Source organism: Rhineura floridana, chromosome 2 (genome assembly GCF_030035675.1).
Source record: "Rhineura floridana isolate rRhiFlo1 chromosome 2, rRhiFlo1.hap2, whole genome shotgun sequence".
Taxonomy (NCBI): domain Eukaryota; kingdom Metazoa; phylum Chordata; class Lepidosauria; order Squamata; family Rhineuridae; genus Rhineura; species Rhineura floridana.
The window spans coordinates 167,860,790-168,130,393 of record NC_084481.1 but is presented as its reverse complement, the minus strand read 5'-3'; the positions used below and the strand labels follow the sequence as shown (position 1 = coordinate 168,130,393).

The following is a 269,604-nucleotide window of genomic DNA, read 5'->3' as shown; positions in this document are numbered from 1 at the left end:
TCTTGTGACTTTTGCTTTGTTTTATATATGATATAGCCACTGAGATGGCAATTTGTAGTAAAAAAAAATTGCAGGGAAACAAGGATTCCCCCTCTGGCCTGGTGCTGTTTTTCATAGAAAATCACAACCAAATGCTTTTACCTGTACTAAGAAATAGTACAGAAAAGTAAGAAAAATATGCTCAAATATTTTCCTTAAAGGGGCTAAAAGCAGTTTGGGGTAGGGTAGAGGATACAGGAGGAGGAAGAGTTAAGATGTACTCTTCCTCCATGCCAGACGTCCACTTCAAAATATAGACTGAGTGGTTGCATTGTATTAAAGGCTTTCAGAAGTACCTGTAATATGTGATTCCAACCTCAGTGGGTTTATGTGCTTTAAATTTTACTTGCTTCATAGGTTTGTGAAGTAAAACATCTTTTCTGAAAATGTGATGGAGTTAACAGTTCAGTCTCTTTGGTAGTCTTCTACACATTGTCTGTTTAGCTTCAGTTTTTATAAATTCTCATCTCTTCCATGCTTTATGGTGTTCATTCAGTGCCTTAGGATTTGAAAGGAACCTAGCATCTTAATTTTAACCTACTTGGTTAAAAGCTAATCCAGTGCTTCCCCCGTGGTTCCTGGAGGGCATTCAGATTCTCAGGATGGTGCCTCCCCCTGGCGTGACAGGCAGGGTCCTATCTTCTAATTACCTCACCCAGGGGGAGGAGCCATTCCATCCCTCAGACCAGCCCTGCCTTTTGCGGTGGACAGTCAGGGTCTGGCTGAGCTCCTTAAGAGCCAGCCTTTATTCTTTTGTTAGATTCCTCAACCCTCTTTCCTCTTCTTTGTGCTGGCTAATCCTCTTATCTTTTCTCTTAGACTTTTTTCCCCTTCCCTCACCAAACTCTTTAGATAAGGACAGGGAGTGTGAGAACAATTAGAGGGTCTAGGAGCCTGCCATGAGGGAGTTAGCCAGCGGTGCGGCTCGTGCCTTCCCACCTAAAAGAAGAGGCATGGAGGCGGCAGCGGCAGCTTGTCTATGGCGATTCACGACCTCTCCTTAAATCTAAGGGAGATGTGACTGCACGTAGGAGGGCAGCGGTGAGAGGATCCGTGTTCTGGCTTTGCCACGAAGAGTAGCACGAAAGGAAGGAAAGCAGAAAGGCAGGGAAAGTTGCGCTATGCCCCTACACCAGTTCAGGTCTCTCCTACCCCCACCATAGTTCACCCTTGATGGCTAGCAGCCCCCTGGAAGGGCGTGAACATGCGGAAACTAGTGAGATGGAGGAAGAGCAGTCACCATCTCTCTCCCACCACTTGGAGCAGGCCTTGAGAGCGTGGGAGCACTGGAGGGAGGGGGTAAGTAGCGCTTCGCCCCCTCCCTCTTCTCCATTCCAGAGCAGGAAGATTTCCCAAAGTTTCTCAGATGGGGCAGAGGGGTGGTGGCAGAGGTTAGGCAAACTGGGACTGCTCGGTCAGGAACCAACCCCAGGCCCTGCACTTCCCAGTTGCCCACTCCTCAAAAGAGAAGGCATCACCCCCACAAGGAGCACAAAAAGAGGTGGACAAAGTCGCCCTCCCCCACACTTTCCTCCTCCTCTCTCTCCATATCCATTTCATCTGCCTCTTCTTCCTCACCAGTTTATAGGAGGAACCAGAAGGGCAGGCATGGGCATAAGAGGGTCCATCCTTCCCATAGTCAGAAGGGGAGACATGGGGCCAAAAGGAGATTTAGTAATGAGGCTGCCAATGCCTTGGGGCTTCTATCAGGTTTGGGGCACCCTCATCAGACAGGGAGGAAGGGGAACTATCTGAGGAGGAATTGGAAGCCCCTTCCAAGGAGAGACTCTTCCCAGCAGAGGTTTTTCCTGAAATTCTTGCCAAAACGAGGCGGATCCTGGAATTACCTGAAGAGCAACCTGAGGAAGCTGATCCAGCTGCTTCTACTTCCTCCAAGGGGTCTAAATCCGCCTTTCCAGATGGCCACCCCAGAATAGCTACTCTTCCTTTCCTGGTCTCTTTCCAGGAGCTGTGGTCAGTAGAGTGGGCAACTCCAGATAAACATAAACCACTGCACAAGCTGGTTAGCAAGCATTACTCCTTTGCCCCTGTGGTGATGGAACAGCTTAGAACGCCAGCAGTGGACCAGACAGTGGTTGCTCTCTCTTCCTTTGCAGTTCTTCCAACAGGGGGAAGGGGGTGGCCTGCTTGTGATAAGATGGTCAAGGTGGCACTGCGCAGAGACTTTGAGGCGGAAGGAGCTGCTTTCAGAGCCTCAGTGTCTGCGTCAGTATTTGCCAGAGCAAACTTGGTGTGGGCGGATGAGCTGGCCAGCATAGACGACATTCCCAAGAGCATCAAAGATAGTCTGAAGAAGATTTCTCTGGCAGCAGCTTTTCAAGTGGATGCCACATGGGACGCTATGATGTTTAATGCCAGGGTAATGGTCTCCAGCACAGTGGTGAGACATAACCTGTGGCTCCGTCATTGGGATGTGAACCCAGGATCCCGGGGTGTCTGGCCAACTCTCTGTTTGGGGAGGCCAAGCTTTTTGGGGAACCACTGGAAAAGGTCCTTGTTGAAACTAGGGACAAGCAGAAGGTGCTGCCAGGGGCAAAGAAGGATGAATGTAAGTCTAAACAGATTCAGTCCTTTCAGAGCTCAAAGCCTTTCCATCACCAAAGCACATCATCAGGATACAAGGCCCAGTGGGGAGACAAGATAAGATACACAAGTTCCAACCAGTCAAGATCCCATCCACCTCCTCATCCCTCCCCATCTAAGTTCCAGAAGGGAGTGAAGAAGGGACAGTCATTCTGATGCCAAGTCGTTGGTGCCCCAGGGAGCCATAGGGGGATGCCTGCTCAACTTCAAGACAGTCTGGACCTCGACGACGTCCGATTGCTGGATACTGGCAACAGTTTCCTCAGGATACTCCTTGGAATTTTCAAGGTGACCCAGAGAGAAATTCATCAGGACCCCAAAGTCGACCAAGTCAGACAAACACAGGGCCTTCCTCATGGCCATTCAACATCTACTGGACATCAGCGCAGTGGAACCAGTACCAGCTCGGGAAAGGAACAGGGGAGTCTAGTCAATTTTCTTTCTCGTGGCCTACAAGAAATTCAAAATGGAAACTTTGAAACCCATCTCAGAGGCCATCAACCAAGGTGATTGGATGGCCTCCATAGACCTGTCGGAGGCATACCTCCATGTTCCAATACGACAGAAGCACAGAAAATTTCATTTATGTTATGCCAACCAGCATTACAATACAGGGCTCTTCCATTTGGGCTGACTTCCGCCCCCAGGGTTTTCACCAAGGTCCTAGTGGCACTGTGTGTTCACCCTTATCTTGATGATATTCTTGTCCAGACCCCATTGAGGGACCAGTGCAGGAAGGATGTTCAGACCACTCTGTCCTGCCTTACCAGCCACGGCTTTGTGGTGAACTTCAAAAAGAGCGCCCTGGAGCCCACACAGAACATTATCCATCTGGGGGTGCAAATAGACTCATCCAATACTGCATGAGGCTCACTCAGGAGTGGGTGGCCAAGATCCAGGAGCTCACATTAAAGGTGACCTTGTCCAGGGCAGTAGAGCTGATGGAACTGGCAAAACTCCAGGGGATGCTGGTATCCTGCCAGGACCTAGTGAGCTGGGCCCGTTTTCATTCTTGACCCCTGCTGCAAGCACTCATACCCTTCCAAGACCAAATTGCTCACTCCCGCAGGATGCAGGTTCCAATCAGCTTGTCTCTACACCAAGAACTGAGGTGGTGGCAGTCTCCTCAGAGGCTACTCGGGAGGGAGCCTAGAGATGCCTGCAAGGAAGGTACTCAGGACAGATACCAGCTTTTATGGCTGGGGGGCTCACCTGGAGTCACACGTGGCACAGGGTGTGTGGAAGGCCAGGGAACTGGACCAGAGCATCAACTAGCTGGAGCTTTGAGCAGTAAGACTGGCGCTACTGAAGTTTGCTCCACATGTCATAGGGACCCATGTCCTGGTGCGGACCGACAAAGTGGCAATGAAGGCATACATCAACCATCAAGGAGGAACGAAGTTGAGGGCCCTGGCAAAGGAAGCTCGCCTTCTGTTCCAATGGGTAGAGTCTCACCTCGGGTCACTGAAGGTGGAACGCGTAGCTGGAATACAAAATGTGACAGCAGACTGGCTGAGCAGGGCATGGCTCCTGGAGGCAGAGTGGCAACTTCATCCCCAAGTATTCCACCAGATCATCAGACATGTCGGGGTCCCACGAGTGGATCTTTTTGCAACATACCAGAACTCCCAACTCGTAAAGTTCTTCTCGCATTTTCAGCATCTGGAGGCACAGGGATGGGATATTCTGACAACGGTTTGGCCGAGGGAATTACTTTACGCCTTTCCTCGCTTTCCATTCCTGTTACAGACTATAAGACGCATTCAGCAGTTGCAGGCCAAGGTGATCTTAGTAGCACTGTATTGGCCAAGGAGACCCTGGTTTCCGGAGCTTCTGCACCTGTCTGTTCAGGAACCATGGCGTCTTCCTATCAGGCCAGACCTGCTGAGACAGGGACCAGTTCTTCATCCGCGTCCAGAGCTCTTTCGCTTGACTGCGTGGAGGCTGAGCAGAGTTGGCTAGAGGAGTTGGGGCTTTCAGGGGCAGTTCTAGATACTCTTCTGGCCCCTAGGAAGGCTTCCACGTATAAAACTTATGGCTCCACATGGAAAAAGTTGGTGGAGTGGTTTAGAGCCAATGCGAGGGACCCAGGCTCTAGGAAAGTGGTAGACGTATTGGGTTTCTTACAGGCGGGGTTGGACAAAGGGCTCAGCTCCAATACTTTAAAACAGCAAGTGGCTGCCATTAGCAGTATCTTGGGTTGCAAGGGGAATCCTCCCTTATCCACACATCCCTTGTGTCGACGTTTCCTTATAGATGTGGGGCAGAGGAATCCTCCAGTGATTCATAGGTTTTCTACATGGAATCTGAACTGGGTACTCTCTGCCTTGATGGGGCACCCTTTTGAGCCACTGGCTACATGCAAGAAGTTCCTAACGCTCAAGACAGTTTTTCTACTGGCTGTCACATCGGCATGCAGGGTCTCAGAACTGGGAGCCCTGTCATCCGATCCACAGCTATGTATTTTTCATCAGGACAAGGTTGTCCTGAGGCCAGATCCATCCTTTATTCCTAAGGTTAACTCTGCTTTTCATAGGGCGCAGGAGGTAGTTCTCCCATCATTCTGTCCTAATCCCACTTCTTCCAAGAAAAGGGCCTGCCATTCTCTGGATGTGCGCAGAGCCCTCCATTTTTACTTAGATACGACTTCTGGGTTCAGGAAAACAGGCTCTGTTCATTTCCTTTGGTGGGGTTACCAGGGGAAGGAAGGTTTCATCTTCAGCTGGCTCAAGGAGGCAGTTGTTTAGGCCTACCGGACTCTGGGGAAATTGCCACCTGGGGGGGGACTCACAGCCCATTAATTGAGGGAGGCTTCCACTTCCGCTGCCTTTAAGGGGAGTTTCCCAATTAAGAACATAAGAAGAGCCTGCTGGATCAGGCCAGTGGCCCATCTAGTCCAGCATCCTGTTCTCACAGTGGCCAACCAGGTGCCTGGGGGAAGCCCGCAAGCAGGACCCGAGTGCAAGAACACTCTCCCCTCCTGAGGCTTCCAGCAACTGGTTTTCAGAAGCATGCTGCCTCTGACTAGGGTGGCAGAGCACAGCCATCATGGCTAGTAGCCATTGATAGCCCTGTCCTCCATGAATTTGTCTAATCCTCTTTCAAAGCCGTCCAATTGACATATGTAGAGCAGCCACATGGGCTTCACTGCATACGTTCTCCTATAAAATCGATTCCTGAGCTTCAGTGGACACAGCCTTCGGGAGGAGGGTGTTGCAAAGGGTAGTTCGTGCATGGCTTGTTGGCACCCGGAATTCCGCCCAGGAGGTCATTGGGCTCTGGTACATCCCGAGAATCTGAATGCCCTCCAGGAACCACTGGGGAATAAATGGAAATTCTTACCGTGAATTTCTCTTCCCAGGGGTTCCTGTAGGGCATTCCCCCACCTCCATTCCAGTGCCATTGGTCTACTCATGCTAGTTCATAGTTGCTTCTGCCAGCGCCCCACATGTGGGGGAGGTAGTTAGGATCTCCCTGGGGATTTCATGGCATTATCTAATGCAGTCTTTCCCAACCTTTGGGTCCCCACATGTTGCTGGACTACAACTCCCATCAGCCCCAGCCAGCATGGCCAATGCTCAGGAATGATGGGAACTGTAGTCCAGCAACATCTGGGGACCCAAAGGTTGGGAAAGGCTGATCTAATGCATCTTTTTACTAACGCTCTGTCATTTTTCTCTGCCTAGTTCTATTGCATTTTTTCTTTTAATGAGTTTGGACACACACAGTTTTTCCACTGAGGGTTAAGGGACTGTCTTTGCTCTTCCACTCAGTCTGGAGGACGGAATGGCTCCTCCCCCTGGGTGAGGTAATTAGAAGATAGGACCCTGCCTGTTGCACTGGGGGGAGGCACCATCCCGAGAATCTGAATGTCCTCCAAGAACCCCTGGGAAGAGAAATTCACGGTCAGAATTTCCATTTATTCTGTGTTAGAGATCAGATTCTGATGTAATAGTGTCAGGTGGAAGTGCTTGAATATATTAGATAAATGATGCCATGTATTTCTGCCCAAGTTAGTTCAATCTGCTTATTTCTTTTTTGTGTGCAATAACGCCACCAGTATACTATAAACTCCAGAAAAAATTAGCATGGGAGCACATTTTTTTTCCTACATCTTCCCTCACCCTGTGCTATTGTCTGATTCTATCAAACTATATAAAAAAAACCATGTTGGCCAAGACTCTGACGGAGAAATATACCAACAAAAACATCTTACTTTTTGACAAAGCACTTTGCTGTTTTGGAGGGAGCTGTGTGCATTTTAATTTCAAAATAGGCAATGAAGAATTAGAGAGATAAAATCTATTAAGTAATCAACAAGGATCTTCAACATACCTAGTCCTTCTAATTACCTTTTTCCATAGTCCGCTTTCATCCTGTATACACGTGTTCAGTCCCAAAGTAAATCCAAGTACATCTTAGTTCTATGACTTTTGTTTCAAAAATAGTCTTGAAAATTAGGTATAGTTTTTTCATAAAAAATAATGCAAGACTTTGAATTTTATAGACAGCGTTTTGTAATCAAGAGAACAATTTAACCCCTTGCAATGGACACATTTTCTTTTGACCAAGATTTCTGGATATTTGATTTTTAATATATCTGTAAATAAGCTGAAATGTTTTTAAAAATATAATGAAATGCCAGATTTTGTTTTTACTATATATTCCCTTTTTTCTGTATTCCCCCTCCCCCTAAAAACCAGGTATTTTTGTAGACATCTAACCACAAAGTGTATCTCAATAACTATGAGAGGGAGAATCTATAAAATTAAAATAAATGGTCTTCAACTAGAAGTTGGCCATGAAGCATTATTTCTAGGACTGAAGCCATATGAAAAAGGTTTTAATGGGTACAAGTTGCATTCCACCATCCTTGTATATGCTTAAGCAATGGTTATGAATGAAGTATATGCCTTGCTCTGTTGAATAGGAGGGAAATGGACTAAAAATAGAACAAGCATCAATGAGTTCTGTGGACAGGATTCTTGAGTAAAATTAGGCACTGTGAAAGTGTATGTTATAAAGCACTTAAACTTTTTGTAGCTATGCAAGCTTAAAGTCTTACAGACATTATACAGAAGGACAAAAGGGATAGGAAGGAAACTGGAAAACTAGCAAATTTAGGCAATAATTCTTCATAGTTTCATAAATGTTTCATGACCAAGGGAGATAGTTCTGGAAGAAGTGGAGCCAAATAGCAGTTTGTCCCGAAGTCAGAGGAGTTGCTGTAATGTCTCTCTACTGTAACCTAGTGGAGTGGCGACAAATAGGTAACAGTTCTAGGAGAAAGAGATGATTATGATACATACCACCTTCTTTGGCAAAACTATGGCCTTTCTTTCCTTTGCCAGACAGTTCATGGATGGGACTTTCTGAAAAAGTGGGCTTCAAAGGCTATGAAATGCTCTGCATATTCCAACTTTCAAGTAGCAAGAACAAGGTAGAGTTGTATCACATATCAGGATTATGTACCCTTAGGATTCAGAGTCTGGCGTTACTTGATTGTTTTATTCCTTAGACGGTACAGAGACCAGGCCGGGGTGGGGGGAGGAATGTCAACTCCCCACTGGAATGGAAATGATAGAGCGACTTTAACAGGTGGTTGTCAACTCCCACCTTTGTTGGAACTCTTCTGCCATGATTTAATGTGTACAGTGGATAAGAGCTCAGAATATTAGATGCACCTTGGTGGAAATGCATTCCCTATTTTGTACTTTAGGGACTGCAATGGACCTTTGGACAACTTGGGGTGGCTATGCTGCTGGAAAGGAGTGTCCGTTGGAGCTAAAGGCAAATTTTGCAATGTCACCCTTGTCCTTGTCCAGTGATCACCAGCTTGACTTAAGGGGCAACCACTTTGCCATCATTTATTATTTATGATATAATTTATACTGCTAGTGAGAATGTGGCTGCTAGGCTGATTAAATGGAACAGTGTAATGGGACTATTTGTCACCAGTCCTGAAAGCACTCCACTGGCTGCTAATGAGCCCAATTCAAGGTGTTAATACTAGCATATAAATCCCTAAATGACTTAGGACCCAAGTACCTAATAGAATGCCTTCCCCAGTATCATCTATCTTGAGCCTTACAATTGGCAGGCTGGTGGTGATTGGTGGTGAGCTGTCCAGTTAGCACTGAGCAGTGAAAGCACCTTTTCAGTAGCAGTTCCCCATTTGTGAAATGCCCTCCTTCATTTTTGACTTTAAAGAGGAATTTTAAAACATGCCTGTTTACACCCAGACATTTATGGCTAGAAGATACTGTTGTTGGCAACCCTGAAATCCCTGGTTGACAGAATGTTTTTAACTGTCTTTAGAATGCTTTTTAAAATGGATTGTTATTATTCTTGATGTGTTTGTGGCCCTGGGTTTCTTTGGGAGGAAGAGTGGGATATAAATTGAATAAATAAATAATAATAAAAGCACCTATAAATATATTCAGTAGCAGAATTAAATAGAGAAAATACCTTCGGCTAACAATACAATGAACACATGGTTTTTATCCCAATCTTCCTCAAAGGAGTTCAGGGACAGTATACATGATCCCCCTTCCTGCTTTATTCTCACGGTAGCCTTATTATACAGCCGCAAGAGTGGCTGTATACTATAGCCAGCGGAGATTTTTCACATTCCGCAATGTTAAATTGAAAATACTCCCCATGCCATTCTGATGCATCCCATACGCTTATTTCAAAACAAAACCTTACAAAACATATAGTTCTGAACTCAGAAACTCTTGCTTAACAACCCTCTCAGTTTTCATGGCGATACACAAAACAGTCAGAGAGAATAGAGAGTTCAAAGTCTAAAAAGAGGGAAAAACCCCAGAGCCCTTTTGGACTTTTTTCTCTGAGTTCCCATAATCTGTTGAAATTCATTAAAAATCAGCCATGTTCACAGAGTACCTGTAATCCTAATGCTGACCTTGCCCCATACTCTGACCTTCATCTTCTGCAGTTGAAAACTTTAAAAAATGCCTGGCTGATTTTTAATTAATTTAAGAAATTTTGGCTGGCACCCTATGATAACGTGCGGGAAGCTCAGTAAGAACCGTCAGAGTTCTAAAAGCCAGACTCACAGCTGCTGGGCTTGCCTAATTGGGGCCACACACACGCCAGACACCAGTCATGGCTTCCCTCAGAGAATCCTGGGAAGTGTTTGTGAAGGGTGCTGAGAGGAGACTCCTGTTCCACTGAGAGAGCTGGTTTAACAGTCAGCCACTCTGATTGAAGGTCTGTGAGGGGAGCAGGGCGTCTCCTAGCAACTCTCAGCACCCTTCACTAACTACACTTCCCAGGATTCTTTGAGAGAAGCCATGACTGTCTAAAGTGAAATAAAGGCCTGGTGTGGATGTGGCCAGGGACAGCTTTGGTTTAAATTTAGGTGGGAGGCTACAAGATTTTTTATAGACAGATTTAACATGTATCATTTTATATGTTTATCTAAGTAATATGTCCCTGCTATTTTATTTACAGCCCCTGACGAAGGCCTTAATACACACAGGCTGAAATGCGTTGGGCTTAGATTATAAATAACAAAATTTTCTAGCATTTGGGGGCTCCCCCCTTTTTCTCTTCTCGGGAGGCTACATGTGCCTGCTGTAGAATAAAAAGGTGGAGGAAATGCTGAAAAGCAATTATACTGTTCACAATGTTTTCCTTTTGGAAAGGAAAGGGGCTTCCCTTCTGCCCAGTGCCCACCCACCCAATCTCCTCCCCTCCATGCCCCTCCCCCAGGTCAGTGTTGCACTACGACCTGGTAGTCCAGGGTTCGAATCCCCACACAGCCATGAAGCTCCCTGGGTGACCTTGGGCCAGTCACTGCCTCTCAGCTGCAGAGGAAGGGGATGGTAAAACCACCTCTGAATACCGTTTACCATGAAAACCCTATTCATAAGGTCAACGTAAGTCGGGATCGACTTGAAGGCAGTCTATTTCCATTTTCAAACATGATTGCACAGAAATAAATCCCATTGAACTCAAAAAGTATGCAAATGATCAAACCCACCCTCCCTTCTCCCTCCCCCTTCCTTTGTCCCTCGTTCCCCATCCCCTTCCAATACCCTACTTCCCATTTTCCCTCCTCCCCCTCCCCTTCCTCCTCCCCATGGTCAGTTTTACCTATCTTAAGCATGATTGCATGGAAGTGAATACCATTGAACTCTATAAGCATGCAAATGATCAAATCTGCCCTCCCCTCCCCCTTCCTTTGCCCCCTCCAATACGTTCCTTCCTCCTCCCCCATGGTAAGTTTTTCCTATCCTTACCATGATTGCATAGAAGTAAATCCCATTGAACTCAATAAGCATGCAAATGATCAGACATGCTTTTTCCCTCCTTCCCCTCTCCTTTCCCTTCCTTCTCCCCTTCCCTCTTCCTTCTTCCTCCTCCTCTGCCCACTCCAGCCCTCCCTCCCCCCCGGTCAGTTTTACCTATCCTAAGCATGATTGCATGGGAGTAAATCGCACTGAATTCAATAAACATGCAAATGATCAAACCTGTCCTTCTCCTCCCCTCCCCATCCTGCCTGCTCCCATCCTAGTCCTCCCCTCTGCCTCTCCTCCCCTCTCCATCCCCTGTGGTCAGTTTCACCTATCCTAAGCATGATTGCAGGGGAGTAAATCCCACTGAATTCAATAAACATGCAAATGATCAAACCTGTCCTCCTCCCCTCCCCATCCTGCCTGCTCCCATCCTAGTCCTCCCCTCTGCCTCTCCTCCCCTCTCCATCCCCTGTGGTCAGTTTCACCTATCCTAAGCATGATTGCAGGGGAGTAAATCCCACTGAACTCAATAAGCATGCAAATGATCAATCCATTCTCAGCAAACTTGGACAGGATCACATTTCTTGTTATGTGCCTCCAAGTTGACTACGACTTACGGCGACACTATGAATCAGCGACCTCCAAGAGCATCTGTCATGAACCACCCTGTTCAGATCTTGTAAGTTCAGGTCTGTGGCTTCCTTTATGGAATCAATCTATCTCTTGTTTGGCCTTCCTCCTTTTCCACTCCCTTCTGTTTTTCCCAGCATTATTATCTTTTCTAATGAATCATGTCTTCTCATTATGTGTCCAAAGTATGATAACCTCAGTTTCATCATTTTAGCTTCTAGTGATAGTTCTGGTTTAATTTGTTCTAACACCCAATTATTTCTCCAACGTTCACATCCATACATAGAGATTGGAAATACCATGGTCTGAATGATCCCGACTTTAGTGTTCAGTGATACATCTTTGCATTTGAGGACCTTTTCTAGTTCTCTCACAGTTGCCCTACCCAGTCCTAGCCTTCTTCTGATTTCTTGACTGTTGTCTCCATTTTGGTTAATGATTGTGCCAAGTTATTGATAATCCTTGACAAGTTCAATGTCCTCATTGTCAACTGTAAAGTTGCATAAATCTTCTGTTGTCATTAGTCTTTTTAACGTTCAGCTGTAGTCCTGCTTTTGCGTTTTCTTCTTTAGCTTTCATCAGCATTCGTTTCAAATTATTACTGGTTTCTGCTAGTAGTATGGTATCGTCTGCATATCTTAAATTATTGATATTTCTCCCTCCAATTTTCACACCTTCATCTTGGTCCAATCCTGCCTTCTGTATGATATGTTCTGCGTATAGATTAAATAAATAGGATGATAAAATACACCCCTGTCTTACACCCTTTCTGATGGGGAATCAATTGGTTTCTTCATGTTCTGTCCTTACAGTAGCCTCTTGCACATCAGGACAATCAGATGCTGTGGCACCCCCATTTCTTTTAAAGCATTCCATAGTTTTTCATGATCTACATAGTCAAAGGCTTTGCTGTAATCTATAAAGCACAGGGTGATTTTCTTCTGAACTTCCTTACTCCATTCCATTATCCAACGTATGTTTGCGATATGATCTCTGGTGCCTCTTCCCTTTCTAAATTCAGCTTGGATGTCTGGCATTTCTCGCTCCATATTGTTGGATGTTGGATCTGGCGCAAGCAGATGCCCAGGATGCAGAACAGTATAGTGACAGGCTAGATGCCAGTTGAAGGAATGAGCCGGACAAGCAATAAGTTTTAAGAGTTACTTTACTGACAATATATCACAGCTCTCTCTGTACAAACTCCTCGACCCCCACACTCACAAGTGTCTGCTGGCCCTCTATATAGATAAGGCCAGCTGCCCGAGCCTAGGTTGCATAGCAACGTGTCCTTGAAGATGGCTCGAGCTCTGCCAACTTTCGCTTCTAAGTCACGTAGCTCACTTGTGGAAATTTAACCTCTGCTTTCTCGGTTTAATAGCCAACACATATATGGTAAGCGCCTTTGTTGTAGAATCGTGAGCATTACTTGCATTGGATATTAAGGCAATAGTTTGATAATTACTGCATTCCCTGGGATCCCCTCTCTTTGGAATTTGGATGTATATCGCTTCCAGTCTGTGGGCCATTGTTTAGTTTTCCATATTTCTTGACTGGTTTTTGTAAAAATGTGGGCAGATTCAGTCTCAGTAGCTTGTAGCAACTCTATTAGTATGCCATCTATTCCAGGTGATTTGTTTCTTCCAAGTATTTTAAGAGCAGCTTTCACCTCGCATTCTAAAATTTCTGATTCTTCATCATACTGTTACTCCATGAATGAATCTGTCATCCTGGCATCTCTTTTATAGAGTTCTTCAATGTATTGCTTCCATCTTCCTTTCATTTCATCTTGGTCAGTCAGTGTGTTCTCCTGTTGATTATTCAACATCCCTACTCTTCGTTTAAATTTCCCTTTCATTTCTCTAATCTTTTGGAACAGGGCTTTTATTCTTCCCTTTTTGTTGTCCTCTTTTATTTCTATACAGTAACTATTGTAATAATTCTCTTTCTCCCTACATACTAGTCACTGTATTGTTGCATTTAGAGTTCTGACTGTGTTTCTATCTCCTTTTGTTTTTGCTTTCCTTCTCTCTTTAACCATTTGAAGAGTTTCTTCGTACCTATAGCTCACAGATATTTCTATCAAACTTTAAAAAGCAGGGAAATTGGGCAGCTATAGTGAATGCACCAGAGGAGCAGGACACCTGACCTCCTCTCTGAGATATTTCACAGTCCAATCCACTTGCTGTGTAGCTTGGAAGAATTTGACAACATGTGCCTCTGAACATATGGTGAGTGGTGGCAACACCTGCAATCAGCCCAAATAATAGAAACAAGACATGTGCTGTGCTGATCTTGTTTTAGCTGGGAGGAAGCAACATTATTAAGACAGTTGATATAGTTCAGATGGTCACTTTTGAATATGTCTGATTTACTTTGCAATTTTAGTGAAGTTTCCTATAGGAAATCATTTTCTTTTGTTTCTGTTTCTGTGAGTATGTGAAGTACAGCAACACTTTGCAAAATTTACACTAAAAAAACCTCCAAACATAATTGTGGAATAATGGCACTGACTTCTGCAGAATAGTCTCCAGTGGACCTCAGGAGTGTCTCAATTTGCACAAGATAAAACAGTGGGAGGTGAAATATATTCTAGCAAAATTCTAGGTGTGCTCTATGTTTTTAATTGACCATGCCCATCTTGCCTTAAATGAAGTGGTTTAAACATAGCAGGCTGAAAACACGCATCTTCTTTTTTCCAACAGCTAAGAGTTATTGCTGAAGTAGCAACATATTGTAATCAGTCTGATTTTACATCAAACTGCAGTTTCAGATTCAACTGTTAATGCGCCCAAAATAGAAATAGAACATAACCTCCAATTTGAAATACAAGAGGCTGTCTTCATCTTCATATGACATTGACCAATAAAAAGGCTTTGAAATTAATAAAAATAAATTTGACACATTTCTAGGATGAATAATGAGGGAAATAAAATTTTCTACCTAGTTTAGATTCTCTGTAGAAACATTAGTAACACAGGAGTAAGAACACCAACAAACATACAAAATTCTCTTTGGAGATGGCAGGTGTTGCCACCACTCACCATATGCTCAGAGGCACATGTTACCAAATTCTTGCAAGCTACACAGGAAGTGGATTGGACTGTGAAAGACCAACCAAATTGTGTTTGCATTTTGACAACTTTGTAGGGCAGTACAATATCTCAGAGAGGAGGTCAGGTCTCCTGCTCCCCTGGTGCATTCACTATAGCTGCCCAATTTCCCTGCTTTTTAAAGTTTGATAGAAATATCTGTGAACTATAGGTACTTTCTTAAACCGCAAGGTTTTTTGCCTATTAGTGAATAGAATAGATAGGGCTGAGAGAATGACTGGCCTAAGGGGAACCAGTGAGCTTCATGACATAAACAGAGAAATGAACTCGGGCCACTCTGACCAAGCCAGCACTATTAACTGCTGATCTCTTTAGGGTTATCAGTTATAGCAAGTGTGAGCAAACTTTTTTTCTGTTAAGGGTTGCTTTCCCTTGGCGGTAATCTTTTAGGGACTGCATGGCAGGAGTGGGCAAGACCCCTTTTTCTCACTCTTTCTGCTACCTTTCCCCTTCCTTTCCACCCACATGAAGTTAGGCCAATGGACACAAGTTGCCCCTCTCCTCAACTATAGTAATAGCACCCTATGAATTACTGTTGATATTTAATTGCAGGCTTTACATATCAATTGTCACATAGTCTGGCAAGGGCACCATCCCATGTGCAGCTTACAAAAGTTTATTGAACAAATACTTGTGCTTCCCTACCTGCTTTAAATCTTTATTTTACCCCAGTCCATTAATCTACTATATACGTGGAATGGTTGGTTCATGCATGCAGACCTATAAGAAAGTCAGTTACATGCAAGGAGAAAAGAGCAGAACCACTGATTTACATTTTGCATTCACAACACAATGCAGACACCTTTGTGTGGAAAACCAGAATGTCTCATGTTGATGAAATCAAATCCATGAATTCCCTTCAAATGCATAAGGCTTTGTACATATTTATTTTAAAATGTATATGCTACTTTTCACCACATCTGGGTCTCAAAGCGGCTTACAAAACAAACATGCAATATGCAAAATTTAAAATATGAATTTAAACAGCAGAGAATATTAGAAAAACCTTCATGGTACAAAGGCCTCCTGGAATAAAAGAGGCAACTGAAAGTTAGGCATGGTGCCTGTCTGATTTCTAATGGGAGCGAGTTCTATAGAACTGGGCCTGCTATACTGCAGGTACAATTCCTTGTTGACATGAGTCATCCTCTGATCCATGGGGGATCACTAATGGTGTTCCCCCAAATGATCTCAGTGATCAACCTGTGACACACAGGGGAAATGAACTGCCTTCAAGTCAATTCCGACTTATGGTGACCCCATGAATAGGGTTTTCATGGTAAGCGGTATTCAGAGGTGGTTTACCATTGCCTTCCTCTGAGGCTGAGAGGCAGTGACTGGCCCAAGGTCACCCAGTGAGCTTCATGGCTGTGTGGGGATTCGAACCCTGGTCTCCCAGGTCGTAGTCCAACACTCTAACCACTAACCAGGGAAAGGCGCTCCTTAAAGTATCCTGGGTCTAAGTTGTTCAGGGCTTTGGATACTAGTAGAAGACCTTTGAACCTGGTCTGATAGCAGATAGGAAGCCAGTGCAGGTCTTTTAATACCATTGTCACAGGTTAGCAATCGGCAGTTCCCATCACCAATCTAGCTGTAGCATGCTGCACTAACTGAAGCTTCTGGACCAGACCGATTCAAAAACGGGTGGTAGACCCAAAACATTTTGATACCTGAAGTAGAGAATCTAAATGCCACTTTCCTTGTGTTCTAGCACACAGGATGCAACTAGGCTGGACAATTGGAGCCATAGTCCAAGGCTCCACAACCCAGGGGCCCCTCAGTGATGGAGGCCCAGTGTCAGTGCCTAGGTTGGCATGGGCATGCTGGAGCCCACTGGGCCTGACACTAGTTACTACAGCATCCTTTCTTGGAGTTGGAGCTGCCAGCCAAGCATGTATATGGTTGCAGATGCTGATTTTATTTTTATTTTACAGATTTCCCCCCATAATTAAATGGTGCTTATTCCCAAGCCAATGTGTTTAGCATTACAGCAGCTAAACCTTATAGTCACTGCTGTAGTTATGATGGTGCCATGTGAAATTGCATGTGCTTGGAGTGTCTCTTCTATCAGGGTTGGTAAACATTTTCTTGCTCTCACATATCAGGACTGTAGAAGCTAATGTAAAGCCTGGAATGGTGGGCAAGGGTGGGAAGAAATGTTTCGTAGTGTGCTTCCCAATAGAGTTAATACACACAGCCATCTAAAAGGGCAGGGGCTATAAGACAATTAAGTCCAAGGTCTAAAATAACCTAGCTGCACGACTGCTAACAAAGACTACAATCACTTGAGGAATTTCTTTCTAGTAGCCTTGCTGAAATAAATGAACTAGAGCTGTGCAAGAGCATACTATGTAGAATGTCCTCAGCAATTTATGTCCATGAATTACATTTGCTTACCAACCACTCTGTGCTATCCTCAGTGATACCTTAAATTCACCACCCTCAACAACTGCCCCATCAATCCTTCTCATAGATTTGCTTGAGTCCTATATCTGTCCTTATTGATGTAAGAAAGAAACCTGTTACTAGATTGCACTGCTTCAGACTGCAGCTGAGGTCCCACATTTTAATGCTCCTCCAAACCAATATAAGAAATCTTTGCATGCAGAAAATTAGTAGGTTAGAGAGAAGAATTCTAGCTTACTTTTGACATGCTTATTTTCTATGAGAAGCAATAAGGGAAGTGGATGCGGAGTATTCAAGCATGTGAGCCCCCACCTGTAGTCTGAAAGAATGCAGTCCAAACACAGTCTTACCTTCTCTATCTGCTGACTAGTCTTGAGATGAGAATGGTTCCCCACTTCCGATCTGTTTCTTGCAGCTTATGTGCACAGAATACCTTGCATGGAGCACTCCAGCACACAAGTATCCCTGGACTGAGGCCTCTGTATTTGTGTTCGCTCTGCTGGAGGCAGTGTTGCAAGGTCTTAAAATTGTCCATGTTGTTCTCAAAGGCTGCCACAAGGTGATGCCAGTTACTTAAGATGAGTGTGCAGTTCAAAATCCATAAATATGTTCTATCAATGTTCTACATGTGGTGCAACCCCACACAGCTTTTGGCATTAATTAAAATTGTGATGCAGTTCAACCAATCTAATCCCTTTGCATGCAGATACCATTGTGCCCCTCTTTAGAGTTTGCAGCTCTATGACTAGTTTGGGTCACAGAGCTGAGCTCCTTTGGGAGGAAGGGCAGGATATACATGCAAGAATAACTAGTAATACCTTGCAAGGGACCAGCCAGGCATCTGCCTCCTACTCATTTTATAGGAGCTCTCAGTTTTGCACAGAAGTATGCCAGGTCTCATTCATGTCAATGTGGCTTAAATCGGAGCCCTTTACTTTAGCTATAATGCAGCTTAGCCTGCGAGCCTGCAATCCTAAAACCAGTAGTGGCTAATGCCCATTGGAGCTAGTAGGGCAGAAGACAGGCAAACCAACAGTTGGTGGATCCAGTCAATGACAGGGCTAGTCAACCAATTCAGGATGTCCCTGTCCTTTCCCCTAATGAGTACCAGAAAGGCAGCATTGAGATTGAAGAGGAAGAGGGTGCCACTTCCTGGACTGGATGGAAATAAGACGGCAGGAAGGTGGGGGCTGGTTGAGGTTTATGGGGCAGTGCTCCATTCACCCTAATGGACCAGCCTCCACTGCCTAAAACCACAAACTCTAGACTGGTCCTGCTTCAGGGACTGAACTGAGAGGCTCTGCAATAAGAGTGTTTTCGTTTGTCCTGAGCATAGTTTTATTCCATCCAGCTAAAGCAATTAAAGATGAATCAAAGCTTTGGAAAGTCAAAAAACTGTTATCTTGCTTTTGTCACTAACACCCTCTAATTAATCCATAACTCGGTCTGATTAGATGTGATGCAGTTTTCTCTTGAGTAGCTGTGCTGTCTTTCACAAGCAGATGGCATAGAGGGCCAAGTTGCAGGGCAGGTTGGGCAAACTGTGACTTTCCAGATGTTGCTGGACTTTACCTTCCATAATCTCTGACCATTGGCCATGCTGTCTGGTGCCGCTGAGAGCTGAAATCCAAAAACATCTCAACAGCCATATGTTAGCCAACCCTAGAGGCACAGGACTTTTGCCCCTGTCATGGATCCAATTGGGATATGCCCCCCCCATGAAATAGGAGGAAAGTTCCAGATAGGGGGTTCCAACTGGGACTATAGTAGTGATTATCCCTGTCTTATGGCAGGGTCATCTTATTGTTCTCCCCTCCCCTTTTTGCTGACTATTTGTGAAAGAAAAAGCAGCTATGTACAGTCAAACTCTTTCACAAACATAATGTCCAGTTTAGCCATGAGAGTCTTGCTTTCTGCTTACAGTTGGCTGCAAGGATTGAGATTAATCCAGTACAGAGAAAATCAAGAACATAGTGAAATTATGTATTGGGGATGTACCAATCTTAAACAAGGACCACCCTTATTTTTATTTAAAACATTTATATACCACTTAATCATTTCCATTTCTAAGCGGTGTACATAAAAAGGGCCACATATAAAACAATACAATCAACCTAAATCCAAACACTACTTTAAAATGCCTGCTGGAAAAAGAAAGTCTTAATTATGCCTGTTTAATCTCAGTTGGGAGAATTCTACAGGCCTGGTCTTCCAGTCATTACAAGCCATGCATCTAAGCCAGGGGGGACCATCTAGGATATAAAGGATCAGGTGGTCCTTAAAATATTCTGGACCCAAATTGTTAAGGGCCTTGAAAATTAAGACAAGAACCTAGCCCATTATGGGCAGCCAGTGCAAGCTTTTAAACACTGGAGTTATGTGGTAGTCTGTCCCCAACAACAGTCTAGTTGCGGTATTTTGTACCAGCTGGAGCTTCTACACTTGGCTGCTACCAGGGAAGGCTGTTTCCACCTGCCTTGCCCCACCCTCCAGCCTTCAAACGCAGCTTCTTTTGGAGGACTTCCTGGCCTTGGGTTGGGCTTGGGGGTTAGTTTTAAATAATTTTGCTTTGATTTTAAATCAATTGTTGGGGGGTGGGTCTCTGGTGTGGTTGTGGGATTTTAGGGTGCTCTGGGTGGTTTTAAGGGTGGGTGGCCTGCCTGAGTTGCGGACTCCAGCATCAGGGGCATGTGTAAATCGGGGGGGAGTGATGGGGGGAGGGGGGAGGCCAAGATATAACGAGGGTGGGAGGCAGATGCTGGTGGAATGCTAGAGGCAGGCCACGTCAGGTAAGAGGAACTAAGGAGAGATAGGTAATATCTGTCCCTTGCTCCGGGCCTGCCCAAGACCGAAAGATAGCTTGGGGATGCGGGACTCCATGTTCTAACCTTCGGTTGCTGCTCTGCAATGCCAGGTCCGTTGCCCAAAAAACATCTCTCATCCATGACATGATATTGGATGAGGGCGCGGACCTGGCATGCATTACGGAAACCTGGCTGGATGAGGCCGCAGCTCCCATCCTTGAGACCATGTGTCCAGCTGGGTTCCTATATGCGCAGCAGCCGAGGGTTGGAAGGTGGGGAGGGGGAGTGGCGGTCATCTATCGGGGGTCCCTGGTTCTCACCAGACCTCTCCATGAGACCAAGGTTGTTGATTGCATGTACTGGAGGTTGGGCCCAAAGGGCAGCTTAGGGATTCTGCTCGTGTACCGCCCACCTCGCTGCACGACGGACTCCCTGGCTGAGGTGCTGGAGGTGGTCTCGGATGTGCGGGTGCAATCCCCAAACTTGCTGGTGCTGGAGGATTTCAACGTACATGCTGAGGCCATCCTCACAGGGGCAACTCGGGATTTCATGGAAACCATGGCTTCCTGGGAGCTGCACTTTATTCCCACGGGGCCCACCCATATAGCTGGTATTTGTATTTGTCTCGGGAGAGGAGGGGAATGATCTGAAAATGGGGGCCACATTTCTTACCCCCTTGTCATGGTCAGATCACTACTTGGTAAGAGTAGATCTTTCGATGCCACACACCCTCTGTGGGGGTGAAGGACCCATTAGGATGGTCCGCCCCAGGCGCTTGATGGATCCTGATGGATTCCTGAATGCGCTTGGGGACTTTACTGAGCCTGCAGACAGGCACTCGGACCCTGGTGGAAGAGTGGAATAAGGTGACCGGGTGGCTCCAAAACGCCCCCTCCCCCTGAATAGAGCTCAGACAGCACCGTGGTATACTCCACAGTTGCGAACTCTTAGGTGGGAGGTCAGACGGCTAGAGCGCCAGTGGCGGAAATCTTGCTCTGATGACGATCGGACACGGGTTACAGCAGCTGCAGCAGCTTACCATGTGGCGATAAGGGCAGCAAAAAAGGATTTTTATGCTGCCTCTATTGCGTCCGCAGAGTGCTGTCCCAGGAGGCTGTTCCAAGTGGTCCGAAACCTGGTCGGTCCAGTTGCTTCGGAACCTATGGAACATTCTAAGATCTCCTGTGATGAGTTTGCAAAGCACTTTGCAGATAAAATTGATCGTCTAAAGAGTGCGATTCCGCACGCTATGGATACAGTGAGCGAGCCAGAGTCGGCCAGTGGTTCTCCAGTGGTGTGGGATCGGTTCCAGCTTCTTCCTTCTGATGAAGTGGACAAGGTGCTTTCAACCTTAAGGCCAACCACCTGCTTACTTGACCCTTGCAGGTCGTGGCTCATTATGAGCTGCAAGGACAGTCTGGGCAAGGGGATCAAAATTGGTGGTAAATGAGTCCTTGGAAGAGGGCGTAATGCCATCAGCCCTCAAGGAGGCAGTAATAAAACCAATTTTAAAGAAGCCCTCCTTGGATCCCCAAGATTTGAACAACTTTTGCCCAATCTCAAACTTAACATTCTTGGGCAAGGAGGTTGAGCGGGTGGTGGCAAAGCAGTTGCAAGTGCAATTGGAGGAAGCGGATTATCTGGATCCATTTCAGTCGGGTTCAGGCCTGGACATGGGACTGAAACAGCCTTGGTCGCCTTGGTGGATGATATGAGGAGAGCGTTGGACAGGGGTGAGTGCACCTTCCTCGTCCTCCTGGACCTCTCAGCGGCTTTTGATACCGTTGACCACGGTATCCTTCTGGATCGCCTGGAGGGGTTAGGCATAGGGGGCACTGTATTGCAGTGGTTCCATTCCTTCCTCTCTGATAGGCACCAAAGAGTAGCATTGGGGGATGAGGTTTCGGACCCTTGGTCTCTCACTTGTGGGGTGCCACATGGCTCCATCCTCTCCCCGATGCTATTTAACATCTATATAAAGCTGCTGGGGACTATCATCAAGAGATTTGCCCTGCAGTGTCACCAATATGCGGATGACAGGCAGCTCTATCTCTCATTTAAATCTTCACCAAGGTTGGCTGTAGAAACCCTATCCAAGTGCCTGGAATGGGAGTGGCTGGATGGGAAGAAATAAGCTGAACCCTGACAAAACCAAGGTACTGTTTGTGGGAGACAAGGGAAGGTTAGGGGATTTGGACCTGGTGCTCAATGGGGTACAATTGCCCCTGAAAGACCAGGTCCGTAGCCTCGGGGGCATTCTTGACTCCCAACTGTCGATGGAAGCTCAGGTTTCAGCTGTGAGCCGGGCAGCGCTGTATCGACTCCATCTGATACGGAGGCTACGCCCCTACCTTCCCAATCATCTGCTCCCATCGGTGGTACATGCCCTGGTCTCCTCTCGCCTGGACTACTGTAGTGTGGGGCTACCCTTGAAAATGGTCCGGAAGCTGCAACTGGTACAGAACGCGGTGGCACGCCTGATTAAAGGCAGCCATCAGTGAGATCATGCCACTCCAGTGCTAAAAGAGTTGCACTGGTTACCAGTTGCTTACCGGGCCCAATTCAAGGTGTTGGTTTTGGCCTTTAAATCCCTATATGGTTTCGGCCCAGTCTATCTAAAGGAGCGCCTCCAGCATCATCAGCTATGCTGCCCAACAAGATCAGCCTCAAAAGACCTTCTCTCCATCCCAGCCAAACTGGTGAGGACTAGAAAGAGGGCTTTTTCAGTTGTGACCCCCACCCTGTGGAACTCCCTCCCAAATGATCTCTGCCATGCCCCTTCCATGATGAGTTTCCGCCAGCCCTTGAAGACCTGGTTCTTCAGGCAGGCTTTTGGGGTTGGCTAGATTTTATCTTCATTGTTTTTAGATTTTTAATGTCTAGGTATTGTATGCCTATTTTGTATGTCGCCCAGAGTGGCTGGACAGCCAGCCAGATGGGCGACTAATAAATTCAATAAACAAATAAATAAATAAATGGGTGTCCCACATAGAGAGTATTGCAATAATCAAGTCTTGAGGCTACCAATGCATTAATCGCCACAACCAGGCTGTTCTTGTCCAAGAATGACCATACTTGGCTCATCACCATTCCCAGGAACTTGACAGAGTTTCTACAGAGGTAGAGCCATGGACCTCACCTAATGAAAGGACTTTCCCTCAGGGCTCTAACGACCACAGTGATCACTACAGGTACCAGCCTGTCTGGCTGGTGGGCAACCTGTCTCACTAGCTTCACACGGAGGAAGTGGCATAGTCCAGAGTGGCACCAGTTCATTAGTTGGCTGGAACTCAGGGCCATCCAGCTGGTGCTCCAGTTCTTCCCCCTTCTGTAACAGATGTATGTACTGGTGCATATGGACAATGTCATGGCCAAAGCACACATGAATCTCGAGGAGGGCATGAAATCTGGGCCCCTGCATGACAAGACCAAACTACTAATGGGTGGAGTGACACTTGGCACTATGTCAGCCGTACATGTGAAGGGTCCCTGAACACGCAAGCCAACTGGCTGAGCAGGGAGCAGGTACACCAGAGGGAATGGTCCCTCATTTAGGAAGTATTCCTCTTGATCTCTGAGGTGTGGTTCTTATGCATGGACCTGTTCACCTTGTTAGCAAATGCACAACTGGAGAAGTTCATATCCTAATATTGGGATCCCCAAGGCTCAGGAGCTGGATGCACTCTCAGCCCCCTGGCCCCAGGGCTTCCACCCCACTTCTTCTGTCGAGACTTCTCCATTGCGTCTGGGCCTTTCAGGCCTAGGTGGTGATAGTGGCCTCTCACTGATCCTGGTGATTGTGGTTCTCTGACCTGGTGGACCTCAGCTCTAGCCCTTCCTGGTGGCTCCCCTCCAGACCAGTCCTCCTCTCACAAGGGCCCATTCTCTACACGGATTAACTTGGCTCCATCTCCATGCCTGGAGATTGAGCTACAGTCGCTGAGGGAGGAGGCCTGTCCAGTAAAGTCATCATCAACACCCTGACCTCCTGGAGGGCCTCCACACAGAGGACCTACAACCTTATCTGGAAGGCCTTCAACGGGTGGTGGAGATACTAACAGCTGTCGGACAGGGAGTGTCATGTTAGCATCATTCTCAACTTCCTTAAGGATGGATTTGGTCCTCTTGCCAATTAACCGATGGGTCCGAGAATGCAAGAGGCAATCAACGGCTCTGGGTAGCTCTATTGGTGGTAGTGGGGCATTCCATTTAAGCACTTCCTCAGGGGGATTGCCCTAATGTCTCCCCCAGTGCAGGTTCCCTTCTTGGGGTCTTACCCTGGTCCTTAGGCCCTCTTGGCCTCTCCCTTTGAGCCAGCCCTATCCATTCCTATCAAAAGAGTTCCCTCTCAAGATGGCCTCCTTAGTGGCAGTCATATCAGCCAGGAGCTTGGGGAACTGGGGGCTCTGTTGATCAGGAGGAGCTCTGCACTTTCCATCCCAATAAGATGGTTCTCTGCCCTGATCCCAGTTTCCTACTCAAAGTTAGTCCTCCTTTCCATAGGGGTTAGGACATCACCTTGCTCAGTTTCTGTCCCAACCCAGTATACCACAAGGAAAAGACATGGCACAAGCCAGATGTCAAGCACATACTCAGAATCTATTTAGACTGAGGCAAGTCCTTTAGGAAGACTGTGTTGCTGTTCTTGTCCTTCAGACAAAGAGCACAAGGTTGGGCTCCTGTTGGGAGGAAGGGAGGGATACAAATCAAATAAAAAATATCCAGATCCACCATTAGCTGATGAGTCGTAGAATGTGTGCTCAGGACCTATCAAGCCAAGGCCAGAATTCTGCCCCAGGGCATCACCACCAATTCCATTGGGGGGGGGGCAGCCATCATAGTGGCACTTCACAAAAATGCTCCGCTGGAAGAAATCTGCAAAGCTGCCATCTGGACTCACACATCCACCTTCACCAGGCGTTATAAGGTAGATGAATTGGTCTCTGCTAATGTTAACTTCAGCAGGAGAGTTCTCCTGAGGGTAGTGGTCTAGGTCTGCATCCCACCTGTGGATGTCGAGGGTCGCTGCTTTGGTACATCCCAGTTCTGTATACTCCAGTCCTCTACTAACCAAGAATGGGAAGTTGGATGCACCTTCACTTCTGGTCAGTGGAGAGTGGAGCACACAGTTCTAGCCTGCAGAGGGACCTAGGCTGGTGGGTGGGTGGGGTCTCCTTGCTGGGACCCTTAGGTGTTTGTGTGGTATCCTGAATAGCATAGAGAGAGCTCCCATAACAACCTTCTTACCTGTCCTCTAACGTTCCACTGTTCTTTTTCTATCCACTGTTCAGGTTATGGGTTTGTATAGATTAAGTGGCCAGCTACTCAATGATTCAGCTTTGTCATGAACTGAACATTTGGAGATTACCTCCCCCTCTGGCTGGGCACCAATAAACATTGATTTCAAAGTGATTTTACTCTGCCTCCAAGAGGAAATAACCGATTCCTGTATCCTTCATACTCCACTGACTAGAAGGACAATTCACAGTAAGGCCACTTTTCTATCTCCCAGACACTGGAACCACCCATCCACAGTCCCTCCATCTTACCAGGGTTCAAGCTCAGTTTATTAGCTCTCATCCATTCCACAACTACATCCAGACAATGTTCCAGACCATACTTAGCCTCTCCTGTCTTAGATGTTTTGGAGAAATAACATACTGATGACACTTTGTCCCAAAACCCTTAAAGACCACTCCCAATGGCACACCATAGCACAAAGACCTTGGGGCTGAGACCCAGCCCCCAATGCTATTATCTGGACACAGCCCTACAGGTAGGAATGGAACCACCATAACAATGCCACCGATACCCATCCCACAGAGCTGGTCCAGAAGGATACTGTGGTGAATGGTATCAAAAGCAGAAAGACCAACAAGCCTGAGTAGAGATGAATTCCCCTAGTCCTGCTTTTGATATAGGTTATCCATCAGGGCAACTACGGCTGATTCAGTCTCAAAACCATGCCTGAATCCTGATGGAAGCAAATCCAGATACTCAATATCCTCCAGGAATTCCTGCAATTGCTCCACCACTATGCACTCCACCACCTTGTCCAAAAAGGAGGTATTTGCTGCTGGGTGGTGGTGATTTTTAACCACAGGTCTAGGGTGAGCTTCTTGAGAACTGGACACACTTCCGCTCGGTTAAGGGCAGCATGAACTACTCCGTCATTTAAAGATGCATTCAGCACACCTTGGATCCACCCAGTCAGCCCCCTTGACTTGCTTTCCCCAGCCAGGATTGACAGGGGTCAAGAGAACAAGAAACCTGTCCCATAATTTTAAGAATCCTGTCCACATCAGGGCACATAAATGGAAATCAATTCCATAAAATATGGGAAAGTGCTGCATTGGACACCTTAACTGGACTTACCATGCCAGATTCAAAATACTTGTGTTAATTCACAAAGCCCTAAACAACTTGAGCCCAAAATACCTTACGGACCATCTGACTCCCTATATTTCATCTCTATAATTGAGACCTTCTGAAGGGGCACCTTCGGTGGTTCTCTACATCCCTAAGGTTTGGTTGACCTCCACCAGGAATTGAACTCTTAGTGTGGCAGGCTCTGTGGAATCCCCTACCAAAAGAGCAGCCTTTCCCAACCAGTGTACCTCCAGATGTTGTTGGACCACAATTCCCATCTTTCCTGACCATTGGCAATGCTGGCTGAGGCTGATGGGAGTTGTGGTCCAACATCTGGAGGCACACTGGTTGGGAAAGGCTGCAATAGAGGTTCAGCAGGAATCATCCCTTCTTTCTTTCAGGAATCTTTGAAAAACCAAACTTTTTAGACAGGCCTTTTAACATGATTCCACCACCCCCTGCAACACATACAGTATTATTGATGCTTTTATTAATGTTTTAAATAATATTTTTATTGTTCTTAAGTTCTCTAATTCTTTGTTGGACCTCAGCCTTTGCACTGGCATCGATTTTCTTCTTAGCAGCACAGTTAATGTTGTTCCGCCATATCTGGAAGGCTTTTCTTGCCAATAATACTTTCAATCTCAGTATCATTCTCATCAAAACCAATCCAGATGTTTCTTAGTTTGGTATCCAATAGTTTGTTCACATGCTGCAGTAATGGAAGTCTTCAGTTTAATCCAGTGTTCCTCGACGTTTTCAGGGAGTTCCATAGGTAGATATTTCTTAAGCATTGTTTGAAACCAGGCTCACTTAATAGGATCTTAAAGGGCATGGATGTTCATTTTACACCTTGGTTTTCTTCCTTGGAGCCTATGTTGAGGAACAATATTAATGGCCATAGTGGCTCAAATTAATGGGTGATCTGTCCAGCAGTCATCAGCACTCATCATGGCCCTAGTGAGGAGTATATCATGACAATCTCTAGCACGGACAATTACGTAATCCAGGAGATTCCAGTATTTTGACCAAAGGTGCTTCCATGTTTTAAATTTATGTTTCTGACGAAAGAGTGTGTTTGTAATAACAAGATTATGCTCTGCACATTTAGTCAGAAGTAGAATTCCATTCAGGTTGCTATTGCCAACACCTTCTTTCCCAATGGTTTCTGGCCATAAATCAAAATCATGCCCAACTCTTGCATTGAAATCGCCCAAGAGGATAATTTTATCCTCCTTAGGTCTCTCTGATAAGATGGTGTCCAGCTGAATATAAAAATTTTCCTTGATGTCTTCACCAGCATCTAATGTTGGCACATAAGCACTTAACAATAGTTGCCTGCTGGTTTTTGGTGAGTTTTAGGAACTTCTGACAAGAGCTTCACAATATTATTTTTAATAGTAAAGCCTACTCCATGTATTTGTCATTCTTGTTCAGGCAGTCTTTTCCAGAAGAAGGTATAACCTCCTTTTTCTTCCTTCAATTGTCCTTCTCCTGCTCTTCAAGTTTCTTAGAGTACTGCTATGTCAATATTAAAACGTCTCAACTCCCTCATGATGATGGCAGTATGCATTCAGGATGTTCACTGTCTGCGTTGTCCAGCAATGTCAGTATATTCCATGTTCCAAAATTCAATTGTCTTTTGCGACTGCTAAGTGGTGACCCCACTGTAATCCAGTCAGGGAGAGATGAGGCAGCCTATGTTTAGGGCACCTTTTCTAGCCCCCTCCCCATACGGGGTGAGCAGAGTGGATCCTGAAGTGGACTGCTCAGTTGTGGATATAGCTACCGAACTACTCAACTGCTTCGGTCCTTGAGCCAGAATAACTGAGTCTGTATCCACTGCCCATGTGCCGGTCCATAACTAGGGGCTTCCAGACTTCACAGCCCTGTCCCCATCACCATTTGCCGATCACCACAGGACTTTTGTTTTGTTTTATTTTGGTTGGAAGACGCCTGTGCATGAATTTGTTTTATGTAGGGAGATCGGCACACAATCTTGACAAAAAAAGGCTTTGATCCAATGGCATGGATACCATGATGACTGGAAGTCTTTTATCTGCTGCAGCCTTCATCCGCCTTCACAGCTGTTGTGTAACATACACATTGTTATCCTCCGCCTGTTCTGCCATTGAGGACATTCTTGGATCATTCTTTGTCTTGTTCCTTTTCCTTCCCTTATGGAGGCTAGCAACTTTATTTATTTGTTTATTTATTTGTTTGTTTATTTTATTTTATTTTATTTTATTTTATTTGTACCCCTCTCTTCAGCCAAAAAAGGCTCCCTGAGTGTTGTGACCCAGGTCAGGGGGGAGGGCTGGCAGGAGGAGGACTTTGGCTTTGAGGACTTGAGCGAGGGACTGAGGGAGGAGGTCTAGCAGCGTCCCCAGCTTCCCCCCTCCCCTGTGGGAATGCAGAGAGAGCTGTCATAGGACCCTGTTGAGGGCAGGCCCCCTGCTCCAGTGGCAGAGGAGACACCTGGCCAGTTGGCAGATTCCCAGCCGGATGTCCAGCAGTTTCCCACACCCAGACAGCCAGCTCCCCTCAGGCAGAGGGGGAAGTCGAGGTCCAGCCCCTCTCCCCCCACTCTTGCAGGATTCAGAGGTGCGAAGAGCAACAGCCAGCACTTAGAAGGAGCAAACGTTTGCGTGTAAAAGGGAAACCTATTTAAGTGGGTGGAGACAAGGAAGGGATGCTGAGTCAACGTGTGCAACTGGAGAGTAGGTTGCTCAGTGTCAGGCAGTGAAATAGTTCCTAGAAAGCATAGTTAGATGAATGAGTCAAAGGCATTTATGGTTGATGTCACTTTAATAAAATGATAAAGCTTTACTGAAACTTGTGAACCTGCATTCCTAGAAGTTCATAGTTTATTTAAATTGCAGGGCCAAAGGCCAACACAAAATTAATTAATATATCATATACAACAAACTTACCATGTTAAAATTTATAATTGAGTTTAAAATAAATTCTATAAAGGAAAATTTAAAACATCATAAGGCAACGAGAATCTATGCTGGTTATACAGCATCTAAATTTTAAAACTAGGACAGACTTGAACAGCAGCTGCTATTAAGATTCAGAATAAAATTAGCTCGTAGTTTCGAAGCTGCTAACACAAACAGGGATACCTTATTTGTCACGTCCAAATTTGAATCGGACATTAAGGAAATTACTTTCCCCGCTTCTGTAAGAGATTCAGATTCATCTAAAAGCTTCTTGAGAAACTTAGTTCTGGGGTCCTGGTAAATTGTGCAATGAAGCAATATATGAGGAATGTCCTCCTCCTTATTATATCCACAGGGACATCGTCTTTGATCTTTTGGAATTCCGAGGATTCGTCCCTCTCTGTCTGCATTAGGGAGGGAGAAGAAGCGTAGTGCAGTGAACGCGTGCCTGAGGCTTTTGGGAAAAGGATACGTGAGGTATGGGGAGAGATAATGACCGGTCTTAAACTTCCCATACCATGGGGCCACTCTAGAGTTAGTTAGTGTTAAGTTATCCAAATACTCAGAGTGGCGGAAAACAATCTCACGTAATTTTTGATTATGTGGTAATGAAATAAAAACCTGAGGAGTTATATGATAACTAGATAATAGTTCTTCTAATTTAGGACCCCAAAGATTAAAGGAGAAGGGGTGGTTTAGGCACAAATTCAATAGTTCCTTGCCCGGCGACCTTCCAGCTAATTTCGAGAACTTCAAAAGGGCAAGATGAATATGCGCTCCCAGGGGAAGAAGGCAAGTCTCAGCAAGTAAGATGGCTGCTGATGTTCCTGGAGGAAGGGATAATAGACGCCTAAGGAAATTAGTTTGAATAGTCTCTAAGGACAAAACAGTTTCCTTGTCCCAACCCCAAATTGATGCGCCGTATAAGACCTGAGGAATTACTTTAGATTGGAAGATTTTTAGAGCCGGAGGAATTAAGTTACCTCCTACAGAGCGATAGAATTTTAGAATTGCTCCTGCAGTTTTTATGGCTGTTAATTTTATGTGTTGCTGGTGTCTTTTCCAAGAAAGAGTGTCCGCAAAGTATATTCCCAGATATTTATATAACCGACATTGCTCCAACTGATGGTCTGCCATTGACCAACGGTGTCCTACAAATCTCTTACCAAAAACTAAAACTTTTGTTTTTTGGTAATTGATTTCTAGCCTTTCCTTTGTACGGAGTGCCTGTAAGTTTCTCATTAATTTTCTTAAGCCAATTGGGACTAAAGACAGGAGGACCATGTCGTCCGCATAAAACAACACGGACACCTTCCTGTGGCCGATAGATGGTGGGAAGTATTGTGGACCGGAGAGGTCAGATATGTTATTAATAAATAGATTGAAGAGAAGGGGGGCTAAGAGGCAGCCTTGTTTAACGCCCCTCCCTATTACTATCGGGCTCGTCATGTCACCACTTTGGCTTACTCTAACCACAGCATTAGTATTGGTGTATAGGGCCCTGATGAGATAGAGAAGACGGCGATCTATGTTTAGGTTATAAAGTTTTAACCAAAGAGCATTCCTATTGACAGCGTCGAAGGCTGCTGCCAAATCAACGAATGCAGCATATAGATGTCGTGTGGGTCCGATTATACTCTTTTTTGCCAGGAAGTACAGGGTTAGACAATGGTCAATCGGAGAAGATCCTTTTCTAAAGCCCACCTGTTCGGGATGTATGAGCTGGTTAGTCTCCACCCATTCTTCCAACTTTTGGAGTAAGAATTTACTATAAAGCTTGGAAGCCACATTTAGTAGGCTGATCGGGCGATAGTTGGAGGGTTTAGAGGGATCATTGTTTTTATAAATTGGTACGATAATATTGCGCCTCCACCCATCAGGAATAATGCCAGAGTCATTAATCCTAGAGAAAAGGCTTGCCAAGAATGGGGTCCACCAGTCCGGGAATTGCTTGAATAATTCGGGGGGGAGAAAATCTTCTCCTGGGGATTTACCATTCTTCAAAGAATCAATGAGGATACTGATTTCTTCTGGCATGACTGGGGGCCACGGAGGCTCTTTCAAAATATCGACATCCAATGAATGGTCATAGGAGGCTATCGCTGGGCAATAAAGCCTTTGGAAATGGGCATGCCAGGCTGGTGTCGGAATTCGATGTACATCTTGGGGGTTTAACGCACCCATCCCAGATTTAACTAAATTCCAGAACAGACGCTCATGTCTGTCAGAGGCCGCACGGGCTAACTGCTGCCAGTGGCTGCATTGGGTTGCCATATTCCAGTTCCACAAATCCGGGCAGGTTAATTTGCATATTATGTAAAGTATTTGCATATTATGCAAAGTATTTGCATATTATTTGCATATTATGCAAATATTTGCATATTAATACTTGGATTGTCCAGTTGTTTTGTTTTTGTGCCTAGGAATTACCACCAAAAACTGGGGAAAGATGTGAGAAATCTTTTTTTTAAAAGCAACATTTTCAGCCTTAAATGCCTAGACTCTAGTTTCCAACACTATGGAGTATTTATTGATTGATTAAGAGAATTTATATCCTGCCCTTTTGCTGTTAAAAACAGAGCTCAGCACAGCTTACAAATATAATAAAAACAAGAAAAATACACAATCAATATAAAAACATAATAAAAACACAAAATAGCAACAAACATAAAGTAAGTCAGGGCAACAGTACGGTTAACCATATACGATATATTTCAAAGATGTGGTAGGTGGAGAAAAACAAGAAGCCAAAATGTTAGGAAAAGGAGTCTTTCACACCACATGCTCAGTTGTAAATACTGTTGCAGCAAGCTTTACAAGTTCCTCCAGTATTCCACTGGTGCAGGCACTCAGACATTCAAAGTATCTGTATGTTTCTTAGGTTTTATAAAAGCAGAGCTTTGCTTAACTCAAAATTTCTTCTCCCTTTGATCAACCACATCTACACAGGTTCCACTTCCATACTCAAAATGAAACTGGGCCTGGAAGTGTGCAGCAACCCCACACATACCTTGCTAATTAGATTACCAATGCCAGGATGTCTGTCTTATGGACTACTCTCCTGCTCCCCCCCCGGGCATCATGAAAGACCCAGTCCTGGGCTCAGAAAGAAAATAAATATCTGGTCCTCTTCAAAGTATTGATAAACCTCTTGTTTTAATTGAAATAATAATTATAAATTCTTGTTCTTATCACTAATGGGAGTTAATTATCTTGCATATGCTGCTGTTGCTTCTATGGCTGTAACGGAGTGAGGTTAAAGATAAGCGAAATGCAAATAGGAAAAAAACAACACAAAAGGCAGTAACACTTTCCTAAGTGTAATACCATACCAACCACAACAAGATTCCTATGAGTAAGGCAGAAAACTAAGCATCTCACAACCAAAAATATGATAAATGAAGAAATATTTATATAAAAGCATGACTATCAAATATATTTATTATTTACACAAACTGTAAAGATATTTATAGTGCAATCCTAGGTTTATTTATTCAGAAGCAAGTCCCAGCGTATTCAGTGGGGCTTACTCAAACAGGGACAGAAATGCAACTTCAAGTGATAAGCAACTTCATTCACACAACCCAAAATTCCGAATCATGCCACTTTACGCTGTTTTGCAACTGTTTATACTTGTTTTTATGGTTATTGGATTTTAAATGGCTTTATTTCTTGTTGTGAGCTGCCTTGGTTTCCAACCCTACCTCACAGGGGTGTCGGAAAGATTCCATACACGCACACGCACACGCAGACACTGCAGATGTACAAATACATACAGCCCATATAATAGTTTATTGTCAAACCAGTTGGTCATTGCAGAAAAATCAGTATTAGTTTTAAAAAAATCAGTATTACTTTCCTACAGAATAAAAACTGTAATACCTAAGTAAGCCCTGCCTACTTGCTTTAAAATAGGACTGGAGGGCACAAACACAATTCTTTTTTACATTCACTCCAAAGTCCCATTGATTTTCAGCACATTCATAACCATGTCTACTCAAAAGTAAGTCCTATTGAATTCAATGGGATTTACTCTGGGCATATGGGATTAGCATTGCTTTTACAAAAAGCAAGCATTGGGAAAGTTTTCAAAACACTGCCCAAGATCTGACTCCTGCACACAAGAGGAAAAAAAACTGAAATGTATATACTTACCCAATTTATGAGATTTTCAGATAAACAGGGGGTGAAACCACCATTTTATTTTCTAGACACTGCCTAAGGTCAGTGAAACTGAAACACAATCCCTGATTGGCTGCAATCCTGAACAGGCGGGGTTAAAGCTACGAAGTGCTATACAGTACTGTTTAAAGAAAGATTTAACAGTCGGGGGGGCGGCTGACGTTATTATGTATATATCGAGAACCGGACCACCTAGAAACTTTTTTTTTTAAAATTAAAGCTGAGAATCCGGGCCACCTAAAGGGCTAGCCGGGCGCTGGGTGGCATGCATAGAATCCGGGTAAAACCCGGCTAACCCAGCAATATGGCAACCCTATGCATTCCTCGCCTCCAAACTGGACACTGAATGGGTTACATACAATCAACTTTACCCTCAAAGTGCCTTGCGAACAATTCACAGTGGGCCCCTGAAGGGTCTAAAAGTCTATTTCCTGGAGTTGATGTCAACAAACTCCTGACAATACCAAAAAGCCTCACTGGACTGCTTGCGATTGAGGCAGAGAAGTGGGCCTTTGCCTCCCTCACTGCCACACAGTAGGTAAGTTTTAGTTGTGGCCGATCAGCCTCACAGCACATCTTTCACCACTTGCGTTCTAACTGTCATCCAGCCCGATTCATTACCCTTAGTTCACTGGTATACCAAGTGCAAACCGGGCTCCCCAGTGCCAGAGGGTGCAAAACAGCATCTCCTAGGATCACTCCCTCCTATGCAATGCTGTTTTGCAAAGGGCTTTCCTGTAGGAAAATCCTTTGCAAAACAGCATTGCAAAGGATAAACTGGCCCCATTTTCAGTTGGAGGAAGGGAGGACAAGCAACATTTCCTTTCCCCATCCCCTCCTGGACATATGTTTAATGGGGGAGGGGTTACCCTAATTAAACGTGAGCACTGCCGCCTAAATGTTTTTGGTTGTGGCTCCGAGCTGGAGTGGGTGGACCCCAGGTTCACCCAGGGTAGATCGGCCTGATGTCCCCCCACCGAATTGAAGCCATGGGGTGAGTGTGCGTGTGTGCACAGCCCTACTACTTAGCTTACTGTTATGTGCCTTCAGACCATATACATTATGTATTAGAGCTGGAGATTAATTTTTAAAGCCCCTTAGGAGGAGGAGATTGATCAATCAATTAATCGATTGATACACTTTCAGGGTATATACCTTCACAAGACAGCTTACATATGCAACCATTCAAGCATATGATGGCTCCCAGCCTGTGAGATGCTAGTCTGACAGCCACTGCCAGTCAGAATAGTAGACCATACTTGGTTGATGGAGCATTAATCTAACTTCATGAAACAGGGCTGAGGAACTTTTGGCCCTCCAGATGTTGCTGGACTATAACTCCCATCAGCCCCACTGAGCATGGTCAATGAGTCCCAAAAGTCCCCCTCCCCCCCCCCCCCGGCTATAAAAGGCAGCTTTGTTTCCATTCACTCATCAACTGTGGAACTCCCCCCAAGGAAGGTAAAATTGGCCTCATCTTTTCTTACTTCCAGGTGGGCCATGAAAATGTTTGTATTCCTCATGGCTTTTTAATGTTTTTTAAAATATAAAGATTTTGTTCTGCTAATCGTGTTCTTAGACTGATTTCTTGTTTACATTTGGTTTTAATGTTTTGCTTTTATATACTGCCTTGGGAACCCTTGTGAGGGCTAAAAGGAGATTTATAAACATTTTTATAAATAAATAATAAATAAAATGTTGAGGATTGGGCTTTCATCACATGTGTGGTGGAAGGTATATAAAACCACCTCACCATGAATTAGAGACCATCATGTACTCGTTTTTAAGCACTTTTTGCATGGCTTTCTCTTGAGGTGATGTGAACAATATCTGAGAATCGGTTATTCCATTAAGTGATGTGAGCCGGCAATGTAAACTATTGGCCAATCAGGCTAGGAAATGCATTGGAATGCTTCATCTGGATTTCTGTTTTGCTTGAGGTAGGATGAAGAGGGCAGAAAGAGAGATCCTGCATTATAAACACAGCTTGTAAGACAGCACATCCTCAGTCAACCCACTTTTGTAAGGTTAGCAAGGATGCAGCAACTCACAATATGTGCTTGCTTGTATTGAAATACTTTGGGTACAGCTTCGCCGCAAACGAAATGAATGAACTTCAACCTACTTCCCAGAATGCAGAAATTTGGCAGATCCAGTTCATTGTGCTATGGTGCACTGCTGAAGGAGTGAGAGAAGCTGAAATGCTCAGTTCTGCACAACACTTACATAACTACCCAGCAGATACAGGAGCCCTGTCATTTATTGGATCAGGTAATCCTAAAAAGGATTCTGTGAGAGTTGCCTTCCCCAAGAGCTTGAATCCCTGCTGTTTACAAATATAACCATACAGTCGCCTTCCCCAAGGTCAGATGTTTTGAACTACTACTCCCATCATCCTTGACCACTGGCCATGCTGGGGCTGATGGGAGCTGTAGTCCAAAACATCTGGAGGGCACCAGCTTGGAGACATCTGCCTTACAGCACGGAAAACAAACTGGCTTATTTTAAATGGATATTCAGTGACAGTCTTGGCTGGCTTATATGCCAGTCTCTCTGATGCTACCTTGGAGCTGCTGCTGCTGCTTTCTGCCATATTTTTGTGCTGTCATCGCTTTATTTATGTAATAACAAAAATAAATATTGCTTAGGGGCATTGTGTCCTTATGTTTATATCTGCTGTTCACCTTCTCCCCACATGCTTTTTTAAAAAAGTAGTTCTTCATGTCCATTTATATTGTAGGGTCGCATTCTACTGTAATTTTTAAATCTGTCAAATGAACCATTATTTCTGGTCTCCTGGCTTAAAGAAATGTTACTTTGGCCTGTTCTGCCTTGTTGAATGTTATTATTATCTGTTTAGGATATTATAGCAAGTTCAATCTTCTGGCAGCTGGAAAATTCCTCCTGATGAGCTAAGGATCGTTCTACAGATTCTAGCATTTCCTATTTTGGAGCGTTTCACAACACCATAAGCTGGGCTGGCAGAGTCTATCTCTTTGTCTTTGCTGGTGTAGTAATTGTTAGGTTGGTCCCAAAGAGGAAGTAAGTAATTATATTTGTTGTCATACCAATGTATAACTGTTCATAGTGCAAAGATGGAGGGTAGGTTAATGTGTCTTAATATACACATTTCTACTCGCCATATGCTCAGAGGGAAGAGGAAGGGAAGAGGGGAGGAGGGGGATGAGATGAGGAGGGCAGGTTTGATCATTTGCAAGCTTTTTGAGTTCAGTGGGATCAGAGCTTGGAAAAGTTACTTTTTTGAACTACAGCTCCCATCAGCCCCAGCCAGCTTGGCCACTGGATTGGGCTGATGGGAGTTGTAGTTTAAAAAAGTAACTTTTCCAAGCTCTGAGTGGGATTTATTCCTGTACAATCATACAATTTCCTGTACAGGAAATGTGAAACTGACCTGGGGGGGGGGCAGGAGGGAGGAGGTGGAAGGGAGAGGGATGGGGAGGGGAGGAGACTGGGTGGGTGGGTACTGGGCAGAGGGAAAGTCCCTTTCCTTTCTAAAAGGAAAATATTGTGAACACTATCATTGTTTTTCAGTGTTTCCTCCACCTTTTCATTCTACAGCAGGTACATGTAGCCTCCCACACAAATTTAAACCAAATATCTCCCTGGCCACATCCACACCAGACCTTTATTTCACTTTAAATAGTCATGGCTTCCCCCAAAGAATCCTGGGAAGTGTAGTTTGTGAAGAGTGCTGAGAATTGTTAGGAGAGGCTCTATTCCCCTCACAGAGCTACAATCCCCAGAAAAAGGGCTGACTGTTAAACCCCTCTGGCCACTGGAGCTCTGTCAGGGGAATAAGAGTCTCCTAAAAACTCTCAGCACTATTCACAAACTACACTTCCCAGGATTCTTTGGGGGAAGCCATGACTGTCTAAAGTGAAATAAAGATCTGGTGTAGGTGTGGCCCCCTGATTAGCCAGGCCAAACAGCTGTGAGTCTGGCCTTTAGAACACTGACAGTTCTTACTGAACATGCCCAATGCTATAATAAACTTTAATGTTAAATTTCTTAAATTAATTAAAAATCAGCAAGGCATTTTTTTAACTTTTAAACTGCAGAAGATGAAGGTCAGAGTATGGGGCAAGGTCAGTAATAGGACTGCAGGCACTCTGTGAACATGGCTGATTTTTAATTAATTTCAGCAAATTATGAGACCACTGACAGAAAAAAGTCCAACAGAGGCCTGGATTTCCCCCCCTCTTCTTTTACACTTTGAACCCTCGATTCTCTCGGAGTGTTTTGTGTATTGCCATGAAAACTTATAGGGTTGTTATGCGAGTGTTTCTGAGTTCAGGACTATACATTTTGTAAGGGTTTTTTTAATGAGCTTATGGGAAGCATCAGAATGGCATGGGGGTGTATTTTCAATTTAACATTGAGGAATGTGAAAAATCCATGCTGGCTATAGTATACAGCCATTCTCGTGGCTGTATAATGAAATAAATCAGAATGAATACTCAGGGCTCCTCTGGGAGGAAGGGTGGGATATAAATTTAATAAATAAATAAATTAAAAGGTCATCTAGAAACAAACCTGAAATAAAATATCCACTATGCTAAAACTACTTTAGCCTTTCTTCATAAGATTCTTTTTATCCTTTTGATGCTTCAAGCTCAGTTTTTTCTATAATCTCTTAAACTCTACGTAACTCTACACAGTTTTCTAAATGTGGGCACGCCAATGTTTTATGGAGTGACATTGATAGTGGATATTGATTTTCAGACCCCTTCCTGATAACTCCTGACAAAGAATTTGCCTCTTATTCAGAGCTTGGAAAAGTTACTTTTTTGAACTACAACTCCCATCAGCCCCAGCCAGCATGGCCACTGGATTGGCCTGATGGGAGCTGTAGTTCAAAAAAGTAACTTTTCCAAGCTCTGCTCTTATTAAACTAAATGTGAACGGACATTTTCAGTTAGCTTCCTACTATGTTCCTCTTTCCTAAGAAGAAAATAGCTTCTTTAGATTCCATCAGTATATATATGTCAAAACTAGATTTTTGTCTGAGAGTATCCTTTTGTTTTTGCATTTATGCAAAGACTATAATCCTCTGCAAATTTACTTGGGAGTAAGTCTCACTGAACAAAGTGGAACATGTCCAAGTAAACATGAATAGGATTCGGCTACATCTCATTCTATTACATCGTACTGCTATGTGTTCATTAAAAAAATTGTGAGGCATTATTTATCTACCACTTCTCTGAAAAATCATACAGACTGGTACACAATCAACCAGTCAATACAATGTGCAGTACTGTAGAGTACCCAGTGTTGATGGACCCTAGTGGTAAGCAGACTGCAAAAAGCAGCCCTGGGGAACTTGTAGCATTCTAAAATCCAAAATGGTAGCCTCAGACTGAGAAAACCAACTACATAAAATGCTCAAAATCAGGTGCAGGATCACCCATCAAAGAAAAGGAATAGTCTGTTGACGTGTGTGCGTTGTTGCGTGAAACAGCATACATTACGTTGGAGTTAAGTTGAGCAAGAAACTTCTTCAGAGCATTAGAGCATGTTAAGAGTCTTTATTAAGACATTACGGCCAAAGGCTTAAGAGTAAATACATGTAGAGTTTCTTCACCCCCCTTCTGGTACATCTCTCCAAAGATAAACACAGAAGACAACCTCTCAGTTCAGAGGCAATACACAGAAGACCAGCCTCACAGTTCAGAGGCAATATTCAGAAGAACACAACTTACAGACTCTGTTAGAACTTTCCCAGTCTATCAGATGGTTACCATAGCAACGGCCTTGGCAGTCCGTTCCCAGACTGGGCTAAGACATAAATCCCCCTAGTTACAGTTTTGCAGACTTGATGGAAAACAGACTCAGTGACAGTGCGGTTCAATGGTCAACAATCCCCCCATTTTCCCATCATGTCTGTAATTCATTACAACAATAACAACAATACATTTCTCCAATACATCTTGCAATACATTTCACTACAGTTCAGAATTACATCTCAATACATTACAGTACATTTCAGAACATCTCTGTACATTTAGCTAGAACTTTATTCAATCAAACTTTGGCTCATTCCAAGCCTTGTCACCAGTTTGCCAAATTTCTCCTCACACAAAGGCTTGGTCATTATGTCAGCCACCATGTTTTGTTTCTTGCTGCTCCAGTCAATGCATGACCCGTGCCACATCACAACTATGCCAGAGGTTGACTTACGACTGCTCAGTTCCCCTGCATGATCTGCATCCACAAAACATTCAAGACCTCCTGTCTTTGCTCCTGACAAAACCAGACTCTTTGTCTTCATGCCTTTCAGATTTACATCAAGATCTGGTTTAAATGTTTGCGCTTGTGTTTCTGGACACCAAACTCTGAAATATGCATTCTCTTGTGCTCTAGGTACACGTTTGCCATGTCTCTTACCCTGTGGCTTGTAAACTCGGCTGTGATGCACTCTTTCAGGCATCAGCCTGACTGTATTACATGAATACTGTGGCTGTGTGCTTTTAACCACTGTCTTCTTACAGCTCTGACCGTCATTCTCTTTCCACCCCATTAAACTCAAGGCATCAGCACACTTCACACCCACGGTCATTCTAAACATCCCTTGTGTCATAAAACCCTGACAGACAACTTTGCCTCTTCTTTGCAGAAAACATTTCCCTCTATCAAATGTTACACAATACCCAGAATTCATCAGTTTTTGAACTGATAAAATATTATGAGCCAATTCTGGAACAAACAAACATTCTGACATTATCCCAAGTTTATCAAATCTCACCAGTCCTCGGGCTTCCACCCGTTTCTGTGATCCATCTGCAAGTTGCACAAAATCCTGCTCATCTGTAGACGTGTAAAACAAACTCCTGTCTTTAATTAATATATGGCTTGCCCCGCTGTCAAGAATCCAGTTAACAGGTGCTAAATCTTGAGACTTCTGTTTACAAACAAAGTTCACACTTCCCTGCTTCAAGCCTCCGTCCCTGGAGTTTCGCTTGACTGCACAGTCCCGCTGGAGATGCCATCGATCTCCGCAAATAAAACAAGCCTTCAGCCTCTGCTGTTCCTGCTTGTTTTCCTGTCTGCTGCTGCTTTCTTCTTTCAGCTTGGCTCTTTGCTTTTCCTCAGCACTTTTTGCCTCTTGTCTCCGCTGCCATTCCTGGGTCAGCTTTTCCTCAATAATGGCAACGTTCAGACCTCCGTCAGGCATGGCTTCGAAAGCCATGACCATATTATTCCAAGTCCCATCAAGCGAAGCCAGGATCAGATAGGTCTTCTGAAGTTCAGAGTGTTCGACACCTCGGTCCGTCAGCTCAGCAAACAGACGTCTGAATTCCGTGAGATGCTCACTCATTTCGCACTCACCCGTGAAGCGCATTTGATAAAGCTTCCATGCCAAACACAATCTAGATCCCGCAGTCTGTTGCACATGAAGAGCCTCCAACACGTCCCACATCTGTTTGGCGTTTGTAACATCTCTCACATGTAGCAGTTGAGAGTCAGATAGAGCCAGAAGTATAAAAGCTTGTGCCTTCTGATCTCTACGCGTCCAGGCCGCAGTCAGTACCGCCGGAGTGGGTCCATCTATTGTGTCCTATAAATCCTCTTTTATCAGCAAAGCCCGCATCCTCGGCTTCCAGCTGCCATAATTCTTTTCATTAAGCCGTTCCATCGGCAAGCCTCCCCCAGACAGGTTTACAGCCATGTTGCTCACCTCCATCTGGTTCAATCAATCAAGCTGCCCTCGCTGGAACTCCGTCTGCCGTTCAGACCAGCAACTTACTCTCGTGTAATGCGCTGTGGATCTGGGCCCATAACCCCTGTTGACGTGTGTGCGTTGTTGCGTGAAACAGCATACATTATGTTGGAGTTAAGTTGAGCAAGAAACTTCTTCAGAGCATTAGAGCATGTTAAGAGTCTTTATTAAGACATTACGGCCAAAGGCTTAAGAGTAAATACATGTAGAGTTTCTTCACCCCCCTTCTGGTACATCTCTCCAAAGATAAACACAGAAGACAACCTCTCAGTTCAGAGGCAATACACAGAAGACCAGCCTCACAGTTCAGAGGCAATATTCAGAAGAACACAACTTACAGACTCTGTTAGAACTTTCCCAGTCTATCAGATGGTTACCATAGCAACGGCCTTGGCAGTCCGTTCCCAGACTGGGCTAAGACATAAATCCCCCTAGTTACAGTTTTGCAGACTTGATGGAAAACAGACTCAGTGACAGTGTGGTTCAGTGGTCAACATAGTCTTCCTCTGCACATATGGATACTTTTAAACTGCTATCATATTGGTGCCTGACACCACAGAGTCTAAAGCATATAATGCAAAACAACTAATCTCTGCTGGCAATTCTAGCTCCAGGATTCCCCCCTCCCCAAGGCATGTCTCCCTCCTGGGCACCCCTAACCTGGAAGAGGTGAGAAATGCAAACTGAGAATTCTGTATTGGATTTCTTGGATACTCTGTGCAAAGTGGAAATTGTAGCACCATTAGGACTGTAGGCCCTTGCAAATGCCCACCCTTGCCACCCTCTGTAACTGACCCTGTCTGCTGGCCTGGCTGTCAGTAGCGAGGGACTTAACTACACATGTGGTTGGAGTGTCCAGTGATCCCATAATTTTGGCAATTACTAGGGCATCAATTTACCTTGGCTCCAAAGCCAATTACTTCTTAACCTATTGCATTAGTCTGACAATATTCCTTGCATCTATACCCACTTAGTTCAATTATTTCTTAGAGCAGCCAGAATCAGAAGCAAATACCTCCAATAGCTCCACACTGGCATTGTACAATATTGGGCACCACTGCTATGGAATCATTTTATCAACCCAATCTGAGCAACAGCATCTATTGAAAAGTAGAAAATGTTCTTGAACTTTCCAGGGCTCAAAACTGTACAAAGAGTTGTGCAGTTGGGTCATTTTAGAGTCAGGTCTTATGCCCTCCCCTGAGATGGTATTGGACTCCTGTAAACATCATCTGTTTATTGCACATTCATCCTGCTTTGCATGCACAAACTTACACTGAGGTTAGACTATGTCCAGTCTTTATTGAGCATTCGTTCTGATTTGTTTGCAGGGAGGTTATATGATAATGAGCATTCAGCCTGATTTGCTTGTGTGGTGGTTATATGTCTTCCCGTTAGTCATTTGTCATGCTACACTTTTCAGTGCATTTCACCACTACTTTCCAAACTGGAAATAGTCCGTTCATTTGTTAAAGATTATTAGTTATGCCAGGGCAACAGAACACCTCTAATCGAGCACATAGAAATTTCCAATATGCACTTGAATCCCTCTTGCAAAATACTGAAAGCCTAGAGGTGACCAATGTGTATTACATCAAAATGTAATCACATGAGTGGAAGCCTGCCCCAAAGTCCTTCCCTGACAGCACTACTACATAGAAAAAAGCTACCAGCAACTTCTAGACCTCCACAGTATGCTAATCTCTTTATTTACTAGGTGATTAATTTAAATAATCTTATTAAAGTTCGGATACAAAACTTGCTGAACATAAATACTTACCTATTTTATTGTTGGATATTGCCTTGGAATAGGAGTGATGTTATGAATTATTCTTAGCGGTCATTTTGTGTGGATGCAAAAGTAATCTACTATATATTTTGGAAAGTTGTTTGTCTGTTGCTATACATTTGGACACATAAGACATTGTAACAAAATTTTGCATGACAGTTCCTGTTATGTTGTAGCCTGGAAGCTACCGTCCATGGCTAGCAGAGCTGACAACCCCCATGGCTTCATCTCTTCCATTTCTTTCTTCATGCTAAGCCATAATAAGCCAAAAGTGTGTGCAGATGGTGTTCTACCGGATATCCTTGTGCCTTAGGCATAATGTTACTCATAGATTGAAGTGTGAATTTCTGCAGGGCGTCCATTTAATCAAGTATAGCCAGTACAACAACCTTTCATTTTATTCTTCAAGGGGTGGATGCTGGTTTAGCAAATTTTTTAAATGTAATTACAGCAGTGAGTCACAACATGGTGTCATGCATTTTACTGATTGGAAATGTGTGCATCTGCAAAATATTACTATTTTCCATAAGGTACCCCTGATTTTATAACAGGTCTAGTAAAATATACTAGGCAATGTTTTGGTATCTTTAAGGCACAATTACATATAGGAACTTAGGAATTTGTATCTTGGGCCAAGGAGTTCAACCAGACTGTCTGTAATGCCATAGATACTATGAGGTGTCTTCCAAGTGCCTGGCTTTGGTTATCTACATGTGTGGCCAATCATAATTTACCTATTCCACAATTATCATGTGCCTACCAGTCATAGCACTTTGGTCCCTAGATGCTGGACTACAACTCCCATAATCCCTGACCATTGCCTAAGCTGGGGATGATAGGAGTTTTAGTTCAACAGCACTGGGGACTGTGACGCCCTTCCCTGGCTCTCCCTGTCAGGTTCCTACCTGCTCGTGGTTACTGCCTGTCACTAGGCACCACCAGGGACTCCACCAGTCCGGACCGCTCTCTCTTATGGTTTCTCTCCCCGCTCTAGCACAGATCTCAACAGATCCCCCTGCTAGGCAACCACCAGTAACGTCCCAATACTAGTATTCCCAGAGACTCTGAATACTGGTATTGTTATTCTCTTCACCGCTGCCACCATTTGTTACAGTTCCCCTTCAGCCTTGGTCATTACCTTACCCTCCCTTCTGGTCTGTGAAACCCCAGCCAAGGATCAGGCCTTTGGTAAACCAAATTAAGTATTTATTACAGATAACAAAGCTAACAAGATTAACAAGATTTCTTCTTAAGGCACATAAGCATATGGTTTTACTCAATACTAATCCGAACTCCACCTCCCTCCTGGTAAACAACTCTCTAAACCCCACCAAGCAACCCACTCAGTTCTCTTCTCCCCCCCAGATTCCACTCTCACTCTTCCTTTTATACATTCAGCCATTTTAAACACTCAGCCAATCATCTCGCATTCTACTACCCATTCACTCCCCCTCCTCTTTCACTCCACTTACCATGTATCTTCTAAACAACCAACACTTACCATATATACATTAATATAGGAACATCACATTCCCCCCCCCTTAAAACAATGGCAGAGTATTATTCCTGTTCCAGGATTTATACGTCGCGTTAACAAATAAAAGTCTCTATGGGGAAAATGTCTTTCTTTGTTCCTCCGTCTGGTCACGTCACTGCAGTCCCAGCCATTTGCCTGGAAAGTCCATCGGCCAGTACATTGTCCTTGCCTTTTATGAACTGGAAGTCCACTTGATAGTCCTGTAGGGCCCAGGACCACCTCTGCAGCATAGTGTTATGGTTTTTCATAGTCTGCAACCATAACAAGGCCCGATGATCCATAGTCACTGTGAATCTTCGTCCCCACACGTATGGGCGCAACTTGTTCAGGCCCACACAACCGCTAGGCACTCCTTCTGGACCGACGAATAGTTTTTCTCCCTCGGCGTCAGCTTGCGACTCAGGTACGCCACTGGATGTCTGGTGCCTTCTCTCTCCTGTAGCAAGACGACTCCCAGCGCCAGGTCCGACGCATCTGTAGCCACGATGAATGGTTTCTCATAGTCTGGTGCTATTAATATGGGTCCTTGGCACAAGGCTTGCTTCAGTAGATCAAAAGCCTTCTGACATTCATCCGTCCATACCACACGCTCAGAACACTTCTTCTTTGTTAATTCATGCAAGGGGGTTGCTATTTCCCCAAAATTTCTCACAAACTTCCTATAAAATCCAGCCACACCCAGAAATGCCCTTACTTGTTTTTTGGTTAAGGGGATCGGCCACACTTGTATTGCCTCCACCTTGCTCCATAAGGGGGTGATTTTCCCACTCCCCACCTTATGTCCTAAATAGATTACTTCCTTTAGTCCAAACTGGCATTTCTTAGCTTTTATTGTGAGGCCTGCTTTTCTTAAGGCCTCCAATATTGTTGTCAGGTGTTGGACATGCTCAGGCACCGACTTGCTAAAAATGGCCACGTCATCGATATAGGCCACTGCAAAATCTGACATGCCTCGCAACACAGTATTGATTAGCCTCTGAAATGAACTTGGTGAGTTCCTTAGTCCCATGGGTAAGGTCACAAACTCATATAACCCATCTGGTATACTGAAGGCAGTTTTGGCTCTGGATTGCTCGTCTAGTTCCATTTGCCAAAATCCTTTACAGAGATCTAGTGTAGAGATAATGGTTGCTGCCCCCAATAACTCTAACATTGCGTCTACCCTAGGCATAGGATACGCATCTGGGACAGTAATTTTATTGATTAGCCGATAATCAATGCAAAACCTTGTCGTTCCATCTTTTTTCGGAACCAGGACAATACTTGAGGCCCAGGGACTCATGGATTCCCTGATCACTCCTAATTCCAGCATATCTTCCACCTCCTTTTTGATCTCATTCAAAACTTTCCCATTCACACGGTACGGAACAGATCTGATTGGGGCATGATCTCCAGTATCAATGGAATGTATAACTATACTGGTTCGGCCAGGTTTGTTGCTAAAGAGATTCCTATAGGTTTTCAAAACTCTCAGAATCTCCTCTTTTACTTCCTCCTTCACCTCCTCTGACCATTCCACTTGATCTACCCCTCGTTTGTCTTTGCTTTCCTGTACCAAATCTGGAAGTTCAGGCCCACTTCCCTCAGGGAATAAGGTAACTTGCAACACCTTTGCATCCCTGGTATGGTAAGGCTTCAACATATTTACATGAACCACTTTGCTTTTGTTTAATTGGTCTGTGGTAATTACATACGTCACTGTGTCAAGCCTTTCTCTGATGGTATATGGTCCTTCCCAGTTAGCCTGTAATTTGTCATGTTTCCTGGGTATGAACGCCATAACCATATCTCCCACATCATACACACGTTCCCTGGCTGTTCTGTCATACCAGTAATGTTGCTTCTCCTGTGCTTGACTCAAATTCTTTTCCACCACCTCCATCATTGATGTTAATTTATTGCGGAATTCCAATACAAAATCTACTACAGATGTTTTGTACTCTCCCAGGGTTCCTTCCCATGAATTTTTTAATAGTTCCAAAGGTCCCCTCACTTTTCTAGTGAACATGAGTTCAAAGGGTGAGAAGCCTGTTGACTCCTGAGGGACTTCTCTGTATGCAAATAAGAAGCATCCCAACCGTTCATCCCAGTCTTGTGGGTGATCTTGAACATAGCTTCTGATCATGCCCTTCAAAACGCCATTGAATCTCTCTGTTAACCCATTAGTGGCGGGATGGTAAGTAGTGGTCTTTAGATGTTTTAGACCACAACATTTCCACATACATTGCATCACTTCTCCCATGAATACACTGCCTTGATCCGTCAGCACTTCATGAGGGAAACCCAGCCTCATAAAGATTTTTAATAAAGCCTCTGCCACTACAGGGGCTTCCACGGATCTTAGTGCTTCTGCGTCTGGGTACCTGGTGGCAAAATCCACCACCACCAATAGATATTTCTTGCCATGCCTTGTGGGTTTGGAAAAAGGGCCCACCAAATCTATTCCCACTCTATAAAAGGGTTGTCCAATTATAGGAAGGGGCTTTAAGGGTGCCTTAGTCTTTACTCCACTTTTTCCCACCTTTTGGCATATTCCACAAGATAGACAATGTTGTTTTACATCTTTGGAGATGTTTGGCCAATAATAGTGTGCAGCCAATCTCCTCTTGGTCTTTTTTATTCCCAGATGTCCTGCACATGGGACATCGTGGGCTACCTCTAGCAATCTGGTTCTGTATTTGCTAGGTACTATCAATTGCTTCACTGGTTCACATTCATCCTTTCTCTCAGCAGGCATCCACAGTCTATATAAAATCCCATTCTCACACACAACTTGATTCCTCAGTTTGTCAGTGAAAGGAATCTGTTGGGTCAGAGCTTGTTCCTTTATCTGCTTCAAACTTATATCTTTTTGCAGCTCTTCCCTGAATTGATCTGCCTCATCATTATCAGAGACCACTTGATACAGTTTGTCTCCTTCAGCAGGCCTGCTAGTGGTTGCTATGGTGACCTGAGGCTGGTTAACAGATTCCACCCTGTTTGTTTCAGCCCCCCTTAATATGGCTTCTTTTTCTCTGCCAATTTGCTGTCTGGTCACTACATAGATCTTTCCTTGGGCGCCCATTACATCCCTTCCCAGTATTACTGGTTCTTGTTGCTGGGCATTAATGCCTACTTTATATCAGCCCTCTCGGCCTCTCCAAGTCATATCCACCAGGGCCACAGGCAAACTTTCTGGTTGACCCCTCACTCCTTGGATAGTCACAGTTTCCTGAGGTAATATTACCTCAGATTTTATTAAATCTGGCCTCAGTAATGTCTGAGCGGCACCAGTAATGCCCAATAATTTGCCCCTTGTACACTAACTTCCTCTCTCAGACTTGAATCAAGGTCTGTTACTTCTGTCCAGTTTATCTGGCAGAACTGAACCTTTTTCGCTGTTTCTAAAGCCTTGGGGTCTGTTTTCACTGTCCTTGTCTGAGCAGGATTACTAATGGGGTTGGCAACCTCACATTGAAAACGTAGGTGCCCCGGTCTACCACATTTGTAGCATAATTTCTCCTCACTTTTAGGGTACACAGATCCACTCTGGGGTGTCCTGTGCCCTTCAGATTTTACTGGAGGACTCACTCTCTGTGGTACCACATCCCTTCTGCCAGCGTTATATGGTCTGGGTTTAAAATCTCTTGATGTTTTCCCCACCCAGCCAGTTCTGTTGGAGGTGAAGTGATCCGCCATCTCTGCGGCCTCCTGCACCGATGTAGGGGAACGGTCTTTGACCAGGAGCCTTATTTCTGGTGGTAACTGATGGTATAATTGATCCAATATCATGAGGTTTTTCACCTCCTCCACAGACTGAGCTTTTGCACTTGTCAGCCATTTCCCAATATGTCCATCAGTTTTGCCCCCAGCTCCACGAAAGACCTCCCTGTCTGTATCTGGCAGTTTCTGAAAAGCTTTCTAAAATAATCAGGCCCCAGTCTGAATCTTTTAAACACTGCTTCTTTGAATTCAACATAGGTGACGGGCCTATCTGAGGGGAAATATTGGTATACCTCAGCCAATTCCCCTTTAATCAGGTTTGATAAATACTGCATGTATTTATCTTCAGGTAGCCCCCACAACTGAGCTGCTTTTTCAAAGGTGCTGAGGTAAATTTGAGGATCTTGACCAGGCTCATAGACAGCAAAGTCCTTTGGAGTAATTTTTTATTTTTGCTCCATCTCTGTCCTTTCTTGTTTCATCAGAATGAAACTTCTCTCTTTCAAATTTTAACTTTTCTACTTGTAATTTGGCATCCACTGCTCGTTGCTTCTCCCTCTCCTCAAACCCCATTCTCAACTTCTCAGTTTCCAACTCCCTCTGTTTGTCTTTTTCCTCAGCCTCAAAGACCCGCTGTTTGTCTTTTTCCTCAGCCTCCATCCTCATTCTCTCAGTTTCCACCCTCAATCTCTCAGCTTCCAACTCCCTCTGCTTGTCTTTTTCCTCAGCCTCCCATCTTAACTTCTCTCTCAAGTACTCTATATAAGCAGGATTGCTTAAATATCCTTCGGGGGTCTCTTCCCTGACAGGTTGTTTTTGCTGGGCAGTAGCAAATCCTATAAATGCTACCCTCAATTCATCTACCCCTTTACCCTCGTGAGGTAAATTGAATGTTATGCACTTCTCCACCAGCTCCTCTCTTTTCATTTTTATGTATTCAGCCATGGTGTTTGAGTTCACTCACTCTTTGCCACACACTCTTTGCCAGTCACTCTCACAAGTAATCTTGTTTTGTTATTTCTGTTTGCCACACAACTATTAGGGATTGTCTAGTATTCGTATCTCACTGCTACAGCCAACATCTGTGACGTAGTCTCCTTTGTCACCACGTGTCTTTGGGACTCTCTTTGGTTTGTATCTGGATTCTCTGTTGTTCGTATCCCACCGCTACTGCCACCACATGTGATACGTCCTTCCCTGGCTCTCCCTGTCAGGTTCCTACCTGCTCGTGGTTACTGCCTGTCACTAGGCACCACCAGGGACTCCACCAGTCCGGACCGCTCTCTCTTATGGTTTCTCTCCCCGCTCTAGCACAGATCTCAACAGATCCCCCTGCTAGGCAACCACCAGTAACGTCCCAATACTAGTATTCCCAGAGACTCTGAATACTGGTATTGTTATTCTCTTCACCGCTGCCACCATTTGTTACAGTTCCCCTTCAGCCTTGGTCATTACCTTACCCTCCCTTCTGGTCTGTGAAACCCCAGCCAAGGATCAGGCCTTTGGTAAACCAAATTAAGTATTTATTACAGATAACAAAGCTAACAAGATTACTTCTTAAGGCACATAAGCATATGGTTTTACTCAATACTAATCCGAACTCCACCTCCCTCCTGGCAAACAACTCTCTAAACCCCACCAAGCAACCCACTCAGTTCTCTTCTCCCCCCCAGATTCCACTCTCACTCTTCCTTTTATACATTCAGCCATTTTAAACACTCAGCCAATCATCTCGCATTCTACTACCCATTCACTCCCCCTCTTTCACTCCACTTACCATGTATCTTCTAAACAACCAACACTTACCATATATACATTAATATAGGAACATCACAGGGACCCAGAGCCAAAGAATCCCATCATACCTCACAGAGAAGTTACTTTCTTGTAATGGTGTGTTATCCTGCCAACATCATTTTAATGTAAGAATAATGTGGGATGCAACATAAGATGAAAGGCAAGGGGACAGCCTTGCTGCTGTTCACCAGTGTCCTTTAAAGAAAAAAAATCACAAGATGTACACTCATAGCAAGTCAGCATATAAAAGATTTTTCTGCATATATTACATGCAGTATTTAATGCATACACTACTTGGAAATAAATACACAATCAGTTTGAAGGGCATTTTGAAAACAATCACAGAAGCATGTCCAATATACATCTGCATGGTAAGGCAGTTGTTAGGTGTTCAAGGGTCTGTTCACAAGCAATATACAAGCAAGTCATCTTGTATAAAATATTAAATTGCATTAGGAAATGCTGGGGTGCTTAGTTAAAAAAAATTAGTTGTGTTACAAAGCCTGGGTGAGGAGCTATGCAATCTTAAACAAAAACAAATTCACAAAATGGCATGGAATACAGTTTTGTAGGTGGAATCGGCGCTATCTGCCATCAACATGGTCACAAATCACACCCACAAAGTGCCAGTCACATAGCTGCAACCCACACATGCAATTACAAAAGCTATGGGTACTGCTATCAGGGACAGAGAGATTGCATTTTCCAGTGTATTTATTTATTTTATGTAGAAAAAATGTATACCTCTTAATAAATAATATGATCGGTGTACCAAAAACTATAAAACATCAATGATAAGATTTTAAAAGCAAATGCGAAATTAGTGTTATAGGATTGGGAGGTTGGTTTGGATGATGTCTGTGGGTACCCTCCAAGCCTGTAATTCTGCATTTGGAAGGAACCTGCTGAACTGGTGAAGCCAATTTCTTTGTTAAATTAATGGATCTGTCAAGTACCCAATAGAACAGGTGTGTTGCCATAGGAACAAAGGATGAAGCTGTGGCAAGATGAGGGTAGCCCTCCTCTCTCATCCTAGAGCCAAGCAGTAGCTTGTGTGTTTTTAGTCTAATGTGGAGCTGTGAGCTGGAAAGACACAGAGAGGCTTTCTTTCTTTACTGAATTCAAGGCCATGGCTTGGGGCATCTCCCTGGAAGCTTAATGGGAAAGCAAGATCTCTGTGTGTGGGGTTAATGCTGTAAGTCCCTTTCATCTTATCCTCTGGGTTGCATACAGTATATATGTAAATAAAACCATATATCATAAAGACTCTACAGTCTCCAGTCAGCTTCACTCCAAGGAAATTCAGCCCTGGGAATTTGGAACTCATGGAACTCTCTTACCACTCAGTGTTTGGGGTGCACACAACATTATATATCTAGATAGGCTTGTTTACAGAAAGGTTTTAGCAGGCCTCTATAGCAGTATAGCAAGGGTGTTTGCCTAATGTCTATAGGCAGTGTGTTCTAAAGCATAGGTGCTGCCATTCTGAAAGATCAACTCCTTAAAAGATGCAAAATGAACATTATACTTCACTTGTAAAAGTGCAAGCTCTGCAGATCTAGTAGGCACATATGGGGCAAGGTGACCTTCCAGATAAACTGGTCCCAAACTGTTAAGGGCTTTATATACTAACATCAACACCTTGAACTTGGCCCAGTAACAAATTAGCAACTAGTGCAGATCTTTGATCAGAAGTGTAATATGCTGGTAGGATCTCACTCTTACTGCAGTATTATGCTGCAGTATTCTTTACTAGCTTCAGTTTCCAGACCAATCACAAGGGAAGCCCCACATCGAGTGCACTGTAGTCATCCAATCTTGAAACGACCAAAGCCTGGATTACTGTGGTTGGGAATGTGCTCAAATTTTGCAAAATACAAATTTGACACCAGATTTCCTCTTTATTCACTTTTTTTCCCCCTCATGGTTTTCTGTGGCTGAAGAGGATTTTTAAAATTTGCCTCAAAATATTAATATTAATATTGACATTTTCTTCAAAATATCAATATTGATATTTCCCTCAAAATATCAATATATTTTGAGGAAAATATTAATAGTTTTTAAAAATCTATAAAAATTATATTTCAGAAAATACCAATATTAATACTGTTATTTTTGCGGGGGGAAACCAAATAGGTTTTATCGCAAACAGCAAACATTGATCCCTTACAAAGCTGTGCTGGAAGGAAGTTCGACAGAACAAAAATCGAACCGTCACCGAAATGCAGAACCTATCCCTAACTGTGGAAAAGCTATCCTGGTCTAGTAATAGCCATAGTTGTAATACCAACCAAAGCTAGTAAAAGGCTCTCCTAGCCAACTGTGCCTGCAGAGCGAAAGCTGGATCTAGGAGCACTCCCAAACGGCATGCCTGCTCCTTCAGAGAGAGTGCAACCCTAAGAAGCAAGGTCACACTTCCATTGTCCTATTTCTGATAATGCTTAACCACCAGGATGGCCAAGACCAATTCAGTCCCATGTCCAGGCCTAAACTCAGAATAGAATGGGTCTTCTAGTAATCCATATAATCCAAGGATACCTGCAGTTATCCTGTCACAATACTCTCCACTAACTTCCCTAAAAAGAGGGTATTTGCGATTGGTTCGTTGTTAGTCCAAACCAATGAATCCAGGAATAGCTTCTTCTGTTTATGAGTGGCCATATCACTGCCTCTTTCCAGGTGACAGAGACCACCCTTCACACAATGAAGCATTAAACATGCTGTAGATTTCTTTTGCTACATTTAATAAGCCAAGAGAGACAAGACTCCCAGAGACACTTGGTCGGACATAGAACTACAAGCACCTGGTCCACATCATCAGGATGCATAGACTGAAAGTGATCCCATAACACATTACAGGGTGTGGTATCAGGCACTTCAGTTGGAATTGCAACAACCATGGAGTCATGGTTTATCTGATGTGAAATGACTTTATCTTTGATATGTACAGCCAGTCCTTGAAGGCTCCGGGGGTCCTTCTTCCACAGTGGGAGTCAATAGCCTCTGGACTACCAGAGCTCCAACAGCTGGCTGCTTCATAATGCAATGAAGACTGCAACGCGTGTCTTCTTTGCTATCTGAACTGCAACATGGTAAGCGGAATTATGTACTAACCAGAGAGACCTGCACCACTTGTGCTCTAGCTTTCATTCAACAGGTACACTGTAGCATTTTGACTGCCCTCCCCCAATGCAATACACTTGCAGTACAAGGGCAAAACAAATGTGTGCTATGGGTTAAAATTGAGAAATAAGTGTTCACTGATGTCTAAAAAAATGGTCTGGGCTTCAGTATACAGGTACATGAGGGCAGCCATCTTTTTCTCTGTACAATTCTTGAGGAGGTGGTGGCACATTATAACATACTGCTACTTCCTAGGGCTTTTTACTGAAATCTTTTAAGTGAGTGTGGCAAACACTGTGCTTTCTAGCTTCTCTTCATGTTGACTCAGAGGATAGTCTCACCATGTTAAATGGAATATTCTTCCAAGAAAGTGGACGTACGAATTGAGTCACTTCTATCAGGCCCTGGTTGTTAAAAAAAAGCATTAAAATGAAGACGCCAACACCCACCCCCATCACAAACAAGCAAAAAGGCTCCGTTGATGCAAAGGTGTGAAGCTGTGTGTTCTCATCCTTTGTTTAGCTTTTAGCCACAGGCTTCACTTGGGAACAATATCGTTCCTCCTCAGGGGATCCAGGTGCATGTTCCCTTTTCCAAGGACCCAACCCAGCCAGTTAGAAATGTGGGGATGAGTCACTGCCCTTCTCTCTTCCCACCCACCCTTTGGGAGTAGCAATTAAAGATAAAAGAGTCAACCTGATCCTGGACAAAATCCAGAAACCAAACTAACAGGCTAAGTCTATATTCTGCTGCACAGCAACAGGCTAAGGGTCTGTTTAAAGTGGCCAAACCATGTGAAACTCATAGGAAAGTCAAGGAAGTTAACAGAAATTGAAGTTAAAGGAGGACACAACATGTACGGCCACATTCTGTTCTAGGACACGAGAGAAACTTGTTCTGTCCTGCTCTGGTCCTGTGAAACAATGGGACCAAGGAAAAGGGTTGCCAGTATGTTACAAGCCCCACCTCCTGTGCAACGGCAGCTTGACCTACTGAGAGTAGCAACAGATAATGGTGATCTTCTTGCTACAAAAAGCCTCACTAACTTGTTTCTGCCAAGCAAGCTACTTCTAAAAGAGACAGAAACAGGCCAGGCCATTATTCTGGTCTGTTGGCAGCCATACCAAGGCAACAGGAGAAGAGATGTTGGCAGCAGCAACTGAGTCTGTAGGAACCCCAAGCACAGAGGTCTCTGGGACGGTGTGGTAAGCTAAGGGGGTGGGGAGAGAAAGGAGCAGCGCCTGGATGTGCATGTGGGTAGGAAATGAGCTGTCTGCAAGGGCTTCAAAGGGAAACTAGAAGTTGAAAGCAGTCATGTGGGCTATGTTTAAAATTGCTGAGGAAGGAGGGAAAAGAGGGTGGGCTGTGTGTTTTGCTGTCCCGTGATGACTCAGGAATTCAGCTCTTGCACTTAATTCCTGGCCTGTTTGGTTGCAGCTTCAAATGGCACTAGTACAAAATTGGCACATTAAGTGCTAAGACTGCTAGAGCATGTCGAAGTGATGCCTACATATTTGAGCACTCAAGTGTACAATCATGTATACAACATTAAACGGATAGCCAGTGGCAAATGGGTCACTACCCCACAAACCTCCGTCTGACCTCAGCCAGCTCCCTTCTGCCTGCCCTCCATGGGGTGGCTTTGGCTGTCAGCTTCCTCCTCTTTAGTCTCAGTGTTGTCCTTGTAGAACTTAACAGACACTAGGCTTGGTTGGCTCTGCCTATTCATCCACCTACTGTTGGCCTCCATACCTTCCAGACTACCAGTCCCAAAGGGCAGGGCCGGCTCCAAAGGCGGCCAGGTGGGGCCCTGGCCGAGGGCCCTGCAGCCCACAGGGGCCCCTGAAGAGCCCCTTGTTATGGTGGGGGAGTAGCGCTCCCCTTCTGCAGCAGACTCCCTGCTGCAGAATGCAGGGAGGGAGCTGCCCGCCTGCTTGCCAGCCAGCCTGTGCCTGCCTCCCCGCCGGCCCGCTCGCTCCCTCACTCACTCGCCCTCCCCCACCTGCTTGCCAGGCCCGGCCTCCAAGAGGTCTTCGGTATCTTTAAAAGTTGTGCAGGGGGAAGGGAATACTCCACCTTGTGGTTTTTCCCATTACAGTGTTGTAAGGACACCTGAACTTGGCTGACTTTCCCTTCTCCTAAAGATACAGGATCAGTCTCGGGCCCTGAACCTGGCAACCCTAGCTTAGGTAGGTTAGGCTGGGAGACAGTCACTGGCCCAAGGTAACCCAGTGAGCTTCATGGCCAAGTAGGGATGTGAACCCTGGTCTCCCAGGTCCCAGTCTGACACTCTAACCACTACACTATATTGGCTCTCACTATTACTTAATTAATATTACTATCACAATCACTTAATTGGCTATCACATTTACAGAGCAATCTAAATAATGTCTACTCAGAAGTAAGTCCAACTGAATTCAATGGGTCTTAATCCCAGGTAAATAGGTTTAGGATTGCAGCCTTAGTCTTTAAAGTGCCATAAGACTCGTTTATTTATTAATTACCCTGCCTTTCTTTTCATGATAGAAACCCAAGGCAGCTCACATATGGTTCCCAGGAAGTCTCCCATCCAGGCACTGACCAGACCTGACCCTGCTAAGCTTCAGATGGGAGCTGGCCTTATGTGCCTTCAGACCATAGCCTGGGACTTTTGCTGTTTTTGCTGCCATAGACTAACATGGCTATCCCTCTGGAAACAAAAAAAATACAGAATCTCTTGATAGTTTCATGATGGAACTTGGACCTGGGATGTTACAGTAATGTAGAATCTTACAGAGCAAGTAAGGGCAGCCAGAGGTTTGCAAAAAAGAAAGCAGGTTTTTGGAAAAGTTCCAGGCTGGGGTAGAACAGAAAAGGAGAAGCAACAACAGTTCCAACAGACAGACAGGCTTTGATATTGGCACACCTGCCAAGCATGAATGCAAGGGAGAATATGGGCAGTGCACTCATTTCAACTGTTTTGTGCAAGTAGGGGAGACTCCTATAAAGTTTCATTGATATATTATCTAATATTTGGATGTTCGCCTGCAAGGATCATGGCTGTCTAGTTCCTGCGCTACTCACTCCATACTAATGAATTGCTGGACATTATTTGTCCCATCAATTGGCAGTTAGGTCCCTGGCATAAAAGTAGTAACCCCAACAGTTCAGCTTTCAGACTATACATTTGAAGTGAAACTATGTGAGGTGGCAATGGGCATAACTACAGATCACTTTATCATCTAGAAACACTTTCTCTACATAAACCAGCTGCCAGCCAGAGGAGATGTACTGGGCAAACAAGATCAAGGATCTGACAAATATAAGGTATGGAAGGCTGTAGCTCAGTGGTGGAGCATCTGCTTTGCATGAAGAAGATCCCAGGTTCAGCCCCCTGCATCTCCAGGTAGGGCTCAGAGAGACACTTGCCTGAAATCCTGGAGAGCCGCTGCCCATCAGTGTAGACAATACTGAGCTAGCTGGACCAAAGGTATCACTTGGTATAAGGTAGCTCCCTATGTTGGAAGTTTCATAGGTCTCGCTGGACTCTTCCGTCGGACCAACAAGCCAAGGGATGGAGATAGAGATGGCGGGTGCCCATTGGGACTACTAGGGCAGAAGGCAGAGACACCAACAGTAGGTACAGCCAGTGCCAATAAAATGCAGAGCCAATTAATTTTAATTTTGCACCATCTCCCTGCTGAGACTAAGGAAGAGGAAATTGACGGCCAAGGCTGCCCCCTGAACTGAATGCAAGTAAGAAGGCAGACAGGTGGGGGTCTAATTGAATACATGAATGAGGTTGGGAGGGCAGTGCCCCATTTGCCACAATGGGCTTGCTTCCATCAGTCAGAGGAGTGCAGCAGTGAAGCCTTTGCTCAGTCGCAGATGCCCCCTTTCCCATCAGCCCCAGTCAGCATAGCCAATGATCAGGGATGATGGAAGCTGTAGTCCAACAACATCTGGAGGGCACCACATTGGCTTCCATTGCCTCAAGGAGCATTGCTTATGTTCTTGTGCAGGAGGATGACCAGGTTAGAGAGCCGAGGAAGCAGGGGTTTAGAAGCATATGTAAAATCTGATTGCTGAGCAAGCTGAGATCTCCAGCTGAACGCTCTTTGATATGTAGCTGAGACCTCAGGCCCAATGGGCCTTATTCCTATCTAAGTGTACATAGAATTAGTATCTTCCTGAGCAAGACAGATGTTAATTCCATTTGTTAAAATGTGCACTAAAGTTTGAAATTCTGATACAGCAAAAGAAGGGGCACACACACAAAATATTATGTATTATATCTGCTAAAAATTGCTGGCATAATTTTGTCACATTTTGGAACAAAACTGTAGCCCAGATTCCAGAACACAATTACTTGTAACTAAGCCCTGTGGTGCTTATTCCCAGGCACTGCTTTTTTGGAGGGGAGGGAATGAAGTGCTGGTACTCATATCTTGATAAAAGTGCTGTGAGTGCTAGGACAAAATGGTTGCCATGGGCAGCCAAGAAAGACTTGATGGTACTCCGTACAGGTGAGTACCATCACAACCCCCCACTGCTCCCAGGTAAATGTGCATAGGATTGCAGACTGAAGAAAAATTACTCAGTGCTAGAACACAAACAATGTGGGCACTTGCAGCATGATCCTCTGCAGCGTTAGAGACACCAAAGGGCCAACTGGTTTCATGTTCATTGGCTTTTCAGAGAAAGTAATCCCTACTGAACTATACAGCATATTCTTGGGTAAATATTAATAGGGTTTGGCTGCATATAAGCTTAAAGGATGCCGACTAAGATCAGAAACAATCAGATATCATCCTTATTAAGATTCTCCTGCAAACAATGAAATGGGTAGTTCACACACAGTCACAATCACTACTAATTTTGCAATCATTGGGCTCTGTTCAACTAAGTCTTGCTCAGAGCAGACCCAATGAAATTAATGAACCTAAGTTAGTCATGTCTATTATCTTCAGTGGTCTACTCTGAGTAGGACTAGCACTGAATACCACCTGTTTTGCACAAAAACACACAAAATTAGGAACATGCAAGAGCTGCATCAAATAATTCAGAAATCCAGCCACAGTCTCTCTCAGTGGAACCACATATGTATTGAAGGGATGCTACAAAAATGGAGTAATTAGGTAACAGTGGAATACCACTGGAAGATCCACAAGAACACAAGAAGAGCCCTGCTGGAGCTGGCCAATAGCTCCTCTAATCTAGCATCCTGTTCTCACTATAGCCAACCAGATGCCTGTGTGAAACTGTCAATCCGGCAGGAGCGAGATAAATTTGAACGAGCTTTTTTTAAAAGGCACCTGAGTTTGGAGCAGCCTGGGTAATTTCAATGCCGTTTTCAAGCCAGGAGAGAGGATACCTATCCCAGATCCCTGTCTTCTCTGAGGTGACGGAAGCACTTCTCCTTCTGAATTTCAAACAGCTGTTAAAGTTACGGGGGGGGTCCTGCTCGGGAGAGAGAAAAAGTTGGCAATCCGATTTAATCGTGTGGTGTTAGTAAGCACCTCAGGTTTGGCCGCGGCTCAAGCTTTATGGCAAGTTAAAACGTGCCCATTTGCGAGGAAAGTTGACAGGAGCGGAGGCTGGATCGAGATTTGCGAACGGGTTCATTTTGCCTCCAAAGAGGTGACCTGACAATAACCGGGGGTGCGGGAGAGGGGAAAGCAAGCTCTCTCGGTATAATACGCCTCCCTCGATTGGGAAGGAAAGGTTGCCTCCTCTTTCCTCCAGGAAGCGCTCAGGTCAGATCGTTAATATTTCTCACTCACATACACGGTTTGGTTTTAGGTTCTTTCGTCGTCGCAGCGTTTTCCTTCGTCGTCTTTTCCGTTTCGCGGTTTGGTCCGCCTAGGCCACCATAGTCTTAGCGGAATCTGGCTGGCTGGGATCTGACAGCGTGAGCCCTGCGCCAGAATGAAGATACAATCGTAGCGAACAGAGGTTGGAGCGTGGAAGCGGCAGCAATAATAGTGGCCGCCAGTCTGGAACTTGGCGAGAAGAAACAGCCGAGCGTGGAAGAGGAGGAAGAGGAGGGCAGCCGTGTCCCTGTAGCCAACCCTCTGGGGAGGGGATCGGGCTGAAGGAGGGTCTGGCAGCCTTCCCTGCACGGGCGCTCCAGCTACTTCCAGCCCCTTTGCTGTCAGCTGGCAGACGGGTGAAACCGACCAGGGTTGAGCCGTACAGCCTGTTTCTATTCTCTCCTTTCGTCCGACTTCCCTTGGCTAGCAGTTAAAAAACAAAACAAAAACCTGCAGGAGGAACTCCCGACCTTCCCAGTAGTTTGAATCCGCTCGCTGGCTCTGTCTCCTCCTCTCCCCGTCTGCGAGCGGTCTTGATGCCTGCAAAAGCGACGACGCACCGGGAAGGAAGGAATGAAAGAAAGAGATGGGGTTGAGGGAAGAAAAGGATGTGTGTGTTTGTTTTTTGAAATCCACAGTCACTTTCTAAAAGGAAAAATCGGCTGTATGGACGGACACTGGGGAGTGACATTCGTTTTAATCGCCTTTTGCGTTTCCTCCACAAAGCGCCGCTGCCTTTTCATCAAGGTAACAAAGGTTGATCAGTATAGTGGCTTCCTTTTTAAAATGTTCATGTCGTTGGCTTATTGTTAAAAAAAAAAAAATTGTCCTGACGGATTGAATTTGCTCCCTGGCTTTTACGTCCTCACGATAACGTTGGCACAAAACTCTCTGAAAGGATTTTGTGCGATGATCCCGCTGACTCAGGTATTTCTCGTCTTCTCTAATTTTGGGGCAGAAAGAAAGAAAAATACCGCAAACTTCTGTTGGAAAATCTGGGTAGATTTACCTCCCCGAGGCTCTCATCAGCCAAAGGTGCGGAAGGTTTTTGGGCCTGAAGGTTCCGACAGTCTTGGCTGGTCGTGATTCTCTTCTTAAGTAGGGTTTGTGGGGGTGTTCGAAATAATCGATTATTTTAAAATCGGAAAACATTAAGTATATTAAAATCTAAGCAAAAAATATATATGCTGATCTAATACCTACCAGCAGTAAGTTGCTGGTTTACTCATTGCATATGCATCTGTTTTCTATGACTGCTTTTTAAACGTTATTTTTAAATTATAAATACTGCAACAGTGTCGGTGGGGGAGAAGGAACTTCTCTTGGAGATTTGGTCCTGATCGTGCTATGATATTGCCTTGCATTAAGCTCTTTAAGGACAGCTGTCCTCGTGGAGGGCCAAGGTTAAGATTGCCTGGGAGGGGGGAAGAAATGGCCCCATTCTCTTAACTTTAAATCCTGGCATCTGTGGTGAACTGATTCTTACAATTGCCTCCTTTCCCCTTTAAAATGGTCTTGTTTTTTATAATGTGCTTACTTGCATGGGGGGGGGGAAGGACAGAAGGATTTCCCACAAATCCTCATGAAATTCAGTGACCTTTGATGGGTGGTGCCTATCATTCATTCTCTATTAAGTAAGACTAAGATTCAGTTGAAGATGTATTACTGGCTTATATTGGTCTCTCCTCCTCCTTTCTTTAGGTCTCTGTTGATCGAATCTTTTGAACTGACAAAGGAAGTATCTGGAATAGTAATAATACAAAAGCTTTAAACAACTGTGCCCTGAAGCAGGAGCCTTGTGATGAAGGGAAAAAGGGGAGTGCCCAAAATCTGGAGTCTCTTGAAAGAAACGTGAAACATAGGAAGGCTAACCACTGACTGGGTGGTTGTGGTAGATAGTGCTTGAGAGGGGGCAGTGCTACCTCCCCACTAAGGCTATGATGTCTGTTGAAGGCTCAACAATAACAAGCAGGATAAAGAACTTGCTTCGATCTCCTTCTATCAAGCTGCGAAGGAGCAAGCCGGGGAGCAAGCGGGAAGACATCAGTAATAAGGTGAGCATTCAAATTAGGCAGGGTCTGTTTTGTGGCCTACTTAAGGCTTCACTTCTGGCTAAATGCTTGGTCATGTTAGGGGATGTCAGGTATGGGAGTCCTTAAACATCCTGAAATGTTGGCGGCAACAATGCTGATGGCTATTTTTCTATTTTCCTGAGCTACATGTAGCATAACTGGCAAGACGATGATGGTCTTTGGGTGTGCCTAAAGTTTGCTTTTCCAAGCTGTATCTGTGAGAAGCTACTTCAGGATGTGTTGCTCATGGAGAGGTGTTTTAAGGCAATGACTCTACTCCAGACAATGAGAAGGGAAGACAGGACACAACATCTCTGGCTGTTCTCGCATGAGGAAGTGAGGAATAAATGACTGCATGATTTCAAATCAAATCTTTATTGTCACGGTCAATGACCAGCATAGATTGCTTTGATTTACATCTCTCAAACTTTTTGGAGCATGTCTCAAAAGCAACAAGTGTATAATATCCTAATATTTTTTTCAAGAGGAGGGATGCAACCTTTACCACTGAAGCTTATGGTGTTATTTGACACATGACTGATTAAGCTGAATGAACAAGATTAAAAGTGTCAAGGAACTAAGCCTGCATTAAGGTAGTGGATCCTTGAAATATATCTGTCATACTGGTATGTGCTGTCTTTCTCTCTCTTGTTCCTACTTCTTGTCTAGCAATGGTTTCATGGCCAAGGATTTTCTTCTTAATGGCACCTTCCTCAGTCTGCTGTCCAGAGACTAATGCAGTACAGAAAGAGCCATGGACTCTGTTCTCTTTTAGAGGATAAACTTGTTTTAATTTGTATGGACAATAAAAGGGAACAACCAGCTTGGCCACACTGTGAGTAATGATTAAAACAGGGGGCTGGGATTCCAAATTCCTGAATGCTTTGCCATTGCCTAATTGCATGCTATTAAGGAAAAATGCACACACAAAACAAGTGCCTCAGTTTCCCATTTGTAAAAAATGTAATTGCACAGTCCTAATTATAATTAGTGATCAATGCTTGCTTAAAGCACTTGGTACTACTTGGACAGATTTTGGCATGTAATGCAAGATACTTTCTATATTTTACAGTTTTGCAGCTGATCCTATGCACCTTTTTTCAGAAGTATAAGTCCCAGTGGGTAGAATGGGATAAATAAGTGTGCATGGGATTTTAGCTCTATTGTAAGAAGTTTTACCACTGCAAATGACAGAGTATTAAATGAAAGCTGAAGTAAGCACACTTTTATTTCAGAGATATCACAAGCTCCTTTAAGATTGTTGCTGACATACTATTTTTCCTCTTCTGATGTCTATACTTTAACAGCTATCTAATAATAAAGCTTGCTTTTATTTTTCTGTGCTCCAGGAATGGGGAACCTGTGGCCCTCCAGATGTTGCTGAACTACAACTCCCATCACCCCCAGCAAGCATGGGCAATGACCTGGGATGATAACTGTCATTCAGCAACATCTGAAGGGCCAGAGCTTCAACACATCTGCTCTACTCCATATAAGTAAATGGATTTATTTTTCAGTGTTTTAGGGAAGGGCCTCTTTTCATGCATTAGCCATTGTGGCCTCACATGCTGTTGTAAGTAGCTGGCTGAGTGTTGATGATACTGACCTGGTGTAGAAAACAGTTCTTCAGACTCTTCTCCCTACTCAAAAGGTTAAGCTTCATAGTACAATCCTATGCAAGACTTCTCAAAAGCTAAGTTTATAGGACTGAAACCTAAAGTTGTTCCCAGACAACCTGTTCGTTGCACATTCATTCTGATTTGTTTGCAGGGAGGTTATACAAGCAAGCAATTGATATCTTACATTTGCCAGTGCATTTCTTTGTCATTTTCATTACTGCAAAGAGTCACATTTTAAAATTTATTTTGGAAGTAGGTTTGCCCAAATCTACTTAATTGCATCACCACAATTTGCTGGAATGTGATTAAATTCCACCTGCAAAATAGCAAGTCTGGAAGTGTCCTTAGTTTTCAAAATCCAGTTTTGCAAAAATTAAAAGTACCCAAACTCTGCTTATTGTGTCCATGTGCTTTCAAAGCCTTTCTTAATAAACTATTTGAAGCTTACTGTTTTGTCTCATCCTCAAAGGCAAGCCATCTGTTTGTTTTCTTCCTTTTACATTTTACCCTGAGTGTGTTGAGCTAACAAGAGGAGCGGAGTAACCTCTTGGTTCATTCTTTCATACTCAGTGATTATCTGGTAACCAGAATTAGGATACTTCTGAAGTTTATTTTATTTTTATTTTTCAAAAGTTATATATTGCTTGATTATATAAACCTCTAAGCTTTTTCCAAAAGACATTAAAATTGTCAGTAAAACGGTTAAAAACAAGTAACTACATTTTGAGATAAAACAATAATAAACTAAAAATTAAAATGCATCAACATCTATGTGTCTGGATAGGCTCGCTTAAACAAAATTTTAAAACAGGTGCCAAAAGAAATACAGTGAAGCTGCCTGCCTGATGTCAATAGGCAGAGAGTTCCAAAGAGTAGGTTCTGCCACATTAAAAGAATAATTTCTTACAAAGTGCACAAGTGGGCCCATTTGGGGTACAGCAGTCCCAAGTTAAGGGCGTTATAGACCAGAAGTAGCGCGTTCAAGTTGGCCCGGTAACAAATTGGCAACCAGTGCAGATCCCTGAGTAGAAGTGTTAAATGCTGACAGGGTCTCACTCCTGTCAGAAATCTGGCTGCAGCATTCTGCACTAACTGCAGTTTCTGGGTCAGGTGCAAAGGAAGTCCCACTCAGAGTGCACTGCAGTCGCTTGAAGTCACCAATGCCTGAACTACTGTGGCCAAGCTCACCTGGTCCAGGAATGGTCATAGTTATCTTACCAGGTACAGTTGATGAAAGGCACTTCTAGACACTGAGACTACTTGGGCTTTCAGTGACAGAGCCTGGTCCAGAAACACCCCCAGACCACATACCTGCTCCTTCAGGGGGAGTGCAAACCTGTGAAGGGCAGGCAACTGGCCGGTTTCTCAAACACGGGAACCACTCACCCATAGCACTGTGGTCTTGCCAGGATTCAATCTCAGCTTACTTTTCCTTCCTCCATTCCATCACTGTATCCAGGAATCAGTCCAGGGCCTGCACAGCCTCTCCTGATTTGGATGTTATGGAGAAGTAGAGCTGAGTGACATAAGCATACTGATGACATCTCACTCCAAAGGTCCTAATGACCTCTTGTAACAGCTTCATATAGATATTAAATAGCATTGGGGAAAATATAGTACCCTGCGGCACCCCACAGCACAGCTGCCAGGGAACTGAAATACAACCGTGGAACTGAAACCACTGTAACATGGTGCCCCTAATTCCCATTCCATGGAGCTGGTCCAGGAGGATATCATGATGAACGGTATCAAAAGCCTCAAGAGACAGCAAGAAGCAGGGGCAAGGTCGCACTCCCCTGTCCCCCTCTCTCCAAAGGACCATGGCCAGGCCTGAATCTAGATCGGAACCAATCTAAATAATCAGTGTCATCCAAGAATGTTTGTAGCTGCCCCACACACACACACACTCTCCTCTACCTTCCCCCAAAAGGATGTATTTGTAACTGGTCAATAGTGATTCTAATCCAAGAAGTCCAGGGCTGGTTTCTTTAGGAGTGGTCTCACCACCACCTCTTTCAAGGCCGCAGGCACCACCCCCTCACACAATGAAACATTAACCACATTCTGTACCCAATTAGTCACATCCCCTCTGGTAGATTTAATAAACCAGGAGGGGCAGGGGTTAAGAGGGCACATAGCCATCAGCACTTTGTCCACACCAGCTAACTGCATAAGCTGAAACTGATCCCACAACACATCAACGACTTCCATACTGGGTACTTCATCTGAAATTGCAACAACAGGAGAGTCAAGGTCACTCTGAAGTCGAGAGATTTTGTCCTCAAGGTGTGTAGCCAGTTGGTCTCAGCAGGTCCTCAAATGCTCTGGAGGCCCCTCCCCACAGTGGGAGTCAGGAACCTCTAGACCGTTCAGAAAAACTGTTGGCCAGCTAATGGAGGATGCAGTTCAAACTGCGAAATGAGTCCTCTCTGTAGCCTGCACAGCCACATGGTAGGCACAATTGGGTGCACTAACCAGTGTTTGGTCAGTTTTGGAGCAAGACTTGTGCTGTAGTCTTCATCCAGTTTACTTCATAGCCTTAAGCTCCCCAGAACACCAAGGAGCCACTCCAGCTCCACAGTGCCAGAGAGGATGCTTGGGAGCTATGTGTCACCCGCCCATTTCATTTTACCATTCCATAGCGAGACCAGGGCTTCAACAGGATTGTCAGCTGGTTTCTAATTGTGAAGGAAATAAATAAATGTATGCAGATTGCACATGCAAAGTCTTTTTATTTGCTTGATCTATTGAATGTATGATTAGAAGTAACAGCTCATTTGCAATGCTATAAGTTTTGGTGGTTGAGGCATAATGGGAACTTGAGGATGGCTAGGAATATGCTGGAAAAGGTAATTGTGTATAGTAGCACATAGCACATGAGGGCTGTGAATTTGCCATAATCTCCCCCAACCATAATCCCTTCTGAACAACCTTTATATCACCTCCCCTGACCAGAGTCCCTTCATATCACCTGTGATTATGGTAAAAGAGGTGTAACGGTACAGCATAGGGATGAAGTTGTTATGTAGGTAGGACAAAATAAGGAAAACTGAAAAGTATTACCTCCTCTTGGTGTAGATATGGCTACCTCTAGTCTTTGTAAACATGATGGTTAAAAATGTGCTCCTTTTAAAAAAGAAGCTAGAATTCTCATGTTTTATGGAGTGAACACAGCCCATTTTATCAAGTCATAATATAATGCAAGGAGCATGGGAAATGTCTTATATTGCCTCATCAAATGGTGATGAGAAATGTATTTAGAAATTTATATCCTTCCCTTCACTGTTGCCACTCCCATGGCTTCTCACAACAGTACATTTGACGTGACCCTTGCTTCCCAGATGTCTAATCAAGTGCAAAAGTGTGGCAACATTCTGCTCACTAGGTGTCTGGACAATGTAGATGACTCTAAGCAAGCTGTGATACACATACTATTGTAGGTTACCACTTGGTAGCTAATTGTCTGCATTCACCCATTATTTTATTGGATTCTGCGATGGTGACTGGGTTCTGTAGTCAATCTGTAATCCACACTTTGTGAAACTGATTTGCTTGAGGAAGGTGATGGGACAAGACCATCTTGTACAAGTGTAACCTTGGGATCCCTTCTTCCTCTCTGAAGATTAGTGTCATACTTTAGTGGGAGTAAAGAGAATAGAGTTATAGAATAGTAGAGTTGGAAGGGGCCTATAAAGCCATCGAGTCCAACTCCCTGCTCAACGTAGGAATCCAAGTTAAAGCATAACTGACAGGTGGTTGTCCAGCTACCTCTTGAAGGCCCCCACTGTTGGAGAGCCCACAACCTCTTTAGGTAATTGGTTCCATTGTTGTACCACTCTAACTGTTAGGAAGTTTTTCCTGATGTTCATTTGAAATCTAGCTTCCTGTAACTTGAGCCCATTATAAATCATTACTATTGGTTCCACCTGGAAAACTCTGCTATGTGAAAAGGCCTAATTTTCACTGAGGTGCAAAACCTGTGCCTTGCCTACACTTCAGACTACAAGTAAGGTCTGATATATTGACTACTTGTCCACATAAAAATACAAACACAAATGACTGCACATGTAGAAAAATAGGTGTCGGGGAGAAAGCTAGGCTATAATTTTTCTCCCCAATATGCTAATTTCTTATTGTGTGGGGATTTTTCTGTTTTTGTTTTTATAGCCTGCAAATATAGAGTGAAGTATAGTCCAGAAGCAAGTTTACTACTTTGAAGAGCAGAACTGTTTCAAAGTATTGGTACTTAAGAACATAAGAACATAAGAAGAGTCTGCTGGATCAGGCCAGTGGCCCATCTAGTCCAGCATCTTGTTCTCACAGTGGCCAACCAGGTGCCTGGGGGAAGCCCGCAAGCAGGACCCGAGTGCAAGAACACTCTCCCCTCCTGAGGCTTCCGGCAACTGGTTTTCAGAAGCATGCTGCCTCTGACTAGGGTGGCAGAGCACAGCCATCACGGCTAGTAGCCATTGATAGCCCTGTCCTCCATGAATTTGTCTAATCTTTTAAAGCCACCCAAGCTGGTGGCCATTACTGCATCTTGTGGGAGCAAATTCTATAGTTTAACTATGCGCTGAGTAAAGAAGTACTTCCTTTTGTCTGTCCTGAATCTTCCAACATTCAGCTTCTTTGAATGAAACAGAATCCTCAATGTGCATGATAATTTAAGTGACTTCCTTAATATACTGCCTCGTCTTACATATTGGCCAAAGCTGTGAATACCATCAGCCTGGCAAACATGAAAAGGAGAGCTTCCAAGTCACAATCCAGATAGCTTAAATGGAACAGATTCAGCACTTTGAAGTTGCCACTGCCTTCTGACTTGGGTCTTGTGGTATGTCCTTTTCCTCAGCCTCATAAGGACAAAATGGAACTCTCACTTGCTTCAGCCAGTGATCCAGAGGAACATTCCAAGACAGGTGTGGCAACCATGATGTTCTTGTCTGCTCTAGCCAGTATGGCCCAATATTCAGGGATGATGGGATCTGTTGTCCAGCAACATCTGCAGGGCCACAGGTTCCCCAGCTCTGTTCTAGGAGATAACCAAAGGTCTATCTGAGTCAGCACTGTATTTTGACAGTGGCCAAAGAGATAAAGGTAACAGCTTTCTCCCTCTTTTCCCCAGCAACTGGTATTCAGAAGCACGTTGCTGATCCTGTAGATAGTATACAGTCATTACTGTATACAGCCTTATCCTCCATAAATCTATCTAATCTGCTAACAAAGGTCCAGATTGCATCCCAGGCTGGCAACCCTATTGAAAAGGGTACTCTCTTTAATTGCAATATCTTTTCAGATTGTCCTGCTTCAGTAAAAGGAGGACAACTTTGAGCAGCTTGTGGACTGGGTGGCTGCCTTTCTCTGAATTAGGGTACTGGCTATGTCTAGTTTTAAAGAGCAAGAATGCAGCATGTTTCTTTCGGGCCTGAAGGATGCCCTGCAGGCCTGATTAATCTCAGTTTTTGGACCTGGTAACTGAGTTTGTGTGTGTTTTCTCTCTTGGTGTCCAAGAGCTGTGGCTTGTTTAGAGAACGATGCTGAGGAGCTCCCTAATTAATGACTGTGGTGGCAACCTTCCCAGTCAGCGTGGTACCTTCTTTGTCTTCAAGAGTTTTTTGGAAGATGATTAGAGAAACCTGTTTGTGGGTCTGAGGGAGGCAGGAAAGGAAGATGAAGAGCTGTAGTGTTGCCAGCTGGCTCCCTTCCACAGTATCTTTAGAAGGAGAAAGACCTGCGCATCTGAAACCTGCTTAAGCAGGACTCTCGAATGATTTCAGTGAAAATAATAACTTTGCAGGAGGGGTATATAAATAATATATGTAACTCCTACTGGGACAAATGTAAGAAACAGGTGTCGGTTGCAATGACCTCTTCAGGCATATTTAAAAAAACCCGCAAAAGTATTTTTGGCCACAGCCAAGTTTCCGGCCTCAATATTTATTAAATGACCACAGAATCGCTGGTTTGACTAGGTGGAGACAATTTTTTTCAAGTCATTACTTGTGGCAGGGTATGATTTCAAAAGCGTGTGTGAGTTCAGGGAGTAGAGCAGATTCAGAGCAAGTTTCCAAGGCCTGCTCTTGGCTATATCAAAATGACAGAGCAAAAAACCAGTGTGTATTAAGAACATTTGTTACAGCTACTTTTCTTTGTGCCCCATGATAACTATAGCAGTGTAATCAATGCAGGTCAAACAGTTTTCCCTGCCTCTTTTTCTTTCTTTCTTGAAGCTAAATGAAGGGATTTATGCCGTTGTCTAGTACATAGGTCCATTCTGTAGCTAATGAATTTGGTGATACTTGCTAACAGAAGGCATATGATTTCTTCCAACAGTGAAATATTGGAAGAGAAAATGGAGTGTAGCACCTTTCCATCCCATGTAATCCGGTGATTTAAGAATTAAGATTATAGGTGGCAGGGTGACTTTTGTTAAAGCCCTAATCCTCAGAATGGACCTCCAGTGAGTTTTGACTTAATGGCAGAGGAATGTGATTGAAATGAAATCTCTTGGAGAGAGCCAGATTTTATAATGTCATCTAAATATTTAAGCTTTTGGTCAGCCTTCCTAAGCCCCTCCATGGAAATAATTAAGAAAATAGAATGTTCTTAAAACGTCCAGTTCTGATTCTTCTGATTCTCTTAATACTGCACTTGTTATGGCCTGGCCTGTGCATGTAACAGAATGAGATGGGAGTGATGTAAGGTGGTAGAATGGACTGTCATACTTGAGATAGCAGGTGGGTTTAAAGGACTTGCAGAAAGAAAAAAAATAGCAAAACAGAGAGGTGTTAGCCCACACTGCTTTTTTTCCTGGGTGTGCCAGCTTTATTTCATGGCAGTATTTATTTTCTTGTAAAATGTGGAGGAGCATTCAAAAATAGTTTTCCACCTGCAGTGGTACAGTCCATCCATTCTACCTCCTCATTCTGCTGCATGTGAATCGTATCCAGAGTTAAAAGCCTTGTTGATTCATGCTGCAATCCTATGTGCATTTACCTGTCTACTTCTTCTGAGCAGACACATAGGATTGTGCTTACAGTTACCCCCTGAAGGGGTGTGACTGTCAACAAAAGAAAGGTTGCCCATCCCAATGGCTTATTCAGTTGAGACCGAGTTGAAAGGAAAGAACTAAACCATTGCTAATCAGGGCTGTTGATTTTTGGCTGTGTAACCAACAGATACAATTTGTGTATGTCGATGGGGACCTAAAGTTCAGAATTCTCTAAGTGCATAATTATTTGCGGAGTATGTGAAGATGTGGGTCTGAGACAGGGAAGAGGGAAGGGTGGTTATAAATAATAATGAGTGTGGTAGCATGTGGTGGTCTGTATAGTTCAGTAGGAAACAAACACTCATTTTCCTTATCTATAGAAGCTACAGTTTAGAATGTGAACTCTTAGTGGAGGAATCTGTCTCCCAATTGAATAACTGCTTTCACCAGGCTGTTTTAAGAAGTTATAAAAGGGTTAGAGATGGGGGAGAATTTCAGTTCAGTTTGCATTTAAAGGCGAATTGCCAAAGTCATGCTTTCTGAAGCAATACATGAACTGAAATACAGCCGCCCTTTGACATTTACACTTCTATAAATTTTGCAATGTAATTCTCCAGCCAAGTAATGTGTACAAAAATGCTAGGATAAAGGATGTATAACAATGCATATATTAGTGAAAAGTGCTTGCAAAAATGGGTATATTGGGCCAGTTTGCATACAAAACTGTGTGGATTGAGAAATTTACTGAAGTTTTTTCATGAGAACTTTAAAAAAACTGATGTGGAGAACTGAATTTAAGATTGGAAAACTGAGAAATCAAAATTGAGATAGTCACCCATCCTTAAACAGGATGGGCTGTAAACGAAAACCTGTCAGCTCTACACTGCGTCAGCAGTGCCGGTGGGGGGCTGGAAATTCCTGGGTGGTTGGCAGGGAAGCAAAGTCCTTAGCCGGCAGTCTGGTCATAAATCTGCCAGGTCTAGGAGGAGGGGAGCTGATAAGGGCCAGGCTTGTCCGAAGCGTACTTGCCGAGTCAGGAGTCCAGAAGTGAGGTCAGTAGAGGTCCGGGATCAAGTGCCAAGGGGTCAGTCCGAAAGAGGGTGCCAGGAAACTAGGAACACACAAGCCACGCCTGACGTTGCAGTCAGCAACAAGCTGCAGCCAAGGTGTGCCTTATAAAGAGCAAGGTTGACAGCAGGTGTGAGTCCTCAGCGTTTGGGCCTTAAGGAGACAGGCCTGCCTCTCTTCTGCCTGACCTTCTGCTGTCTACGTTCTGCAGGTGAGGGGGGAGTATCCTGTTCACTGTCTGTGTCTGGCTGCAGGGCCTCTGCTGTCCCTGGGGTGCTCTGCAGCTGAGGGGCAGAAGGAGCTGGATTCTCAGGAGGCTCCTCCGTATCTCCTGCTACTCCTGGGTCTGCTGCTGTTACTCCTGAGTCGTCCTCATCTGAGGAGTCCTCTGACGGGGCCATGACAAAACCATATAAATAGGAACGTATCTTGAAAAGCGTTGCCACTTGTCATTCTAGCCAGCATCCTTTCAGAGATTAATGGGTTAATCTTCTAGCGAACAGAAGAACAGGATCAAATGAATCAGCTACTCTACACTAAGGGGCAGAAAGGACAACCTGTTAGTGGAAAGGAGGAAGAGACTGTAATGGATTGAAGACGATGCTTGTATGGAGAGCTTGGAGGAAGTAAATGCACAAAAGATCTATTAAATCTGCCCATTAGGGTGCTTTCTAAAACTAAATGGCTGTAACAACTGTGTGCCTACACCCCTCCTATCCAAAGCTCTTGAATTTTGTTTGTGCTTTTTGATATGAAAAGGACTTCCTCATTGTCTTTTGTTTTCCTTGAGTCATCAGGAAATATTCATATCACAGGAATACCGCTATCTTTTGTTCCTAAATATGTACGTCTGGGCCATCCCAAAGGCTGGAGCCCTTCCTATGACCAACAGTTCATTTAAAGTGTGTTGGGAGGGTCTTATGTTCTGAAGACTTCTCTCTGAGCTTTTCATCTACGGTGAGGTGGGAGTGTCTTCAAGTAAGTATCCATCCCAGGTGAAAACTGAGGTTGTATAGTTCTGTGAGGGCTGTACCACACTAATAGTAAAACACTTTATACTGCCTCAGAGAAGTAAAAAGAAGAAGAAGCAATCATTATGTCAAGATTGTAATAAGTGTGGCAATGATTATAATTCCTCTTCACATATTGGGTTATAGTGTGGAATTTTATGTGACTGATGCTTTCCACAAAGTCCATAGAAGGGGGTGGGGTGGGAAATGTTCACTAACAGCTTGGATGCAGACAGCATGATGCACCCAAACTGGGTCATCTACTGCCTGAGTTTTAGTGTTTGCTATTGACTAGGAGTGTCTATTGCTTGGATTGCATGTTTGGATATTAGCTCATATCACTTCAGTCTTGTATTATAGTATTTCTTTCCTACAAGTGCAGGGTATTCTTAGAAGTGCATAGCAGTAGAAGTCTTAAACATGCTCACGGTACTTGCTGGTAGGCTGTGCTATTCATGCTTTGTTTATGCTGTCACTGCCCTTCCAATGGTTTTTAAGGTGCTAGGTAAAGGGTGCTTGTAACAGTTAAAACTGGCACCCAGTCTTCACTAAGGCTTAAAAATGATGTATTTGCAGTATTATGTCTTGTTTTGCTTCCATTTCTCATAGACGTAGTGTCACAGGCTGACCTGGCATAATTTTCCTGTTCTAGCTACTGTCATAATAGAATTTTGACTGCCTGGTAGAACTGACATAACGAAGGCGTTTCTCTAAGGGTCTGCGTGTGCTGTTTTATCTTTCATGCATGTATCCTACTTAACCTCCAAAGAGATCAGTTTGATGCTACGGTTGTCCTGTTTTACCCTCATAACAATCCTTAGATTAGATAATTTGAGAGAGTGTGTCTTGCCCAAGGCTTAAGCATTGAGTTTCATGATTTAGCTAAAATTTGAATTTCCTCCATTTAATCTCAACACTAACCTAGGGTATGGTCTTGAAGGCACATGAGGCTCCCACCTTGCTTCAGTTAAGCAGGTCTGGATCTGGTCAATGCCTGGATAGGAAACCACACAGGAAGCGCTATTGCACTCTCTTGGGTTCCATGATGGAGGAAAGAGGGGATATACAATTTAGAAAGCAAACAAATGATCCATGGAGCACACTGCAATTAATGTGATGAGCCAGACAGGAGCTGGAGCTGAAAAGAGAAAGCATCTTTCCTTGCCAAGGGTGGGATTAAAATGTAAGCTTATTCGTTTACAAGACAATAGCTACTAAGCCACAACCACCTCCACTATCACGGATCAAACCAGTGGCCAGTTTGGGAGACAAGATTATTAGTGTTTCGTATTTGCCTTTGCTGGTAGAGATAAATTTTTCTTAGGGAAAGCAAAACATGAAATTAGCATTCAGGTGTGCTATGGATTCCCTGCATTGAATGGTCAGTGCTTCAGTATGGACACTTAACTCTGAAAAACCTGACATCTTATGAAGTTGAATGGTGTAGTGTGGGATTTTCTGCCTCATAAGCTTCCTATACTTAATGTGTCTTTTTCTAAAAGCTTCCTGTTAGCGTATAAGTAGTTTAATGCCCATTAATGTTGCAGGTTCCACTTGAGCACTTATAACACTAGACAGGTGTCCTTAACAGGTGTCCAGCTTGATGAGCCCCATGTTTCCATAGTCATAATAACAGAGTTGTTCTACTGCTGCAGTACAAACATAAAAGGATGACAAGGAATTATTAGGTCACATCCACACCATGGCGGTATTCAACTAAATAATTACAAGAGCAGAATAACTTCCACATTGGGATTTCCCCCTCTACTCCCCCTGCATGTGCCCTGCGCCATCCCCAAATCTGCTCGGGGGGGTTGGGCGAAACCCAGAACAGATTTGGGGGGGAGAGGGGGAGAACATTCTGTTGAGCAAGGAGAAATCCTTGCATTGATGGAATGTTCATCTTAGCGCTACATTGAAAATAACCCCATACATTTAAAGCACACGGCTTTCCCTAAAGAATCCTGGGAATTAATAGTCTACTACTCAGAGCTACAATTCTCAGCACCCTTAACCATCAACAGTTCCTAAGGTTATTTGGGGGAAGCCATGTGCTTTAACTGTGCTTTAAATGTATGGTGTGGATGTTTTGTCATGTAGGAAGTGAGGTAATCTTAACAGTTCTTTGTTGCATGGGTGTGTGTCTGGCACTTGGAGTTTTGCTTGGGATACTAGGGAAATTGAGTTTTTTACAACTATCATGGAGTCAGAGGGTGCTTCCAGGCAACCTGTTTATTGAGCATTCATCCTGATTTATTTGCGATGAGATTGGGTGACGTTGCATCAAAACAAGTGTTACTGCACACTTTCCAGTATATTTTCTCTTCACTTTCCTTAGTGCAAGTAGTCTGGTCTTTTTTTTCTTTTGTGGAAGCAGGCTTGTTATCCAAGACCTCCCAATCAACTAAAATTGTGCAACCTGAATTTGCCAGTATGTGATTTAAATCCCACCTGAAAATAGTGAGAAGTCTGGAAGCACTCGGAGGACAGAGTTGCAGCACTCTGATCTGGAATCTACATAACTTCAAAATTTGTATAGGTGTAATCTGTACTACCAAACTATGGTCACATCTGCACCATTCATTTAAAGCACATGGCTTCCCCCAAAGAATCCTAGGAACTGTAGTTTACCTGTCACAGAGCTACAATTCCCAGCACCATTAACAAATTACAGTTCCTAGGAGTCTTCACCGTCCCATGTGCTTTAAATGTATGGTGTGGATAAGGCTGGCACTAGGCATGACTGGACCCTTGAGCACCAGCCTGCTCCAGGCCCGCAATTTCATAGTGCCCAACACCACTTCCTGATGCAGGCAGTGCAGGTCTTAAATAGGCCTGCCCACCCTATATCCTGCTTCAGCACGCTGTGCATGCATGTCTGCCATCACCCAAAATGGCGGTGGGGGCATCAACCCTTTGCGGATGCCCCACTGCCATCGTGGGTGATGGTAGTCATGAGTGGTGACATGACAATGCAGGAAGTTAGTGGGCCTACCTCACAGGGTGGTGCAAGACTAAAAAGGGGTGGAAAGGCTCATGCACACCACCATGAACTCCTTCTTAGAAAGGTGTGATATAAATTGATTAAATAACTACAAAGACACCTTAAATATCCATTAGTCGGGTTAACATAAGAACATAAGAACATAAGAAGAGCCTGCTGGATCAGGCCAGTGGCCCATCTAGTCCAGCATCCTGTTCTCACAGTGGCCAACCAGGTGCCTGGGGGAAGCCCGCAAGCAGGACCCGAGTGCAAGAACACTCTCCCCTCCTGAGGCTTCCGGCAACTGGTTTTCAGAAGCATGCTGCCTCTGACTAGGGTGGCAGAGCACAGCCATCATGGCTAGTAGCCATTGATAGCCCTGTCCTCCATGAATTTGTCTAATCTTCTTTTAAAGCCATCCAAGCTGGTGGCCATTACTGCATCTTGTGGGAGCAAATTCCATAGTTTAACTATGCGCTGAGTTAAGAAGTACTTCCTTTTGTCTGTTCTGAATCTTCCAACATTCAGCTTCTTTGAATGTCCACGAGTTCTAGTATTATGCGAGAGGGAGAAGAACTTTTCTCTATCCACTTTCTCAATGCCATGCATAATTTTATACACTTCTATCATGTCTCCTCTGACCCGCCTTTTCTCTAAACTAAAAAGCCCCAAATGCTGCAACCTTTCCTCGTAAGGGAGTCGCTCCATCCCCTTGATCATTCTGGTTGCCCTCTTCTGAACCTTTTCCAACTCTAGAATATCCTTTTTGAGATGAGGCGACCAGAACTGTACACAGTATTCCAAATGCGGCTGCACCATAGATTTATACAACGGCATTATGATATCGGCTGTTTTATTTTCAATACCTTTCCTAATTATTGCTAGCATGGAATTTGCCTTTTTCACTGCTGCCGCGCACTGGGTCAACATTTTCATCGTGCTGTCCACTACAACCCCGAGGTCTCTCTCCTGGTCGGTCACCACCAGTTCAGACCCCATGAGCGTATATGTGAAATTAAGATGTTTTGCTCCAATATGCATAATTTTACACTTGTTTATATTGAATTGCATTTGCCATTTTTCCGCCCATTCACTCAGTTTGGAGAGGTCTTTTTGGAGCTCTTCGCAATCCCTTTTTGTTTTAACAACCCTGAACAATTTAGTGTCGTCAGCAAACTTGGCCACTTCACTGCTCACTCCTAATTCTAGGTCATTAATGAACAAGTTGAAAAGTACAGGTCCCAATACCGATCCTTGAGGGACTCCACTTTCTACAGCCCTCCATTGGGAGAACTGTCCGTTTATTCCTACTCTCTGCTTTCTGCTTCTTAACCAATTCCTTATCCACAAGAGGACCTCTCCTCTTATTCCATGACTGCTAAGCTTCCTCAGAAGCCTTTGGTGAGGTACCTTGTCAAACGCTTTTTGAAAGTCTAAGTACACTATGTCCACTGGATCACCTCTATCTATATGCTTGTTGACACTCTCAAAGAATTCTAATAGGTTACTGAGACAGGACTTTCCCTTGCAGAAGCCATGCTGGCTCTGCTTCAGCAAGGCTTGTTCTTCTATGTGCTTAGTTAATCTAGCTTTAATAATACTTTCTACCAGTTTTCCAGGGACAGAAGTTAAGCTAACTGGCCTGTAATTTCCGGGATCCCCTCTGGATCCCTTTTTGAAGATTGGCGTTACATTTGCCACTTTCCAGTCCTCAGGCACGGAGCAGGACCCGAGGGACAAGTTACATATTTTAGTTAGCAGATCAGCAATTTCACATTTGAGTTCTTTGAGAACTCTCGGGTGGATGCCATCCGGGCCTGGTGATTTGTCAGTTTTTATATTGTCCATTAAGCTTAGAACTTCCTCTCTCGTTACCACTATTTGTCTTAGTTCCTCAGAATCCCTTCCTGCAAATGTTAGTTCAGGTTCAGGGATCTGCCCTATATCTTCCACTGTGAAGACAGATGCAAAGAATTCATTTAGCTTCTCTGCAATCTCCTTATCGTTCTTTAGTACACCTTTGACTCCCTTATCATCCAAGGGTCCAATTGTCTCCCTAGATGGTCTCCTGCTTTGAATGTATTTATAGAATTTTTTGTTGTTGGTTTTTATGTTCTTAGCAATGTGCTCCTCAAATTCTTTTTTAGCATCCCTTATTGTCTTCTTGCATTTCTTTTGCCAGAGTTTGTGTTCTTTTTTATTTTCTTCATTCGGACAAGACTTCCATTTTCTGAAGGAAGACTTTTTGCCTCTAAGAGCTTCCTTGACTTTGCTCGTTAACCATGCTGGCATCTTCTTGGCCCTGGCGGTACCTTTTCTGATCTGCGGTATGCACTCCAGTTGAGCTTCTAATATAGTGTTTTTAAACAACTTCCAAGCATTTTCGAGTGATGTGACCCTCTGGACTTTGTTTTTCAGCTTTCTTTTTACCAATCCCCTCATTTTTGTGAAGTTTCCTCTTTTGAAGTCAAATGTGACTGTGTTGGATTTTCTTGGCAATTGGCCAGTTACATGTATGTTTATAATGTATGTTCATAAGATCTCGACAGGTACTGTCTGTCTGCAATAGTAGTACAATCAAAACAATGTCTTGATGTAGGGGGATGGGATATACCTCAGTGGCCTGGAAAAATGCAGGTGGTTTCATATTCAACCCCAAGCATCTCCAGGTAAGAATGGGAAAGGCTCCTGCCTAAAATTCTGAGCTAGATGGACCAACATTCTTACTTGGTATAGGGGAGCTTCCTCTGCTCCTGAAAATGGACATGGGCTGCCTTCAAGTTGATTCCGACTTATGGCAACCCTGTGAATAGGCTTTTCATGGTAAGTGGCATTCAGAGGTGGTTTACCATTGCCTTCCTCTGAGGCTGAGAGGCAGTGACTGGCCCAAGGCTCCTACTCAGATGTAATAAGCTCTCCTCGACTAGAGCCATCTATTACAGGCCTTCATATTACAAAATAATCCATGACAATTTAAAAGATTTATCCTGCTTTATTAATTATTATAAGCAACTCCAAATTGCCACAAGACAAGGCGTTTCCTAAAACCCTGAGGTACTTCTCAGCCTGGATCCCGGCTTCCATCTTTTTCCAGCACTGGGAGAGGGGATAATCTCTTGCCGATAATCCCTTTGCTGTTCTGCTTGTCTCTGCTGGCAGTGAACTGTTGAGATGCACTTTGTACGCAGTCCTAGGGAGGGTGAAGAAAAGGGCTGAAGGCAGCTGGCAGGGGTGAAGCAGGAGGGAGGCTCTCCACTTTGGAAAAGGGCCTTATAAATGTTGGAAGTGGGGCAAGAGCAACTTCTGTTTTGTTCTTTTGTTCATGTTCCAGAAGGGAGATAGAGTTAGGGTCCTCCAGATGGCTAGGCTTGACTACCTTTACCTGTGATGCTCTGACTGACTTCCATCGTTAGACTGATATGCTTAGGGAAGCTTATCTGCCCCTCCTCTTTCCGCCCTTTCCTCTCTTCTCTTCTTCGACTGTTCGAGAGAGAAGAGACACCTTTATTTATTTATTTATTTTATTTTATTTTATTTTTATACCGCCCATAGCGAGGCTCTCTGGGCGGTGTACATCAAATATAATGTATACAATCAATTTTAAAACCACCTAATCATCAAGACAGCAATTTAGACATACTACAAGGACAAAATAACATAATAACCCATATTGAATACAAATCAGAAATAGATTAAAAATAAAATAAAACAAAACATATAACTATCATTTACAACATTAATACAAATACTAAAATACTTTGTCTCTGCTCTCTCCCTCCTGAGCCACGAGGGCAACTCCCAAACCTGGGTGTTGTGCCTCCAACTTAGTTAGTTAGAACTAGGTATGTCTTTCCTATCTACTATGTATTTTGATAAATAAAATAGCTTTTCTTATTTTACTAAGTCTTAAGTCTGTGATCCTAATGCAGGTAAAAGCCTGCCACTTAGGTAAACGCACACACTGGCACACAGCATCTCAGATCTTTGACAATCTCTGCTAACATTTATACAAATGTACATAACAGTAACTTGGTTCTGAAACAGCTGGTATAGCACAGTGGGGAGGAGAGCCTGGCTGGGAGTCCAGAGTCTGTGAGTTCAAATCCCCGCTTGTGTCTCCTGGGCCAGCTAAAGATCACCCCCACAGTGAGTGGCTCAGGGGTTACGTGCCCTGCCACCTGTGCAGCCGTGGGCAAGCTGCATAGTCCCAAGGAGCCCAGTTGTCCCCAGCTGGCAGTTGCGGACAATGAAGCGGCTGGCTTGTGCAGCTGTGGCAAGCTGAGTAGGCCCTAGCCAGCTGGGGAGGACTAGCCTCAGAGGGAGGCAATGGTAAATCCCCTCTGAATACCGCTTACCATGAAAACTCTATTCATAGGATAGCCATAAGTCAGGATCGACTTGTAGGCAGTCCATTTCTATTTTCCAACTTGGTTCTGTTCCAGTTCTCTGGCCTTTCCTGGTTTAAAAACAGTAAGAATTCAGTCAAACCTAATCTGAGAGTTCAGGAAGTGAGGATTTCGGCTCTAGGCATGTTCTCACTCTTCTGGATTGCTGCTTGCAAATGAGGGATTTGGGCATAGAGTGATGTTCTTGAATTAACCATCTATCTTGAGTAGGCAGCGTTGCAGTGCATTAGGGTTTTTTATTAACCTATTCCTAGAGACCTTTTTTATTTCTGATGCTTCAAAAGTAACCTCAAAAGGTTGTAAGTCAACTAAGTTCTACTCAGAGAAGACCCACTGAAATTAATGAACCAAATTAGCTATGTCCATTAATGCCAATGGGTCTACTCTGGGTAGGACTAACATTGAATGCGACCCAAAGCTATGGGTTGCAGTTTGGCTGCCGTGACTGTTTTTTGTTTGTTTGTTTTGGTTTTTCAAACCAAATGTGTGGTGGTCACCCTATCTGTTAGTGTCCCCTTAACTGTGGTTTCTTAAACTGATGCGTATTCTGTGAAGCAAAAACTTATGCAAGAAGATGGTCCTGTATTCCTTCTGCAAAAGTCCTGTTGGTGGTTAGCTCTGTGTGCATTCTGTAAAGCGCTTAAAAGTTCTTTAAAAAAATAAAATAAAAGGGAACTACATAAAAAAATCCAGTATAGACAAACCTAGCTAAACTTAATCTGAAACATCTAGTTTTTCCAAAGATATTGTTCTACAACTATTCTATTGTATAGATTGTGATTGTAACCTACCTGTAATGAAAAATGGGCTAATGAAAACAGGGTTGAAATCCACCTTGGGGTCACCCAGAAGTGGACCTACAACGTAATTCTTCTTATTTATTATCACCTGCATAATATTGCATAATATCCCCAAATTTCAGCTATGTACCATTTACAGTTTTTGTTCTGAAAACAAAAAAACCCTGGGGCAAAAATATCCCGCAATACTTTTTACGTATTAGGATAAAAAATGTCCCATGTGGTTTTCAAGCAAACTCTGACCCATGAAGCAGTTAAGTGTCCTCCTTCTGACACATGGTTTTATTTTGGAACTTTTCCCATCCTGAGACACATTTGAATTGCTTTGGGGTACAAAAATGCCTCATAAAATCATTTGCATACTTTATGAAGTAAAGGGAGGCAGGAAGCAACTACCGATGATCACTGGCCCTCTTCTCACTCTGGTCTGCAAGGTCTTCCTTTGGTGGCTGTGAGACTGGTGTGTGCCTGCCTTCCTGTGTCAGCAAATGAACACACAACATCTTAAATGATGACACAAACTCAGGAGGGAGGGCTTCAGCCACATTTCTTCAGGGTTGTCAAGAGTGCGCAGCCACACACATACATCCAGGTATTGCCTGCATGATGTGCACCCATAGCCATCAAATAACCATGTTTTTAAATTGTTTTTTTAAGTGTTTTAAACTTGTATATTTGTATATTTGTTTTTAATGTTTTTAATTGTTGTAAACCGCCCAGAGAGCTTTGGCTATGGGGTGGTATACAAATGTAATAAGAGTAATAATTATTATTATTGGAAGTCACTTGGGGCAGAAAACTACCCTGTAAAACTGACTGTGTCCAATTTTTAGTGTCCAATTTTTTAGTGGATGGCATCCACCCGAGAGTTCTCAAAGAACTCAAATGTGAAATTGCTGATCTGCTAACTAAAATATGTAACTTGTCCCTCGGGTCCTGCTCCGTGCCTGAGGACTGGAAAGTGGCAAATGTAACGCCAATCTTCAAAAAGGGATCCAGAGGGGATCCCGGAAATTACAGGCCAGTTAGCTTAACTTCTGTCCCTGGAAAACTGGTAGAAAGTATTATTAAAGCTAGATTAACTAAGCACAGAAGAACAAGCCTTGCTGAAGCAGAGCCAGCATGGCTTCTGCAAGGGAAAGTCCTGTCTCAGTAACCTATTAGAATTCTTTGAGAGTGTCAACAAGCATATAGATAGAGGTGATCCAGTGGACATAGTGTACTTAGACTTTCAAAAAGCGTTTGACAAGGTACCTCACCAAAGGCTTCTGAGGAAGCTTAGCAGTCATGGAATAAGAGGAGAGGTCCTCTTGTGGATAAGGAATTGGTTAAGAAGCAGAAAGCAGAGAGTAGGAATAAACGGACAGTTCTCCCAATGGAGGGCTGTAGAAAGTGGAGTCCCTCAAGGATCGGTATTGGGACCTGTACTTTTCAACTTGTTCATTAATGACCTAGAATTAGGAGTGAGCAGTGAAGTGGCCAAGTTTGCTGACGACACTAAATTGTTCAGGGTTGTTAAAACAAAAAGGGATTGCGAAGAGCTCCAAAAAGACCTCTCCAAACTGAGTGAATGGGCGGAAAAATGGCAAATGCAATTCAATATAAACAAGTGTAAAATTATGCATATTGGAGCAAAACATCTTAATTTCACATATACGCTCATGGGGTCTGAACTGGTGGTGACCGACCAGGAGAGAGACCTCGGGGTTGTAGTGGACAGCACGATGAAAATGTTGACCCAGTGTGCGGCAGCTGTGACAAAGGCAAATTCCATGCTAGCAATAATTAGGAAAGGTATTGAAAATAAAACAGCCGATATCATAATGCCGTTGTATAAATCTATGGTGCAGCCGCATTTGGAATACTGTGTACAGTTCTGGTCGCCTCATCTCAAAAAGGATATTCTAGAGTTGGAAAAGGTTCAGAAGAGGGCAACCAGAATGATCAAGGGGATGGAGCGACTCCCTTACGCGGAAAGGTTGCAGCATTTGGGGCTTTTTAGTTTAGAGAAAAGGCGGGTCAGAGGAGACATGATAAAAGTGTATAAAATTATGCATGGCATTGAGAAAGTGGATAGAGAAAAGTTCTTCTCCCTCTCTCATAATACTAGAACTCGTGGACATTCAAAGAAGCTGAATGTTGGAAGATTCAGAACAGACAAAAGGAAGTACTTCTTTACTCAGCGCATAGTTAAACTATGGAATTTGCTCCCACAAGATGCAGTAATGGCCACCAGCTTGGACAGCTTTAAAAGAAGATTAGACAAATTCATGGAGGACAGGGCTATCAATGGCTACTAGCCGTGATGGCTGTGCTGTGCCACCCTAGTCAGAGGCAGCATGCTTCTGAAAACCAGTTGCCGGAAGCCTCAGGAGGGGAGAGTGTTCTTGCACTCGGGTCCTGCTTGCAGGCTTCCCCCAGGCACCTGGTTGGCCACTGTGAGAACAGGATGCTGGACTAGATGGGCCACTGGCCTGATCCAGCAGGCTCTTCTTATGTTCTTATGTTCTTAAATAAAAAAGGTATTGTAGTCTTGCGCTCATCACACTTTAAATTATGCTAAAATACTTATAGAAAGCTTCTAACTTTAATTCCAACCACTATATCAGAAGTGTGTTTCTGAACAAAATGGTTTGAAGATCTGTGAATACCTACTATGGGTTGATCAGTCAATTTCTTAGTCCATTGTTAAATAGTCTGAGTCAAACTAAAAAGCAACATTATTTATTTACTATATTTATATCCTGCCCTTCCTCCCAGTAGGAGCCCATGAGACATGAGAGTTCTGTAGTTGAAACTCCTGGAGTCTTCTTGTAGCAGTGGGGGGGGGTTTGAGCGTGTTTGCATTGAGCTTTACCAGTGGGAGAAAATACCAGCTTGGGAGCAGGGCTGATTTTCTACAGAGACATTGCATGGAGGGAAAAGTCCTAATCAAGATCCCCCGCATCTACTTTTTGTACAGGGGAAAAAAAGATTATAGGGTTCTGTGATTGCAATTCCCATGCCATGTCTGGTTTGACTGTCAGAATAAATGTGAAAAGGCCGTAGTAGAACACTGAATATCTCTTGCTCCTTATGGTGGTCAATGATGATGGCCACATTCACACCATACATTTAAATTGCATGGCTTCTCACAAAGGATTCTGGGAACAGTAGTTTGTTAAGGGTGCTGGAAATGAGAACTCTGTGAAGGGTGAACTGCAGTTCCCAGGATTGTTTGGGGGAAGCAATGTGCTTTAAATGTATAGTGTGGATGTGACCGATTTCACTATGCATGTGGCACTGAAGATACCCAGTACTTCAGTTTATACTATTTATATTTTTATTGTAATGCTTGTGGTACTCCTGACTGCCTTGGGGTGTTCAGACTGGCATTAGGATTCTAAGAGACAGTGGAACCTACTCAGAAGTAAGCCCCATTAAGTCAATGGGAATTACAGCCAGGTAAAAGTATACAGCATGGTAACCTGAATCATCTAACTTTGTTGTTCAATTTACTTGATAAATGTTGTATTTCTGTACTTATGAGGCTTTTTAATCATACTTTCTTTTGAGAAACTTTGGTGAAAGATGGCTTATACAATCTTCTTGTGCAATGTACTGTAGCTTCTAAAGTAAGGTTGCCAGATGCAATACTATACAGTACTGATTTTGTGCCTTAAATAGCTGTGAAGCTGGGAACATTTTGTTAGGTGCAGCACCACATATTGGCACAAATGTTATGAGAGAAGGCTGTCTTCAACAAAATTATCTCACTTCCCTGAGAAATATAATGACAGCAGTCCTCCCATGTGGAATCTGATAACTACTAAATATTATTGCATATGTAGACCTTTAGAACAGTTGGGATGTTTAAACTGTCTCTATTACCCTCTCTATTAATTTAATTAATTTCACCTGCACTGAAAATGCTAGTGGGAAATATATCCTCTAAATATTATTTTTTGAATGTAAATAATCTGTGCAGGAAACAATTGTCAGTCTTTTAAGAATGGCTGCCTTGCCGAAATTATAATTCACTTTTTTCTCTTCTATACTAAATCACCATTGAAATCTGTTGCTGAAGAGACCAGTTTTGGATTTGAAGCAGGACCTTTGGTTCTGTGCTTGCAGGGGGGATCCAAAGCAAGAGGCATGTGTAGACCTGTGTGGTATGCCTCATAATCTGTTTGAGATTTGCCCAAATTGGCTGTTGCTTTCCTAGTTAGTTACCTTGTTAATTCAAGATTTTATTTTTACAAAAAGTTCCTTCCTAAAATGTATATATTCAGCATCTCCCCACCCCACTTGTACTGTTTTTGTAGATCTGTGGACACTTTGGGCACTTCCTGACTGTTGCCATTTTCGGGTGGGATTCAGTCACTTAACGGCAAATTCGGGTTGCACAGTTATAGTTGATTGGGGGGGGTCTTCTGCAACAAACCCACTTCCCAAAAAGATTGGACTTTGTACAATAAGGAACATGATGGGCAAGTGCAATGGAAAATCATCTGGCCTTCCGGCAAAAACAAATCAGGATGAATGGTCAATAAACAGGTCATTTGGAAGTGCCCTTGGTGTGTCTTTCAAAAGTAAAGTGAGAAGCAATACTAAAAACATTCTTTCTTTATTTTACATTACTTTAAACTTGGAATTCAAGGGGAACTTTCTGGAGCTGCCATTGCTGTGTTCCGTTCCCAAATATTCTGCTGATGAACCACTAGGGTTTTGATAGCACACAGCAAAAGAAGTCACAATATATTCTTGTACTGTTTGCATGCTCACACTATTTTAACCTTTTTGTGTGCGTTAAAACTATTTTCAAAAACACTTGTGAATACATATTGGCATATGTGTGTAAGAATGAAAATCTAAAGCTCTGAATCCTATCATACTGAGCAAACAGGCATACACTGCAAGATCCAAGGCCTTGGATTAAAGTGAATAAATTTAAAAGTAAATGAAGCTTCATAATTTTTTCTTAAAGCTTGATTCAGAGAGGTAGGCTTTTGTTTGTGTTTTGCAAAAATTCATTGCATGAAGTGCATAGATAAGTTTTAACATGGAAAAGTGAGGCATGGTGGGTGTAGGATCAGGGGTATACCTCAGAGGTAGAGCACATAGAGAGGTTGACCCTGACAGAGCTTTGAAAAAGTCCTGGGAAAGACCCCTGTCTGAAACCCTTGACAGCTGCTGCCAGTCAATGTGGACTAGGATGACTAACTGTGTTGGACTATAGCTCTGATCTTCTCTGACTACCAGCCATGCTGGCTGGGGCTGATGGAAATAGTTCAACAACATCTGGAAGGCCACAGATTAGACGCCGTTGGGGTAGACTGTACTGAACCTGAGTGTGTTGGACCAATGGCTAACTCAGTTTAAGGCAGTTTTATATGTTATTCCCCCTACCCCAACCAATCTTAGTGGGAAGGCTGATAACTAATTTGTATATTAATGAGAAGTGTGGAAAGACACATAAGTGGCGTTTACTGCTCCTATACTTGTGTCTGGCCTAACTTTCGAAAGTGATATTTGGGATTGGCCACCCACAAGAGATGTGTGAGCTCCAGAGGCTGGCTTCAAAATTTATACTGGGAGAATAATCCATTCCAGTTTAGTGACTGTCTTCTGTGAAAAGATACCATGTGGAAAATCCACATGAATCACTCCAGCATAGCATGTATTCTTCCACATGTTCCCTCTGGAAGAAAAACACCTTGGAGCTAGTCCAGACTTCTGGCTTTGCTTGCTTTACTGGTTACTGTTTCCAGGAGGCTTAAAAGAACCAGGGAAACTCCCGAGTGTGTGCCATCACCTGTTGGCGCCTTAAGGTTTGTTGGCAACAATTGGGTGTGGTTCTCTTTTGAGTAGGCTTTATTTTGGCACCCAGGGCCTTGGTTTACTGAGAGGAGCAACCTGATGCTCCTAGCAAGCCTTGCGGAGAAGGAAAGGTAAACATGGTTGTAAATTTCCAGGCATCATGGGACAAAGCTGCAAGGAATTGGGGAGGGCCAAGGGTCTGCAGCATGTTATTTTTGCAGTGTCTAGCTCTGGGGGAGGGGGTATATTTTCTGTCTGGGCAGTTTTGTGCTGGGAGAAGAGCAGAGTTCGTTGTTTGGTGATAATCAGTGTAAGCCTCAGAAGCAGGTAGAGCAGGAGGGAGGGCTTATGAATGAAATCCATTTATAAAATGTCAAGCTGGGTGGTTTTCTTTTGCCTGGAAAGTACCTGTTCTCTGGAAAAGAGGATACGTAAGGAGGCCTTGAAGAATGAGTGCTTGGCCTATTGGACAGTGGAAAATGCATACGTGATACAATGCAGCTTCCTTTCTCTGTGTGAGCGTTGGGATGGGCATGTGGTATATATATCCAGGTCTGTTTTGTGTATGTTCCATGTCATTGCTGCCCTCTCTTCTTTAACTTAAGATAGCTTTAGCAGCATACCCCCAAAGGAAAGAGCTGAAAAGTACAAGCAGCAGCTATAGATCACAGATAATCTATAAATGGAGCTCTTGCTCTTTGGGTTGAAGGTGACCAAGTGAAATTGAGCCCAATTTTTATGTTATGGCTGCTGGACTGCAACTACCATCATTCCTGACCGTTAGGCATGGTAGCTGGGGCTGATGGGAGTTGCAGTCCAACAACATCTGGCGGGCACCATGTTGGCTACCTCTGTGTTATGGGAATACTGTGGTTACCGCTTGACTGCTCCAATACTGTTTGCATAGCTGGATCATCTGGGTGCCAGTGACACTAGCATTGCTGCCTTGGTTGAAGGGAACACTGATGTGGCTGTGATCCCAGGATCACAGGCAGCCCACATGGTCCAGCTAGTCAAACATTTCTGGAGTGGTAAGGGATCCATTGGCTTTATTTCATAATTGCTAATGACTGACATCTGGTTTGGGCAGGCTATGTGTCTCTAGAGTACTAAAACTTAGTACGACTGTTGATAAATAACCCAAAGTGTGAAATACTAGACGTTTATGACCTCTATTTCTGATCCTAGTTTTTTTGTGATTGTGCAAATGTAGACTAAATAAGAAGGATTTATCAGCAGACTTGGGGTAGCCTCAAGGTTTGTGGGGATTAAAAAAACCTTAGGAAAAAACTTAGCAATAGGAAGCCCCTCCTCCCTCCGAGACCAACATGGGCTCAGTGGCCTTGGAATGTTGACCCATTTGGAGGGGGAGAGTCTGACAACCAGATGGGAGGGAGACCGGAATGGAATGGAGTGGCTGGCAAAGGAGGAGGGAGGAGGAGACTCAGGCTGCTTCCACAGTACTGGTATTTTTGGGTGGGATTCAACCACACATTGGCAAATTCAGGTTGTGCAATGATAGTTGATTGAGTGGTCTTGCATAATAAATCTATTTCCCCCAAAGATCGGACTTTTCATGATAAGGAAAGTGAAATGTACTGGAAGGTGTGGGGTGACATTTGTTTTGATGCAATGTTGTCTAACCTCCCTGCCAAACAAATCAGGATGAATGCTCAATAAACAAGTTGTCTGGAAGTGCCCATGTTGATAACAAAGGTTAGAAAGGGCCACTTCATTGTATGGCTAGGTGATTTCCTGCTTTACACTCAAAAGCTATTTTGAATTGTCCCCTGGGGATGAAAGCAGCAGCTACCCATAAGAATCAGTGGTGAAATCCCGAGTTTCTAAAGCAGCCAGGATTGGGCACCAGTGTGTCTGCCTCACCCCACTGGACCACAAAATGGCATGTTTCTTCTTCCAAGAACAAACGGTGACTTCTGCTGGTGGATTTACCGTAGTTATTATAACTTGGTTTTATTGCATTCCATGTTAACTGTTTTGAGAGCCTTATGAGTTAAGAATTACAATCTATATTAGACAAAGACTGATGAGGCCCATTTCTTCCTGTATAACATTTCATATCTTACTGAAAGGAGGGTCCGCTTGGCTTTAAGCTCCAACCTCAAAACGATGAGACCAGCTCAAGCTCAGTGTGTGTGTGTTTTCTTTATGGAAGGGCTTTGACCTTTTGATGTTCCCCTCTAACAACAAGAACATGTCTGCATGGGGCACTTCAGGAAATGGCTGCAGTCATTGCTTTAGGCAATTAATTCCTTGCTGGTCTCCTGCCCATCTGCCTGGCAGATGAAATCAACAGCGGAGCAAGAGTCCTATGTGTGCTGCACAATTCAAGGTTCCACATTGGGGCAAGTCTGTCCCATATTAGTCTTATTTTTGCCCCCCTCACCTAGTCTTTTGGTTTTCGTTCACCCTTGCAGCCATGCTCTGAAGATTAGCCCTGTCTCTGTGTTGGAGGAAGCAGCTGGGAGTACTTCCCATACAGTAGCTGAATTCTTCCTTCTGTGGTGTCCAGATTGGCCATCTGCAGAACAGGACCAGCAGTCTTTGGGCTGCTGATTTTTAAAAGCTAGGTTGCAAAGTGATTTCTTTTTAGGAAGGGACTGTGGGTTTTATTTGGAGAGGTGCCAAATATGTATACTTCCAAGCAAATAGAATATAAGGTTATCAATGGCTACATGATGGTTATATGCTACCTCTAATATCAGAGGTGCCATCCCTCTGAAAACTAGTCAGCAGAGGATAATAGCATAAGAGGTTATCATACTCTTGTCCTACTTGTGGGCTTCCTGTGGGCATGTGGTTGGCCTCTGTGGGAAACAGTATGCTGGACAAGATAGGTCTTTGGCAGGGGTACACATATTTTAACTGGGATTAAAGAGGTCTATTGGCTTTCCTTGAAAAAGAATCTGGTAAATGTCACCCTAATGCACAATTTCTCTTTGGTGTAGAAATATGTATGTGTGGATCCAGATCACATCCTATCTTCATGGAGATTAGCGTGAGAACTGTCATTGAATCCAGCTGAACCGCCACTTTAGGAGCTAACTGGTTTCAGCTTGCATATGTTTTTTACATTTTCTGAAGTTAATTTAAAACTTACGACGGCCACATTCTCTGTCTGTCTGTCTTGAATTCCGCCTTCCAGTGTTGTGTGTGTGTTCGGTCTGCGGGTGATCAAAGCTTCCTCAGTGATATTTTACAAACGGCAAAAAGCTGACTGCTAGAAAATGAATGTGCGTAAAGCTGTTTTGAGGTCAGAGTAGAGATTTGTCAGGGACGTGCAGCTGCCAAGCAACTTGTTGAGCTTCTTGGTGTGTTGTTCCTGTAAGGGGAGGCACTGAAGCAGCTTTCTAGCTGAGCGGCAGAAGTAACGGCATTTACATGAAGCTATTTCCAACCACTGTGGTCTGAATGTATGTGCTCCAGTGTTGGATTACATCTGTCTGGAAATAAACTCTGGGGCCTCTTTGTTTCTTTAACTGTTAACAATGGCTGTGTTTCAACAGAGTTGGTAGTGGTACCAATAATGTGGACCCCTTTGCTCTCTTGTAAGGATAAGGGGGGCAGGGCTGTTAACTTCCAGAGTTTGTTTATTTATTTATTATTTGATTTATATCCCACCCTTCCTCCCAGTAGGAGTTGTCTTTCATGAAGTAACCTCTCCTTTTTTGGATTTTTTTTTCAACAGGATATAAAACCGTGAGGAGATACCCTTTGAAAAAAATCTGGAAATTGCTTGGTTCTCTGGATTTGGCTCACTATTTGAACATTCTAGGTGGTGTAGCTTCTTCACTGAGTTGTGAGGGTTTCCTCTACTGCAGGGGCTCCCAAACTGTGGTCCATGAGCTTCATTCAGGTGGTCCTGAGCATGGCCACTTTAAATATTCATACTGATTTTTAATGGTATTTTATTGCTTCTTTTATTTTTATATTGTATTACAGTGTGAATTCGATAGAATGCAATTTGTCTCATGATATAACATTTTGTAAGTCGTCACACATGGGGGTGGGGCTCAGCAGCAGGATGGCAGGCAACCGAGGCGAGGGAGTGAGGGAAGCAAGGATGACAGGCAGGTGATTGAGAGAGTAGGTATGTAAGCATTGGGGGGACAAGTAGGTGGCGAGCAGGCAGGTGAGCATTGAGGGCAAGCGAGAGGACGGAGAGTGAGCAGGCAGCAAGTGAGCGGGTGTTGGGGAAGGCAGCATGTTGTCTATGTTTGGGAGTCCCTGTGTTTGAGTGTGTGTGCATACATACTTGGGAGTCCCTGGGGTGGGGAGTTGGGAGTCCGTGTGTGTGTTTGTGGGGTTGGCATGCAAAGCATGCACGGGCAAACCCCCATGTAATACAATAGAACACAATATAAGAAATAGAAGAAGCAATTAAAATACAATTAATAATCATACAACATCTAACACGGCACATTACAATTTCTACAGCAAACAGAAAAATCATTAAGTGATCTACCAAGACCATCAGCAATTTTCAAGTGGACCATGAGAAAAAAGGTTTGGGAACCGCTGCTGAATGGCTGATTATGCTCGTGGCAGAAGAAACGTGATGGTCAGAGTGCTAATGGGGTGTGTGGATCATGTGCACTGTTGAAACCCCTTTCGTTAAGAACAGGGTCATGCAAACATTTGCTACCTAAGCACCTTCTTAAACGCTTGCCTTGTGGTAGCTTTAATCATGCAGAGCACTGGAAGCGTTGCTGTTATTATTAAATTAATAATTAATAATATTTATTAGTAGCTTTGTGTGCAAAGCAATCCAAAGCAACTTACGACAATAAGATTAAAACCAATTATAACAAACAAACCCATTAAAACAACAAACACAACACAACCTAAAAACAGTACAAATAAACACAGGTCTTGCAAGACCTGCCGCATTAAAAGAGGCCACCGATGCCAAAGGCCTGAGTAAAAAGGAAGGTTTTTGCCTGGCGGCTAAAAATATATGATGGCGCCAAGTGTATCTCCCTGGGGAGAGCATTGCACAAGCAGGAAGCCATCGCTGAAAAGGCCCCCTCTGCACCTCCCTCAAAGGAGGCACATGGAGAACAGCCTCAGATGAAGACGCAGGGTCCCGGTTGGTATGTAGCTTCTGGCCCTGCAGTAAGTTGAGCGTAGCCTTCTTCCTGCAGCTCTTCAGAAATCAGTGTGTGTGGCTGCTTTCAGACATGGAGTTTATTACGTTAGTTTGACAGATTAAAATAGTAGTGCTTGTGTCCCAATTTCTAAAATCCCTTTCGCACAACAGAATGGGTTAGGGACAAAAACAAGACATCCTTCATCGTAGCCGTGTGAAAGACAGTTGTGTGAAATGTCTTTCACACTGCTACAATGAAGGATGTCTTGTTTTTGTCCCTAACCCATTCTACACATGTACACTGTAGTTCCCCACTGTGTAGGAATCTTAAGATCTCATCCCGTCGCCATGCAACCCCTCTCCCTTTAGCATCTGTCATATATATATATTTAGTCGTGTAGACACAGGGGAATCCTGCTGCTACCCGTGCCTACACTAGAATACCGGTACAATTTTTGTCAGGCAAAAAACCTCAAGAAATAAAAAACCACATACCTAAAGGGTGGGAATGCACTGCATGCTGGGATGCCTGTCACAATGGCTGCAGCTAGAGAAAAACTCCTGCTAATTTTCCAGGTTCCCAAGCTTGCCAACGGATTATTTCTGGTATTATTTATCAGGAAAATAAGCTGTAAACTTGCACTATATTCCACTAGAATTCCAGAACTAGCTTGTACTTCGTGTGAAAGATGAAATATAGTGTGCAAATTATCAGGTAAGAAATCGTCAGAGTAACGGAATAAAGTGCAATGTGAAAGCAGCCTGTGTGTGCGTGTGCATGTACCATTTACTTCACCACATAGCCAGAGGACATACATGTAATGACTGCCCCTCCGTGTCTTGAGAGCTGTTACTAGGTGCGTGTTCTCTTTCTTTTTAAGCTGATACTACCTCCGCAACCTGTGGGCCACCAAATCAAATATAGACTTGTGTCAAATATTGTGACCCACCAGATACTGGGCCATCTGCTTGTTTCTGCAATCGAAAGCAGGTAAAAGAAATGAGAGGTTATTGAACCCCCTGGAGGTACACATTGCTGTTGGGCTGCATTTGGCCTTGGATTGCTTTTATGTTTTATCTCATTGTTTTTATTAGTGTTCATTGAATTTATTTAATTGAAATTTAGTTTATTTATTTATTTTAGGTATCCTGGTCCCAAGCTGTATAGGGCTTTGTAGACCAAAACTAAAACCTTGAACTAATTAATTGAAATTAGTGTTAATTGAATTTTATTTGGTGCTTTTATTGTACTTTGTGAGCTGCCATGGTCTTTCTGCAGGAAAAGTGAGATACAATTTTTTTAAAACACACATTGTTAGATCACCAGTTGCATAGAACTGATGTGTTAATATATCTATGTGTCCATGCTAGGTCAAATTTTTCCCCTTTAAAAAGGTTTCTAAAAGGGGAAGGGCTGTGCTTGCTAGTCAAAGGCATACCTTGCATGTGAATGTTTCCAGATTCAGGTCCAAACATCTCCAAGTGGGCTAGAAAAGACTTCTGACTGAAACCCTGGAGAACCTCTGCAGTTGGAAGATACTAAGCTAGATGGACCAAGAGTCTGACTCTGTATAAGGCAGCTTCAGATGTCCCTAAAAGTAGCAGAAACAGTTGACCTTCGCTGCCTTTATCCACTTCACACACCCACACCCTGCCAAGCATAAGCTTATACTTGTCAAGAATAGCTAACTTTGAGTTAAAGTTGGTGAAGCTAAAATGGTTCAGCCAGAGGGGGTTCTGGGAGCTTGTTGATCCCTGGGATACTCTGCTGGAGAAGTCCAAGTGCCAGACAGGCAATTTGCTAATGTCAAGAAGATGCAATAAACCTTATCTGTTATCTCTTATCTGCTTCCTGAGATCTAAGTCAGGGAGAGTGGGTATTGCAGATCAGGACCGCTGGGTGGGACAGTCTAGCCCCCCTTATCTTCAAAGAAGGTGATCACAGAAGGGGTGCCTAGGATGGCTAATTGGCCCCCCTCCCTGTTGCCAGCTAAACTCCATAAAGATGAAGGGTGATCCTTCAGTTAGTTGTTCCCATTCCCGTTTCCTAATTCCAACTACTTTGACCTGCCTGACTTGCAATTACGCTTTGCTAAAGTGAGTATGGATACGTTGTAGGTTTGTTATTTTCCATTGTCTGTTTGAATCTCTCGCTATTGTAATGCCAATGTACCTCTTGTTAGCCCAGTTGAGGGCAATTAGCTTTTAAGGAAACAGATGCTGCTCTCTTTTTGTAAGTACCTTTCTTTTCTTTTAAATAAACTACCCTTTTATTAATGGTGTGTATTGCTTGGGACTAATGACTCTAAATTCAGTCCTTGATCAATGGACGCTACTGACTACTGTTGATTAGTGTGGGTTAATGCCCTAGAGCAGAGATGGCCTCTCCGTGGCTCTCCAGATGCTGCTGGACTACAGCTCCCATCATCCTTGACCATGAGCTGTGTTGGCTGAGACTGATGGGAGCTGTAGTTCAGCAGCATCTGGAGAGCCACAGAGTGGCCACCCCTGCCCTAGAGCATAAGGGTGTAACAATAGGTCTGCTCAAGGATCTCGTTAGCACTCTGAGGTCTCCTTACTCAGAGTAGGGAGCTAGGAAAGAGGTGGTGGCAGTTTCTACCATGAAAGTAATCCTGGAAGAGGAAGAGTTTGCCTGGGAAGCAGTGACCCAAAGGAATTGGGACTGTTCTCAGAAGCAAAGAACCCTCTTGGGGTGCTGAGGTCAAGAGACCCCAGGGGGGACAATCTTTGACAATACTGAGCAGACCAGTTTCTCTTAATCCCTATTCTTGCCAATTACAGCTATAAACTCTTTCATCTTAGTTGGCCCTACCATGCCTTCACTTGAACTGACTGTGCAAATTCAGTGTGTGTGGATTGTTATATTTGTTTACTTATATATGCAAACTGTTTACTACTTTGTTTATGTGCTGGTGCCTACTGTCGTATTCTAGATTGAATTAATGACCTTGAGAGCTAAATTAAGTAGGAGCTTTTTCGGGCTGACCTATAAAGCCTCTGGTTGTGTGGCTGTTCTGTAACAGACTCTATTATACTCTGTTGGGAACTTGAGAAGAGGATTTTGACCCCCATTCAATGGTTCTACACACATTTCTTATAATTTTAATCCCACGCTATGTGAAAAAAGGACAAACATGATGCCTAATGTTTTCCACAGACTGTGCTAAATCGATATGAGACAGTGTGCCCCAGTGCAGGTCTTGGATTTTGGAGACCTGTCTTCAGTTTTTAATCTATGCCACGGAACAGTCTATGTCCTTGAGCTAGTCACTATTTTTTTTCAGACACTATTCTTTATGTCTGGCTTGTCATGACATCTGAATGAAGCTTGTGGTTTGTGCATCTAAAACCCCCCCAACCCCAAACAAACTCCATGATCCCCAGTTCAGATGTCACAACAAGCAAGGCTTGTTTCCCAGCAGTGCAGGAACAGGGGAGGAATGCTGTGGCAACTCTTGAGCAATAAACATGCACATTCACATAAACCATAGGTTGTTTTAAACTGTGGTTTAATGTGATATGCGAAGCACACCATGCAAAATCATTCCACTAGTCTTGCAGTCGTTCACAGGGCTAACCAGTTATTCAAGAAAAATGAATGGAAGTGATTGTGTCCACTTTATATGCAAAACATGTGTGGTCTTGATATCGCAAAGCAAGCAGCTATTTAAATAATTGGGAATGATTATTCAGGTTGTTTCTACAGTGTGTCTGTTGATTCATAGTTGCTTCTCAGTATTAAACATGCAGAGGGCTTACTTCCACCTGATTAGAAGAGAGCAAACTGCATTCTCCCATGATCACACAAATTACTCCTTGCAATATCTGAACTATGTAGGGCCATTTCACACATAATTACAGAGAGGCAAGCCTGGGTTTCCTACTGCTTCGGTGAATTGCAACTAGTTACAGCTTTCTGAGCATACCTATTTGGTACACACTTTTTTTAGTGTACATCTTGAAACATAGTGTGTGAGGTGGCCGTAAACTACCAAACTGAATCTGATATTTGTATAAACTCTCTGTGCAGAAGCCACCTGTTGCTGAATATTTCCCATGCTTTAGAATGATTTTGGTGTGCATTTAGTGTTGAATTTTGTGCAAACTCTCCAAGGTAAGGAGTGCTTTTTGTACAAGGGACAGACATTACTGAAATACTGACCAAAGGAAAGTTATTTGTGTGGTGCATGAGAGCAAGACAATCTATCCATTGTTCAATATTACTTGCCTGTGAAGCCTTGTGTTTAGCAGTGGCATGACAAATAATCATGCATAATATTAAAATGAGCACAGCCCAGAAATCAAAATGATAGACATTAAGGTGATGATATGGCACACATCTATGGGATATTTTATTGGTTGGACAGAACATCCAAACCCTGCCACTAGTTCAAAAGTCAATTTTTGAGATGTTTATTATGCTTGTTGGCATCAACTCCAGCACAACTTGGTCTAACTGAAGTGAGAGAAATGCCATTATACCATCTATTAAGGCCAGTGGGCCCTTCTGTACTGACTTGAACTTCAAGTTTCACAGTGATGTTTTAGAACAATTTTTGATCAGAGATAGGGTAATTTATCAGAGCACATTTTATTAAAAAAAAACTGGCTGTCCTAAGTGAACTTTTTAATTTCAGCAAGTAGATGTTTCCAGATTGAGCTAGTAACTGCAGGGTGGTGGAGGTGATTTGAATTTAAGCCAAGACTTGGGAGTACAAGTTCTCATCAGGTAATGGAAGGGCCATAGCTCAGTGGTAGAGCAGGGTCAGTACTCGACATCTCCAGGGAGGACTGAGAGAGTCCTCTGTTCAAAACCCTGGAGAGTGGCTGCCAGTTTGGAGAGAAAATGCTGAGTTAGATGGATGAGGGGTCTGATTTGTTCCTAATGTGGCTTCCATGCTGAGGGAAAAACCAGAGGTATGGAGGTACATAATTTCTGTAATGCGTGAAACGGAATTGCAGGAATGGCGTCAGGAAAGCTAAAGCTGAGAATGAGCTGAGGTTAGTGAGAAAAAACTTTCTTCAAGTACATCCATAGTAAAAGACAGAGAAAAGCAATGGTGGTACAGCTACTCAGTGAGGATGGCAAAATGAATAACAGATTACAAAGAAGAAGAGAGACTGAAAAAAATGGTCATAGAGAAGACTGAGGGAAGACAGTTTCCTCATCCATCCTTCCGGTACTTAGAAGAGGAGTAGAAAGGGAAAGAGAAATACTCTGGGTGAATGACTGGCTACGAAGGTGGTGCCAGCATGAGAGATTTGGATTCTGGGATCACGGGCTATGCTTCCTGGAAGATGGACTGCTGGCAAGTGATGGGCTGCACCTCACAAGGACTGGGAAGAATGTGTTTGGCCACAGCATGGAGAAATTCATCAGGAGAACTTTAAACTGAATCCTAAGGAGGAGGGAGATGTACACTTGGTGGTAGTGACTAACAAAGGTTTGTGCACAGTAAGAGGCACTGAGGGAACGGCTCTAATGTGGCCCAGTAATAGCCTTCATAAAAATGAAGGAAGACCATAAATCAAATTGTCTTTGATGTCTGTATACTAATGCCCAGAGTATGGGAAACAAACAGGAAGAACATGAACTCTTGTTACAGGAGAGCGAATATGACTTGATAGGTATAACTGAAACTTGGTGGGGTGACTCCCATGACTGGAACACAGCGATTGAAGGATATAATCTGTTCAAAAAGAACAGAAGTAATAGAAAGGGAGACGGAGTCACACTCTATGTTAAAAATATATATCCCTGCACAGAAACATAGGAGGATGAGCTTGGTAGCTCTGCTGAGAGTATCTGGATTAAAACAAATGGAGCAAGGAATAAAAGGAAATGGTGGTTAGAGTGTACCACCAACATCCCAATCAAGGAGAAGACGAAGATGAAACTTTTGCAAAGCAAAATGCCAATGTTTTGAGGAGGCATGATGCAGTAGTAATGGGGGACTTCAATTATCCCAATATCTGTTGAGAGACAAATTCTGCCAAACACGGCCCCTCCAAGAAATTCCTGACTTGTGTTGAAGATAACTTTCTCCTACAGAAAGTGGAGGAAGCAACTAGAGGATCATCTATCCTCTAGTTTGATTCTAACCAACAGAGATTACTTGGTGGATGAAGTAGCAGTTTTGGGAACTCTGGGAGAAAGTGATCACGCTATACTAGAGTTCTTTATTTTAACGGAAGCAAAAGCCGAGGTTAGCCATATGCATACCCTGGACTTCAGGAAAGCCGATTTTAATAAACTCAGAACAATAATAAGTAAGGTTCTGTGGTAAGTGACCCTAACAAGAAAAGGAGTCCAAGATGGGTGAGAGTTTCTAAAAGAGGAAATTCTAAAGGCATAATGGCAAACAATTCCATCAAGGAAAAAAGGGGGAAGACAGCAGAAGAAGCCAATGTAGCTTCACAGAAAGCTTAGAAGTGACCTGGAAACAAAAGAGGACATACAGAAAGTGGAAGGAAGGCCAGACCACAAAGGCAGAGTACAAACAGGTAGCACAGAATTGCAGGGATGGCTTCAGGAAGGCTGCTGAGAATGAGCTGAGGTTAGCAAGAGATGCCAAAAGCAACAAAAAAGCTTTCTTCAGGTACATCCATAGTGAAAGACAGAGAAAAGAAATGGTGGTGTTGAGCCTCCGCTGCCCCACGAGGGCCAGGGAGGGGGGAGAAATGAGTTCCAGGTTTCCTTGGAAGACCAAAGAATTGTTGAGACTGAGCAAGACCTTGGGAGGGGGAGTGAGTTTGACTCCGGGCCAATTCCCACGGATGGCGCAGTCTCGGAAGCATAGAGCGTGCCGCCCCTTGACAGGTTGGAGGAGCCGTTGGAAGATGTCACAGAGGGGACGTTGACTCCCCCTTTACCAAGCGGTTCTCGAGATGACCCGAGCGCATCACCGCCCCCTGACCTCGAGCTGGTTGCTAAGGAGACGGTTCTTTCGGACGAGCCGTTGGAAGCACACACCCCGTCACTCCGCTCTCGACGCCGTGAGAAGCGGACAGGACAGAGGCAGGACTTGCGAAGGAGTCAGAGATCACGATCTAAAACTTTTCCTACTTAAGACTGCAACTCTCTGGGTTACATTGCTGAGTCAACTTTCTACACGCGTTGCAGAGCATGTCTAGAGTGCAGTTAGGGACTTCTAGTGAGCTAGCTTAGAGATTTCTATGAAGTGCACTGCTTTTGATGTATCCATTACTTAAATAAAACAAGATTTGATTGCACCTGCGTCTCAGCCTTGTGAATCCCACTCTGAACAGGACAGGTGGTACTGCTACTCAATGAGGATGGCAAAATGATAACAGATGACAAAGAAAAGGCAGAAGTGCTAAATTCCTACTTTGACTCAGTCTTCTCCCACAAGAGAGTCTATGACCCTACTGGGAAACATGAAGTTAAAGGGGCAGGATTGCAGCTTGAGATTGATAGACGAATGGTCAAGGAATACCTAACCTTTTTGAACAAGTTCAATCTGCATGGCCTGATGAACTGCATCCTAGAGTATTGAAGGAAGAACTGTTTGAACCACTGTCTATTATCTTTGCAAAATCGTGGAGGATGAGTGAAGTGATGGATGACTGGAGGAGGGCTAATCTTCGAAAAGGGCAAAAAGGAGGAACCTGGGAATTACAGACCAGTCAGTCTGACATCGATCCCTGGGAAAATTATGGAGCAGATTATAAAGCAGGCAGTCTGTAAGCACCTTGAAAACTATGCAGTGATTACTAGAAGCCAAGATGGATTTATCAAGAGCAAATCCTGCCAGACTAATTTTATCTCATTTTTATTGGGCAACCTTCCTGGCAGACTGTGGGAATGCTGTGAACATAATATATCTCGACTTCAGCAATCTTTTGACAAAGTGCCCCATGATATTCTGATTAGCAAGCTAGCTAAATGTGGGATGGATGGAACAACTTTCAGATCCACAGTTGGCTCCAGAATCGTACTCAAAGAGTGCTTATATACATACATACGTACATACATACATTGATAGTGAACCAAACTCATTTCTACCCTAAATGGGTCTTCTTCATTGGTCAATTTAAATACAATATATAATTCATGCACAGTTGCGCATGCAAATAAACGACATGCACAGTTTCCTGTTGTAACAAGGTATAATATAATGACCAATAGAGAGAAAAAGTTAATAAATAATGGAGGCTCTCCAATTTTTTTGTCTGGAAAAGATAAACATAAAAGGACAACAGTTGCATCAGAAACTTACACAGAAAACTGTACTGGATATATACATTAAATACAGTGTCACCACATGGACTTAATGAAGAGCTCAGCTGGGTAGCGATGCGATAAATTATTCAACAACTTCATAGATATCTAAGAATATATTGACATGGGATATATTTTTTTCTTGGCCTATGTAATTAATTAAATGATTTGCATTTAAGTTATATCTTGTTTAATGTATACATGTAGTATCTGCAGGATTAGGACTGACTAATTATTTTGTCAGGGATATAGTCCTTTAAGCATGACAGGGCAAAATTTAGTTTAACACCTGGGTTGGGCTGGTCTGTATTAAGTAAATCTTGAGCCACCCTACATACTGTTTGCTGGCTGATCTGTGAGAGAATTTGGAAATGGCCCTATAAGTAGGAATGGTGAGTGTCCACTTCTAAGATACCTGGAGTTATCACCTCATATTAAATTTGGACAATTTTGAACCAGCTAATACTTATTTTTCAGTTTGGTCAAAATACATGATTAATCCAGATCCATCAAAGGATATAAATATATTCTCATTAATAGATAGGTGAGTAGATAAAACAAGTTTGAACATATTTAGTCCCCCCCCGCCCCTGTTCTGGTGGGTTGATTGATTTGTTTATTATCTTTTTCTCTATATAGGTCATTATATTATGCCTTGTTACAACAGCAAACTATGCATGTAGTGACAGCATTGAATTATATATTGTATGTAAATTGACCACTGAAGAAGACCCTGCTGGGAGGAAGGGCAGGATATAAATCTAATAACAATAATAGTAATAATAATAATAATAAATTATTTAGGGTAGAAACACATTTGGTCCACTATCAATGTATTTGTATGCTACATTTGGTTTGTGACATATTAGATTTTAGACATTTGATTTTATTTGTTGGCATTTTTCCTATTTTTTTATATATGTATACTAATTTATATATTTTATTAACTTTGGTATCTATATTTTTTACATCTGGATAACCTAACCCAATTCTGTATTGCTATCCATTTGGGTAGGTTGGGTTCATATTTCCTTGTTTTTTCATCACAAGTGCAAAGTTCTACACCTAGGAAAAAGAAACCAAATGCACAGTTATAAGATGGGGGATACTTGGCTCAGCAATACCACATGCAAGAATGACCTTGGGATTATTGTTGATCACAAGCTGAACATGAGCCAACAGGGTGATGTGGCTGCAAAAAAGGCAAATGCTATTTTAGGCTGCATTAACAGAAGTATAGCTTCCAAATCGTGTGAAATATTGGTTCCCCTCTATTCAGCACTGGTTAGGCATCTTTAGTACTGTGTCCAGTTCTGGACAGGAAACTTTAAGAAGGATACAGACAAACTGGAATGGGTGCAGAGGAGGGCAACAAGGATGATCAGTGGACTGCAAACAAAGTCCGATGAGGAGAGACTAAAAGAAGTGGGCATGTTTAGCTTTGAGAAGAGAAGACTGAGAGGAGATATGATAACACTCTTCAAGTACTTGAAAGGTTGTCACACAAAGGAGGACGAGGATGTCATCTCGATCATCCCAGAGCACAGACATGGAATAATGGGCTCAAGTTAGAGGAAGCCAGATTTCAACTGAACATCAGGAAAAACTTCCTAACTGTTAGAGCGGTACAACAATGGAACCAATTACATATGGAGGTGGTGGGCTGTCCAACACTGGAGGCGTTCAAGAGGCAGCTGGACAGCTGCCTGTTGCTTTAAGTTGGATTCTTGCATCGAGCAGGGGGTGGGACTCCATGTCCCCTTTCAACTCTACCATTTCATGATTCTATGAATGCCAAGGAAATGAAAACACCAGGGAGGCACCAGAAGTCAAACAAAACCCTGGAGAGAAAAAACCTTAAGGTGCTAAGTCAAATAAGAAGGGGCAAACAATGTGGATATCAACTGTTTTGATATGTCTGCCAGATATTTTGTGTGCCCAAAGTGTTTTGTGTCAGCGCTGTGCTTGGATATTCCAAAAGATGATGTTGTCAAGATCTTCAAGATTGCTCTTGAGAAAGGATCCCGCTCGACCCAAAATATGTTGGGCTTGAATAACTATCTAAACAGTTGATATCCACACTGTTTGCTACTTTTTCTTTGACCTTGGCACCTTGATGTTTTTCCTTTCACAGGTTTTGCAGTGCCAAGGGACCCATTTACTTGCAAAACATGTGCTCTTCCACTGTGGTATAGCTCCTTCTTGAGTGATTGCATGGAGCTGGATGAAGGTAAATGCAATGACTCTCAAAAAGATTTAGCTGCTAACTGATGTTAACAGCCCTTTATCTGTTCCTCAAATGACACTCAGCAATAGCAAAGAGCCACTAGTAGCTGGGTCTCATTTTCATTTGTTGTAGTTTTAAGGGATTCAGTTTGTTTGAGTAGTATGGAGTGCCTCTTTTTCTTTTTCTCTCTCCCCACTCCACCAGCTGTACATGTAGCATGGTCAGCACTTATGCTGAACAACAGATGTGGGGAGGGGTGTAAATCTTAGATGCTGGAACTGCACTTGGTGATAATGTCCCCTCCTTTATAAGAAGCTTTATTCAAAGGGAGAGGAAAGAAGGGAGGAAATTGCTTGCAGCTGAGAGGGAGACCGATGCAGGGCTTGTGCAAGGGCGATTAAAAGAAGTGCACTGCCAGAGACATAGAACTATCAGTGTTAAAATGCACATGATCTATTGCACCTTTTGAGGACCACATTTTCTGATTCTGCCCATTCATCCACCTTCCTCGTATTTTTTTTTAATCATAACATTACAAACCCTTCAGAAGCTGATGTATTTCCCCCTGCGTCTGTCTTCAGTCAACATACTGTATCAAGGGCCATCTTTAAAGGCCAGTTTCGACAAGATAAATTTCCATGGCTATTTAGTTCTGTCTTGGAAAAAAGGGTGCATGGACCATTGTGTAAAAATAGTCTTGGTGGTGTTCTGAAATGGTGTGTGAACATTGTGCACTGGCAGCAAAATAACTGCGCGTGTGAGCAGCACACAAGAGTCTACCTATGTACATTGCATACTCGGGGTGTGTGTGTGTTTGCAACAGCACAGCGTTTATTTTAGTGTCTTTCTTCCAGCCTTCTGAGGTGCCCTTCAGATTTTCTCCTAGGTGCACAGAAGCATAGGGCTCCTTGGGCATGGTCTCTGAATCTTTTTCTAACTGTTTCTGAGTGGGTAATAAATTTGGGGAAATTGAATTGGGGGGGCAATCTGGGTTACTGGGTGGGATATTGTGGAACTCCCTCTCCACAGCGCTGTATCCGCCACTTGGCTATACAGTTTTTGCGGAATGCTGAAGATTCATCACTTTACCCTGGCCTTTTTGTATATTTTAGGGGACACCCTATTCTTGTATTATAATTTGTTTAAACTGCTTTTATATTGTGACCAGCACTGGGATCTTAGAGCAAAGGGCAAGTTGATGATAATGATGATAATAATAATAATAATGAATTATTATTTAGGGAAAATAGGTTAAGATGCATTTAGCTAGAGATGATTCGGAGGACAGTGAATGAACGTAATTGAATTGATATAGAGCGTGATCTGTTGGGAAAATAACTGGGGGTTGCATCCAATGTTTTTCCTACTCAGAGTAGACCCACTAAAGTTGATGGACAAATCTAACTTATGAACATTATTTATTATTACATTTATATCCCACCTTTTCTCCAAGGAGATCAAGGTGGAGTCCAAACGTGGTTCTCCCCCTCCAGATTTTATCCTCACAATAACCGTGTGAGGTAGGTTAGGCTGAAAAACACAGTGACTGGCCCAAGGTCACCCAGTGAGCTTCATGGCTGAATGGGTCTACTCTTAGTTAGATACAACCCTGGGAGAATATGAAGAACAACAGATTTAGGGTGATGTGCAAATTAAGTGAAAAATTTCTCTGAGTGATTTGGATGGGAAATTAGTTGGTTTGCCTTCTGTGTGATATTTAAATTCTGAATCTGCATCTATACATATAAATTAGCATATGCCAATTTGTGCCTGTGGGCCCATGTTTTGCAAGCAATGTCCCCAAATAAGGAGCTTTCATGTGGTTGGGAAAATATCTGAAGATCCTCTAAAACTGTGGTGAAACATTATCTGCTGGTATTTTATTTTCCCTGGTGAGAAATTTCTTCATATAGGTCTATAAATCTTTCCAAGTGCTGCTCCTACCCAATTTTTAATTGCTTTCAACATTTGTTGACTGGAGTGCCACAGAAGTGCCTTTTGGTATGGTAGTCAAACAGGTGTGGATATTATACAAGACCATCAGCAGCATTGGGCTATCCTATCTTGGTTAAATAAACTAAAGTATGAATGACCCTTTGTAACATCTTCACCCCTCTTTTCACACGAGACATTATTAAATTGGGAAGTTTCTAACCATAGTTTCCTGTTTTGTCCAAATTGGGAAACAATGGGTTGTACTTAGCTTAGCTCTAAAGTGAACATTCTGTTAGCGAAAGGATTTTTCCTTGAGCAATGGAACATTTTCCTCCTTTACTTCCCCTATCTGTTCTAGATTTTTCTCCAACTTTCTGGAGCAGGTTTGCATGCATGGAGAGAGGAGGGAATCCTGTTGCACTAGCATTAATCCTTGTGCGAATGCATGAATGTAGTTGAATACTTCCCACTGGCATTGACTTTGGAGGAAGCTAGCATATCAAACCCTGGTTTAAAGTTTATTTTATATCCTGATTGTTCCAGAATGATTAACTGTAGTTTCTCAGTTCAGACAACATGGGAAACTATGGTTAATTAGAGGTTCTGCTGGTTTAACTGGGGCTGTGTGCATGGGCAAAAGCTTGTTCACATCTTATCTTGGCTTAATAAGGTACGATAGCCCTACCTTCACATTTTTCTGTCTGTCCATTCATGTTCTCTTTCTTTGTGACCAACATTTGGAACAATCTGTAGAGATGCTTGGAAAGAAGCGGATGCTGCCCTGCAGCTCAAATCTAGGAGGTGTGTATAATGTGAGTAGGAACTCAAGTGAATTAAATATAGTTGTATGGGGGAATCAGTTGGGAGAGGCACCAGTAGGAAAACGAAAGCAGAGCTCTTGGTTATGCTGCAACAGACTGTTAAGTAAAGTTTGTTCCTTCTAATGAGTATTTGTGATTCATTTCAACTCTTGCAAATATTACATGATGTCAGAAGACTACCTAAAAACATAAGGCAGTGAAAAATGGACCAGTTGAAGCCTCCAGGAAAGTTGGTGTTTGAAGGAATTGCAGCAGAGAACTGGAGAAGATGGAAGCAAGGGTTTGAATTGTAGTACATTGCAGGTGGAGCAGATAAGAAAGATGAGAGACTCCAGTCAGCATTATTTCTGCATGTGGCAGGTGAAGAAGCAAGAGAGGCATTTAATACTTTCCTGTTTGATGATGATGCAGATAAATATAAAATTCAAGTTTTGATGAATAAATTTGAAGCTTATTGTGTGCCCAGAAGAAATGTTACTTATGAAAGGCACAGGTTCTTCACTAGAATACAGAGTGAAGGAGAAAGGATAGACCAATATGTGACTGAGTTGAAGCTTTTGGCTCAGACCTGTGAATTTGGGGAGCTGTGTGATTCTCTTATTAAGGATCGCATAGTGTGTGGCATTCAGACAGACAGATTGAGAGCCAAGTTACTGAGAGAGTGTGATTTAACCCTTTAGTGTGCAGTGAATATATGCAGGGCAGAAGTGGCTGCAAAACAGATGAAAGATATTGGGGCAACAGAAAAACAAATGGATGCCTTACAGGGCAAAAGTACCTTTGAAAAGCCAAAAGTAAGCCAGCCTCAGAGCAAATGGAGCCCTGGCACTACTACCAGCCCCCAAGAAAAGGAAATGCCACAGAGGCCCGTAGTAGCAGCAAAGGCCTGCTACAAGTGTGGTATCAGTCATCATGACATAAATGCTTGTCCTGCATATGGGAAGGAATGCAGAAGATGTGGCAAACTTAATCATTTTGCTAAAATGTGTAAAACTAGAGATAGAAAACTTCAATGCAGACAAATGTTCTCAGTAGCAGATACAACTAAAAATGCTCATGATTTCTTCATTGGCACATTGAATTCTACAGCTCTGGAAGATGAATGGTGTGTGGATCTTCTCATAAATGATCACAAGTATGTGACTTTTAAGATTGACACAGGAACACAGGCTAATGCAGTGTCTTTAAAAACATACAAAGCCTTGCAAGCTGAACCCCTTCAGCATTCAAATACCAGATTAATAACCTATTCTGGAGAAAGACTACATGTGTCTGGTAAATGTAACCTGGATTGCAAATATAAAGATCAAAGAGCTGAGTTGGAATTTCACATAGTAGACTTTGATGCACAAGCTGTACTCGGTCTCCGGGCTGTGACTAATTTAAATTTGGTGCAAAGAGTTAAGTTAATGAAAAGAGCTCTAGTAGATCAATGGGATGTTGCAGTTGAATACAAAGATGTATTTGAAGGCTTAGGTTGCTTACCAGAGAAATACGCCATCAAAATCAACCCACAGGTTCCACCTGTAATTCATGCACCTCGGAAGGTTTCAGTGGCACTAAGGGATAAAGTCCAAACAAAATTGACTCGTATGGAGCAATTAAAAGTCATAGTTAAGGTAGAAGAACCTACAGAGTGGGTGAATTCAATTGTGGTTGTAGACAAGCCTGGCCGGGACCAGATAAGAATATGTTTAGATCCAAGAGATATGAACAGAGCAATTTTAGGAGAACATTTTCAATTGCCTACTGTAGAAGAAATTACCAGTAAGCTAGCAGAAGCAGAATTGTTTACGGTTCTTGATGCCAGTAGTGGATTCTGGCAAATTCAGCTAGATGACAACAGTTCCAGGCTATGCACATTTAATACACCTTTTGGCAGATACTGATTTACAAGAATGCCATTTGGTATCTCTTCAGCTCCTGAGGTCTGTCAGAGGATGATCCAACAGACATTTGAGGGTGTTGATGGGGTCACATGCTACATAGATGATATCGTGGTTTGGGGGAAGACCAAACAGGAACATAATGAGAGACTGAAGAGAGTTCTGGACAGGTGCTGAGAGAGGAATCTGAAACTGAACAAAGTGAAATGCAAATTTGCCATGACTGAAATAAAATATCTAGGACACATCTTAACCAAAGAAGGACTATCTACTTTTGGTTGATTATTATTCAAAATATGTGGAAATATGTTTGCCTGAAGACACTACAAGTAGATCAGTAATTTTACACTGCAAATCTATATTTGCAAGACATGGTATACCTGAAGAGGATGTCAGTGATAATGGGCCTCAATTTTCCTCTAGAGACTTTAAAATGTTTGCCAAAGATTGGGACTTTGTTCACACAACACCCAGTCCACTATTTCCTCAATCAAATGGAATGGCAGAAAGGGCGATCCAAACAGTAAAGAGGATTCTTAAGAAATCTAGTCTGAATAACACAGATCCTTATCTTAGTTTATTGGATTACAGAAATACGCCTACAGTAGATACAGCCTCACCTGCACAACTTTTAATGGGGAGATGTTTAAGAACCAGGTTGCCTACCTGAGCACCGTTGTTACTACCTCAGCAGGTAAAAGGTGACATACAGACACATCTGAAGAGAAGACAAGAAAAACAGAAGCTTTACTTTGACAAAGGTTCAAAGCCTTTACCACCTTTGCAGGTTGGTGATTCTGTTAATGTTCAGCAAGATGGAGTGTGGAAACCAGCGAGAGTGACTGGACAAAACATGACTCCAAGATCATATTTGGTTCAGACTGATGATTTAGCTGTCTACAGACGGAACAGAAGAGATCTTCAAAGCACTCCAAGTTGTGAACCAAAAATGGATGAGACTACTGAGACTGCAACTGCACCTCCATCAGAGGTAGACCTATCAGAGTCTCAAGACAACAAAAGTAGAACAGCTGTAGCACAAAGTGCCAGTGATATACCAGAAAAGATTTTGGACTCTGAGTTACCTGTTACTACATCAAGAGGCAGAGTGATCAGAAAACCAATTCGATATAGACAGTAGTTTCTATCTTTTTCTTTTTTTAAAAAAAGGGAGATGTAATGTGAGTAGGAACTCAAGTGAATTAAATATAGTTGTATGGGGGAATCAGTTGGGAGAGGCATCCGTAGGAAAATGAAAGCAGAGCTCTTGGTTATGCTGCAACAGACTGTTAAGTAAAGTTTGTTCCTTCTAATGAGTATTTGTGGTTCATTTCAACTCTTGCAAATATTACAGTGTGTTTGAAAATAAGTTGTTTAACTAAATTGCTCTTGTACACTTCCTGTGATATTTTTTTTTAGGTGTGTGAAACACAGGGGCAGAAATTGCTCTGCATGTGCCAAAATGGAAAAAGATCGTGGTGAGTGGGGGACAAATGACTGAGGGGAGGGACAGAAAAACACAGCCTAGATATGTTCCATCAGGTTCTGCCCACTGGTGTGGATGGCATGCATCAAAGTAGTAATGAAAATTATGCCTGAAAAAATAGGAATGTGTGGAAGCTAACATGTCAAACACATAACATAGAAAAACCTAATCTGAATGGTTAATTTGCAGTAAAATGTCCTCGTCTGGAAGCACCTTCACAGTAACTAAGGAACCTAACTTTTATTTTGTGTCTACAAAAAATAGTTCCAAGAACAGATTTTTAAATGTCCACACCATTTTGAAGAGAGCAGTTCTTTTCTTTTTAAATATAAAATGTGGAGTGTACATTGTAGTTTGATGACGTTTTATTGGCATATGTTTGAGATTTGCTGTGTTCAAAATGCAAACAAAAATACCCATTGGGGTGTGCAGATCATCTTGTGTGCTATGTTGTGTTTGCATGCATTTAAACATAAGCATGCCCACAATCCATTGTTTCTGAAACAGGGGAATGGAAAATTTAGACCACTTCTACCTGAATTGAAATTTTTGTCCATAGTATACTAAAAAGACCACCATTTTCTTTGACAATCTTTTAACTTTGGATGCCTCTAGCCTCTGGCTACTGTCTCAAAGTAACAGCTTTAAAAAATTTTGTACAACTTTTTGGGAAACTGCAACATCAGGGGTGGTAGAAAAAAGGATAATAGTTGGTTCATCAGACAAAACAGTCCATCTACTCTCAGACTCTGTATTTTGACAGTGGTTCTCTCAAGGTCTCAGGTACGGGTCTCTGCTACCTGTGATCCTTTAACTTGGAATGCCAGGTGTTTAGTTTGGGACCTTTATGTGTGCAAAGCCTGTGCTCTGCTATTGGTGGACACACACCCCACCAAAGATAATCTTAAATCTAGTCTCAATTCCAATGAGATAGAGAGTTTTGTTGATACAGTTTAGGGGAAATAGTATTGAAAGTCCCTTTAGGACTGAATAGGATAATGGTGCTATTACTTTTTTTAGTCTTTTCAGTAGAGTTTGTGCAGTTACTACAGAATTATGCTGTTGATTACATTTGTTTTTGTGAAATGAGAGTGTTTGATACGACAGCTGTTTCTCTCCTAACTGTACAGCACTTTAACTCATAGTGCTGTGATGTACGTTTTAGTTGTTGTGGCTTGAGTTTTCAGTTTGTTTTCTTTTATTATGTATTTTTTTAAGGTTGTACCCTGCTCCAATATATAGGAAAGGTGTATTAATCTATCACAGTTCAGGTGGATCTTGTCCAATTTTCAATTTAGATGTTCCTTGGCTTTGTTCATTTGTCATTATGAGCAGCTATATTCTGGTAGGAATAGAAATGTCAGCAGAGGGAAAGGCAGCTTTCATAGTCAAGGGGTGACTAACTGTCGTAAATCCTAGCCTTTTCATTGCTCTTGCGAAAAGATTCCAACAATCTTTAGAAAGTATTGAATATTATTTTTAGGAACTGTATGTTAGACTTTCTTCTACCTCCTCCAGATGCTTCCTTTTTCTTGATTTTTATTCCAAAGCTTTGATTTGTGGTTGCTGCGTGTAAATAATTTTTCCTTTTTTGTGAATAGATTCCTATATTTCTTATATTGATGAATGAATAGGTGTTGGTTGATCAGCAAGGAGGCCAGATACATTTGACATAGAAGCATTCAGTTAGAGCAGGAATGGGCAACCTGTAGTCCTCCAGATATTGCTGGATTCTGTCTCTGATAGCCAATGGTGATGATGGGAGTTGTAGTCCAGCAATATCTGGAGCACTACAACTTTCACACCCCTGTAGTAGGTGAATTGCTGGGAAAAGTAATGCTTTTTGTGCCTCTTGTATCCATTGTAATGCTCTGTGGCTGTGCTAGGAACTGTATGATTTTCAATTCTGCTTTTATTGCTTCTTTTATTTATTATATTTTATTGTAATACAATTTACCACACAATTCAAATTGGTCCCAGGCTATGGTCTGAAGGCACATGAGGCCAGCGAGCTGCTGAAGCTAAGCAAGGTTAGGTCTGGTCAGTGCCTAGATGGGAGACCTCTTGGGAACCATATGTAAGCTGCCTTGGATTTCGATCATGAAAAGAAAGGCGGGGTATAAATGTAATTAGTAACAACAACAACAACAACAACAAAATGGTCATACAATAAAATATGATGTAAGTAATAAATTAAGCAATCCAAATACAATTAAAAATCAATATGAATATGTGGACATGCCACGGGCCATCTGTATGAAGCTTGCAGACCACAGTTTGGGAACCTCTGGCCTACATGTCACATTTGCTTTGCCTTTCCTCACTCTCAAGGCCATTTTGATATGTGAAAGAGGTGACTACATTTCACATGAATGTGTTTTTGTTTTAAAATACAGCTGCAGAGTGAGTGAGGGCTGCTCAGGATTGGGACCACAGTGCGTAGGGCAGGTTTAACTCTTTCCTCCCAGGCTGCTGTCCCAAATAAAAAGTCACCTGCCTAAAGATGATGTTCCACTCTAGGTGAGAAGTTGCAATTGACACCAAGAGTGGGTGGGGAATGGTTGGGTCAGAAACCATAAACAACAATGCATAAACTAAGCTGGGGGAGAGGAGGGGGTCATAACCAAGGGGGCCCCCAGTAGGGGGAAGAGGGAGCTGAAGAAGTCTGCAGCCTTTCTCCTGATGTCACTTTACCCCTAGCTGGTCTCTGATAGCAGAAGTGAACCTGTCTGGAGAAGTGCCTCCTAGGGCAAGGGGTGGTGGTGAGAATGCTACAGGGAGATAAGTTATGGGCGTGGGCAGGCTTCACTTGTCCTCACCCATATGTCTTTTTGTTCTTAAACATATCTGTTGCTCTTTCCCACATGGCTTCGTGTTACCTCTTGCTACTGTTTCTCTGTGGGCCGTTTTTACTCCAGGTGTACAGTTTCAGCACACAGAACTTGGGTAACTACAGAAGGCCTTCCAGATGCTGCATGACTACAACTCCTACCATTCCTGACACATGGCTGTTCCTGTTGGGCTGTTGGGAACTGGAGCCCAACAACATTTGGAAGGCCATGGACTCCCCATCCTGAGAGAATGGATGAGAAATATGCCCTAGCTACAATGGGTTGGAAAGCCTGAGTATAGCAGTGCCCAGGGAGACTGGAGTGGCGAGAACCATCGAGGTTGATTGTTGTGAGGGCACACGGGAAGAAGAGGAGTCAAGGAGCACATTATCTCTCAAATATGTCCTCATGTTTTGTCTCTGCTCTGTTCTCCATTCTTTAGGCAAAATTGTATAGCATTTTAGCTGTATCAAATTGAGTGATAAATTGGCAGGCACACCCACGCGCACATTACAGCATCAGCTGGCAGAGCAATTAGAATAGAGGCTGTCGGCATTTATATTAGAATCCCCCACTCCACTGCCACCCAGGGTTTTTGTGTGTGAGAGAGATTTATAATACATAATGGCTTTATGCAACAAAAATTATTGAAGTTCTCCAGCAACTTCACAGCACGCTGTACTGCAAAGGGTTGGCCACAGAGTTACGATCTAGGAGAGCTGCGCTTTAAAATCTGAAATGAAAAGAGACATTATAACTCTCTCTCTCTCTCTCTCTCTCTCTCTCTCTGGGTGTGTGGGTGTGTGTGTGTGTGTGTGTGTGAGGGAGAGACAGAGAAAGAAAAAGAGAACTCATTAGAATACAAACCATAATCATACTTCAAAATGCTTTGAACCTGAGGATAAGGAAATGTCTGAGGTATTGATTTAGTCCATGGTTGATTTGGTCCCGTGTGGGAAAAGAATATCAAAATTCCAAAACCTGGACCGCTTCTTAAACCAGGCTGGCTAGTAAAATTCCATGTTCTTGAGGGCCACTTGAGACACATAATATTTGAGAATTCTATCTGGAGGTGTGTGTCAGTAGACCCCAGTGGAAGTCATTTGCTTATTTATGCTGTAATCCTCTATATGTTTGCTCCAAAGTCATTCCTACTGAGGGTGCCTCCACAAGGCAGTTTATTGTGGGCTTGGTTCTGCACAGGCATGTGGGTTTCGTGCAGTGTACGCACGATGTGGTCTTTATCAAAATGCAGTCCTATATTCCTCTCCAAATCTAATCCAGATTTACTATTTCAATTTTTTAAAATTTACTGTGTTTTCCACAAACTGTAAGTCTGGATTAAATGGGGGAAATGGTATGGAATGACATTCTGATGCCGTCATGCGGATGCTGCGCAAAACTTGCAGGCATGAGCAGCACTGAGACAACAATAAGGTTCTGTAGGGAACTGTCCCGAGTTCAGTGGGTCTCACTATCTAGTAAATGCAGTTAGGTTGTGGTCTTAGCGGGAAATTATTTCTTCCAGCTCAGTTAACTACTGTCCCATGGGTTGTATCTCATGCTGTATGTACAGAGTTCCCCCCCCTTCCCTTCATATTGTTGAAGGAGCATTCAGAGTAGACAGTGCTGGCCTAGATGGACCAATGGCCTACGAATGGTGCCCTCCAGACTAGACAATTCTGTGCTGGATGGATAGGCTGGTGTATGGCAATTTCTTGTGTGACGGAGGCAATTATTGTCTGTGGCGTGTCTGACTTTAGTAGTGCTTCAAAAATCTACAAAACCTGGTTGATCAGAAGTGATAGCAGCATAAAAAGAAATGTGTGCATGCCATTAGCAGTGATGGCTCTTAAGACCTTCAGCTCTCCAGCCTTGCTATATGCTTACTTTGTTCCTCTTTTAATTATAGTCTATTTCAGTCTTTTAGAACTGCCCTTGGAATGTGTCTGCCGATTTCCCAAGAGTGGGAATGTGACTATAGGTGGTAAAGAGGAAAAAAATTTCCCCAAAAAAGATCCACTCTTTAATAATGAGTCCAGTTAACAATGTTGCAAAAAGAAGCTGTTTTGAACTAGAAAATACCAAATGGAAGGGTGTGTGTGTTTGGGTATGCATGCAGGATGCAAGTTGGAGCTGCTACTTTTTTTCTGCTATAACTTATTATCCTTCTCTGATCTTCATGATGAAAATGAAAGCACCAAACCCTGTAAAACAAACACCCCATCCTAAACAAGCAGAGAAATTTGGTTAGCAGCCAGCCCTTTTAGCAGCCAGCTTCAGCTCAAAGTGAATATATTACAGCTGTGTTATAAGATCCCAAAATGAAAGCTTTACAGTGGAAAAATGCTGACAGACCCCCTAAGAAGAACAGCATGCTGTAATTAGGGTTCTTCTCCAAATGTGCCAAATGAAGCCCAGCAGAGCTGAATGTAATAGTTCGAGCTTTTTGTTGTACAGCTGTATCGGGGTGTGCACTTTGACAGCAAATTGCACCCTGTGGCGTTGTGTGTGCTGCTATCCGTCCACAGATCTAGCTGTTTCCAGTTGCTGTGGAGGAAGGGTGAACAAGTGTATTCCCTTTCTGTCCAGCTCATTGGTAACAGCTTGTAGTTGAAACCATAGACACCCTGACGGTGCATGTGTATAGGGTGTATTTTGGGGACAGCATGTACTTCGTCTTCAGCAAGGTTGGTTGTTATAAACACATGATGCCTGTGCTTGTTCTCTGCTCACCTTTCAGCCATCTTGCAGAGCTATTGCAGGCTGCGTAGCCATGGCCAATTAATTAACCAAATGGAAAGTTTGTGTAAGGCTGTTTGCAGATGAGAGTTCTTCAAAGACTGGAAGGCGATATGACGGAGTAGTCTGTGGGATATACATTAATTTTTTTCCTGTCCCGATGTGGTCCCTGGTCAAATAGTTTTTGCAGGATTTTGTGGAACTATGTATCATCCACCTGCAGCCTAAGAGGCAAAGTGATGGGGTCCGGAGGCAGTTGAGCGTGGCATTGTGTTGAGGGAGTTGCCAAAAATGCCTGATTGCTAGAAAGACCTGTTAGTTCTGGCCCCTAATGTCTCTCAGCCTTTATTAAAATGAGGTATTGAAAATGGAGTAATCGCATTCCCAGGATGACTGAGCACTTGATGAGCTCCACATGCGAAGAGTGATTTGCCTGTATGTTATTGATGTACGCATGCATAACTATATGGTGCATTTGAGAGGCGTATCTATTGAGTTCAGTGGACGCTCTCTTTTCTTCTTGAATGAAAGGATGAAATTATTAATTTATGTTCTTTGACCAGGAAGCTACAAATCGGGGTGTATGGTTTGGTTTTGTCAGGACTACTTGCTTATTGAAAAGCCTGTTGGATATTGCCTGTTTCTGGAGTAAGTGGTGGTCTCCTGGGAGCATCTAGCAGCAGCTTGTATGTTTTCGGTCTGATCCACTGAAGGGAGGGAGACACCATGGTCTGTGGTTTAACAAAAATGCACCCACAGTACTGAAAATGGCAGCTGATTCCTCCATGTGCAGGCAGCCTCGTTCATCTAACATTTTTTAAAAAACACACACCCATGTACTTGATTGCATAAAGTAATTTGATGGTATAGGTAGCTGCCTGTTAGAGATTAAGATCTCCAACATGAGTGATAGTCTTTCCCTAGAATGTGGGAGGCCAGCAGCGTTACTAGCCTTTAATTTCCCGGGAATGAGAAAGCCACTAATCTCAAGTGAGTTGGCTCTCTAACACTAATCAGAATGAGGGATTTGGAGATTATTAGCTTAAAGGCAGAAGTTCTCAAATAGCAGACTAAGTGAGGGGGTGCAGCCTCTTTCCTCTCATTCAGACAAGATCTGGGAGGGCTGAATGCTGTCAGGCAGAAGGATCCTCATTGTGGGTGTCACTGCACCCTCATTGGGTAAGTACCCCCAGTTACCCGAGAGACCATGTCTCCTGCATCATGTGATCCATGACTTGGTGTCTGCTGGAGAGAGTTTGCTGGTAGCACCACCAATCAGGAAAGCTCTAGGAATGATAACGCGACATCAAGCCTTGTAATCGATAGCAACCTAGTCACAGAACACATTCCCGTCAGAAATTCAATGGGTGTCAACTTAGTTTTAGGCATCAACACAACAGTGTGTGTGTTTATTTCTGTTAGGCTTTGATGATTAATACACCTGGTCCACGGAATTGTAATTAATTGATGGCTTCAGCTGATTTAAATATTGATTGCTGTATTATGTTTTCTCTGTTGTAGCCCACTTTGAGCCTATGGAGGAAGGGCGGGATATGAATTCTAAAAATAAATAAAATAATGGTGGCAGCGGGGGGGGGGGAAGTGTGGCCACATTGGGGATATGTGTATGGACTGGGAATGTGGGGGCCCATCAGCAGCACCATGCAAGGGCACCGTGAAGTCTGACCCTGGTCTTGTGCTTTCTTATGAAATGTCCCTGTTCATAGTTTTAGGAGGAGTCGGAGACATCTGTTCTTTTGTTTGGGACTAGTATCTCAGTCCATGGGTCCTCGTATAGAGCATCAAACTGTATATACATAACCAGCATGCAAGGAATTTAGAGCGCATTCTTGTGAAACATCATGGCTAGTCCTGCATTAGGAGCTCCAGAAGGTGGAGTACTTTTTAAAAAGGAGTACACTCCCGAGTTCAAAAGTCTTCAACATGTGATAGAAGCAGCTCCTGATTTATCCTGGGAAAAGCTTTGCACAAAAGATTGCACAATTTTAGCCTCCACCTGTTTAAAATATATTTTCTTGGTTGACTGCAGTAGGCATCACCTTCTTAAAAAGTTGGCAGGGTAGGTAATAGGCACTGGTTATATTTTGGACGGCGGAAAAAGTGTTAGTTTGAGTTCAGCTCTCTCTTAGCTTTTGTTCCCATGGCTATATGAATACAACCTCCAGAAATACATACTCTCAGAAGGAACAAAGCTTGTATTTTGGTTTTCTGAAAACCACATTTCCAAAGAGAAGCTCACTTTGCACCGGATGGAGATCTTTGTTTTTGGCTTCTCACTTGCTGCCTCAAGGCATCTAGCACAAAAGAATGTGGACCAAATGACACGGGTGGAGATGGGGAAAGGTTATGGAGCCCTTTTGCCTTTAGGCCACTAGTTTGCATCTAGAAAGCAAACTAGCCAAAGTATTAACATATGAAGGAAGGACTTTAGAAATTCTGTTGGAATGGGAAATCCTCTTGCAAAAACGAAATGCTATTGTAACCAGACATCTTCATGGGCAAATCAGGCCAATCTGCACCCATGGGGACCTTTTGGTGGGCCTTGAAGTTGGTTAGAAAGGTTGTGTGTGGGAGCTTTTTCCGTTTTTTGGAAGGCTGGAGTCTCAAGAGATGGCTTTTAATAACCTTTATGATTAATAACCATGCCACCGATCTGTACAGGCTTTTTGGAAACGTGACAAAAGATATAACAAACTATTGTAACTAAAAACAGAAGAGTAAACATTTAATCCAATAAAATCTTGGATTGGTTATATAATGCTTTTTGAAGAAACAATATATTTGCTAAAACAGGGTAAAGGAGGATTTGGCAACACTGCGGTGCAAATGTGCAAGAAGCTTTTCCCTAGCATTTGTGCATGAGCTTATGAACTATCACTAATACACTTTCTCCTGTTTGTGGTTCGTTGGATCCAGGCCTTTATGAATTGGTTCCTTGTGCATCTGGCTACCTTGCCACAATTTGACTGGCAGGATTCAGGACCCAGATTCACTTGATGCATGGAGCTGCATGGTGCAGGGGGGAGATTTTTGGGTTTGTGTGTAGGAGAGTTGAGTTCAGACCTTTCCTCTTTATCTATGAAACTAATTAGCTGAGCTTGGTTTAAATAATAATAATAATAATTTAATTTGTGGGTCGCCTATCTGGCCAATGGCCACTCTAGGCGACGTACAATTTAACAACAATACATTACATCATAATAAAATACATCATAAAATACAATATAACAATAAAACAATAAAACAGTTCCAGTACAGAGTAGTAGGCTATTGGTCGTAAAAATTTAACCCTCCCCGTAAGTCCCAAAGGCCTGTCTGAAGAGCCAGGTCTTCAAAGCTTGGCGGAATACATTCAGGGAAGGGGCATGTCGAAGGTCATGCGGGAGGGAGTTCCAGAGAGTGGGGGCCGCCACTGAAAATTTTATTTATTTATTTATTTATTTTATTAAATTTTTATACCGCCCCACTAGCATAGCTCTCTGGGTGGTGAACAACAAGCAATACAAATATATACAATAAAATCCAATAATACCATACAGCAAAAGTACAGAGAATGAAAGATCTAAAAACAATTACAACACACTTTAAAACTGAATTAAGTTAAATTAAAAGCCCTAGAAAAGAGGAAGGTTTTAACCTGGCGCCGAAAAGACAGCAGCGTCAGCGCCAAGCAAACCTCATCGGGGAGACTGTTCCACAGTTCAGGGGCCACCACTGAGAAGGCCCTAGTTCTTGTTACCACCCTCCGAGCTTCTCTGTGGGTCGGAGCTCGGAGGAGGGCCTTCGATGTCGAGCGCAGTGTACGGGCAGGTTCATATTGGGAGAGGCGTTCCAACCATTGTCTCATTGCAATCATGCTGTTGCAATGAAGTGATTTTTATTATCTGCTGGAAATATGCTTATAGATAATTACACTTTCTTGGCTTGGGATGAAGGAGTCGGAGGGTTCAAGGGAAGAAGGTTGTGCCCCATAAACTTAAAGGGGTGACATTTCCTGACAATTGATTGGCCTCTTTAAAGAACTTGAAAGCTTTGGAGAAGAAGTTTCCCTAGGTATCAAAACACTGTTTGCTGAACACTTTTATAGATCTCTATGTCATAGTTTGGACACATAATGAGAAGACATGATTCACTAGAAAATACAATAATGCTGGGAAAAACAGAAGGGAGTAGAAAAAGAGGAAGGGCAAACAAGAGATGGATTGATTCCATAAAGGAAGCCACAGACCTGAACTTACAAGATCTGAACAGGGTGGTTTACAACAGATGCTATTGGAGGTCACTGATTCATAGGGTCATCATAAGTCGTAATCGACTTGAAGGCACATAAAACGCGCACGCACACACACACGCATGCACAGAGCTACCCCAGACATTCAAAAAGGATTTGGCTGGGACAACCAGAGTTCATGGCTTGGCAAGTTCCTTTTCTCTAACCTTCCTCTCCCCCCGGCATTTTCCACACTCTTTTTTGTTTAATAGTTTTAGAAATGTTTTCAGTTATAAGAACATAAATATGGACCAGCTTTTTTTTTTTGTTCTACCAGACTAAATATGTTTGTCATCTGCATCTAGAGAACAGCTCTTGACACTTGATGGCATCTTCACTGATTTCTGTGCATCTTTCAGTCTCCACTAATATATCTCCACACATACACGTACAAAAAGTCTGTATTCACAGGGAGAGGTTAAATGCGAGCTGAATTCAATATGTATACATCTCATTTTCTTTCTTTCTTTTGACTAGGTGACATTAGAGAAAGTGTTGGGAATTACGGTCTCTGGAGGCAGAGGATTGGCCTGTGATCCGAAGAGTGGTCTTGTTGCCTATCCAGCTGGGTGAGTAATTGAGGGAGTTCTAAAATGAATGCACATTGTCAGCACAACTGTAAAGGTACAGTTTATGCCAAATCTGTCATGTAGCAGAGTGATGCATTGTAAGTCTCATAAAACTCTTTCCAGTTATGGTGAACATCAGTAATGTAATGGACTGCCTTCAAGTCGATCCTGACTTATGGCTACCCTATGAATAGGGTTTTCATGGTAAGCGGTATTCAGAGGGGGTTTACCATTGCCTCCCTCTGAGGCTAGTCCTCAGTTGGCTAGGGCCTGCTCAGCTTGCCACAGCTGCACAAACCAGCCCCTTCCTTGTCCGCAACTGCCAGCTGGGGGGCAACTGCACTCCTTGGGACTATGCAGCTTGCCCACGGCTGCACAGGTGGCAGGGCACGTAACCCTTGAGCCACTCACTGTGGGGGTGATCTTTAGCTGGTCCTTTACAGCCAGGAGACACAAGCGGGGATTTGAACTCACAGACTCCAGACTCCCAGCCAGGCTCTCCTCCCCACTGTGCTATACCAGCCTGAACATCAGTAGGGCTGGTTTAAATTGCTGGAAGGAAAACTCTTTACCTATCATAGCTAATTAAATTATTCTTGGGGGAACTTCCTCTAGCTCTTAGCTAAGTGTTGCTGTTTTTTAATTGGATTCTGTACCATATTGAATGTGGATGTAACTTGGTAAAAGCTAGATTGATTCTAGACTTCTCCTGAAGCAGAAGATGCTCTCTAAGAGTGTCAAGTAGCTTTGTGATGTGAAGGTTCATGGGCTCTGGATCTCTGTTAACATGCAGAGGGAGAGAACCTAGTTATTTTATATCATTATTTTGATTCTGAGACTTGCACTATTCTTCCCACCTTTCCTTTAAATGCGTCCAAGCTACTATCTCATCAAATAGGCTGAGTCAGTAAGGGAGTCTAGATAAGCAGTAGTAGGCAACTTGAGTTGGCTTGTTCTCAATAAGTATTGGAGGCAGTGGCAAACATTTCCAGTGATGACTGTGGAGTGCTGCTTGTGTTTATCCTCTCTGAGAGAAGCCTCTGCTGGGATTTGTGTGCTTTGGAGGGAATTACAATACCCTTGGATCCCTACGACATACATGATGGAGACAAGGAACTCATCCCACTTGCCTTTTCCCTTCCCAGCCCTTGGGAACAAGTACACTGGAGAATAACAGTGCAACCAAACAACTGTCTCTGGTGCTCTTGGACCTTGTCATCCTAGGCAAAGTAGAAGAGATGGCTGAGTGATGATTTGGGCAATCAGATAGGAACTGAGTGCAGGCTGGATACTCTCTGTTCCCCTGAGCCAAAGGATCTCTTCTACTGAGTGCATCAGGTCAATAGGGGGTATTGCCTTTGTAAGTGGAGAATGGGGAGAGTAAGAACAGTGAAGGTCATATGTCCAAGCTGGAAGCAAACCCCTAGGAAAATCTGAGGTTGTCCAAGAATGTCAGTTAAGACAAACACCTTGCCTATATTTTTTGTCATGTACTTAAGAGAATAAGAATGATGAGCTGGCAAAAGTGGTGCTCCCTGCCTAATAGTGATTCTGGAGCATGGTGAATATTCAGCTTGTTTTAGCATTTAATTTTGCTAATGTGAGGGGGTGTCTATAATTAGTTTGCAGTGGGAAGAAACAAAATTGAGGCCAATCTTAGAAAGCTGCTAGTTTGGCAACAATATGCCTATTAATGGGGGTGTAGTACAGCAGTCATTTTTGTCATAGCTAGGCTTGCCTCATGACCAGTTCTAAAGCTGGCCTGAGAGAAGCTTTTGTCATGGTGTGAGTGTGTTTTTAAGCTTACACCCAGTGCTTAGCAGTATTTAATTTGCATACTTTTAAAAGAGTTACTGTATAATTTGCCCACATGCTGGGAGCCCAGAAAAGAAGTTGGCTCCAGAGAAGAGGCTCTGGAATCTGAGATATGGATATAAGAAAAGGATTTGGTACTACTGATGTATATAGGAGTTGGGACTCCTTCGTGAAATCTGGTTGGCCAAACCTCTATTGCAAATGTTTAAAACCCACCCTAGATCTTTCTGGTCCAAGCCCAATGTTCTTTCCATGACATTTCTCTGGCTCTTTTAAAAGTTCTGTAAACCTTTAAACCAGAGTTGCCATCTAAATACTGAAGTTGTCAAACTTGAGGCAGAACTGGAGATGTCCTCTTAGGTGAAACCTCATATAGGGTGTCTGAGAGAAGCAAAAGGAATTTTTATAACATTTGGTAGGGTTATGTCTGAATTTACAAGACAAAAACAACTCTCTTTCAAAGCATGTCGGAAATGAAAGAGTCCAGCAAAAGCCAAACGAGACAAGGTCAAGTGATGCTACAGGGAGAGCCCACTGGAACCCTCCCTTTCTCCTCCCAAAGGTGAGAGTTTGGGAAACAAAACACTGTGATTTCTTTGAAGCAATGTCTGGTGTCCTTTGCTCTTGCCTTTGAGAAGCTGACGACTCTGGCATGTCTTGCTTCTGCTGAAAGTGAGGTTCATTTATTGAGATAGATATAGTAATAAAGTGGAATGGTCCCTGCCTTGAATATGCACTTGCTCAGAACTCCCTGAGCCTTTCTTAACTATATGCAAATACGTTTTTGACTATGCATTCTTAAAAACATAACAAGAGCCCTGCTGGTTCAGACCAAAGCTGCTTCTAGTCCAGCATTCTGTTCTCACAGCAGTGAACCAGATGCCTATGGGAAGCCTGCAAATAGAACCTGAGTGTAATAGCACACTTCCCACTTGTGATTCCAGTTCCAGCAACTGGTTTTATTTAACATAATTTGTATTTGCTGTTTTGAAAGTGTGATTATTCTTGGCCTTATTGTGTATCTACAGTAGGGCCCCACTCATATGGTGGGTTACGTTCCAGACCCCTGCCGAAAAGCGGAACTCCGTCACTAAAATGGCACCCAATGCTTAGCTACCGAGCACGTCATGCCGAAAAATGCCGTAAAAGCAGAACAAGCGCCATATGAGTGGGGCCTTACTCTAATTGAAAAACACTGTATTAGCAGAACGCCGAAAAGCAGGGTCCTACTGTATTCAGATTTTGTTCTTAACATATAAAAGTTTAAAATGCCATACATTGGAGGGATTTTTACTTTACTGCATTAAACTGTGGAACAATTTTTAAGTCATAGTTTATTTTCAATTCTCTCCCAGGGGCATGCATATAGGTGCCTCTCCAGCACAGTGATGTTTTGTGTTTTTACCAAAAATGGAGGGATTATTTGTATTTTCCATTTGATAAGGAGGTATGTGTGTGTTTGTCCGTCCTTCCTATGTATCTTTTGAAAAACCAAGCTAACAACGTTTTAATAAAGCTTAGAGAAGCAGCAAAATTCTGCTGTGACCATTGACATTTTCAGAAGTGTGAAACTGGTAAAAGGAATTTCCTGTGATGTTTCTCAGGCATTTCCTGTGAAGTTGCACATCTCTATTAAAAACCAGTCAAACCCGAAGACTAATTTGCTGATTACTTCCATTATGATGATGATCATATGCCAAGTCTGGCCTAATCAGTAATGTCAAGACATTATTTTCACACTATTTCCCAAAGTGAAATTATTTTGGGAAGTGGGTTAAATGAGCCTGTAGACCTGTGTAAAGGAATCAAGGTGGTACATTTTGATGGACAGGAGATGGCACATTGCACAGGATTCCTGTCTGTAGTCTTGCCACTTGTGTGTCTTGCCTGGATAGCTGCTTGCTTGCACACTGCTTTGTGATGCTGATAAAGTTTGCCACTGTCAAGACAACGCTTTGTGTTCAGTTTATCTTCTGTGGCTGTATAGAGAAACAGTTTGCTGACCTAATTGGGTTGCAAGGTCAGTTTGTTTTATTATCTTGTTCTCAAAGGATTTATACCTTCTTGGCAGTATACAAAAAAGCGGGAAAAAGTTGGCATTGCTATTTCACTGGCTTCTTTCGAGCATTCATTCTGAGGCTTTCCCCCCCCCTTTAAACTTTGGCGATGAGAAGCAGACTGTGCAGAATGCTCATTCTTCTTGAAGTGATGTGCATTTTGCAGGCCTGAGCAGAATATAATGTGCTTGGCATTGCATGGGTGCCTGCCATGCAAGTGAGGCATATGCCTCAGTTCTGATCTGTTCTTCTCCAGATATTCTGCTTTTTGATTCAACATTAATTTAAATCTGCCGTTACAGGGCAGTCCCTAAATCTGCTGTTACAGGGCAGTCCCTAGATTCAAATCCCTTGCTATTCTAGCCAAAAGACCAAGTTATGTAACAGAGCTTTATTTTCTACTGCACCAAAATTATTTCACTATTAATATCAATTAGAAAGTTTCAAACCTTATGAGAGGATCACACCAAAATAATGCAATTTTGCATTTAGATTTATTTCTGTTTACTCTTTCTCTAAAAGTCTGTCAACTACATTACATGTGAATCCAGTTTTGGCTTCTGCTGAACGGTCCCGTTCCAAAACAAAATCCAAAATCCTAATACAACTAAATTTGCAAGTTAGATCTGTTTTATATAATCATTAAATGTCAAGTGGGCAATATTGATGCTTCTAGCTCCACTAAAACATCTGCTTGGGAGAAACTGTACTTTTCCTCCAGTGTTTACCACCTCTGGACTTGGTCAGAATCTGGCCCTTCTGCCTGTAGCCTTGACTCATACTTGAATTTAAGGCATAGGGCGGCCATATGCCCTTCCCACAGAGGACAGTCCTCTGTTTGAAGGGTTGTTCACTTCAAGCCCAGTTTAAAGTTAAAGAATAGTTAAGATGGGAAATCAGGGTCCTTGGAGCCACCCATCAGCAGGTGATGCATTGTATTCCTGTTTTAAATTACAGTAATTATTTCTAAATTTGCAACTATACATATAAATTAGCATATGCAAACTTTATGCAAATCTGCCCTCTCTTATTCTTAGAGAGGGGTGTTTGTGTGTATGATGATTTTTTTTCTTTTGATGTGTGAATGGCCACACCACCTCCAGGCAAAGGACTAAAATCTGAGGGCGAGGAAATGGATTCAAGAGGATGAGATTTATTCTTTTCTGCTACTACTTCCATGTCCTAATTTCATCAGGCTCTGCTCTCTCACTTACCAGGTACTATCCTCCCCACACTCGCCAGTACTATCAGTCCCCATCCTAGCTCCAGAAGCTGACCCACCAGTCACCACACCTTGTTGTTCCTGGATTCTGCTCTGCAAGCATCTGGTTCGGGGCCACTGGGGGATTTTGCTGGCCTAGAAGTGCTCCTCCTTGTTTTTCTTCCAGAAAGCATGTGGTTTTTCCTCAGGATCAGTGCCCAAGCATAATTTTTCTGGCCCAACGCAAACTTGTAATTCAGGCGCTCTTCTCGTTTCCCCTCTCCTTTTACTTGTCTGTTTTGAAAAATTAGAGGATTGATTGGTGTTTTTAATGCTCTTTGTTTAAGCTCCTTGGATTCTTGCAGTGTGATTTGCATTAATAGCCAGACACAGCAGTATGGCATGCATGTTTATTAATTATAGACAAGTGACAAATGCCTTTTAAACAGTTCCCTGTCCCTGAAATATAGTGTCAGTTCTTTTGGAAGATGCCAAAGGCAGAACTCATTTACTCATGTATGTTTTGGAACCTGTAAATCCTTTCAGCACCTCTGGTACCTGCCGTCTCTGGGATCCTAATATCCCAGATTGTTATGAAGCTGGCCCTTCCATCCCTGATGCCAGTGTGATGCCGCACCCTGTTGGCTCCTCCTTTCTGTTGATAGGAAATGCCAGCAGGATGTAAGGAATGCTGAGACCAGTTGGTTTTAAGAGTAAACACTCATTAGAAAAACACATGTGCTTTTCAAAAACAATTAAATTTTGAATCTATCTAGTAACAGACCTTTCAAATTTGTTGGTATCCCTGTGAAATCTCTTAACCCTAAAATAGCCTGATGCAGTACCTTCTAGCTGTATCCTGCAAAAAATATTTTGAGCTTCACAATAATTGCTCCTAGTAACAAATGCAGGATTCTGCATTTAGGACACAAAAACAAAATGCACGGGTACAGGATGGGAAATACCCAGCTTAGCAGTAGTGCGTGTGAGAAGGACCTTGGAATTGTAGTGGATCGCAAGTTGAACATGACCCAGCAGTGTGATGCTGCGGCAAAAAAGGCAAACGCGGTTTTGGGCTGCATAAACAGAGCTATAGTTTCCAGGTCGAGGGAAGTAATAGTCCCACTATATTCTGCATTAGTCAGGCCTCATCTGGAATGCTGCGTTCAGTTCTGGGCGCCTCATTTTAAGAAAGATATAGACAAGTTAGAGCGGATTCAGAAGAGGGCGACGAGGATGATAGCCGGTATGGAGAACAAGTCTTATGAGGAAAGGTTGAAGGAACTTGTCATGTTCAGTCTGGTGAAGAGAAGGCTGAGGGGCGACATGATTACACTCTTTAAGTACCTGAAGGGCTGTCACATAGAGGAGGGTACAGATTTGTTCACTGCTGCCCCAGAGGGTAGGACAAGGTCTAATGGTTTTAAGTTGCAGGAGCGTAGATTCAGATTGGACATTAGAAGGAACTTCTTGACAGTAAGGGCAGTTCGGCAATGGAACCGACTACCTAGGGAGGTGGTGGGATCCCCTTCGCTGGATGTTTTCAAGCAGAGGCTGGACAGCTATCTGCGGGAGATGCTCTAGCTGTGGATTTCCTGCTGTGAGCAGGGGGTTGGACTCGATGGCCTACAAGGCCCCTTCCAACTCTATGATTCAAACCCAGAAGCTGCATTAATTTATCACACATTTATTGCTATATACATATTATGCGAATTCCAATTAATATTAAACTGTTTCTTAACTGGATTGATCTTCCTAATGTGCCACACGTAGTTTACATATTCCCTTTTTATTCCGTTTTTGAAGATGTGACCAACATAGTGGTTTTGCAACTCAACAATTTATTTGTAAATTAGACAACTGTGTTCTCTAAAAGTATGAATCAAAAAATAAATTCCATCTGCAGCAACATACGTAATCAGCCAATGTTTCATGAGCAAATGTCAAACTTATGGTAATGTTTATTGGAAACTGGAAAAAAGGTTTTCTGGCAAATGACCTGTGACCACCATAACATGACTAATGTAACATGTGACAATTCGGTGACAGACACCCACAAATAAATGCCTCCAAAAGCAAGACCCTGTGCATATGTAACTTTACTATGCAATCACCAGATTCAGGTCAGCATCAAGTCCATGTGGGAAGGTGTAAAGGCCATGGGAATTTACACTTGACTGTGGCAACACTCAAATTATTTGTTTTGTTTCAAGCCAACATTTATCATCATTTGCATGAAATACAAATGTCAGGGAAGTCCTTTTTTTTTTTTAACGAAAGGATTTCATATTCATATTATATTACATCACCTTGCCAACAAAGTTTCTTTTCAATTTCCTAGTCTGAAATTAAACAATAACAAAGTTGGCAAGTGATATCAGCACTTCAGTGCCTGTTTCTGCTTCCATGCTTTCTTCCAGGATTATCACATCTTCTTGGTTTTTTTTTTTAATGAAATATATTTATTGGTTTTTAATGAAACAAAAGAACATAACAATCACCAGAGACAAACAGATTCAGACAAGAGAGATTGGGAATGGTCACAGAAATATAGAACGACAAGAGTAGTAGACAATATTGGGATTGGCAGCTGATATTTACATGTACAATTATCCAAGTCACAGTGTGTATTAGGTGGGGTAAACTCATTAGCTTTGTGAGAAACGTATTCAGTAAGCTTACACAAAACTTCTGCAAATTTGTATTTTTTTGAGGATAATCACATCTCCTAATGGTCAATATAGAAATCAAATTGATTATATAATTGGCAGCAGAAGATGGGGAAGTTCCATACTTTCTGCAAAAACAAGACCAGGAGCAGACTGCAGTACAGATCATGAACTGGTAATATCAAAAATCACAATAAAGCTACAGAAGAACATCAAAGCAATCATAATGCCAAAATACAATTTAAATATCCCAGAAGAATACAAAGATCAAATAAGGAACAGATTTGAGGCTTTAAACTTAGTTGACAGAGAACCAGAACTATGGATTGAAGTCATGAGACATCATCAGGGAAGACTGCAAAAAGACAATGCCTCTAGTTAAAAAGACAGAAAGACCTCAATGGATAACTGATGAAACTCTTCAAATGGTTAAAGAGAGAAGGAAAGCAAAACCAAAAGAAGACAGAAACACTGTCAGAACTCTAAATGCAATAATACAGTGACTAGTATGTAGGGACAAAGAGAACTATTACAATAGTTATTGTATAGAAATAGAAGAGGACAACAAAAAAGGTAGAACAAGAGCCCTATTCCAAAAGATTAGAGAAATTAAAGGGAAACTTAAACCAAGAGTAGGGATGTTGAGTAATCAACAGGGGAACACACTGACTGACCGAGATAAAATAGAAGGAAGATGGAAGCAATACACAGAAGAACTCTATAAAAGAGATGCAAGGATGACAATTTGTTCGCGGAGGAACCGTATGATGAAGAATCAGAAATTTTAGAATGTGAGGTGAAACCTGCTCTTAAAATACTTGGAAGAAACAAATCACCAGGAACAGATGGCATACCAATAGAGTTGCTACAAGTTACTGAGACTGAATCTGTCCAAATGTTGACAAACATTTGTCAACAAATATGGAGAACTAAACAATAGATCGTAGACTGGAAGCGTTCAATATATATCCCAATTCCAAAGAAAGGGGATCCCAGGGAATTATTGAACTATTGCCTTAATATCCCATGCAAGTAAAGTAATGCTCAAGATTCTACAACAAAGGCTCTTACCGTAAATGGAATGAGTAATGTCTGATGTCCAAGCTGGATTTAGAAAGGGAAGAGGTACCAGAGATCATATTGCAAACATACGTTGGATAATGGAATGGAGCAAGGAATTTTAGAAGGAAATCACCCTGTGCTTTTTATAGATTACAGCAAAGCCTTTGATTGTGTAGATCATGAAAAACTATGGAATGCTTTAAAAGAAATGGGGGTGCCACAGCATCTGATTGTCCTGATGCGCAACCTATACTGTGGACAAGAGGCTACTGTAAGGACAGAATATGGAGAAACCGATTGGTTCCCCATCGGAAAGGGTGTGAGACAGGGGCCTATTTGTTTAATTTATATGCAGAACATATCATACAAAAAGTGGGATTGGACTAAGATGAAGGAGGTGTGAAAATTGGAGGAAAAATATCAATAATTTAAGATATGCAGACAATACCATACTCTTAGCAGAAACCAGTAATGATTTGAAATTAATGCTGTTGAAAGTTAAAGAGGAAAGTACAAAAGCAGGACTACAGCTGAACGTCAAGAAGACTAAAGTAATGACAACAGAAGATTTATGTAACTTTAAAGCTGACAACAAGAACATTGAACTTGTCAAGGATTATCAATACCTCGGCACAGTCATTAACCAAAATGGAGACAATAGACAAAAAATTAGAAGAAGGCTAGGACTGGGGAGGGCAGCTATGAGAGAACTAGAAAAGGTCCTCAAATGTAAAGCTGTATCACTGAACACCAAGGTCAGGATCATTCAGACCATGGTTATTCCCGATCTCTATGTATGGATGTGAAAGTTGGACAGTGAAAAAAGTAGATAAGAGAAAAATCAACTCATTTGAAATGTGGTGTTGGAGGAGAGCTTTTCGCATACCATGGACCGCGAAAAAGACAAACAACGAATTAGAACATATTAAACCAGAACTATCACTAGACTCTAAAATGATGAAAATGAGGTTATCATCCTTTGGACATATAATGAGAAGATCTGATTCACTAGAACAGACAATAATGCTGGGGAAAACAGAAGGGAGAAGAAAAAGAGGAAGACCAAACAAGAGATGGATTGATTCCATAAAGGAAACCACAAACCTGAACTTACAAGATGTAAACCACCCTGTTCAGAACAGTTGCTATTGGAGGTCGCCGATTCATAGGGTCGCCATAAGTCAAGATCAACTTGCAGGCACATAACAAGAGCAACATATCTCCTATTGGGGGCATCATCCCTTATGTTTTCATAAAGGCATACCCTAAATCAGCCTTTCCCAACCTTTGGGTCCCCAGATGTTGCTAGACTACAGCTCCCATCAGCCCCAGCCAGCGTAGCCAATGGACAGGAATTATGGGAACTGTGGTCCAGCAACCTCTTAGGACCAAAGGTTGGGAAAGGCTGCCCTAAATTTTCCCATGTTAACAAGACATTGTGCTGATTGTATGCCTTTCACTGGATTTACATTTTCAAACGTTTTCTCCAGGCCTTTTTTCTTTTCCTCCATGTCTTCTGTGAGAAGCAAACATGCTGTCTTTAGTGCTGAAGTTTTTCCAGGTTGAAGTGCCTGTCCTCTCACACATTTGCCCCATACAGTTCTTTTGACTACTGCCTCCACTCCATAATGCAGTAAGACTCATTGAAGTTCCAGGATCTGTAAATACTTGAGGATGACAAAGTCTCCATGGAACACCTGTTAAAGTGGGCAGCAGCACTAATGGTCTATATGCTTAAAGAAACGGGGTGGGGTCTAGTACAGAAATATCAGTTCTACACTTTTCTAAACTACTCCATGTTGAAGTTGCTGATAATTAACCTAAAAAGTTACATACTTACTAAATATATTAACATATAATTAAATTATCTTTCTTCTAAAGGCAATAACTTATGTCCTCCCTGCCCTTGTCTGACTTGTATTTTAAATTGTAAGCTTGTTGAGGGCAGGGACCTGTCTCTTTATGTTAACTCTCTAAGGTGCCCCACTTTAATAGTATGGTACAAATAACAGGCCTAATAATTATTAAATTGTAAGGAAAACTATTATGATAGACCTAAAAAGGGATTTAAATGTAAGCTGCACATTGTGGTGTTATGTTAGTCACAAGAACAATTACATATTTATTTATTTATTTATTTATTCTATTTATATACCGCCCCATAGCCGAAGCTCTCTGGGCTGTTTACAATAACTAAGACATATAAAGATATTTCAGTTAACATCTCATCACATTTTCTTAACGCTTACAAACTTCAAAGAAGAGAATAAAGTTAAAACTTACAGATTTGTTGAGGAAAAAAGTATGTGTTTCTGTGACCCACATAACATGCTCATCCAGCATAAGTTTTATTGTCTTAAGCTCATCTGATTTTGTTCCTAACATAAAATTTCTTCTCAGTTTACCAAATGAGAAAGCAGAACTATCAATACAATAAAGGGTCATTAACCTATTGTGTATTTTCTTGGAGAGGTCTGTAACTGAAGATTAAGAAAAAATAGAGAAATTCTGAGTTGTCCTGCATGCCATAATTCTGGTTATTTTATTCATGTGCAAAATGCCATTTTGAAAACCTGTTGACAGATAATGAGACTTTGGAAAATTGTCTTTAAAATGATATAGAACACGTTAACTATGTATGAAAATGAACAGTGGGCCTGTAGGTTGACATGTTCATGGAATTACCCTTATTAAATAGTGGAAGCAGGGTGAGGGGTACTCAGCATGGTACCCTGCAGATGTTGGAGTACAACTTCCATAATCTCTGACCATTGACTGTGCTGGCTGGGGCTGCTTGTAATAGAGTTGGAAGGGGCCTATAACGCCATCGAGTCCAACCCCCTACTCAATGCAGGAATCCAAATGAAAGCATAGAGTCCAAGAACATGTGGAGGGCAACATGTTGGTCTGAGTTGGAGGATGAGCAGTATATATTGGAGCTTTGGTCCAGGAAACCAGGCCTAGCTGCACCATAAAAACCCAACTATACCTACCTGCTTGGGAGCCTATTTCTCTTGTTGTGGATATGGGTGCCAGTGTCAATGCTTGAGTGGCTATCCTTGCTTGGCCCAAGGGGCCACATTTGCTGTTGGCCAGCCCTTTGAGGGTCACATGCCAGGAGTGGTTGTGGCCAAAGCAAACATGGCATGGCCACCCTGCCCACACATTCCCTTGTGCATGTGCACTTGCACAGGCACAGACACAGACACACAGGTAGATGTCCCATGTACCTACGGAAAAATTGCCCCTTCCTGGTTAGAGTTTAGTGGAGGGTAATTTTCCTCCCCATTGTTCTCTCCCTAGTAGAGCACCCTATCAGGAGAACGTGATGGGGAGAGAGATCATCATGATTAGGATGACCGTCACATGTCCTCCTACATGTCATCACAGAGTGGGGACATGCTTCTATTGAAACCTCTCTGTGCGGCTCCGTGAAGGGGATGCAGATTGCCCCTCCCTCGCTCATTAGACTGATTATCAGGTAAGCAAGGGCTATCAATGGCTACTAGCCGTGATGGCTGTGCTCTGCCACCCTAGTCAGAGGCAGCATGCTTCTGAAAACCAGTTGCCGGAAGCCTCAGGAGGGGAGAGTGTTCTTGCCCTCGGGTCCTGCTTGCGGGCTTCCCCCAGGCACCTGGTTGGCCACTGTGAGAACAGGATGCTGGACTAGATGGGCCACTGGCCTGATCCAGCAGGCTCTTCTTATGTTCTTATGTTCTTAAGGAGAGGATGAGGATCATCCCCCATCATGGTGTGGAGCTGGATGGAGCAACTATTTCCAGTGCCCTTACAGGTGAAACCAAGTGAAGTAATTTGCAGCTCACATTTGAAATCCTTGTTACTTGTTCTCTATACAAATTAGGCCATGCATGGGGTAAGTCTTGGAGTAACTTTGTGCAAATGGTATCTCATTTGTTGCACTGTTAGTGCTGAAGTTTAGCAAGGATGGAAGCCTATTAAGGGCTACTAACAAAAATGGCTATGTTCGACCTCCACTTTTGGAGGGCAGTATGCCTCTGAATGCTGGGAATCCCAAGTGGGGAGAGTGTTGTTGCGCTCAGGTCCTGCTTGCAAGCTTCCCAGAGACATTTGGCTAGCCACTGATGCTGGACTAGCCTTTGGCCTGATTCAGCCAGGGTTCTTCTTACGTTCGCAAGTCACTTTTATTTTAAAAAGAATAATTTTAGCTTCCTTGCAGTTCTCTGGTTGACCTCTTCTGTTCCCTCTGCCCAGCCCACCCCCTGCAATCTTCCTCATGCTTGCATTTATGATGTGTGTGTTCTGTTGACATCGCTGCTGAGATTCTGTATCCTAGAAACAAGAAGGAAAACAAAACTAAGAAGTCCTCTGAGATTACTGTTGAATAATACAAAAAAGGGGAAAAAATAGAAAGAGGGGCAATGTATCAATCCATTTGAATTCCAAGCCAGATGCTCTGATTGCACGTCAGCTTATTTTGTATGTATCTTCCATTTCATATCTTTATATCTGAGTGATAAAACTTTACAGGAGAGCATGACTCAAATCGGTGTTTGTCTTTGTCTTGTGGGGAAAAACACCTTGTGCTTCATTAACCCCCCTTTTCCTAAATTGATCATTAGCCAGTGACGTGTAGTGCTTAGAGTGTCAGACTAGGACCTGGGAGACAAGAGTTCAAATTCCCACTCAGCCATGATGCTCACTGAGTGTCTTTGGACCAGGCACCATCTCTCAGCCTGACCTGCCACACAGGGAGGTTGTAAGAATAAAATTGGGGAGGGGGGAGCCATGGAGACAGGGCAGGATATAAATGTAGATGTGACGATAAATGTTTTTCTTAGAATCATAGAATAGTAGAGTTGGAAGGGGTCTTCAAGGCCATCGAGTCCAACCCCCTGCGCATTGCAGGAATCCAAATCAAATCATTCCCGACAGATGGCTGTCCAGCTGCCTGTTGAATGCCTCCAGTGTCGGAGAGCCCACTACCTCTCTAGGTAATTGGTTCCATTGTCGTATGGCTCTAACAGTTAGGATGTTTTTCCTGACGTCCAGTCGAAATCTGGCTTCCTGCAACTTGCTCTGATAACTTGTAAATTACCCTGGTAGGCTTGAGTTGTATTCTAGCAACCAGTGCTAAGAGTACACAATGCTGCTTTGTATACATCCTACGTCAGAGGTTGCCATTATGTTGTTTGTGGCACATATACACCCACAGAGGCTTTCCTTGGCACCTGTAAGTTCCCCATGCCCCACCCCTCTCAAGGCTTGGAAGATGCATCCTCTTGTAGCAAATACAATAGATTGTTGTGTGTACTTGGTTGTGGTGTGTGTGTGTGTATTGTCCCTATGTATTTCTCCAGTTTCCAAAAGTGCCCACGGACCCCAAATCATTCTGACTGAAATGCTGCATGACAGATAAACTGAGTTCCATTTTCCCCATTACCTATTCCCACAGGTGTGGGTGACATACTAGCCCTGCTCTGATGTACTTTGCCCCCACAACATGGGAGCAAGGAGTGGGGCCACACTGAGAAACCATGACCTCAGTGTTGCACGCTCCTCCCTGCTGTGTGTGCAGCACAAACTTCTGTAGGAAGACGGTCTTGTGCATTTAGCTGTACATATGAAGGCTTCTCTAATATCCGTAAGAAACATGCTACGCAAATGCTGTCATCTTTGCTCAAAAGGCTGCCAATCTATATGGCATTGGGATCTGAGTTGAGTTTAGTGTGTTGTGGGGTGAGGTAGGATAGACAAAGATGGCACTGTTAGGAGTAGATGAGGTAGATTGAGGTGGTGCAGGGCAGAATTTTACTTAACGCATTTTGAGGAGGGGACTTCTTAAGAGAAGATGCAGGTGGCTTGATGGGTAGTGGGGATAGGCCTGGTGCAGGTGTGTTTGCTTGGTTATGTCTGAAAACAAATAAAACTACGTCATCAAGGATCTTGATATAGTGCAGGGCCCCCCAACCTTTGGGGGCCTGGGGGCACACTTAGAAACCTGTCATGGGTGCCACAAAATGCCGATTTCATAGAAGAAAAACTGGTGATGCTCAGACCTCCCCCATAAACAATAGACAACAACACTTACATGCCCCACAACAAATCACAGACAAAAAAGCCCCCAAACCCACTCCTTATTCATGTGTGTCCCCCATTGCTATTTTTCTACATGACTCCACAACTAGACTCAACTTTTCTACCTGATCAGGCAGTGTTGAAATGTACAGATCTGCCACAGTCATATCTAGTTTGGATCTTTAGACAGAGCTGTGAGACAGATCTAGCCCTCGAAGATGGGTCATGTCACTGCACACATCATGTGTAATCCTGGAACCAAATGGCTGCTGGGAGCACATTGGACTTTGAAAGTGCGAGATCTTCCTCTCCTTGATAAGTTCTGATCCCAGCATGAGCTGCGGAATCACTGAGCAGAGTGCAAGGTGCTATGTAATCTCTTCCTTCCCCTTTTAACCTTTCCCTCAGTCTTCCATTCTAAAACGACTTAGTTTTGTGTTGCTTAGCATAAACCTCCTGAACTTGGGCAGCTCTTTTCTCCTGAGTCATGGACTTCCAGGATCTGTGTTTTCTAAGCTTGGGAGGTGCTTAGTAGGTCAGTCATAAGCCAAATCAGCCGGAAAATGACAGCCATCTGTGTCACAGCAAAGGCAGGGGGGTGGGGTGGAGGAATGGATACCACTCATTGTTTCTTGAGCCAGAAGTCTGTTTAGCACATGTAGAGATGAAGTCTTAGTAGTCTGAGCAGTAAATTTCATTGTAAGCCTGAATGGTGAAGAGTTGTGTGTTTTCTTCTTCTGCCCAGCTGTGGCCGTTGGTTTGTTCACAAATCTCTTTCAGCTGCATGTAAAAAAAATAATTTCCATGGTCCTCCCTTTTTAGAAACCCTCTGTTTTCAGCTTTTCCAGTATGTAGGTAATTGCTTCATGGGCAAGACACAAAGGTTCAGATAAATGGAAAATCAGCCTCTTGGCCAAGTTGTAATAAGTGCACATCATGTTCTTAGATAACGATAGCCAAGTCTGAAAACACTTGTGAGGGACTTTGTATCACAGCTGGTAATGCAAGAAGCGAATATTTTGCACAGCTAAAAACCAAGCAACTGTACCTTTTTTGTCTATGTGAGAGTCCCAAGTCGCAAACTAGGAGATAATTAATTATATTATTTTTTATTCCAGCACATGTACATTTTAGGTGTTTGAAAATGAGGGTCACCACAGCATTTTTAAAAAATTACATGTTCTTGTGTTCTCATAAATCAAGAAAAACACAGCTTGTGACCCAACATGTTGTATGAAACTCATCAGCTAAACACTGTGGTGTGTACCATTTGCTTTTTATCAACCCACGATAGGGTGGATAGCGAAAGTGGGGCAACTCTGGATTGGTCTGTCTGCCAAATGCCTTTACCATAGGCTAAAGTAATGAGAGCCTCCATCTGCACTATACATTTAAAACAATATCATACCACTGTAAACAGTCATGGCTTTCCTCCAAGAATCCTGGGAACTCTAGTTAAGTGTGCTGAGAGTTGTTAGGAGACTCCTATTCCCCTCACAGAGCTACAATTCCCAGAGTTCCCTGGGAAGAGGGATTGATTGCTAAACCACTCTGGAAATTGTAGCTCTGTGAGTGGAATAGGTGGTTGCGTAACAACAACTTAACAACAAGATGGAGAAGTTCCATGCTTTGTGCGAAAACAAGACCAGGAGCAGACTGCAGTACTGATCATGAACTGGTCGTATCGAAAATCAGAGTAAAGCTAAAGAAGACCAACAAAGCAGTCATAATGCCAAAATGCAATTTAAATAACATCCCAGAAGCATGTAAGATCAAATAAGGAACAGGTTTGAGGCTTTAAACTTAGTTGACAGAGAACCAGAAGAACTATGGAATGAAGTCAGAGACGTTATCAGGGAAGAACGCAAAAAGACAATACCTCTAGTTAAAAAGACAGAAAGACCTCAATGGATGACTGATGAAACTCTTAAAATGGTTAAAGAGAGAAGGAAAGCCACACCAAAAGAAGACAGAAACACTATCAGAACTCTAAATGCAACAATACAGCGACTAGTAAGTAGGGACAAAGAGAACTATTACAATAGTTACTGTATAGAAATAAAAGAGGACAACAAAAAGGGTAGAACAAGAGCCCTATTCTAAAAGATTAGAGAAATGAAAGGGAAATTTAAACCAAGAGTGAGGATGTTGAGTAATCAACAGGGGAACACGCTGACTGACCAAGATGAAATAAAAGGAAGATGGAAGCAATACACTGAACTCTATAACAGAGATGCCAGGATGACAGATTCATTCACGGAGGAACCATATGATGAAAAACCAGAAATTTTAGAATGCGAGGTGAAAGGTGCTCTTAAAATACTTGGAAGAAACAAATCACCAGGCATTGATGGCATACTAATAGTTGCTACAAGCTATGGAGACTGAATCAGTCCAAATTTTGACAAAAATCTGTCAAGAAATATGGAAAACTAAACAATGGCCCACAGACTGGAAGTGTTCCATATATATCCCAATTCCAAAAAAAGGGGATCCCAGGGAATGCAGTAATTACCGAACTATTGCCTTAATATCCCATGCAAGTAAAGTAATGCTCAAGATTCTACAACAAAGGCTCTTACCATATATGGAGCAATAAATGCCAGATGTCCAAGCTGGATTTAGAAAGGGAAGAGGCACCAGAGATCATATTGCAAACATACGTTGGGTAATAGAACGGACAAAGTAATCTCAGAAGAAAATCACCCTGTGCTTTATAGATTACAGCAAAGCCTTTGATTGTGTAGATCATGAAAAACTATGGAATGCTATAAAAGAAATGGGGGTGCCACAGCATCTGATTGTCCCGATGCGCAACCTGTACTCTGCACAAGAGGCTACTGTAAAGACAGAATACAGAGAAACAGATTAGTTCCCCATCGGAAAGGGTGTGAGACAGGGGTGTATTTTATCACCCTATTTATTTAATCTATACGCAGAACATATCATACAGAAAGCAGGATTGGACCAAGATGGAGGTGTGAAAATTGGAGGGAGAAATATCAATAATTTAAGATATGCAGATGATACCATACTACTAGCAGAAACCAGTAATAATTTGAAACGAATGCTGATGAAAGTTAAAGAGGAAAGTACAAAAGCAGGACTACAGCTGAACGTCAAAAAGACTAAAGTAATGACAACAGAAGATTTATGTAACTTTATAGTTGACAATGAGGACATTGAACTTGTCAAGGACTATCAATACCTTGGCACAGTCATTAACCAAAATGGAGACAACAGTCAAGAAATCAGAAGAAGGCTAGGACTGGGGAGGGCAGCTATGAGAGAACTAGAAAAGGTCCTCATATGCAAAGATGTATAATTGAACACTAAAGTCAGGATCATTCAGACCATGGTATTTCCGATCTCTATGTATGGATGTGAAAGTTGGACTCTGAAAAAAGCGGATAAGAGAAAAATCAACTCATTTGAAATGTGGTGTTGGAGGAGAGCTTTGCGGATACCATGGACTGCAAAAAAGACAAATAATTGGGTGTTAGAACAAATTAAACAAGAATTATCACTAGAAGCTAAAATGATGAAACTGAAGTTATCCTACTTTGGACACATACTGAGAAGACATGATTCACTAGAAAAGACCATAATGCTGGGTAAAACAGCAGGGAGTAGAAAAAGAGGAAGGCCAAACAAGAGATGGATTGATTCCATAAGAGAAGCCACAGACCTGAACTTACAAGATCTGAACAGGGTGGTTCATGAGAGATGCTCTTGGAGGTCGCTGATTCATAGGGTTGCCATAAGTCGAGGTCAACTTGAAGGCACATAGTAACAATAATAACAACTCTTAGCACCCTTAACAAGCTGCAGTTCCCAGGTTTCTTTGGGGGAAGCAATGACTGATTAACATGGTATGATACTGCTTTAAATGTATAGAGTAGATGGAGCCAGAGATGCAATTGGATACCAACCAGTCTGCTGAAGCTCTGCTGTCTTCTGCAAATCTCCCTCTGCCTTTGCTCATGCTGCCCCTGCGACTCCATTCTTTCTACCCATGTTTTCATTTCCTTGTGATGGCCATGTACTACCTCCAGCAGTAGAGAGAGTAGGCCTCTAAATGCCAATTGCTGGGGAGAGTGCTTTTGTGCTCATGTCCTGCCTATGGGCCTCCAATAGGCATCTGGATGCTGGAATAGATGGGCCTTTGGCCTGATCCAGCTGTTCCTATTCCTAGTCGCCTTCCTACTCCAGAATGAAGCTTGACTCCGTTGTTGTATGATGTGGGGAAGCACAGGTGTATTCAAGCAGGACTCATTTTCTATAGAAGCCACCAATAACGGCTCTTTCATTCATTACATGACTCTGGTGACTGGAATAACTTTTCCTGCAGCTGGGCTTGGTTTTACCCTGTGCCAAGGAAAAGCAACAGCAGCTGCCAGTGTTCTAATTTGGACAACAAGGAGGAACAGTAGCCACTAGCCAACCCTGAATAAAATGGGCCAATTGGCAGCAAGGTGGAGCAGATTTTCTTCTGCTTCTGCTTAATTTGAAGGCAAAAAGAAAGCCTGCTTATAATGATGGTAGGGGGCAGGTCTGCATAAAATAAAATACCCTTTCCTCTAATGTAATTGCGTAAGTGTCCCCAGTGGACTGATCTTTGTGGGAAAACTGTCTTGAGCAGATCTTCCTCTTAAAACAACAGGAATCCTTGCATTCTTTGATACAAATGAAACTGATACAGTGATATGTAAATTGCCCTGAATTGGATTCTGAGTTAATAATTGCAGGGACTTTAAGTGTAATTTCTAACCTGTTGCTTGAAATAATTGCTTATGCTGTCTGCAGTGTCTTGGTATTGTTTTACTTGAAGCTGGCATTTCAAATACTGCTATTTGGGGTCATGGTATTGTTGCTTTTTCAAAATTGAAGATGACTTAACAGAAAAATGATTTGCAGCTCATGAAAAATCTAGTTTGATTATGTCTGTTTCTGGACAGACTGTTGAAGGAATGAGTCTCAAACTGGGAGGGCTAGTAGGATCCTGTAGTAGATCTTGGAAAACATTTACATGAAAAAATATGTAATTGCCATTAAAACTGCCTTGCCTAGTAGTATGTTTTGTAACTGACAACCGGTTTCTAAGCCTGCTGTCCCAGGTGGGGGTCTGTTTGCAGCACCTCCTATCTGAGATCCTTTCAACTGGAGATGCCATGGTTCAAACCTGGGATCGTCTACATGCAAAACATGTGCTCTATCAGCACTTTAACTTCCCAATGAAGATCTGGGTGGTTTGAATACCCCTTTACAGAGGGTCATTACTGAACTGGAGTGGATTTGTGACTGCACCCTTACTTACCCCATCGTCCTGTGATTTGGGAAGAAAGGCATTCAAAAAGAACTAGCAGCCTGTTCTTGTAACTGCTTTCCTGTTTGTGGGGTGATGGTGATGAGATTGGTGAGAGAGCTTGTTCAAACTCCAGTGATGGGTTTAGTACCCCAATCCATGGTTCTTTGCACACAGCAGCAGGTTATGGGTACAATTTTGTACGTTGCTATGTGCTGCTCAAGAAACTCTAATCATCTTTCTTCAAAAGCCAGCAAAAGCAAGGCTTATACTGGACCATCTATGGAAACAACACTCACTCCATGGCCTTGCAGTGTGATGAAAGAGATGGTCAAATCTTGTCCAATATGTCTTCACATTTTCCTCTGAAGCATGTGGCACTTGTCTCCCACAGACAGCTGGAAAAGAGGCTATCGGAGTACACCTGCTAGATGGAAAAAAAGAGCCTGCTGCTCTGTTGCTTCTGTTTTACAGAACTTGGATCTCATTACAGTAAGGATGTGTGATGATCTATGATGATGAGGATGCTCTTGAATAAATGATAGCTTCTAAAATGCTGACTGTCTTTGGGATATGAAACACCTGATTCTTTGCTGTGTGTGAGGTTTCCTAGGTGCTTGTAAATGGAGGGGGCAAAAGTTTTGTAGGAAAATTGCAAGGACTGCTTGTGCAGGTAATGACTTGTTCTCTCCTTTCCCTTACCTGGGAAGAACTTGGCATCTTTAGGTTCAGTTATATCATGTCTGATTTAGCAATGCGATTTGCTTTGGAGCCAAGTTTTGAGCTTGCATAATACCAAGGAGAGGAAGAATCCTGCTTGCGTTTGGGAGACAACCTGAATTCCATGTGCATGAGTGGAGCATGGTCTTTGCTAAAGGTGCCTCCTAGGAACATGTTATGCTTTGATGTAAAGATAATAAATAAATGACATTTTCTTTTTAGATGAAATCAGTATCTTCCTGTGGTCTATAATGAAGAAATGTTCTTTTATTTATTTATTTATTTTTCTGGGTGACTTTGACATGGTTGCTGGTAGAATCATAGAATAGTAGAGTTGGAAGGGCCCTATCAAGTCCAACCCCTTGCTCAATGCAGGAATCCAAAACAAAGCATTCCCGACATATGGCTGTCCAGCTGCCTCTTGAATGCCTCCAGTGTCGGAGAGCCCACTACCTCTCTAGGTAATTAGTTCCATTGTCATATTTAAGGCTCACTTTTTAGCAGGCGGTATGGAACGTGTGTTGAATAGGGGTTTTTCAGAAATGTAGTCAATATGTCAGTGCAGTAGCAGGAAAAAGGTGAAAACGGGATGCACACCATTTCAACTGTGAGCCCACTGTGGAATTGTTCTCATGGCTGATCCGATACAGTCACAAATATGCACCCTTTAAAGGAGTGTGTCTATGTGAAGGAACCCATAGTTTACAACAGAAACATAATTTGCATAGTATGTGTCAGTCATGAAGGAAATTTCCTTTCCCATTCTGGGCACAGCAGGGCTTTTTAAATGGGTTTTGTTTTGGATCCTTGTGTCATTCAGGAAGCCATCTCCCATGCTTTATAGGAGCAGATTCAAATGTGCTTTTTAAAAAATGTTTTACTTTTTTCAACAAAATTTCACAGTGCATCTGAATGCACTGATTGCATTACAGAAGAACAAACAAATAAGAAGGACAGTACTCTCATATGAACATACCTTTACTATGCAAAATAAAATAAGCGGATAAATTGTAAATTATATTACTATTAATTTTCATTGCTTTGTCACATTCCGAGTTCTCATTACATTGTCTTCTTGCATCACTTTTTAAAAAAATAACGGCTATGATTCTAAGCGTTAGAAATACTGTTTGTCCTTTTTAGAACATCTCAAAACCACGTGTTTGGAAGACCATATTACTGCAGATTTATTCTGCTGATTACCTGTTTTTCTTGATCTTAAATAGCATGTTAATATTGACATTAGAGCTGATTCCCATGGGTCTAGCCTCTGGACAAGCATAGCTTATGGGTTCTTAATTTTTTTAGTATATAGCATTCTAGCTGCCACAATCATATAGGAGGTTAATTTTGAATTTTCCTTATTTATCAGTTGTGATGTGTTGTTCAGCAACAGAAACCAATGCTATATCATACCGTAATAGATCAGGTAGTAATTCTGTAATTTTCCAATACTTTTGTGCTGAAAGACTTCATGATCACCACATATGGAAGTAACTGCTCAGTTATATTCGGCAACATCAGCACATTTTTGAATGATGTATTCTAGTGTTTCACAGAGGGCAGGATTTTAAGAAAGAAAGAAAGAAGGAAAGAAAAAAATTAAAGCACCAAATGAAAAGCAGACAGCCCATCCAAACTAATTTTGATCCATGTGGGCTGTATGTGTATTGGCTGAAGAGCAAAGTCAGGGAAGGGGTGGGGAGCAGAGCTGTTCCTGTAGCTAAAAACCTGCACACATTTCTCTTGGGAGGTCCGTCTATTTCAACTTTGCTTTGAAAATGGATAATTTTAAATAATTCAAGAGCCATTCTTGTCCACAGGCCTTGATTGCTTGCACTTAATTTTATTTGTTTGTTTATTAGATTTATATCCCATCCCTCCCAGTAGGAGCCCAGGGCGGCAAAAAAAAGCAGCAAAACCACTCTAAAACAGATTTTAAAATATATTCAACAAAACATCCTTAAAAACATATTAAAACAAAACATATTTTTGTTTTAAAAAGCTTTAAAAACATATTAAAAAACAATTCCAACTCAGACGCAGACTGGACAAGGTCTCTATTTAAAATGTGTGTTGAAAGAGGAAGGTCTTCAGAAGGTGCTGAAAAGATAACAGATGGCGCCTGTTTAATTTTAAGGGGAGGTAATTCCACAGGGTAGGTGCCACAACACTAAAGATCTGTTTCCTATGTTGTGAGGAACGGACCTCCTGATAAGATGGTACCTGCAGGAGGCCCTCACCTGCAGAGCATAATGGTTGACAGGGTATATAAGGGGTAACTGGTCCCAGGCTGAGTTTGTACACCAAATCAGAACCTTGAACTTAGCCCAGTAGCTAATAGGTAGCCAGTGCAATTCTTTCAGCAGCAGGATGACATGTTGGTGATTCCCTTGTCCAGTGAGCAGTCTTGCTGCCGCATTTTGCACCCTTAAGGGCAGCCCCACATAGAGCACATTACAGTAATCCAACCTGGAGGTTACCAATGTATGGACAATAGCCTGACTATCCCCATCCACAAACGGCCACAGCTGCCTTACCAGCCGAAGTTGTAAAAGGCATTCCTAACCACTGAGGTCACCTGGATCTCTAGCAATAAAGATGGATCCAGGAACACCCCCAGACTACGGACCTGCTCTTTCAGAGGGAGTATGGCCCCAATCCAAAGCAGGCAACTGAGCAATTATCCAAACCCGGGAACCACCAACCCACAGTGCCTCCATCTTGCTAGGATTCAGACTCAGTTTATTGGCCCTCATCCAGTCCACCACAGAGTCCAAGAAGCAGTCCAGGGTTTGCATGGCCTCTCCCAATTTAAATGTTTCAGAGAAATAGACTTGAGTATCATCAGCATACTGCTGACACCTCATCCTGAATCTCCTGATGACCGCTCCCAAGGGCTTCATATAGATGTTAAAAATCATGGGGGACAAGATGGTGCCCTGCACAACTGCTAGGGGGCCAAAAAACAATCACCCAATGCTATTCTCTGAAAACAACCCTGGAGATGGTAGAAATCACTGTAAAACAGTGCCCCCAACATCCATCTCACCAAGTCGGCCTAGAAGAATACTATGGTCAATGGTATCAAAAGCCTCTGAGAGATCAAGTAAGAATAACAGGGTTGCACTCCCTTGTCCTTCTCCTAATAAAGGTCATCCATCAGGGCAACCAAGGCCATTCAGTCCCATAACCATGCCTGAAACCAGACTAGAATAGGTCAAGATAATCTGTTTAATCCAAGAATACTTGCAACTGCTGTGCCACAACCCTCTCTATCACCTTCCCTAAAAAGGGGAGTATTTGCAACCGGTTGGTAGTTGTCACAAACCAATGGGTCCAGGGTGGACTTTTTCAGGAGTAGTCGGATCACTACCTCTTTCAGGGAGGCTGGAACCACTTCCTCCCACAATGGTGCATTGACCATACTCTGGATTCACTCGGTCAAACCTCCTCAGCAAGCTTTAATAAGCCAAGAAAGGACATGTTGCTGGCCGCATCATTGCAAGCACCTTGTTCACATCATCAGGCCGCAAGATCCCAAGAAGTTGCAGCAGATGTTGCACTGGACACCTCATTCGGGACTACAATAGAGGAGATGGGGCATAAAGATTGCTACGGAGTAAAGCAACTTTATCCTCAAAGTGCCTTGCAAACAATTCACAGTGGACCTCTGAAGTATCTAAAACTCCATTGATGCAATGGTGGCAGAGAAGTGTGCCTTCTTTGCCACCCTCACTGCCCCACAGTAGGCACGGTTATGTTTTACTTGTGCCCAATCAGCCTCACAGCATGTCTTTCGCCACTTGTGCTCTAGCCATCGTCCAGCCTGTTTCATTGCCTTTAGCTCACTGGTGTACCAAGGTGCAAACTGCGCTCCACCATGCTGGAGAGAGCACTCGGGGGCAACCGTGTTAAGAGCCCAACATGCCTCACTGTTCCACAGCATGACAAGGGCTTCAACAGGGTCACCTGCTCTATCTACTGGGAACTCCCCCAGGGCATTCAGGAATCCAGTGGATTTCATTAGTCTCCAGGGGCAGACCATTTTAATCTGTCCACCACCCCTGCATGGGAGGATCAGAGTCACAAGTCCAAACAAGTTGAGGGTGTGCCTAGCCCAATGCATCGTGCCAGTGACCACTTGAGACAGCCCCATGGTCATCATGGAGGCCATTAAGTCCCGAGCTGGAACACTAGAGGCAGCCTCAGCATGGACATTGAAATCACCCAGGACTATCGTTCTGGGCTTCTCCAATAGCACAGCTGAGACGGCCTCCGCCAACTTGGTCAGAAAGCAGCAGCAGACAGTAATCTAGGTGCAGGCCCTAACAACCAGCTCCAAGACAGAGTGGTTTCCTGGTGACAGAGATGGAAGTTCTGTAGACCACAGCAACTCCTCCCTCCCATCCCTGTAGCCTGTGCTGGTGTTGTACCAAGTATCCAGGTGGGCAAAGCTGGGTCAGATCAACTCCTCCCAGCTCACCCACCCAGGTCTTGGTAATGCACACCAAATCGGCACCTTCATCCATTATAAAAAACATGAATGAATGTGGTCTTATTGTGTACTAATCTGGCGTTAAACAACAACACAAACAGGCCAGTGGGCACAGCAGATGAGTAACAAGGAACCCATCCATGAGAGGAGTGGGAGTGAGGAACAAGTGTAGATAGCCTTGCCCTTGTCTTCTATGGTAGTTCTCCACCTCCCCATGGCTATACCTCCCTCTACCCATGATCACTGAAATTGGGGTGGCATCATCCATCTTCCTCCTTTACTACTCCTAAACACCTGATATGGACACAACAAGAGCACACCAACAAAACCTGCCTAAAGCAGTTATCCCATTAGGCCTCTGAGAGAATTGGGAACAGTCAGACCCGCTCAATATCTTTCACACAGGGCACATCTACTCCCCCTCTGTCTTACACCCACGGAAGGCCAGCCTTCTGCCAGTTACAGACTCTTACTCTGAAGGCATCTGGTGACTTTCTCCTATCCTTCAGTTAACTGCACAGGCTCTCATCCTGCGCAGGAACTCCACATGTGCCATATGCGCTCCCCATCTCTTAGACTCATTGTTAAAAAATAACAGGGGATAGCACCCTCGGGACTCACTAAGGGACACTTGTATGGACAAATGCAGTGAGAAGTCCTGGATGTGATGGGCAGCAATTTCTGTGACTACAACAACTAGGAACATAATAAAAACTATCATGTATGGACAAAAACTTTCATTTGTGATTGCTTTGCTCACACATTTATCTATGTGAGTGAATCTGTGAGGAGAAGATCAAAATAGTCCTGGAAAGGAATGTATTTTGACCTGGTTCACAAGTGATACTAAACCATGTTCCATGTAGGGAAGGAAACAAGCCACAGTCTAGATCAGCCTTTCCCAACCAGTGTGCCTCCAGATGTTGTTGGACCACAACTCCCATCAGCCTCAGCCAGCATTGCCGATGGTCAGGAAGATGGGAGTTGTGGTCCAACAACATCTGGAGGCACACTGGTTGGGAAAGGCTGGTCTAGATTGTTGTGATGTGTATGTCAACACTCATGGTTGGTTTCTCTCCAAATCTATTATATTGTTGTATGCCACCCCAGTCTCTGAGCAGTGTTAGACTTCCAGGGGTTCCTGTGGTTAACCAGGGTTTGGTTTCCTTGGAAAGAAGGTCAGTGTAAACTGTGATGTCTCATAGGATATATGGTTTTTATTTACACGCATTCCAACCTGAGCTTAAGAGGGAGGGATTCAAAGCATCAGCTGTCCAATAGATCTTGCTTTTCATCAGCTGGTGTCCTGAAGCAGTCCTGCAGGAAGCAGGCCTCTTTTGTGTTTTTTCAGTTCTCAGCCTTTTCTCAGACTCAACTAACACAAGCCTCTCTTTGGCCCCAGGAGGGGGGGGGGCTCTCCTGAAGAATTATTTAAACTCTAGGATCTCCCTGGCCCATTTGCCAGTTAATGAGCCCTTAACAGACCCATTAGCCCACCTGGCCACACTATTAGATTAACAAAGAAGACTAGTCTGACTAGTGGCACTGGTGTCATCCTTTTCAGATTGTATCTCTTACAGGCACAATTATAAATCAAAAAGGGTCTCACAGATATCATCCAACCCACCCCCACAATCCTATAACAATATATTTTGGAAAGTTGTTTGTCTGTTTGCTATGGATTGGAGAACACCTCTTAAAATATAACCAGTTTTTGCAAGATGGTTCCTGAGATGAAGGAGCAGGCTTTCATCCAGATGTTTGGAATACAATTGGACACCATTTTGAATCAAGATAGGGGACTGAACCTTTCGAAACTGCACTGATTTTTTAATTTATTAGAATTCTCAAGCAATACCAGCTATGAGGCTTCTAGTAAACTATCAACAGAAATCATCAAAATGCCAGCCCACATCATCTCCACATTAATCATTTCCCCATTTTCATTCTTCATTTAATTCAGATTTAACCTTTCTGGAAAAAATCTGCTAAGTATGTTTTTAAAAAACCTACCAATTATTGGTTTGTGATATCTGAGCAGCCTATTTTAAAATTTTGACCCTCCATGTGAGAGCACCCTCAGTCCCCCCTCCATACAATCTATGTTTATAAGTGGGGCCTGCATCAAAATGTTGCAGCACAGAGTGCTGCTGTTCAAGGTGCCACTCAAGCCCATGCTGCATTCCATCTGGTTTCCCACTTTTTCCAAGAGCCAGTCAGTATTCTGTGTCTGTACAACATGCTTAATCTGCGTTGGGTTGTTTTTGGAGGTTTCCCCCCTCCTTTAAGGTGTCTTTTTCCTAAAGATTTTTTTTGTACTCCTAAGCCTGCTGATATTTCGCTCTTGTGTGTGAATGGTGGTGTTTTGACTACGTAAACAGTGGCATTTGCATCTTAAAATTGGAAATAGAGAGAATTATCTTTTACATTTTGGTCCAGTGCTTATTTGGATACTGTCTTGGGATTTTCTGATTTCAAAGAGCTTGTTCCTTTTAGTATCCAGTAGTTGTTTGCAGCTGATATAGCAATAATGTTCGTTGAACCAGTCATAGTGGGAGGATTACGCTATTTTCTCCACTACATTTGGTACATACGTACAACCTCAGAAGTAAGTGCTCGTAGGTTAAAAAGGACAGAAAAGGAGGCAGTGCACACTCTCTGTACTGCAGACAGTTTACTTGCCTGGGACGATTTCCCATGTGGCTTAATTAATTGAATGAAGGCCTAGAGAATTAAATCATTGCCTTTCTTAGTAGCTATTGTGCGCTGCTTTCTTGGGATAAACTATCATTGATGATACGCCTGCTTCTTACCCTAAGTGGTTCTCAGTTCAATTTTTTAAAAGAAGAGAAAACGGAAGCATTCTTGTATCTGTAATGACAATGGGAACAGGGAAAGACTATGTTGTCTGTCCATAGGCAGATTGTGTTTTTCGTGCAAACAATTGGGGCTGTGTCAAAATATTACAAGTATATTTAGGGTGAAAAATGCCCTTTTTGGAGTGTGTGTGTATGTATGTATGCAGTGGTTCCCCCCAAAATGTATTCCTTCAGCTTTTTGTATCTGTTGTCACCTGCTATTTTCCTAGACTACTGCTACTTGCTACCATGTTATTTTAACTGGATAGAGCTGTCTTTCATTCTGCTTGATGACATGATCTCAGCCAATAAGGGATCACTTTGTGTATGATTTGGCTAAATTAAGCCAATTGCTTTGCCCCTACTCTGCAGTGAGAGACGGGAGATATTCCCTTTTCCATGGCAACTGAGCTGTTGCGTCCTTTTTGCCCATCTGTGGAAAAGGTTTCACTGTCTGCCACAGTTAATTACAACTCTCATTCATTTCAAGGAAGACTTCTGCGAACGTTCCAATAGATCGCACCAATTGTTTGTCTAGTACTTACCATGTTATTCAGAAACTCTCCAAGTTGCAAGATTGAATCAGAATCTTATGTAATATATTATTTGCCCTTTGCAACAGTGGCCTGTATTGATAGTTTGCCTGAACTGTAACTTCTTCCCTGCCTCTTCTGTACATGAGTGCAGGTGATAGAGCATGCATTCTTATTCTTGGCTGAAAGCAACCTCAGTGGTGTTGTCTATGCTGCAAATTTGAAAAAAGTTCTGTTGAGAGTCCTTGGCAATCTGTTACTCCAGAGAACTGATAAATGATTTGGAACAGTTTTGCATAGCGATCCAGAGTTTCTTCAGTTAAGAAAACATTTCATTATGCATGAGCAGGATTTTTGTCATGGCAGTTTTATAACCATATCTTGTGTTTGTTGTAAAGTTTAGTGATGGATTTTTATATAATTGCCATCTCCTGAGGCCTTGGGGTACAGAATAGATTTAAAAATATTCATCAATCTCATATCACTTGTAATATCAGTTATAATGGGACATCACAACAGCCATGGTGAGTGTCTTTAATTTCTCTCTAGATTTCCAGACTCAGAATTCTTGTTGATGCCTGGATGATGCCTGGAGTCTGTTGTCTGTCTGTCTGTCTGTCTGTCTCTCTCGATCTTGTGCATACTTGATGCAGGTAGTATAGTAAGACTGTTTTAAAAACAAACAAATCACCTGTGGGAACATCTTTGTTGCTAGAACATGTTTCATAAAGTAGTGCATGCTTTATCAGTGAGATTCCCCCTCCCCCCCACTGGAAATTAATGGTTGTGGGTGTATCTCATGATCTGGGGAGCTCAATGCAGCTCCAAAAATTATAATATAATTATGTCCTCTCCTTAGGTATCACCTGGGTGTTTGTTGGGCATGTTAATTTTAAACTGTTGTTGATTTTGCTTGCTTCTACTCCTAAAGTGCAGTAATTCTCAAACTTTTTACTATGGGCCACTTGAAAATTGCTGGGGGTCTTGGTCGATTACTTAATAAACTTTTTGTTCTATAAACCAAAGCACATACATCCGCAGAAGGCACCAGTGTCTTATTATAATAAGGTTAAGGCCTTATTAAATAAAGTGCAGGGCTAGGTACAGATATTCTTGACTGTTCTGTAGCCTTGGACTGTTCTGCAGCCTTTTCATGGAACCCCCCCCCCCCCCGTCAATGAATGAAGCTCACGGACCACTCTGATTCAGTGCATTTGACAATGCCAGAGAGGTGTGCTGGAAGACTATTTTACTGGGATAGTTGTGCTGGAGTAGGAGATAGTTTTAACATTGGGGAAAATCTTCAGACAATGCATATTATGGGTTTGGGAAGTTCTTTGATTTCAAATGATTTGACAGGCAGGTTCTATGACGCTGCAGAATTTTTGTTAGATTCACAAGCTTTTTCATTGCTGCTCTATATACACCAGTGTGTTTCTGACTTTCCACACTATGTATTGAGGTCATGTCAAATGCAGCATCTGTTTTAGATCTGCATCTTCAGTCGAAGAAACCCCAAAACTGCTTAACAGGTATCTTCTGTCAAGGTCCTATGGGTTATCTTACCAATTTGTCACTGAAAATGACTGTAGTGAGGAGTTGCGGTTTTTGCACACACTGTCATTTAGGAAAAGCAAGTAAAGGCTGTGCTCTCTGTTAAAAGAATGTTGTGGGGAAACATTGGGGCTGCACTGTTTTGCTCAGTCCTCCTCAGCCCTAGCCCGATGGTCAGGGATGATGTGAATTGTAGTTCAGCAACATCTGGAGGGCCAAAGTTTCCCCACATCTGTTCTACAATGAATAAAGATGTGAAATGTGCATGTAGTTGCATCCTTAAACATCTATGTAAGTTGTTCAGATGCATGTATATGAATATTTAAACATGCATATTTTACTTCCTACTTGATGTCTTTGCTCTGAATAACGCCAACACAGTTCCAACATTTGTTTCCTGCAGCAATTTTAATGTGTTAGTGGTGTTCTAACTTTTCATGACTTCTGAAGAAACAAACTACTCTGTGCAGAGATTCAACATCAGAATGGCTATTGGAACATCTGAGGACTGCTTTTGGAAGGGTGGGGATGGAATTCTACCCATTGCCTCAAGCTTTTAGGGGAAAGCCTGTAAAACCATGGTTTACATGTGCCTGTTTTGTTGAGCAGTACAAGCAGGAAAATAGATGCATATGTCATATGCGAAATCGTAGTTGCACATGGTGATCTACTTGCATTTTGTGTACTTTGTGCCACACAAAATATTTGAAGTGGTCCTGGGAATCAATGTGCCCCATGAAGCAGTAGTAGCTCTTTCTTTCCCTGCCGCGGATGCTGATTTTGCTGATTTCATTACTGTTCTATTGTGTTGCTGAGAAGTGAAAACACTGCACAGGAATTGTCCCTATTGATTAATCCTGGGCAAGGCTAAGAAAATAAACAAGAGGTGTCTGGAGGAGGGAAAAAATGGTTAGTGAGAAGATTAGCCACTTTATGCATGCTGCTAAAACAGTGTCTCAGAAGGATGGGTCTTAAATCCCCATAGTAATAATAATAATAATAAAATTTTATTTTTAGGCTGCCTATCTGGCTGAATGAACAGCCACTCTAGGCGGCGTACATAATTAAAATTTAAAATACACATATAAATACAATTATAACATATTCAATTTACCCACATCTGTACACTGTAGAATTGAAATTAACCAGGGATTCTGTATGCCCGCTGAAACAGACATGTTTTTAGTCCTTGGCGGAAGCCTACCAAGGAGGGGACATGGCGTAGGTCATATGGCAGAGAGTTCCAGAGGGTGGGGGCCACAACTGAGAATGCCCTCTCTCTGGTCCGCACCAGTCTAGCTGTTTTAACTGGTGGGACCAAGAGAAGGTCTTGAGAGGCTGATCTCGTCAGGCAGCATACTTGGTGATGCTGGAGGCGCTCCTTTAGATACACTGGACCGAAACCGTGTAGGGCTTTAAAGGTTAACACCAACACCTTGAATTGGGCTCGGTAAACAACTGGTAACCAGTGGAGATCTTCAAGCACTGGGGTGATGTGATCCCGCCGGCGGCTATTCTTAATCAACCATGCCGCCGCATTCTGTACCAGCTGTAATTTCCGGACCGTCTTCAAGGGTAGCCCAACGTAGAGCGCATTACAGTAGTTTAAGCGAGAGGAGACCAGGGCATGCACTACCCGCGGGAGCAGATGAACCGGAAGATAGGGTCGCAGCCTCTGTATCAGATGTAATTGATACCAAGCTGCCCGGCTCACTGCTGATACCTGAGCCTCCATGGACAGCTGGGAGTCAAGAATGACCCTGAGGCTGCGAACCTGGTCCTTCAGGGGCAAACTAACCCCATTTAGCACCAGGTCAGTATCTCTTAATCTTCTTTTGTCTCCCACAAGCAGTACCTCGGTCTTGTCAGGGTTCAGTTTCAGCCTGTTACCTCCCATCCATTCACTTACGGACTCCAGGCACTTGGAAATAGTCTCCACAGCCAACTCCGGTGAGGACTTAAATGAGAGATACAGCTAAATGAGAGATAGCTGGCTAACTGGTTTGTCTCCTGCCTTTACAAGTTTGGATTGTACCCTTCAGTCTTTTGGAAGAAGTCTTCATGTTCTACCCCGGCTTGTCTGTGGCTGAAAACTGCTGATGTAGGTGTGAAGTGTACATCCACACACCATGAGGGGATTGGTGATTTATTTTAGCACAGCATTTTAACTGAGCAGCACTCAGGAATCTCAATTCTTTATGAGGCTTTTCAAAGAATTGTTTCAGATGTCCTCTTTTCTAGGGGTGTACTTATGTGGTGATTTACCCTCCTTATGTACATATGGGGGATTTTTAGGGTTAAAGAAGTAGGGACTGTCACAGTGGAGCGACTTGGTTCTATCTGTTTGCTTGGTCAGGTCTTAGCAAGTGTCCTGAACGCTGTACATATGAAACTGTTTTCTACAGGGCAGACTCTAGCCCACTACTGCCTATTTCAACTAGCTATGCCTCTTCAAAGTCTTAAGCAAGATCTCTCTCAGCCCTGGCTGACATCCTTGTAACTGGAGACATCAGGGATTCAATCTGGATCTTCTGCATACAAAGCATGTGCTCTACTGGCCAGTTCTTGGAGATGACTGAGAGCTATTCCTTTTAAACTTGAAATGCTAACAGCAGATTTCAAAGCAAATTCTTTAAAAAACGATAAACCAAATTGAAAAGTTATTGCAACAACCTTCAAAAGCTGGGCCAAAATTTTATGTATGAATAATATATTTCATGCAAGTAATTAGATAAATGGAGTGAGGAATGAGATGAAGGCCTTTTCTACTTGGTTGGGTTACTAGAGGATTTCTAAGCCATTAACTCAGTTAGCTTAACTTCTGTCCCTGGAAAACTGGTAGAAAGTATTATTAAAGCTAGATTAACTAAGCACATAGAAGAACAAGCCTTGCTGAAGCAGAGCCAGCATGGCTTCTGCAAGGGAAAGTCCTGTCTCAGTAACCTATTAGAATTCTTTGAGAGTGTCAACAAGCATATAGATAGAGGTGATCCAGTGGACATAGTGTACTTAGACTTTCAAAAAGCGTTTGACAAGGTACCTCACCAAAGGCTTCTGAGGAAGCTTAGCAGTCATGGAATAAGAGGAGAGGTCCTCTTGTGGATAAGGAATTGGTTAAGAAGCAGAAAGCAGAGAGTAGGAATAAACGGACAGTTCTCCCAATGGAGGGCTGTAGAAAGTGGAGTCCCTCAAGGATCGGTATTGGGACCTGTACTTTTCAACTTGTTCATTAATGACCTAGAATTAGGAGTGAGCAGTGAAGTGGCCAAGTTTGCTGACGACACTAAATTGTTCAGGGTTGTTAAAACAAAAAGGGATTGTGAAGAGCTCCAAAAAGACCTCTCCAAACTGAGTGAATGGGCAGAAAAATGGCAAATGCAATTCAATATAAACAAGTGTAAAATTATGCATATTGGAGCAAAAAATCTTAATTTCACATATACGCTCATGGGGTCTGAACTGGCGATGACCGACCAGGAGAGAGACCTCGGGGTTGTAGTGGACAGCACGATGAAAATGTCGACCCAGTGTGCGGCAGCTGTGAAAAAGGCAAATTCCATGCTAGTGATAATTAGGAAAGGTATTGAAAATAAAACAGCCGATATCATTATGCCGTTGTATAAATCTATGGTGCGGCCGCATTTGGAATACTGTGTACAGTTCTGGTCGCCTCATCTCAAAAAGGATATTCTAGAGTTGGAAAAGGTTCAGAAGAGGGCAACCAGAATGATCAAGGGGATGGAGCGACTCCCTTACGAGGAAAGGTTGCAGCATTTGGGGCTTTTTAGTTTAGAGAAAAGGCGGGTCAGAGGAGACATGATAGAAGTGTATAAAATTATGCATGGCATTGAGAAAGTGGATAGAGAAAAGTTCTTCTCCCTCTCTCATAATACTAGAACTCGTGGACATTCAAAGAAGCTGAATGTTGGAAGATTCAGGACAGACAAAAGGAAGTACTTCTTTACTCAGCGCATAGTTAAACTATGGAATTTGCTCCCACAAGATGCAGTAATGGCCACCAGCTTGGACGGCTTTAAAAGAAGATTAGACAAATTTATGGAGGACAGGGCTATCAATGGCTACTAGCCATGATGGCTGTGCTGTGCCACCCTAGTCAGAGGCAGCATGCTTCTGAAAACCAGTTGCCGGAAGCCTCAGGAGGGGAGAGTGTTCTTGCACTCGGGTCCTGCTTGCGGGCTTCCCCCAGGCACCTGGTTGGCCACTGTGAGAACAGGATGCTGGACTAGATGGGCCACTGGCCTGATCCAGCAGGCTCTTCTTATGTTCTTATGTTCTCTGCACTAAGAGAAGAACTTCAGAGGCTTAGTTCACACACAATGCTAAGTTAAATCCTGGCTTAGCACAGCCTTGTGGGTTCCCAGAGAGGAGATCACAGCTGCTTTGTTTATCCTCTGGTCTGGTGCTGCTGTACTGCTGGGGGTTAAGCCATTGTTTGGCTTAGCACGTTGTCCAAACCTGGCTCAAGGTTTGGATGACACACTAAGCCAAGCCATAGTTTATCTTGCAGCAGGATCAGAGGAGGAGCAAACTGGCTGTGATTTCCTCATCAGGAGCCTTTATGCTCACATGTTAAGCCATGGTTTGGCTTAGTATTACATGCAACTGGGTCACTTAATTATGGCTTATTTATTGCCAACCACTGCAGCTTAATCATGGTTTATTTACTGCCAACAAACCACAATCTGAAGCCATGGTTTGTTGTTGGCTTACTAAGGAACAGGTGATAGATATGCCCAATATTGTTTGCACAAGCTGCCTTCCTTTTAAATCCCTCTGGAGGTTTATTGCAGAATCTTTTCCACAATGCATGCACTTAAGTTGGTATAATCTCCAATTAATTTATTGACCCAGCTGTTTAAAAAACCCCAGACAATATGATCTTTCGGTATTGTGCTATGCTTGTGTTGTGTTGGCCTCGCTTGCATGTAATGCGAAGCTATCCATGGCTTAGTGTTATGAGGATGAGCCACAGCCTTGGGCATGTGATATCAACCCATATCCCCTTTTAAGCATTTGTAAACTGCAGCTGATGATGGTCTATGTTCAATGAATGAAGTGCTCAATATCAGGAAGTGTTCCAACAAAGATAATTTAATGTATTTTGAAAACTTTGTGCACAATATAATATTTGTAGTACTTTTCATACTGTGGGATTTTTTTTACCTGAAAGGTAAAAATTGTTCCACAGATTATAAGAATTTGGACTGTTAACCACCTGGTGATGGTAGAAGCTGTACCTGCAAAAGTTGCAATCCGTAGAAGCCTTAAAGGAGAAAAAGAGGCTGTTCTAAATGGGCTATGAGAACCCTAAGCCTAAATGCTGCCTGCAGTTCAGGTTCTGGTTTGAATATAAGGAACTTCCAAGAGCCTCAAAGTTCTGGACTACAGGAAAATTAATGAGGAATTTGCAACGTACTACTCAAAACTATACACGTCAGATAAACCAGATGACCACAAAATAGAGGAGTATCTGCCACAGATAGAATTGAAAAATCTCTCTCCAGATCAGATGTTGTATTTGAATCAACCAGTGATGACTGAAGAAGTCATCGATGCTATCAAGAATCTGAAAAATGGCAAAGCTCCAGGCGATGATGGATTCACTAGCGACTTCTATAAGGCATTTAAAGCGGATCTTGCTCCCTGGCTGACTCAACTATTTAATAACATCCTGTTGGAGGGAACAATACCTGACACTTGGCGTAACTCAAAAATTAATAGTACTACTAAAGCCTGACAGAGGCCCTCAGTCACTGAACTCCTATCGCCCCATAGCACTTATAAATCAAGACGCCAAACTGTTAACTTCAATAATGGCTAAGCGACTGAATGTATTTATCGGACAAGTTATATCCCCAGATCAATCTGGGTTTATGCCAAGACGTAACGTTGCAGATTCAATATGCAGGGTCCTGAATATTATACATGTTATCAATGCTAACAAACTTTCTGCAGCTTTGGTATCTCTTGATGCACTTAAAGCCTTTGATAGGGTGGAATGGGGGTTCCTAAAAAAGTTGTTGCATAAGACAAACTTTGGAAAAGTGTTTTTACATCTGATTGACCAACTATATTCAACATCATCAGCAATAATATGCACAAATGGTCTATAATCTCCCCGTATAGAATTGGGAAGGGGAACTAAACAAGGATGCCCTCTATCCCCATTATTATTTCCCCTCACTATAGAAGCCTTAGCGCAAGGGGTAAGGCTTAACTCAGGGATAGAGGACATCCATGATGGAGGCAAGGATCATACTATTAACTTATTTGCTGATAATGTGTTATTGATGCTTAAGAATCCGGACAGGGCAATCCCCTATATAAAAGAGGCTCTAGAAGAGTATCACAACGTTGCAGGCTTAGAGATCAGTTACTCAAAATCAGTAATGTTATGCTTTCATATATCACTGGCTGAACAAAATTGGTTAAGCACAACCTCAGGCTTTCATTTAAGCCGTGGCAGATTCCGCTATCTGGAAGTATTGATCTCTAAAGATCTTAATCAACTTAGGGGATGCAACTTCAACAAAGTCACAAAGACAATAATCAAAGAACTGACAGGTTCGCAGCATCTGAAACTGTCCTGGATGGGCAGGATAGCTGCCATCAGAATGGTCATTTTACCTAAATTATTGTTTCTTTTCAAGGTACTCCCAATTTCAGTACCTAAACAGTAGTTTGGCAAATGGTAGAAAATACTAGAAAAATTTATTGCGAAGGACAAATACAATAGAACAAGTGCAAGGACCAGATACAGATCCAGAAACATGGGAGGCTTGGGGGTACCTAATCTAAAACTATATTATGATGCTTTCCAACTCAAACAGCTTTTGCATATCATTAGGAATTCCGAAGATACAGTGTGGGTAGCCATGGAGACAGAGAGAACGGTACCCTCAATTCGAGCATGGCCATTTCTATCCCGATCATGGCCACAAATCTCACTTCAATGGAAATTAGCAGACAACCTTTCAGCTGAACGATGGATGGGCAGAGTATGGGAAATAGCACTTTCTGAAAAACTAATGTGACACGACAGAAAAGTTTGCGGCATAGCAAAAACAGACAAATTTGACGAGGTGTAGTACCCATTCATAGTTTATATTAACAAAACTCTACCAGTTTTCTCTCCCCCATTATCCCAGGTTTCGCTATGGAGAGGGTCTATCTTTCACACTAACACAGAGAAACTTATAGAAGGGCACAGAGAATAAAGTCATTGGGTAAAAAGTAATTATAAAAGGCCATTTTGTTTTTATTAAGGTTTGGATACAAGATTGGATTGTCAACATCATTTGTATATACAATGTACTCCATGTTTGTTGATTAACTGTTCATTTTTCTGTATATCCTGAAAAATAAAAGATAATTATTAAAAAAAAAGTTCTGGAGTAAGAGTTAACATAAATCATAGAATAGTAGAGTTGGAAGGGCCATATAAATCATCGAGTCCAACCCCCTTGTTCAATGCAGGAATCCAAGTTAAAGCATAACTGACAGGTGGTTGTCCAGCTGCCTCTTGAATGCCTCCAGTGTTGGAGAGTCCACCACTTCCCTAGGTAATCGGTTCCATTGTTGTACCGCTCTAACAGTTAGGAAGTTTTTCCTGATGTTCAGCTGAAATCTGGTTTCCTCTAACTAGAGCCCATTATTCTGTATTCTGTACTCTGGGACAATTGAGAAGAGATCCTGGCCCTCCTCTGTGTGATAACCTTTCAAGTACTTGAAGAGTGCTATCCTATCTCCCCTCATAAAAAAAGGTGTTTGGAACTCCAGCTGGCCATTATAAGTTATGGAAAATGTAGCAAAGATATTTTATCCCACTTATACTTCAAGGAGCTCAAGGCCGCATATAACGTTCCCATCCCATCCATTTTTATCAGCACAACAGCCTTGTAAGGTAGGATAGTCTGAGAGAGGGCGAGTGGCCCGAGGTCACTCGGTGAACTTCATGGCTTAGTGAGAATATGTACCTTGGTCCCCCTTGACCTAACCCAACATACCCGCAACATCTCTACACAGGAGACTTTTATAAAACAATAACTTGGAAGAAATTCTGCCACTGATGCATAGCTCTTTGGGGACTATGTGAGTGTGGAGTGTATGCTGTGTTGGAAGAAAGAAAAGTCAGAGTTGGGTCTCCAACTTCATTTTCTGGTAAGGCCTCTGCTGGATCTGACAAGGGCCCTGCTGGATCAAGTCAGAGGCCCATCTAGTCCAGCATCCTGTGTCCCACATTGGTCAGCTTTGGGAATTCCACAAGTAGAACTTGAGGCCTATAATTCTGTCCCACAGCTGATATTCAGAGGCGTGGCCCCTGTAATCCTGGAGGGCTGTACACAGCCATCATGGCTAGTAGCCATGCATCTTCCATGCATCTGTCTAATCCCCTGTTAAAAACATCTAAGTTGTCAGCCATCATCACATCTTGTGGCACTGTATTTCATAATTTAACTATGCACTGTGTGAAGAAGTACTTCCTTTAGCCCATCCTGCTTTATTGGATGGGCCTTTGGGTTCTAGTATTCTACCATGCATGAGTGACAAATTCTACAGGTGAAGCATTTCAAAGAACTAAAATACTGTGGGAAAGCTTCACTTATAATATTTCTGCCAGCCTGCCACACTTGGGAACATAGCCAGAAAAAAGGAGGTGTCAACAGAGTGCAGGAGAAGACATGACTGCAATAATAATCTTTCCTGTTAGTCATTTGAAGGAAGAACTTGAGAGAGCAAGGATGGAAGGAGGGCATTGCAAAAGAAGCGTCAAACCAAGGCAGGGAAGCAGACATAGCAAGGGAGAGGCATAAATATAGAGTAGGGCTAAAGCCTAGAAAAACCACATGTTTTGGAGAAAGTGAGAAGAGGAGAAAGTGGAGGGAGTGGAGGGGGGCAGAGTTGTATAGAGTAGCTGTTTTTGAATGTCAGATACTGTGTAACTGTGATTCTGATGTCTGATTCCTTGCAGTTCCGTTCCTAAATTTAACTTTAATGAGAAAACGTAACCTTCCCCCTCTTCATTCTTTCCAGAACCGTTGCTTTAATTATGTGTTATTTGAGGGAGCTTAAGTGGCAAGCTGCCCTATCTTTATCGTTTCTGCCTCACCCTGTTCTGTGGCTGAACTGGTCTTCCTTACGTGTGTGGCTGGCAAGTCGGAGGCCTGCGCTCGCTTGCTACCTCTCTCCCTCATATTCAGTACTGCAGGGTGTCTACAGGTATACATCATTTCAGAAGTGAGCCCACTATGGCAGTGCACTCATTGCATTTCAAACATAAATACCATTACCTCCTCCACACTGAGTTTAAAGGAAACCTGTCTTTTCTGATTTACGGCGGATGTTGGATTTGTGCAGCGTTCATTGGCTGCCTGTTGCATCAGTCACAAAGTGACTTCCACCTTTCTTAGAGCACGTAAAAATATCATGGGGCTTCCCCTTGGTAATTTATAGTGGTTTCAGTGCTGCTTATGCATCCACACAACATTGTCCTCATCAAAATGCAATCCCATATTATTTTCCTATTTAACCCAGATTTACTCTTTCTATGGAAAATCTGATAAGTGAACACAGAAATGGGTAAATCCAGATTAAGTGAGGGGGGCGGAATATGGGATGGTGTTTTGTTGAGAATGATGCTTCGTGGATGTTGAGAAATGTGCATGCATGAACAGTACCAAGACCACAATAAACATTCATGTGGAAGTTCCCTTGGAAAGTGCCAAATAAATATTTCAGCATGTAACCGTGCATGTCCTTGGAAAAACAAAGTTGACAGCTCACCTGAAGTGTGTGTGTGGCAATCTGCATCCAATTGGAAACCAGGTACGTTTGTCCTTTGAGGAGGGAAGCAGAGTGTACCTCACAGCAAGAATGCACACATCTGCTCCTATCTACATCTGTCTGGAGCTATAGGGGCTAATCTAAAATATTCCTTGACCAAGAATTCTGAGGTGTCCTCCTTTCCTTCCTCTGGGACAGCTGCTGGGAATCGCAATGCTACTGATGATGTTCCCTACGGGTACTGGGGAATCATTTGTTGCTGCTGTCAGATGCTCTCTGATAATACTTGGGAATTAGCACATACAAAATTCATTTTTAGATCTCACATCTACTTTGTTTTTCTAAAAGAAATACTGTAGCTGGCTTTGCAATATTTGGAGATGGAGAGCAGGCAGTTGTTTTAAGCATTGCATTTCATGGTTGTGCTCTACTGTCAGAGGAAGCAGTCTTTCAGGAAAGAGACTTGTGCAGCTTGTAGGTGTGTCACGTTAAACCTTGAGTGAAAATGTTTGAAACGGTAAGGAAAGCCAGTAATTGCATCTGTAAGCAGTTTGTGCAAACGAATTGGATAAGACAACAACCTGATAGGGGTTTATGGCAATGACCCTACAGTGCTGCTGTGAGCAGTTTCAATAAAATGCCTTTGAATTTAAAATGTGACTAAGCTTGGAAGTTTGATTCTAATAAGCTTGGTGATTCTAGGACAACAATAAGGTCACATTTTTGACAAAAGCACAGAACTGCTTTCTAAGGGTCCCTCCAGACTGCTTTTTGTGAGTGTGTGTGTCAGCATATTCTGCAACATATTACAGATGCAATAATAGTGCGTTAGTGTTGGATTTATACTGGAACATCCACACATCATTCCACTTTATTGTTCTGTGATGCTTCTCCAATGGAATGTCACATTCACACCATACATTTAAAGTACATGGCTTCCCTCAAAAAATCCTGGAAATTGTCATTTACCCTGCACAGAGCTATAATTCCCAGCAAACTACAGTTCCCAGGATTCTTTGGTGATTTAAATGTATGGTGTGGATATGGCCTTATTGCATTATTGCCTTCTGGAGGGGCACTCTTGGACTATAGTGCAACAAAAGGGGGACAAAAATAAACTAAAACATTTGAGGTATCAAAAGTTACAGGATTTCAGCAAAAGTACAAGACATGCACATATTGCAAATGAAGCGGGACGTCTGCCCTAAAACTTTTGCAGGTGCAAACAGTATTGAAAGTGGATATGATCACTGTCACTAATCATCATATTGCTTGTTTTTTATGTTTATATACTTTTATGTTTGATGTTTATATGCCTTTATTTTGTACGTCGCTCAGAGTGGCTGGGTTTCCAGCCAGATGGGCGAGTAATAAATCGAATAAAATCAAATCATGAATGCACAATAAAAAGGATATTTGGAAGGACCATAATCTAACTATCCCTTCTTGCAAGGCTCATTATTACTTACCTTTGTTTTTGTGTTCTGAGAAAAACATACTACTTTTTTCAACATAGTACTCATCTTTATATTACGGAGGCAATGAGGGAGAATTAGAAGTGATCCTCATGTTTATATGAATCATATGGTTCTGCACCACTACAGAATTCTGGTGGGGGAACTGTGTGACTAATGTAGGAGAATGTTCAACCAACTAATGTGGAAAACCAGCACATCACAGAGAATGGTTATTGGATAGTATTCTTTCTGTTCTATCTTCTGTTTGCAGGGATGTTCTTTCTATGCGGCCATTCATATATGACACACCTCCCACATTACCTCAGTTCTGAACTGTACTGATCCAGGAAAGCTGTACCATCTGCTTTTTTCTGAACTAACTGAACATGGCTGATGTGCGCAATTTGTTTCAGATCAAGCTGTCACTTCTATTCTAAGTAGCCCACAACATCCAAAGCAGGATCATGCTTTGACTTTTGACCCATTTGGGAATCCCTGATATGGTATAACATATAATGTAACGCCTGTTAACCCTTTTTTACATGAAACTGAAGCCTTGCATCCAGTGGAAACATAATTTAAGACAGTGATATAGGGAATTTTGTACTTGCCAAATGGTTCTGAAGACTTTTTATCTTTCTAATAGCCTAGAGTTGGCTTGTTAATCCCAGGAGAAGAAAAGAGAATATTCAATAATTGCAATCACAAAGCTATTCTGTACATTTTCTTTAAAAATTCTTAAAATTCTTATTCTCTAGGTGTGTCGTTGTGCTGTTCAACCCCAGGAAAAATAAGCAACATCATATTCTGAATAGTTCCAGGTGAGTGAAACCCAGAGCTCTGAAGTGGTGAATTCTCCATTATCTGGAAGAAAAATGCAAGGGCAGGTTCTAACTAGAGCATATGATGAATTCTTCCTAATAAAGAACACTTTAGAGAAAACGCTGCATCTGTTTCATATAATTTACCACTGAGATGGTTTTGAGACATGGAGTGAGAATCCAAAATTTAAAGACTATAATGTTTAAAATGTTTTCTTTTAATGTATTTTAAGATCTGTTTTTATGGTGTTTTAAAGTTTTTTAGTGCTTTGTTTGCTGCTCTGGGCTGCTGCTGGGAGGAAGGGTGGGATACAAATTAATTAATTAAATAAAATCTTGAAACCTCAGTGCAAGCCCCCCCCCCCAATCCCTTTACTGAAATTTGCATAGTGAAGTTTGCAATTTAGGAGTTCATGCTTTGGGATTAAATTTTAAGATAATTATGTAGAAATACTTGTAGAAATTCACATGTTGGTAAGTTCAAGTATAACTTAGTATATAATTTAACTTAGTATATAACTCGTATAACTTATTAAAAGCAATAAATTTGAGTTTAAAATTTGAAAAATGTCAAATGGACACATTTAGAATGAGGTTGGCTCATGGGCCATTGAAATATTACTCACCTGGTACTTCATTTGTACTTCAGACAATTTATTTGTACTTCAGACAATTTCTGAATGTGTGTAGAATTCAGTTTTGGGGTCCACTCTGCACCAATTTTGTTGCAGGAAATGGGTGTCAAGATTCTTGACTGGGAGAAACAAGCTATCCACCTGCCAATTTTCACTCTGACTCCTCTTAACAGAACTTTATTTTCTTTAATGGAATAGGGGTGTATACTGAAAATAAGCACGTTTGTCGGGAACATTTTGAATCAGCATGACAAAACTTCCTTCATGCATCTTGGAAATTTTTAACAGGAGTCAAATGTTTAATTTGCTCTGTTTATATGACACTCTTGCTAATAAGTCCAGAACTTTTAAAGTGATTTTCTATACTGAAACTGGCCGGTCCTAGACCCAGAGGAGATGAAATCAGGTTGCTAGGCATCACCTGCATAATACTGGTTTTGCCATAGGTACAATTTACAATTCTAGCAGAACAAGGATTTAGGAAATGGGGTTCTGTCTGATGTTGCCCCTAGCCCTATCATAAAGAGAACATTGTAAGTGCTCCATGTGAATTGGATCACAGCCAGCTAGATGATACCTGAGACCCCAGAAGTGATTATTTAAATGCTCAAAAGTAGCTGCTTAGACTTCTAATAATAAACTTAAATATTTATCTAGTATTGGGAGTTTGAGTCATCAATGACAGTTGTGTTTTCAAAAATAAATCTGCTAACCTCAACTGTCACTTTTAGTATGAACTGGTAGCCATTTATTCTTCAAGAAGGGAGATATATTATTTGTCTTCTGGGTTTGCTGTGACGCAGAGGTGAGGGACCAGTGGCCCTCCAGATGTTGCTGAACTCCAACTCCCAGAGTCCCTGACTATAGGTCATAATGGCTGGGGCGAATGGGAGTTGGATTCCAAGAATATTGAGGGCCACAGGTTCCCCACCCCTGTTGTAAGGAATTGCATAGTAATGATCGCCTAGAAAAACATGGTCACTGAAATATCAAGGCTGAAATTCCAGCCTTGATTTCAAGTGAACACATCTAATGTTATGGGTCTCAACAACAGCAGGTCAGGGTGCTTGTGAGCTGTGCTGAATGAGATACAGAGCAGTTTAAATGGCTTCTTACCTGATCCAAACAGGTTTAAATTCTTTGTGGTTCCATTGCAGGTATAGGTGTTAAGATAAAAAACCCAAGCTTTTAACAGAATATGTTCTTGCACGCCCAGGCTATGCTGCTGTTTCTTTCTTGAAGTGTTCTGAGGTAGGTCTGGACTGTTGATCAGATTAGAACCTCTCTTTCCTTTGGGCATGACTCCTAATCAGATCAACAGCTCAAATAAATGTTAGCTGACAAAGCATGCCAAGGAGACACCATCGGCTTACCATGGATGTGTGTGGACTTATCCTGTGTTTATTTCACACACCCATGCCTGCAGCCAAACCTCCAAGGTTGAAAAACTTTAAAGGCACCGTTTACTCCAGCATGCCATATCTCGCCAACATTAGCCAGAATAGAATGCAATGTTTGGGCTTGTTTAAGAGTACGTAGATGGTACTCTTAAGCCCACCTGACAAAGACTGTCTTGGCTGTGCTTTCATTCACACAAACTGCTACACATTTCTGTGGGGTTGAAAACTCCTCAACGCTTCATCCAGTGTCTGTGCTGTTTCACAATAGGCTCTCCTTTTTTATGCAGGAAGACTATTACGGCCCTTGCTTTCTCTCCTGATGGAAAATACCTGGTTACTGGGGAGGTAAGTGATGCTCACGTGGGAAGCAGGTAGCTCTCATGGCCCAGAAACCCTAATACCTTCCTCCCACAACTATCCCAACAAACCAAGAACCCGTGCAGCCTTTTTCTGCCCTCCCAAAATGGAGGAAAAAAGCCTTAGTGCATTAAAAGAGTTGCCTGAGGGAGTGAGGGTGACATGGGGAAGAACTAATTTAGTCTCACTGTTGGATAGGTGCTTTTTAAATGAGTGGGAAGGTTTGCATTTTGACAGCAAACTGCTTCTCTCCCAAGAAACGCTAGAAGATTCTATCTAAAGTGTTGGAAGAGCTATGTTAGCATCCATTATGTGTGGTTGGGATCTGAGAAGAGCCATTGTCTAGTGGCAGAACATATGCTTTCCATATAGGACATTCTGTCTTTAGTTCCTGGAATTTCCAATTAAAGGATATTGGATGGCAACCCTGGAAAAGACTTCTCAGATGCTGGAGATCTGCTGCTATCTAAAATTGTATTTTGACCCAGATGTCCCATTAGTCTGACTCTGAATAAGGCTGCTCCTTATCTTATTGGGAAAATATGTCCATGTGGTTGGATAAAAAAGGATAATTACCCCCCTCCCAAGAGTGGGGAATAGGAGGTGTGGTTCACATTAGAAATGCATGATTATCTGATGAAGATATCCATAAGGGAACTCTTAATTTGCCTATGTGTTATGATTTGACATTTAAAGAGGAAACAAGCATGAACTCAGTTGCTCATCTTGTCTCAGTAGGTTTGCTTTTAGAAATATTTCCAGGGAGTAAGGATCAGACATTTGGGCAGATGAAAGTACAGCAATTTGATTTGCAGGGTGAGAGCTAGCTGAGGGAGCCGAACATATCTCCCCCCACCTTTTACTCATTTAAGGGAGGAAGTTGACCAAAGGTTCCTGTTGCTGCTTTCCGCCTTGTATTTCACCCTTCGGGAGATAAAGAAAACAACGTTAACAGTCTTATTTAAATGTTTAAGAGAGGAAAGGAAAGCACATTTGGAATGAAGCCTTGAGAATAGTGACAAAGATCACGGCAGCAAGATTATTATATGCACAAAAGTGGAAAATGGAATCAACACCAACAACGGAAGAATGGTTATTGAAATTAATGGACTTAGTAGAGATGGATAAATTAACATGTTTACTTAGAGAAAAATCGACAGATACATTTCTTAAGGAATGGAAGCCTCTCTTAGACTTTTTGTTGAAAGATCAAAATAAAATGATGATATTGGGATTTGACGATTAACTAAGACAGCCTATGGAGAAAAGTGATTCTGTATGTATACATTAAGGGACAGGTTTGATGTATATTATATACTTATAGCTGATCTGCGACAAATCGGAAGTCAACTATTTTATTTTTATTTTTTTTGTTGTGCTGTTATGTTTTTTGACTTTGTTTTGTTTGTCTTTTGAAAAAAATTGAATAAAAAATTATTAAAAAAAAAAAAAGAGAATAGTGACAAAGATTCTGGTGCCTGTGGCTTTGGCAGGGTTTAGTTTCTGGCAGAAAAGTTTTCCCCTTTGAAAGATGCATAAAGGGAGGACAAAGATGACTGCATTCAGTTTCTAATGCAGACCAGATACACAATGTTCATACTGTATGTGTAATGAAGCCTGAATTGATGGATGCTGGAAGCCCACAAAAATGTTGACTGTCCTCTTCTTGTCCATGTTGGATGGATGCCATAGATGTCTTCTGAGGCTGATTGCTATTGGGCCCTGCACACAAACATTTCTTTTTTATTATCCCCAATGTCTTGACTTTCAATATTGAATTTAAGAGATGCCCCCCCCCCAAAAAAAGAGGAGTGGTAATTAAATTCTAGATTTTTACCATTGGTCAGTGTCTGTGTCAATCTTAAGGTCATCTGAGCCATGTAGTCTGAAAGTCAGTGTTGGGCTAGATCCAACATTAGATGTGTTTGACAGCTCACAAGCAGGGCACGGTGGCAATGGTTCTCTTCCTTCTATCTGCTCCCCAGCATCAGAAGCATTTGGTGTGTGAATATGGTGGTTCCATTTAGCTATCATGTCTAATAACTCTTTAATTCAATGATCCATGCATCTTTTTAAAGCCATCTAAGCTAGTGACAATTGTTGCATCTTGCAATAATCAGTGACAGATGGTGGGGTGGTTGGCTAGATAAAACCTCCAATAACAGCTGCATGGCAATTGTGTAGGAGGAGAATGAACACTTCTATATTGGACCACTGACATGTGGCTGTGGTTGGGGGAGGGGAGAGTGCCACAGCCAGAACTATGGGTGTGCAAGGTTGCTGACAGGATAGCCATCATAGCCGATGGCATCATCTTGTGCCTGGGCGACTCTCTAGTCCTCAACTGTGTGCTTGTGTGCCGCTGGCTGTGGCACTCACTGCTTCTGTTGCTGTAAGAGCAAGATACTACTTCTTTGCAGCTGTCATATGGTGACCACTCATGTTTTCACTTAGCTGACCACTTCACCAACCACTGCTAGAAGAAATGAATGCCACAAAATAACTTTGTAGTTCAGTGTCCTTCCTCCCTCTTCTCCTATTGAACTCTCTACCAACTTGCTGCATTACTGTTCATAATCTTAGAAACCTCTAGTGTTTTGCTGTAATTTAAAAAAATATAAACTAAGAAGTTCCAGTTTTATGAGCTTTTCCTTATTGTGAAGATTCTCCAAAGAGACTGTGTCTAGAACTTACACTGTAGGCATGTTGCCCTTCTTGTGCACTCTTCCCTATGACCTCCAAGTCCAGTCAGGCATGAAGAAACACTGAACAGAATGCATTTTGCAATTTTAATTGCTGTACTTTTTCAGATCAGTTAGTAGTTGGGCAAAGCTTAATTTTTTAAAACAAGCATTTTTTAAAAAAATTGGGACAATACCATTTGGAATTTCATTTTCCAAATGGAGGTTTTGTTTCTGAGTGTGGAGAAGGTGCTGAATCAGAAGCGTTGTGCCTTGCGAGCCTGTTATGGGTCAACATCTCAAGTCATCAGTTTATCATTAGTCTGCTAAGGCTGCCACCACTTCCACGGAATTGTAGTCTGCAGTACTACACAGACAATTCAGGACTAACTACAGGCCAGTGTGGAAATAACTGCCAGAAAAAATATTCTTCTTCTCTGAGAGGTGAAATCAGCCTGGCCTTCCTTTGTCCTATTGTCTGGCCTGTCTACAGTTGTAGGAGAAGTAAAATATGAGACCTGGAAGATATTTCTAATGTGCTCCTGGTAGGAAGAACCCTGTGTGTTTGTAGGAATCCCAGCCTGTATGCGTGGGGGAAGTTTGAAATATGATAGGTAGGTTTTTAAGTAATGGAGAAACTAGGCCATTGTACCAGGTGCATGGCATTCTTTTAAAATACAAGCATTTTATCCTTGGGCTTCTCTCCCTACCTGAGACTTTCCATTGTCTGTTCATTATCAAGAGGCTTAGCTAACCCTAGCTAGGAAAGGTACCACTTTGCTTGGTTGCTATGGAGATATCATTTCATAGGCTACCTTTTTACAGGCTTTTGTGAAATCATGAAGGAGCTGTTGAGGAGGAGTTGCCTGTCAGGCCTGTCCCTCTGTATATTTCACTTTAAAATAAAGTGTTTCATTTTGGATGCAGTGTAAGGGAAAAGTGTTAACGGAACAAAATAAGGGCTTTTTACAACAGCAAAGCCGGTTCCTCTTTATCATTCAGTCGTAACCAAAAGAATGTGGTCACCTATGGGGATAATTAAACTATTATTCACATTAAATTATCTTCGCAGACAGAAATTAACATAAGTTTCTAGTGGTGTGGACCAGAATTTCTGAGATCTTCTCCCCCCCCCCAAATTGGGATTTTTCAGGGGTTCTTGGAGTGTTTGCTCTCCTAGAGGGCTGTGTTGTGAAAAGTCCAAAGAATTCCCTTTGGTTTTAACTCTGCTGTCTTCATTTTCTATTGTTGCTGTGTTTATCACTGCCCCTTGCCCATATTCTGTCACCCAGGTGTTCTGAGGTGATTCTGGAAGGCCAGGCAGGTGCTGCTACTGTTGCTTCTTCTTCTTCTTCATGATCTATGGTCAAGATGGCTCATAATAGGAAAAAAGCTACATAATTCAATCAGTTACAGAACAAATTCAGATAGTCAAACAATAAGTTAAAGAAAACATCTCATTAAGAAATATACATATACATTGTTTCTTCTAATCTATCCTTGAACTTCCCCATCAAGCTTCTTCTAGGAGGTGTTATGAAACCCTAGTCCAAACTTTTGCCTGTGAGGAACTCTAGATCATTTCTGAACAAGTTAAAAAGCAAAGGTTCCAAAAACACAGGTACTGATCCTTGGAGGATTTTATTCCATTGGGAAGCTGTTCATTTATTCCTACTGTCTGCTTCATGTTTCTTAAACAGTTACTGATCTATAAGAAGACCTCTTCTTTTGTTCCATGACTGCTAAGCTTACTCAGGAGTTTTTGATGAGGAACTTTATAAAAAGCTTTTTGAAAGCCTAAGTACACATTGTTGATTGGATCACCTCTATCTATAATATAGAAACTATAGATGCTTGGTAACAGGCTCGAAGAACTCTAAAAAGTTAGTGACACAATACTTACCTTTGCAGAAGCCATGCTGTTTCTGCTTCGGGAAGACTTGTTCTTCTATATTCTTGGTAACTTTTATCTTTGACAATGCTTTCTACCAGTTGTAGACATGAAACTAATTGCCCTGTAATTCCAGGTCTAACCACTTTCCAGTCCTCCTTTAGTGCTGGAAATTGGCCTTTGTGGATTTTTTAAATCAATGTTATTTTAAATTGAACATTTATGTGCAGAAATGAACACATTCGACTTGTCATGCACACTTGGCAAAAACATAATGAATTTATATGTAGGTATTGCAACTGGCTTTAAGGGTTAGAATTAATTGTCTTGACTCACTGCTATTGTCATTTCTCTTTTTCCATTTCCAGAGTGGGCACATGCCTGCTGTTCGAGTATGGGATGTTGCTGAGCGCACTCAGGTGGCTGAACTTCGAGAACATAAGTATGGCGTGGCATGTGTGGCATTCTCCCCAAGTTCCAAGTACATTGTCTCTGTGGGTTACCAGCATGACATGATAGTCAATGTTTGGTCATGGAAGGTAAAATGATAAGATTCTTGTTAGTATTCACCTAAGCCCAAGTGGGATCTGCAACAATATATTGCAGCGTGTCGTGCTTCTGTTCAGGCTGCCATGCTCTTTTTCAGCATACTCCAAAAGAGTCCGTCAGTATTCCAGACCCACTGAACATGCCATTCCTCATTAGGCTGTCCTTGCCCTCCCCTTAAGTTTTTTCCAACATATTTTTTGTATTTCTGCAAACCTTGGGGTTATCCCAGTCTTCCCGTTTTGCAGGGATGAAGCCATTTTGGTTACAAAGGGTTCACACTCATTCTCTGAGTTCATGCATGGGATGGCTAACAAAGAAAACAGTTTTTTCTTTGCCATGGCATCTACATCTTTTCAGAAATAAAATATGAAATGTTTATAACAAATCACAATCACGTCACTGAAGGATTGTTCCCTATGGTAAGCCAGATGTCAGATGCCTTGCAGATTTGCTGCTTATATATGTGGGAAATGCTTATGTGCTACGAACCCCTAACCCTTTAGTTTTAGGCACATTTTACATGGGATGTCAAGATTATAACTGCTTGGACCCTAACTTTTCCATCTCCCTCTTACATCTGCAGGCCCTTGAAATCTGTTCCTGGGCATTGGGGAACTCTTGGTAATTGTGCAGAATATGGTGTGGAGAGCAGTATACCCGGGGGGGGGGGGAATGGTTGAAATGCTCCACTTTCTAGAGGAGCAACTTAAGATCCAAGCGAATATCTGCCTTTGGTATAAGAGAAGAACTGATAATTACTTTAGTTCTGTGTCATTTAATTGATTAGGTTCTATTTTATTGGAGAGACCCTAGAAAATCAGGGGTGTCTTTATACAGAGTGGGGTGTTCTCTGAGCTAGGGAATCAAAAGTCTATTCCTATAAACTCCAATTGTTTCAAGGAAAGTTGAGATTTGCAACCTGTGAAAATGTGCGTGTTTCTTTTTAAGATTTCTATGCTACCTTTAAACAGTAAAAACTCCTGTGGTGGTGGACATTAAAAAATTACTGATATATTTAATTAATCCATGCTTGCCGTTAATTGAGAGCAGGAACTTTTCACTACTTTTGTTATAAATGTTTGGAATAAACTTGCTAAAATTCGGTAGCAGCCCAGTTGGAGAGAATTCCAGCATCAGAAAATAGCCTCCCTAACTTAATCACTTCCTCTTCTTGGTTATCTAATGAACACATGTGGGAAGATCATAGCAGGCAATTCCTTCTTTCCCTTAGCTTAGACAGGAACATAGGAAACTGGCTTATACCAAGTTAGAGCATTGGTCCATCTAGCTCAGTCTAGAAACAAGGCTTTTGACAGTTGTTACTGTGGCTAGTAGAAGTTGCTTCTCCAGGGAGAGATTCCGATGATCAAAACAAATAAACAGGCACTTTTTGTTTTAAGAAAGAATATATTTCCTGCTACAATTGAAATGTATTCATTATAGTTACATGTGGAAATTCATGCTTAAGCATATTTAATACAAGGGAGACTATCTTTTTAAAAAATTGGCAAGCTAATACTGTACAGACTAACATCTTTTGAGAGGATGGTGTTGATAGCCTGTAATACCTCTGGATTTTGTTTATTTAGTTTTTTATGTGTATAACTGACTGTTCAGTATGCTGTGTCAGTCACGTTCAAAGGTTCGACTTCTAGCTGTTTTGTTTAAGCTGTGTTATTTAAGCTATTTCATGTGTCATACCTGTTCACATTAAACTACTTGTTTCAAAGTACTTTATTCTTTATTCTCTTTATTCTTATTCTTTATTCTTTGTTTAGCTAGAGATGTGATTTGCTTGAATATCTTCTTTCCAGAAAAATGTTGTTGTGGCAGCCAATAAGGTCTCGAGCAAAGTGACAGCAGTTTCATTCTCTGAGGACTGCAGCTACTTCGTTACAGCTGGAAACCGACACATCAAATTTTGGTACCTGGATGACAGCAAAACCTCTAAGGTGAGAGGCAGGATGAGAAAACTGCATGTCTACTGGTGATAGGAAGGAATGGTCAAGAGACATTGTCTCCAGAAGAATTTGCTTCATGTCAGTGGCTGGTTGCTTATCTTTTCCTATCCAGTCTTGGATACACAAATAAACTGTGAGCATTGTTGATGGTATTGTCTATGGAGAAATAAAATGCTATTGTCAATAATATTTTTGCCAAAAGCACTTGAGTGTATCTGAGTAGTTTGCTTCAAAATAATTTTAAAGAAATAAATAGTATAGCAAAATAAATGACAACTAATGTATCATGTATACTGGTGAGCATATACTTTTACAAAAGCAGTTTTCAGATATTTTTGCAAATATAATCCATATTCACTAATAGGCAAAAAACCCTGCGGTTTAAGCACGTACCTGTAGCCCACAGATCTTTCTATCAAACTTTAAAAAGCAGGGAAATTGGGCAGCTATAGTGAATGCACCAGGGGAGCAGGAGACCTGACCTCCTCTCTGAGATATTGGACTGCCCTACAAACTGGTCAGAATGCAAACACCATTTGGGTTGATCTTTCACAGTCCAATCCACTTCCTGTGTTGTTGGTGTTCTTCTTACTTTGCTTCTTTCCTGTGTTACTAATGTTTCTACAGAGAATCTAAACCAGAAATTTCCCCCCCTCATTCATCCTAGAAATCTGTGTCAAATGTATTTTTATTAATTTCAAAGCCTTTTTATTGGTCATTGTCATGTGATGGTGAAGACAGCCTTTTGTGTTTTATATTGGAGGTTATGTTCTATTTTATTTTGGGTGCATTAACAGTTGAATCTGAAACTGCAGTTTGATGTAAAATCAGACTGATTACAATATGTTGCTACTTCAGCAATGACTCTAGCTGTTGGAAAAAAGAGGATCCATGTTTTCAGCCTGCTATGTTTAAACCACTTTATTTAAGGCAAGGTGTTCACGATCAATTAAAAAGATAGAGCACACCTAGAATTTTGCTAGAATGTATTTCACCTCCCACTGTTTTATCTTGTGCAAATTGAGACACTTCTGAGGTCCACTGGAGACTATTTTGCAGAAGTCAGTGCCATTATTCCACAATTGTGTTTGGAGTTTTTTTGCAAAGAGTTGCTGTACTTCACATATTCACAGAAATAGAAACAAAAGAAAATGATTTCTTATAGGAAACTTCACTAAAATTGCAAAGTAAATCAGACATATTTAAAGTGACCATCTGAACTATATCAACTGTCTTAATAATGTTGCTTCCTCCCGGCTAAAACAAGATCAGCACAGGACATATCTTATTATTTGGGCTGATTACAGGTGTTGCCACCACTCACCATATGCTCAGAGGAACATGTTACCAAATTCTTTCAAGCTACACAGCAAGTGGATTGGACTGTGAAAGACCAACCCAAATTGTGTCCGCATTTTGACAAATTTGTAGAGCAGTCCAATATCTCAGAGAGGAGTTCAGGTCTCCTGCTCCCCTGGTGCATTCACTATAGCTGCCCAATTTCCCTGCTTTTTAAAGTTTGATAGAAATATCTGTGGGCTATAGGTACATTCTTAAACCACAAGGTTTTTTGCCTATTAATGAATTTCCCTGCTTTTTAATCCGGGAGGTAAGAAATGGGATCCTGTGCAAGTTTGCTGAGAATGGACTGATCATTTGCATGCTTATTGAGTTAAGTGGGATTTACACACACACACACAGCAATCATGCTTAGGAAAGGTGAAAACTGACCAAAAAGGATGGGGAAGGGAGGAGGGGGAGGAGGGAGGGGTGGAAAGGCAGAGGGGAGGACTGGGATGGGAGCAGGCAGGAGGGGGAAAGGAGAAGAAGGACAGATGTGGTCATTTGCATGTTTATTGAGTTCAGTGGGATTTACTCCCATGCAATCATGCTTAGGATAAGTAAAACTGACTGGGGGAGGGAGGGACGGAAGGCTGGAGTGGGCAGGGGAGGCAGAAGAAGGAAGAGGGGAGGGGAGGAGGCAGGGAGAGGAGAGGGGAAGGAGGGAAAAGGCAGATCTGATCATTTGTATGATTATTGAGTTGAATTGGATTTACTCCTATGCAATCATGATTAGGATAGGTAAAACTGACCAGGCTGGGCCTGGTAACCAAGACGTCTTCTGTATCTTTCAAAGTTGGGCTGGGGAAAGGGAGAATTCTACCTTGTGGTTTTTCCCATTACAGTGTTGCAAGAACACCTGCACTTGGCTGACTTTCTCTTCTCCTAAAGATACAGGATCAGTCTCAGGCCCTGAACCTGGCAACCCTACCTCCCACCCAAATTTAAAACAAAGTTGTCCCTGGCCACATCCACACCAGGCATCTATTACACTTTGGACAATCATTATCTATTTATTTAGTGTGTTTATATACCACCCCATAGCCGAAGCTCTCTGGGTGGTTTACAATAACTAAAAACATTAAAAACAAATATACAAATTTAAAAACACATCTTTTAAAAACAATTTAAAACAATTTATCATGGCTTCTCTCAAAGCCATGGCTCAAAGCCAATCATGGCTTCTCTCAAAGAATCCTGGGAAGTGTAGTTAGTGAAGGGTGCTGAGAGTTGCTAGGAGACACCCTGTTCCTCTCACAGACCTTCAATCAGAGTGGCTGACTGTTAAACCATTCTCTCAGGGGAATAGGAGTCTCTTCTCAGCACCCTTCACAAACTACACTTCCCAGGATTCTTTGAGGGAAGCCATGACTGTCTCAAGTGAAATCAAGTCTGGTGTGTGTGTGGCCCTCTGATTAGCCAAGCCCGGCAGCTGTGAGGCTTTTAGAACACTGACAGTTGGTCCTTACTGAGCATGCCCCGCATTATAATAGGCTTCCAGCCAAAATTTCTTAAATTAAAATAAACCAGGCATTTTTTTAACTTTTAAACTCCAGAAGATGAAGGTCAGAGTATGGGGCAAGGTCAGTATAAGGATTACAGGTACTCTGTGAACATGGCTGATTTTTAATGAATTTCAACAGATTATGAGAACTCTGGCAGAAAAAAGTCCAAAAGGGCTCTGAGGTTTTTTCCTCTTTTTTTGGACTTTGAACTCTCGATTCTCTCTGACTGTTTTGTGTATCACCATGAAAATTGACAGGGTTGTTAAGGAAGCATTTTTGAGTTCAGAACTATAAGTGTTGTAAGGTTTTGTTTTGAAATGAGCTTATGGGAAGCATCAGAATGGCATGGTATTTTCCATTTAACATTGCGGAATGTGAAAAATCCCCCTGGCTATAGTATACAGCCACTGTCGTGGCTGTATAATCCATTTTTAAAGTAAATACTTGCAATGCTAACAATGTTCCTAATAAAATGTGCAGTTCAACATTTTCCTGAATTTTTATTACACCCTGTACATAATGAATTGAGTCAATTTTTCAATAAATGGACAATCAATCAGCTGTCCTTCTCCTACTCTTGCTACATTAATTTTATTGTTTGGACAACATTCTATATCTCATAATCCAATCTTGCAATGTTGGGGTGCTGCTTTCCCCCCATTTTGGAACTAATTGCTATATGGGCTGCTGTCAGAAAGTGTGCTATCATCTCTCCGTCCTCTAGCAGAACATGATCTTTTATATATCCCAATAACACAACTGATGGATTTTCTGGTAGCACATATCCTGTTCAGATCATTTATGCTTGCCAACATACAACAGTCTTTTAGCATGTTGTTCTCTTTTGTGCCAGGTGAATGCTACAGTTCCCTTGCTTGGACGTTCCGGTTTGCTTGGGGAACTAAGGAACAACTTCTTCACAGATGTGGCATGCGGTCGGGGTAAAAAAGCAGACAGCACTTTCTGTATCACTTCCTCAGGTCTCCTGTGTGAATTCAATGAGAAGAGGCTATTGGATAAGTGGGTAGAGCTGCGAGTAAGTTCAGCATCTGGAGTCCTTAGTTGTTTGTTCATAGGAAAAGATGGTGGTAGTGCAGCCATTGTCCTGGGGCATGCATGGTCTGAAGGCGTATGATGCAGCAACCTTGATGAAACTAAGCAGGCCTGGATTTGGCCAATGCCTGCATGGAGGTTGCCTGAGCCCTATTTATGGAAGAAAACAGGTTTTTTTTATTTATTAAAAATGACATATTGGCCTGTTTGCATGGAAAGGAATAGGTGTGATTTGAAGGGGTATGTGGGCATTAGTAGTGAACTTCTCTTTCCCTTTAGTTCCTATACTCCTACAGACCATCTCCACAGGTCTTTTTCTCCTAGGTGGGCTCAGATATCAGAAATGAGCCTGGCTGGGGAAGAAGGAAAAATCATCTGACGTGGGAAAACCAGGATTTATTTATTTATTTATTAGATTTATATCCCGCCCTTCCTCCCAGTAGAAGCCCAGGGCGGCAAAGAGAAGCACTAAAAACACTCTAAAACATCATAAAAATAGACTTTAAAATATATTACAACAAAACATCCTTAAACATATTAAAACAAAACATCTTTAAAAACATCTTTAGGGAGGGTTTAGTATCCCTTCTCCACACATGTGCCCCTAGGCTCTTTAAACTGCACCCCTACACACTACTTTACATGCAAATGCACATGCCAGCATTTCAAGATGTGAGTTTTCTAGCAAAAACAAGAGTTTTAATTAATAAAGTGGTTTTACAATATGCATTCCATTCAGCCTCATGTTAGTACTGCTCTTCGGATGGGTAACTGAGTCTGAGAAATAGTGACTTGCAGAAGCTTACCAGTGACAGAGCTACATTGCAAATGGGCTTAATTGTGCTAGATGTCCCTTTGCAAAGGAAGTAATAACTAGAACTGTGCTGCATAGACAGCTGATGCTGAGTTATTTCTGGACCACACTGTGAAAACATTTTTTCCCTTGTGAAATGGTAAAATGCAAAGGTTTGCATATGTGTATTTTTTAAAACGACAACCTCACTCTCCAAGTTGAATGTCTCTCTTTCTCTGTCTTCCTTTCTGCATTGAAATCGCCTTTTCTCTTTTACTTAGAACACAGACAGCTTCACAGTAAGTCAGAATGGTGTCATTGCCTCCAGCACTCCACTTCCACATCATGCCTCCCATTTGTCATGACTTTTGCGATTGTGCAAATTGTACTAGAGATTTGTGTGTGTGTGTGGAACAGGGCAAAGTCTAAGCCAGGGAGTGTGCTTGTGCGGGGCTAATTTCCTCTCCTGAAGCAGTGGAATAGTTTCCCAATACGGTGTATAATGGTTGTCCCGCAACTTCCAGAATAGCAAGGACCTGCTTAGAAAGGATATCCACTTTCAGGAGCTCTTCCTTACATTTGGGGGTTCATCTCATTTTGTGTCATTTCTTTTTTCTGTCTTCCTTCCTTCACTTTAGACCCCCCCCCCAAAATAAAACTTGATTTCCTTCTCCCTTGTGCTTTTTATGTGGTGGCTTTTGGAGAAAGCCATGCTGGAGAAACATGCTGTTCATGTTGGTGTCTGGTGTCTTGTGTCTTCAGACTTCTGTGGCAAACTGCATCTCTGTGAACCACGATTACATCTTCTGTGGCTGTGCGGATGGCACAGTGCGGATTTTCAACCCTTTGAACCTTCACTTTGTGACCACGCTCCCTAAACCGCACTTCCTGGGCACGGACATTGCAAGTGTCACTGAAGCCAGGTAGGAAAAAGGGAGAGGCTGTTTTTCATGGCAAAATCTGTGTTGGGGTATTTTCCTTCATGATGGCTTAAAATGATGGCTCAGTGTTTGGGTATTTGATTTGATTTGGATATTTGGTTTGGATATTTGATTTGCATTGAGCAACTCATAAAATTCTGTGTCACATCCTCTTGTAATAGAGGCCCCATAGCTCAGAAGTAGAGCACATGCTTTGCATTTAGAAGGATCCAAATTCAATACTTGGCATCTGCAGTGACAGGTTTCTGCTTTGAAAAGGTGCTGCCAATCTGCATAAATGGTGCTGGGATAGGCTTTTCTATAGCCTGACAATTTATAAGGTAGCCTTTTTACATTAGTATGACTAAGCAGCTATACATGGTTTCGAATGACTTAGGAATTTGATTCCTTTCCTCATCCTTCTAAGGCTGTTTTGCCTTACTCCATTACATCTCTCTCTCCCGCCCCTGCCCCAGATCTTACCCTTTAGTACTCTCCCCCCTCCCCTCCCCCCAGCCTCAATTTGTCAGTTTCCTAGTAGTCTTTTGGGACTTCAAATAGGCATTGTTGTGCAATATTTGATGTTGGATATTTAGAGCTATGCATTGACATACGTATAACAAAACCTTCTTTTGTTGCCCTTCCAATGTGTTCTAATGACATGCCCATCTATTAGGAAAATAATGTTGATGCAAAGAAACCCTTGCAAGAGCATCCTTGGCTAGCTTCCTTTGCCCTTCCCATGCTTGTGCACAGCATCGTGCAATGTCTTGCAGGCTGGTATTGCCGGGTCATCAGCAGGTTGTCAATATTTTGCAAGATGGATTCAAACACATGTTGGGATATTTAGGTTATCGCAATTAAGGTAGATTAAAGCACTCTGTCATTTTAGGACCTCAAATCCACTTTTAAAACAGAAATGGGCCTTTTGCAGTTATGAAAATGATGGGGAAATGCATTGAAAAGTGTGGAATGAACAAAAGATTAACAGTGGATGGTTCAACACCCCACAAATCAGGCTGATTGCAGGACGAATGTTCATTGTAGTATAATATCTCCACAAACAAATCAGAACAAATGCTCAAGAAACTACAGATATAATCTAACCTCTGTATAAGATTTGTGCAAGCAAATCAGGATGAAAACTCAATAAACAGGTAATCTGGAAGAGCTCAGAATTAGGGGGAAAAAGCTGTGGTAGAAACAAGACAAGTATGTGTGCTTATGTCTGCTTGTGTGTGCACGCTGTTAGAGCTTCCTCGTGCCTTTTTAATGCACTGGCTCTTTGATTTGAAAAGACCAACAACTCTGCAGATTAAAAGTGATATGTCTGTCCAGCTGTAGCTGAGAAAGCCATGGCTGTGCATACTCATGTCCCTTTGCACATTCGTAGTTTGCACGTTTTGTCTTGCTTAGCCAAATTTCTACTGGGAAGGCAGAATGAACAGCTAGTGAAAGTTGCATCTTAAAACTGCCTGTTCCACTTCTAAAAGCCTCATGTTGTCAGAGCACTTGGCCAAGAAAAGCCTGTGTGCTGGGTTTTTTTCTTCCAGAAACAATTTCTGCCAGTCCCATGCCTGTAATTCCCCTCCAAGCAACAAAAATCATGTGGTTCTTAAAGTATGGAGCTTGGGAGCTGATAGCAATTATAGCTCCATGCATTTGTTTTCATTTTAAAGGAGCTGAAATACACAGTCATTGTTAAAACCATTTCATGCAATAGTTTCTTTGTGGGATGCTTGCCTTAAGTATTTCTGACAGCCCACGCTTTATTAATGACTTGGCTTTCAGTACAATCTCTGTTACATTCTTTGGTCTGCCAGTTCTCAAAATCTGACCCTTTCAGTTGCCCTAGTGCTGTTGATCTTAAACAACAACCTCATATTATTTATTTGATATTCTCAGTATTTCAGTTGCTGTTCTAGATGCGCAGGTGCTAGTATAATGGCCTGCTGCTGGTCTGTTCTTTTTCCCCTAGTAAAATATGTATGCAGTGATTTGTTTGAAAGCTGATGAGAATCTGAGATAGGGACCTTATAGCTAATAATAACACGTAGCAATTAGTGTGGACTTGTAACTTTATTTAGAGTTTAGAGGTCTCTCCCTTGCCCAGTCTCCTGGTCTGTCATTTTTCCTATTTTTCCTCACAGCATGTTTGCCTCTGGCAAAGCCACTTTGAAATAAGGGTGTTTTTTTATAATATAGTGTCATTGCCATAAAGTGACACTTTTTACAGAGTAACTTAAGGTAAAGAGAAGTTCCTACCCTGTAGTTTAGCTTGCAGACTAAATGTTGACAATGGAGTGCCAGCAGAGGGAGCAGTGTAAAGGGGCGAGGCAAGGAGAATACCGTATATGCCATATCTGGGGAATAAAAATGATGGCAGCTTTCAGGTGACGAGGTAGGGAGGTTTCTGTGACCTGGAAAGAGCTGGTTCAGTTTTTCTTTTAGGCTGTTGATGTGCCACAAATGATTGACGTAAGTATGTGTGGGCTAGTAGCTTGCATAGATTAGTTTGTAAGCTCACACACGTGCGTGAAAAGCTAGGAGGGGAAAAACACACATTCTCTCTCCTCCCAGTTTCCAGTGGAAAAACTCCTATGAAATATTTTCTCTTTTGGAGTGAGTGAAATATTTCAGAGATAATATTTTCTCAATCAACATGTGTATTGTGATGATTTTGATAAAAGACAATCCACAGCATTTGGAGAGTGATAATTCCTGTGTATGCTGTAGACATGTACAGCATTCAAATCCAAGAGCCGTATTCATAAGAGAGCGATAGAGAACCTTTTGTTGCTTGTGAATGGCTGCTTCTCTTCTTCTAGCGACCTTTAATCTAGTTTGGAGGCACTAGAACAGGAATGGGGAACCTTTGGCCCTCCAGAAGTTGCTGAACCACAGCTCCCATCAGCCCCAGCCAGCATGGCCAATGGCCAGGGATGATGGGAGCTGTAGTTCAGCAACATCTGGAGGATCAAAGGTTCCCCACACCTGCACTAGAAGCAAGTATCTTGCAATGGCTGTTCTTTTGACCTGCATTCTTCCTTGTGGTCACCTTATTACCTCTCCCCTAAAACGATAGCAACAAAGACACCCATCCATACAGATTGGCAAACAAGCAGCTTCGTTATTTGTCTTGCTGGAGGACAAAAAGATCAGAAAGTTATGGCAGAACTTGCAAAATCTATTGTGGGTATCACAGCCTCAGAGGGAAAATCTGAAGACTTGTGTGAAGGGACCAAGACCCATAGAAGGAAGTAGTTGGAAGTTCTAATTAAACACTGCTCTGTAAATTTTCATAAATATGCCAAATAGTACATTATTATATGCTAACTTAATAAATGGTGTTTTTTATGTTAAAGCAGTGAAATAAGCTTAGATTTGATTATTGTATATATTCCAATTGTCTCCAAATTTATGGGCAGTATCCAATTACCTTTTTGCACTAACACAAGAATGAATGTTAGTGCAATGGGATTTTCCCCTCCTCTTCCCTTGTGCAACCCACACCATCCCAAAATGTGGAAAATAACAGATTTATGGGGTGCGCAGGGGGAGCTTGTTCTATTGCACAAGGAGAAATCCTTGAGCTGATGGAAGCTTACCGATAGCACTGTTTTTTCCTGTAAAAAAAGGCTTCCCCCACCATGCTTCAAATTTTCTTGATGAATTATTTCTTTACACTCTCTCTTTCTCTCTCATCCTGTAAGATAGGGTTGGTCTTACTTATGACAGATTGAAAATGCAAGACAGGCTGAGAGAGGTTCTGCGCTTTCTTTGCTTTCAGGAATGTGTCCCCCGAGTGGAATAAAAATCACTAGGATTATAAGAATTGATGTTTTTGTTCCTGAGTGCTCCTTTTTATGCCGTAGACCACCCTCCTCCAACCTGGTGCCCTCCAAATGTTTTAGACCAGTGTTCTTCAACCTTGTAGTCCATCAACATCTGGGGACCCAACTCCCATCATCCCTGACCAATGACCATGCTATCTGGGGATGATTGGAGTTGTCGTCCAACAATATCGGCACCCAAGATTAAAGAACAGTGTTTTTCAGACTGTCTGAAAAACACCTGCCCCATCAGTGGAAGTAGCATATGGAGGGTACCAGGTGGGAGAAAGCTATTGTAGTGGACAATGAGGTTGATTCAAATATTCAGTTGGACATACAAAAACTTTTTAAGAGATTTTTTTATTTTTATTATTGGTACATCTTCTGTCTTTGGACTATTATGCAACTATTACATGCAGAACTTTTTATCAGGCCTTTAACACCACTCAACATAATTTGAAAGCTCATACATTTCTACAATAAGGCTCCAGTATAAAGTATTGCCATCATATTACTAAAGAGCAACATAATGCCTATCAGGTCAAAAATTTGTGTAGAACTTCAGGATTTTAAGGCTTTTGACCACAGGGACAGAGGTGAGAGTTCCTGGTTTGTGTGTCAACTCTGTCATGAGCTTGATGTTAGCCCTCAGGCAAGCCACTCTGTCTCAGTTGCTCACCCCATTGAAATATGATAACAAAACTGACCTGGGTTACAGGGTTCTTAAGAAAGATTGCAACAAGATAATGTGTATGAAGCATTTCTGAACACTGGAAAGAACACTGTAAATGTGTAAGTAACTATATCATAAATGTAGAAGTCAGCCTTCCCTAACCTGGTTCCCTCCATATTTTGGACTACAAGTTATGCTGGTTCGGGCTGATGGGACTTGTAGTTCAAAATACATGGAGGGCACCAGGTTGGGAAAGGCTGGAGTAGATGGTGGTGGCTGGCAGAACAAGCAAACTTCTTGCCCAGTCCTGATTATACTTTGTCAGTTCCCTTTTCTACCACCTTATTCATAAATCAACAATTCAATAATTAACCATTGTCTTATCTTTGTTCACAGCCAGCTCTTCTCTAATGTGACCAATGCCAAGTATCCAGACACCATTGCCTTGACTTTTGATCCCAATAACCAGTGGCTCTCGTGTGTTTACAATGACCACAGCTTGTATGTATGGGATGTTAAGGACCCCAAGAAAGTGGGCAAGGTTTATTCTGCCTTGTACCACTCCTCTTGTGTTTGGAACGTTGAGGTAACTAAGGATTAATGAGGGTTGCAGTAAAGGGTCAAGGGAGCCGTGTTTGCACTCTAGCAATAAGAGGGTTTCTCTGTCTCACTGTTCTCTGGTTACATAACTGGAGTGTTTTAAAATTAAGATGGTAATTCAAGATGGTCATTCAAGAGTCCCCAAGCAATCTTCTTTCTCTTTTGCTAATGAGTTTCCCCCTGCTTGTTTGGGTTCAGGCTGTAGGAAGAAGCGTTATTTTGCATATGCAGTGATAACTGCTTGAACCTGTGGGAATGGAGACTTAATTGTGCAGGGGGGAACAAGAGGTAGGAAAAAATCATACTCCGCTTCCTATTCAGACAGCTGAAAATGGGAATGTACGAGGTGAAAACAGGGGCCAAGCTCAGACATCTTCTGTCAATGATTTAACATCTGCTCCCACTTCAAGTGAAGTCTTATCTGGAAATATATGAATTGGATGACTCCCTAATCCAGGGGTAGCCAACATGGTGCCCACCAGTCGTTGTTGAATTAAGGCTCGTATTGGCCTCAGCCAGCATGGCCAATGCTTTGGGAATGTTGGGAGTTGTAGTCCAGCAACACCTGGAGGGCACCTCCTTGGCTACATATGTCCTAATTTTTTGCCTCTAATCAAAGTCAGTGTGGTCACAAAGACCATGTAGTTTCTTTCAATCTTCAAATATCAAGTGTGTGCATGAAGATACAAGAGGGGAATGTGTTGCAGCTGCAGCTTGCCACATGAAAGTGCTCAGCTTCATTTCTTTGGTTTTTTTGGGATCCTACATGTTGCTTATTTCCTCTGATTAGTGCTTGTTTTTTCTGTTGCCATCTTCTCAAATCAGGCTATAACTCAAAATTTCCCAATGTACCAGTGTTCTGAATACCTTAGTTAACAGGCCTGCTCTTCTCTGTGCCCAGAAACTTTCTCCTTGGGGATTAATTAGGAAATGAAAGGAATGGTATGAGACATTTCAGATCGCCTCTCTTTTGTAGTACTAGTTTCAGTAATTACTACAGTGGCAAAAAGATCACAGCAACAGCAGAGTGCTGCTCCCAGCTGGTGTGTACAAGAATGTTTAGAGATACATGCTCCTTTCTACTTGCATGGGAAAAGAGCATTTGGAGTATTATGTAACAGTAGGATTCTTATTTAAAGGGCACCCTACCATCATTTTGCAGCCATGTTAGTTTATATAAATTGAACTGAAGGTGTGCCTAGGGAGACCAGCTTCCAATGTGGATGGCCAGGCTTCATGTACCTTAATAATTATGTAGAACAGGACATTTTGGCAAAAGTAGCTTGGTTTGTGGGGTGAAAAAAGTCTGTACCTGCCAAAAATTACATCTTCAACCTAATAGTAAGGGGCCTTGTTCTGTTTGGAATTTAGCCACCCTAAATTTGATGTGAATGGATTGCTTCCCCCCCCCCTTTTTACTGTCAAATATAGGTGATCTTTCTTATGTTGCTTTGTTTACCTGCATTCAGGTGTACCCTGAGGTGAAGGATAACAATCAGTCTTGCTTGCCCCCAAACTCTTTCATCACCTGCTCTTCTGATAACACCATCCGCCTCTGGAACACCGAGAGCTCAAACATCCACGGCGTTGCTCTGCATCGGAACATTCTGAGCAATGTAAGAACATCTTTGGGCCTGGAATTCATCACACATAAATGTTGTTAGCAAAATACAAAAAAGAGCAAAGCAGCCAGTTTCACAGTGAACATTCACTCTAGGCAGTGCAGTTCTTAAACTCAACAGCTGAGTTAACTTTCACTTGTGAAAGCAGCCTTAGATTTTGTTTCTTAGTTGTGCCCTGTGCTGATGCTTCAGGTTCTCCCCCCCACACACACACACTTTTTTCCTGCTTGTTGACTATGTGAGTACTAGCCCCCAAGATGCTGGATGCCTCAACAAGTATAACCTACCTCTGCGACTGCAGCCTGCAGAACATATACCTGGTTTTTGTGCACCCCTCACAAAATAAGAGGTGTTCACAGTTAGGTGTTGAGTGGCCCTCTGCAACTGCATGTACGTGTCAGCTTTGTTGTTAGTTATCTCTCTATGTATGTATATGTTTAAAGTGAAAATAGTATAATCAGCTGCCCATGTATAAGTGGAATTATCCTTTTAATCTGTTTTGGCTCTTGGACGCATTCTTAGGGGTGGGCAGACTTCAGCCTTGTCTGATCTACTTTGTTTTTTACTGGAACCCCCAGATCTACCAACCAGAGCCAGGTGCTAAAGGTATATCATGAAAGAACAGAATGAAAAGAATGAAAGAACAGGGTGCCTGTGAGCACATTCTCAACTGTGGAATTTGCTTCAAGTATCGAAACTAACCTGAGCTCACAATCCTTTCACGCAAATGTCTGCTCCTGGTCAGCTTCCTTCATTTCAGCAGCCAGGTTTTTTAACTGGGAAAAGTTTTGTTATAACTAATGGCTCTCAGAAATCTTTTCCACTCTGCTGCAAATCAGCCAGAGATCTACCAGTGGATTCCAATCTACCTTCTGCCCCCCATCCCTGCATTCCTATAGGGAACACCAGACTGGGTTGTTGATTTATGGTTCTGCCAGAGCTAGCTGCATCAGATACTGGTCCCAGGCTATGGTCTGAAGGCACATGAGGCCAGCACCCAGCAGGGTCAGGTCTGGCCAGTGCCTGGATGGGAGACTGCCTAGGAACCATATGTAAGCTGCCTTGGGTTTCTCTCATGAAAAGAAAGGAGGGGTATAAATAAATAAATAAATAAATGAGGCTACTGGTTTTGTCCTCTCCCTCCTCCATATCCATTTCCCCTGTAATGCTTTGAGCTATTGGGTGCTGAATTGCACTTGGGAACTACAGCACTGAAAATGGTACTATCTGTTCATGCAGTTGCTATTAATTTACTGGTAAAACGGGGCTGAAGGAAAAGAACGTCATACTATGTTAGGACTGGCTGGCTCCAAAACTTTGCCTCTCTGTAATATTCCAGAATAACCTTGTGGCTGTTTCTAAACCTGGGGCCATTTAACCTGGGGCCCTCCTGTTGTAGGACTCCAAACTACCACCAGCCCCAGTCAGCATGGCCAGTGGTCAGGGATGATGGGACTTGTAGTTCAGCAACATCTGGAGGGCCACAGGTTAGCCACTGTTGACGTAAATGATCTCCAACTCTGTTCTTCCAACTCTGTTTACTACTCTGCATTTCAAAGCCTTGTGCAGAAATTTGCTATGAACTGAATCTTCTTTCATTGCAACAAAAAATATAACTGATGGGAGCTCCCCTGCAGCACCATCCTTGTGGTGTTGTTGTCATTGTCGTTCATCATCATGATCACCATCCTCCTCCTCCTCCTCCTCCTAATAGCCTCGTACAGAATAATGTATTAGTCATCAGTGCTGTTTTTATTCTGTGCTTACCTTTGCTTTCATTACTTTCCTTCATATGGGTTGAATGAGGCAGCCCTAGATTAATCGATAACCATCTTATTTTGGCCAGTTTGCTGTTTAAGGTATTTTGTGATTTTGCTGTCTTGCATTGCTTTAATGATTGATTTATTGTACTTTTATTGAATTAATATGATGTGCACTTTTGAATGCTTTTGGGCTAAAATGCAGTATATAGATAAACCATAACATATCGAACCTCTTGGGTTTTTTGTTTTCATCAGGACCTGATGAAAATTATCTATGTAGATGAAAACACTCAGGCCCTCCTGGACACAGAATACAACACTGCTGGAGGTGCTGACAAGGCTGACACGCAGGCCCTAGATGCAAAAGTGGGAATCCGTACAGTGTGTGTGAGCCCTACTGGGGAGCACCTGGCATCAGGGGATAGGATTGGCACTCTCAGGTACGGTTCCCCCCCCCCCAGTTTTGGAGGTGCATGGCCTTTTGTAATAGCACTACAAAGTTCTTTTTGACCATCTGACTGTGCCTTTCTCAGGATCTTTGAGTTGAAATCCCTGAAGGAAATGCTGAAGGTAGAAGCCCATGATTCTGAAATCCTCTGCCTTGAGTACTCTAAACCTGAGACAGGTAAGATGGGCTCAGTCCTGGCTCTCTCTTGGTTTGCTTGTTTGTTGGTGTTTTGAGATGAACCAATTGTACTCTCTTGATTCCAGCTATGTTCTCTACCTCTCTTAGCAGAGGTCATATGACACCAGGTACAAAATATGAAGGAGACCTTCATATTCTGATTAGGCCATTGTTCCTTTTAATGAATGAATGAATGAATGAATGAATGAATGAATGAATGAATGAATGAATGAATGAATGAATGAATGCCACCCTGGTCTTCTGCTAGGAGGAAGGCCAGGATATAAATCAAATAATAAATAAATAATTGCACAATGAAACATGGAGAAAGCTCCACCATATCAGAATGTATTGCAGTCCTTCTGAAATCCATCTTAAGAAAATGTTTTTTTAAATGTGCAGCTGAAGGAACAGTCCATTTTTCAGTAAGAATTTTGCCCTTTCATGCCTTAATAACAGGGTTGAAGCTTCTAGCGTCAGCCAGTCGGGACAGACTGATTCATGTTTTGGATGCAGGGAAGGATTATAGCCTGCAACAGACCCTGGATGAACATTCGTCTTCCATCACAGCAGTGAAGTTTGCAGGTAATGGGGTCATGCACATCTCTCTTTCTTAACATGAGTTAACAAGCCAGCACCTCTACCTCTTTGCAGTTACATGGCAGATAGACATTGGCACAATTTCCTACGTGATTTCTGTATTTTGGCACCCAGGATATGACTCACGGGGGTCATGAATATTTTCCCACCCCCCTTCTGCGTAACATCCTGGGTTCTCCTCCTTTCTTTCCCTGGCATATTGGAAACTGTCCAGGTAGACGGAAGACAACCAGTTAGTGCAGAGTTACACAACAAAACTTTTATGGGCTCATGCTCAGCATTTAAGTGATCAGAAAGGTATCATCACCCTTTTCCACTTTCAGATTGATCAGGGTGTGTGTTACCCTATCACATGTGGTTTGGCTTTCTTGCTTGGGTTATGCAGACCCATTTTCCATAGGAGGTGGGCCATCACCGTGGGAAATAGTTCCACCTATCGTGCGAAGGCAAGAATGTTTTTGAAGTCAAGACTAGGGACGTCATGCCCCTCCCACTCTCCAGTTCATTCTTGCCTTCGTACGAACAAGATTGGAATTTCACGTAGCATTTAGCTAAGTCTCGTATTTGTTTGTCTATTTCTCTTTAAAGCCTTTTTTCCGTTTTTTGTGTCTAGCCTACTGAGGATCCCCTCAGAGACCGCGGCTGCGGCTCTCTTCCCCCTTTCCTCAGAGCTATTTAATTTCTTTTATTTCCTTGACTGGGGGCTCCCTCTGAGACCGCGGCTGCGGCTCTCTTTGTTTTGGCAGTTTCAAGCCCCCTCCCCCCCCCGGCTCTGTCGTATCCGTAGCCAGGGGGCTCCCTCAGTGACCACGGCTGCGGTTCTCTTTTTGATCGCTTTTGATCGCTTGTGAGGGAAGGGGAATCCCCCTCCCTCCCCCCCGATCGTTGCCGTGGCTGCGGCTGATCTGATCTCAGCGGGAGCTTGCAGCTGCGGCTCCCGCCGTTACTCCTTTACCTCAGATCGCCCTCGCTACGTGGCTTAAATCCCACTGCGAAGGGCTTTACAGACCGCGACGGCGGCTCTCTCTGCGGCGGCTGCCGTTTTTTCCTCTACCTGCTTCTTCCAGAGTTTTTCCAGAGCCGCTACTGCGGCTTTCGGCGAGTCCGTGCTGGGCAGCCCTTCCCCCAGTTCGCTTCCGACGGCCGCCATTGCTCCTTCTCCCTCAGCCCCCTTTTGATCGTTTTTTCCTGCCCGTTTTTCCGGGCGCCATTTTTTTTTTTGAAATTCAAAATTCCTGCCTTTTTTGTTACCATTTATTAAGCATCGGATACCTCCCCTGCAGGCTATCTATCTGTATGTTTGTGTATATGTGCTGCTGACAAACTTACACAAGGCTGATTTACACACATTTTTACTGTGGCTGTAATCCTTGTGGCTGAATTATATTATCAAGGCTGGAGCTCCAATCCTAGTGGGCTGGATTGAATTATCAAGGCTGGAGCTTTAATCCTAGTGGCTGGATTACATTATCAAGGCTGGAGCTTTAATCCTAGTGGCTGGATTACATTATCAAGGCTGGAGCTTTAATATCAGTGGCTGACTTGTATTAAATCTGATTTACATTGTATATCCTGCCCCCTCTGGGGCCGTGAACAAGCCAAAAACCCAGCCTACAGCACTAATCTGAGTGTGCCAACTCTAAAACAGCCTATATTATATTAACGCTGATACCTCAGTGCATTCTGCCCCCTCTGTGGCAGTGCATTTCGCCATCTGCCAGTGTATCCTACCCCCTCCGTGGTAGTACGCTGTGCCAGTTCGGGTCTTTACATCCTGCCCCCTCCGTGGCAGTGTACTGCACCCAGGTTTATATAAGATGGCAGAACAGCCAGGCATGTCACCATCAACACACATGGTGCCAGATCAGCCAGACATGCCACAATCAGCCAAGCCACAACATCCTAACACGTCTAAGACCAGACATGCCAAAGCACTGGCTAAGACAAAACATCTTTCCAGCCATAGTAAACCAAAGCGCCCTCGTTATGTCTCTGTGCCAACCAACGCCACAGCACAGACACACATAAGTGACATTTTCTATTCTCCTACTACTGCCTCTGACGAGGAAGAGTTTGTTGGCTTTCCCACTCACTGTTCGCCTAACGAACCTACCTCTGGTTTACCGCCTCAAACTTCTGTTCCATTAGTTCACCAGGCACATATATCTCCCACATCTGGTCTGCAGCTGTCTCCTGATTTCCTCTCCCAACTCCAAGCCATGCTGGCTTTTTTCACACGAATGCAGTCACTACCACAAGCTCCTGCCATACCCCCACTCAACATGGACCAACGTGCGTTCCATGAAGCTCATCCTTCCTGTTCACCAGATCCCTTTGATGTAGCCAGAGGCAGATGTACGGATGAAGCCTCGTATGCGGAGGAGTCAACTTTCACTGACCATGTTGAAGGAGACGACTGGAGCGACTATTCAGATCATGAGGAGGATACTTCGTATCGCTTGTTCGATACCTCAGATTATCAACCGCTAGCACGTAGGGTACTTCATACCCTTGGTCTCCAGACTGCGCCTTCAACTTCGTCCGCCCCAGCTATCAAAGGGGCCAAGGTCCTCAAATCCCCTGCACCTACTGAACACTACATCCCGGTGCCGGACCCAATTGCCAAATTAGCCTCCAAAGAATGGGCTCATCCACTCAAAGCCCGACGCTTCAAGAACCTGGCTGACAGATTGTACGCCCTAGCCCCAGACTTTGCCACCAAGTTAGATGTCCCTGGCATAGATGAACCAGTTGCTCGTCTCGTTTCAAGATCTCTTTTGCCCAGGGAAGGGGAATCCCACCTAAAAGATACTACTGAGCGACGAATAGACTTCGCCCTCCGCAAGAATCACGAGGCCACTGCCTTAGCCATGCGTGCCTCCGCTTCAGCCTCCATATTCTCCAGAGCCTCTATGATGTGGATGGATGACCTTCTAGAGGATGCTAACCCTGATCCTGTCGCCTTCAGAAGAGCACTATCGAAATTACGTAAGACAGCAGCTTTTGTGGCCGATGCCACTTTGGATGCCACTCAATTAGGGGCACGAGCCATGACGACTCAAATAGTCGCTCGTCGCACCCTCTGGCTTCGCCACTGGCAAGCTGATTCAGCGGCCAGACTGAACCTGTCCAAGGCTCCTTACTCCGGATCTCTACTCTTCGGCGAGGAAGCTCTAAAGGCAGTTCTGGTTGATCCAAAAGACGCCCAAAAACCGGTTCTGGCCACAGTCAAGAACAGCGACCACAAGCTCTTCAGGCGATTTCCCTCCTTTCGTTCTAACCAGTCCTTTCGAGGAACGCGGCCAGGAGGACGAGGCCGCGACTTCAGACCCTATGACTCCAACGCATTCAGGGGCTCCTGGAACCGACGCTTCCAGGGCAGAGGTCAGTACCAAGGGCGCAGGGGCAACTCATCGTCCTCATATAGGGGAGGCCCTCGCCTACACAAGTAGTATTAACGCCCTCCCCATAGGTGGCAGATTACTTAATTTTGGAGATCGATGGCTGCGCCTTACTACGGTCTCCTGGATCAGGGACCTTTTCACTTACGGCTATACCATAGAGTTCTGGGCAACCCCATCAGACAGATTCCATCCGTCTCCTTGCCCAAGGACACCAGCCAGGCACAACATCATGCAGACAGCTATACATCACCTCTTGGACATAGCGGCAATAGAGCCAGTTCCCACAACTGAGAGGTCGGAAGGGGTGTACTCCCTCCTATTTGCTGTGCCAAAACGAGATTTATCTTGGAGGGCGGTATTGGACCTCAAGTTTGTAAACCGTTTTGTAACATACCGCAGGTTCAAAATGGAATCTCTCCATTCCATTACCGAGAGTCTGCATGAAGGAGACTTCCTGGCTTCTATCGACCTTAAGGAAGCGTATCTCCATGTGCCCATTTGCATAGCCCACAGAAAGTTTCTTCGGTTTGCCTTTGGCCACCAACATTTTCAATATAGAGCGATGCCATTTGGCCTCTCCTCTGTTCCAAGAGTATTTACCAAGGTGCTACTCATCCTAGTGGCTTACCTTCGGACCCAAGGGGTTCATATCTACCCATATTTGGATGATCTGCTGATACGGTCCAAGTCTGAAGAGCTGGCTCATCATCATTTAATGATCACCCTCAATGTTTTGCAGACCTACGGCTGGCTTGTCAACTTCGACAAAAGCCATCTCCAACCAACCCAATGCCTACTACACCTTGGGGCAATGTTGGACACGCTGCAGGCAATGGTCTTCCTGGCTCCAGATCGCATCACTGCCATCACAAGCATCGCAAGGTCCCTGATGCAACAAACATCCGCAGACGTCATGCTTCTCGCCAGAGCGCTCGGGATGTTTATCTCCACAATCCACATTGTGCCCTGGGCTCGAGCCCACACTCGGCCCCTTCAGTGGACTCTGTTGCCTTTTCAAAAAGACATTGCCAGCTCCAACCATCGCAAAGTTCGTTTGAGCCCCGCTCTGCGCCTCTCCTTCCGCTGGTGGACCAAGGTTCAACATCTCTCCAAGGGCACGTCGTTCAGAGAACCCTGCAGAACCGTCGTGACCACAGACGCCAGCCTCATAGGTTGGGGAGCCCACTGCAACTCCCAGTACGTTCAGGGGGGTTGGCCCAACGCAGAGCAATCTCGAAGCATCAACTGGCTGGAACTAAAGGCTGTCCACTTGGCTCTATGTCATTTTCAGTCTCTGTTCCCTTTGCATCATGTGCTCATTCGAACAGACAACACGTGTGTAAAATCACATTTGAACAGACAGGGGGGCACCAGGTCTCGTCCTCTGCAGGACTTAGCCTCCCTCATCTTTGTCTGGGCAGAACAACATCTACAATCCCTGAAAGCAGAGCACCTCAGAGGGATTTGGAAAGTGACAGCAGACTGGCTCAGCAGACAACAGGTCTTCCCGGGAGAATGGAAACTTCATCCAGCCATTTTCCATCGTCTTCAGTGTCGGTTCGGCGCCCTCTCAGTCGACCTGTTTGCTTCCAGTCACAATTGCCAGCTTCCAAGGTACTTTGCCCGATACCTGGACTCAACAGCAGAAGCAGTGGATGCTCTGACAACACCGTGGCCAGATGGTCTATTGTACGCCTTTCCTCCCATACCATTGTTAGCCAAAACCTTGAGGAAGGCGCGAACCGAAAGGGCACAGCTGGTTCTGATAGCACCATTTTGGCCACGCCGTCCGTGGTTCTCAGATCTTCTGGCAATGTCAATGATGGATCCTTGGACACTTCCAGTAACGCCAGACCTCCTATCCCAGGGTCCAGTACTGCACCAGGACCCTACTTGGCTCAACCTAACAGCGTGGCGTTTGAACGGAGACACTTGAGGTCAGCTGGACTGTCTGACGCTGTGATTGATATTATTTTGGCCTCGAGAAGACCATCTACCACTCGCATTTATCAACATACCTGGGTGGCTTTCTCCAAGTGGTGTCAGTCCCACCACCACGATCCATCCCAGGCCAATGTGCACCAGGTGCTCCAATTTCTCCATAGTGGCTTTATGATGGGACTTCGACCCAACACTCTACGTCGACATGCGTCTACTCTGTCATCCATTCTCTCAGTGTCCTCTCCTGGAGATCATATTTCCTCACATCCGTTCATCAAACGTTTTTTGAGGGGAGTCGCCCTACGCTCTCCGGCTGTTGTCCATCGGTTCCCCTCATGGAGTTTGCCGAAAGTTCTGCAGGCTTTGCAACGTCCTTCGTTTGAACCCATCAGGACTGTGCCCCTACGTATATTGTCCTTCAAGGTCCTGTTTCTGATCGCAATCACATCTGCCAGACGCGTTTCGGAGTTGGGCGCATTGTCTTCTGCTAGACACCTCTGCGTCTTCCATAAGGACTCTGTTGTGCTGAAGACTGACCCTTCCTTTCGTCCAAGGTCGATTCAGTTTTTCATTGCAACCAGGACATTGTTTTGCCTTCCTTTTGCCCGAATCCTACCCATCCTCTCGAGAAGGCTTGGCATTCGTTGGATGTCCGGAGGGCTCTCAAGACCTACCTGTCTAGGACCCAAGAGATTCGACGAACGGAGTTTCTGTTTGTATCCTTTCATCCAAGGTCTATGGGGCATAAAGTATCCAATCCTACCTTATCCCGTTGGTTAAGGGCATGCATTACTTTAGCATATGAGTCCCTGAAGCTGTCAGTTCCAGCTAGTATAACGGCTCATTCTACCAGGTCAGCTGCCACCTCGGCTGCTTTTGCCACTAATGCTCCTGTTGCCGATATTTGTAGGGCTGCAGTCTGGTCTACCCCACACTCGTTCATAAGGCATTATAAAATTGATCGTTATGCCTCTGCTGATGCATCTTTTGGCAGACGAGTGTTGCAACAGGTTCTTAATGAGGATTAACATGTGGGTGGTCCCTCCCTATATGGGTTGCTTTGGTACATCCCACGGTGATGGCCCACCTCCTATGGAAAATGTACCATTGGTCTCACCTGAAAGGTGATTTTCATAGGAGTGGGCCATCACGACCCTCCCAGTTGGAGGATGACTAGACATTTTATCAATGGGTTACATGTTATTGTTACGCTATTATATTTAAATGTAAGAGTGAAGTCAAGACTTTTAGTTCTGTTATGTTATGTAGTTATGTTAGAGTCATGTTGTTATGCATGTGACTATTATGTTATTTTCCTGGCGGGCCTGTTGGCCTTGTTCTTGTATTTTTAGATATCTCTTTTTAGACTCGCTACGAATGAACTGGAGAGTGGGAGGGGCATGACGTCCCTAGTCTTGACTTCAAAAACATTCTTGCCTTCGCACGATAGGTGGAACTATTTCCCACGGTGATGGCCCACTCCTATGAAAATCACCTTTCAGGTGAGACCAATGGTACATTTGCACATATGGTACACCTACTCTCTGTTTTTCTCTTCTTTTCTTTACTAAGATTTGTATCCTGCTTAACTGTAAATAAAACCTCTAAGCAGTTTGCAAAAAGTGATTACATGGGTTAATCTGTGAAAGTCTAGTGAATGGGTGGTCCTGCTTTTTTAGGAGTCCCATTTGACTTCTGTAATGCAAATGAAAGTACATCTTGCCCTTAAAATGCCCAGTTATCCAAAACGTCATTCCCTTCAACTTCCTTCCCCAATTAAAAGAGCAGCAATGGCTTGCCACGCTTCATCCCTATAGAGTAACACTCAGTGAGACTTATGAATCTTTCAGCTAGTAATAAGTTTCTAGTCCTGCAGATATTTAATCTAATTTCATCTGAAAAGATATAATTGTTTGTTTTGCCACATAAGTATATTTTACTTTGACCTGAAAGATTTATGGCTGCCTTGTTACCTAAGTACACACTAAGAGATCCAAGACTCAGCATGGTTTCTTTATTTCCCCCTGCCTAGTAGTTTATATTTTTGGATGCTAAATTGATTTCTGTGACTGTATGAAATTCAGTGTGGTGTAGGAGACAGAATACATGACTTGGACTGTTCAAATCCTTGCTCACCCAAGAAGCTCACTGCATGATCTCTGGCCAGCCATACTTTCTCAGCCCAGCCTACCTCACAAACTGGTTATGAGGATCGAACAGAATGGCCCTGTTTGCTGTGCTTCACCCTGTTAATCCACTGTGCTTCTTCAAACTAAACAGAGCCTCATTTGCTATGGTGAAAAGGTGCACTGCTATGTTTGTTACCTTACAGTAGTGTTCCTCAACCTGGTGCTCTCCAGATGTTTTGGACTACAAGTCCAGTCAACCCCAGCTACAGTGATGGAACTTGCAGTCCAAAACATCTGGAGGACAGAAGGCTGGGGAACGCTGCTCTACAACATAGACCGTCAGGAAGAGTAATATGGCATTTACAGGAAGGACTGTAAGGCAGGAATAAATGCCAGTTGAAGAAACCAAAGGGCCGTTGTTGTATGTCTGCTTGTTCATGGGCCTACATGTTTCTCTCCTCCTTCAGCCAATGATGGAAAGGTGCGAATGATTAGCTGTGGAGCAGATAAGAGTATCTATTTCCGCACTGCGCAGAAGGTAATTCCATTAGAGTATTTATTATTATTAATTTTATTTATTTATTTATTATTAAATTTATTAGTCTCCCATCTGGCTGGTTATCCAGCCACTCTGGGCGGCATACAAAATAAAACGTACAAATACATTAAACATTAAAAATCATTATTAAACATTAAAAAGAGAGTATTCTCTCTTTATGTAACTTGTGGAGTACAGCTATTTTTAAAGTGAAGATGGAAGCAAAGGCTTTGGAGGATGATCCAGGCCCTGTTTCTTTCTTGTCTGAAAGTTGCAAGAAATTATGTAGGGTGCAGAGTGGTAAGCGGTGGTAACGCAGCCGAAAGTTCTGCTCACGGCCGGAGTTCGATTCCAATGGAAGGAGGAAGTCGAATCTCCGGTAAAAGGGGTCGAGGTCCACTCAGCCTTCCATCCATCCGTGGTCGGTAAAATGAGTACCCGGCATATGCTGGGGGGTAAAGAAAGGCCGGGGAAGGAACTGGCAATCACACCCCATATATACCGTCTGCCTAGTAAACGTCGCAAGACATCACCCTAAGAGTCGGAAACGACTCGCACTACAAGTGCGGAAACACCTTTACTTTTGCTAGTAATGGAGCAATCCAACCACTGCATAATTTCAGTATCTTCTTGTAACTGTTTCTAAGGAGAGCACTTTTTTTCTCTTGCTTGGTGAGGATATCCTGCACATTCATTTAGACTTCCTGGCTTTCATTGCTTTTATGTTTCTTGTGCTTAGACAGGTGATGGGGTTCTCTTTACTCGTACGCACCATGTTGTTAGGAAGACTACTCTTTACGATATGGATGTGGACCCTAACTGGAAGTATGCTGCTATTGGATGCCAAGACCGTAACATCAGGTTGGTTCACTAGTTGCCACGGAAGCTTCCCTAGTTTTAAACCTATTAGTAAGGTTTAGTTCATTTCACAAACAAACAGGACTATGCTCCTTGGTGACTTGGAGAAATATGTAATCTTGAGACTTTCTGTGATTGGGCGACTTTAGCTGGTTTTCTTGTTCATTTCTAGACATGCTACACTCTTTTCTTGAAGAGATGCATGCATCTTTTATTTTGTTTTAAAAATATCTATTAGTGTATTTCATTCATTAGCAGTTGTTATGGCTTTGTATTTTTCCTATTCCACTGATCCTAAAAATGTATGATTTGACAGCAAAGCATTTTGATGATGATGATGATAGTTCAAAAAATATTGAAACTCTTGGTATTACTCTCAACAGTTGCATCACATCAATGTCTAACAGATTCTTCCATTTTCCACTATGTTGACAATCTTATACATGCATTCATTTTGAATTGGAATTGTTTTTACTTTCTGGTTTCTGGCTGCTACAATTGCTGCTATGACTGGGAAATAAATTTTTGGATTGTTTTACTGCTTTTGTAGGGCTTGTCAGGATTTTGTTCATACTAGCACTTCACTTCACTTTGGCTAACTTGCTAGAGCTATCTCTGGAATTATTTCTTTAGAATTTTCATTTCATTAGTGGTAGCTAGGAATTAAGCTCAGTTTGCTTATCCCTGAAAAATGCAAATAGTTCTGAATATTCCAGGGAAATTGCAGCTATATTTTGACACAGAAAGCATGCCCAGGTTTCCATCCTCCCATCATTTCATGGAAATAAGGAATAGCTGTGTGCAAACCAGAAGGTGGATGTGGGGGAAAGAGCTGGATCCCATTAGTGTTATGTATGTGAATGCTGGAGGTGAAGAAGTTTCTGCTAAAGCTACATGAGATTAGAGTTGAGAATACAAAAACATGTGAGGTTATTTTGCCTTAAAAACAGCCATGATATTTATTTATTTTTTTGCTGTCTTTGCTGGGATGTAAATATTTCTTTCTTTAGTTTAAGACTGCCGTCCTATATTTCTGAACAGATGTGGCCACTGTTTTCACTGTTGGAGTAAAATCAAAGTTTAAAATATTTTAACCTAGGTCTTATACATCCCTACCTCTCACAACCTGGTGCCCTCTGTATGTTTTAGCCTACAGCTCCCATCAGCCCCAGCCAACTTGTTCAGTGATGGCAGTTTATTTATTAATTAGATTTCTTACCTGCCCTTTACCGTTAGGTCCCAGGGTAAGTTACAAAGAGTCCAACAACATTTGGAGGGCACCAGGTTGGAGAAGACCAGCATGGGCACTACTAAGCGGAAAGCTGCCATGTGAGCACCTAATTTGTTTCCTCCAACCTCACTATTTAAAGAACTAACCCAGATACCTTAGGAAAAGCCACTTCTTATTGATCAGCTGCACCAAATACAAAGATAGTGTGCAGAAATTTATCTGCAGTGGATTTTCTGCACCTGCAGTGGATTAGGGTATATGACCTTTTGAGGCCCCTTCCAGTGCTATGATCTCAAGAGAAGAGTGTCAGAAGCACTCTGTGATCAAGTAGTGTAAGATGTGGGGGTGGGGTGGCCACTAACTTAGGTGGCTTTTTAAAAAGGAAGATGGGTCTCTTGATAGTAACTCTGAAGGGCTACATGGAGTCGTGCCGTCTTCAAGCATCATTAGAGGCTCCAAGTACTAGAAGTCTGTCTAATGAGCTGCCCAGAGATATTTGGCAGGCCACTGTTAGAACCAGATTGCTCAGACTAGATGCAACTTTTGTTCTGACAGAGCAGGGCTTTACTAATTAGGATGTCTTGTTTCCTTCTCAGGATTTTCAACATTAGCAGTGGGAAGCAAAAGAAGCTATACAAGGGATCCCAAAGTGAAGATGGCACCCTCATTAAAGTAAGGCCTTTATCCATTTCTTCCTCCCCCAATTTCACTTGTTTTATGTTTTTTAATATGAGTAGCTTGATTGGGGTCTCCAATTGGGAACTAGATTTCAAGTTAATTCCATGTAATGTGAAGATTTTATACTTTGGAATATAGCATTTGTTGATGCTATGTTTGTGTGTTTACACAAATTGCAAAATGGCTTCTCTATTGTCAAGATATTATAGCTATAAATTAAAGGTGAAATTATATCTTTTAAAAGCTAGTGCTTTTCTTGGCTTATAACTGGTCATTGTTCCAGAAAGTAATTAGTTAAAATCCATAAGAATCACTAAAAATGAGGATGAGTAAATAAGTATTGGCTGCATGTTGCTTAATGTAAGTGCCTTGCTTTAAAGTGCCATCTGTGGATAATTTATCTGCTGCTGCTCTAAACTGATCCATGTGCACATCATATCCAGTAGTGCTGCATAAGGATATTTTTAAAAGGTGCATTCTCCCCCTTGTGCATGGCTTGCTTTATCCTGGGGGACTTCCTCCACTAGCTTTTGAAAATTCCTGCATGCAGTGTTATGGAACATGTACAATAACTTTGCATTCAGTCTCTGAAGCTGTTTTCTTGGCTCCCATAATCTCGATTCAGGAAGAGCCTCAAATAGCCAGATTGGTTTGTTTGTTTTCCAGATTATTTCAGTGAAGCAGACTGTTATAAATCTGTGACATAGTAGATGACAGCATTTCCAAGGGGGAGAGAGAACTGGGCATGAATAGTGTTGTAAAACCTAGATCAGTGCTAACATTGCAGATTATATTTCTGAGGGACTCCTGACATCTAATGCCTAGCGTGTGTATGTCAGCTATATAGCTGCGGACACCACAACCCCTGGTTCTTTGGACAAAACTCTTACTTTCCTCCCAAAGTCTCCCATCACCCCAGTGTCTCCTTCTTTCACTCTCAACTCTTGGAGCATTGATGGCAGAAGAGGGATAGCCACAAAAACTTCCATGGCTGCAATGAAGATGCCTCCATGGGCAGACCGCCTACTCTGCTCACTGAGAGGGAGATCCATAAAATCCTAGGGTCACTTGAAATGCTCTCTCAGTAGGGTTGTCAGGTGTCCAGTTTTCGCCCCGAGACTCTGGATTTTTGGGATCGTCTCTGGGTGAGACAGCTTAATCTCCGGACTCTCAGCTTTCATTTTTAAAAAAATTAAGTTTCTAGGTGGTCTGGTTTATGAGATATACATCAAAATGTCAAAAAAAACCCCACAACTTGTGTGAAATGATCTGTTAGCTAGCTGCTCTAACCCTACCCTTTCAGGTTTGTAGCCAATAAGTGAAGTCTGGGTTGTGATTGACAAGGGATTTCTGGGCTTCCAGGGAGTACCTAGAACCCATTGCAAAGATAGAAAACTGTTGTTTTTTCCTGTTTATCTGAAAATCTCATAAATTGAGTAAGTATATAGCTTTCAGCAGTACCAAAAGTCTTTTTTTCTCTTGTGTGCAGGAGTCAAACAAGTTTAAATTTTCCTGGGCTGTTGAGGAGGGCAATGGTTTGAAAACCTTCCCAATATGAAGCTTTAATCCAATACTTGCTTTTCTGGGAGTAAAGCTGCAATGCTAATCCCACATACCGATGTAAACCCCATTGAATTCAACTGGACTTACTTTTGGGTAGACTTGGTTAGGACTGTGCTGTAAATTAATGGGACTTTTGAGTGAACATAGCAAAGGATTGTGCTTCAGTTGTAAGTCTTTCTCTCTCCCTCCAATCCCATTTTTAAAGCAATTAGGCAGGGCTTACATAGGTGTCACCGCTTTTACTATGTAGGAAACTACTACTAATTTTTTTTTAATGTTCTGCAATGACCAACTGGTGTTGACAATAAACTATTATATGAGGTCTATGTATTTTTACATTTCCAGTGTGTGTGTGTGTATGGAGTCTTCTCAACAACCCTGTGAGGTAGAACTACCAATTGGAAACCAAGGCAGCTCACAACAAGAAATAAATCCCTTTAAAATCCAATAACCATAAAAAGTATAAACAGCAGCAGAACAGCTTAAAGTGACATGATTCTGAATTTTGGTCTGGGTGAATGTTCCTTATCACTCGAGGCTGCAGTTCTGTGCACGCTTCCCTGGGACTTGCTTCTGAGTAAACAAACATAGGATTGCATTACAAATATTTTTACAGGTTGTGTAAATAATAAACATCTTTGACAGTCATGCTTATATAAATGTTTCTTCATTCCATGTCCCGATAAGTATTTGATTTCACGCTATGGTTGTACATTATTACTTCTTCTACATTTTAAGTATGCCCTTCTTCCTTTGTTGGTCATGGTTTCCCTCTGTTGTTTTTATCCTGAGGGGCACATTATACTTAGATGATGAGTAGATACTTTTTTAAACAGGGAAAGGGCTGTAGCTCAGTGGCAGGGCATATGCTTTGCATGCAAAGGTCCAAAACTCAATTTCTGGAAAAGACTATTGCCTGGAATCCTGGAGAGCCAATGCTAGTCCATGTCATCAGTACTGAGCTAGATGATATCAAATGGCCTGAGTCAGTATAAGGTAGATTCCTTTGTTCCTAAAAGTGGAAGGAGACTCAAGGGCCACAGTGACTCCAAAGGTTATTTATGTATTTTATTTACAACATTTATATACTGCTATATTGTAAAAAATCTCAAAGCAGTTTATAGAAGGAATTAAAACAATAAAATTATTGGCAAAAACAGTTAAAGACAGGTATTTAAAAACATTCAAGATAATAAAACCAACAATGAGTTAAAAACAGATAAAAAAGTCGGCTTGCCTAAACAAAAATGCTTTTAGCAGGTGCTGAAAAGAGTACAATTAAGGTATCTGCCTAATGTCAATAGGCAGGGAGTTCCAAAGCGTAGGTGCTGCCCCACTAAAGGACGGATTTCCTACAAGAGCAGAACAAGTACTGTTTGGCACCCGTAACATGGAAAGCACACCTTGAACTTTGCCTGGGAGCAAATCAGCAACCAGTGCAGAGGTATTATGTGTGGATATGGTCTCATGTCAGTAATCGTGCCACAGCATTCTGCACTAACTGCAGCCCTCAAATCAGGTTGTGCTGCATGGGGATTTCTGTGACCTTGGCTGACTGGCTGCCAGGATTTTTTTCGTTTTGGTTAGGAATCCTGACTGGCTGTGGGATGCTGAGTTTTTCTTCCTTTCTCATAGGAATTTTGTTGTTGCTGGTATGGTATTGCATTTAGGAAATCATCACTCTCTTTTGTTTTTCTTTTTCTGTTTGCATTTCATTTACCTCTGACCTCACTCCCTTACATCCATAGAAGCAACAGCAGTGGTTCCATGCACTCAGCTCAACCCCCTTAAACCCGCGGATGATGCACCTAGTTGGTTGCATGGCTGTTTGTTTCTTGCCCAATAGTCATAAAAGAGAATTCACATACTGGGAAGTGTGGCTGCAATTGTTGTTGTTCCCAAGCTGCTGCCTGTGAAGGTAGACCAAACCATGTGTGTTTTCTCTGTCAATTATTATTCACTGGAATTGGGTTGGCTGTCAAAGTGAGTTTACAGCAGCCCACAAGGTAGACAGAAAGGGTAAAGAATCTTCTTACTTTCTCAGACTTCTTTCTGAAGTGAATGGTCAAATCTGTAAAGAAGTTTGGAGCAGCCATGTTATTATTTATTAAATTAAATTATTATTTATTTATTAAATTTATTAGTCGCCCATCTGGCTGGTTGTCCAGCCACTCTGGGCGACGTACAAGATAAAAAACAATACATTAAAATGTTAAAATTTAAAACCATAACAGTAAAAACCTAACCCACCCCAAAAATGTTAAAAGGTACAGGCAGGGCATTCCAGGCAGGGGGTTGCCAACCGTGCTTTGATATGGATATCTTTGCAGAGGATCCCTAGTCAAGGTCTACCAACAGCACAATCCAAACCATATCTACTCAGAAGTAAGTCCTGTCGCGTTCTGTGGGGCTTAGTAAGTGTGTTTAGAATTGCAGCCTTCAGGGGCATCCATATTTACTCCTGAGTGCTTCTGTCTAACATCTCCACAACACTAGGCTCCTTTCTTCCTACTTGGGCCTTCTGGTGACTGGGCTGGCACTTAAATCCTTCTTGCCAAAAGCAAGTAGGCTATATTAAATGTTCCCTACCCAGGCTCTATCTTTTAGCTAAGATTTCTATCTTAATTACAATCAGAGAAATGTTTTCGTTTGAATTGTATGCTCCCAGCAACTTTGGTTGATGCTTAATGTATCATGCTCAATGACCTCACTAGGGCCTGCCCCTGTGACATCACTTGGGCCCGCCCCTGTGACATCCCTACGATCTGCCCCGTGACATCACTAGGGCCCACCCTTGAAATCTCAGGGTTTGGGATGCTTCTGACCTGGCAACCCTATCTCTCAGAGACCATAGGATTGCACCCTAATATTGGTCTGGTTATATGCTAACGAGCACATGCTAAATTGTGATTTGTTTAACAAACCAGAAGTTAACTATGACAGTATATTTTAAAATAAAATAAATGAAGGACAATTAAATGTTAAATGGTTGTATATCCTCACAGCTAATAATATTTTATTTATTGTGAGTTGCCTCACAATCAAACTATTGTTTGTTTTTCCAAATCTTTGGATTTTTTCCCAGCTGCCCTTGCCTCATGCCTTTGTAGCTTGGTGAGTGTCTTGGGCCAATCAAACCATGGTTAAGAAAGAATGCTGGCTTCACATGCAGTTCCAAGACATAGTTAAAACAAACCAAGGTGTGTGAGCCAGCAGCAAACCATGTTTTCAGACTGTGGTTAGTTGGCAATAGCAAACCATAGTTAAGCCTCTGGCAGGGTTTGGACGATCAAACAAGTTATCATTTAATACATCATAGTTCAATAAACTGTGAGTTTATGTATAAACTAGGCCTTTGGAAGCAAAGGTATCATTATCTAATTTGGTTTGGTCTATAAAATGTTGTTTATAGAGATGTGAAGGCCTGGAAAAAAAACCAGAAAAATTGAACCCCCCCCATTTCCCCCCATTTTTTCCCCATTTCTCCTGTTCCTCCTCCCTATGGGAAAAACCCCTAGCTTTTTTTCTGATTTTTTCCCCCTGGGCCTTCATGTCTCTAGTTGTTGGGTTTAATATTCATCAAGAAGTAGCCTGTGCCGATGTGGAAAACAGCCCTTTTATCACAGTACAGAGAACTCACACAATAAAGTACTGATGTATTTTTTTTCCACTTGCCACACAACTTTATTTGCTTTTAGGTCAACTGTCATTGTCCTTAGCTAAAGAATTGAAACCTGCCCAGTTGCCAGTATTCTTGAGTTGATATAAAGTATGCTTGAGAACTGGCAATGAACAGTATGAAACAAACCGTTGGGTATAATCAAGTCAAAGATGAGCATTTTTTAAAATTCCACTGATTTCAGTGGAAGATGTAAAAATGTTTAAACCTTTCCCGAGGCCAAACCAGACATGCATTTGGTTAGTAAACATGAACTTGCTGGTTCAGTTATAAGTTGAGGGTTTTTCTTCTTTAAAAAAACTGCTTTAACATTTAGAAGGACCATGCGGGAGACGAGAGTGACACATTATCTATTCCCTTCCTCACTTGACCTCTACATGCTTCACTACTTTAAGATGTTTTCCTCCAGTCCAGCTCGGATATCATAAGTGAGCTGGGTTGAGGGAAAACATCTTAAAACAGTGGAGCACAAAGTAAACACCCAACCCTAATTGGTTAGCACTTACTTAGTAAATGTGCATGTGTTTATCCCTTGGCCTGGATAGCGCTTATATTCAGCAAAACCAAGAAACATACCCACATTGTTCTATGCACTTAGAAAGTCTGTTTTGCAGGATTTTGCTAAAGCAAAGAGACTGAGCCACACATATATTTGATAATGATTCTTTTTTCTGTTCTGTGTCATTTGTATCAGGTGCAAACAGATCCTTCTGGTCTCTATATTGCAACAAGCTGCTCCGACAAGAACCTTTCTGTCTTTGATTTCTACTCAGGCGAGTGCGTGGCTACAATGTATGGGCACTCAGGTAAATTGCAGAAACTTTGTTGATGGTGATTATTACTTCAAAAGTCTTAGCAAGTTATATTCTGTGTTTTTTAAAGTGAAGGAAATAGGCTATAGCACCACATTTGTTTAGACGATGATACAATATATTTTTCATAGAAATAATAGTTTTATCTGTGTGGAATAGTTAGATAACCACAGACTACCTTCACACAGGTAATTCCTGGAATAGTTTTGTTCAGTGAGTTTTGTTCTCTATATTTAAGTTAAATTTTTGGCATATTGGATTCCTTAAAGTTGTCATAGCAATAGCAACTGCTTCCACTACAAATGAGGTGCCCTTTAGATGTTTCTTTGCTCCCCTCCCCTCTTCCTCTCCACACAGGACGTCTGGTAGTAGATGGTGTTCTGGTGAGGGAAGGGTCAGTCCACCTGGTGTTTTATCTTTGCCTGGTGCTCTCTCTTACTTTTCTACAGTATTCCTTCAGACTGAGACTTCTGGTTTGGTATTATGTATGAATTGATGCAATGGGTCCTTACCCAGGTTAGGCCATTAATCTTCCAGGTCATATGGGACTTATGGGTAGTAGAACTCCAACCTGTACAGTTGAAGTTGTTGTGCATTGAAATGTTTCAAGATTTGTTCTTCTTCCCCTTCTGATTTTTACAGAGATTGTAACAGGAATGATGTTCAGCAATGACTGTAAACATTTGATCTCAGTCTCTGGTGACAGGTAAGAAAAGAGTTATTTCTGCCTTAGCTGTTCCTTTAATCAGTAGATATGGAAGCTAACAGTTTTGTTTTGTTTTTATAACGGGATGGATTTGCAACGACCTTGACTTTGTGTAACAACCTCTGTGGTTGTGCACACTTTACTCTTCCTTTGCAACATATACCAGTATTTTGACTGGTTCCCTAAAGTTAAGAATGGAGATTCTGGATCTCTGAAATGGGGAGATTGAAGGAATATTAACATAGGCCTTGCACTATGAGGTGTAATAACATTTGGACAATTATGAGGGAAAGGGATGTGAAACTGTAGCAACCTTGACTTTTATTGTGTCAGTATGTAGATGGAAGAGAGAGGGTATAAGGTATGTAAAATACACTGCAGGACACACATTGGACTGCAGATATTGAGGAGAATATAGAAACTTGCAGGAGAGCTAATTTACAGCAGGTGTGGGGAACCTCTGGCCCTCCAGATGTTGCTGAACTTACAACTCCCATCGTCCCTAACCATTAGCCATGCTTTCTGGGGCTGATGGGAGTTATATTTCAGCAACATCTGGAGGGCCAAAGGTTCCCCACACCTACTGTACAGGAAGGCATATCAGGAAAGGATTGGAGTTCTTGAGTTGAAAACAAGAGCCGTTTCTGTGTTTCTTGCTTACAGCTGTATTTTCATCTGGCGTCTGAGTTCAGAGATGACCATCAACATGCGGCAGCGGCTGGCAGACATGAAACAAAGAGGAAAGCAAGGGGAGAAAGCACAACCAGGCAAAATAGCTGGGCTTGCCAGGTAGGAGGAAGTGCTGCCCTAGCTTTTGACAGTTTTCAGTAACAAGAGGCATTTACTGGCTGCATAATCAAGAGTACAGGTGGAATCCAATAGTGACTATCTTCTAATGTAGAAATGGGAAACCTGTGGCCCTTCAGATGTTGTTGGGCTTCAACTCTCATCAGCCCCAGCCAGCATTGTCAATGGGCAGGGATGATGGCAGTTGTAGTCCAACAAAATATGGAGGGCCAAAGGTTCCCCATTTCTGTGCCAATAGAAGGAATCCATCAGCAGAATGATAGGTGGGGCGATGGTAAATGATTTCCCCCTCCAAGTCTGCTCTAGAAGGTTCCCCAACCCTCTGGAGCCGATTTCTGGAGGGTGTGGGGTGGTGCATGGGGGACTGCTGAACATGCCTAATTTCACTTCCATTAGCAGAAGGTCACCATTCTACCCTATGTTTTACTTTGTCTTTGCTGATGACATGAGGCTAGTATCTTGTGTGATTATTCTGCATAGGTACTAAGGGGTTATCATTAAACAACAATTGCCATTCTAATAGATATCACTGCCATATTTTATATTCCTCTGGTAACATTATTAATATCCATTATGAACCAAGAAAGAAGTGCGTGGCTTTGCCTTAAGAATTGTGTTGTTCACTTGTATGAGTGAATTTAAAGTGAATTTAGTAATTCTTGACAATTGTCTCTGATGCTTTAAGAAAATGTAGAAGTTATGAACAGGGTGGAGTGTGTGCGTATTGACCAGCCAACCATTTTTGTGTCCTGTAAGTACTCATGAGACAACCTGTCCTTGTGATGAAATTTACCGACATCCTTGTTTAAATATATGCTGCTACTACTTCTTCCACTTTTTGATATTTTATTGATTTGTTACTTAATATTTATATACTGCTTTTCAGGTGAGCCACAAAAAGTATTTACAATACAAATAGTAATACAGTAAACATCGAGTAAAGGTATGTAATAAAGCAGCCAAGCTACAAGGGGATTTTTGTTTTCAGACTGGATCTCTCCTTCCTCTCAGGGCTAGATGTCTTCTTCCTCTCAGACAGCCCTGTGGTGTCAGTTTGGGGATGGTGAGGTCACCTCAGATGGGACATTAGGAGCTAGATGGTGGGCACTTCTCCAGCCTGTTCTGTCTTCTCCCTCTTCTCCCCTCAAGGCAAGATGGTTCCTGAGTAGCTCTGTGATGGTGTTTGGGGCAGGGGAGAGAGGCCACTGTGATGTCCCTGTATTTTAATATCTGTAAATATGGTAAGTGTGGGTTTATTAAGCGATATATGGTAAGTGACTGAGTGAGAGGGGGGAGTACATGGGCTAGAATGCTGCAGAATGCTGTATGATGATTGGCTGAGCGTTTGAGTGGCTGAAGGGATAAATGAGAGGATGATAGTTGAGTGAGGGTCGGAGGGTTGTGGAGTGTGGGTCGGTTGGTTGATGAGAGGGATTTTGGAGGAGTTGGTTGGCAGAGTTCTGAGGGAGGCTTGGATTGTATTTGGCTGATATTTAGGCAATATATATATGACCAGAAACATAAAGAGTGACACTATATGAAACCATAAGCTTGTTAAACATACCTTACATAATCTTGTTACTTCCTGGTGTTTATAAATAAATATTCTATTGGTTTACGAAAAGCCTGATCCTTGGCTGGGGCTTTCACAGACCAGAAGGGTGGGCAGGGTATTTATCAAGGCGGAGAAACAGTATCAAATGGTGGCAGCGGTGAAAAGATAGTATCCAGGGCAACCCAGGGCTGTATGCTTCATTGGCACAAAGATACAGGGGGGTTGTGGCCTGCAAGTGCACCCAGACACAAAGTATCAATAAGCCAGAAGGGAGACTAAGGCAAAGTCTCTAGCAGTATTGTTTACAGGGAGTGACTGGTGGTGCTGCCTAGCAGGGGGATCTTGTGAGATCTGTGCTAGGGTGAGCTAGAGAAAAATAAAAATTACGTTTCTGACTGCTGGTAGCCACGGGTGGGAGCCTGACAGGTGGTGCCAGGGGAGGAACATTACAGCCACCTCAGCTAAAACACTGAGAACTAGATGGTGGGCAGTTCTCTAGCTAGGTATAGTACAATATACTATCAGTAACAGTATGTGAAATTTTGTTTATACTGGGCCCTGTTCCTGATGCACGTTGCTTCTACCCATGGGATTAGCGCCACCACTGAAAGGTCTAGGTGTGGCTCTGTCAGATTTCTTCAGAAATAGAAGGGATGCTAAGCAGAGCCTCACCAGAAGGGCATGAGGGAAGGGACTGAGGAAGGTCATGTGGAAATAGTGCTACTTGATACTACTGTGGGGCAAAGAAAGTCATAACAGGGAAGTGACACCACAGAAATAGGGACAGATGGAAGTTCAGCTGAAACTCAGGCATGTCTACTCAGGATTTTGTTTTCCTTTCTTTTCTCATCTACTCTGTCCCTAAGATACTTTTAAAATTCAGTTCTGTCTAAAGATATCTACTGTTATCCAATAGTCCTCTTAGAAAGCCTTTGCCCAAGCATAGAGTTCTGTTTTAAGCAGGATGAGTTTGTATTTGTGGTGTTTGCCAGATGTTTGAGTGTCAACACAGAGGAATGTGTGTGTTAGCAATAGCTAGATTGTATTTGGAAGTGAAGAAACCTATAGCTATGGACAAACTTGCATGGCAGGGCTGGGGAACCTATGGTACTCTAGATATTGTTGGACTACAACTCCCATCATCCAGCCATGCTATCTGGGGCTGATGGGCATTCGAGCTGAACAGCATCCACAGGGCCAAAGCTTTCCCATCCTCATTGTATGGTGGGTGTCAGAAAAGGGGAGACAGATGAGCAATTTACATCAGTCAAGTGCTAAAATCTTTTTTCAACATAATTACATGGGTCTATTGACCTTTTGAAAAATAGAGTACAAAAAGGATGTGTGTGAGAAGGAGGAGGGAAAGGGAGTGTTCATACTTAGGAGGCAAAGGTTTTTTCCCCATTTCTCTTATGCAAGCACACGTTGTGCTGTGAATCCTGTTTAACTTTTAAAAAGTGGTGCCAAGACTGAGGCTTGTCTGGAAATTACATCATCTATATTGGAAGTCCTCCCCCAGTCCTTGATGATTAGGGTGGGGATGGGGGCCAGGTGTGGCTGTGTGGAGGTGATGAGGGGAAAACACCTTTTGTATATTCAAAAGTGCTGTTTTCTGTTTGACATTTTCCAGGGTTGAGTTTTGCTGTTGCAAAGTTCTAATCCCTGCCATCTCATTGCTGAAATTACATCCTGTTGGTGCATCAGTAGTACCCTCTCCTGCAGTGCCTCAGTAGTTTGCTGCGGAGAAGTCTTTTTCAAGCCAAAAATGCTGGAGCCATGGAGCAGTGTTCTTTTTATAGCAAACTTTGTCATTCCTGCAGCAGCACAGCCTTTGCCTTTTGGAGGGGCAGCCTGTGTGTCAGGCACTCTCGGCTTCAGTCAATATTGAAAGGCTCATTTGTCACATGCTCTTGCTTGGAAGGGTTGAGTCTGTGACATACCAAGCCCTGCAGCTTGTTGGAAAACACGTTTGGTGACCTCTTTGCTTAAGCTGGGTGCTTTCTGTTTGGCCAGCTTTTAAAAAGCCTTGTTTTCCGGATTGGCCCTAGTTGTTGGATATGAACAGAGACCTGAGAAACACTCCCCCTTGCTGAATGTTGGAAGGATCTAAACCACTATCACAGCATCACTGCATGGAGCTCAAAAGCTGGGAAACTTGTGTAAGACTTTTTTTTTAATGGATATTCATTTGTTTTAGATTGGATTGGAATTACATAGATTTTGGTTGTGGCTTTATCTGTAGGGATGTTGGCTCATGTGTAGCCTAGGAAAATGATCTGCAGAAACCTTTAACTGCTCTGTAATATTTTTAGCTCACCTTTATAGTTCCATTGTTTAAACTTGGTGTAAGAAACAGGGTGATGGATGGAAGATGTTTTTAGAAGCCAGCTAGTGCCTTCGGTAGCTCTATGTGAACTGAGAGCACTACAAAGTGAATGAGCACAAACCCTGTGGAATGTTTTGAGAATTATGCTGCTAATGTGGCAAACAGGCGAACGAAATTCTTTTCAGTTTGGAATAGCGTGTTCTCTATCCTTCAACTGATGTAGCATGAACCAGTTCCTACAAAGCATAGTTTGGAGATTTAGGAATGTGACATTGGTCTCATGTGCTCTTTCTTCTTGGTTTTCCAAATCATGGTTTGCCATGACCAGGCAAATTATGGATAGTACTTTCACTCCAAATCATGATTTGAAGTCATGGTTTGGACTGAAGTGGGTTGGAAACCATCATTTGGAAGTAACACTAATTATTGCTGCAACATTGGATCCTGCAATTAACTATGGTTAGAGCAAGCCAAGAAGCTGAGGGAGAGAAGTACAAGGGAGAGGGTGGGAAGAAAAGAGAAAGTGTGAGCCTGCTGCACAATTCTCAACCATGGTCATTTTGTTTTTAGGAAGGCTGCATTCCTGGTATCTGTACCACTGTGATGGAATGTTTAGCTGATAATCACTCACATGAATCCCTGTCTCTGTTTATATAATAATAAATTCCTTTGTAGTACATCTTTTAAAATGTTTTCTTTTGAGTTTTGTTTTTTTAAGAGAGACGTAGAAGAAACATACTGAGTTCATTTTGCATCGTTAGCACTGCAGATTTTCAGGCCAGGGATTAGGTCAGGAATGGGAAACCCATGGCTCTCCAGATGTGGTTAGACTCCAACTTCCATTAGCCCCAGCTAGCATGACCCAGTGGTCAGGGACAATAGGAACTGTAGTCCAGCAACATCTGGTTCCCCATACCCGAGATATGCAAAGTTTTAAAATGCATTCTGCTTTCTTGATTTTTTTTTCATCCATTCATCCTTATGAAATCTTTTTCATCTGCAAGACATTTTTATATGTTTATCTCTGTGTATAAAATGTTGTCAAGTTTAAAGGCTAATTTTTTAGAAATGAATTTCACCTTGTCTTGTTGTGAACTAAGATATTGTGTGTATCTTTCATTTCATTTTTCCTGGTGATTTTGTATGAAGTTCTCCTCTTAGGAAGGAATTAAAGTTGACTTTCATCCGCATTTCTGTTCTATGAAAGCTTCTTTGTTGGAGTGCTTTTCTAAAACGATGGCTTCCCTATCAGATATCTGGCAGGACATGAGTTTCTTTCAGGAAGTCTGGGCCTTACCCATAGTAAGGAAGCGAGTAGGCCACTGATGTAAAATAAAGAATGAGTGTCTGTTTACCTGTCCTATTTGTTGAGTTTTGTGCTAATACAGCTGCTTTTTACATGTACACCTTAATTAAGGATACTGTTTTCCCGCTATGAGTTTTAGAGAGTGCGCTTCTAGAGTACTCTTGGGGGGAAGGGGTCCCTAACCCTGACCCATACACCTTTTGCGTAGCACATGGCAGTGAATCGAGGCAGTGCTACTTGTAGCCCAGTTAAAGGGGGGCAAATATCATTGTAGCAATGTGTCATTTATTTTCTTTAAGTATACTTATTTTAAATATGCATGTCAGTTTTAAAACTTTTTTTAAGTTAAGCTAACATTTGTAGCACCTACAAAAATAAGTTATGCCATATCCTTTTATGCAGTACTAATCGATGATGCGCATATAACCAGCAACAACTGTGGAAATGTTTTTTCAGTTGATGCATGTGGAGCAAAGAACCACACCCAGCGCTTGCATGGGAGGCAACTCCTTCAAGGCAAGACCTGCTGGTTGTTTTTGTATTTCTTTTCAAGCACATGCCTGTACCCAGAGCAATCTAAAAACCTCTCCTATGTTGCTTGCTACTGCTGGTATTTTGCTGCTCCCAAGGGTTGCTGCCATTAAGAGAAGCCCTGAATGAGGTAGACAGGAACTCCCTTTCACCACAGACAGTCATGATCTCTGCCTTGCCTACACAGATCTGGGGCAGTTAGTTAGTTTGGGTGATTTACAGTAGATTGGCAAAGATTTGTGTCTATTGACCCTTATCCAGCCCATTACTGCCTTCAGGCTCTGGTTTAACACCTGCACTGCTGGAGCTGATTCAGACAGAATGGAGTGATATTATCATATTACTGAAGTGCAGCATTGAAAAAGATCAGAAGGCCATCAGATTTGGCCATCTGCTTAAAGGCAGGCTCAGCAACCCATCAGTCACTGAGCAGTCATTTCAGATGACCCATAACCATCTTTTAACAGCCTACTAATTTGAAAATCAGAATTCTCTATTTGTGTAAAGGAAGTTGGTGCCCCTTGGCCCTATTTCCATACTGCTGGCAATTTATACACTGCAGGGAAAGTTGCTTCCCATCCAGACTATCCTGTATTTGATAGATCAAGTTATTTTTATCTCCTGAATAATTTCTTGCTCTAAACATCTACCCATAGCATTCCATAAGAGTTGTGAATGGCATGCATGACTCTCCTTGTTTAAGATCATGTAACAGGTGTGATGCCAATGGGTTTAAATGTGACATTGCTTGAAACTGGGCAGTCTTGGCTGAAAGGAAAAAATATGTGAGTCTCTCTCTCTCTCTCTCTCTCTCTCTCTCTCTCTCTCTCTCTCTCTCTGGGGAAAGTTCATGCTCAGTGCTCATGCCAGGAATGCCTGTCTTATCAGTCTTGATTAAGGATCCATCCCAGGTATGCTAAGCACTCTTCTATTGTGTAGCAGTGCAACATAACACTGAGTTATGGTGCTTAAATTCTGCAGATGGGTTTACATTGCAAAGAGTCTCTTTTATAACAATATTCATTGACCGTTCCTTGTTCTTCCACTGGAGTCAAATTTGCCTCTGTGCGGCACAATTATATTTGTATTGTGCTTTATAGTACTGATAAGATTAAGTAAAGCAAAAAAGGATGAGAGGAAACGTCTCAGAGCACAATTTAGTCACATTTTAAGAAATGTTGCCTCAGGTTAACAGCGGAAGAGATTTAAGTGTGTATGCAACTTTCCCATTGAAACCAATGAGACTTTTAACTGTGCCTCAAAGTGTTATGTCAGGGATTAGCTGTGATGTGTGTGTTTCTAGCCTGTTTAACATGCTTTCATCATAGCTGTGGACCATTAGCACTTTGAAGGTAAGTTTTCTGGAAGTCAGAATGATTTGCTTCTAATTCCAACCCTGCCTGCATCCGTCCTGTTTAAAGTTGCTGTGGCTGTACGTGAAGTACTGGAGCTGTGTACAAGATTGGTTCAGAGAAAGAATGTTGACATTCACAACATACCTTATGCAAATGCTTTTCTTCATTCTGCCTTTCTAGGCACGAGTCGGTCTCTATCCTCTCATCTGCACCAGCATTGTCATCAGACAGTGACAAAGATGGTGAAGACGAAGGGAACGAGGAGGAGTTACATGGGCTGCAGACTTTCCAAGTGCAGACTACCTGCAGCACTGGAAGGGATTCAGGTATATGGGAAAAGAGAGACCCTGCATTGAAAAACTTGGAAAATGGCTGCGTGAGATAATCCAAATTAATGCATATGGTGACGTTACAGGAGTTAGCTAAGTGAGACTTGAAGCTGTGCATTGTCATTTTCCACTAAGGAATCAAAGCAATTCCAAGCAGTTTACTACTTAACCTACTAAAAAGAGTAATCATGTGCGCATGTACGTGTACGCGTATGTAGGGCTTAAATTTAAATGGGTTCTGTTGTAATTTATCTTTTGTTAGTCAAAAATACAGCATTATGTGTGCATTTGTGTGCATGTAAGAGCTTTGTGATGGTGGGAAGAAAAGGAAAACATGCTTGTTGACTAGAGTATTTATTGATGTATTTCCCCCCTCCTAGATTCAGATCTTTCTCTTTCAAGAAGCTTGTCCCACTGGGAAATGAGGAGGGTGAGCTTTCAATATATTTTTTTAAATGCCTTTGAAATATAAGAACAATGGTAGAAGAGTACAGTAATACCTCAGTTAATGAAGCACATGTGGTCCTGGACATTACTTCTGTAGCATAAACTTTGGTACCAGAGGTAGGAATAACATGGAAAGGCACGGATAGGTTTCTACACCACAAAAAAGAAAAGCTGTTTGCATATTTCAGCAAACTTTTATTCAAAACTAATAATACGCATGTCTGAAATGAAACAACCAGGTCATGTAAGCCTCGAATACAGATCACTTGAAGGCTTCTTACAGAGTGCACCCTGGGATGCCTACCTTGCCCTTTTTCTTTTATCATGTAGCATCTTGCTATAGCAATCTAAAGCTTTGAGCACAGTTCTCCTCTTTGTACCTTGAGCAGGCAGGCAAGGGGCAACCACCACCATCCTGGGCTTGGTCTCTCTCTCTCTGTGCCATCCTCCCCTACACTTGAGCAGAGTAAACCATTCTTCCAGGGCACCTGAAGCACTATTTACTGTGGAGGCGCCTGCGCCTCCTGGCAAGGAGCACCGTCCCAGCCATGCCTGAGAGAACTGCCTGCAGCAGCCGCAGTCCAGTAGACAAGAAGCTACATTCTGACTGTCAGAGTGTGCGCCCCTCCCCCCGCACCCCAGAAAGACTTCATTAAAAAGGAGCTTCTTTCCTGGAGGATTTGTTAAGTGAGGTATTACTATAGATGGATATTCATGAAAGTCTGCCTTAAGATAATACGAATTATTCGTGTAGTCTTGCTTCTAAATGCTCTGACATATATGGACTGAATTACCAATAGATCTAGTGGTTTCAATTTCTCCAATGCAGTAAATGTGTGGAGACTGTGACCGGTTAGGTAGAAAATATACCTTCTTGTGTTAGGCTTTCCATTGAGGCCCTCCTTAAAAAGGCTGGGCACTGCTGTGAAGATGTTATTTATTCTTAGAAAGCTGGCTGGCATTGAGAGGCATATATTATGAGTGTGACTTGGATGCTTCAAATAAGAATATGCTTCTAAAACTGAATGGATTGTGTATAGATCATGGCCATCTGTTCCAAGACAGGCTTCTTCAGCAGCAGGTAAACTGATGGTTGCATAGTAAAAGTTGATGATAGGGCGCTTGAAAAGAGGCCCATGCCTTGTTGCATATTTATCCACCCACTGTGGGTCAGTTGGCATGCTACAGTAAACCCATAGTTAGTGGTTTACCAAGAATGTGCCATTTTCAGCCACTTTGCTAAGTGGCATGTGAGAGGAACAAACCCGTGATCCTTGGCTTAATGTTATGTCCGAACTGGAGATCATGGTTTATTTCATTTTTGTTTTACTTGATTGTTGTTTATTTGAGTGAAACAAAACATGACCCTCAGTTTGGACACAACACCAAGCAGAATTTGTGGTCTGTTTCCCCTGTGCCCTAGTGGGGAGGAGCAAATTAGACATGGCAGGCTTGTTTGTGGCAAACCATGACATATGAAAAAGACTCTTACTCCTCTGATGTGCTAGTGGAATCTTTTACTTGTAAGTGCAGTTGGACCACTCATAAGTGCAGCAGCAGGGCTGGCGCTAGGCATGACTGGACCCTTGGGCAACAGCCTGCCCCAGGCCCACAGCACCATAGCCCAACACCTCCCCCAGATACAGGCAGCATGGGGCTAATAAGCCTGCCCACGCACTCCATCTACCTGTCATGTTGTGTGAATGACGTGCATGCCTAGCATGTATGCCTGCCATCAACCAAGATGGTGGGGGGGGCATCAGCCCCTTAGGGAAGCCTCCCTTGCCATCTTGGATGATGGCAGACATGCACTCAGTGTGTGCACAGCATTGACACTGATGGGAGGGATAGGTAGTGCGTGCATGTGGACTTATTGAAGGCCACACTGTCTGTATTGGGGGGGGGGGTGCCTGGGAGCTTCTTCTCCATGATCCGTGGCAAGGTCAGGTTGCAGGACCCACCACTGCTGCAGATCATGGAATGGGAGCCCCACCCTAAGGAGGGACTTTTCAGGGGCCCTTGGCCGGGGCCCAATCTGGCTACCCTCTAGCACTGGCCCTGTGCAGTAGAACAAAGGCTACATCCTTTTTGGGGCCATGGACACATTTGGAAACTCATGGGAATCACAAAATGCCCATTTTACAGAAGAAAAACTGGTGATGCCCATAACCCTACCCCAAACCCAGGCAAAACAGCTACTCACACTCCAGAATAAATAAAATATAAATAAAAAAGCAAGCAGGAGTCCTGGACAGGCAGAGGGATGTCTGAAGGTGCTGTGGTCCCCATGTTGTTCTAGAAAAAAACACAGAGAAACTGCCTGGGGCCAATCATGGATTCTGCTGAAAATAAGGTTTTTCAGATATCCTAAGATTTGTGGGTGAAGCTACATACTTCTGAAGATGCCTGATGTTTAAAGAACAGTGCCACAACATAGTGATGAAATGTTATGTCCTTTCTCATCACCCTGTCCTTTTTATTAAGACCTTTTGTTCTGGCTGTCCTCCTTAGAGGTCTTATTCTGACCTTGCTCTTTCATCTACTTTGTTGTTATTGTAACTCTCTGGCATTCTGATTCTCTGAGCAGATTCATTTTAAAAAAACTATTCCTTTGACACTATGTTTTAAAATTATTTTTTGTCTTTAGGCAAAAGAAATTGCAATGATTCAGTGTTCAGAGGCTACCATGAGCAAAACACCTCGACAGCGTGGTCGTTGGTCCCAGCCAACAAGCAGCATAGAGCTGACAGTTAAATCCATGCTTGACTTGCGCCAGCTGGAGTCTTTCTCAGTTTCCAGCTCTGCCAGCCGAGATTCTCTTTCCCAGGTCAGCAATGGGGATGACCAAGAAGAGCATCCTGATCTCCCTCTGGTTGTCAATAATGTAAGAGCATCCCTTCTTAATGGAAGAACTGAGAAACTACCACATGGGAGGGATATCTACAGTTAAGTCTCTGACCTCTTTGAATTCTGATCAGTGGAGGCTATCATACAATAATATTTTCTTAGTAGTAAAGCAATGCATTATGGGGAAACAAATCCAAGTCAGAGTTTTAGCTGGAGCAGCCATTGACACCAATCAGTGGTCAGACAATATTTGCTGGGAATTTTAGGAGTATAAAAAGAGATTTAAATGTGAAGATATCCTGCTTCTTTGCTTCTGTTCCTTACAACAGAATCAATAGCCTAATTGACTGGTAGGTGAATAAAGCTAATAGGTCTGTTCACGCCTCTCTGAAGTTGCATTGTTAACTGTAGCTTTTATCATGGTAGGCCCAAAATCTTCACATTGCTTTATCAAAGGTAAAGTAGCCTTGTTTCTACACTGATGTTCTAGGTTGGAGGCTCTACTGCTCCTCCGGAAAACCAGCCTTGTATTCGACCCAAAGTTATTCGGCTTGTGTCCTGTGAAGGCGGGATTTTCCCTCAGGAACTGGAACCTTCGGAGAGTGAGGAATGTGTAATCTACCCAGAACAAGATGAGATTCACCCTACAGATGTTAGCAGGTCAAAAAATTAATTTGATTTAAGCCACTTAGGATATGCCATTCCCACCCTCTGGATTCAGATGGTTTGGGTCAAGCTGTTGAAGGATTTTAGAGGTGGTGGCCTGACAATATTTTTCAGACTACATTGAGCTGAGGCCTGTTACCATCTTTGCTAGAGATGAAGTCATACATATGAAGTATCATCATCAGATTTCTCTTTGGATGAGTGTCGTGGGTTTCTTGTCCTCTTCTGTTCTGGATCTCCTCCTTTCACCCTTGCCTGGTTTTGAATTTAGTAACAGCATGCTTGAGCCCATTCTTATTTATTTATTTATTTATTTATTTATTTATTACATTTGTATACCACCCCATAGCTGAAGCTGTCTGGGCGGTTTACAACAATTAAAAAAAATTAAAAACAAATATACAAATTTAAAAACACATTTTTAAAAAAGCAATGTAAAACACATGCTAAAATGCCTGGGAGAAGAGGAAAGTCTTGAAATAACTTAAACAGCTGGTGTTTGTAGATGCCAGTAACAGTGTAATACTGAAGAAATAGGAGAGACATCAGTCACCTTCTATTGACCTCACCTGTATAACGTTTAACTCTCCCTTCCCTCTTTCCTTCTTTGAGCAAATTCCATTGTTGCTGTTTAATGTCCTCCTCTCACAACATACGTTATGGTTGTGAGCTCTAGATGTGCCTCCATGAACTATTGCGCTCTAGAGGTTGCTTTTTTAAAGGGCAGAGCTACTAGTGCTCTTTCCACCTCACCTTACCTGACCTCCACTCTGCAACTTCTGCTTTATGTATTTAATGCTATAGTTCTTAAATGTAAACAGAGCAAATTGTCCACTCTTTGGAGCTGCCAGAAAGTGGGGGAAGGTCAGTTTAGACAGTGTTTGGAAGCCTGATAGATAGAGTGCTCACAGAACTTACAAGCTATGGTACAGTTGGAGTAAATAATGTACCTGACATTACTGACCTTCATGCTTGAGTTCAGATGTAGTGACTGGGAGGATTTAAACATTAAAAAACTCCTAGCTATTCAATAAACAGAATGCTTTTACTTTCAGCCATGGAGCTAAAGGGAACTGTGTTAGGCTAAACATACTCTCCTGGAGTTGGGACCTAGAGCGTTGTCATGGTGATGTGTGGAACCTCTTAAATTACCCATGTACAAATTGGTTTCTCTGCTCATTGGCTTGGTTATCTGTAAGAGATGTACAGAGATACGTATAGGCAGTAACTTAGGCCTCAAATTTTGTGTGGATGTGGCTCTTAGGTGGTTTTTGAGTCTGTGAGGAAGATACAAAAGACACAAAAATGTTATATTATCTCACACACACTCTTCAGCCAACTTCCGTGTTCTCCTGTGGTATTGGCATTGGCCTGGTGGTACCTGAGAACTAGCACTTTAATAGTGACCACACAGAAAATGAAGTGGGGTGGGGGGAATCCAAATGTCATTGTCCACGCTCTTATGAAGTGCAGAATAATTTTGAATAAATGGAGAAAAGGTTAGGCTTTAAAAAACATATTCTTTTGCAAAGATGAAAAGTTATGAGCATGAGAAAGTTAATTAACAGTTTAATAATTTAAAATAAATGAAGGTAAGTGCTGATTCTCACAAAGTATTCTTCCCTTCTCTTTCAGTGAGTTCCAGGTAAAAGCACTTCCCCATGGGAAACTAGGTAGAGGCTACCACAGCAATGGGTGCCCAGATAAACAGAGCCCTGACAGTGCCTGCTCCTTGGATTACAATAGCAGCCGACTATCTAGTCCAAATGAAGGTGAGATATTTTTTAGCTAGCTAGCTATTTAGATGTGCAGCCCACCCTGTTCTGAAAATGTTTGATGGATGGGGCTACATGTAGCAGGTACAAAAAGAAGTTAAATGAAATATATGAAAGCAAGCAAGGACCACTTTTAGGACTGCTTAATCTTGGCTGCCAAAAACAATTCCAGATGAAAAGGTTTTGCATGCTTCTGGTATATGTTTGAAACACTGGCAGAGATTGACTTTCTCCAACTCCCTCATGATGCCTTTCTGAGTCCCAGATGTACTAGCAGGTGACAGCAGTTGTGGTACCAGCATAGCTGTGGTCACACCAACCTTCCATGCTACTATACCTCTTTTATGTAGTACTTCCGGGTTTACCTTGACATTGCTGGGAGAGCTAACTCTCAGAGGCTGTCCCAGGCCAAAACTACATCTTGCAGCTGATACATAGATATTGCTGCAATCAACAGGCCTAAGTCACTCCCCCCACAATATGTATATAACATTTAATATGTGAAATCCTTAAGTGGATTTCCCTCTTGGGAAATTCCTCTCCCCCCATAACATTTAGAGCTAAACAAGGCACAACACCATTTACCCCAAAAAGCGCTCAGCCACATTCCCAAATGGCCAAATGGAGCTTTCATTCCAATGCAAATACCAAGTGCAGTGGGCAAAGAGCATCAGAAAAAGGTGCTAAATTTAAGCAGCAGCTGGAATAGAAGAATTGAGAGCACATTTAAGAGTGCACTCCTGACTCTACCTTTTGGTTGTGCCACTGCGGCTCTACCTGTCCCTCCCCTAACGTCATTGGATGGACAAGTGGGTGTGGTTAACACCAAACCAAATGGCAGGCCTAATTAGGGCTATCAGTCAGAGGTTCCCCACTGGTGTACTATACAGGGATGTCTTAGGAGGCAAGAAAGGAAAAAGGCCTCCTTTCCCATATTTGACTTTCCAGAACATCCACCCATCCTGCATAACAATAAAAACTCCTGGTTCAGGGCCATCCCTGAACCTCAACCATCTCCCTGCTGTACTATAGAGCACTAAAGACCCAGAAGTGGGAAAGGGGGTTGGGGAAGATTCTTTCCTCTCCCCACTGCCAGGCATGAACACAGCAAGACAACTCTTCTTACGGGATGCAGATACACTCCAACATTTTGTTGCAGGTCCATGTGTGCAATCTGCTGTTGTACAAGTTACGTTTGTGTCATGTTTTCCACTTTAGATTCTGAGAGTACAGAACCTCTCAGTGTGGATGGCACCTCAGATCTGGATGAACAGGTGGGAGAAGAGGAGGACGAGGACATAAGCACTGGTCTATTGGAGGGAGATGTCCCCAGGACTCCAGATCAGGAGAAGTTCCTCAAGCAGCATTTTGAGACTCTGGCCGGTAACGGTGAAAAGGGTATATTATCAAAACCAGTGAAAACTTATATTTTTGTGATGTTCCCAGATGGCTTCTCAATAAATCTGCTTTAGACTATCAGCACCGTCATCTGTTGCTCTAACATGGCAACTGTGGAAACAAATGCCATTACCAGATAAAGAAATTTATGAGAAGTGGGACAGACAAATTCTGTAGAACGTCATGTAGACTGGTGGTACAATGAATGAAGGCTTGTCAAAGTAGCAGCTTTTTCTGTTTTGCTGGTCTGAGGGAAAAGTAACATTGGCTTGACCCATCTGTGCTGGGAATTAAGTAGAAATGTAGTGGCCCTTAGCGGTAGAAGTGGGCATAGTAAACACTGTGATGAACAGTAGGACTGTAAGAACAGACCAAGAAGGTCTGGCACCTTAAAAGCTAACAAATTTATTACAACATAAGCTTTCATGGATGACAGTCCACTTCATCAGACGCATTAGACAAATTCAGGGAGGATAAGGCTGTCAGTGGCTACTAGTCATGTTAGCGATGTGAAGGCCTGGGGTAAAAACAGGTAAAATTAGGAAAAAAACGTTTGTGTGTATGTGTGTGTGTGTGTGTGTGTCAGTTTTTTTGGGAATAACCTGCCCCCCCATTTTTTTCTTCCGGGCCATCATATCTCTAACCATGATGGCTATATTATCTCCAGTATCAGAGGCAGCGTGCCTTTGAATGCCAGCTGCTGAGGATCACCAGGGGGGACTGCCCTTGTGTCCATGTCTTGCTTGTGGGCTTCCCATAGGCATCTGATTGGCCACTGTAAAAACAGAATGCCGTCCTCTTCTGTTCTTACCTCATATTCTAACAATGGTTTCTCAATTCTAAAATAAGACTATATGGCCATAAATCTCTCATGCCATGAGCATTTGTGTATTAAGGGTGCAGCCCTGTCCGCACTCATTCAGGAGTAAGCCTCGTTGACCTTAGCAGAACTTACTTCTGGGGAATTGTGAATAGGATCAAACTGCATGGAAAACAAAAGGTGATGTTTTATGAAGCTTCACTCTGTTCCCTGTAACCTGTGAGCAAAAGATCTAAATTAAACTTCTCTTGCTAAAATCCTTGCTATTGACTTTCAGGCATTTCTTGAACACCTGTTTATGCTAACAGGCCTACGCAGCTCTCTAAACTTTCTTGATTAGCTAGTCATTTTAATGATTGGTTTGTATTGTTTTTATGGTGTTTTATGTTTTACTGTCCTTGTACATATTGTTTACATCACCTTTATATTTTTTGAGTTGGCATTTATATAAATATTTTTATAAATTAAAATGTTACAGCAGAAGGCACATGTGTGTTCTTCACAGATTTCTGCACATTTCCTCCTCTTAATTCATAGGTGGGCCATGTAGGACCCTGGAGAGAACAGAAAACAGTATTTCTTCTCGCTTTCTGTCCCAGTCTCCTGCTCCCAGGTAGAGTCACACTTTTCCTTACTGCTGGACAGCCCGGCCTTGCTTTGGCTCAGGCATGACAACCTCACTCCTTGAACTTTCTGATCTTGGTGCACCTTAGCAAAGAGGCTTGCTCTTATGAAGAACCTGCTCTTCCTCTTTTACTATATTGAGACTGCCTCTGTTTCAGGAGGATGACTTGAAAATGCCTAGGTTCAGTGTTTGATCATTGCTTTTTTTCTTCAGTCTTCTAACAAACTTCACAGCTGAGTAGATAATATCATTGTAGTTGTATAAATACTGAATTTTACCATCTGATTTACTCTTCACCATTTATGTGCTTTTTAAAAAATTGAATTTCATTCAGCTTGGACAGTGAAAAGCATCTTATTCAGTCTTGCTTACTGATCAGCTGTAATCTGGTTTCCTTACATCAGCAAACTTGCTTGTTTTGTTGGCTAAGCTCCAAACACTGCACAGGCATTTTATTTCTTCTTTTGAAAAACAAACCTGTCTGATGAGGGCAGGGGATTCTGATCTTGTGTATTGGAAAAGGATGTCTATGAATGTTAGGGTTTACAGAGCACTTGGTTCTGTTTTTTGTTGAAGTAACAAAAAGCAGCATATACTGATGGTTTGCAACTGTATGCCGAAGCCTTTAGGTTAATGCAAACATCCTGGTTTCCAGGAAGAAAAGGAGGCTGGAAAGCAAGCGCACAAGTCCCATGTATAAAGGTCTCTTTAAAATGTTTAAGCAAACCAAAGTTGGGTCTGAATCTGGCAGCATAGTGAGTTGAGAAGACCTTAACTCGGACTATAACTGTGGCTTACCTTTCTTTGCTGAAACCTCCCCATTTTCCCACTTTCACTAAGCCCTCCTGTCAAATACAGTAGTTTTGTCTGTGATTAGTCTTTATTTCCCCTACTCTCTGTACGTCCAAGAGGAAAATGGGTTTGGGGAAGGATTTGGGATGTAAAAATTGTTTTATGGCCGTGGAGAAATTAGCTACATAGTACTGTTTTTGTTTTTTAAAAAAACTGGTGATAGTATTACAACCTTGCATATCCTGCCCTGTCTTTGTCTCTATAGGCAACTATCACTTTCTTCATCAAATCTAGTACTGGATTGGAAACCCACTGAGGGTCCTGTTCTTTCAAAGCAAGTTTCTGCTGATCTGCTGAAAAATGGGCTTGACCACCAGAACATGGTCCTGGAGAATGGCATCTTTCAAAATGATGTTAATTCCTTTAGGTCACTTTATATGCAGAGAAAGAGAAAGCCTGCTTTGGAGATCAACAGGAGTCCTGGAAGACCTGCTGGGCCTTTCCCCGATAGTAATGGGGTGGTGGTGATGAGAAAATCCCAGTCAGTTCATGACCTTGTTCAAAATGGTAAGAAAGTGGCTTGGTATTGTGGAAGTAGTAAAATTTCAAAAATAAAAGTAGAGTAAAAGGCCTCCAAAACAGAACCACCACCCCCAGTGTTGGATATGAGAACTGATAGTCTACCAGCTCAGGAAAAATAATTCTTGCCAACACAGACAAAAAAGGCCTCCAAACTATAGAAACCAAAACAGAAATCTACCCAGCATTGGAGAGGAGAAACAATAAACTATTAGCTTAGAGGGAGAAATCCCTGTCAACACCACAGGTACCTCTATGCCTTGGGGGTAGCTTGAGCTGGAGATACACAAAATGAAATGTTCTCACTGGTGATGGTAAGAGGAGGACTTCCTCTGCAAAGCATCTATTATTTAAACGCGTTAGAGATACTAGAAGCAATACATCAGGAAATTTTTCAGTGGGGACTCAATCCAAAGTCATTGAATTGTCATTAATTGTAATGCTGCTTGTGCAGATGGCATTGCTAGTGGATCTCTTCCAATTGTAGCCTAAGTGTGGTTTTACATGTGTAATTGGGACTGCTTTTACTTTCTGTAGTGCTCTGGATCATTCAAAGGAGCACATCACACATATTGTTAGTAATATTTCTGTGATTACCAAGCTAGCAATCATAGCCCTATAAAGGAGCCACATTTTGCAAATGCTAGATGGTATTTGCAGTACTCCCTATCCCACAGAGCAAAAGTCCAAAACAGTATGTGCAATGCTGTCCCTAGTCAGGTCTTCAGTCAGAAATTTAGACAATCAGATGTCTAAAATAAGGATAGTTGCTCAAAATTATTCACTGAAAATGTTTGTTTTGCCTTCCAGAAACTGAAGTGACATAATAATTATATGTAAAAGCTGGAGCTATTTCGATTGTCTCCAGACCAGTTTTGTGCATTTATTTCTTCCATTTCTACAGATAAGGCTCCAGGAGTGATGCCTTCTGCTAGGCAACGTCCTCAGACACTAATGGTAGGTGAGAAAGATCCAAGGTCTAATAACTGTCGGGCTTTGTCTGCAACTCTATTGAAGACAGATGGCTCCAGCTCTCTGCAAGCCAAAGACAGTAAAGCTACAAAACCAAAGTCCTACATGAGCCCCACCACTAGCTTCATGGCCAAGATGTCCCGCAGCGTATCTGTGGGAGAGAATATATGCCTTGGTGACTCTGCAGAAAACCTGACTGAGGTGAAGGTCAGCCCCCAAGTACCAGAGAAGACGCAGTTAAGTCCTTTAGGGGACACTGAGAAGAACAAGCCACTTGTGAAGGAAAATGGCCCAGTGAAACCTCATGCTCTTCAGCAAGTCACAAGCTCTTCATCACCCAAATCCTTTCACAGCAAACTAGCTTCTAACCGGGCCCATTTGATCCTGGACATTCCCAAACCTCTGCCTGACAGACCGACATTGGCTTCTTTCTCACCAACTGCCAAATCAAAAACACTACTAGAATCTCCCCAGTCACCCACTAGCACTGGTAAAAAGAAACAGTCGTTTCCTGAAGGATGGGCCTCTAAATTGGAAAGCCAAACAGCTGTGCCTCTGGACCTTGGTAAAGGTAGCCCAAGAAGTCCCTGTACAGAGACTCCAAAAGAGAACCATATGTTGTTGAGGACCCACGTCCAACTTGAGCTGGGGGTTAGTAACCCCAAATTGAAAGACCTTTCAGATGGTCTGCACCCAAAGTCCACAGAATACAGACCATTGGAATGTACAGACAGAATTGCCAGCACTGGTTGTCTGTCAAATAATCAGCATGAGCTTTGCTCTCTCGAACCAAGCAGGCCAAAGTCTCCCACAACCATGGCGGAGGACTCAGGTGTGCACGGATACCCATCTCCAATCTTCTTCCCCCTTCTGTCTCCTGTCTTTGTGAATCGCTTCACACTTCCATCACATTTCTTTACGTCAAGCTTCTGGTCTGTCTCGTCCTGTCTGCACCTGTCTCCTTCCATAAGCCATCCTTTCAATGGTGAGACATTTCAGGCTGGCATTCATAGATTTTTCTGCCCTTAGTTTCTGCTCCAGGTTTGTCTTGTGTTTTGTGTTAGTGCCTGCAAATGTTATGGCTCATACATTCTCCTGCTTGAAAGGGAAGGTAGGAATAGCACAATAGCAGCTATAAACAAAAGTAATTTTGTATACCAGGGAAAGGAAAACTTTATGCTCAACATTGCCTGATCTTTCCATTGTTAGGGTTTCTTATCATTTCTGTAGCTGCAAGTCTGATGGCATTATCTTCCCCACATATGGAATTGTTATATAATTTTCCGTTTATGACCATCAATCAACAGTGTCTCCCTGTGCTCAGCTGTAAAATGGGAAATACTGGATTGACACTGAGTGAAAATGCTAATGAGAGAACTAATGGATGATATATATTAAAAATATGACTGGCAAATAAAGCAGGCCAATGTGTAGCTGCTTTGTTTCCAGTAAAGTTTCCAATCTAGGTTAGCTGAGTTATAAACGGCAAGTTTTATTCAAGGTACACTTGATTATTTGAAATTGTGTACAATCAGGCCTGGAACTTACAGGAGTAAATTCCTACTGTTCTCAGGTTTTCCAAGCTGTTGCAGGGTAAAGCTTTGGGGTCCAATTCTATAAAGGAAAGATGTGTTTGCAAGATGTGGAAGGTTTGAGTACATGCATAGCACAGGCCTTCTCTCAGTTGCATTTGGTGGTATATTTCATTTAATTATTAAATTTATATCCCGCCCTTCTTCTCAAAGGGAGCCCAGGGTGTTAAACAGATGATAAAGTACTTAAAAACATCATCTTTAAAAACAATTCCAACACAGATACAGATTGGGACAAGGTATCTACTTAAAAGGCTTATTGAAAGAGGAAGGTCTTCAGTAGGCACAGAAAAGATGACAGAGATGGCGTCCGTCCAGTATTTAAGGGAAGTGAATTCCAAAGGGTAGGTGCCACAACACTAAAGGTCCGCTTCCTATGTTGTGCAGGATGGACCTCTGGATAATATGGTATCTGCAGGAGGCCCTCACCTACAGAGCACAGTGATCACCTGGGTATAAAAGGGGTGAGATGACATTTCAGGTATCCTAGTCCCAAGTTGTATAGGGCTTTGTACACAAAAACTAGGACCTTGAACTTAGCCTGGTAGCTAACTGGCAGCCAGTGCAATTGTTTTAGCAGTGGGGTAACATGTTGGCGATATCCTGCCCCAGTGAGCAGTCACACTGCAACATCTTGCACCAGCTGCAGCTTCCGGACCAACCTCAGGCTCCCTTACAGCACATTACAGTAATCCAGCTTGGAGGTTACCAGTGCATGGATGACAGTGGTCAGGCTATCCTGGTCCAGAAACAGCTGCAGCTGTCTTACCACCCGATGCTGGTAAAAGACACTTCTAGCCACTGAGATCATGTGGGGGTTGTATGTATGCCATATAATGTATGGTCATGTGGAAGGCTGTACCACAAGCCACCCTGATTGATTCTTTTTAATTGCTTTATGTTGAAGATCATCTGAAATTAGATTACAGTAGGGCCCCACTCATACGGTGGGTTATGTTCTGGACCCCCACTGAAAAGCAGAACTCATTGAATAGAATGGCGTGCGATGCCTGAAGACTACCGTAAAAGCGGAACAAGCGCGGTATCAGTGGGGCTTTAGTCTAATTGCGTCTAATTGAGACCGCCGCATTAGTGAAGCGCCATAAAGTGGGGCCCTACTGTACTTAATAGGAAGGGGCTATTACATTTCTGCTAAGATGAAACATCTTTGCTTAACTCCCCACCCCTGCTCTGCAAATTGGTCAGATGTGAAACTTGAAAAGGAGTGAGAAGTTCACTAGTGTATTTTAAAAGGAAGTTTATTTTTTATTGTGTCATCTCTAAGGCATGAAAGCCGCTAACAACCAATAAAAATAGATTCATAAGACATCATAAGATTCATCAAGTAATTAATAAACCATCCCAACATCCCTAAGAAGATAAATGTCAGCTTAGTTAAAAAAAAAAAAGCTTTCCCACAAGTATTATCATGAAACAGCATTGTCAGAGTCCATCTGAATGACTGTTTGCTGTATCAGACTTCACAATTAATGCTGTGCAATTAATTCCATAAAAATGGGCATTGACTAACAGAAAAAGTGTTGCAATAGGATGAACAGAGCTCAGGGCCCAGGAAGATGGGAGGGATGGATGGGGAACTGAGTTCTAATATTCTGTTCTGCTATTAACTTGCATGCAACTTTGCTACAAAGTTATCTAACACATCTGTTCTCAGTTTCTTCCCACCTACCAAATGTGCACATACTTCTCACCGATACTGTGCATTGAGATCTGTGGAGGAAAATGCTGTGGGATGTGAAGTATGATCACTCCAGCAGCCACCTGAGATTCATGTTTGAAAGTGCATCTCACTGCCTCAGAAGCCTTATAGCTCATTCATCCAAGCATTTGCTGTACTTAAATAATTTTAGCAACTTGTCCGTGTGTGTGTGCACGCACACACATGCTGGCATTCATTGATCTCAACAGCAGCGTAAATGCTTAATGATCATGGGAGAAATCCACAGATGATAAGAAGACAGTGACTGGTATTCTCATTTAGCAAGAAAAAGAGACAAGATAATGGAAGACTCTTTATTCATACTGTTAATTAACAAGAAGATGAAGAATATGTGCAACTGAGATGTTAGCTAGTGCCATTAACCTTTATTGAATCAACCCCTCCCCTTCGGTGTTTTTTTCCCTAATTCAGAACCCCACAGACCTTTTGTTATAACATATTTAATAGGTAACAGGAGGATTTTCAGTAGCTCTCTCATATGAATTATTATGCAGCAGGACAGAATAAAGGCCAAATCATACTAGTGTGTTTGTGTCTGTCTGTCCATTTGTACGTCAAGCACCTTCTGTCCTTACATGCCTTGCGATGTTAGACCTTGCTGGGTTAATGGGATAGCAACTTAAGCAAAGTTGCATGCTTTTTTAAAATAAAGGCAGGATGGTGATGCATTACTGAAAAATGCCTCCCTTAATCATCCTCCTATCTCATCCATACAAGCATTGTAAAGAAATATGCTTCTTTGTTACTGATTTGGTTTATGCTTCTTAATGTATAGTTAAGTTTTGTTGTTGTTTAGGCCAGTATTTCCCAAACTTCTGATAACATTGCAACACTTCGTTCTTAATTAAATTTGGAGGCAGACTTTTACTCTTGTCCTTCATTTTATTTTTAAAGAGTAAGTATTACCCTCCTCAGAGCAATCTATCCTGTGTTTCCTGATTGTATCACCTGACTGGAAGGAGGCAAGACCAGAGCAATGGTTGGCAGCAGAAATGCAATCCACAGCCTCCCGTTGGCAGGAAATTCTGCTGTATCTCTGACTCAGGAACACTTTGAATGATCTAATCAGACACGATGCAGAGTTGTGGCAGAAATTCCAATTACCAGAGGAGGCTGATTGGAAGGCGTACAGGGAAGGATGCAGTGGGCAACCTCCTTTTGGGGTGGCTGCTTTGTACTCACAGGAATTTTTAAACTATTTAGCATCCTAATTTCTCGCAAGATGTAATTGGGCCCTGGTACATAGTTTGGGAATTACCAGCGTAAGCCTTCAGCCCCCACCTGCCTCCTTCTTTCTTACAACCTGCCCAGGGAGTGGCCCTGGCTGTTGGCTTCCTCTTCCTTCTTAATCTCAGAGTTGCTCTTGTAGAACTCAGCAGAGAAAAAAAGATACAGACAAAACTAAAATTAGTTGGCTCTGCCTATCATTGGCTCCCTGCCTTCCACCCCACCATTCCCAATGGGCGTGAGCCACCACTAACCTTAGGCAGAGGACGTTTGCCTTGGCTTAGGCTTAATAGTAGAGCCACCTATCTTCTTAGAGAAAGGGCTAAAAATTAGAAAGCAGGGAATCTTGCAGTAAGGTGAATTTCCAGGTTTATATTTATGAAAATGTTTATTTATTTATTTATTAAATTTATATCCTGCCCTTACTCCCAGAAGGAGCCCAGGGCGGCAAACAAAAATACAAAAAGCACTTTAAAACATCTTAAAAACAAAATATATAGCTTTTCACATAAGTAAAAAGTGGTAAAAACCGCACCTAAACAATACACTGAGGATAACTGAGCAAAACATTAGTGCCCAGTAAATGCTTGGATAAACAAGAATGTTTTTAACTGCTAGAGGAATCATGCCACCAAAGGTGCTCACTATATCATAGAATCATAGATTCTAGATTGCACGTGTCTCTGGTGGGAGACTGTTCCACAATTCAGGTGCCACTACAAAGAATGCCCTCTTCCTGGTTGCCACTAGGTGGACCAGTGCAGGCCATGGCACCACTATGAATGGCTCCTATGAAGATCTTAGTGAACAGGTTCATATGGGAGAAGTTGCCCTCTAGTCATGTACATGCATAGTATATAATGAACTGTCTCATGTGATTTAAGGAACTATTGAGATGGGCAGGGAAGGAAAATATAATTTAGCATAAAATGGCTAGATTCTCAGCAGTGTTCTTCACCAAGAAGACAGAGGGCAGGGCTAGAATGATACTTGTGTCCACTACTTAGCATCTGTGTATTCCATCTCCCCCACACCCCAGGAGGTTCTTCCATCAGCATTGAGCAATGCAAGCATGTTGTGGCTGAGCTCCAGGATAGTATGCGCAAGGCCATCCATCTATACCGTATGGTAAGTCACCCTTCATTCAAGCTGGATCTTAATACTTATATGTGATTATTTAAATTAGACACATTGGAAACATATGGCTAAGACTGGGACTAAGGGTCCTCTAAATTTTCATTCTGGAGCAGACATCTGTGCTTATTTTTGTGTATGTATCTCTGTAAACCAGATGTAATTGCAACAGTCATCCTACTGGTAAGCCTTTTGGTTTCTTGTGGTGATGCTTGGTGTGTGGCCTAAAACACCACACCTCTTCTTCTGTTTGCTCCTCACCAGAACCCAACCAATCCAGTTTGTTTCCGGTGACCCAGGTAATACAGGCATGCCAATTGCCCCATGCTCAAGGTTGTTCAAATTTTAACCGTTAGGAGGAGCTGCTCTTTCAATAACTCCATATAGTACATGTGGGGGATTGCCTCAGAGACTAATGTCACTCTTGCAGAAGACGTCGGTATTACTTTAAAAAAAATGCAATGGATATTGGTCTCCACCCCCCAAAAGCATAAGCCTCCATTTTGCCCATCGTGAAATGTGATAACTAAGGCTGGTAACATTTGCTCCTGTGCACTTCCTGGATTTTTTACAGGTGTGTGCACACAGGTTCCAAAATACCTGAACATATGCCTGGAATGGGAAAAAGCAGGGGAGAGTGGAGGAAGAATGAGTGAGGGGAGGGACAACCGCCCCATACATCATCAAGACTCCACTCACTGGTGCGGATAACAAGCGACAGAATAGCAATGAATATCCATGAACTAAAAATGGGAATGTGTTGAACCTAACATGTCTAACACACACACAGAAAAATCAACAAAGTGTTTGTGATAAAAGCCCCTGTGTCTGGAAGTATCCATACTGATTAGCTGCTATAGCCAGTACTTGACTATGGAACTTCCTCAGTCACCAAGGCCTAAGTTTTCAATAGGTGAGTCAGCAGAAGAGTAAGGATTAGGCCGATTGAACATATATTATTTTAAATTGATTTTGATTGGTGTTGCCAGACATGAAAGTACTTTCATACATGTATGAGAATCAGAATCCATATGAGGCACAAAACCTTTTGTAGACTTTATACACAAACTTACGAGAATTCAGACTTGCTTGTTATACAGCATTAACTCAGCATGGCAGGGCCTTTTTGGTGGCTGTTCCCTGTTTGTGGAATGCCCTCCCTGGCGAGATGTGTATGTTTTCCTTATTATTAACTTTCAGGAAGAATTTAAAAGCATTCCTGTTTACCCAGACATTTGATGGCTAAAAGGTACTGTTCCTGCCTGCCTTGAAATTATCAGCTGGGAGAGCATGTGGTTGTATTTAAATAAGTATTGTTTTATCATGTGTTTTTTCACTTTGGTGCTTGCTGCTCTGGGAAGAAGGGTAGGATATAAATTTAATAAGCAAATAAATAACATGTTCAGCAATTTCCAGTGTCAGCAATGAAAATGAAAAAAAAAATGAAAAAAGTGTCAGCAAGTCTCAAGCAAGAGACTGATTAGAATGTCCTTGAAAGTCTGAAAGTTTTTGTGTTGATATTTTTAGTTTTTTGCAGGACAGCAGATGGATTGGGAGGAAGTGAGGAGCTCTGGGTCAGATGTGAGGAGTAGCCAATAAGACTGAGGATGATAGAGGAGACTAAGGTTAGGAACCTCATCCTCCATCTGAAGCTCTGACTCCATACTGATGATCCGGCAACAATGGATTTGATATTCTTTTGATTGTAACCAATGTGAAGTCTTCAAGACAGTATAGGCTGTACAGTAGGGCCCCGCTTTACAGCGCTTCGCTTTACAGCGCTTTGCTAATGCGGCGGCTTTCAGTTAGGGAAAGTCCCTGCATTAAGGCGCTTGTTCCATTTTTACGGCGGTTTTTTTCCGTCGCGCACCATTTTTACGTCATTTTCGCGAGACGTGTCCCATTATCGTCAATGGGTTTCGCTTTACGGCAATTTCCACTTTACAGCGGGGGTCTGGAACGGAACCCGCCGTATGAGCGGGGCCCTACTGTATCTCTAAAATAAACAAAACCTATTGCTCACCATCCCACTTTTTTGGCAGGTGTCTGCTGACATGGACTCTTCAGCTGATAAAGATGAGATTGCTGGCCTCTTGACTGATACCTTCTCTGTGATGGAAAAAGAACTCAATTCCCTGAAGGATGGGAAAGAACTTCAAAAGGAGAAAGAAGTGTTGATGAAGCCACATGACCCAGTTGCAGTATCAGTCAGTGAGGGAAGCAGTGCCATCTTATCCAGTCCTCGACATTTTGGAGACCAGCAAACCCTTGCTTTGTTAGAACAGTACTCAGAGCTCTTGCTACAAGCTGTTGAACGACGTATGGATACAAAACTCTAAAGAGGAGTAGTTCTGAGGGCTTTTAATGGAAAACTGGCAACCACACAGGAAAACTTAACAGGGAACACGTTCATAGTGAAAACCTGGAATGACTGCTATCATTGCTTTTATCCAGTGGTGATTTTTTCCCCCCTCCAACAGTTCAGGGGGTCATTTTATGGCTTTCAGAAATGTGCTGGTCACAGTACTCTTTCTTTGCCCAGCTCCTCTCTTTCGGGTGGTATCAAGGAAAAACTGCTTGGGATTTTTTCCCCAGCCAAAATGTTGGACTTTAAAAAAAAAAAAAAAAATCCTACAGAAACAATTGAACTGTATGGCTCAACCTGAATTGCTGACTTGACAGAGATTGAGATGGCACCAGTCACTCCTTCTGCAGGGTTGTCTCAATCTATGTACAGTGTTTTATTTATTAATTTATTTTTGTGACTATTGCTCTAAACTTTTCACATGCATTTTGTAGCTGTGACTGATTCCACGTCTTTCCCGCAATCTGTAGTGAGAAACCAGTTTTGTCGTGGAAAATGGACTAGTAGATGGGCAGGCAGAATTTCTGTTTGCTGCGGCTTGCCTTGCTGAATTTCATTCATAGGGGTTCTTTTCTGGGGGGGGGGTGTTATTTACAGTTTTGTTTTCCCTGTTTTGCTTTCTATTTTAAAGAAAAAAAACTATGCTAATCTTACATCTGCACTTACTTCCAGAGGACAGCATAATGTCTGGATCAGGCTCCAGAGATTTGTTACAAGACTGTTTGCAAATGGAATAGCTTTTTACAATGGAACATTTTATATAAAACCTGGTCTCCAATCAGACATGAAGGCGTTAAAATTAGATAATTATCAAATCCTCTTTATAAAGTTCTGATCAGTTGAGTTTTATACTAGGGTCTTGATGTTCAGATGATGGTTTTAGGGATGTGGAATCTGAAGAGAAGAGGGGAAAGGGGAGCAGGGGGAGAGAGAGACAAAAGAGTGGCAATAGCATTTATTTATTAGACAGATTTAAAACTTTGATTCCATTCTAGCATGAATGTAAAGAACTTGTCCTTGAAGAGAGACTGACACTAGTTGTTATATACTGTTCAAGAGAAGCATGAGAAGTATCTAACTTCTTGAGAGGGGGGGGCTATTTTATTAGTCTCCCTTGTTAAAACAGAAAACTACCAAAGTAAGTCTGAGTGGCTAGAAAATACAGACTCTTGTGATGTAACTATCTCCATGTCTGTTTCTGTGATTTTTTTAAAAAAATTAGTAGGGTAGGAATGAGACTGCATGGCATTTATTGTGTTCAGTGAGACCCACATCTTATTATTATACATTGTTATTGTTATATATTTCTCCAAGCTCATTAGTCCATTGCTGGGGCTCACATAACATAGGAAAGAAGTGATTCAAAGTGAATCAAATAATGGAAATCAAGTGTTACCTTAGAAGGTCCTTCTTTCATTAACCATGCCCCTTAGTTTTAAAATCTCTCCTTTCCCAGTTTGCTGAATTATCAGATCGTATTCTGAGTACTGTTTGATACTGATGAAAGTATTCCAAAAATTACTAGCCTACAGAATTTTTAGAGCTACTCGCTTTGGTCAGAAAGCAGCTCTGCATCCACTATTGTCAGTCTGATCATCTGACTAAATAGCTTTGAGCAGCTTTTCCCTTTGCACTTGTCATGTAGGCTTTCTCATTCACTGCACCACAGGGCTGGCAACCTTCTTTTCTGGGACTGGTTTGCTCTCATTTTGTAGAGCAGCCTGCGGAACACCCTACTTTTTGGCTGGCTGGCTAGCCAACCATCTTGGGCTGAGCTCCAAGGCTGGGAACTTGGAATGTTTTTAGTGCATTTTAGTATGTCCCTCCCAAAAATTCCTGGCTGTCTTGCTGATACATTTCTCTGGAAGGTAGTTGAGATACATTAACCAGAACTGAAGTCCTGCTACTCATTTTTGTCCATAGGCTAGCATGAAATAGAGTGATGTCTACAGCAAAGGAATCTGATTGCTAAGGATGGACAACTGAAAGATACTCCTTGGACATCTGTTCAGTGAAAATTGATGAGGGGTTTTTTGTTTTTTTTTGGCATGTACACGTCAGGAAAGGTCTTAGGCAAAATATCTTCTATTTCCCTGTTCGCATTTAGGCTGTGAAAAGTGTTCAGTGCTCAGGAAACGCTTTCCTGTTCTGGAACACACATACACTCAGGTAGAATAGCCATACTTCCAACACAGGTATCTTGTTGTATGAGAAAGGGAGAGACAGAAGTTCTACTTGTTGATTTAACCTCCAAAGTTGTCCAATGCATTGATATGAGAACTGAATCAATATGTTGACAGACGAATACCTCAGTGCTTACTGATAGTTACTCAGCAGATGATTCACCTGGGACTATCTTGGGTGAGAAGCAACATCAAACAAAATTCCACATTACTGTCAAAACATTTCTGCAAAATAATTCTCTTCAAATTACTTAGGCACTCTGTTTTTCATGGATGGAGGTGGAAAAATTATAAAAATTGGGGGTAGGAATGAACTAGCATTGTAGTTTTATATGGCCTTGAGTAAGTAGATATGCAAGGATATATGGGCAGGCCTGTAGTTGCTAATATTACATGAAATAGCAGGGCCAAGGCTTCTAGAAAAGTAGTAGTAGGAGTAGGGCAAGGAATCTTTTTGGTTCAAAGGGAAAAATATGGATGAAAACGCCCCTATGAAGGAAAGAGGCAGTATACGTAGAGACAGAACATAGTTATGTAGGACTGTAAATGAATTTGATGTAAATCAAAGGATGGAGAGACAGGTTAGGTGTCCTGTATTTCCTCTCTAATCCTAAAGCCTTGGCTTTAGGAATGAATATCCTCTTCCAGTCGGTTGTCCAAAACCATTTGGCACCCGTGAGCTTCTTAGCTCCCCAGTTTTCTGTCCCAAGGATTATTAGTAGCTGAGAAGAAGCACGAGGACAGTGTTTCCTCTAAGGAAAACACTTTGATAGTCAAATGTCAGCCAACTATGCTTTTAGTTTTGAACTGCATGTAAATTATTTAGCTCTATTATAGGCATCCACTGGCCATATTAGGAAAACTTCAACAGATACCTAAGGGGTAGAGAAATATAAATGTATGTATGATCTGAATCTGGCCCACTTCTACTGATTTTTAATGTTTGCATGCATTTTTATGTATTAATGTAAATGAGGAAAGTCTGTACCATGGACTCATCACTGATGCCTCACTTGCATATTATTATATCCATGCTCTCTGAAATGTTTCTGAGCAGTGCAATTTACATTTTATTCTTAGTGTATACTGTTCCTTTTTTCAAGGAAAGCTCTTAGAAAAAAGAACAAACACCTGTGCACTTGAACAGGACAAAATGGCCCGTCCTTGTTTCTACAGAAACATAGAAAGCTTTTTTAAAGCAACTGGTGCTACTAGATATGGCCATTTTGTTATTAACCCCCTCTCAATTTAATCCAATATTTTTCTATTGAATGTCCCTCTGATAGTTGGGCCTACTAGCTTCTCCTTTCACTCCACTGATGCAGAATAAATTTCTTCCCACAAAAAAGCTACTGTTAGGGCCAGTGTATGTGTTTGAAAGCATTTTAAACAGTGTTACATATAGATACAGTTCAACCACTGGACCTGTAGCATCCAGTATTTAAAATATTTAAAAAATCAGTTGGAGAGGAGAAGAGCTGCATTGTGAACCTTCAGGTACTGTTGCGACTAGATTGTTCTTTCTATAGATAACAAGAATATCCAGAATCCTGTATTGTTTGTATATAATAATCTGGAGCTGGGCTGCTTACATACTGGGTTAATCTGCTGTAAATCACACACAGTGATGCATGGACAGCAATTTTAGGAATAAGCCATGTCTACTCAGCATGTCTAAGTTAAGCCTAGGCACCAGATGAACTTCCCTTTCTACCTGTGTTTTTTCAACACTCCCTTCCTGTTTTCCGCTTGTTTAAAAGGAGATAACCCTGAAACTTTTTATTTATAAATGTGTGTTTTCTACCTTGGCTTTAAGAAAGAAAGAAAAACATTTAAAAATGTCTTTTTTAATTATTGGAAACAATTGTTTTATGGTTGTGGGGGTTTTGCACTGTGAGCCACCTTTCTGGGGCTATTTTTAATTCTGTATTCATTTGTACTCTGCGTCTTAAATAGTTTCAATAAAAAAGTGTGAAACTTTGTTACTAAGCTGCCTTTATGCTGTTGCTCAATGCTATTATTTTGTTCCATTTTTGTTATGTGCCTTCAAGTTGATTATGACTTATGGTGACCCTATGAATCAGCGACCTCCAAGAGCATCTACTATACAGGCATACCCCGCTTTAACGTACGCAATGGGACCGGAGCATGTATGTAAAGTGAAAATGTACTTAAAGTGAAGCAATTATCTATGCATGTACTGCACGGCAATCGCCACTAGATGGCAGTGGTGTCATGCCATTAAGTGTCCGTAATTGCGAAGCGCGCGTACGTTAAGCGCGGTATGGTAGCATATGGAGCATGTACATTATAGCAAGGTGATGTTAAGTGAAGCGACGTTAAGCAGGGTATGCCTGTAAACCACCCTGTTCAGATCTGGTAAGTTCAGTTCTGTGGCTTCCGTTATGGAATCAATCCGTCTCGTTTGGTCTTCCTCTTTTTTCCCCTCCCTTCTGTTTTTCCCAGGATTATTGTCTTTTCTAGTGACTCATGTCTTCTCATTATGTGTCCAAAGTATGATAACCTCATTTTCATCATTTTAGCTTCTAATAATAGTTCTGGTTTAATTTGTTCTAACACCCAATTATTTGTCTTTTTCTCAGTCCATGGTATGTGCAAAGCTCTCCTCCAACACATTACATATGAGTTGGTTTTTCTCTTAGCTGCTTTTTTCACTGTCCAACTTTCACATCCATACATAGAGATCGGGAATACCATGGTCAGAATGATCCTGACTTTAGTGTGCAGTGATACATCTTTGCATTTGAGGACCTTTTCTAGTTCTCTCATAGTTGTCCTCCCCAGTCCTAGCCTTCTTCTAATTTCTTGACTATTGTCTCCATTTTGGTTAATGACTGTGCCGAGGTATTGATAATCCTTGACAAGTTCAATGTCCTCATTGTCAACTGTAACATTACATAAATCTTCTGTTGTCATTACTTTAGTCTTTTTGACGTTCAGCTGCAGTCCTGCTTTTGTGCTTTCCTCTTTAACTTTCATCAGCATTCGTTTCAGATCATTACTGGTTTCTGCTAGTAGTATGGTATCATCTGCATATCTTAAATTATTGATATTTCTCCCTCCAATTTTCACACCTCCTTCATCTTGGTCCAATCCCGCTTTCCGTATGATATGTTCTTCATATAGATTAAACAAATAGGGTGATAAAATAAACCCGTCCCTCACCCTTTTCAATGGGGAACCAATTGGTTTCTCCATACTCTGTCCTTACAGTAGCCTCTTGTCCAGAGTATAGGTTGCACATCAGGACAATCAGATGCTGTGGCACCCCCATTTCTTTTAAAGCATTCCATAGTTTTTCATGATCTACACAATCAAAGGCTTTGCTGTAATCTATAAAGCACAGGGCAATTTTCTTCTGAAATTACTCGGTCCATTCCATTATCCAACGTATTGTTGCGCACCTCCCCCAATCTCCGAGCGGTGAGATTTCGAGGGTCCCTGTGCTCCTCCAGGGTTTGCTTTCCTTTAGGGAAGAAGGTCAGCAGAGACTGCAGTGTCTTTATAAAATATGGTTTACAGTAGGGCCACGCTTATACGGCGGGTTAGGGACCAGGCCCCCGCCGTAAAGTGGAAATCGCCGTAAAGCGGAACCCATTGACTATAATGGGTCGCGTTGCGTGAACATGACGTGAAAATGTAGCAAAATGCCGCAAAAGCACAAAATCGGCTTTAAAACGGGGGATTTCCCTTAATTGAAAGCCACCGCATCAGCGGAATGCTGGAAAACGGAATGCCGTAAAGCGGGGCCGTACTGTATTTACACACATTTCAACCTGAGCTCAAGGATGGAGGGGTTCAATACATCAACAGTCTAATGACCAGCTTTTCCATCTGAGTGCAGGGGCATCCTATAGCCATGATGCAGACAGACAGCCTCTTTGCCTGCCTGCAGCCCCAGCAATTCTCTAGACACACTCAAACTACAAGCACACGCCTTCTGCTAGCTGCCAGGAGTGGGGGGAAGGCTCTCCTGTATAATTTAAAATGACAAAAGGGGTCTTCCTGGCCCATTCTCTGTTGCTAGGCAACTGATCGGCCCATTATCTTACCTGGCCAATCTATTTGGTTAACAAAAGACACATTTGACCAGCAGAGAGTTCCTCATTCCAAGGCACAGGAAGGATTCCAAATCAGAGGCTGGAAAGGTGACCCACAGGAATCATCCATTCCAACCCCCATGCTCATAACAGTATGTTTGTGATATGATCTCTGGTACCTCTTCCTTTTCTAAAACCAGCTTGGACATTCGGCATGTCTTGCTCCATATACGGCAAGAGCCTTTGTTGTAGAATCTTGAGCATTACTTTACTTGCATGGGATATTAAGGCATCTCAGTCAGTCAGTGTGTGTTCCCCTGTTGATTACTCAACATCCCTACTCTTGGTTTAAATTTTCCTTTAATTTCTCTAATCTTTTGGAACAGGGCTCTTGTTCTACCCTTTTTGTTGTCCTCTTCTATTTCTATACAATAACTATTGTAATACAGGCATACCCCGCTTAACGTTGCTTCACTTAACATTGCCTCGCTATAACGTACATGCTCCATATGCCCTATACCCCGCTTAACGTTCGCGCGCTTTGCAATAACGTACATTTTATTGGCATGATGCCACTGCCATCTAGTGGTGATTGCATGCAGTACAAGTGAAGACAATTGCTTCACTTAAAGTAGATTTTCACTTAAAGTATACTCTCCAGTCCCATTGCGAATGTTAAAGCGGGGTATGCCTGTAGTTCTCTTTGTCCCTATTAGTCAGTGTATTATTGCATTTAGGGTTCTTTGTTTCTATCTCCTTTTGCTTTTGCTTTCCTTCTTTCTTGAACCATTTTAAGAGTTTCATCAGTCATCCATTGAGGTCTTTCTGTCTTTTTAACTAGAGGTATTGTCTTTTTTCATTCTTCCTGATAATGTCTGTTGACTTCAATCCATAGTTCTTCTAGTTCTCTATCAACTAAGTTTAAAGCCTTAAATCTGTTTCTTATTTGATCTTTATATTCTTCTGGCATGTTATTTAAATTGTATTTTGGCATTATGATTGCTTTGTTGTTGTTCTTTAGCTTTACATTTTCGATATTACCAGTTCATGATCAGTACCACAGTCTGCTCCTGGTCTTGTTTTCTTAGAAAGTATGGAACTTCTCCATCTTCTGCTACCAATCATATGCTCAGTTGGATTCCTGTATTGACCATTTGGTGATGTCCATGTGTATAGTCATCTTTTTGGTTGCTCGAAAAATGTGTTTGCTAGAAACAAATCATTGGCTTCACAGAATTCAACAAGTCTGTCTCCTGCTTCATTTCTATCTCCTAAGCCCCATTTCCCCACAATTTCTAGTTCTTCTCTATTCCCTACTTTTGCATTCCAGTCCCCCGTGATGATCAGAACATCTTGTTTTGGTGTGTGATCAATTTCTTCTTGTACTGCACAAAATCTCTCCAATTCCTCCTTCTGTGTTTGCCATTGGAGTGTAGACTTGGATGATGGTTATGTTAATAGGTTTCCCGTGTAATCTTATTGATATCACTCGCTTAGACCTTGTGTTATAGCTCCCGATTGCTTTTGCTACATCACTTCTCACTATTAAAGCAACCTCATTTCTTCTTAATTTATTTCCTGTATAAAATATTTTAGTTGCCTGATTGAAAATGTCCCATTCCCGTTCATTTTAATTCACTTTTTCCATTTTTATTTCAATTTATTAATTTATTAAGTTCAATTTTCATTTATAGTTTATTACGTTTTTCACAATTTTACAATAAAATGGTTGTTCCTTCTTCCTCCCCTAGCCTTCCCTCCTTCATTGCCCTTTGTAGCAATAGCATTTTCATTTCTGCCATGCAGTTGTTTGACACATTGTACACTGTTCAGATTTGCATGTTCAAGTAAGAATTAGGATAGGCAACCATCAGTGTCGCATCCAGGACTCAGCTAAGCAAACACTTGAGTTGGAGGAGTTCTTGTTGACGTGTTTGGGAACTCAAGGTGACTGCAGTTTTTTTGGGGGGGGGGAAATCATGTTGGATTTTGCCAGATTACTTGCCCATTTACCTACTTCAGTTTTTATATCTGCCTATCACTAATGGACAGTCTTATGTGTGCATGTGTGAATTGAGCCATCACAGATCAACCTCCCGGCTAGTGATTAAACTTTAATAGAACAGCACTTCAGACACAGCCTTTCTCCAAGCTGGTTCAAGTTCAGCTTCATGCCATCAAGTGATGTACATGCATGTGTGAACTTGCACAGAGAGCTTAATGATCAGCATAGTGTTATAGCAAGAAAATAGTGCAAGCAGTCCAGTTATACAGTGATGCACCCAAGACATTTTTGAAATCCGTAACTTCAAAGTGTATTTCTGTGTATCTCTGTAAATGTTTGTACAACTGCCACAAATTGGCCACATCCTATTCTTTCAAAGCAAAACAAGAAACTACATTCAGCATGTGTTACTAGCTAGTTTACAAGAGCCTTTTAAATGATCACTTGCCTGGTAACCTGTGGCAAGTAAGAATCATTAGGCAGAGATTTGTAAACTGAGTTCATTCTCTGCTTCCTTTGGGCTATTGCTCGACCACAGGCAACTTCCATAGCTAGGAGTAGCAGATGCACAACTACAAATTTCTCCAGCTCTTCCCTAGTTTATACAAATTCTAGGTATGTGCCTAGTATCAAGTGGTACTAGGTGCTATGTTATTGAAAACAAAAAAACTGTTTCCATTATCCTGCTCCTACTTTACCAGTGATTAAGGATGGCACAAAGAGAGAGAGAGAGAGAGAGAGAGAGAGGATGTTTCAGTATCAAATGTCCCAAGGTTGGTTTCTAAACTAGAAAATGAAAAGCTTTAGCTTCAATCCTGCCTGGCCCTTAGACTGCCCCCTTGCCTCTCCCCTCTATAAACTTTTTTGTTTTACTGTATTTATTAGCATTTACAGGAGGAGAAAACATAGCCAGAAATGCCACTGACCTTGGGGAGGAGTTAAATTCTTCTTCTAGACAGCCAGAATCTGCACAGAATTCTAAAACTGCATTAGAAGAATTGCGACTTAAAAGTAATTGTGTTTGAGTGTTCGCCTTCTCCTTCCCCTGCATTTTTCCTTGTGTGCCTTGCCTTTTTAGATTTTGAGTCTGGGGTCAGGGGACCCTAGAATCATAGAATAGAGTTGAAAGGTGTCCATAAGGCCATTGAGTCCAACTCCCTGCTCAATGCAGGAATCCAAATTAAAGCAGACCCAACAAATGGCTGCCCAGCTGCCTCTTGAATGCCTCCAGTGTGGAAGAGCCCACCACCTCCCTAGGTAATTGATTCCATTGTCGTACCGCTCTAACAGTTGGGAGGTTTTTCCTGATTTCAGTTGAAATCTGGCTTCCTGCAACTTGACCTCATTATTCTGTGACCTGCACTCTGCGACGATCAAGCAGAGATCCTGGCCCTCCTCTGTGTGGCAACCTTGCAAGTACTTGAAGAGTGCCCTATCTCCAGAGCCTCAGTCTTTTCTTCTCAAGGCTAAACATGCCGATTTCTTCCAGTCTCATAGAGCTTTCTTTCCAGTGCCCTGATCATCCTGGTTGCCCTCCTCTGAACCTGTTCCAATTTGTCTGCATAGTTTGTCTTAGTACAGTACCTACTTTCGAATTTTCATGTTTGCCGCCCTGAGTTCCTTTGGGAGACAGGGCGGGAGAGAAATTGAATAAATAAAAATAAACACTTGATTTTTGTAAGCTTCCTTAAGAGCCCTTTTCGTATAAGTGCTTAAATAAAACAGGCAGAGCGGAAACCAAGCCTGAGTACAACCGCAGACCTCTGAGCACACTGCAGCACCGTTTGCTTCAGTGGGCCTTAAAGTGGCATCAGAATAAATTATTATCATTAATGAACACCGTTGGTGGAGCTGTATCCCGGGGGCGGGGAGAGCGGGAACGAGAGAAGCTCATCTTTAGAAAGGCGGAGCGCCATCTCGGTCTCTCCTCGCCCTGCCCTGCCCCCGTCCCGCGCTGCACGAAGCCGATGGGGAAAGAGACGCTCTAGGGTCGGCTTGGCTTGGGTAGCGGGAGAAGGGTGGAGCGTGAGCTCTGCTCGGACAAACTCAACCCCCGTTCATGGTTGCACCTGTAGACGCTGCTGCAGTTACTCTATGGCAGAGGCCGACACGGAAGGGGAGGCGCTGCGGGCAGCGAGGCGCTGTCTGATGGGTTTCCCGGCCGAGGCAAGGGGTGAGCGCGACGGAAAGAAATGCCTTTGCTCTCCACAGGGGCGGGCTTTGAGGCTGGCGCCGCAGTTCAGGGAGGGAGCGGGTTCACTTAAATGCGAAGGCGAAGTTGAACTACGTTTGTTTCCTTTCGTATCCTCTTTGGGGCAGCGTAAATGTTACTGCACTGATAGAATTTCCTTCTGTCTAAGAGCGACGGGCGGTTCCACATCAGTATTAGTTTTTAATGTGGGTTGTTTGCGCTCCTTAATGCGTACCAGAGGTGTAGTGGTCCGGGTTTTGGGGTGGTGGTGGAGCAGGGTCCCTATGTTTCCAGCATCCCATGTGCCAAGCAGCATGAAAGGGGAGTGTGTTAGCCGCTGGCAAGAGTCTTCTAACTGCTTCCTTGTCCTTTCCTGCTGATTGAAAGCAATCAGAGTGAAAGGAGGTGAGTCAGCCACAGGTAATATTCTTTTTATTTTATTTATTTGTTATTTGATTTATATCCCACCCTTCCTCCCAGCAGGAGCCCAGAGCAGCAAAAAAAAAAAAAAAGCACTAAAAACACTTTAAAGCATCATAAAAACAGACTTTAAAATACATTGAAACAAAACATCTTTAAAAACATTTTTTTAAAAGCTTTGAAGACACCTTAAAAAAAGGTTAAAAACATATTGCTTTTTAAAAAAGGTTTTAAAAACACATTAAAAAACAATTCCAACAGAGATGCAGACTGGGATAAGGTCTCAACTTAAAAGTCTTGTTGAAAGAGGAAGGTCTCCAGTAGGCGCTGGAAAGATAACAGAGATGGCTTCTGTCTAATATTTAAGGGTAGGGAATTCCACCGGGTAGGTGGAAGGGAAGGTAGGCCGGCCTACCCTTTTCAGTAGCTAACTTTCCTTTCATGTTTATTAGTTCCTAAAGATGTCTGTTGTTGTGGGAGAAAGCATTAAGAAGGATCTCATTCTCAACCCCACAGAAAAAAGGGGGGGCGGCGGCTGTGACTATCATGAAGTGTGACTGCACTTCTCAATTTGCCAGTATGTTACTGATACATGCACACTATGCATCTAAAGCACATGTCTTACCCTGGGAACTGTAGTGTGCTAGGAACTGTAGCTCTGTGAGGGGCAAACTACAGTTCCCAGGATTATTTGGGGAACTCATGTGCTTTAGATGTATGGTGTGCTTAAGAGGTGCATTGATTTCTCATGCCTCCCAGAGCTCAGTTCCCACAGCTCCCCTCTAGCTGCATTTTTCTGCCCATTCTCAAGGTGGTGTATTCTGGACCTGGGAAAATGTATTTTCTCCCCTACTCATTTCTTACTGCTGTGCAGATTGTTGTGAGAAATATGGGTGCTTTTATGACCAGGAGCACCTCAACCCCTTTACTGGGCAAACCTGCACTAGTCAGGAAAGGGCCGTTGCTCAGTAGTAGAGTACATGCTCTGCATGCAAAAGGTCCCAGTTTCAATTCCTGCCATCGCCAGTAGGGCTGAGACTGTCCCCTGCCTGAAGCCCCGGAGAGCCACTGTCAGCCAGTGTGTAGACAGTATTGAACCAGATGGCCTGATTCCATATAAGGCAGCTTCTTATTTATTTATTTAAAATATTTCTCTCCCGCCTTTCTACCCTATAATAGGGCACTCAGGGTGGCTTACAAAAACAAAATCAAACATGTACATAATAAAATTGTAAACAATAAAATCACAAAAACATTAAAATAAAATACATAAACTACAATACACGTGCACATATATATACATATATATATAGGGAGTGATACTAAAGGGGACTACAAGGGTAACATTTAACGCAGAAGGCATAAAATCAGTGCCAGGCGTTACCTTCAGTCCCCCCCAAAGGCTCTCTGGAACAAGATCGTTTTCAGAAGTCTCCGGAAAACCATCAGGGAGGGAGCAGAATGGACTTCTTGGGGTAGGGTGTTCCAAAGCTTGGGGGCCACAGCTGAAAAAGCTCTCTCCTGTGTGCCTGTCAGTCTAACGTCTTTCACTCCAGGCACGCAGAGACCAGAGGCAGATGATCTTAAATCCCGGGCAGGTACATATGGGCGTAAGTGGTCCCTCAGGTACAGTGGTCCAAGGCTGTTTAGGGCTTTAAAGGTCAGAACCAGAACTTTGAATTTGGACTGGAAACAAATTGGGAACCAGTGGAGTCGATAAAGCACTGGGGTGATATGCTCCCTGTGCTGTGCTCCAGTTAACATTCTGGCTGCTGCATTTTGAACCAACTGTAATTTCCGAACCGTTTTCAAAGGCAGCCCCACATAGAGTGCGTTACAGTAATCAAGCCTCGATGTCACCAATGCATGTGTCACTGTGGCCAAGTCAACTGCCTCCAGGAACGGATGCAGCTGGTAGACCAGTTTGAGCTGGCCATAAGCACTCCTGGCTACCACAGCCACCTGATATTCAAGCAGCAGGGCAGAATCCAGGAGGACTCCCAAACTGCGGACCTGCTTCTTCAAGGGGAGTGCAACCCCATCCAGAACAGGTTGCAACCCCGTCCCTGGTGCAGTTTTTCCCTTGACCAGCAGTACTTCCTTCTTGTCTGGATTAAGTTTCAGTTTGTTAGCCCACATCCAGCCCTTCACAGCCTCCAGGCACCGGTTTAGGATGAGCACTCCCTCCCTGCAATCAGGTGGTAGGGAGATATAGAGCTGAATGTCATCAGCATATAGAGCTGAGTGTCATCTTATGTGTTCATATGTATGATATCAACCTGAAACTTCTCTCCCACTCATCCTCTTAGACAGTTTTTAAACATCGTGCATTGCTAGTAACAGGTCCCTGCTAAATATGCAAGCAGCAAATACATGTATATGCAGTATCAGTTCTAGATTGTGGCTGGTCTTTGGGCAAAATGCCCTCAGTGGGGCTTTCTTCCTGGCGGACCTACGTCCAGTGCTACTATTACTATTGCTGCCTGTTGCTCAGGAGCCAATCTGCATAGCCATCCAGAGAGAGGAGAGGGAAGTTACTACTCATTACTCTTGCGCCTTCCACTGCTTCCTTCATGAGAGTAAATAAACAGGCACCAGAGGGGTTAGCAGTGGGGCATGGATCTCAGCAAGTGCCTGTCGATGCCAATGTCTGATGTGTTTATATTGGGCAAGGTCATTGAGAGAGTGGTGGCAAATCAGTTGCAGACACACTTGGATGAAACGGATTATCTAGATCCATACCAATCGGGTTTCAGGACTGGACATGGAACTGAAACAGCCTTGGTCGCTCTGGTTGATGATATGAGGAGGGCACTAGATAGGGGAGAATTCACCTTCCTTGTCCTCCTGGATCTCTCAGCGGCTTTTGATACCGTTGACCACGGTGTCCTTTTAGATCGCCTGGAGAGTTTGGGATTGGGAGGCACGGTTTTACGGTGGTTCCAATCCTTTCTCTCTGATAGGCGCCAACAGGTAGCATTGGGTGATGAGGTTTCAGACCCTTGGCCTCTCAATTGTGGTGTGCCACAGGGTTCTATCCTCTCTCCCATGCTATTTAACATCTATGTAAAGCCGCTGGGAGAGATCATCAGGAGATTTGGGCTGCAGTGTCACCAATATGCGGATGACACTCAGCTCTATCTCTCATTTAAATCTTCACCAGAGAGGGCTGTGGAGACCATGTCCAAGTGCCTGGAATCCGTGAGTGGATGGATGGGCAGGAACAGGTTGAAGTTGAACCCTGATAAGACCGAGGTACTACTTGTGGGAGACAAGGGAGGGTTAGGAGATGTTGACCTGGTGTTTGGTGGGGTGAAGTTGCCCCTACAGGACCAGGTCCGCAGCCTCGGGGTTGTTCTTGATTCCAAGCTGTCCATGGAGGCTCAGATTTCGGCTGTGAGCCGGGCAGCTTGGTATCAATTACACCTTATACGTAGGCTGCAACCCTACCTCCCTGTTCAACAGCTCCCGCTCGTGGTGCATGCCCTGGTCACCTCTCGATTGGACTACTGTAATGCGCTGTACGTGGGGTTACCCTTGAAAACGACCCGGAAATTACAACTTATACAGAATGCAGCGGCGCGCTTGCTTACCAACAGCCGCCGACGGGACCACATCACGCCAGTGTTATTTGATCTACACTGGCTGCCGGTTGTTTTCCGGGCCCGATTCAAGGTGTTGGTTTTAACCTTTAAAACCCTGTACAGTTTCGGCCCAGCTTACCTGAAAGAGCTCCTCCACCGCCACCAATGATGCCGCCCAACTAGATCAGCCACACAAGGCCTTCTCTCAATCCCACCAACCAAAACAGCTAGGTTGGTGGGTACTAGGGAGAGAGCCTTCTCTGTGGTGGCCCCCACTCTCTGGAACTCCCTCCCATGCCCCTTCCCTAGATGTATTCCGCAAGGCCCTAAAGACGTGGCTATTCCAACAAGCCTTCGAGGTCCTTGGGATGGGTAAATCGTCATGAGTCTGTCATCTATCGTATGTTGTTAATATAATTGCTTTTATATGTATTGATGACTGTCCAGTATTTCTATCTATTGTTATTAATGTGATTGCATCTGATATTAATTGTATTTTATCTTTTTTAATGTACGTCTCCTAGAGTGGCTAATTGCCAGATAGGCGACAAACAAATTAAATATTATTATATTATTATATTATATGCCTTGTGTTTATATTATATGCCTTGTGTTTATATTAATCACAGGATATGTTGTTGTATGCATCTATACATACTCACTGCTCACGGTGAGACTGCTCACTGGGGCAGGGTATCACCAACATATTACCCCACTGCTGAAAGAATCGCACTGGCTGCCCATTTCCTACTGGGCCAAGTTCAAGGTTCTAGTTTTGGTGTACAAAGCCCTTTACAGGTTGGGACCAGGATACCTGAAAGACCTTCTTACCCCTTATATGCCCAGTCGATCACTGCGCTCTGCAGGTGAGGGCCTCCTGCAGATACCATCTTACCAGGAGGTTCGTTCTGCACAGTATAGGAAACGGACCTTTAGTGTGGCAGCTCCTACCCTGTGGAATTCCTTCCCTTTGAATATTAGGCAGGCGCCATCTCTGCTATCTTTTCGGCGCCTTTTAAAGACTTTCCTCTTTCAACAAGCCTTTTAGGTTGAGACCTATCCCGGTCTGCATCTGTGTTAGAATTGCTTAATATGTTTTTTAATAATGTTTTTAACCCTTTTTTAAAGTTGTTTTTTTAAAATGTTTTTAACGCTGTTTTGTTTTAATGTATTTTAAGATATGTTTTTATGATGTTTAAAAGTGTTTTTAGTGCTTTGTTTGCCGCCCTGGGCTCCTGCTGGGAGGAAGGGCAGGATACAAATTAAGTAATAAATAAATAAATGTTGTATGCATCTATATGTAACATATCGTGTCTCACATGGAGGAGCCTTTCAGTTCAGGGGCTGAGTATGCCTACAGTTTCTTTTCTCTGCCCTGTGAATGCCTGTGCCGATATATTAAATACGCCCTTGATGCCAGGTTCATAATTATTGGATATATCATATGCATGCATGTTACGACTAATTGCCCAAACAGACTGAATCTGAGCTGAACACATTTCTAGGTAGACGTATCAACAAGCCTTGCCTTACCAACATTTTGAAAAGTGGAGCATATTAGAAGCCCCAATTTTGTGACTCAAGCTAAGGTGCAGGCTAAGAAGGTTATGAAGAGCCCTGCTGGATCAAACTAAAGGCTGATAAGTCCAGCATCCTGTTGCTCACAGTGACCAACCAGAGGCCTCCGGGAAGCCCAAAAGCAGGATATGAGTGCAGTAGCCCTGTCCTGCTGCTGTTCTTCAGTGACCAGTATTCAGAGGCATGCTGCCTGATCTCGGGTAGCATATAGCCATCATGTGCAGTAGCTATTGGTAGCCTTATCTTACATGAATTTATCTAATTCTCTTTATAGCCATCTAAGGTTATGTTGGCAAATGATCAGCTTTATATTGTATTATGACTGATCCATATGTAATGAAGCTGTCCAGAATTTCTCAGCCACTCTGTGTCATTGGCAAATACTTTCACAGAATGACCACACATTTAGTGAATGTGGGTGCGGGGAACAGATTTGCATTGGCGGGCTCAGTACCTGATTGTGGGTCCATTCAGCTGAAGGTGGGCATAGAATCCTAAGTGCTGATAGTTGCATGTGGATCAGGGACCCTGCCTTGTACAGGATTCCTCATTGCACAGATGGAGCCTGTGTGCTCAGAGCTCTGCACACATCTTCAGAATGTGTAGGAGTGTGATTCTACTCTTCCATCCATGTAGTTGTTGAAAAGTGTGAAGAATCCTTACCTTCTCTGCTTTGTATGAATCAGTGACACATGAGTGAACAGTAGAGCCAATTGGCATATAGTTTCTTACTTAAATTGTATAATTGTTCAATATGTAGGGTTAGAGACCTCTGCAGATTGAAGATTCTTGAATGTGATGCACCTAGATCTTTTAAACTGAACTCGTGTCTTTCATGAACCTGAAGATACTGGAGCTGGTGCCTACAAAACCAGTTAAGGCAGACGATTCAAACTTAGTCACAGCAAACCTCATTATTTTGTTGGGCCTTAAGTTGCAAAACATGCCCAATTCCAGGCCTTCCTAGATATAGCATAGATATAACATAGCTCAGTGTAGAGAAGCAGGATCTGCACTGTGAAGACATCTGCTGTCCTCCCTTTCCCAGGAGAGAGGGTTAACAGGAAGATAAGATTGCTTAACGTAATTAATTACCCCTGAATACACTAAGTACCCTGTTATAACGGCTACACCGCCCCGGCATTCTTTTTGTGCACAAGTGGATACTAGATTTTTATCCGTAGAGTATTGTAGAAGTAAAGAATGGTAGTTATTTGAAGTTGTCTAATAGAGGGAGAAAAGGATGTGATCTTGTATATGGTGTCAGGGGAATAAAAGAAGTGCTGTCTGTGGTTGAGCTGGTACATGTGTTACAATCATGCAGGGATCACTAGAAATGGCCTCTGCGTGACCATGTTGGTCATGGTGTATAGTGCTGACCTTGATGTAGTTTTGAGTGCTGATATTCAGAGTTTCCATGCTAATTTCACCTGCCTTCCAGATGCGATAGTGATAGCATGGATATTTCCTTGCTAGGTATTAGAATGGCATGTCTTGTTATAGTAAGATATGGTAGTAAGTAATCATTGGAAGTCATTTTCAGTGGTCTGGGTGTGCTCTGGTTCTAAGCTGAGCAAGAGTGCAGGACCCTAATACTTATAAGAAGCTTATATTTGCCCTAGTAACTACCTGAACCTCCTTAGGGAAAGCTGACTATGGTTTAAAGGTGAACACGTAGCATGCTAGTGCACAGGGCTAAAATTGTGGCAGCTTCACTCCTCCCTTGCTCCTGCTGCTGACAGGAACTCAGCCATGGCTTGGCTTAGAGTTACATCTGTTTCTCTCCAAACAAACCATGAGGTTCTTCTTGGCTTATGACTTATGGTTTGCTTTAAAGGAAACAAGCCACGATGTAACTCTAAGCCAAACCATGGCTAAGCTCTCAGCAGCATAGAAGCAACTGGAGTGGGGAAGGAGTGAAGCTCCCACAGGTTTAGTCTCATGTACACCAACCTGTTGTGCATTCACTTTTAGGCCATAGTTAAAATTAACTATGATATGTGAATGAGGTTACACGATTATTCACAGAAGTGTTCTTTTCTTTTGCCTGAACAGAGTTGTGTTTCACGGATTCTGTGCCATATCTTGATAGCCTTCCATCTCCCTTGGAATTCTATCGGGAATGGGTGTGTCCAAACAAACCATGTATAATTCGGAATGCATTCAACCATTGGCCAGCTCTGAAGAAGTGGACGTTAGCTTACCTCAGGTAGGAATCTACATGGCAGTCCCTCACTTCAAATGTAATGTTTGGAGCATGGACATAATGGAGATAATTTCCTGATGATGTTTCTTAATAAAAGAGTTTCCAGCAAACCTGAAGCTCTCCATGAGGTTACCAGCTTTGTGGAAGAAAATTTAGTCAAAACTATGGCGGCTGTTGTATATATTATTTGTGATGTTTATATCCTGCCCTTCCTCCCAAAGGAGCCCAAGGCAGCTGTAGTACCTGAGAGAATTATGACCAAGGGTGGGAAAGTATTTCTATTTCCTAGGCACCAGCATTAAGTCATTAGACACCAGGAGACATAAGAGAGAGAGATGGAGATGTTGGCCCATAAGAAAATAAGGCAAAATTCTCAGTTGGACAATGCCTTTATTAGGACCACCCAAAATGTCACAGAATAGGGAGCACGTTTTCAGGTTCTCCATAACTCTTCATCATACTTGATGTTACACAAAGCAAGAGGGTTGGTGGGAGGGGTATGATTTCATTAGAAGTCCAAAAATTAATCTGGATGTTGCAGCTACAAGGTTTGCATATAGACTCTATTTCATGATGGAAATCTATGACACTGTTGTGATTTCATTTTAAAGTTTTGCCCTAAGAGTCCATGTCTTGCACAGCAGTAAACCTCTGATGTATTTTGCTGCAGGGAAATCATGAGCTCCAAGTTGGTGAGTGTGGCAGTAACTCCAAATGGTTATGCTGATGCAGTTTATCAGGACTGGTTTGTTACGCCAGAAGAACGGCACATGCCTTTCAGTGCTTTCTTGGACATTGTGGAGAAAAAAGTAACTTCTCCAGGAGTGTTCTATGTGCAGAAACAGTGCTCGAACCTAACTGAAGAATTCCCTGAACTCATGGGTGATGTGGAGCCTGATATCCCTTGGATGAGTGAGGCAGTTGGTAAATATAAAATCATATTTTCATCTATGGCTTGCAGTGCTGCATAGTCCATTTAAATACTGTACTTAGAATTGTTTCAGTAATTTCAAGTTTTGTCTTTTCTGGTGTTCTCTTCCTTCCTTCCCCTCCTTAAAAGATGAATGCTACAACAGAAATTTGCATTCTGGCTTTGAAATGCTCCAGAATATTGCATTGTCCATGAATTTCTAGAGAGGGATGAATTGATGACTTTGTAATTGCGTGTGCAATTTCCATTCAAATGCTAAGCTATACAAATTCCAATCTGCAGTACTTATAGATTAACACCTGTGGAGGCCTCTGATCATTTGTGGTGGATGGAAGGGAGGAAGGAGACTTTCTATTCTCCACCAGCAGTTGCGACTGTTACAGCAGCAAACTTGCTTAAAACAGAAGGTTCCAGTGGGTTCTTCTTGGAGTTGGGTGTATGAAAATAACTCTCATAGGGGCTAGTAGTGGCCCCTGGGGCAATTCTGTTTAAACTGGGGAATCCTGAATGGGTTGCCTCATGGTACAGACAGGATTCTGAAGACCATTTGTTTTTATCTATTTTATTAATAATAAAGGATGTTTAAGGGAATTTGTGGCACACCATTTGCTCCCTATAATACGTGAGCACTCGTGGCATGGTCAGCTACACTGTCTGCAACTATCTGCAATCCCTAAATATATTCAGCTGTCCCCTTGTGTTCGTGTGCCAGCCCCTAATGTTGGAATAAACCCAGTAGCTTCAGACTAATGCCCATCTTAAGCTTATGGGATAGTGAAGGGGAACTAGGTTTGGGGGTATAGTGGGCATTTGATTTTATTGTTTAGATTTCTGTCCTGCCGTTCAGGGTATCTACCCTCACAAGGCAGCTCACATACGCAGTAGTAGAACACAATAAAAAAAACAGTGAAAAAAGTTCCACATTATTAAAATAACATTTTTGTGTGTGGGCAAGGATAAAACATTTCTGCTTATCCAGATACCCCTATACAGGATTATTTACATGGCAAGGTAGTACAAAATCAAGATACAGACACAAATATCTCAAAATGATTAGGCCTGTGCTTCATTGATGAAGGTGTAATTAGTGTTTTTAATCAAGGATTCCTTAAAAACCAAATGTCTGTTCTTCAGATAGTGTCTTAAGGGTGATCACTATATACACAGAAACCTTGCTTCAGCCTAACACACCTCTTTGGGATGTTAAAAGTGAAGCCAGACATGGATTAATATAATTGTTCCCTGCTATCTGCTTTCATTGTCAGTACTAACCCATTCATTGTGTACATGAGCTATGTCCTTCCATCTTTGTTAAGAAAGGATTATAATACATTGACTGGGCAAAAAGTTCTTCATCTGGGGGATCTTTCAGCACAAGACAATGCAAAATTATTTTTATCAGATTTATTACTAGTTTTCTTTTCATTTAGGAAAGAAGCCTGATGCTGTTAATTTCTGGCTGGGAGAATCTGCGGCAGTGACATCTTGTATGTACCGTGAACTAATAACTAAAATTATTGGCTTTAAGGTCAAGGATGGGCAGAGATATCCCTTTAGAAAACATGAAATGTCTTCTTAACATAATCATCTTAATTGAATTTCCTTGAAGACTGAGGTCTAGGGCTTTTTGCTGTCTGTAATTTCTGCACATCGCTTATTTGTTTCCCACATGAATCTTCATATGGCTAGGTTGAGTGCCAGCTTGTCAGTTTGAGACATTTTAAGCAGAGTTTGAAAACTCTAAAGCCTAAAATTTGATACTGGTATATTAGGTGTTCAAGTAAAACCTAGTGCAAGTATACAAATTGTGCAGATTCTTACAGATTTCATACTGTTATGAGTATTTTCTAGCTCTATGTATATTCACTAATAGGCAAAAAACCTTGCAGTTTAAGAACATACCTATACCCAACAGATATTTCTATCAAACTTTAAAAAGCAGGGAAATTGAGCAGCTATAGTGAATGCACCAGGGGAGCAGGAGACCTGACCTTCTCTCTGAGATATTGTACTGCCCTACAAATTTGTCAAAATGCAAACACAATTTGGGTTGGTCTTTCACAGTCCAATCCACTTTCTGTGTAGCTTGGAAGAATTTGGTAGCATCTGCCTCTAAGCCTGTGGTGATCATTTGATTTGATCATTTGCATGCTTATTGAGTTCAGTGGGATTTACTCCTGTGCAGTCATGCTTAAGATAGGTAAAACTGACCATGGGGGGGAGGGGAGGGGAGGGGGAGAAGGGGGAAGGCGGGGATTGAAAGAGGATGGGGAGGGGGAAGGAGGGGATTGGAAGGGGATGGAGAGGGGGAAGGAGGGGCAAAGGAAGGGGAGGGAAGAGGCAAGAGGAAGGGGAGGGAAGGGAGGAGGAGGGGAGGGCAGGTTTGATCATTTGCATGCTTTCTGAGTTCAGTGCGATTTACTCCTGTGCAGTCATACTTAGGATAGGTGAAACTGACCTGAAGGAGGGGCAAGGAGGGGAGGAGGAGGGGAGGAAGGGGAGGGGGAAGGGAGGAGATTGGATGGGTGGGCACTGGGCAGAGGAGAAGCCCCTTTCCTTTCCATTGTGAACAGTATCATTCTTTTTCAGGGTTTCCTCCACCTTTTTATTCTACAGCAGGCACATGGAGTCTCCCATCCAAATTTAAACCACAGCTATCACTGGCCACATCCAGACCTTTATTTCACTTTAAACAGTCATAGCTTCCCCCAAAGAACCGTGGGAAGTGTAGTTAGTGAAGGGTCCTGAGAGTTGCTAGGAGACAGAGCTGCAATTAGAGGTGAACTGTTAAACCACTCTGGCAGCTGGAGCTCTGTCGGGGAATAGGAGTCTCCTCTCAGCACCTTTCACAAACTACACTTCCCAGGATTCTTTGGGGGAAGACATGACTGTCTCAAGTGAAATCAAATTCTGGTGTGGGTGTGGCCCCCTGATTAGGAAAGCCAAGTAGCTGTGAGTCTGGCTTTTAGAACACTGACAGTTGGTTCTTACTGAGCATGCTTGGGCTTATCATTGAGTTCAATGCTACATTTCTTAAATTAATTAAAGGTCGGCCAGGCATTCTTTTAACTTTTAAACTGCAGAAGATGAAGGTCGGAGTATGGGGCAAGGTCGGTAATAGGATTACAGGTACTCTGTGAACATGGCTGACTTTTAATTAATTTCAACAGATTATGAGAACTCTGACAAAAAATGTTGAAAAGGGGTCTGGTTCCCCCCCCCCTTTTCACACTTTGATTCTCAATTCTCTCTGACTGTTTTCTGTATCACCATGAAAAATTAGAGGGTTGTTCAGCAAGCATTTCAGAGTTCAGGACTAGTAAGTTTTTGTTTTGAAATGAGCTTATGAGAAGCATCAGATTGGCATGGGGGGTATTTTCAATTTAACATTGCGGAATGCGAAAAATCCATACTGCCTATAGTATATAGCCACTCTTGTGGCTGTATAATTAGACAGAAGGAAACCTTTCATTTTTCCTTCCAATCTTAGTACACAAAGACCATTATGAAAACTTGTACTATGTGATCTCTGGAGCGAAACATTTTCTGCTGCATCCACCAAGTGACCGTCCCTTCATCCCATATGGTATGTGTTCCGAGAAGTAGAGTGTTGTGAACTGAGATGCATCGTATTGGTATTCTGGGAGGAATTAGAATCATGAGGATGAATTTATGCAGTATTTTAATATTTCCTTTATACCAAGGGTAGTGCAACTTTTTCACCCTAAGGGCCACATTCCTGTCCAGGCAACTTTCCAGGGGCCACATGGCAGTGATGGGCAGGGCCAGAGACAAAAGTGGGCAGAGCAATAAATCTAATTTTACCTTTGTGCAAGAGGCTAGTTTCTTCACACACCCATCTGTATCCTCTGTCCAGGCAAGCAAGGAACATTATCAGAGTTCAAGGACACATTCCAGCTAGGAAAGGCACTTAAGAAGGGTGTGAAATAAGCCCAGTGGAGAATGTGGTCTGACAAGAGAGGGTGCACCTGGAAAGGGGGTGAACCCTGAGGAAAGCCCCAAGGACTTTATAGAGGAAAGTATGGATGGCCACCCCATAGCATGAGTGCAACAATTGGCACTAGCAGCTGAGGGTTTGTGACACACCTAGGCAGGGAAGGAGGATATGACACAGGGTCAGGCCTGCATCCGTGCCTGCTTCTCTTTCATTGCACTGTTGCCTGATCCTTTGCTCAGTCTATTAGAACAAAACCATTCCAAGGCATGAGAGATTGCATGTGTCCTACTTTGAATTTGGTGACACACTTTCCAAAAATGTTCACCAGGCATCAAACTAGACATTACATGGGATGGCTGTGATTGGATCCATCCTTCTCCCCCTTTTTCTTACCTTAAAAGCAGCCGTTTGTGTGTGTGTGTGTGTGGGGCAATCTGAATCATTGCCATGGAGTCAGTTCAAAAAAAACACCCCATGAAGCTGCTAACAAGCAAAATTGTTATGCCTGTAAGTTTTCCACTCTTTGGCTAATAGCATCTTGGAGGAGGGGGAGTTTCGATAGGGCTGTGATATGGGAGCAACGGGTTAGACCAGCCTTTCCCAACTAGTGGGCCACCAGATGTTGTTGGACCACAACTCCCATCAGCCTCACCCAGCAGTGCCAATGGTCAGGAAAGATGGGAATTGTGGTCCAACACCATCTGGTGGCCCACTAGTTGGGAAAGGCTGGGTTAGACTCTACATTTGCTGTGGTCCCCAGCCCTCTCTCACCCCACCCCACCCCTAGCCATATGTGGCTGCTTCTTTAAAAAGGAAAAAGTGGGGAGTTCCAGCCATATTACGTCTAGTTTGCCTTCACGTTTTATGACAGATACTTACATTCAGAGCTAATTGCAGCTAAAATAAGTTCTACTCTTATAATTTTAGTCTATTTAATCCCTAAACATTGAAATTATTTAAGATATGCTTCCCTGGTCTTCTGACAACTTCCATACTTTGCATTCTAGAGATGTATCCACCAGCAACCTACCACATAGCAGAAGATGGGTCATTTGAGGTTGTGCATGAGAAAGTTGCAGAGAAGGTACTCATAGGTGTTAAAACTGGGGGAAATTGCTGTGAACAAATATCTTAAAAAATATGTGATGTGGCCTCTTCTGTTTTTTGGTTCAGGCTTCTGCATAATATGCCTAGAGTGTGATTTTCAGAATTGCTGTTCTTTTGCTTAAAATATTTGTATAGCCTCCTTCACAAAATTTGGTTTCAGGGTAGTTTATAAGTTGAAAAGTATAAAAATACAGCTGGCAAACATGGGAAGACATTCATATTCAATTTATTTTTTTATTTCCTTTAAAAATGTATATATTGATGTTTGTCAAGAGACTGCAGCATAACATGATATCCATACAATACAAAAATGAAAACTATTATATAAATAGAACTCATGATAGTTAGCTATACATAGTAACAGATACGAAGAGAATGCATAATAGGACATAATGAATACATATAAAGTGACAATGACAATTGCTTTAGTAATGAAAACTCATCACCAAAATGTCAAGTAAGGCTGTTTTTCAGTGGCTTATTATTATAGGTGTAGCAGTTTTTATGCATAGTAAATATGCATGTCAGTAAATGGTGGACCAGAATTTGCTCCCCTGCATGTAAAGAAAGAATACTTAACAGTATTTCTGTCACTAAAAACTCTCACACAATAGCTTTGGTTTTTGCTTAAGACAGCAGAGTGATGTTCTCCAAGGAGATGAAGAAAAAAATGGAATGTTGTTTACTTAAGAGTTGGGAGGAGAATACATTGCCATGTGTTTTATCACCCATTTGCCACCAAAAGAGGACATTTCTGGGGGCAGAGAGCATTTCTCTTGTTAAAAGCCTGTACATTTCATACCCTTTCATCCTAATAGGTGCCCTGGATTCCAGTAGATCCTTTAAATCCAGATCTAGAACGATTTCCAGAATATGCCCAGGCAAAGCCTTTGCGGTGCACTGTGAAATCAGGAGAGATGTTGTATCTCCCTTCCCTCTGGTTCCATCATGTTCAGCAGTCACATGGATGCATAGCAGGTGAGAAGAGTGATGCAAGCCAAAAGCATATTTTAATTTGTCATGGCTACAGCAACCAGACAGTCTCACCAAGGATGGTATTCATTGTTAGTCTACTCAGAGTAGACCCATCAAAGTTAACAGACATGACTAAATTATGTGCATTAATTTCAGTGGGTCTGCTCTGAGTAGGACTTAGTTGAATACCACCCCAAATTTCAAATGTCATGTTTGTCCTTCAAGCTGTTTTGATAACCTCACTCTGCTATCAATTGGATTTCTTCATCCATTTCTGGCCAAAATTAGCTACCTGTACATATAGGCTTGGATCTGAAGATCCTGTGGGCAGAATTCTGCTAGTAGAAGAGTGGGAGTGGTGGGTTGAAGAACCCTCTGGAGCAGCATGGGAGATTGTACAGGAAGGTAGAAGGGGAAATCGGTCAAAATGGCCTCTACCAGCAAGACCCTCCCCTGGATCAAAGGCCCTTCTGCAAATAGAAGGAGTCTTTGCATTCATGGAAAGACAAATCAGGATCTGAGCGATAGTGTTTGAGTAGATGAAGGCTTGAAGTGTTCCAAGACAACCTGGGACCTCAGGTGGAAAATTCAAATCCCCCGTTTTGCTTTTTCTGATTAACATGGCCCCCAATCCAACAATTTCTGTGAACTCAGGTAGAAGTTGCACAAGGGTACATTCATTTCAAACATGGCTTGCGCAGAAGAATTTCACAGTATATTTTATACTGTGGATCAAATCTGTTTCCTTGTTTTACTTTTAAAAATACAGAATTCAGTTCCCTTACAAAATGCACAAAGCTGATCAAGCATTGGCACCACCTTGTGGTATTTAGCTGAGAAGTGCAGCCTGGCAGTAATTAATCTTACTACTGTAATAGGGCCATCTGTTGATATAAAGATTTTGATTACTCAGCTCGTTTTTAATCTATTACTAAAGTCATAAAATATTTGCATATCATCTAAATGGCCATTTTAGAATACTAAAGAAATTGCAGAATAACATACATCTTAATAAAGGCTACCACTCATTGCTAGGACAGGGCATCTTTAGCATTTTCTTTTTTTCCTGTGCCCTATTAAAGTATTAGACTAGAGCCAAAATGACTTCTTAAAAATATGTCTTTCAGTCTCAGCCTGGCCAGTGGAAGCTGACCCTCACTGATTAATGGATTAAAACTACCAAATGAAATTAAAATACATGAGAATGAACATGAAGGGGATTGTTTATTCATTTATTAATATAGATTTTAATGATCAAAAGCATTTTACAGTGTTTATTTCATAAACCTGATATGCTAGGTTAGAGGCTTTTAAAATTTGTCATGGCTACAGCAACCAGACAGTCTCACCAAGGATGGTATCAGAAAATTCTTACACATCGATTTGCCTACCAAGCACTCTTGCTCATTTACAGAAAATGTCAGGATACATTGTAGGATGCATACTCAGTTTCATTTGGGGTTCCATTGTCCTGAGCTAATAGCTTGAGTGTGGCTAACACTCCATCATGCCTCCAGGATAACCGGGAACACAGCTTGAACACCAGTGGCAAGTCATCCGTATTGCCCTTTACAGATGGTAAACTGAGGCTAAAAAAATACCATGCTCAAGGCCACCCAGCAACAGCATAGCTGATCAGTGACTTGAATCCAGGTCCATGTCTAACACTATGACCCTTGGATGCCTTTAAACCTTTTATGAGGACCAATTTCTATGTTATATTAGCAATATGGTAGCCATTCAGGGCATTTTAACCATGCCAGCAACATTCCTGTTTTTCAAGTGATCACAATAACATGGTTAAAATTGGTTGAACAGTATGGAAAGGCATTCAGACATACATAGCTCCATTGTCAAATGGTTACCATATTGCTACTGTATAATGTATTAATTGGTTCCGAATCTCTTGGGGCAAGTAATGTAAAAGATGATACCTACCAGTCGTATGTTGCACCTTTTGTTTTGAGCTGCCATTCATTTACAAAGTGTACCCAAACCTAAAAATCATGTGGTAAGAAAACTACCAAAATCATTTTTTCCAAAGGTAGATAACTTGTGCTGTTTTCTTTTTCCCCTTAGTGAATTATTGGTACGATATGGAATATGATCTTAAATACTCTTATTATCAGCTGCTGGATTCTCTCACAAAAGCTGTAGTACTGAAGTAGCACACTCTTAGGATCTTGGAACAACTAACCTACAGATGTGGAACTATGACTGGAATTCTAATGGACACTATGTAAATGAACCGAATGTGAACAATTTAATATTGGCCTATCAGATAAAGTCAAAAGGCAGCTGTTTTGCTGTCAACAATTGTTTTGCTGTTGTCAAAGCTTAACATCATGTGAATATTCATGGGAAATGTGGGCCAAATTGCACCTTAAGTGACCTTTCAGATCTGTAGCAAATAGCTTTGTCTCATCAGCTCCCAAATCAAACTTTTGAGATGAACAAAATTACGTTCCTGGATGAAGCACATTATCAGGATCAATTTCAGTCAAGCTTTAGGATACTGTCTGGAACAGACACTACTTAGTTACTTTGCTGGAAAGTCTCTTTCTGGAGATGGACAGGGTCTTAACTTGCTCTTAGTACCATCTGATCATCTGTATGAATCTTCTGGGGTAGAGTATTGCAGTAATGTCTGCCAGCTCTGTGTTTCTTTATCATTAGATCTATGAGCAGCAGCCTTGTCTCTGAGTTTAGACCAGTAAAGGAATGGATGTGGGTTAATAAACTGAAGTTGAATCAAGATAGGACAGAGGTTATAATAGTTGGTTGATATTGAGTAAGGGGGAGTGGGTGTCTGTTCAAGATATGGTCAACTCCTGCAGTCACAGGTGTTTGCAGCAGCTACCAGGAGTGCTTTTTTAGTATTACTCATTTATCCAGAATGTGTCAACAATAACCTTTCCTGGAAAATAAAGACTGGATTGACTATTCCCATGCTCTCTGTGTAAATATGCCTTGTACACCCATGTGAAAACTTCAGCTAAAATGGAATTCAGCTGCTTACCTTCTAATGGAGGCAGACTAAAGGAAGCATTTCAATAATCTAGTGAATTTTCACTGACTTGTTATTATCTTTCAAGTACAATTCAAGATGCCAGTTATGTCCTATACAGTCCTCAGTGACTTGACTCCTAACATATTTTGGGGAATTCCTTCAAGAACAGAAGAGCTCTGCTGGCTCAGGCCACAGGTCAATCCAATTCAGCAACCTGTTTTCACAGTACCCAACTAAAGATACTTTGACCATTTTAACTTTACCATCCACAGTCATTTTCAGAATACCTCTTCCAGGTTCTGCATGTCAAGGCTGATGGAATTTCATACTTGGGGTCATATCTGTGGTGGGACCCCAGCTCTAGAACTTTATCTCCATAGGGAGGCCTATTTAAGCTGTTCTTCAAATAACGAGTATTTGGTGAGTATAAAGTAAGTATATGTTGACATGTGTGCGTTGTTGCGTGAAACAGCATACATTACGTTGAAGTTAAGTTGCTCAAGAAACTGCTCAGATGCATTAGATCAGGCTAAGAGTCTTTTATTAAGACATTACGGCTTAAGGCTTTAAGATCCCCCCCTCAGGAGAGAAGTTCTCAGTTCAGAGACATTACACAGAAGACAAGCCTCACAGTTCAGAGGCAATATTCAGAAGACACAACTTACAGACTCTGTTAGAACTTTTCCCAGTTGCTATCTCACATTACCATGACAACCGCTGACCTTGGCTGTCTGCTCTCACAGGCCAGGAGATAACACTGTTACTTCTCCAAACTTGCAGGCTTTATGGAAAACAACTAGAGACAGTAATGCCCATGGGTCACAGCCCAACAGTATAAAGGTGTATATTAAAGATTTGCAGCCCTGGATGGCAACCAATTCCCTTATTTAGAATTTGGAAAGGGTAAAGGGCCAGCAGCATTGGCTCTGCTCAGCTGACTTCCATATGAACTGAAATGCCAAATGGATCTTCAACCCCTTCTTCCACAGTGTGAATACCACTACCAATTTGGGTGGATCCCTACTCTCATTATGGCTTTCAGTTGTTTATTCCAAGAGAGTCAAAAGGCTCTCTGACTTCCTTTCCCAGAATATAAAGAGAAATTCTGAGTTTTCTGTTGATACTCTTTACTTCTGACTCCAATGTTTGAGCCAAAATATAGCCCCTGACCTGCTGAATGTGAATAGCAGCAGACTTGGACCTTATCCAGGTCTACTTTTGTTCCCACTAAGGAAGAGGGATTAAAGAGCCCTCTGTGATGTTTGAGTTTCTGAGGTGCATAATATGAGGGGTCCTTTGTAACTGGTGTTTATGCTTAGGTTGAGTCCCCAGGCTGTCACTTGCCTGTCTGTAGTGTAGGACAGTGATGGGAAACCTGCAGCCCTCGATGTGAGACTACAGCTTCCGCTTTCCCTGACCATTGATCATCGTGCCTGGAGCTAATGGAGCCTGAAGTTGAACAACATCTAAAGGACCACAGATTTCTCATATGCAGTGTAGGATATAGTTCTGCTTGCTTGTGTTTTATTACATACAACCTTGAGTCATAAATAAATCCCCCCCCCTAACCACACAAAAATTGCTAGGGGTCTTGGCCGATCACTTAAGGTAGCAGTTGTAATGCACTATGCTAGATGCCGTATGATTTTTAATCGTGTTTTTACAGACACACTGCAGACCTGAATGAAAGTCACAGACCGCCAATGGTCTCCAGACCACAGTTTGGGAACCACTGTCATAGGGTGTTATCATCATCCTAGCCTCTGTTGAATACATCGTTTGACACAAATTTCCTGCCATTCAGCAAAGTTCTTGAAAGCAGGCAGCATTGTGAATCTGCCTCCTTTACGAACAACTCCCCTTTAAAAGTTAATGCCGCAAGTACGTTACGAACTACATTTCCCAGAAGTCTCAGCGACTGACTGCAATACCCTTTGGACTTTATAATCGGGTAGCGAAAGTTACTTGATGGGGCGGAGAGTAACCAAAGAACGTCGCTTGAATGACAAAAGTTGGTGCGTTCTGAAAAGGCCTCGGGGTCGTTCTTTAGTAAAGTAGGGCGGATGGAGGCGAGAATTCTCGTCTTGCCTTCTCCCACCGGCCTGTGTGACGATCCTGTCCAAGTCAAAATAGAGGGTCTCTCGCCGCTGCAGGAGGTCACGCTCAGAGCGTCCTTGGTGGATGAAAACGGGGAACTTTTCCAATCGTTCGCTTTCTACAGGGCTGCGAGTGATGGAGAGCTTGACCTCAGCTGCTCTGCGTCGCTGGGCGGGAGCTATTCGGGAGTCGAGCCCATGGGCTTACTGTGGTCACTGGAATCCAAGACGCCCTCCAAACGGCTGGCTAAGAGGAACGTCCTCACCCCTTTCTGTGTCACCTACGAGGTGTACGAGGGGCGCGGAGTCACCGGCCCGCTCCTAAGCAAGTGCTGCAGCGAGAGGAGGTTTCTGGCAGAGGGGGTGGAGAGGATCCCAGTGCGACAAGGCAGGCTCAAGGGCACGTTCTTTCGCCCTCCCGGTGAGTTTCGTTTCGCACTGAATGGGTTAACCGAGGGTCAGGACGCTACTGCGGTTCTTGAATGAACATTTAATAGCTCACGTTTAAGTATAGGCACTTTCCTTCCTGCCTCATGGAGTTAAACATATTGGCAGAGCCCGCCCCTCCCCCCAGCTTGGAGAGAAGAGACTTTGTACCAAGGCAAGTGGAGAACCCATCCAAACTTCTGACCCAGAGGGTGGAGGACTTTTGGCCTGTCAGATTACTCCCATCAGCCACATGGCCAGTGGTCAGGGATGATGGGAGTTGAAGACCACCAATATCTGGAAAGCCGCAGGTTCTCTGTTCTAATCAATCGGTTATTTGGTTGTTTAAAAAATCAGTTTTATTTGGGACTTTATAGCCTGCTTCTATAAAATCAAGCTCAAGACAGCTTACAAAGAAGAATAAATCACAACAAAACTTTTAAAACTTAACAAAAAGTAATAAAGATAGCACCATAATACACTGTCATAAAAAACACTGTCAACAACAGTTTACATGAAACACATAAAAGCATACATTATATTTTCTAAAAATCACATAAAAACTAGCGCCGCAGCAGTTTGTCTAACTCTAGATACAATTCTAATAAAACTAAGTTATATATTTAAGCAGCAGCATTCCAACAATATATTTAGTTAGAAATTAAATATTGAATTGGTCAGGAATTGCCTGGACAATAGTCACCTTTTTACCAGGTCTCCAAAAAGATGTAAGTGTAGATGCCAAGTGTATAAAACTAGGTAAGCCTTATTTTCTTGGGGGGGGGCACCACAGAAAAGACCCACTCCCTGGCCAACACCTGCCATAATTGAGCAGGCAAGGGAACTCAGAGAAGGGGATAACCAGGTTTTTTAAAAGCATAGATAGGTTCTCATGAGAGCTCGTAGTCACTGAGATTGGTTAGCAGGAATACATGTTTGATTTTTGTGCTAATAAAATTCTACTGTAAAAAATAAGCCTTTTTCCATTAATAAACTCTCTTTCTAGGTCCTGGACCATTCCCAGGACTTATTGATTTGTATGGATCTGGAGGAGGTCTTGTGGAATACAGAGCCAGCCTCCTGGCAAGCAGAGGTTTTGTTACACTGGCTCTCGCTTACCTGGGCTTTGAGGATTTCCCAGCTTTCCCAGAGTTCATTGAACTGGACTATTTTGGTGAGGCTGTTGAATTCTTGCGGAAACAACAGCAGGTAAGAGGCTCACTAAAATTACATACTAAAATTCTTCTGTTTCTGCACTACCTGTTTTATTTATTTAAGGCATTTATACCAAAAAGGCTCTCAGAGCAGTGTACAGAAATCAAATATGAAGTGGATCCCAGCCCTCAGGCTCACAATATGAAAAGGCAAGAAACATGAGGAAAAAGGAACAGGAGGGCAGGGAAAAGCAAGTTCAAGTACAAGTTCTTAAAGTTACATTTATTTATTTTGACAATTTATACACAGCTTAATTAATTGTCTCTAAGCAGTGTACAAGTAATTCTATACAATAAAGATAAAAATCAGTTTCAGCTATGAAATCAGAATTCAGTTAAAATGCCTGCTGAAGGGAAAAAAAGTCATCAGTAGGCACCAGACTCTGGCTGCCCAGAAGAACAGAAATTCTTTGCCTATGTCAGTGACTGTTCAATAGCCGACTTGCTCTTGATAAGAATAGTCTCTCCCACCCAGATGAGATCCAAGAGCAGAGCTTGTGACAATGTCCAGGCCTGGAGAACAGGGCAGTTTCTGCCACTCAGTTCTTCCCTCAGACACTGACAATGCCCAGTTATATGCCCCCTTTAGTTTCCTAATAGCAACAGGGGGATTTTTTTTGCATTACACAGTAGCAGTGAACACTTCTAATCAGTGGGCTGCCCGTTAACTACCAGGCCAAGTTCAAGGTACTAGTTTTGGTGTACAAACCCCTACACAGCTTGAAGCTGGGATACCTGAAAGACCGTCTTATCCCTTATATACCCAGTCGATCACTGTGCTCTGCAGGTGAGGGCCTCCTGCAGATACCATCTTATCAGGAGGTCAGTTCCACACCATAGGAAGCAGACCTTTAGGTAGTGGCACCTACCCTTTGGAATTCCCTCCCCTTTAAATATTAGACAGGTGTCATCTCTGTTATCTGTTCAATGCCTATTGAAGACCTTCCTCTTTCAACAAGCTTTTTAAGTAGAGGCCTTATCCCAGTCTTTGACTCTGCTGGAACTGCTTTTTAAGATGTTTTTAAAGTTGTTTTTAAAAGGCTTTGTTTTAATATGTTTTAAAGTGCTTTTAGTATTTTTGTTTACCGCCCTGGGCCCCTTCTGGGAGGAAGGGCAGGATATAAATTAAATAAATAAATAAAAATAATTAGGGGGTGCAACTGACAAATGTGGACTAATGGCAATCTTTGTCCCAATATTGTTTCAGGTGAAAGCTACAGGGATTGGAGTCTTAGGGCTTTCTAAGGGAGCAGATCTTGCCCTTGCTCTGGCTACATTTTGGCCCGGCATCAGAGCAGCTATCAGCATTTCTGGCTCTGGTGTTAATACTTTTGTCCCTCTGCGAGTTAAGGGACTCACTATTCCTCCCCATCCTTGTAACCTGGAGAGGATTCAGGCCACTAGTGATTCCGAAATTGTGGATTACTCAGAAATAATGGATGATCCCAGAGACCCAGCTACCTGGCAATGCCGCATCCCTGTGGAGAAGTCCTCAGCCAAGTTCCTCTTCCTGCTGGGACAGGATGACAAAAACTGGCAAAGTGAGCTTTTCTGTCAAGAAGCTGTTTGGCGCCTGCAGCAGAGTGGGCGTCATGTGGAGTTGTACTGCTACCCTGGAGCGGGACACCTCTTAGAGCCACCCTATCTGCCCTTGTGCCATACCTCATTCCACAGGCCACTTGGGTGTCTTGTGCTCTGGGGAGGAAAATGGAGAGAACATGCAAAAGCACAGGAGGATGCCTGGCAAAGAATACTGGCCTTTTTCAGACAACATTTGCTCGATTCTACCATCAAAAGTTATTTATAGACTGCAGTTTTGTACATGTGTGAAGAAGCTGGTTCTTAATGGGCATATCCCACTTGAGATGTCAAGAGCAGGTGGCAATGCACAGTAATACCTCAACTAGCAAAGTAGATGCATCCCTGGACATTGCTTCTTTAACAGAAACTTTGGTACCAGAAGCAGGGATAACATGGAAAGAATAGGGACAGGTTCCTGCACCTGCTCATAGATGGTGGGGGCAGCTTCAACAGGGAAAGAGTGCCTACTCAGCACCCACTGACTCCCACTCCCCTCCTCTCAATTGTATTGGATCCTTCCCTCCCCAGCCCTGGGAGAAAGCAAGAAATCTCTTTGATACAAAGCAAAGGCACAAGCTGGTCAGTTTCACTGGAAAGCAAAGGCACAGGCTTGAAAGTTTATCCAAAGCTAAAGCTTAGCAAAGCTAAGCTGGTCAGTTTCACCTTAAAAAAGTCTTCCTTAAAAGGAGCTTCCTTCTTGGAGGATTTGTTAACTGAGGTATTACTGTATAGTTTTTTAGCCATTTCCAGGTATGGGGCTATTTCCAGGCACAACAGACCTCAGCTGAAGGAGTGGTAAAACGCATATGTTCCCCTCATGGTGCTTCTAGGTGGAGGGCCTGGAGCACTTTTCAGGATATAAATGTAATAATTGTGATCTGTTCAGCTTTATCTTAGAAATCAGTGTTGAAGCAACTGTCATTTTGCATCTGAAGAAAGGTATTACAAGTTTTGAATGGATAAGAAATATATCCGCTTCTCTCAAGTCATCAGTAGGTAAATTCTTTACTTCCAATATTTTGACCTAAATCTCCCTTCTATGGGCGGTTAAGGTATCTGATGCTAACTGAAAACATTCTTACCTCAGAAGTGCCCACCAAGTTAGGAATAAAATTGTCATAGTTTATTTGTGTGTTGCTGGTTTAGAAATAGATATATTTGAGAATTCTGTGTGAATGTATTTTTCACATTTGCATCTTCCTTTTGGAGATAAATTAAGGGTTGGGCTACATGTTACGTTAATGGCATGACTGGCAATCACTTGAGGTGTTTTTGAAAATTTAAATACCAGGCACAGGGTAAGGGGAGGTTTAAGGCTTTCGTGCCCAGTTGTGATCTCAGTGAAAATCCCCGCCTATCCAGCACAGTGATGACAATCCCCTCCTATACATCTGTCATTCAACTTGCAAAAAACTACAATGTGATTATTAATTGCAGTATTAATATAACATGTAGTTAGCCTCTAAGTCATCCTGCCACATTACATTGGTTTGTATGTATCCAAGGAAGTGCTAACTCTTGTTCGGTTAGCACAAGGATTTATACTTACGCAATGGAACTTCCTCTCCTGTGCACCCCCTAAATCTGCTGGGTTTCCCCCCAACCCTCCAGAGCGGATTTGGGAAGGGCATGGGATGCATGCAGGGGGAGGAGGGGTAGAAGTCCTATTGCACAAGCATAAATCTTTGTGCTTGTGGAACAAGGGCATTGGATACTGCCTGCTGTTTGTTTTGTTGATAACATAAAGATGCAAAAGAACCCTGGGATCATGGATCCATTCATCAGCTGTATATTTCATAATGTATAAGTGTTGCCACAGTTGTGGCAATACTCCCTTTCTTCTCTGTTGTGAAAGAACTAAAACAGCAACAGGCAGCAGCAGGCATTTGCATGCTATGCCAGGTGCATGGCAGTTCCCAGCTTCTGCCTCTAAACCAGGAATAGGGAAACTGTTGGACTGTAGCTTCCATTAGCTCCAACCAGCATGGCCAACGTTCAGGGACGATGGGAGGTGTAGTCCAGCAATATCTGGAGGGTCACGTTCCCTGCTGTATCTTGGCCCTCTTTGTTAAGAATGTGCTGCCTTCACTCAAAGCAGGGTGTTGGCTGATCTACCAATAGGTCCATCTCCTGTTGCACTTAGCTTATTATCCTAGAGTAAAGCAGCTATGTAAATAATGTGTTGTGGAGAACCAGGAGTTCTCCTCCTTTCAAGACTTGCCATGCCTTTGTTCAGATGCAAGATGATGCAGGTACTTCAACTCTGATTTCTAAGATGAAGCTGAACAGATTTTGTTCTCTAAATGTTAAGTCCTTTTTAAAATCAGTGAACAAGAACAATTTGGGAGTTTTTTCAGTAAGGCAGTCCAATATGTGCTATAGTGAATCTGTCTGTTTCCTCTAAAAGGAACAATAATTTAGCTCCAGAATTAACATGAGCACCTTTTAGATATTACAAGACTAAATATGTAGCTATATTAACAGAATCAGCAGTGAATAATGGATTTGCATAATTTAGACTTTAAGCATATGTGTTTTAGCCTTCTCTGTTGCATTTAACTGTCTTGCTTTGCCAGTGTTTTTATGAATTGGTTCTTGGTTTTACTGATGGCTGTCCATGATTAATTTATGTTGTACCTGTCTTGGTGTTGGTATCAATGAAGGGTGGGCTAGAAATCTTTTAAACAATATATAAATAATATCTGCCACTAGGGAAATGCAGAAAATATGTGACTATGAAATATATAATAAAAGTATTGTTTAATAAAGGTATTGTGCTTAGTATCCTACGAAGTTCTCTCACTCAGACTTCACCTCTCAGGACTGTTTATCTGCCACCTAGAAATGTGCTAATAAATACACAATCCACATGTAAACTGGGCCTTTAGGAAATGAGAGTTGACTTTTATTACGGCATAAGATTGCATGGATTAGAGTGAGTAGAGCGCAGTCCATGACATCTTATGCAAAATAAAATGTGTTAGTGTTTAGATGCCACAAAGATCTCCAAAGCTTAAGTATGTGAACTATATCTATGTATATTTGCCTTGGCTTTACCTACCCCTCCCTTTGTTCTCTCGCTCATCTTCACTATCTAAATTGTATATTGTAAGCTCTTTGGGGCAGGAACCTTTCTTTACTTATGTTGTTCTGTAAAGCACTGTGTACACTGATGTCGCTGTGTAAATCAGAAAAAAGGACTTTCTCCTTTGGCTGATGCACAGTCGAAGCCTTGCTTTCTGCTCCTGGCTTAGTGTAATTGCTCTCATTGCCCATTATTTTTGCTGGCCCTCATACTTGGACGACCAGCTGCAATGTTCATTCACTCTTCTTCATCCTGCCAAACACTTGGAATTTCACTTCTGGACTTGTCCCAGCAGCCCTCTCTAATGTTGAGCTCAAGACTTTTTCTGCTCAACTATTTTCAGCTGCTAAAAGTTGGTCACTTAAAGAAGCTGCCTTCTTCCTACATTATTGCTTGCCACTTGATGCTTCAGCACTTACTGTGACATATTTCCTATTTTGTGGCAGGATCTTGATGTTTCCTGGTGGCAACACCAGGTGCCAGTGGAAGGTGGTCCGTTAGTGCCCCACCAACTTCAGTTGCCCTCAGGCAGCCCTTGCCTGTCTATCTTCTTACTTACAACCAGACCAAGAGTTGCTACCCTTCCTCCGAACATCCAGTAATAGACATTGCTGAAGGTTCAGTTGCAGCCTGTGCCAACCTGGTGCCCTCCAGATGTTTTGGACTACAACTTCCATCAAGATGTGCTGGCTGGGGGAGGTTGTACTCCAAATGTTGTCCTGACTGGTGGGGAGTTGTACTCCAAAACATCTGGAGGGAACCAGTTTGGCGAACGCTGCTGTATTCAAATACCTGCCTGATTGGCTTATTCTTCAGTGTTCTAAAAATCAAATGCTTTCTTGTTCTCTTGTTTAAAGATGTATTTGCAAGACATAATTGTCCTGTTGCATATTATCAATTAATACTCCTTAGCAGCTGCATTTGTGAAATGGCAGACTATGAGCTGCATGATGTCTAAGTGCTCATGTGCACTTGCACACATATAGGTGGCCAGAGGCAAAGGAGGAGAGGGCTCCTACACATTTAGTTGTTGTGCGGAAGAGGGGTTTTCAGCTGGTCTAAGTATTGGAGGTTGCTTGATACCTGCTGAAAATTCCCTCTTCTACACAATTATTAAAGGTGCAGGAGCCCTGTTCTCTTTTGCGTCTGGCCACCCACGTTTATTTTAGTTATAAATATATTTGTATAACACTTTCGTTTTTTAAAAATCAAAGCGGTTTATAACGAATAAAAACCAGACAGTGAAAGACATTTTAAAAATACAGTAAAAACAAAGGTCAACTACATGTATGTGTGGTGCTGGAGATGAGATATATCCATTTTCTATTCAGAGATTTAGGCTACAATCCTTTGCACACTTACCTGGAATTAAATCTAATTGAAGACAATGAAACCTACTCTTTTGGAGGCATGCTTTGCACATATATGGAACCGGATGTTGTTGAACTCCAGCTCCCATCATGGCAAATGGCTGGGGATGATGTGAGCTGTAGTCCACCAGCATCTGGAGGGTCACAGGTTCTCCATCCCTGATGCATAGGATTGTGCCATTAACTTCCTGGGGAGAGAGCTGAGCTCTGAAGAACAACGCTAGCAGCTTCTATTCAACAAAGATTTAAGGCATTCTCCAAAGGCAAAAATAGGGATGGGGATTTACACTGGGGGCTGTCCCTGGTTGCTATTTATTTTTAGTTGTACCCTGTTTTTCCATGGGAAAAAAATGCCCACTTTGAGTGTGTGTGTAGCTCTTACATTCATATATTATGCTGAATCGACTGCATAGTTGCACGTGTTGTGAATAGAGGCTGGCAGGTGCAACAGGACCATTTGTCTTGATGACAAGCCTACTTTTAAGAGAATGATGTAAAGAAATCTCTTTTAAACAGCCAAGCAAAGTTTTCAGTGCTGTTCTGTTCTGCAGAAGGAGCTAAATTATTATTATTATTATTATCTTTATTTATACCCCGCCCTTTTCCCAAACTGGAACTCAAGGTGGCTTCCAGATAAAAATAAGTACATATAATTAAGAACCTATAAAAATATAAAACATATAAACATATAAAATCAGCATTAAAACAGGATTAAACTATTAAGATGTTAAAACCAATTAGATATACACTTAAAATACTGCAACCCAGTTTAGGAGCATACAAGTAAAACAATAACATACAGCATCCTCTTCAGTCACTACCCTTAAAACCTTCAGTTCCAAAGGCCTGCCGGAAGAACTGCACAGAGGAGGCCATTCTTGCCTCCCTAGGGAGGGAGTTCCAGAGCCTAGGGGCAGCCACTGAAAAGGCCCTATCTCATGTCCCCACCAGTCGCACTTGTGAAGGTGTTGGGATCGTGAGAAGGGTCTCTCCTGAAGATCTCAGGGCCCGGGCAGGTTCATATAGGGAGATACGGTCTGACAAATAGCCTGGACCTAAGCCGTATAGGGCTTTATAGGTCATCACCAGCACTTTGAATTGTGTCCGGAAACAGACTGGCAGCCAGTGGAGCTGTTGCAGCAGGGGAGTTGTATGGTCCCTGTAACCAGAGAAGACGATACATTACATTGAGGCAATTTTGGAAAAGGATTTAAAAACAAAAACAAAATTCCCTGCTCCAAGTCCAGGGAATTGCTCCAAGTCCATGAGTGTGACTGCACAACACCACAGTCACATCAGTGTACTGGGACTGGAGAACACACATGCAGGGGCGTATTCTGCATTCATCTGGCTACTTCATTTTCTTTTGTCTCATAGCATCAAAATGATCTTTATTAGGAATCAATCTCTACTCAAAACAAGTCAGAACTTATAAATCTATCTGAATGCATGCTTCCTTGTGAACTCTGTCATTTAGCAAGATTTTTGGGAAAGCCTGGTAAATTTATACAGATGTGTTGGTTTCCATAGAATTACAGCTATCTATTGAGTAGTGGTTAAGGTACTGGACTATGGCCTAGGAGACCAGGGATCGAATCCCCACACAGCCATGAAGCTCACCGGGTGACCTTGGGCCAGTCACTGCCTCTCAGCCTCAGAGGAAGACAATGGTAAACCCCATCTGAATACCGCTTGCCATGAAAACCCTATTCATAGGGTCACCATAAGCTGGAATTGACTTAAAGGCAGTCCATTTCCATTTTTCATTGCATTTAGTTAATATCAATTCATTAATGAATCACTGTATTACTATGCATTTAGAAGCTATATATCTTGTTAGTACCTGGTGAGAGAATGGCTAGATGATGATGATTACTATTTATTAAATTATATACTGCTCACTTGCCAAAATGGCTTCTGAGTGGTTTACAAGTGTAAAACC

At 42.6% G+C, this 269,604-nt stretch overlaps 3 protein-coding genes across 12 annotated transcripts; all 3 read left to right on the top strand.

Annotated features, from left to right (window-relative positions):
• The first annotated feature begins 58,312 nt into the window (after positions 1–58,312).
• On the top strand, positions 58,313–233,853 carry MAPKBP1 (mitogen-activated protein kinase binding protein 1). Of its 10 annotated transcripts, none has more exons than XM_061611356.1 (33): positions 58,313–58,419; positions 58,821–59,578; positions 60,533–60,885; positions 117,649–117,740; positions 160,089–160,151; positions 162,474–162,531; positions 167,484–167,654; positions 169,479–169,616; positions 173,325–173,507; positions 175,080–175,240; positions 180,140–180,329; positions 181,813–181,959; positions 183,984–184,168; positions 184,262–184,353; positions 184,813–184,938; positions 192,895–192,965; positions 193,705–193,826; positions 195,651–195,726; positions 201,669–201,780; positions 202,429–202,492; positions 203,156–203,281; positions 210,553–210,698; positions 211,082–211,131; positions 213,796–214,032; positions 214,486–214,655; positions 216,297–216,433; positions 217,655–217,834; positions 219,192–219,267; positions 220,337–220,638; positions 221,555–222,607; positions 227,222–227,310; positions 228,517–228,565; positions 229,359–229,444. In XM_061611356.1, the coding sequence occupies exons 3-32, from the start codon at positions 60,769–60,771 to the stop codon at positions 228,553–228,555; spliced, it is 4,773 nt and encodes a 1,590-aa protein (XP_061467340.1). In that variant the 5' UTR covers positions 58,313–58,419; positions 58,821–59,578; positions 60,533–60,768; the 3' UTR covers positions 228,556–228,565; positions 229,359–229,444. The 10 variants fall into 10 exon arrangements, with proteins under 10 accessions (XP_061467340.1, XP_061467339.1, XP_061467336.1 ...); XM_061611355.1 differs by lacking the exon at positions 228,517–228,565 and adding an exon at positions 228,844–228,941 and having other exon boundaries at positions 229,359–229,431; XM_061611352.1 differs by lacking the exon at positions 228,517–228,565 and having other exon boundaries at positions 213,796–213,975; positions 229,359–233,853.
• A 5,944-nt stretch (positions 233,854–239,797) lies between these two features.
• JMJD7 (jumonji domain containing 7) lies at positions 239,798–257,825 on the top strand. Its single transcript, XM_061611347.1, has 8 exons — positions 239,798–240,103; positions 247,759–247,912; positions 248,580–248,833; positions 250,271–250,327; positions 252,331–252,426; positions 253,806–253,882; positions 254,724–254,883; positions 256,960–257,825. Exons 1-8 carry the CDS (start codon positions 240,025–240,027, stop codon positions 257,046–257,048), a joined length of 966 nt encoding a protein of 321 aa, XP_061467331.1. The 5' UTR covers positions 239,798–240,024; the 3' UTR covers positions 257,049–257,825.
• Positions 257,826–259,795: 1,970 nt separating this feature from the next.
• Positions 259,796–266,358, top strand: LOC133377372 (acyl-coenzyme A thioesterase 1-like). Its single transcript, XM_061611346.1, has 3 exons — positions 259,796–260,407; positions 261,419–261,621; positions 262,834–266,358. The coding sequence occupies exons 1-3, from the start codon at positions 259,954–259,956 to the stop codon at positions 263,431–263,433; spliced, it is 1,257 nt and encodes a 418-aa protein (XP_061467330.1). The 5' UTR covers positions 259,796–259,953; the 3' UTR covers positions 263,434–266,358.
• The last annotated feature ends 3,246 nt before the right edge of the window (positions 266,359–269,604 follow it).

What these genes read in the sequence shown, in the direction of transcription:
- MAPKBP1 (XM_061611349.1), top strand. Translation starts at nt 60,769, where the DNA reads ATGATGTCTGTTGAAGGCTCAACAATAACAAGCAGGATAAAGAACTTG. An exon ending in GGGAAGACATCAGTAATAAG is followed by an intron (nt 60,886 to 117,648) that starts GTGAGCATTCAA and finishes TCTTTTGACTAG; the next exon opens with GTGACATTAGAGAAAGTGTT. An exon ending in CCCACTGGGAAATGAGGAGG is followed by an intron (nt 211,132 to 213,795) that starts GTGAGCTTTCAA and finishes TTTTGTCTTTAG; the next exon opens with GCAAAAGAAATTGCAATGAT.
- JMJD7 (XM_061611347.1), top strand. Translation starts at nt 240,025, where the DNA reads ATGGCAGAGGCCGACACGGAAGGGGAGGCGCTGCGGGCAGCGAGGCGC. An exon ending in CCGTCCCTTCATCCCATATG is followed by an intron (nt 252,427 to 253,805) that starts GTATGTGTTCCG and finishes TTTGCATTCTAG; the next exon opens with AGATGTATCCACCAGCAACC. An exon ending in GTCACATGGATGCATAGCAG is followed by an intron (nt 254,884 to 256,959) that starts GTGAGAAGAGTG and finishes TTTTCCCCTTAG; the next exon opens with TGAATTATTGGTACGATATG.
- LOC133377372 (XM_061611346.1), top strand. Translation starts at nt 259,954, where the DNA reads ATGGAGGCGAGAATTCTCGTCTTGCCTTCTCCCACCGGCCTGTGTGAC. An exon ending in CACGTTCTTTCGCCCTCCCG is followed by an intron (nt 260,408 to 261,418) that starts GTGAGTTTCGTT and finishes CTCTCTTTCTAG; the next exon opens with GTCCTGGACCATTCCCAGGA. An exon ending in TCTTGCGGAAACAACAGCAG is followed by an intron (nt 261,622 to 262,833) that starts GTAAGAGGCTCA and finishes ATATTGTTTCAG; the next exon opens with GTGAAAGCTACAGGGATTGG.